The sequence below is a fragment of the Opisthocomus hoazin genome, chromosome 23, assembly GCF_030867145.1.
Source record: "Opisthocomus hoazin isolate bOpiHoa1 chromosome 23, bOpiHoa1.hap1, whole genome shotgun sequence".
Classification (NCBI taxonomy): Eukaryota; Metazoa; Chordata; class Aves; order Opisthocomiformes; family Opisthocomidae; genus Opisthocomus; species Opisthocomus hoazin.
The window spans coordinates 4,324,110-4,594,518 of NC_134436.1; the positions used below are offsets into that span (position 1 = coordinate 4,324,110).

General features: G+C 53.4%; 11 protein-coding genes and 1 long non-coding RNA gene across 27 annotated transcripts; 11 read left to right on the top strand and 1 right to left on the bottom strand.

The window, feature by feature from the left end:
- Positions 1-9,840: 9,840 nt before the first annotated feature.
- LOC104338663 (protocadherin beta-15) lies at positions 9,841-16,172 on the top strand. Its single transcript, XM_075441968.1, has 2 exons — positions 9,841-13,437; positions 14,818-16,172. The coding sequence occupies exons 1-2, from the start codon at positions 10,999-11,001 to the stop codon at positions 14,935-14,937; spliced, it is 2,559 nt and encodes an 852-aa protein (XP_075298083.1). The 5' UTR covers positions 9,841-10,998; the 3' UTR covers positions 14,938-16,172.
- A 241-nt stretch (positions 16,173-16,413) lies between these two features.
- On the top strand, positions 16,414-49,811 carry LOC142364000 (protocadherin beta-16-like). The gene is made up of 2 exons (XM_075441972.1): positions 16,414-16,910; positions 47,364-49,811. Exons 1-2 carry the CDS (start codon positions 16,551-16,553, stop codon positions 47,469-47,471), a joined length of 468 nt encoding a protein of 155 aa, XP_075298087.1. The 5' UTR covers positions 16,414-16,550; the 3' UTR covers positions 47,472-49,811.
- On the top strand, positions 16,934-19,272 carry LOC142363999 (protocadherin beta-7-like). Its single transcript, XM_075441971.1, has one exon. The coding sequence runs from the start codon at positions 16,962-16,964 to the stop codon at positions 18,945-18,947; it is 1,986 nt and encodes a 661-aa protein (XP_075298086.1). The 5' UTR covers positions 16,934-16,961; the 3' UTR covers positions 18,948-19,272.
- LOC142364013 (protocadherin beta-15-like) lies at positions 19,570-31,577 on the top strand. The gene is made up of 2 exons (XM_075442110.1): positions 19,570-22,199; positions 31,123-31,577. The coding sequence occupies exon 1, from the start codon at positions 19,695-19,697 to the stop codon at positions 22,134-22,136; it is 2,442 nt and encodes an 813-aa protein (XP_075298225.1). The 5' UTR covers positions 19,570-19,694; the 3' UTR covers positions 22,137-22,199; positions 31,123-31,577.
- Positions 32,541-38,564, top strand: LOC142364018 (protocadherin beta-15-like). Its single transcript, XM_075442147.1, has one exon. The coding sequence runs from the start codon at positions 32,778-32,780 to the stop codon at positions 35,217-35,219; it is 2,442 nt and encodes an 813-aa protein (XP_075298262.1). The 5' UTR covers positions 32,541-32,777; the 3' UTR covers positions 35,220-38,564.
- On the top strand, positions 44,160-47,370 carry LOC142363998 (protocadherin beta-15-like). Its single transcript, XM_075441970.1, has one exon. The coding sequence runs from the start codon at positions 44,394-44,396 to the stop codon at positions 46,833-46,835; it is 2,442 nt and encodes an 813-aa protein (XP_075298085.1). The 5' UTR covers positions 44,160-44,393; the 3' UTR covers positions 46,836-47,370.
- Positions 49,812-55,919: 6,108 nt separating the features above from the next.
- On the top strand, positions 55,920-224,778 carry LOC104338342 (protocadherin gamma-C5-like). Of its 16 annotated transcripts, none has more exons than XM_075441921.1 (4): positions 55,920-58,503; positions 201,972-202,030; positions 217,443-217,531; positions 222,346-224,778. In XM_075441921.1, exons 1-4 carry the CDS (start codon positions 56,011-56,013, stop codon positions 222,570-222,572), a joined length of 2,868 nt encoding a protein of 955 aa, XP_075298036.1. In that variant the 5' UTR covers positions 55,920-56,010; the 3' UTR covers positions 222,573-224,778. The 16 variants fall into 16 exon arrangements, with proteins under 16 accessions (XP_075298036.1, XP_075298044.1, XP_075298041.1 ...); XM_075441929.1 differs by lacking the exon at positions 55,920-58,503 and adding an exon at positions 78,108-80,706; XM_075441926.1 differs by lacking the exon at positions 55,920-58,503 and adding an exon at positions 108,097-110,556.
- LOC142363985 (protocadherin gamma-B1-like) lies at positions 61,494-64,326 on the top strand. The gene is made up of 2 exons (XM_075441909.1): positions 61,494-64,071; positions 64,216-64,326. The coding sequence occupies exons 1-2, from the start codon at positions 61,624-61,626 to the stop codon at positions 64,324-64,326; spliced, it is 2,559 nt and encodes an 852-aa protein (XP_075298024.1). The 5' UTR covers positions 61,494-61,623.
- Positions 87,095-89,921, top strand: LOC142364006 (protocadherin gamma-A12-like). Its single transcript, XM_075442021.1, has one exon. It carries the CDS (start codon positions 87,458-87,460, stop codon positions 89,915-89,917), a length of 2,460 nt encoding a protein of 819 aa, XP_075298136.1. The 5' UTR covers positions 87,095-87,457; the 3' UTR covers positions 89,918-89,921.
- Positions 102,182-104,795, top strand: LOC142363986 (protocadherin gamma-B5-like). Its single transcript, XM_075441910.1, has one exon. It carries the CDS (start codon positions 102,312-102,314, stop codon positions 104,793-104,795), a length of 2,484 nt encoding a protein of 827 aa, XP_075298025.1. The 5' UTR covers positions 102,182-102,311.
- On the top strand, positions 153,833-156,742 carry LOC142363987 (protocadherin gamma-A10-like). The gene is made up of 3 exons (XM_075441911.1): positions 153,833-156,295; positions 156,388-156,516; positions 156,626-156,742. The coding sequence occupies exons 1-3, from the start codon at positions 153,845-153,847 to the stop codon at positions 156,740-156,742; spliced, it is 2,697 nt and encodes an 898-aa protein (XP_075298026.1). The 5' UTR covers positions 153,833-153,844.
- A 7,125-nt stretch (positions 224,779-231,903) lies between the features above and the next one.
- On the bottom strand, positions 231,904-252,427 carry LOC142363995 (uncharacterized). The gene is made up of 3 exons (XR_012766076.1): positions 251,031-252,427; positions 244,917-245,047; positions 231,904-233,825 (listed from the first exon to the last, which is right to left on the bottom strand). It is a non-coding gene; the product is annotated as an uncharacterized LOC142363995 (long non-coding RNA).
- Positions 252,428-270,409: the final 17,982 nt, after the last annotated feature.

Below are 270,409 nucleotides of genomic sequence, written 5' to 3' on the forward strand. Positions count from 1 at the left end.
ATGTGCATTTAGTGGGAAGTGTCAATAAACAAAGAGACTGGATAGCTAGGATTCTTTTGGTTTAGCATTTTTGTGCAAAAGTAACTCAGACTCCATCTACTGAACAACGATGTTAATGAACATTTATCTGTTCCTGTCACTGTATCCAACACCCCAGTTTTACCCTCAGAATGGCTGATGATTGTGTATTGGGCATAGAGATTTTTTTTTCCTGTATGTTTGAAATGACAGACATTTAAACTTCAGTTTGAGATTTAAAAGTTCAACTTAAGGGACACACTTCTTTTTCACACAGGCAGCCCGCATTAATTCTTAACCTCTCTCAGAGTCACCCATGACTTTTTACTAGGTTTGGGCTTTCTAAGAGTATTTCTTTCTTTAACTACCTTGATTAATGTATAGAATCACAGAATCATAGAAAGGTAAGGGTTGGGAGGGACCTTGAAGATCATCTGGTTCCAACCCCACTGCCATGAGCAGGGACATCTTCCACTAGACCAGGCTGCTCAGAGCTCCATCCAGCCTGGCCTTGAACATTTCTAGGGAGGTGGCATCCACAACTTCTCTGGGCAACCTGTTCCAGTGTTTCACCACCCTCATTGTGAAGAATTTCTTCCTAATATCTAATCTAAATCTGCCCTCTTTTAGTTTAAAGTGGTTCCCGCTTGTCCTATCACTACACACCCTTGTGTGTATATCGAGAAAGAGAATGATGCAGATGAAAGAAATAAAATGAGGACGCAAATACATACTGATTTAGTTGTTAACTACCACCTGCTAGTGAACAACAATGCATGTTTTCAGAGGAAGGCTAAGAATCACTCCAGTCTCACGCCAAAGTTCCTATCATCTAATACCCAGAGGTGAGTCTGAACACTTTTAGACAGAGTTTAACTTTGAAACATTAAACATAGAATGGTATTAGATAAAAAGGAGATCATACAATATTCTTCTCCATTTAAAGTTTTAAAAGAAAGCACTGGACTTTGCATAGCAGCACTGCATTTTGCACAAAATCTGTCCTTGAAATGCCAAGTGAACAAAATCACTTCTGGAAGACAGACATGGGATCACAAACTTCTGGACCCCACTTAAAAAAGGAAAAAAACAAGTTGCTTGGTAATGTTGGGACACATCCACATATGTAGAAGCAGATTTCTGTAGGTTTACAGAACTCTACCATGAAAGAACTAATGCTCTTCAGCAGTGTATCTCCAAGTTCAGAAGACAAGGAGCAGGGCTTTCAGGATTACTGTAAGAAATCTGTCTTTAATTTCTAGTTAAGACATATTTTAAGTAGTCTCTCATCATCTGGGCCTTTAGGGCTAGTCATAACTACACACATGGTGATCAATGAAGTTGAGTAAAACATACATTTTTCCATACACACAATTTTCTTCAAGAGCGGAGATACTATGTACCTGCCTAACTTGACATATAAAAATTCATTTTCCTCTAGCACAATGCAGAACACACGGCCTATTTGCATTTCAAATATCTTTACCTAACTATACTTGCATTTGCATTTGCAAGTCTAGAGGACTAAACTGTACAGCCCAAGGACTAGAGGACTAAAACTGTACAGCCCAAGTAAACAATAAACTGATCTTCAGCAGAAATAAAGTAGTACTGTGAAGTGCAGGTACAAAAATGTTTTCAACAAAACATTTTTAAAAGAAGAAAAAAAAATGATATAAAACCTATATTACCTGTACCTTAAGGATCGAAACAGGAGGTTTACAGTAGTGCATCTTGTTTGCTTCTTGAAAATTAGATCTGCTTACTGTGCCTTGGCTGAATCTTCTTGAATTTGAATACCTATATATCACTAATATTATTTAAAAATCTTGGCTTAAACTTTTTAGGGTGTATTTTCTTTAATGTATTTTAAAATAACAAATCAGTCATGGACAAACCTGTGAATTTAAATTCAGGTAAGTGATTAAAAATATTATATATATAATATGAATTCCTGAAAACCATCTCTCTCTCTAAATAGCTCTCTGTATCCTCTTTCTTTGTCTTCTGTAAAAATTAAAACAGAAGACAGGCATGTAGTAGTGAATGCAGACACAATTCTTTAAGCATGTTTAAAATGGTATGAATATTTTCTGCATTAGAGGCACTCTGGCATGACAGAGAAGGAAGTTAAGAGATTATTCAGGCGAGTGTCTCCTACAACAATCCCTGATTCCCAGGATTTAAACTGGCTGGTGTCCTCACTTGCCCTGTAGTCCCAGTGCTGGGGGGGAATCAGCACACTGCTCAATACTACTGCAATTTCATTTCTGATCTGTGGCTAGGGCAGAAAGCCAGCGTTAGGGACCCCAAGGGATAAAACGATCCCCATAGCTGTTCCATGAGCTATATCCCATCCCAAACCCAGCACAGACCCAGCCGGATCCCCCCCCCACAATCTCACCACCTCACTGATGACCTGGTAACTCCCTTTTCTCTCCAGCCTCCTGTTTTAAGCTAAAAAGTCTCTCGATCTGAGCTTATTTCCCTGGATCTGAGTGTGTGCTCCTTTCCCCGGTGCACCAAGCACCGAGCAGCACAATGGGAGCCAGTTTCTGTGGAAAAGATGTTAGCAGGTAGGTAGGTAATTAGATAGATAGACGGATGAATGTACAGACATAGATGGATAGATGGATGAGCGGATGGATGGGTAGATATATAGAGAGAGATAATAGAGACCTGCCTCTTTCCGGGGCACGCAATCCCTTGCCCTAGCCGAACACGGGGAGCTGCCGAGCCTGGTTCTTTCCAAGCCGTTTTCTGCCGCTCCTTTCCATGACTTGCAAATTCGCTGCTCGGTGTTTTCCCTGGTGGCGGCTGCCCTCTGCCGGCGTGAAGTGGGGATTGCAGCAGAATGTCCCCGGCCTGCCGAGCCAGGGACGGGGTAGCCGGATCCGATCCCGCTGCTTCTGCTCCTCCCTGGCCAGAGCTCCGGGCAGGAGCCGACTTGTTGGTAGACAAAAAACTGCGTTGAAGTGATTCCACCGTGTGCCCAAGTCTGATCAACCTTTTGGTTCAGCTTGAATAAATAGCATATCTTCTAGGTGGCAGTGCTCATGGACAAGTTGTTTCCCATCAGCCTTCCCCGTAATTGATGGAATCCAGTATCTTTAACACAAAGACAGATTACTTTTATTTTTCTTTCAGATTTATGAATCCTATAGCACAAGAATCTTGACATCAGAGGTGTGCTGCACCTGCCCAAGTATAAACTTGTTGGAAAGTATATTAGGTGTCATGCATCTTCAGCAGTACCTGCTAAATGTGTTGCTTTCATATATGTTTCCTTTATTCACTAGGAACTGTGCGTGCATTGATCTTTAAGTTGCTGTTCAGTTTTTTATTGCCAAGGTGTCCACTCCTTAAGTAAACGTGATATTGATGTGCATATATGCCTGCTGCCGAAACAGTGAATAAGCCCTTTCTGGATTTCTCACCACAGGATAGATGTTGTCTGTTCTGTAATTCTCCTTTCTTTCAGAGTTATTTACATGTCATTGGTCAGCAGTACCGAGCATGTCAAAACTTCATCTGACAGAAAGATGGCTTTTCCACAGCTCGGCTTTGATGAGCTGCAACAGGTATAAAATATGTAAACAGTGAATATACAGGGGTATGTTAGGACATGCAGAGCCGAAACTTCACTACACTGTATAAAAGGTGTCCCAGAAAGTTCACTGGTCATGCTGTATTTCTGGAAATGGTTTAGTTGTGTCAGAGACAGAGAGTCATCCTAGAGGGTCTCTGGTCTGCAGTTGCTGCTGGACCCATAATGTGAGAGGAAGGGACTTGCAGCTGAGGGCAGAGGATGTTAAACAGAGGGCATAAACCCCCTTTGTTTTCCCAGGAATCCTCCCAAAACAGGAAGTCTCTGCAGCTTCTGTAAAGCATAGGCCAGATTTCTCTTATGCTGGGGTTATACAGCCCTTATCATTTAGCTGGATTTGGTTTACAAACAGTGTTGGCCACTTAGTTAACCACTGGACTGGTCACTGTATTTTCAGAAGCACTAGACATTAAGTGGGGGGTGGTCCCATCTCTCTGTTTGCCTGTGACATGAGTAAACATGACAACTGCCTTGATCTCTCTGTCTCCTTTGAAAGCCCAAGATCAGAAGCTCTGATTTCCTTACAAGCAGTGACCACAGTGTCCGTGAAATTGTGCTTGAATCATTTCTCTGTTTACCTCCCTTTTAGGTGGTACTGGGCCAGGTATTTCCACCTTCTCTATAAGTTCATGCCATCCAAGCGTTACAGGACTGGGAACTTGGCTTGAAGATGGGCCAAGCCTGGCATCAGGACACAAAACTGGGCACTGATATCCTACTTTGTCTGGGCACCACATTCTCTTAAACTGGCTGAGATACTAGGGTTCCCTTTGGTTTGCTCTTATGTTATGATAATTGTCTTGGTCTCTGAGGGAGAAAGCTGGAAAACAGGTCCTAAGCCAGATACTGAGAATGGGGGAAGGACAGGCACAAGCCTAAAAGACTGTATCTCCACTTTTCTGCCTCCTACCTAACTGTTTTGCATCTTCCTTCTTTATGTCCATTTTGGCTCCTTTCTGATCCATGCTTTGACTTCAGACTGCATCTACCGCCCTTCCTGCTTTTCTCCATAATTCCACATCCGCTTTTCCCTCTGGCTGGTTGAACCCCATTCCTTCTACTCATGTCTGTTCTTATTCTTTTCTTACAGGTGCTACACCAATGAACTCCTCATAAGTTGCTGTCAGAATGGATCCTACATGTATGTCTCTCTTCTTAGCCTCCTTGATCAGACTTGTTGACCAAAATGGTTCATGCTTGGCCCCTCTTGCATCTTTCCCTCCTCTAGCCATTACCATGCCCTCTCCTGCTCTCCCTTTCTCTTCTTCACTTCCAAACCTGCTTCTCAGATGAATCCCTGTTTCTTTCTTCAGATAACCAGTTTGAATTTCAAAATTAGTCACTCCAAGGCCAACCTCTCCCCATGTCCTTTCCTTCCTGGGCTGTCCATTAAAGAGAAAATGAGCTATTTCTGTGCCCAGAACAGCATATGATCTGGCTATTTCTCACTTTCTTATTTTATCACTCAGCTGTTTTTCTTAAAGCACTTCTAGTCACTATCTTTAGGTAGCCAATTGTAGAAACATTTCTTCGTAAGGTGGAAGTTTCTTGCCCTTGTTCATGAAATGCCTATGTGAGACTTCTGTCCCTGAAGTGTCTTTTTTAAGGATATCCAAATGTCACTGAGAAAATAATCTTATTCCCTGTTATTTCATGAAAAGTGCAAAGAAAACCAAGATTATTCACACAGTGGACTTGAATACCCTGACAGCCCTGTGCTGGTTGACTGTTCATCGTGTGACTTTCCTTTTGCATCTTTCTCCTCCTGCTCAACTGAAACAGCCACTGCAGCAAACAGTGGACAGACTCCAGAATACAGTAATTGGACACAAGAACATGAAAAAAAATCTCAGTAGATGACATGTGCCCCCACAAAATACACCAACATAGAGCTAGAAATAAAAATATTATTTGAGGGCCATTTGTGACCTCAAGATGCAAGAAAACACGTGGCTCTAGGGATTTATGAAGAAAAATGCTGCATATTTAACCTAGGAATGAGGCTGAGGATGGAAAAAAGCACTAAGCACAAAATTTATGAAGCTGAGAATAATTACTTGGCTTCAAAAGGCATTCATAGAAGCATTCCCTGTTATTTCATGAAAAGTGCAAAGAAAACCAAGATTATTCACACAGTGGACTTGAATACCCTGACAGCCCTGTGCTGGTTGACTGTTCATCGTGTGACTTTCCTTTTGCATCTTTCTCCTCCTGCTCAACTGAAACAGCCACTGCAGCAAACAGTGGACAGACTCCAGAATACAGTAATTGGACACAAGAACATGAAAAAAAATCTCAGTAGATGACATGTGCCCCCACAAAATACACCAACATAGAGCTAGAAATAAAAATATTATTTGAGGGCCATTTGTGACCTCAAGATGCAAGAAAACACGTGGTTCTAGGGATTTATGAAGAAAAATGCTGCATATTTAACCTAGGAATGAGGCTGAGGATGGAAAAAAGCACTAAGCACAAAATTTATGAAGCTGAGAATAATTACTTGGCTTCAAAAGGCATTCATAGAAGCAAAGTATTGAAGCTGAGAGGTTTTATTTTCCAATAAGAAGCACTGAGATTGTTGTGAATAGAGAGAAGAGAGCAATAATTTGTTGCCTTCATAAGAAATAGGATGGAAAAGGTCTGGGTAAACATCTGGCAGTTATCTTCTGTGCAGCATTATCTTTGGAGACTGGATAGTGCAGAATATCTTGGAATTTTGAAGCAGGGGATTTTCTTTTATTCTTCAAAGTTGGAAGGTATCCAGGGGAGATTTTAGAGCAGATAGCCTCACAAACTGATTTTAGTAGAAAGGGAGTACTGCTGCCTAGGAAGAAATGTGACCCCCATTGTGTCTGAGGAGAATTAGCAGCATTTCTGCCTCAATTAAAACACCAGAGTCCTGACAGTAGAGAAGATGCTGGATCAAAAGGAGATCTGACATCTGTCTACAGACTGATACTTGCATTCACTTCTTTAAGATATTCTTTGAAAATCTGTAGCAGCTGATCCAAGGGGCAGTGGAGGTTCTCAACTTCAGATTACTTTAGGAGAGGATGTACAACAGTTTGAGATCTCCTTGTGAAACTGAAAATATTCAAAACTCTGAGCCTCCCACAACCAACCTATGCTTGAAAATTCTTCGATTGTCTCTCTGACTTCCAGAAGATGTAGTGCACAACACATGAGCAATGTTTGCTACGTCTGCCCATAGCTCGCATCTTTGTTAAGCCCATTTAACAGAATGTTTGTACAGGATGCCTTCTAGAAGTCCTGCACCAGCCTGGATTATTAGTACCAAACCAAATGTCTCAGTGAGTACTAAGAAAATGAATCACAGAACTGTAGAACACCAGGTTGGAAGGGACATCAAGGATCATCTGGTACAACCTGTCTTGGCAAAAGCATGCTCTAGACAAAATGGCCCGACAGCTTGTCCAGCCGAATCCTACAAGTGTTCAGTGTTGGGGACTTTGCATTTATTTGCCAGATTTTTCAGGTGGGAAATGTATTTGATCATATGCCCTGGCAATAGCCAGAACCTAGCAGAGGCGGTGAATACTGAGGCTCGGGGGTGGACGCCCATGTGCATTTCCTGCGTTGGACGCCCAGTGCCGCTGTTGGTCAGCGCTGTGCGGGTGTTGCTGCTGCTGGGCGGGGAGCTGCAAAGCAAGGAGAGACCAGTGAGCACCAGTCAGATGCTGCATGGCTGACATTAGCTGAGAGCCCAGCCGAAATGTCCCGATTGAAATGGAATAAGCCCTAGTTCAGTTCATTTCCAGGGGATATGCTGGGAATTATCGCATCGAGAATCGTCTGGAAACGCCAAGAGCACAAGGCAGAACCCAGGGATGTGCAGACGGAAGATGATCTCCCAGGTCCGTCCGTGGGGGATCTGGGAGGACTTGGCTGCAGGGTGACTCAGACAGAGCCCGTTGCTCGGTAAGCACTGACTTCATACCGCGAGAAAGAAACGTCTACTTTTAACTGAGGGGTGGGGAAAGCATTAACTGGACTGAATGCAAACAGGGAGAGGAGGCCGGTTTATCTCTCAGAAAATGAACAAACAGGACATGTACCAGGGGTTTTTTTACAGCATAGTGGAGACCCAGAAGATTGGGAATGATTCTCCCGGCTTTCCTCACGTTTGCATCCAGCAGAGAGTTCAGAGAAGCAGTTCCGTGGGAGAGATGGGAATTCAGGTGCTGAGTGCCAGAGGCGAGAGAAGAAATCCTTCCTGGGAGCTGGCTGGGAATGACAGGTCAGGAACGCTGGTCCCTCTTTGCACTCGAGCATGGAAACCACAGTCACTCGGGGAAGCATCTGTGCATTTGCGTTGTGCAGGCAACAGCTCCTCCCAAGCCACGCTGTCCGCAGGGTGTGCTGGAGGTAGGTGGACAGTGGCTCCAGACATGGAGAAGAAGCTTCCTTCCAGGGAGGAAACAAAACCCGGCCTGGAACCTCTGAGATTTCACTCGGTGGATCTGAATATCCAACTGGAAGACCAAGAAGGGGATTTTGGAAAATGAAATTGCTTAAGCTGCAAAACTGCGGAGAGAATCCTTTTTTTATGATCACTGTGTTCTGAAATACGGAGACATGCCGGGAACCGAGAAGACGTTGTTGTAGCTCTTCTGTAGTGTTGATGTAAATCTCAGAGTAAAGAGGAAACAGGTTTTCGGTCGTTTTAAGCTACCTTCTTAGGATACAGACATCATCACTAAACTGAAAAACGAAGAAGTCTGCAACATCGCTATGTCCTGAAGGAGATGAGTGAATTATCTGACACATTTATGCAAATTACATTCTTATTATGGCCATGGTTCCTTAGAGTGTCCTAAAACACAGCGTGCTGCCTTCTTTTTTCCACTCATGCACATTCATTTCTTCATCGTAACCCAACAGAAAACACAAGCATTACCTATCCAGTGGTACACGGTAAGTGACCCTCTTTATTTCACTTTTCTCTGAAACCTGAAAGAATATGAGCTTCACTCTGAGAGCAGCATCTTCTGAGGTGCAAAGATACTTTTATAGCTAAGAGCTCCGTTAAGGATCACTGTTCCTCCTACACCCTGCTACACCTGAAACTGAAGCACATTTGCCTGCTGAAATGAGGGGAGTAATAATCACCGTGTTATTGCAGTCAGGGTGGGAAGCGTCTGTGGAAGCTGTTCTCAGCTTGTGTCTGTTCCCTGCTGCGTAGTAGTACCAAGGATTAAGTTACAGAAAAGCAAATACCCTTTCCCTCTCAAAAGCGCCAAGAGCTGAGCAGGAGCACTGCCAAGGACACAAAGCAGGTGGATTCCAGGCATCACTGTTCTTTTTACACGGCACGAATGAGGAGAGAAGCCACTTTTGCAATGCATCTACTGCTGTACTTGACCTATACTTGGTTTTACATGAAGTTTCATTGTTGGTGATATTGATAGAGATTCAAGAGGTGGACATCTGCTGGAAGGGAAGAAAGGAAGAAAGAATTGACCTGGCTTTTGGTGTAAGTTAGCTTGCTAGATCGTACCACACTTCCAAGTCAAAGGGCAATAAAAGGAAAACACAAAAAATGGCTGCATCCTTGCAAAGTCCTCTAGTAGCTAAAATTCTGGGGAAAGTCAAACCTGGTTGTTACTTTCTTCTACTGATACAGTCACGAATTTTTTATTTTAAAACAAATTAAAGCATCAAAGAATTTCTAGAACTTCACCTGGTGAGCATGCATTGACAGGGTCAGCCCTGTTAGCAAACAAAAATAAGGAGAAAAGAGCTAGAAAATTAAAGGAAAGGTGTCAAAACCACAGAGGTTAGGATACAGAAAGTTATAAAAAAATAGCGTTGTTCCTCTTATAGTAAAACCTGAATTTCGATTGCTTGAACCAAAAATAAGTAGTATAAGCTGTATTTTGGTTTCTCCTCCATTTTTTATTTCTGTAAGAGGAAGACTGGTCTTGAAGGTAGCTGTGCGCCTTGCTCAGGATCCCTCGCTCTCCCCTCCCACCTCCGTTTCTCCGCGGTTGTTCCTCCCAGGACCGCGCGTGACCTCTCCCTTTTACCGAATGTGATTCTGCCTCTAATCACCCTTTAATTAGCTTTGCACATTCCTAGAACCCCCCTCAAACATAGCATAATCAATTTGCTTTTTCCTATGAGACCCTTTCTGATAATCCATGATAATATCCCCCCCCCCCCCCCCCCCCCCCGCTTATCGTTTACAAAGTTTCTGGTTGAACCTCTCGGAGTTTACAGTTCAATGGTTCCTTTGATGGCCCATCGACCGATGTTGTTAGATCCCTGGTCTTTGCTATTGTCGCCTTTAACTCCTGGTCGTTAGCGTTTGTGTATCTGGCGGTTTAATTTATGGCCTCTTCTTGCCTTTGATATTCAATAGCTGTTGGCCGTACACAGGTACAGGAGTTCAAGTCTGATCTCTAAGTACAGGAACCTTTAAAGTATTTCTAAGCCTGTGGGGTAACATCAGAGGAGAAGGGACTGTATACCTCCAAAACATGAAAACAGGTTGCAGTATTTCGGTGTTTGCGTACTGCTGGGGACATTTTTCATGAACGTGTTACACAATGACACATCTTACCACGGGTGCACAGTCAGCAGGTGGCAGGGGAAGATGCTTCTGTCAACTAAGGAGAATAACTTGTCTGTGTGAAAAGCGTGAATGTTGTGCTCCCTTTAGGCGAGGTGTGATTTACAATGTGAAGAAAAAAGGATCAGGATGATGTGTTCTAGAATCGCATTTTCACTCCAGTGTGATGGTGAGCTAGGGTGCTGGTGAAGCATTTCCTTGCGGAACCTTTCCCTGTAAGCTCTCTGGTACCAGCTTTCATATTCAACAGTGGTGCTTCTTTGACCCACCCCACTTGCTGACTGTCCTGTGCCGATTAACAAGTGCAGAAGAGAAGGAAAATCCCGCACTGTATCCTATGGAAGTGGTAGATCTTGCAATGCCTACACAACACAGAGGAAAACCAAAAGCTGTGTATGAAGAGTTCGCCGTTGAGAGCTGGGAAGTGTGCGGGGAGGGAGCTTGTTTCCAAGCGAGGAGGGCATTTACACTGCGCCTTTTGGCTTCGGTATGGCACGGAAAGTGCAGATTGAAGCAGCAAACTCCAAATCAGCAGCTCTGCCCCGAATGAGAAGGCAGAGGAAATATTCCCCCTTGCGACGCTGGGTGGGGGTGTTGGCCACGGACCGGGAAGTTCCTCTGCCCGCACCGGGTTTGCAGGCGCAGGGAGAGAAAAAAAAAGCCGTGTGAGCCGCTCCGCAAGGGCGGTGGGGCACGGAGTCAGGGTGCTCGGGGGCTTTCAGACCCCCTTACCTGGGGATTACTGACAAAAACCGCTCTGCTTCGGACGCTACTGAAAATGCTTGGAACAAAGGAGGACGCTGGATGGCTTTTCTGGAGAATAATGGCGTGTGGGAGATGGAGCGGAGGCAGCAAGAGGCAAGTGATCTTGGTTATTCTGTGCGTCTGCGTGTGTCAGAGCGGGGCCGAAACCCTCCGCTATTCTCTGGCGGAGGAAATGGAGAGGGACTCCTTTGTCGCCAATATTGCAAAGGACCTGGGGGTCTCTCCGAGCCAGCTCGCAGTTCGCAAGGCCCGCGTTGTGTCCGAGGGGAACGAGCAGCTTTTCCACCTCGATCAAAACACCGGAGTCCTGACGGTAAAGGAGTCGCTGGACCGAGAGGAGATCTGTCCGCAGAGCGATACCTGCACACTGACCTTTAAAATATTCTTTGAAAATCCATTGCAGCTGATCCGAGGGGAGGTGGATGTTCGTGACGTGAACGACAACTCCCCCGTGTTCCCAGAGAAGGAGATGGTTTTAGAGATTCTGGAAAGTGCATCTCCTGGGTCACGTTTCCCACTGGAAAGCGCCCAGGACAAGGACGCAGGCAGCAACGGCTTGCAGAACTACAGCCTCTGGTCCGATTCACATTTCTCCCTCGCTCTCGGAACAAGGAAAGGTGGAGCAAAATATGCGGAGCTCGTGCTAGAGCGTCAGCTGGACCGTGAAGAGCAGCGAGAGCTGAATTTACTCCTCACCGCCACCGACGGGGGCTCGCCACCCAGGTCGGGCACGGCTCAGGTCCGGATCGTGGTGCTGGATGCCAATGACAACATCCCGGTCTTCGGTCGGGAGGTCTACGAGGCACGCCTGGCCGAGAACAGCCCCCCGGAGCAGCTGGTGGTCAGAGTCGCGGCGGCGGATCCCGACGAAGGGTCCAACGGGAAAGTGCGGTACGCCTTCACCCAGACAGCGGAGCGGTCCCGGCAGCTCTTCGAGCTGAACGCTGACACTGGGGAGATACGGGTCGCGGGCAACCTGGACTTTGAGGAAGCGAAAAACCACGAGATGGTTGTGAGAGCCACCGACGGCGGGGGGCTGTCTGCTCATTGCAAAGTGCAGGTGGAGGTCCTGGACGTGAATGACAACGCCCCAGAGATAGCGCTCACCTCCCTCACCGCCTCCATTCCCGAGGACGCCCCGCCCCGGACCGTGGTGGCCCTGTTCAGCGTGCGGGACCTGGACTCCGGGGACAACGGCAGGACGGAGTGTTCGATCGACGGGGATTCGCCCTTCAGTCTCACGCCCACTTTTGATAATTACTACGAACTGAGAACAAACGCGGCGCTGGACAGGGAGAGGACGGCGGAGTATAACATCACCATCACAGCCACGGACTGGGGTACGACGCGGCTAAGCTCTCGGGAGAGCATCTTCGTGCAGGTATCGGATGTGAACGACAACCCCCCAGAGTTCACCCAGCAGATTTACACCATTTCGGTCACGGAGAACAACAGCCCCATGGTCCGGATCGGCAGCCTGAACGCCACGGACGCCGACACGGGAAAAAATGCCCACGTGAGATACGCGCTGGTGCAGCAGGAGGACAAGGAGCAGCCCGACGTGTCGGTCAACTCTGAAAATGGGGATGTTTATATCCTCCGCCAGCTGGACTACGAGGAGGTGCGCGCCTTCGAGGTGGCGGTGCGCGCTGCCGACGGCGGCTCGCCGCAGCTCAGCGCCCAGGCGGTGCTGCGCGTGGTGGTGCGGGACGAGAATGACAACGCGCCCGTCGTGCTGCACCCGGCCCCCGACAGCAGCGCAGCGGCGGGGGAGCTGGTGCCACGCTGGGCGCGGGCTGGCTACCTGGTGGCCAAGGTGGTGGCGGTGGACGCGGACACGGGGCAGAACGCTTGGCTGTCGTACGAGCTGGCCAAGGCGACGGAGCCGGGGCTGTTCCGTGTGGGGCTGCACAGCGGCGAGGTGCGCACGGCGCGGGCCGTGTCGGAGAGAGACGCGCCCCGGCAGAGGCTCGTCGTGCTGGTGCGAGACCGCGGGCAGCCGCCGCGCTCCGCCACCGCCACCGTCGGGATCGTCCTGGCGGACGGATTCTCCGACGCCCATTTGGGGGTGAGCGAGGAGGCGCCGGCCGCCGATCCCGACGGGCCGCTGACCCTGTACCTCATCGCCTCCCTGGCCTGTGTGTCGGCGCTGTTCCTGGCCACCGCCGTGGCCGCCGTGGTGGTGAAGGTACGGCGGGCCAGGCGGAGCGAGGCGGAGACCTTGCCCACGTTCCCGAAGGCTGCCACGGAGAGTAACGCGGGCTCCCTGGCCCGCAGCTACGTGTACGACGTCTGCTTCGCCGCCGGGACCGTCAACAGCGAGTTTCGGTTCCTCAAGCCCCTCTTTCCCTGCTTCCCCGCCGGACTGCCCCCCGGCCCGGGCGAGCAGCGGAGCTCGGTGTGCTCGCAAGGCGCGGCCAGCCTCGGGGAAGAAGGCGACTGGGATGCACAGGTGAGGGACCTGGCCGGGCTGAGGCGAAGGGAGGAGCAGGGAGGGAGCAGCGCGGCGCGGGGTGGGTACACCTCTGACGGTAGGGACTATAGATGTTGCGGCGCTGGTGGTGGAGGAGCCACGGGGGGGGGGGGGGGGGGGGGGGGGGGGAGATTCGGGAGGGTCTCAGCGCCTCTGGCAGGGGACTCCCAGGAGGATCCGACAAGGCTCAGCGAGTCCCCAAGTGCTGACCAGCTGCACTTCTCTGCATCCAGTATTCACGTTAGATCAAGTCTTTGGTGTCACCACAAAGCGGGGCAGCTGGACCATTAGAAGATGAGTAGCAGGGGTATGGATGCCACACAATGTGTACTGTCGAGAGCCCGTAGGGACTCAGGACAGGAACACGTCCTGCTGGCGCCGGCAGCACCAGGAATGTAGTGGTCCTGTCCAGCGTCAGCCGGGACAACGGTGCAAAGGGGTGTCACTTCACCGACGGTGTCCCTTACACTGCTGTTAAGGGCTGGTGCTCGGCGCTGCCAAGTTCACCAGGGTGATGGCAGTGCTGAACTCACGCTGCCTTACAAGCTACCGGAGGTCACGGAGGTGGACACTTCTGCCATTAAATTCCCTTATATTTTTGTGGCTTGGGTGAACAATACTGGCCAGAGAAATGTGGTTGTCGGAGATTTACAATGCACCTTCCCAGTCCCTTCCTGACCCAGAAGGGTTCTCCCGGACGGCATCCGCACTTCTCTTCCCAGTGGTGCTGTGAACTTAAAGTGAGTCATTTCCGAGACGCCCCTTAAGCTCTGGCTGTTCAAAAAGCGTGGGGGAGACAAGAGGTGGTTATTGTAAAGGTCCTTCTTTCCTTACGGGATTATTAGTTGCTGGGGACCTGTCTAACTCTTCACAACAGTCTGGAAGATGAACACATATGAGGCTAAAAACCCACAAACACCATCTTACGGTCACCACACAACATTTTCATATCTCATAACCACTGATGACTTGGACTGACTTTAATGTAGGTTCTTAGAACCACAGTCACAGCAGTCTCAGGGGAGAAAAGGACCCTTCTTCCTACATCAGCATTAAACCACATTTACACTTCGTGAGAAAGTGGTTTTATTTTGGGCTCTTACCATCTTAAATTACTCCCTCAGACTCAGAAAAGGCTTGTAGTAGTGGCTTTGTGATGTTCACAGTGGAGGATAGTTTCTAGCTTTAGATTTTCCCGGTTCAGACTGGGGACTCACTGCCTTGTCCAACCCGCCCTTTGGCTCTGGGTAAAGAGTGGTGTCACCCATGCAGTGGTGTAAGACATGCCTTCTACCTGCTCGCTGATGCCTGCTTACCTTCAACACCCCAACGACAAACTCCACTCTCTGTTCTTTGCAGGACAGAGCTGCCCTCTCTGAAGACAAGGGTCCCAGACCTGCGGCAGCACCTTGCACTGCAAACAGGGGGGTGGAGCTAAGTGTCAATGCTGATCAAAACCCTTGGCTCACCGATCAGTAAGTGAAGAGAAAGACAAGCATGCCTGTCCTCACCGGCTAACTTCCTCCGGGGAAAAGGGAACGAAGAGACCAAACACCCACCGAAAAAGTACCAGGAAGGTACAAGGCTTCTCTGTGAGAGAGCAAAAACACTCTCCTCTTGAGCAGTACTTTTATCATGTAGATATTTTGTAGTTGTGATATGGGTGGGGGAGGAGGACTGTGTTACATGTTGGTTACCGAGACTTGATGTAGGATTTTGAGAGTGCTACTGCTTCTAAATGCTAAGGGAAATCCTGAAAACTGGAAGCAGATCTTCAGGATAACTTTTTCCTGCATCATGTTTTCTGTGGTTTTATTCTTATGGAGTAGGCTCTGTAATAATGTGCTAATTTTCTGCAGTCTGTTCAATAACAGGCCAAACAGATACTAAGTAAAATTAAGTGGTAATTGCAAAGGAGTTCCTTAATAACAAGCAGAAGCTGGTTACACTAGAAGCTGCTGACATTAGCACACTTCACGTATTTGACCAGCAGTTTGCAGGTTCTTCATACTGTAAAGAGTGGGCTGTGAGCAATGTATTTTCTTTTCACATCGTAAAGTTGAAATCAACATTTCATTTTTTTTCAGTATAAGGCAGTAGAGAATTAGAAGTACTGTTTGTGGTTTTACAGTAAAATAGGCTAAAACGTTTACAATAAACTTAAGGCACTGTAGAATATAGGGCTTCAAGAGGCTTTCTGTTTTCCTTTCATTAATCGATATTAATCTATAAAGTAATGAGGTATTTCCTGTCTCACACGTTTTTAAGAGTCAAATGCCTCATGACAGAAAACAATAAAACCTACCTGGAACTCCCTCAGGTGAATGTGCTGTCTCTAAGGTCACTTGTCGCAGTCATCGCCGAGGAAATAGCCACCCCAAAAGCAGGATTTCGGGAATAAATCTGTGCATTTGGAGTGAACTTATTGCAGGGGAAATCAGAGCGACTTGGCAAGTAAGCCGTTCTCAGAAGCCGGAGCAAGGTGGAGGGGCTTTTCTCAGCCAGGACGAGGTCCGAAAGATGCTGGCCCCAGCCCTTTCGCGAGGGCTCCGAGCTTGAGAGATCCTGAATTGGGGGAACAAGCTAGGTCTGCTCCAGCAAGTTCATGGACCAGCTCACTCTGGATGCTGGACACCTGTAACAATACACGGCTTTTTTAGCTGAACAGCCTAAAATTATTTTCTTCACTGTGCATAAACAGTTCAAGCCGTAGTAGGGAGGGAAATTAGAAAAAGCAGCTATAAATAAATCTCGTTTCCAAATAAAAAGCAAACAGAAGCACTGCTCATTCAAATACTGGCTATACATTGAACAGGTCGTGTGGACAGTTAAATCTGTATGCCTTAGCCTTGGAAGACAGAAATCGAGCGGTTTCGCTCTGTTCTGCAGGCTTGACGCTGGGAAACCTCCGCGTCCTTCTGCAGGTCGGCCGCCTGGTGCCGCTGCTGACCGCAAAGGCGTGGAGACTCCGCGCAGCTCCCGGAACCACCGCCCCCGGGACTGCGGGGCTGCACCCTCCCAGGCTGTGCTGCTCGGGGGTCGGCAGGCTCCATCCAGCTCACAGAGGGGGGAGATCGGTCCGCTGGGAGGGAATGGAGCTGAGGAAGAGCGAGGAACCGCTCCCAGAGAGAGCGATGGTTCTGATCTTGCTGCTCTGTGTGACCGGGAAGAGAGCAGAAACTGTCCGGTACTCTGTGCCCGAAGAGGCGGAGAGAGGCTCCTTTGTGGCGAATATTGCTAAGGATTTGGGACTGGCCGGTGAGGAATTATCGGCTCGACAGGCTCGGATCGTTCCTGAAGGAGAAAAGCAGTATTTGCAGCTGAACAAACACACCGGGGATTTGGTGGTGAGAGAGCAAATGGACCGGGAGGAGCTGTGCGGGCAGAGCGAGCCCTGCCTGGTGCGTTTCGCGGTGCTGCTGGAGAGCCCACTGCAGTCCTTCCGAGCTGAGGTAAGCCTCATTGACATTAATGATCATGCTCCTGTATTCTTAAACAAAGAGATGGTTTTAAAGATCCCGGAAACTGCAATGCCAGAAGCTCGGTTTTTGTTGGAAAGCGCTCAGGATCCAGATGTAGGGAACAACAGTCTTCAGTATTACAGTATCAGCTCGAACGAGTATTTCCGTATCTACACCTGGAGGCGGAGTGACGGCAGGAGGTATGCCGAGCTGGTGTTGGACCGAGCCCTGGACCGGGAGCAGCAAGCAGAAGTGGTTTTCAGTGTCACGGCTGTGGATGGTGGGTCTCCACCGCGCTCTGGCACGGCCTTAATCCGCGTGGTGGTTCTGGATATAAATGACAACATCCCGGTATTTACCCATAGTCTGTATAAAGTCCGAGTATTAGAAAATAGCGCTCAGGATACTCCAGTGGTGGTGGTGTCTGCTAGCGATCTAGACTCAGGAACGAACGGGGAAATAACCTATTCCATAGCTCACAATTCAGAGGAAAATCTCCAGACGTTTAAAATAAATCCAGAGACAGGGCAGGTTCGACTCAAAAAGCCGGTGGATTACGAAGAAACGAAGACCTACGAGATATATGTCCAGGCCACAGACGGAGGGGGCCTGTCCACGCATTGCAAAGTTGAGGTGCAGGTGGAAGACGTGAACGACAACGCCCCTGAGGTGATCATCACCTCCCTCAGCAGCACCCTCTCGGAAGCTGCGCCTCCGAACACGGTGGTGGCCCTCTTCAGCGTGCGGGACCGGGACTCGGGGGACAACGGCAGGACGAGTTGCGAGCTGGCAGGAGAGCAACCTTTCAGCATCGCACGACTGGCGCGGGACGCGTACTCACTGGTGACATTGGAGGTGCTGGACCGCGAGGAGGTGGCGGAGTACAACGTGACCGTGGTGGCACGCGACGAGGGCTCCCCCACGCTCTCGGCGTCGAAGATGCTGCTCGTGCGGCTCTTGGATGTGAACGACAACGCGCCCACCTTCAACCAGGCCGTTTACACCATGGTGCTGAGAGAAAACGAGCCAGCGGGGACGAGCCTGGGTCGCCTGAGCGCCACGGACGCCGACTCAGGAAAAAACGCGCACGTGAGGTACGCACTGGGGCCGTCCACTCCAGACGCCCCTGCCGCGGCATCCTTTTTGTCAGTGGACGCCGAGAGCGGAACGGTGCGGGCGCTGCGGCCGCTGGACTACGAGGAGGTGCGCGCCTTCGAGGTGGCGGTGCGCGCTGCCGACGGCGGCTCGCCGCAGCTCAGCGCCCAGGCGGTGCTGCGCGTGGTGGTGCGGGACGAGAACGACAACGCGCCCGTCGTGCTGCACCCGGCCTCCGACAGCAGCGCAGCGGCGGGGGAGCTGGTGCCACGCTGGGCGCGGGCGGGCTACCTGGTGGCCAAGGTGGTGGCGGTGGACGCGGACGCGGGGCAGAACGCTTGGCTGTCGTACGAGCTGGCCAAGGCGACGGAGCCGGGGCTGTTCCGTGTGGGGCTGCACAGCGGCGAGGTGCGCACGGCGCGGGCCGTGTCGGAGAGGGACGCGCCCCGGCAGAGGCTCGTCGTGCTGGTGCGAGACCGCGGGCAGCCGCCGCGCTCTGCCACCGCCACCGTCGGGATCGTCCTGGCGGATGGATTCTCCGACGCCTTCCTCCAGTTCTCCGACGCTCCTGCGGGGAGGCGGCAGCAGCACCGGCCGCAGGCTCCCGAGGAGGACCTGCTAACGACCTACCTTATCGCCTCCCTGGCCTGTGTGTCTACGCTTTTCCTCCTGTCCGTCCTCGCCTTTTCGGCGGCCAAGCTTTGCGAAGCTCGGCTTCGGGCACGCCTTTCGCCTCCCTCTGCTCACTTTTACGCTGACGGTGATGTAGTCACCGACGCCGTGGACGTGGCCGGCAAGGGCACTCTGTCGCGGACTCACCGCCACGAAGTGTGCGTGACCACCGGCTCGGGGAAGAGCGAACTCCAGCTCCTGAGGCCCGTTCCGCCCAACCCGCAAAACGCCTCTGGGGGGGCGGCGGGGGGCAAGATCTAAGAACCGCTGTGCAGCTCGCAGCCCGCTGGCGAGAGGGAGGCCGGCCCGGGGAGCACAGCCTCTCCTGCGCTTCAGACGCTGGACTGAACGGGCGGCAGCCGCGTCCACGCCTGAGACTCTTGCTGGCACCAGCCTTCCTTCCCCGCCCTCAGCTCGGGATTCCCGAGTAGATGGAGTGCGGGGCTGTGCCCGCGGGCTCTGGGTACCGGGGAGCGGGCCAAGACGCGTCGCAGCTGCCGGCTCTGCCCGTGCGCTCGGAGCCCGGCGGCGGCCCCGCAGGACTCTCGGCGCTGCTTCCCTGCGCTTCTGTCCCCGGCGCGGTGTGCGTGCGCCCTGTGGCGGGACCCCAGGCGGGCGAGTGGCCGGCAGCCGCGCGTGTGCGCACGGGTCCGTGTGGCGGTGCGAGCCGGCGGCGCGGGCAGCGGGCGGCAGCGGGCGCAGTCCCGCCGCGGGCCGCAGGGTGGTGCTGCCGGCCAAGGCGGCGCAGAGCGGCTGCGAGCGGGGAGGCGGCCGAGCCCAGCACGGCACAGCTCAGCCCAGCCGAGCCGGGCAACGGCGGCGGCGAGCGGAGCCCCGTGCCACCAGCTGCCGGACCACGGCGGTCGCGCTCCGGGCCAGCAGCTGGACTCGGCGAGACGGAGGCCGCCCGCCCGCTTGCCCCCCGCCCGCCGCGCTGCTGCCCGGCGCCGCTTTCCGCGGAGGACTGCGCGGGCGATCCGCGAGACGGAGGCTGTCCGCCGCCCCGACATGGCGACCGCAAGGCAAGTGCTCTGTCTCTCTGCTTTCCTCTGCCTGCCGCACGCTCGCTCCGAGCCCATGCGCTACTCCGTGGCCGAGGAGGCGGCGAGCGGCTCCGTGGTAGCCAACGTGGCGGAGGACGCGGGACTGTCCCCGGCGCAGCTCTCGGCTCGCCGCGCCCGCCTGGCCTCGGAGGACGGCCGGCAGCACTTTCGCTTAGACCGCGGCACCGGCCGCCTGGTCGTGGCGGAGAGGCTGGACCGGGAGGAGCTGTGCGGGCAGTCCGATACCTGCACGCTCTCCTTCGAGCTGCTGCTGGCAAACCCGCTGCAGTTCTTTCGGGTCGAGGTGGCCGTGGAGGACATCAATGACCATTCGCCCGTTTTCCCGGAGGAGCGAGTCACCTTTAAGATCCCGGAAACGAGCAACCCGGGCTCGCGTTTCCCACTGGAGGGGGCTCGGGACCTGGATGTTGGCAGCAACAGCGTGCAGGCTTACAGCATTGCTCCCGAGAATGAGTACTTTCGTGTGTTCTTTGGGAATCAGACTGGGGGCAAGAAGTACGTTGAACTGGTCTTGGAAAAGCCTCTAGACAGAGAGGAGCAGGCGGAGTTGGGTTTCAGTGTCATTGCTGTGGACGGGGGCTCTCCACCCAGGACTGGCAGCACTCAGATCCGAATCCTAATTCTGGATGCAAATGACAACTCTCCGGTCTTCACGCAAGATGTGTATATTGGGCAGGTTTTGGAAAATGCCGCTGAGGGCTCTGTGGTTCTCAGTGTTGTGGCAACTGATCAGGATGCAGGAATTAATGGAGACATCTCCTACCAGTTCAGCCAAGGGGCAGGCCACAGTCATGCAGCATTCGCAATTGACCCCACGACTGGTGAAATTAAACTGACAAAGCCTCTGGACTTTGAGGCAGCAGAGAAATACGAGCTCAGTGTGCGGGCCACAGATGGTGGGGGCCTGTCAGCAATCTGCAGGGTGTTGGTGGAGGTGGTGGATGTGAACGACAATGCACCGGAGGTGGTGGTCAGTTCCTTCAGCAGCCCGCTCCCCGAGAACGCATTACCTGGGACAGTGGTGGCCCTCTTTGCTGTCAGGGACCGGGACACTGGTGCCAACGGGAAGATCTCCTGTGCCCTTGCAGACCAGCTGTTGTTCTCCTTGCGTCCAGCCTATAAGAATTACTATGAGGTGGTGACTGTGAGCACGCTGGACCGGGAGGAAACAGCATGGCACATCCTCACTGTCACAGCAGCAGACGCTGGTTCACCTCCTCTCACGACGACCCAGACCTTCACGGTGGACATCTTGGATGTCAATGACAACGCACCAGTCTTCAACCAGACGTCATACACCATGTACGTATGTGAGAACAATGTCCCCACGGTGCTGGTTGGATCTGTCAGTGCTGCTGATGCTGACGTGGGTCCCAATGCCAAGGTGACGTATTCGCTGGCAGCAGCCCACTCCACAGAGCAGCCCCCCTGCTCCTGCATCTCCGTGAACTCTGAGAATGGGTATGTGTTTGTGCTGCGACCCCTGGACTACGAGCAGGTGAGGCAGATCGAGGTCTTGGTGAGTGCCTCCGATGCAGGGTCTCCTCCCCTTACTGCCAATGTCACCGTCCGCCTTGTTGTGGTGGACGAGAACGACAATGCTCCACTGGTGCTGCACCCGTCCCAGGACAGCAGCCCACCTTCAAGCGAGCTGCTGCCCATGTCAGCGGAGGCAGGGTACCTCATCACCAAAGTGGTTGCTGTCGACGCCGACTCGGGTCAGAACTCGTGGCTCTCGTACCAGCTGCTGAGGGCCACTGACCCTGGGCTGTTTGCAGTGGATGCCCAAAGTGGGGAGGTGCAGCTGAGGAGGCCAGTGACAGAGAAAGATGCCACGAAGCAGAAGCTCGTCGTCCTGGTGCGAGACAACGGGCGGCCACCACTGTCAGCCACTACTGCACTGAGCGTACTCCTGCTCAAGGACTTCTCAGACATGCGCCTACCACAGAGCAGCCTGGCCATGGAGGATGAGGGTGGCTCCCTGACAACCTATTTAATCATTTCATTGGTCTTTGTCTCGCTCCTCTTCCTTGCTTTCACAGCAGCCTTCGTCACTCACAAGGTGTGCAAGAGAAAGGATCTGAAGGGTGGACGTGAGCTTTATGGCACTGGCAACTTGCAGAGCGGCGTGGCTGATGCGGCCACTGCGGGGACCCTGCCCCACGCCTATTGCTATGAGGTCAGCCTCACAACGGGCTCGGGCAGCAGCGAGTTCAAGTTCCTGAAGCCCATCCTCCCCAGCTTGCCACCACAGCACTGTGCCATGGGCAGGAGCACTGACGATGAACAGGATTTCTCCTGTGGTCCTGTTGCTGCAGAGGATGTGCCACGACGCAATCCTGGGACGCTCTCTGCAGAACAGTTCAACAGTCTTTCCTTTAACTAGCACGGAGTCGCTATGGCCAGAGTCATCATGGCTCGTGATAGAAAGGGACCTTTGTTATAGCAGGTGGGCATGGTTCCTTCAGACGAAATCTGCATTTTTGATTGTCATGAATGATTTCCCCCAGTTTGTGAGTCAGAGAAATAGTTGTCTTTCCCTTCAAGAAACAATGAAACAAAAGAACCTAAAGGCTCCTTAATCAGACACTATCAGGTTTCAATTCTGTGATGTCTGTTTTTGAAATGCTTTGAGAGTGGGGTTAGTTGCAGCGTGCTCAGAGTTCTTGTCTTGCTTGCTCTTAGGCAAGACCATGAAACTCTTATTCTGTACTGTAACGCAATGTCAGACACATGACATCTTTGCTGAATTGCAAGTAGCCCTCCTTCTTGGTCAGAAACGCAAGGAATTTGTGAGTACTGTATTTACAATGTGCTTCAAGCACGGGTCTCTTTATTGTCTGGGTTCTGGATGTCTCTGAGATGTGTGGCTCTTTGTGTTATTGCCTTCTGTTCTCTAAATCTGTATGGGGGTTGTGTGTCTGCATATGCTTCCCAGTGAAGCGAGGAGTTGCTCCCATCCTGCCATTGCGATGCTCTCCATTCCATCTCAGCAGGCAAGAAGGCTATTTTGACCCTTTTTATGTTTAGTGATCTCATCTTCTCTATGGGACAGCAGTAAAATGGACGAGATCTTCCTTTGGCCCAAAAGATGGTGTTTGTATGGGCTGTGTCCTTAGAATTCACTTGGAAAACCAACAGCTCTAATGGTGTTCAGAAAGAAAGGAATGGAATGGAATGGAATGGAATGGAATAGAATAGAATAGAATAGAATAGAATAGAATAGAATAGAATAGAATAGAATAGAATAGAATAGAATAGAATAGAATACTTCAATTGGAAGGGACCCATATGAACCATCTTGTCCAAATGCCTGGCCACTTCAGGGCTTACGAAATGTTCAGGGCATTGTCCAAATGCCTCTTCAACATTGACAGGCATGGGGCATTGACCACCTCTGTAGGAAGCCAGCTCCAGTGTTTCACCATGCTCCCTGGAAAGAAATGCATGCACATGTCACATTCGAACCTCCTCACTGCAGCTTTGAACTGTTCTCACGCATCCTACCACTGGATACGTGGGAGAAGAGATCACAAGCTCCCTCTCCACTTCCCCTCCTCAGGAAGCTGTGAAGAGGAATGAGGTTGCCCCTCAGCCGTTTTTTCAGCCACTGAATACAGTGGGACAATCCCCTCTCTCGAGTGGCTGGCCATGCTGTGTTTGGCGCACTGCAAGCTGCAGTTTGCTCTCTTGGTTGCCAGGACACACTACTGGCATGTTTTGGGCCTGCTGCCAAGCAGAACCCCTAGATCCCTTTCTGCAGGACTGCTCTCCAGCCACTCCTCTTGCAACTTATACCTGTGCCCAGTGTTAATCCATCCCAGGTGCAGAATCTGATATTTGAACATGTTAATTTTCATGCCCTTGGTGACTGCCCAATGCTCCAATCTATCTAGATCCTTCTACCAGGCCTCTTGTCTCTCAAGAGTCAACAGAACCTTGCACTTTGGTATCATCAGCAAAGTTGCTAATGGTGCATTCATCTCCTGCATCCAGATTATTAATATATGTAGGGAACAGAACTGGCCCTAGAACTGAACCCTGAGGAACACCAGTGGTGACTTGTCACCAGCCAGATGTAGCCCCATTCACTACAACCCTTTGAGCCCAAGTCTTCAGTCACTTCTTCACCCAGCACACCATGAACGCACTCATCTCACAGTTGGGCAATGCCTCCAGAAAGATTCTGAGAGGGATGGTATCAAAAGCTTTACTAAAATCCAGAAAAAACTCAATCCACCACCTTCCCTTCATTTCCAAGGCACGTGACCTTATCATAGAAGGATATCATTTTAGCTAAACAGGACTCTCCCTTGTTGAACCCATGCTGACTGTGCCTGATGACTGTGTTTTTCTTCAGATGTCTTTCAGCAGTACCCAGTTTGATGTTCAGCATAGTTTTCCGAGGAGCTGAGGGAAGACTCACAGAACTGTAGCTTCCTGGGTGTTCCTTCACACCCTTCTTGTAAATTGGAAGCACACAGTCCAGCTTTCAGTCAGCAGGGCCCTCTCCAGAGTTCCAAGACCCTTGGTAGGTGATTGAGAGGGGTCATAACATCTGCTAGTTCCTTCAGTAGTCTGGGATGAATCCCATTGGGCCCAGTAGGACTTCTGAACATTCAGCTGATAGATCTCTGCAATCTTCCTGCAAAGCGTGACCTTGCTTCCAGAGACGATGCAATTGCATTTTTCTCTTGAGCTGAATGAGGAGTTCCCTGTTTGGCCAAACTGGTCTTCTGCCCCGCTTGCTTGACTTCAGACACAGTAGAATTGCTTGCTAATAGACAATAACAATACAGAGTTGTGCATCCGGGGGATTGCCTAGGACAAGTCAGTCATCCCCTTGTATTATGACTGCCCCGGCTAAGAAGAAAAGGCTTCAGGGCACGGGGGTGGCTGGTTGAAGTATCAGGGGCACAGGTGGTGTTTTCTTCAATCCCGTCAGTGGCAGGGAAGAGCACTGAAAGGGGCAGGAAAACTCACCTGATTAACAGGTGGCTCAGAAACTGGTGCCATCGGTGGAATTTTGGTTTCTTTGATCATGGGGGAGTTTACATGGCACCAGGACAGCTGGCAATAGATGGAGTTCAATTGTCTCCAAGAGGAAAAAGAATTCTTGCCCACGAGCTGGCAGGCCTCACTGAGAGGGCTTGAAACTAGGTTTGAAGGGGGAAGGTGACATCGCCCAACTCACTAGAGATGAGCCCAGGCATGGCATGCCAGTGTCAGGGGTGAAATCGACAGCCCAGCTCAAGTGCATCTACACCAAAGCACGCAGCATGGGCACTACAGAATTGGAGCTGGAAGCCATTGTACAGCAGGACAGCTATGACTTGGTTGCCATCACAGAAACGCGGTGGGACAGCTTGCCTGACTGGAGTGGTGTCATAGATAGCTACACACTCTTTAGGAAAGACCGGCAATCAAGGCGAGGTGGTGGAGTTGCTCTGTCTGTGAGGGAGCAACTGGAATGTATTGAGCTCTGCCTGGGGGGTGGATGAAGAACGAGTTAAGAGCTTATGGATTAGAACTAAGGGGCAGCCTCATACGGGTGACAATTTTGTGGGTGTGTACTACAGGCCACCTGACCAGGAGGAGGAAGTTGATGAGGCCTTCTACAAGCAGATGAAACCAGCCTCAGAGTCATAGACCCTGATTCTCGTGGGGGACTTCAACCACACTGACATCATCTGGGAAGACCATACAGGCAGGCACCTGCAGTCCTGGAGGTTCCTACAGAGCATCAATGATAAATTTCTGATGCAAGCGGTGGAGGAACCAACAAGGAGAGGCGCTCTGCTGGACCTTGTCCTAATGAACAAAGAGGGACTGGTTGAGGATGTGAAGGTTGGAGGTAGCCTCGACACCATGAGATTGTGAAGTTCAGGATCCTGCGTGGAGGAAGCAGGGCGATAAGTAGGATCAAAAGCCTGGACTTCAGGAGAGCTAACTTTCGCCTCTTTAAGGAGATACTTGGAGGCATCCCATGTGTCAGGGATCTAGAAGGCAGGAGCGGCCACGAGAGCTGGTCGCTGTTTAAACATCACTTCCTCCATGCTCAGGATTGGTGCATCCCCGTATGCAAGAAATGTAGAAAAGGAGGCAGGAGACCCGCATGGATGAGCAAGGATCTTCTAGGGGAGTTCAGATGGAAGAGAAAGGTCTAAGGAATGTGGACAGAAGGACAGGCCACTTGGGAAGAGTACAGGAATGTTGTCAAAGCATGCAGGGATACAACGAGGAAGGGTAAGATCCACCTGAAACTGAATCTGTCAAGGGATGTCAAGGACATCAAGAAAAGCTTCTGCAAGTACATCAGCAGCAAACGGAAGACTAGGGATGATGTGAGGCCACCGCTGAGGGAGGTGGGTGTGCTGGTGATGGAGGATGCAGAGAAGGCAGAGTTACTGAATGCCTTCTTTGCTTCAGTTGTCAGTGCTAAGGCTGGCCCTCAGGCATCCCAGGCCCTGGAGGTAAGAGAGGAAGCCTGCAGAAAGGATGACCTTCCCTTGGTCGAGGAGGACTGTGTGAGAGATCACTTATGCAATCTGGACGCTCCACAGATCCATGGGCCCCGAAGGAAAGCACCTACGAGTACTGAGGAAGCTGACAGATGTCATTGCAGAGTCACACTTCTTCATCTTTGGAAGGTCCTGGAGGACAGGAGAGGTGCCCAAGAACTAGAGCAAAGCCAAAGTCACTCCAATCTTGAAAAAGGGCAAGAAGGAGGATCGAGGGAACTACAGACCAGCCAGCCTTACCTCCATCCTGGGAAAGATGATGGAGCAAGTCATTGTAGAGGTCATCACCAAGCAAGTGGAGGAAAAGAAGGTTATCAGGAGTAGTCAGCATGGATTCATCAAGGGGAAATCATGCTTGACCAATCTGATAGCTTTCTACGATGGCAAGAGTGGCTGGGTAGATGAGGGGAGAGCAGTGGATGTTGTCTACCTCGACTGCAGCAAGGCTTTTGACACTGTCTCCCAGAATATCCTCCTAAGCAAGTTCAGGAAGTGTGCACTGGGGGAGTGTTCAGTGAGGTGGATTGAGAACTGGCTAAATGGCAGAGCTCAGAGGGTTGTCATCATCGGCACTGAGTCTTGTTGGAGGCCTGTAAGTAGTGGTGTTCCCCATGACTCAGTACTTGGCCCAGTTTTGTTCAACTTCTTCATCATTGATCTGGATGAAGAATTAGCGTGTACCCTCAGCAAGTTTGCTGATGACACAAACCTGGGAGGAGTGGCGCATACACCAGAAGGCTGTGCTGCCATGCAGCGAGACCTGGACAGTCTGGAGAGTTAGGTGCAGAGGAACCTGCTGAATTTCAACAAGGTCCAGTGCAGGGTCCTTCAGCTGGGGAGGAAGAACTCCATGCACCAGTACAGGCTGGGGCTGGACCTGCTGGAGAGCAGCTCTGCGGAGAGGGAGCTGGGTGTGCTGGTGGATGACAGGTTAACCATGAACCGGCAGTGTGCCCTTGTTTCCATAAAGGCCGATGATCTCCTGGGGTGCATTAAGAAGAGTGTGGCCAGTAGGTCGAGAGAGGTTCTCCTCCCCGTCTACTCTGCCCTAGGGAGGCCCCATCTGGAGTCCTGTGTCCAGTTCTGGGCTCCCCAGTTCAAGAAATATGAGGAGATATGAGTCCAGCGGAGAGACACGAGGATGATTCGTCAACGGGAGCATCTCTCCTATGAGGAAAGGCTGAGGGAGCTGGGCTTGTTCAGCCTGAAGAAGAGAAGGCTGAGAGGGGACCTTATAAATAGAATCATAGAATCATAGAAAGTTTTGGGTTGGGAGGGACCCCTAGAGTTCATCTAGTCCAACTCCCCCACAGTGAGCAGGGACACCACTAACTAGATCAGGTTACTCAGAGCCCTGTCCAACCTGGTCTTGAATGTTTCCAGGGATGGGGCCTCCACTACCTCTCTGGGCAACCCGTTCCAGTGTTTCACAACCCTCATTGTAAAGAATTTCTTCCTTATATCCAGCCTAAACCTACCCTGTTTTAGTTTAAAACCATTACCCCTCGTCCTGTCACTGCTGTCTCTACTAAAAAGATTGTCCCCATCTTTCCTCTAGGCTCCCCTTAAGTACTGAAATGCTGCAATCGGGTCTCCCCGCAGCCTTCTCTTCTCCAGGCTGAACAAGCCCAACTCTCTCAGCCTGTCCTCATAGGAGAGGTGCTCCAGCCCTCGGATCATTTTTGTAGCCCTCCTTTGGACCCGCTCCAACAGTTCCATGTCCTTCTTGTGCTGAGGGCTCCAGAGCTGAACGCAGTACTCCAGGTGAGGTCTCACCAGAGCAGAGTAGAGGGGCAGAATCACCTCTCTCGACCTGCTGGCCACGCTTCTCCTGATGCAGCCCAGGACATGGTTGGCCCTGTGGGCTGCCAGCGCACATTGCCGGCTCATGTCCAGCCTTTCATCTATCAGTACCCCCAAGTCCCTCTCAGCAGAGCTGCTCTCGATCCTTTCATCCCCCAGCCTGTACTGATAGCGAGGATTACCCCGACCCAGGTGTAGGACCTTGCACTTAGGCGTGTTGAACCTCATGAGGTTCACACAGGCCCACCTCTCCAGCTTGTCCAGGTCCCTCTGGATGGCATCCCGTCCTTCTGGTGTCTCGACCGTAGCACTCAGCTTGGTGTCATCTGCAAACTTGCCGAGGGTACACTCGATGTCGCTGTGCATGTCATTGATAAATATATTGAACAGCACCGGTCCCAGTACGGACCCCTGAGGGACTCCACTCGTCACTGGTCTCCATCTGGACATTGAGCCGTTGACCACTACCTTTGGCTGCGACCATCCAACCAATTCCTTATCCACCGAACGGTCCACCCATCAAATCCATGGCTCTCCAATTTAGAGAGAAGGATGTTTTGGGGGACCGTGTCAAAGGCTTTACAAAAATCCAGATAGATGACATCCATAGGTTTTCCCTTGTCCACCCTTGTTGTTACACCATCATAGAAAGCCACTAGGTTGGTGAGGCAGGACTTGCCCTTGGTGAAGCCATGCTGGCTGTCTCGAATCACCTCCCTGGCCTCCATGTGCCTTAGCATATCTTCTAGGAGGATCTGTTCCATGATCTTTCCAGGCGCAGAGGTGAGGCTGACAGGTCGGTAGTTCCCAGGATCTTCTTTTCTACCCTTTTTGAAAAGGGGCACAATCTTTCCCTTTTTCCAGTCACTGGGAACTTCCCCTGACTGCCATGACTTTTCAAATATCATGGAGAGTGGCTTGGCAACTACATTAGCCAGTTCCCTCAGGACTCTGGGATGCATCTCATCAGGTCCCATGGACTTCTGCACATTTAGGTTCTGCAGGAGGTCCCGAACCTGGTCTTCACTTACAGCTGGAGGGATTTTACCCTCCTGGTCTCCTTCATGCCATTCATCGACTCGAGAGGGGTGAGGAGAGAGGTTGCCAGTGAAGACTGAGGCAAAAAAATTGTTGAGTACCTCAGCTTTCTCCTCATCTGCTGTTGCCAGTTTGCCGGTCTCGCTCATGAGCAGGGGTACGCTTTCTTTGACCATCTTTTTCCGGCTGACATACCCGTAGAAGCCCTTCTTGTTATTTTTCACATCCCTTGCCAAGTTCAGCTCCTGCTGTGCCTTGGCCTTCCTGACCCCATCCCTACACAACCGGGCAGCTTCCCTATAACTCTTCCCAGGAAGCCAGTCCCTGCTTCCACTGCCTGTGCAGTTCCCTCTTCTTCCTTAGTTTGACCAGCATCTCTTGCCTCAGCCATGCCGGTCTCTTCCCTTCTCTGCCCGACTTCTTACACTTGGGGATCGAGAGCTCTTGCGCTCTGTGGAATACATCCTTAAAGACCTGCCAGCTCTGTTCTGTTCCCCTGTCCCTGAGGATCGTTTCCCAGGGAGTTCTTCTGACTGTCTCCTTGAAGAGCTGGAAGTTTGCCATCCTAAAATTTAGGGTCCTGACTACACTCTTCGTTATTCCCATTTCCCTCTGTAGGGTTAGTTCCACCAGCGCGTGGTCACTGCAGCCCAGGCTAACTCCGATCTTGACATCCCCAACGAGCTCATGCCTACAAGTGTCTTAAAGTTCGGTGTCAGGATGGGGCCAGACTCTTTTCAGTGGTGCCCAGCAACAGGACAAGGGGCAACAGGCAGAAACTGAAGCATAGGAAATTCCAGCTGAACACAAGGAAGACCTTCTTCACTAGGAGGGTGACAGAGCACTGTAACAGGTTACCCAGAGAGGCTGTGGAGTGTCCTTCTCGAGAGGTATTCAAGACCCACCTGGACAAGGTCCTGTGCAGCCTGCTGTAGGTGACCCTGCTTCGGCAGGAGGGTAGGACTAGATAATCCACAGAGGTCCCTTCCAACCCCTACCTTTCTGTGATTCTGTGATTCTGTGAACGTTTGATATTAACTTTCTTGTATTCTCCCTTCTCTGAGGTAAAGATTGACAAAGTACATTACTTGAGTCTGGAGGTGCAGCTGGTAGAGCATTCAGGAAAGATGAGAGCAGGGAATTGCTGGCAGGCCTCTGCAGGTCTTCTGAGCACTGACCTTCTGACTGCCACAGAGACCAGTTCGATCCAGGTCAGGGAAACTGGTCGCTCTGCCAAGGGGGTCCCTGAGTGGGCAAAGGCCTCTGCAAAGCAGTGAGGTGGCGGGCAGTAAGCTTTCCAATTCTCCCCACAGCTCCATCTGCAGATGGGAATGGTGAGCTGGTGAAGAACATGTTTTGTTTCTAAATGTTTTGGGGGATGGATGGCAGAAAGATAGTATGCATGTTTGGGGGAAGACAGGGAGGTGGACATTTGGTGAGCGAAACCTGCTGGCACTGAGAGGCTTTGATCTTTGGAAATGCAGAGAACTAGAGGTGCCCCTTGCACAAGGCCTTGATGAAAAGGTAAGTTCCTGAGGACCCGCTAGTGTAGCGATGCTGACCAGAAGACCGTTGTACATCAATGAGTGAATAACCCAGAATCCAGTTAACCTGGGCAGAACCATTGTATCGTTTAGGTTGAAAAAGATCCTTGAGACAACTGAGTCCAGCTGTTACCCCAACACTACCAAGTCCAGCACTAGACCATGTTCCTAAGCACCACATGCAGGGATGACGACTCAAACTCTTCCCTGGGCAGCCTGTTCCAACACTTGACAATCCTTTGGGTGAAGAAGTTTTTCCTAATATGCAATCTAAAACTCCTCTGGCAGAACTTTTAGACCATTTCCTCGACTTACATGGCTGGAGTCCTGTGGGAAGCTACTCCTCTCAGTGTTCTCCGCATCTTAACTATGGTGGGACTATTTATTCCAGTCACTTCCACTACTGTGAGCTCTAGTAAACAGCATTGTAAAGACATGTTGATGATCAGTGTGTATCTCTTACTAGGATGACAAGGAACCAGCCCCTCCCGGTGTAAAACTGCTGCTCTCAGGTCATTCCAGCTCAAAGGGTTTGTGTGTCTGATGCAGTGCTTATGCCAATGGTTTATCACATTTTTTACCCTATGAGAGGTGAGATGTTGTTGGGTGTATTGGAGGGTCTGAACACACTGCTGAGCTTTCCCGAGGGGCTCTTTGGAGGTGCCATTTCAAAACCAATGAGGAGGGCAGGACTCATTGGAGAGACTATCCTGGAGGCACATGTACGAACTGGAGGTGCAGGCACATGAAGGCGGTGACCTTTTCGGTGTGGCAAATGTGACACTCAAAGTGACAGACGTCAATGATAACAAGCTGAAACGGACAGTCACTTCTCAGCTGAGCTCGATGTCGGAGGACGCCCCGACGGGGACAGTGGTGGCCCTGCTGCAAAGTGACGGGGCGGGCAGCGGACGGCGGGTCGCCGGCGCTGTGGAGCAGCGCGGTGCTGGCGCTGCGGGAGCTGGACGCGAACGACAACGCACCGGTGTTCGCGGAGGCGAGCTACAGCGCCCGGCTGCCCGAGAACAACGCGGCGGGCGCGCTGGTGCTGACGGTGCGGGTGGCGTACGCGGACTGGGGGCAGAACGCGCGCGTGCGGTACCGGCTGTGGGAGGGGCGGGTGCGGGGCGCGCCGCTCTCGTCGTACGTGTCGGTGCAGGCGGAGACGGGCGCGCTGTACGCGCTGCGCTCGTTCGACTATGAGGAGGTGCGCGAGGTGGGGCTGTGGGTGCGGGCGGAGGACGGCGGCGCGCCGGCGCTGAGCAGCAACGTGTCGGTGCGGCTCGTGATCGTGGACAAGAACGACAACGCGCCGCAGGTGCTGTACCCGTCGCAGGCGCAGGGCTGGGGCTGGGGCTGGGGCTGGACGTGCGTGGAGCTGGCGGCGCGCTCGGCGGAGGCCGGGGCGCTGGTGGCCAAGGTGGTGGCGGTGGACGCGGACGCGGGGCAGAACGCGTGGCTGTCGTACGAGATGGCCAAGGCGACGGAGTCGGGGCTGTTCCGCGAGGGGCTGCACGCGCCATTCCCGAGTAGACGGAGTGCGGGGCTGTGCACTCGGGCTCTGGGCAGCGGGGAGCGGGCCAAGACGCGTCGCCGCTGCCGGCTCTGCCCGTGCGCTCGGAGCCCGGCGGCAGCCCCGCAGGACTCTGATTCCCTGCGCTTCTGTCCCCGGCGCGGTGTGCTCGGAGCCCTGCGGCGGGACCCCACACGGGCGAGCGGCCGGCAGCCGCGCGTGTGCGCACGGGTCCGTGTGGCGGTGCGAGCCGGCGGCGCGGGCAGCGGGCGGCAGCGGGCGCAGTCCCGCCGCGGGCCGCAGGGTGGTGCTGCCGGCCAAGGCGGCGCCGAGCGGCTGCGGGCGGGGAGGTGGCTCCTAGCCCAGCCCGTCCCAGCCCAGCCCAGCCCAGCTCAGCCCAGCCGAGCCGGGCAACTGCGGCGGCGAGAGGAGCCCAGTGCCACCCGCTTCCGGACCACGGCGGTCGCGCTCCGGGCCGCCAGCCGGACTCGGCGAGACGGAGGCCGCCCGCCCGCTTGCCACCCGCCCGCCGCGCTGCTGCCCGGCGCCGCTTTCCGCGGAGGACTGCGCGGGCGATCCGCGAGACGGAGGCTGTCCGCCGCCCCGACATGGCGACCGCAAGGCAAGTGCTCTGTCTCTCTGCTTTCCTCTGCCTGCCGCACGCTCTCTCCGAGCCCATGCGCTACTCCGTGACCGAGGAGGCGGCGAGCGGCTCCGTGGTAGCCAACGTGGCGGAGGACGCGGGACTGTCCCCGGCGCAGCTCTCGGCTCGCCGCGCCCGCCTGGCCTCGGAGGACGGCCGGCAGCACTTTCGCTTAGACCGCGGCACCGGCCGCCTGGTCGTGGTGGAGAGGCTGGACCGGGAGGAGCTGTGCGGGCAGTCCGATACCTGCACGCTCTCCTTCGAGCTGCTGCTGGCAAACCCGCTGCAGTTCTTTCGGGTCGAGGTGGCCGTGGAGGACATCAATGACCATTCGCCCGTTTTCCCGGAGGAGCGAGTCACCTTTAAGATCCTGGAAACGAGCAACCCGGGCTCGCTTTTCCCGCTGGAGGGGGCTCGGGACCTGGATGTTGGCAGCAACAGCGTGCAAGCTTACAGCATTGCTCCCGAGAATGAGTACTTTCGTGTCTCCTTTGGGAGTGAGAATGAGGATGAGAAATATATTGAACTGATCTTGGAAAAGCCACTGGACAGAGAGGAGCAGGCTGAGTTGGGTTTCAGTGTCATTGCTGTGGACGGGGGCTCTCCACCCAGGAGTGGGACCACCCAAATCCACATTATTGTTCTGGATGTCAATGACAACGTTCCCATCTTCACCCAGAAGGTGTATAGTGGGCAGGTTTTGGAAAATGCGGCTGAGGGCTCTGTGGTTCTCAGTGTTGTGGCAATTGATCAGGATGCGGGACTTAATGGAGACATCTCCTACCAGTTCAGCCAAGGGGCAGGCCACAGTCACGCAGCATTTGCAATTGACCCCTCGAGTGGTGAAATTAAACTGACAAAGCCTCTGGACTTTGAGGCAGCAGAGAAATACGAGCTCAGTGTGCGGGCCACAGATGGTGGGGGCCTGTCGGCAATCTGCAGGGTGTTGGTGGAGGTGGTGGATGTGAACGACAATGCACCGGAGGTGGTGGTCAGTTCCTTCAGCAGCCCCCTCCCTGAGAACGCATTACCTGGGACAGTGGTGGCCCTCTTTGCTGTCAGGGACCGGGACACTGGTGCCAACGGGAAGATCTCCTGTGCCCTTGCAGACCAGCTGTTGTTCTCCTTGCGTCCAGCGTATAAGAATTACTATGAGGTGGTGACTGTGAGCACGCTGGACCGGGAGGAGACAGCACGGCACATCCTTACTGTCACAGCAGCAGACGCTGGTTCACCTCCTCTCACGACGACCCAGACCTTCACGGTGGACATCTTGGATGTCAATGACAACGCACCAGTCTTCAACCAGACATCATACACCATGTACATACGTGAGAACAATGTCCCCAAGGCGCTGGTTGGATCTGTCAGTGCTGCTGATGCTGACGTGGGTCCCAATGCCAAGGTGACGTATTCACTGGCAGCAGCCCACTCCACAGAGCATCCCCCCTGCTCCTGCATCTCCGTGAACTCTGAGAATGGGTATGTGTTTGTGCTGCGACCCCTGGACTACGAGCAGGTGAGGCAGATCGAGGTCTTGGTGAGTGCCTCTGATGCAGGGTCTCCTCCCCTTACTGCCAATGTCACCGTCCACCTTGTTGTGGTGGACGAGAACGACAATGCCCCACTGGTGCTGCACCCGTCCCAGGACAGCAGCCCACCTTCAAGCGAGCTGCTGCCCATGTCAGCGGAGGCAGGGTACCTCATCACCAAAGTGGTTGCTGTTGATGCCGACTCGGGTCAGAACTCGTGGCTCTCGTACCAGCTGCTGAGGGCCACCGACCCTGGGCTGTTTGCAGTGGGTGCCCAAAGTGGGGAGGTGCAGCTGAGGAGGCCAGTGACAGAGAAAGATGCTGTGAAGCAGAAGCTCATCGTCCTGGTGCGAGACAACGGGCGGCCACCACTGTCAGCTACTGCTGCACTGAGCGTACTCCTGCTCAAGGACTTCTCAGACATGCGCCTACCACAGAGCAGCCTGGCCATGGAGGATGAGGGTGGCTCCCTGACAACCTATTTAATCATTTCATTGGCCTTTGTCTCGCTCCTCTTCCTCACATTCACATCAGCCTTCGTCGCTCACAAGGTGTGCAAGAGAAAGAAGCTGAAGGGTGGACATGTGCTTTATGGCACTGGCAACTTGCAGAGCGGCGTGGGTGATGCGGCCACTGTGGGGACCCTGCCCCACGCCTATTGCTATGAGATCAGCCTCACAACAGGCTCGGGCAGCAGCGAGTTCAAGTTCCTGAAGCCCATCCTCCCCAGCTTGCCACCACAGCACTGTGCCACGGGCAGGGGCACCGACGATGAAGAGGATTTCTCCTGTGGCCCTATTGCTGCAGAGGATGTGCCACGACGCAATCCTGGGATGCTCTCTGCGGAACAGTTCAACAGTCTTTCCTTTAACTAGCATGGAGTCGCTATGGCCAGAGTCGTCATGGCTCGTGATAGCAAGGGACCTCTGTTATAGCAGATGGGCATGGTTCCTCCAGAAGAAATCTGCATTTGCAATTGGTGTGACCAATTTTCCTGTAATGCTATGTCAGAAGAAAATTTGTCTCCCTCTTCAAATAACAAAGAAAAAAAGAAATCTTAAGGTGTTCTCACTCTGACACTGGCAGGTTTCAGTTCTATTACGTCTGTTTCTGAAATGCTTTAAAAGTGGGGTTAGCTGCAGCGTGCTCATAGAAGTTCTTGTCTTGTTTGCTGTTTACACAATACCACGGACCTCTTATTCTGTGCTGTAACACAATGGCAGATAGAAGACACCTTTGCTGAATTGCATGTAACCCTCCTTCTTGGTCAGAAATGCAAGGAAGTTGTGAGTATTGTATTACAATATGGTGCAAGCATGGGTCTCTTTATTGTCTGGGTTCTGGATGTCTCTGAGATGTGTGGACTCTGTGTGTTATTGCCTTCTGGTCTCTACATCTGCATGGGGGTTGTGTGTCTGCATATGTTGTACTGGGGCTTCCCAGTGAAGCGAGGAGTTGCTCCCATTCTGCCATTGCGATGCTCTGAATTCCATCTCAGCAGGCAAGAAGGCTATTTTGACCCTTTTTATGTTCAGCGATCTCATCTTCTCTAGGGGATAGCACTAAAATGGATGAGATCTTCCTTTGGCCCATGAGATGGGGGTGGGCGGGCTGTGTCCTTAGAATTCACTTGGAAAACCAACAGCTCTAATGGTGTTCAGAAAGAAAGGAATGGAATGGAATGGAATGGAATGGAATGGAATGGAATGGAATGGAATGAAGTGGAATGGAATGGAATGGAATGGAATAGAATAGAATAGAATAGAATAGAATAGAATAGAATAGAATAGAATAGAATAGAATAGAATAGAATAGAATACTTCAATTGGAAGGGACCCATATGAACCATCTAGTCCAAATTCCTGGCCTCTTCAGGGCTTATCAAATGTTCAGGGCATTGTCCAACTGCGTCTTCAACATTGACAGGCATGGGGCATTGACCACCTCTGTAGGAAGCCAGCTCCAGTGTTTCACCATGCTCCCTGGAAAGAAATGCATGCACATGTCACATCCGAACCTCCTCGCTGCAGCTTTGAACTGTTCTCATGCATCCTATCACTGGATACGTGGGAGAAGAGATCACAAGCTCCCTCTCCACTTCCCCTCCTCAGGAAGCTGTGGAGAGGATTGAGGTGTCCCCTCAGTCTCCTTTTCACCAGAGTACATAATCCGAAATCGTTAGGCAACCTTATAGGACATTCCTTCCAGCCCTGTCCCCGTCTTTGTTGTCCTTCTCTGGATGCATTCAAGAACGTTTACATCCTTCAAATATCATGCAGTCCAGAACCGCGTACAGTTCTCAAGGTGAAGCTGCTGAATACAATACACACTGATGGCATGTTTTGGGCCTGCTGCCAAGCCACACCCCTAGATCCCTTTCTGCAGGGCTGCTCTCCATCCACTCCCATCCCCATTAATACCTGTGCCCAGTATTACTTCATCCCAGGTGCAGAATCTGGCATTAGAACTCATTAATTTTCATGCCCTTGATGATTGCCTAATGCTCCAGTCTATCTGGAGCCCTCTGCCAGGTCTCTTGTCTCTCAAGAGTCAACAGCACCTTGCACTTTGGTATCATCAGCAAAGTTGCTAATGGGGCATTCATCTCCTGCATCCAGATTATTAATAAATGTAGGGAACAGAACTGGCCCTAGACCTGAACCCTGAGGAACACCAGTGGCGACTTGTCACCAGCCAGATGTAGCCCCATTCACTACAACCCTCTGAGCCCAAGTCTTCACTCACTTCTTCACCCAGCACACCATGAACCCATTCATCTCACAGTTGGACAAGGCCTCCAGAAAGATTCTGAGAGGGACGGTATCAAAAGCCTTACTAAAATCCAGAAAAACTCAATCCACCACCTTCCCTTCATCCCCAAGTTACGTGACCTGATCATAGAAGGATATCATTTTAGTTAAACAGGACTCTTCCTTGGAAAGCCCATCCTGACTGTGCCTGATGAATGCGTTTTTCTTCAGATGTCTTTCGGCAGCACCCAGTGTGGCGTTCTCCATAATTTTCTGAGGAGCTGAGGGAAGACTCACGGGACTGTAGCTTCCTTGGTCTTCCCTCACATCCTTCTTGCAGATTGGAAGCACATTGGCTAGCTTCCAGTCAGCAGGGCCCTCTCCAGAGTCCGAAGACCTTTGGTAGGTGATTGAGAGGGGTCCTAACATAACATCTGCTAGCTCCTTCAGTAGTCTGAGGTGAATATCATCAGGCCCAATGGGACTTGTGAGCTCTCAGCTGATATAGCTGGTCCCTTACCATTTCAGTGTCCACCAATGGATAGTCACTGTTCCCTCACTCGTGGTCTTCTGACTCAGTGCACGGGGCAGCCCAAGATGTATCAATACTCTTAAAGACTGGGCAAGAAAAGTACTGAATGCCTCTGCTGCTTCTTCATCCCTGTTAGTCAGGTAACCATCTTGCACAAATACCAGTCAGTTTTCTTTAGACCTCCTCTTGCTATTAACATACTTAAGAAAGCATTTCTGGATGTCTGACAGAGCACTGGCCACCTCCAACTCTGACTGAGCTATTGCCTACCGATTCTGCTCCCTGCATATACGAATAACACCTCTGCAATCCTCGTGCAAAGCCTGACCTTGCTTCCAGACATGGTGCAGTTGCATTTTTCTCTTGAGCTCAATGAGGAGTTCCCTGTTTGGCCAAACTGGTCTTCTGCCCACTTGCTTGCTTTCTGACACAGCGGAATTGTCTGCTAATAAACTGTAAATGTACAGAGTTGTGAAAACAGGTTCATTGCCTTTGGGCACATTGTCAGGAAACTTCACAAGTTGCTTGAAAAGGCTTTGTCTGAGGGTAGGAGCCAGATGAACTCGGAGAAGGGCCATTGAGTTTGGTCTTGTCATAGCTGCTGTGGAATTCAGAGGCTTCTTGGTGGGAGTGGAAAGCTGTCCCGATGAGATTTTCTTGGTTAGTGGTAGAGCATTTGCATTCTCCTTTTTGCCCTTTCTCCTTCTCACCCTTTCTCCTTCCCCTCTGTGAAGTGTGTGTGAGCATTGTCTTGCCTGTTCCTCTTAAGCAGGGCTGTCGCCCCGTGTATAATCACAAGGTGTTTGAATGAAGGCAGTGTGGCATGGAATATTGGGAAATCTTCACATTGTTTTATGCAGCAGTTGTAAACTGTACCGCTGTGAACTGGGATACCCTTGTGTGCAAAAGTGAAATAAAGAGAACACCCGAATGCCTTGTGCGGATACAGTAGTCAATGCAGAGTTGTTCTTTCTCACAAAGCGCTGTCAAAGTTTGCAGCGTCAACGTGGCAAAAGCGCTGGGAGAGAGGAGACCCCAGCCCCTCCTCCAGAGCAGGAAAGAGGGAGCTGCTAAGAAGCGGCAGCTCTGACTCAGCATGGGCGGGGTGGAGTGTGACAGCAGCCACAGCCCCTGACATACACGAGCAGCCCCTGGGGAGCATGAGCAACCAGCAGCGCAGGTGAACAAGGCCGGCAAAGAGGGTGCGGCGCAGCAGTTTTCGTGGGCAGGGTGTGCAGGGAAGGTGTGCAGGCAGGGCGCAGTTCCCCTCCTGGCAGTCCAACTAGTGGACATGGCCCTCCCAGGTGACATCTTCGGAATGATTTCCACCCATGGGAAAGCTGTTGGCAGAAAGAGCGTGAGGACCCAGATGGAGGTTCCACACAAACACACAGCTGTCCAGGTCTCTTGGTGCAGGGAGTGCCTGAGCCTGGCGCTTTTGCTGGAGGAGAGCAGAGACAGCAGCTGTGTTTGGTGTGGCCAGGTAAGTGGTCTGCTGAGCCTGGTGGCAGAACTGAAAGAGGAAGTGGAGAGGTTAAGGAACATCAGGGAATGTGAGAGGGAGATTGACTGGTGGAGCCGCACCCTGCCATCCCTGAGGCCAAGGCAGCAGGAGGCGGCTCCACAAGAAGCAGAGGACCCCCTATCCTCTTGCCACCAAGCAGACAGAGGGGACCTAAGAGACAGGGGGGAATGGAAACAGGTCCCTGCTCAGGACGGCAAGCGAATCCCCTCCCGGCCTCCCTCACCTCCCCAACTGCCCTTCAGCAACAGATACAGGGCCCTGGAATGTGAGTGCCTGGCAAATGAGGATGTGGGTGAAGGTGCATCCAGGGGGTTGCCTAGGATGAGCGAGTCAGTCATCCCCTTGTATTATGACTGCCCCAGCTAAGAAGAAAAGGCTTCAGGGCACTGGGGTGGCTGGTTGAAGGATCAGGGACACAGGTGGTGTTTTCTTCAATCCCGTCAGTGGCAGGGAAGAGCACTGAAAGGGGCAGGAAAACTCACCTGATTAACAGGTGGCTCAGAGACTGGTGCCATTGGTGGAATTTTGGTTTCTTTGATCATGGGGAGGTTTACATGGCACCGGGCCTGCTGGCAACAGATGGAGTCCAACTGTCTCCAAGAGGAAAAAGAATTCTTGCCCACGAGCTGGCAGGGTTCATTGAGATGGCTTTAAACTAGGTTCGAAGGGGGAAAGGGACATCACCCAACTCACTAGAGATGAGCCCAGGCATGGCATGGCAGTGTCAGGGGTGAGATCAAGAGCCCAGCTCAAGTGTGTCTACACAAAAGCACACAGCATGGGCAATACACAGCTGGAGCTGGAAGCCATTGTACAGCAGGACAGCTATGACTTGGTTGCCATCACAGAAACGCGGTGGGGACGCAGGATGTAGAGAAGGCAGAGTTACTGAATGCATTCTTTGCTTCAGTTGTCAGTGCTAAGGCCAGCCCTCAGGAATCCAGGCCCTGGAGGTAAGGGAGGAAGCCTGCAGAAAGGATGACCTTCCCTTGGTTGAGGAGGACTGTGTGAGAGATCACTTATGCAATCTGGACGCTCCATGAATCCATGGGCCCCGATGGAAAGCACCTACGAGTACTGAGGGAGCTGACAGATGTCATTGCAGAGTCGCTCTCTGTCATGTTTGGAAGGTTCTGGAGGACAGGAGAGGTGCCCGAGGACTGGAGCAAAGCCAATGTCACTCTAGTCTTCAAAAACGGCAAGAAGGAGGATCGAGGGAACTACAGACCGGTCAGCCTTACCTCCATCCTGGGAAAGATGATGGAGCAACTCATTGTGATCATCACCAAGTAAGTGGAGGAAAAGAAGATTATCAGGAGTAGTCAGCATGGATTGAACCAGGGGAAATCATGCTTGACCAATCTGATAGCTTTCTACGATGGCAAGAGTGGCTGGGTAGATGAGGGGAGAGCAGTGGATGTTGTCTACCTCGACTGCAGCAAGGCTTTTGACACTGTCTCCCAGAATATCCTCCTAAGCAAGTTCAGGAAGTGTGGGCTGGAGGAGTGTTCAGTGAGGTGGATTGAAAACTGGCTGAATGGCAGAGCTCAGAGGGTTGTCATCATCGGCGCTGAGTCTAGTTGGAGGCCTGTAAGTAGTGGTATCACACAGGGCTCAGTGCTTGGCCCAGTTTTGTTCAACTTCTTCATCAATGATCTGTATGAAGAGTTAGCGTGTACTCTCAGCAAGTTTGCTGATGACACAAAAATGCAAGGAGTTGTGGACACACCAGAAGGCTGTACTGCCATGCAGCGAGACCTGGACAGGCTGGAGAGTTAGGCGCAGAGGAACCTGATGAAGTTCAACAAGGTCCAGTGCAGGGTCCTTCAGCTGGAGAGGAGCAACCCCATGCACCAGTACAGGCTGGGGCCGGACCTGCTGGAGAGCAGCTCTGCGGAGAGGGAGCTGGTTTTGCTGGTGGATGACAGGTTAACCCTGAGCCACCAGTGCGCTCTTGTTGCCAAGAAGGCCAATAGTATCCTGGGGTGCATGAAGAAGAGTGTGACCAGCAGGTCGAGGGAGGTTCTCCTCCCCATCTACTCTGCCCTAGAGAGGCCCCATCTGGAGTCCTGTGTCCAGTTGTGGGCTCTCTGGTTCAAGAAAGATGAGGAGATATGAGTCCAGCGGAGAGACATGAGGATGATTCGGGGACTGGAGCATCTCTCCTAAGAGGAAAGACTGAGGGAGCTGGGCTTGTTCACCCTGAAGAGCAGAAGGCTGACAGTGGACCTTATAAATGCCTACAAGTGTTTTAAAGTTGGGTGTCAGTATGGGGTCAGACTCTTTTCAGTGGTGCCCAGCAACAGGACAAGGGGCAACAGGCACAAATTGAAGCATAGGAAATTCCAGCTGAACACGAGGAAGACCTTCTACACTAGGAGGGTGACAGAGCACTGGAACAGGTTGCCCAGAGAGGCTGTGGAGTCTCCTTCTCGGGACATATTCAAGACCCACCTGGACAAGGTCCTGTGCAGCCTGCTTTAGGTGACCCTGCTTCAGCAGGAGGGTAGGACTAGATGACCCAGAGAGATCCATTCCAACCTCTACCTTTCTGTGATTCTGTGCTTCTGTGATTCTGCGATCCTGTGAACTTTTGATATTAACTTTCTTATATTCTCCCTTCTCTGAGATAAAGATTGACAAAGTACATCACTTCAGTCTGGAGGCACAGCTGGTAGAGCATTCAGGAAAGATGGGAGCAGGGAATTGCTGGCAGGCCTCTGCAGGTCTTCTGAGCACTGAGCTTCTGGCTGCCGCAGAGCCCAGTTTGATCCAGGTCAGGGGAAACTGGTTGCTCTGCCAAGGGGGTCCTGAGTGGGGAAAGGCCTGTGCAAAGCAGTGAGGTGGGTGACGGTAGGCTTTCCAGTTCTCCCCACAGTTCCATCTGCAGATGGGAATGGTGAGGTGGTGTAGGGTAACAGGTTTTTTTTCTAAATGTTTTGGGCGATGGATGGCAGAAAGATGGTGTGCATGTTTGGGGGAAGACAGGGAGGTGGACATTTGGTGAGCAAAACCGGCTGGCACTGAGATGCTTTGATCTTGGAAATGCAGAGGACTAGAGGTGCCCCTTGCACAAGGCCCTGATGAAAAGGTAAGTTCCTGAGGACCCGCTAGTGTAGCGATGCTGACCAGAAGACCGTTGTACATCAATGAGTGAATAACCCAGAATCCAGTTAACCTGGGCAGAACCATTGTATCGTTTAGGTTGAAAAAGATCCTTGAGACAACTGAGTCCAGCTGTTACCGTAACACTACCAAGTCCAGCACTAAACCGTGTTCCTAAGCACCACATGCAGGGATGATGACTCAAACTCTTCCCTGGGCAGTCTGTTCCAACACTTGACAATCCTTTGGGTGAAGAAGTTTTTCCTAATATGCAATCTAAAACTCCTCTGGCAGAACTTTTAGACTATTTCCTCGACTTACGTGGCTGGAGTCCTGTGGGAAGCTACTCCTGTCAGTGTTCTCCGCATCTGAAGTGTGGTGGGATTATTTATGCCAGTCACTTCCACTACTGTGAGCTCTAGTAAACAGCATTGTAAAGACATGTTGATGAATCAGCGTGTGTCTCTTACTAGGATGACAAGGAACCAGCCCCTCCCGGTGTAAAACCGCTGCTCTCGGGTCATTCCAGCTCAAAGGGTTTGTGTGTCTGATGCAGTGCTTATGCCGATGGTTTATCACATTTTTTACCCTGTGAGAGGTGAGATGTTGTTGGGTGTATTGGAGGGTCTGAACACACTGCTGAGCTTTCCCGAGGGGCTCTTTGGAGGTGCCATTTCAAAACCAATGAGGAGGGCAGGACTCATTGGAGAGACTATCCTGGAGGCACATGTACGAACTGGAGGTGCAGGCACATGAAGGCGGTGACCTTTTCGGTGTGGCAAATGTGACACTCAAAGTGACAGACGTCAATGACAACAAGCTGAAACGGACAGTCACTTCTCAGCTGAACTCGACGTCGGAGGACGCCCCGTCGGGGACGGTGGTGGCCCTGCTGCAAAGTGACGGTGCGGGCAGCGGACGGCGGGTCGCCGGCGCTGTGGAGCAGCGTGGTGCTGGCGCTGCGGGTGCTGGACGTGAACGACAACGCGCCGGTGTTCGCGGAGGCGAGCTACAGCGCCCGGCTGCCCGAGAACAACGCGGCGGGCGCGCTGGTGCTGACGGTGCGGGCGGCGGACGCGGACTGGGGGCAGAACGCGCGCGTGCGGTACCGGCTGTGGGAGGGGCGGGTGCGGGGCACGCCGCTCTCGTCGTACGTGTCGGTGCAGGCGGAGACGGGCGCGCTGTACGCGCTGCGCTCGTTCGACTACGAGAGAGTGCGCGAGGTGGGGCTGTGGGTGCGGGCGGAGGACGGCGGCGCGCCGGCGCTGAGCAGCAACGTGTCGGTGCGGCTCGTAATCGTGGAGAACGACAACGCGCCGCAGGTGCTGTACCCGCCGCCGCCGCCGGCGCAGGGCTGGGGCTGGGGCTGGGGCTGGGCGGGCGTGGAGCTGGCGGCGCACTCGGCGGAGCCCGGGGCGCTGGTGACCAAGGTGGTGGCGGTGGACGCGGACGCGGGGCAAAACGCGTGGCTGTCGTACGAGCTGGCCAAGGCAACGGAGCCGGGGCTGTTCCGCGTGGGGCTGCACGCGCCATTCCCGAGTAGACGGAGTGCGGGGCTGTGCCCGCAGGCTCTGGGCAGCGGGGAGCGGGCCAAGACGCGTCGCAGCTGCCGGCGCTGCCCGTGCGCTCGGAGCCCGGCGGCAGCCCCGCAGGACTCTCGGCGCTGTTTCCCTGCGCTTCTGTACCCGGCGCGATGTGCGCGCGCCCTGCGGCGGGACCCCACGCGGGCGAGCGGCCGGCAGCCGCGCGTGTGCGCACGGGTCCGTGTGGCGGTGCGAGCCGGCGGCGCGGGCAGCGGGCGGCAGCGGGCGCAGTCCCGCCGCGGGCCGCAGGGTGGTGCTGCCGGCCAAGGCGGCGCCGAGCGGCTGCGGGCGGGGAGGTGGCTCCTAGCCCAGCCCGTCCCAGCCCAGCCCAGCCCAGCTCAGCCCAGCCGAGCCGGGCAACTGCGGCGGCGAGAGGAGCCCAGTGCCACCCGCTTCCGGACCACGGCGGTCGCGCTCCGGGCCGCCAGCCGGACTCGGCGAGACGGAGGCCGCCCGCCCGCTTGCCACCCGCCCGCCGCGCTGCTGCCCGGCGCCGCTTTCCGCGGAGGACTGCGCGGGCGATCCGCGAGACGGAGGCTGTCCGCCGCCCCGACATGGCGACCGCAAGGCAAGTGCTCTGTCTCTCTGCTTTCCTCTGCCTGCCGCACGCTCTCTCCGAGCCCATGCGCTACTCCGTGACCGAGGAGGCGGCGAGCGGCTCCGTGGTAGCCAACGTGGCGGAGGACGCGGGACTGTCCCCGGCGCAGCTCTCGGCTCGCCGCGCCCGCCTGGCCTCGGAGGACGGCCGGCAGCACTTTCGCTTAGACCGCGGCACCGGCCGCCTGGTCGTGGCGGAGAGGCTGGACCGGGAGGAGCTGTGCGGGCAGTCCGACACCTGCACGCTCTCCTTCGAGCTGCTGCTGGCAAACCCGCTGCAGTTCTTTCGGGTCGAGGTGGCCGTGGAGGACATCAATGACCATTCGCCCGTTTTCCCGGAGGAGCGAGTCACCTTTAAGATCCTGGAAAGGAGCGACCCGGGCTCGCGTTTCCCGCTGGAGGGGGCTCGGGACCTGGATGTTGGCAGCAACAGCGTGCAGGCTTACAGCATTGCTCCCAAGAATGAGTACTTTAATATATCGTTTGGGAGTCGGATTAAGGGCAAGAAGTACATTGAATTGGTGTTGGAAAAGCCTCTAGACAGAGAGGAGCAGGCGGAGTTGGGTTTCAGTGTCATTGCTGTGGACGGGGGCTCTCCACCCAGGACTGGCAGCACTCAGATCCACATTGTTGTTCTGGATGTCAATGATAACTCTCCGGTCTTCACGCAAGAGCTATATGTCGTGCAGGTTTTGGAAAATGCCGCTGAGGGCTCTGTGGTTCTCAGTGTTGTGGCAACTGATCAGGATGCGGGAATTAATGGAGACATCTCCTACCAGTTCAGCCAAGGGGCAGGCCACAGTCACGCAGCATTCGCAATTGACCCCTCGAGTGGTGAAATTAAACTGACAAAGCCTCTGGACTTTGAGGCAGCAGAGAATTATGAGCTCAGTGTGCGGGCCACAGATGGTGGGGGCCTGTCGGCAATCTGCAGGGTGTTGGTGGAGGTGGTGGATGTGAACGACAATGCACCGGAGGTGGTGGTCAGTTCCTTCAGCAGCCCCCTCCCTGAGAACGCATTACCTGGGACAGTGGTGGCCCTCTTTGCTGTCAGGGACCGCGATACTGGTGCCAACGGGAAGATCTCCTGTGCCCTTGCAGACCAGCTGTTGTTCTCCTTGCGTCCAGCCTATAAGAATTACTATGAGGTGGTGACTGTGAGCACGCTGGACCGGGAGGAGACAGCACGGCACATCCTTACTGTCACAGCAGCAGACGCTGGTTCACCTCCTCTCACGACGACCCAGACCTTCACGGTGGACATCTTGGATGTCAACGACAACGCACCAGTCTTCAACCAGACATCATACACCATGTATATACATGAGAACAATGTCCCCACGGTGCTGGTTGGAGCCGTCAGTGCTGCTGATGCTGACGTGGGTCCCAATGCCAAGGTGACGTATTCGCTGGCAGCAGCCCACTCCACAGAGCAGCCCCCCTGCTCCTGCATCTCTGTGAACTCTGAGAATGGGTATGTGTTTGTGCTGCGACCCCTGGACTACGAGCAGGTGAGGCAGATCGAGGTCTTGGTGAGTGCCTCCGATGCAGGGTCTCCTCCCCTTACTGCCAATGTCACCGTCCGCCTTGTTGTTGTGGACGAGAACGACAATGCCCCACTGGTGCTGCACCCGTCCCAGGACAGCAGCCCACCTTCAAGCGAGCTGCTGCCCATGTCAGCGGAGGCAGGGTACCTCATCACCAAAGTGGTTGCTGTCGATGCCGACTCGGGTCAGAACTCGTGGCTCTCGTACCAGCTGCTGAGGGCCACCGACCCTGGGCTGTTTGCAGTGGGTGCCCAAAGTGGGGAGGTGCAGCTGAGGAGGCCAGTGACAGAGAAAGATGCCACGAAGCAGAAGCTCGTCGTCCTGGTGCGAGACAACGGGCGGCCACCACTGTCGACCACTGCTACACTGAGCGTACTCCTGCTCAAGGACTTCTCAGACATGCGCCTACCACAGAGCAGCCTGGCCATGGAGGATGAGGGTGGCTCCCTGACAACCTATTTAATCATTTCATTGGTCTTTGTCTCACTCCTCTTCCTTGCTTCTACAGCAGCCTTCATCGCTCACAAGGTGTGCAAGAGTAAGGATCCAAAGGGTGGACATGTGCTTTATGGCACCGGCAACTTGCAGAGCAGCCTGGGTGATGCAGCCACTGCGGGGACCCTGCCCCACGCCTATTGCTATGAGATCAGCCTCACAACGGGCTCGGGCAGCAGCGAGTTCAAGTTCCTGAAGCCCATCCTCCCCAGCTTGCCACCACAGCACTGTGCCACAGGCAGGGGCACCAACGATGAACAAGATTTCTCCTGTGGCCCTATTGCTGCAGAGGATGTGCCACGACGCAATCCTGGGATGCTCTCTGCAGAACAGTTCAACAGTCTTTCCTTTAACTAGCATGGACTCTCTACCACCAGGAGCTTCATGGCTTGTGATATAAATGGACCTGTGATGTAACAGTTGGGAAAGATTCCTCCAGAGGAAATCTGCATTTTTAATAATCATGAACGAATTCCCTCAGGTTCTAAGTCAGAAGAAATGTTGTCTTTCCCTTCAAGAAACAAAGAAACAAAAGAAACTAAACGCTAATTCACTGTGACACAGGTTTCAGTTCTGTGATGTCTGTTTCTGAAATGCTTTGAGAGTGGGGTTAGCTGCACCGTTCTCAGATACGGTTTTGTCTTGTTTGCTGTCTAGGCAAGACCATGATCCTCTTATTCTGTACTGTAATGCAATGGCAGATAAATGACATCCTTCCTGAAATGCATGTAGCCCTCCTTCTTGGTCAGAAATCCAAGGAAGTTGTGAATACTGTATTACAGTGTGGTGCAAGCACGGGGCTCTTTATTGTCTGTTTTCTGGATGTTGCTGTCTGAGATGTGTGGGAACTGTGTGATTGGTCTTCTGGTCTCTATGTTCTCATAGGTGTTGTGTGTCTGCATACGAGGGCTTCCCAGTGAAGCGAGGAGTTGCTGCCATCCTGCCATTGCGATGCACTCCACTCCAGCTCAGCAAGCAAGAAGGCTATTTTGACCCTTTGTTTTTAGCGGCCTCGTCTTCTCTAGGGGATAGCAGTAAAATGGACGAAATCTTCTTTTGGCCCATTAGATGGGGTTTTGTGGGCTGTGTCCTTAGGACTGACTTGGAAAACCAGCAATACTAGTGGTGTTGAGATGGAATGAAATGAAATGAAATGGAATAGATTACTTCACTTGAAAGAAACCTAAAATGATCTTCTAGTCCAAATGCCTGACCACTTCAGGGCTTACCAAATGTTAAGGGCATTGTCCAAATGCCTTTACAACATTGACAGGCATAGAGCATCAATGACTTGTCTAGGAAGCCAGCTCCAGTGATTCACCACGCTCCCTGAAAATAAATGCATGCTCATGGCACATCCGAACCTCCTCGCCGCAGCTTTGAACTGTCCTCACTCATCCGATCACTGGATACGTGGGAGAAGAGATCACAAGCTCCCTCTCCACTTCCCCTCCTCAGGAAGCTGTGGAGAGAAATGAGGTTGCCCCTCAGGCTCCTTTTCTGCAGAGTACATAATCCCAAATCCTTAAGCAGCCTTATAGGACATTCCTTCCAGCCTGTCCCCAGCTTTGTTGTCCTCCTCTGAATGCATTCAGGAACCTTCACATCCTTCAAACATCATGCAGTCCAGAACTGCATGCAGTTCTCAAGGTGAAGCAACTGAACACAGTGGGACAATCCCTTCTATTGTGTGACTGGCCATGCTGCGTTTGGTGCACCGCAAGATGCAGTTTGCCCTCTTGGTTGCCAGGACACACTGCTGGCATGTTTTGGGCCTGCTGCCAACCAGCACACCCGGATCCCTTTCTGCAGGGCTGCTCTCCAGCCACTCCCCTCGCAATTTATACCTGTGCCCAGTGTTACTCCATCCCAGGTGTAGACTCTGGCATTTGAACTCGTTAAACTTCATGTCGTTGATGATTGCTCAGAGCTGTAATCTCTCTAGGTCCCTCTGCCAGTCCTCTTGTCCCTCAAGAGTCAACAGCACCTTCCACTTTGGTATCATCAGCAAAGTTACTAAAGGTGCATTCATCTCCTGCATCCAGATTATTAATATATGTAGGGAAGAGAACTGGCTCTAGAACTGAAACCTGAGGAACACCACTGGTGACTGGTCATCAGCCAGATGATGATCAACCCATTCACTACTAGACTTTGAGCCCTAGTCTTCACCCACTTCTTCACATAGCACACCATGAACCCACTCATCTCACAGTTGGACAAGGCCTCCAGAAGGATTCTGAGAGGGACGGTATCAAAAGCCTTACTAAAATCCAGAAAAGCTCAATCCACCACCTTCCCTTCATTTCCAAGGCACATGACCTTGTCATAGAAGGATATCATTTTAGTTAAACAGGGCTCTTCCTTGGTGAACCCATCCTGACTGTGCCTGATGACGGTGTTTTTCTTCAGATGTCTTTCAGCAGTACCCAGTTTGATGTTCAACATAGTTTTCCGAGGAGCTGAGGGAAGACTCACAGGACTGTAGCTTCCTGGGTGTTCCTTCACGCCTTTCATGTAAACTGGAAGCACACTGTCCAGCTTTCAGTCAGCAGGGCCCTCTCCAGAGTCCCAAAACCTTTGGTGGGTGATTGAGAAGAGTCCTAGCATAACAACCGCTAGTTCCTTAAGTACTCTGTAATGAATCCCATCGGGCCCAGTAGGACTTCTGAACATTCAGCTGATAGAGCTCTGCAATCTTCCTGCAAAGCCTGACCTTGCTTCCAGAGACGATGCAATTGCATTTTTCTCTTGAGCTGAATGAGGAGTTCCCTGTTTGGCCCAGCTGGTCTTCTGCCCCGCTTGATTAACTTCGGACACAGCAGAATTGCTTGCTAATAGACAATAACAATACAGAGTTGTGAAAACAGGTTCATTGCCTTTGGGCACATTGTCAGGAAACTTCACAAGCTGCTTGAAAAGGCTTTGTCTGAGGGTAGGAGCAAGATGAACTCGGAGAAGGGCCATTGAGTTTGGTCTTGTCATAGCTGCTGTGGAATTCAGAGGCTTCTTGGTGGGAGTGGAAAGCTGTCCCCATAAGATTTTCTTGGTTAGTGGTAGAGCACTTGCATTCTCCTTTTTGCCCTTTCTCCTTCTCACCCTTCCTCCTTCCCCTCTGTGAAGTGTGTGTGAGCATTTTCTTGCCTGTTCCTCTTAAGCAGGGCTGTCGCCCCGTGTATAATCACAAGGTGTTTGAATGAAGGCAGTGTGGCATGGAATATTGGGAAAGTTTTGTATGGTGTTTTTCAGCAGTTGTAAACTGTACCGCTGGGAACTGCGATTCCCTTGTGTGTAAAAGTGAAATAAAGAGAACACCCGAATGCCTTGTGTGGATACAGTAGTCAATGCAGAGTTGTTCTTTCTCACAAAGCTCTGTCAAATTTTGCAGCGGCAAGGTGGCAAAAGCGCCGGGAGAGAGGAGACCCCAGCCCCTCCCTCAGAGCAGGAAAGAGGGAGCTGCTAAGAAGCGACAGCTCTGACTCAGCATGGGCGGGGTGGAGTGTGACAGCAGCCAAAGCCCCTGACATACAAGAGCAGCCCCTGGGGAGCATGAGCAACCAGCAGCGCAGGTGAACAAGGCCGGCAAAGAGGGTGCGGCGCAGCAGTTTTCGTGAGCAGGGTGTGCAGGGAAGGTGTGCAGGCAGGGCGCAGTTCCCCTCCTGGCAGCCCAACTAGTGGACATCACCCTCCCAGGTGACATCTTCGGGATGATTTCCACCCATGGGAAAGCTGTTGGCAGAAAGAGCGTGAGGACCCAGATGGGGGTCCCGCACAAACACACAGCTGTCCAGGTCGCTTGGTGCAGGGAGTGCCTGAGCCTGGCGCTTTTGCTGGAGGGGAGCAGAGATAGCAGCTGTGTTTGGGGTGGCCAGGTAAATGATCTGCTGAGCCTGGTGGCAGAACTGAAAGAGGAAGTGGAGAGGTTAAGGAACATCAGGGAATGTGAGAGGGAGATTGACTGGTGGAGCAGCACCCTGCCATCCCTGAGGCCAAGGCAGCAGGAGGCGGCTCCACAAGAAGCAGAGGACCCCCTATCCTCTTGCCACCAAGCAGACAGAGGGGACCTAAGAGACAGGGGGGAATGGAAAAAGGTCCCTGCTCAGGACGGCAAGCGAGTCCCCTCCCGGCCTCCCTCACCTTCCCAGCTGCCCTTCAGCAACAGATACAGGGCCCTGGAATGTGAGTGCCTGGCAAATGAGGATGTGGGTGAAGGTGCATCCAGGGGGTTGCCTAGGACGAGTCAGTTATCCCCTTGTTCTATGACCGCCCTAGCTAAGAAGAAAAGGAGGGTAATTGTCTAGGCGATTCCCTAGTGAAGTAGACAGAGGGCATGATGTGCCGACCAGACCTATTCCACAGGGAATACTACTGCCTCCCTGGGGCCCAGGTTAGGGATGTTGCTAGGAAAGTGCCTGGTCTGCTGTGGCCCTCTGATTATTACCTGCTGTTGGTAATGCAGGTTGGTGGTGATGAAATCACGGAGAGAAGTCGCAAGACCATCAAAAGGGACTTCAGGGCAGTGGGGTGGCTGGTTGAAGGATCAGGGGCACAGGTGGTGTTTTCTTCAGTCCCATCAGTGGCAGGGAAGAGCACTGAAAGGGGCAGGAAAACTCACCTGATTAACAGGTGGCTCAGAGACTGGTGTCATCGGTGGAATTTTGGATTCTTTCATCATGGCGAGGTTTACATGGCACCGGGCCTGCTGACATCAGATAGAGTCCAGTTGTCTCCAAGAGGAAAAAGGATTCTTGCCCACGAGCTGGCAGGGTTCATTGAGAGGGCTTTAAACTAGGTTCGAAGGGGGAAGGGGACATCGCCCAGCTCACTAGAGATGAGCCCAGGCATGGCATGCCAGTGTCAGGGGTGAGATCAACAGCCCAGCTCAAGTGCATCTACACCAAAGCACGTAAGCATGGGCAATGTACAGGTGGAGCTGGAAGCCATTGTACAGCAGGACAGCTATGACCTGTTCACCATCACAGAAACGTTGTGGGACAGTTTGCCTGACTGGAGTGGTGTCATAGATGGCTACACACTCTTTAGGAAAGACAGGCCAACAAGGTGAGGTGGTGGAGTTTCTCTGTCTGTGAGGGAGCAAAAGGAATGTATTGAGCTCTGCCTGAGGGGTGGATGAAGAACGAGTTGAGAGCTTATGGGTTAGAATTAAGGGACAGCCTCATATGGGTAACATTATTGTGGGTGTGTACTAGACGCCACCTGACCAGGAGGAGGAAGTTGATGAGGCCTTCTACAAGCAGATGAAAGCAGCCTCACAGTCACAGGCCCTTATTCTTGTGGGGAACTTCAACCACACTGATATAATCTGGGAAGACCATACAGCCAGGCACCTGCAGTCCTGGAAGTTCCTACAGAGTATCAATGAGAACTTTCTGATGCAAGTGGTGGAGGAACCAACAAGGAGAGGCGCTCTGCTGGACCTTGTACTAATGAACAAAGAGGGACTGGTTGAGCATGTGAAGATTGGAGGTAACCTTGGCTGCAGTGACCATGAAATGGTGAACTTCAGGATCCTGCGTGGAGGAAGCAGGGCAATAAGTAGGATCAAAAACCTGGAATTCAGGAGAGCCGGTTTTGGCCTCTTCAAGGAGCTACTTGGAGGCATCCCATGTGTCAGGGGTCTAGAAGGCAGGGGGGACCAGGAGAGCTGGTCGCTGTTTAAAGATCACTTCCTCCATGCTCAGGATTGGTGGATCCCCCTAAGCAGGAAATGTAGAAAAGGAGGCAGGAGACCCGTGTGGGTGAGCAAAGATATTCTAGGGGAGTTCAGATGGAAGAGAAAGGTCTAAGGAATGTAGATAGAGGGACAGGCCACTTGGGAAGAGTACAGGAATGTTGTCAAAGCATGCAGGGATGCAACGAGGAAGGCTAAGGTCCACTTGGAATTGAATCTGTCAAGGCATGTCAAGGACATCAAGAAAAGCTTCTGCAAGTACATCAGCAGGAAACGGAAAATTAGGAATAATGTGAGGCCACTGCTGAACGAGGTGGGTGTGCTGGTGATGGAGGATGCAGAGAAGGCAGAGTTACTGAATGCCTTCTTTGCTTCAGTTGTCAGTGCTAAGGCCGGCCCTCAGGCATCCCAGGCCCTGGAGGTAAGAGAGGAAGCCTGCAGAAAGGATGACCTTCCCTTGGTCGAGGAGGACTGTGTGAGAGATCACTTATGCAATCTGGACACCCACAAATCCATGGGCCCCAAAGGAAAGCACCCACGAGTACTGAGGGAGCTGACAGATTTCATTGCTGAGCCACTCTCCGTCATCTGTGGAAGGTCCTGGAGGACAGGAGAGGTGCCCAAGGACTGGAGCAAAGCCAATGTCACTCCAGTCTTCAAAAAGGGCAAGAAGGAGGATCGAGGGAACTACAGACCGGCCAGCCTTACCTCCATCCTGGGAAAGATGATGGAGCAACTCATTGTAGAGATCATCACCAAGTAAGTGGAGGAAAAGAACGTTATCAGGAGTAGTTCAGCATGGATTCATACAGGGGAAATCATGCTTGACCAATCTGATAGCTTTCTATGATGGCAAGTGGCTGGGTAGAGCGGAACATGAGGAATATCTTCGTCACTTTGAGGGTGACGTAGCACTGGAACAGGTTGCCCAGAAAGGCTGTGAAATCTCCTTCTCGGGAGATATTCAAGACCAGCCTGGACAAGTTCCTGTGCAGCCTGCTTTAGGTGACCCTGCTTTGGCAGGGGTGTTGGAGTAGATGACCCACAGAGGTCCTTTCCAAGCCCTAAGATTCTGTGATTCTGTGATTCTGTGATACTGTGAACGTTTGATATTAACTTTCTAGTATTCTCCCTTCTCTGAGGTAAAGATTGACAAAGTACATTACTTCAGTCTGGAGGCGCAGCTGGTAGAGCATTCAGGAAATTTGTGGGAAGCAGGGAATTGCTGGCAGGCCTCTGCAGGTCTTGTGGGCACTGAGCTTCTGGCTGCCACAGAGCCCAGTTCAATCCAGGTCGGGGGAAACTGGTCCCTCTGCCAAGAGGGTCCCTGAGTGGGCAAAGGCCTGTGCAAAGCAGTGAGGTGGGGGACAGTAAGCTTTCCAATTCTCCCCACAGCTCCATCTGCAGACGGGAATGGTGAGGTGGTGAAGAACAACATGTTTTGATTCTAAATGTTTTGGGGGATGGATGCCACAAAGACGGCATGCGTGTTTGGGGGAAGACAGGGAGGTGGACATTTGGTGAGCAAAACCTGCTGGCACTGAGAGACTTTGATCTTTGGAAATGCAGAGGACTACAGCCACCCCTTGCACAATGCCCTCATGAAAAGGTAAGTTCCTGACGACAGGCTGGTGTAGTGATGCTGACCAGAAGACCGTTGTACATTGAGAAGTGAATGATCCACAATCCAGTTAACCTGGGCAGAACCATTGTATCATTTAGGTTGAAAAAGGTCCTCGAGACAACTGAGTGTGACTGTTACCCTAGCACTACGAAGTCCACCGCTTAATTGTGTCACTCAGCACTATGTCCAGGGATGAACTGTGAGGTGGTGGAGCACAACGTGTTTTAATTCAAAATGTTTTGGGCGATGGATGGCACAAAGACAGCATCTATGTTTCTTTGTGGAAGTCTTTTGGGAAGCAACAAGAGGTGAGTATTTAGTGGGTGAAAACTGCTACGAGGGAGAGGACTCACTCTCGAGAAATGCACAGAACAACAGCTGCCCCTGTTTCCTAGGCCTTGATAAAAAAGCAAGTTCCTGAGGACAGACTGGTGTAATGATGCTGACCAGAAGACCACCGCACATTGAGAATTTAGTGACCCACAGTCCAGTTAATCCAGTTAACAGGTCTGTGCTGTGCTGTCCTTTGCTGTGCTACATAAATGCCTGGTCAGCAGGATGAACTTGGCCAGCTCATTGCAGAGCAGCCTACAGGCAGCTCCCACTTGCTACTGGCAAGAAAGGCACCTGAGAGTAAGAAGTCCACATGCGTACTTCTTTTCCTGTGACACTAGAAATAACAAACAGATTTACTTGCTTGCAGGAAAGTGTTATAATGGCTGAACCACTTGGATGGGGGCACTCTTTCTTTTCTGTGACCAGGGTTTGCATGGCACACTGTATGTGGCTGGAATCCTGTGTGAAGCTACTCTGCTCAGGGTTCTCTGCAGCTAAAGGGATGTGTGATTACCTGTGATAATCTCTTCCAGTAGCATGAGCGGTAATAAAGATGGTTGTTAATAACATTTTCGAGAATCAGCGTGTGTCTCTTACTGAGCTGACAAGGAATCAGCCTCTCCCAGTGTAAAACTGCTGCTGCTGGGGTTGTTGCAACTCATGGTTCATGTGTCTGATGCAGTTCATATGTCGAGGGTTTACTATGATTTTACCCTATGAGAAGGGAAGGCTGTTTCTTGTATTGAAGGGTCTGAACCCACTGCTGAGCTTTCCCAAGGGGCTCATCAGAGATGCTGTTTCAGAAGGTTAACTGCTTTAGCTCAGGTAATCAACAGCCCAATGAAAGGAGACACAGTTCTGGAGTTCACTAGTTGTTCACTAACTCAAGTGAGCTTTTCAGAGACATCAAGATTGGAGGCAGCCAGTGCTGCAGTGATCATGCACTGATGGAGTTCACAGTTCAAGGGAGGTGATTCTGCCCCTCTACTCTGCTTTAGTGTGACTTCACCTGGAGTCCTGCATCCAGTTCTGGAGCCCTCAGTACAAGAAAAAGTCCTGTAGAGTGGGTCCAGAAGGGAGCCACAAAAATGATCAGAGGATTGGAACACCTCTCCTTTGGGGACAAGCGAAGAAAGTTGTGGTTGTTTAGCCTGAAGAAGAGCAGGCTTCAGGTAGACTTATTGTGGCCTTTCAATACTTAAAGGGGGCTTATAAGATGGGGACAGGCTTTTTAACAGGGTATGTAGCGATAGGACAAGGGGTAATGGCTTTAAACTAAAAGAGGGTATATTACAACTAGATACGAGCAATTATTTTATGATGTGGGTGGTGAAACACTGGAACAGGCATCCCAGAGAAGTGGTAGATGACTCAAACCTGGAAACTTTCAAAGTCAGGCTGGAAGGGGCTCGAAGTCACCTGATGTGGTTAAGATATCCATGCTTGTTGTGGAGGGGGGTTGAACTAGATGACCTTTAAAGGTTCTTTCCAACCCAAACCATTCTATGGTTCTACGAAACAACGCAGTGGGAAAGACTTGTCTGAGATCCATGCACGACCCCTGATTCTGTAAGCACTGTTATCGGGGATGATCGCAAGAGCGGGGCTGCGGCAAGCGTTGTTCGCCGAGCACGAGTGGAAGCCGCTTCCAAGCGCCCGCACGCTGCAGTTCCTGTCAGTGGCTGCGAGTGTCGCTGTTGGCTCGCGATGGGCCGAACGGGGCGGCGGCCGCCGGAGCATCGGCGAGGAGGCGAGCGAGCCGCGGGGCTGCACGGTCCGAGCCCACAGCAGCGCGGTGGGAGCGAGCCGAGCAGGGGCTGCTCGCGGAAAGCCTCGGCGGGAGGAGCGCAGCGACAGTGGCTACCCGCAGGCCGGATGTGATGGGCGGAGGGGCGAGCGGGCAGCTGCTGCCGGGCTTTGCGATGGCGGAGAGAGGACAAGGCAGCGGCCGGCGGGAGCGAGCCCTGCTGTGGTGCGTCCTGGTGGCGGCGTGGGAGGCGGCGTGGGGGCAGCTACGCTACTCGATTCCCGAGGAGATGCCGAAGGGCTCGTTCGTGGGCGACGTGGCCAAGGACCTAGGGCTGCAGCTGCCGGCGCTCCGCCATCGAGACCTCAGCATCTTGGACAAAGGTAGGACGCAATATTTCGCTCTGCACGGGAAGACGGGACATTTAGTGACGGCGGAGAGGATAGACAGAGAGCAGCTGTGCCGGCTGCTGGAGAAATGCGTTCTGCGCTGTGAGGTGATAGTGGAGGGGGAAATAAAGATTTACGGAATCGAAGTGGAGATCATGGACATTAACGACAACGCCCCAAGCTTCCGAGAGGCAGAAATGCAACTGAGAATGAGCGAGATGACAGCGCCGGGGTCGCGGTTTCCCCTGGCCGAGGCTCACGACCCGGACGTGGGACCGAATTCGCTGCAGAACTACGAGCTGAGAGGCGACGAGCACTTCTCGCTGGCCCTGCAGGCGGGCCCCGGCGGCGATCGGCGTCCCGAGCTGGTGCTGGCGAAGGCGCTGGACCGGGAGGAGGCGGCGTTTCACGAGCTGGTGCTGAGGGCGAGTGACGGTGGCGAGCCGTCGCGGACGGGCACGGCGCGGATCCGCGTGGCGGTGCTGGACGCGAACGACAACGCGCCCGTGTTCAGCCAGGCGGAGTACACGGTGCGTGTGCCGGAGGACGTGCCCGTGGGCTCCGTCCTCGTCACCCTCACTGCCACCGACGCCGACGAGGAACTATACGGGCACGTGAAATATTCCTTGAAAAAAATCACAGAGAAAGCCTCACAGATATTTAATCTGAACGGTGAGTCGGGAGTGATCACGCTGGTGCGGAGCCTGGATTTCGAGGAAAGCGACTCCTACGAACTGGAGGTGCAAGCAGAAGACGGAGGCGGGCTTTACAACACAGCCAAAGTCGCGATCGCCGTGACCGATGTGAATGACAACGAGCCTGAATTGACAGTGTCGTCGGCGCTGAAGGAGATCTCGGAGGATGCCCCGTCGGGGACGGTGGTGGCCCTGCTGCACGTGCAGGACCGGGACTCGGGGACGAACGGCGAGGTGCGGTGCAGCATCGCCGAGAGCCTCCCGTTCCGTCTGGAGAAAGCCTTTGAGGACTACTACCGCGTGGTGACGGCGAGGGAGCTGGACCGGGAGGAGGTGTCGGAGTACAACGTGACGGTGCGGGCGGCGGACGGCGGGTCGCCGGCGCTGTGGAGCAGCGCGGTGCTGGCGCTGCGGGTGCTGGACGTGAACGACAACGCGCCGGTGTTCGCGGAGGCGAGCTACAGCGCCCGGCTGCCCGAGAACAACGCGGCGGGCGCGCTGGTGCTGACGGTGCGGGCGGCGGACGCGGACTGGGGGCAGAACGCGCGCGTGCGGTACCGGCTGTGGGAGGGGCGGGTGCGGGGCGCGCCGCTCTCGTCGTACGTGTCGGTGCAGGCGGAGACGGGCGCGCTGTACGCGCTGCGCTCGTTCGACTACGAGGAGGTGCGCGAGGTGGGGCTGTGGGTGCGGGCGGAGGACGGCGGCGCGCCGGCGCTGAGCAGCAACGTGTCGGTGCGGCTCGTGATCGTGGACGAGAACGACAACGCGCCGCAGGTGCTGTACCCGCCGCCGCCGCCGGCGCAGGGCTCGGGCTCGGGCTGGGGCTGGGGCTGGGCGGGCGTGGAGCTGGCGGCGCGCTCGGCGGAGCCCGGGGCGCTGGTGGCCAAGGTGGTGGCGGTGGACGCGGACGCGGGGCAGAACGCGTGGCTGTCGTACGAGCTGGCCAAGGCGACGGAGCCGGGGCTGTTCCGCGTGGGGCTGCACAGCGGCGAGGTACGCACGGCGCGCGTGCCGCTGGCCCGCGACGCGGCGCGGCAGAGCCTGGTGGTGGTGGTGAAGGACCACGGGCGGCCGGCGCTGTCGGCCACGGCCACGCTGACGGTGGTGCTGGCCGAGAGCGTGGCCGAGCTGCTGTCGGAGCTGGGCAGCGCGGCGGCGGCGCCGGGCGAGCCGGCCGGCGGCCTGACGCGGTGGCTCGTGCTGGCCGTGGCGGCCGTGTCCTGCCTCTTCCTCGCCTTCCTGCTGCTGCTGCTGGCGCTGTGCCTGCGGCGCTGGCGCTGCTCGCAGCTGCCGGCGGCGGGCAGCGGAGCCTTGCGCGGCGTCCCGGCCTCGCACTTCGTGGGCATCGACGGCGTCCGCGCCTTCCTGCACTCCTACTCGCACGAGGTGTCGCTCACCGCCGACTCGCGCAAGAGCCAGCTCCGCTTGTCGGGCGGCAGCTGCTGCGACACCCTCCCGGCCCGGCCGCCCGCTCAGGCTTCGGGTGATCTCGTCCCTACGGGAGATCACAGTGCCGACAATAGTGACCAAGCCTCCTTCCAGGTACGTTAGTTTTTTTCAACCTGCTTTCGTGTGTGTGGTGCTCAGCATTCCTAAGAGTAGCCAAAGGCGTTTAAAAGCGCACGGTTTACAGTCTTGGAAGTCACGTTTTATGATGATGGCCAGCTCGTGTATGTCACCTCCTGAACGCATTCTGGGTCTGCTGTGTGTGTCTTATGTGCCGTGTTCTGTGCCCGCTGGGCAGAGGTCATCATACTCAGCTTTCTGTAAGTTTGGAACGTTCCATTGCATGTGTAACCGCACAAGGAACTTTCAGCCTCTAGTTCTTCCTCTGGCACTTCCTTCCAATTGTTGAAGTACTTCTTGCTCGGCTTGCTCGGGCATCACTAGTACCCAGTTCTTAGAATTTCTTACAGTTTCGTTGCCACCCCCTGCATCTGCTCTGAAACACTAGTAGAATTGGGCAAATCCAAGTTCTATGAAGAGATTCGTATTACATGATGAAAAATTCCCCAGATATCCCATTGAGTTTTTTTCCACTGCTTGGCTTCGTGACTTAACCTTTGGAGTCTACAGACCTGTAATTGTCAGTTAGTGCACGGGCCTAGACATCAAAATGGAGTATATTTCCTAGAAGACAGATGAAAAACATTTCAAAAGAAAGTCAGATTGTCTTGGTAGTGGCCTGCCTTTTTTCCTCCATTACTGGTCATTGGTCATTGACTGAGCCATCTTTTGGGATTTCAGGAATAGAATTAATGAATAATATTACACTGCTTTATTGTTTGTTAATCTGCTATTTAAGCTGTTGATATGCTGTGTCTTTGCAGGGAAGGCGAGGCTTAGCCTCATGTGCAGAGACTCCCTGTGCTCATACCTCTTGTTCTGATGGTGTTTTGTTATGTGCCAGGTCGTTACTTGTTTTATCCCGACATGTGTAATACCGGTCTTCCTTGTCACTATTAGCTTTTCTGAACAGACGTATTGCTTTATTATCAAATGGAAGTTTACATGATTATCAGGGTCTGTTGTCTTCCCGACAGCAGATTTGTTTGAGCAGGATCAGAAACAGAATATTAATGGCATTCATCATTCATCATTGACTAAACAGGTTGTTAGCACTTCTGGAATATAATTAATGAATAATATTATGTTACTTTATTGTTTGTTATTCTGCTATTTAGGCTGGTGATACACTTTATCGCTTCATTTAGGGAAAATAAACTAGTGTCACATAATAATGACTGCTTTCAAGTTGAGAGAAAATCGTACCTTAAAGTTCCCGGTGAATGTTCGCATAGATTTTTTGTGCTGATCCTAGAGCTTGCTAAAATATTGTGAGTTTGTACTTGTGATTTTGTGTGTGGTGGGAACGTAATATGAGACATCACCTTATGCTTCACATGAACTAACCTCGTGGTCCTTACCACTTTCTGCTGTCGTCCATGAGACACAAACTCACATGCGATAGGCATATGGGAGTTTCCCTCTGTGATGCAGACTGGTTGTTAGCTGCGTCCCCCTGGGACTTAACTGTGCTGTGGCCAGCAGGCTCGTGTACAATGGGGAAGAGAAATTCCTGGAACTAGGACATATTGATCTCCTCTTCAGAACCGTGATTTGGAGGGTTCTTCGGTATGTGGAGATGCACGAATATGTGTGTGGGTTGCCATACGCAGTTCGCACTATATAGAAGACAGCAAACTGACGCTGACATGTTTCAGCAGAGTCCCTCTTTCCCTATATAGGTATCCACATCCTTCCCTCGACCTTATATAGAGATGCCCACATGCTTCCTAGCTCTTGACTCCTGAAACACTACAAGTTCAAACCAACTTCTGGTTCTGATAGGTTATTAATTTGTTACCGTGGGTGGTGTATAGGGGCAACTATAAGAAAAGAAACTGCCGTCCACTGGGTGAATGGCCAGCGTTAGCAGGAAGACATGTTTTCTAAAGACGCTTTACTGAGAAGGGGAGGAGGTCTTCACACTGGCATCTACAGAAATTCAGGGTTGGTGTGTATGCGAGAGCTACTCCACCGGGTAAGTAGTGTGGAGGGTTTTCTAACTATTTCTAGTCTTCCGCGTAAGGGGCTGTGATGATTCAGCATTCCTTCAGGTCTCTTATTTTCTTCACCGTCAGAGAGATGAGGTTTCCATGTACAGGTGAGATACAATGGCTTTTCACGAGGGTGGGATCTGTCTCTTTTCTATTGCCTTGTTCAAGCAAGAGTAATCACTGTCAACATTTGCCAGAAAATATTCTTAAAGTTTGAGACCCACTGCAATAACGGCCAGCTTAGGACATTAGGATGTGGTTTGACACAGACAAAAGAAATTCGGGGTTGGGTTGTATGGCATTGATATGAAGATGCTGGTTTTCGAATGCCGAGAGAGGTGGGATCCGGTAGGTCGGGTGTGACCGCTATGGTTTCGTCAGCAGCTGGGATTCCCGGCTTTCCTCCTCCATCAGCGATCATTGTTCAAAGTGGGAAAGATGGGTACTAGCTTGGGATCTTCCAACTATCGAAAACAAACCCACTATCTATGAGCAGTGCTTTAGCGTTCGTCTCGTCCTGCCATTTCTCTCACGGTGATGAGAGGTGGTAGCGGGGACACGCCCGCGCCCTCACCCTGGAGACCAGTAAGATCACCGTGAGGCAGAGACAGAGATCCTGCCCCACGTCCTCCGAGCAACGAGGAAGGATTTGTCCTGCACAAGACTTGCAAGTGTAAGGAATTCAGACAACGGGAAATCCTAGCTGCACCGCTTTAGCACAGAAACAAGTTTTCCGTTTCGCGCTCCTGACAAGATCTGTATTTTCCACCCCGCGCGTGAGTGCTATTTAAGGACGTGCGTAGCAGGACCTTCGGGCGGTTCCCTTCCTCTCGGACGCTGCGGTTCTCAGACACGGACTCAGGGTGTCACTGTCGGCCAAGGCGGAGAAGTGGCTCCGCCGTCGGCTCCTCCCCGGCCCTGACGCCCGCGCAGTGCCGCTCCGCAAGGACTAGAGCAGAGAGGAGAGCAGGGTTTGTCGACTCAGCCAGTCCTCCGACCGGCAACAGGGATTTCATATATTTGTTTCTCTCAGGTGCAGATACAGCTGCGCGAAAAGCCTATTTTTAAATCGTCTGCAGAATACGCTTGAGCACAGAAGAGGATGGATGTCGTACCGGCAGCGCGGGGTCGGGTAGTCGCCAGGCGGCTTGCGCTGCTGGTCGTGCTGCTGCCGGTGTGCTGCCGGGCGGCGCCGGAGCGGATCCGCTACGCCATCGCCGAGGAGCTGGGCCGAGGCTCGCTGGTGGGGCCGCTGGCGCGAGACCTGGGGCTGAGCCCGGCGGAGCTGCCGGCACGCAAGCTGCGAATAGTCTCTGGGGACGAAAAGCAATATTTCAGTCTCGGGGAAGATAATGCAGATCTGCGGGTAAACGAGAGGATAGACCGAGAGGGCATCTGCGGGGCTGTGTCGCCCTGTGTCCTCAGTTTGGAGGCAGTCGTGGAAAACCCATTCAATATATTTCATGTGAGCGTTACTATCCAGGATATCAATGACAATGCGCCGCAGTTTGACAGAGAACTTGTTGCCATGGAAATGATCGAGTCTACGCCTCCCGGGGCCAGGTTCCCACTGGGCAGCGGCAGAGACCCCGACGTGGGGGCGAACTCGTTACAAAATTACCAACTTACCCCCAACCCGCTCTTCTCCCTTGCAGTAAGGGAGAGTCCTGACGGGACAAAACAGGCAGAACTAGTACTGGAGAAAAGCTTAGATCGAGAAAAACAGAGAAATCACCATTTGATACTGACAGCGGTGGATAGCGGGGATCCAGTCCGGTCCGGGACCGTCCAGATCAAGATTAAAGTGACTGACGCAAATGACAATCCGCCGGTATTCACCAAAGAGCTCTACAAGGTTCGACTGCTGGAAAATCTGCCGGAGGGCTCCTTAGCTTTTCAGGTGAAAGCTACTGACGGCGACGAAGGTGCAAATGCAGAAATCACCTACACTTTCAGTCACATCTCAAACAGTGCTCGCCAGCTCTTCACTCTGGACTCCAGGACAGGGGAAATGAAGGTTATAGGCCCCTTAGATTACGAAGAAGGGAAATACTACGAAGCTACTGTTGAAGGCAAGGACGGGGGCGGGCTCAGCGCGCACGCCAAAGTGCACATAGATGTTATAGACGTGAACGACAACGCGCCAACCCTTTCCCTGCTGCCAATCTTGAACCCGATACCAGAGGATTCGGTCCCGAGCACAGTTGTAGCTGTGATCAATGTCCGTGACAGAGACTCGGGAGATAACGGACAAGTGAGCTGCAACATCCACGGCGATTTGCCTTTCAGACTAGAACCGTCATCAGAGAACACCTATAAACTAATAATAGCCAGTTCCCTGGACAGAGAAAATGTCTCCGCTTACAATATCACCATCGCTGCCAGGGACCGGGGCAGCCCGGCCCTGTCGAGCCGCACGGCGCTGGTGCTGGAGGTGTCGGACGTGAACGACAACGCGCCGGTGTTCGAGGAGGCCGCCTACAGCGCCTACATGGCGGAGAACAACGCGGCGGGCGCGCCGGTGGTGCGCGTGCGCGCGCGGGACGCGGACGCGGGCGCCAACGGGCGCGTGAGCTACTGGCTGGCGGGCGGCAGCGCGGGCGCGGCGCCGTACGTGTCGGTGGAGGCGCGGAGCGGCGCGGTGTACGCGCAGCGCTCGTTCGACTACGAGCAGTGCCGCGAGTTCGCGGTGGCGGTGCGGGCGCAGGACGGCGGGTCGCCGGCGCGGAGCTCGACGGCGACGGTGCGCGTCTTCGTGCTGGACCGCAACGACAACACGCCGCGGGTGCTGTGGCCGGCGGCGGGGGCGGCGGGGGCGGAGTCGGTGCCGGCGGCGTTCGAGGTGGTGCCGCGGTCGGCCGAGGCCGGGTACCTGGTGGCCAAGGTGGTGGCGGTGGACGCGGACGCGGGGCGCAACGCGTGGCTGTCGTACGAGCTGGTGCAGGCGGCGGAGCCGGCGCTGTTCCGCGTGGGGCTGCACAGCGGCGAGGTGCGCACGGCGCGGGCCGTGTCGGAGAGGGACGCGGCGAAGCAGCGGCTGGTGGCCGTGGTGAAGGACCACGGGCAGCCGGCGCTGTCGGCCACGGCCACGCTGCACGTGGTGCTGGCCGAGAGCTTGCAGGAGGCGCTGCCGGAGCTGAGCGAGCGGGCGGCGGGCGCCGACTCGCCGGCGGAGCTGCAGTTCTACCTGGTGCTGGCGCTGGCGCTCCTCTCCGCCCTGTTCCTGCTGAGCGTGGCGCTGGCCGTGCTGGCGCGGGTGCGCCGGGCCGGGCCGCCCGCCGTCCTGCGCTGCCTGGGCGCGCAGCGCTTCTCGGTGGCCGGCGCCGCCTTCCCGGCCGACTTCTGCGAGGGCACCTTGCCCTACTCCTACAACCTGTGCGTGGCGCCGGGCCGCGCCGTGGCCGACGGCGCTTGGCTGCCGCCGCCGCTGCCCAGCCTGCCCGCGGAGGAGCTGCTCGGCGGGGAGCCCTGCGCGAAGCCGAGCCCAAGCAGCAGCGCCGGCGCGGGAGAGCCGCCCGCCCACCCCGACGCACCGCAGGTTGGTAAGCCCGCGCGGTCCTTCTCTCGGCGCCTTTCCTAACCTCGGGCTGGCGGTGCTGGGCTGTTGCGCCTCCTGTGTCTGCTTTGGCGGCTAGTGCCGACCTGTGTTCCCAGGGACGGATGAATTAATCCGTTAACGGTACTTTTTCGGCAGCAGGCAGTGCTAAACGGCACGTGCTGCCTGATCCGCTGTCAGCCGTGTCGGCTCGGCGGAGAGGCTCTTGCCGTTCAGCTTGTGCTGGATGAAACGACCCAAGCGTTATGAACCTCTTCGGTGTAAACAGCTCTGCTGATGCTGGATGTCCACCAGGCAAAATAAGTTGTTTACAAAACCTGTCCTGTCCAAAATGGTCTCGTTAGTAAGGGTGACCGCGTGTCTTCGCTGTGCAGAATGGGATCCTTGGACCTTTCTGGAACTCCGTCCTCTTACTCCTGAGTTTCCCCAGTGAGTGGAGTGGGTGGGAAGTGCTGGTCCGTCTGTCCGTGAAGGAACGATAGAAGCAACGTGGTAAACCCCTTCCACTCAGAGCAGGCAGTAGGCACTTTTTGGTTCATCGGTGGTCACAGGTTCAGCTTCTGGTTGAGCTGGGAAGTTTTGACTCGAAACTTGTCTGCAATGTTAGTAGCAGTGCAGGCGGATCCTTCCTGTGTACAAAGAGATCCGCTAATTCTACAGGACTCGGTCGCTGAAACATGGTTGATGTTTGTTGTTCTTTCGTTCCTGATTTCTTTTTCCCAAAGCTGTCTTTGTTTCGCAGCTGAACAAAGCCCCGTTGCTTAATGCTGTTTGGTGTTGAACTTCCAAAGGAAACGTGCATGAGGCTCCATGAACGGAGAAGTTAGAGATTGTTCCCCTGCCGTGTGCCCTCCTATCTTTTGGAGAAGGCTGCTGCTAAATGGCAGCATGAGTAGAACGAATTAATTTTGTCCAGGCATGGTTGCTCCGAGTTCTCTGCGCAGCTATTTCTCATTTTATGTTCCATCCTGGGTGGTATTTTTTTTACTGTTCCAGATTTGTCTTTTCTACAGTGGTTATGGCGTGAGATGGGAATTCCGAAAAAGAAAATACAAAACAATAACACCAACAAAATTCCCCCAAACAAACCGCGCTTTATATTTCAGAGCCTGTCTTCTTTTCGTAATCCTTTTTTTGCATGTTTTGTGGAATAAATGTTTGTCCTGGTGGATAGCGTTTAACTTGAAGGATTTGCTCTGGTGGACGTTTTGCGTTTCATTTCACATCTGCACAGAGATAGGTGCGAGGTGGTGACTTCACAAAGCTAGCACACTTTGTCTAACAGGCGGTAAACATTTACACGTTTCAAGCAACAGTTACCAGTACTCTTACATTTACGCTAAAACACCCACTTTCCCATTGGTGTATTATCATGAAGAGTATTATAAGAGTTGTTGACTATTTGACAACTTCTGTGAAGGAAACGGGACCTGTGTTTTCCTGATTCCACGTCTCTTTAGGCTGACTTACTTAAAAGGGAGCTGGATGTGCCTTGCCTTGAAAATACATGCTATGACAAGAGCCATAGGAGGGCAGGACAGGAGAAGTGGGAGGTGCAGGGGGAGATGTAAGGAGGGGGAATAGTCCTCCTCTGCACATGTTCCCTGAAGCAATTTCTCCTGGAGGAGTTCTCCCCTTTTAATTTTGTGCCTTTAATGTTTCTTCCCACAAGACTAGTGAGCAGAGATAAGTGTCTTCCTTCTTGATATGGAGTTATAAAGAAATGTATGTGAAGTCCGTGGTGTGGTGGTGGTGCATGTCGAAGAGAAATGATCTGAGATTCTTGCCTGTGATGATATGTGCTTGTAAATTACGAGGGTTGAAGAACACGATACAAGTTGATTATGAGGGTCAAAGAAAATCATGCAGGCTGTGAAGGGTTGGAGAGGAGAGTCCTGAGAGCTGTTCATGAGGGACTCTTGAAGGACGGAAGACGTATGGTATCACCTTTCTCTGTTCCACACCCATCGTAGTATCATGCAATGTGAGTTTCATCTTCCCAAACAAGTAGGGCTAGAACACTTGTTACTCCAGCTGTATTGGGAGACTTGGGAGGTTCTTCCTGTGTGTTTGCAGGTTGTTATCAATGTTAACTAACAACTCAATCATGTAGTTATGCCAAGCACCACAAGGGGAGCTTTGGGACGAGCCAACTGTTTATGCATTTCCTACTAAATACCTGAAATATGTACCTACCCTATGTGCCAAATAATTTCATAGATTGTTTCCTTCAAATGTTACTGGAAAAAAGCTCTTCCTTGTCCCACACGTGTGGTCAGAAGTCAAATATTTTCCATGGTAAGGAAAAGTTGTCCGTTGGAAATTTTTGCACATCTTTTCTCCTTATCACTGTTAGCTCTTCTGTAGGGATGTATTGGATTATTATTAAATGGAAGGTGGCGTGATTCACAGGTCAGGCGTCTTCCCAGCAGCAGTTTTGTTTCAGCTGGATCATAAAAGGAACGTTAATGTCCCTGTGTATAACGTAGCTGCTGGTTGTTTCTACTTTTCTCAGCCTTTCTGATTCTCCATGATAACATGGTGAGCACCAAAATGCCTTTGTATGTATCTGTGCTTTAATGTTTGTGCAGTGGTTGGAGGAATGGGCTGGCAAGATCTGGTCCTGTGTCGATGTCTGTGTGCCAGTTATGAAGATGGATAAAACCTGGATAAGTTGTTGAGTATTTGGCAAAGTCTGTGTGTGGCTGCACGTGGAGGGCTAGTGAAGAAAACGGGAGATGTGTTCTCCTGATTCCCTGTCTCTTAAGGCTGACTTATTGAAAACAGAGATGGATGTGCCTTGACTCTAAAATACATGCTATGGTGAGAACCATAGGAAGGCGGGAGGGAAGAAAATGAAGGTGCAATGTGAGATGTAAGGAGAGGGAGACTGACCTTTTGCAGATAGTCCCTGACCCAGTCTCTCCTGGAGGACAGATCCTCTTTTACCTTTAGAACCTTGGTGTTTCTTCTCTGAAGTGCACTGAGCAGAGAAATGCATCTTCCTTCTTCCCACGGAGATGTAAGGACAATCTATGTGAAGTCCAGAGTGTGATGGTGGTGCTTGTTGAAGAGAAAAGGTCTGGGCAGCTGGCCCTGTGATGACATGTACTTGTCAACTGGGACGGTCGAAGAACAGTATGTAAGTTGTGTAGAGTTAAAGAGAAGGGTCGAGGGAGCTGTTTGCAGAGTTGTTGAAGGGCACAAGAGACATGTGTTCTCCTTTCCCTGTTCAGAGCCCATCTATATTGTCATGCCATGTGAGCTTCCTCTTCCCAAGTAATTGGTGACAAGTGGTGTCCCCCAGGTGTCTGTACTGGGACCAGTGCAGTTTAATATTTTCATCAATGACATAGACAGCAAGATCCAGTGCACCCTTAGCGAGTTTCCTGATGATACCGAGGTGAGTGCTGCAGCTGACACACCGGAAGGATGGGATGTCATCCTAAGAGCTCAGGATGAGCTGGACAGGTGGGCCTGTGTGAACCTCATGAGGCCAAGTGCAAGGTCCTGCACCTGGGTCAGGACAATCTCCAGTTTCAATACAGACTGTGAGATGACTGGATTGAGAGCGGCCTTGCTGCAAAGCACTTGGGGGTACTGGTGGATGAAAAGCTGGACGTGAGCCAACGATGTGCGCTTGCAGCCCAGATTGCCAGCCGTATCCTGGGCTGCATCAAATAAGCGAGGCCAGCAGGTTGAGGGAGGGGATTCTGCCCCTCTACTCTGCCACGTGAGACCTCACCTGCAGTACTGCGTCCAGCTGTGGAGCCCTCAGCACAAGAAGGACATGCAACTGTTGGAGCAGGTCCGGAGGAGGGTCACAAAAATTATTTTAAATCTGGAGCACCTCTCCTATGAGGACAGGCTGAGGGAATTGGTGTTGTTCAGCCTAGAGAAGAGAAGACTGCAGGCAGGTCTTAGTGTGGACTTTCAGTACATAAAGACAGCCTACAGGAAAGCTGGGGACAATCTATTTAGCAAGGCATGTTCCAGCAGCACTTTGTGATTTTATCACGCCTCTACTGTGTCACACGCTGTTTGCTGACCCAGTCTCTTCTGGAGGACAGTTGCTGTTCTGTTTTTAGAACCTCGATATTTCTTCTCTGAAGTGTAGTGTATGCATAGATGTGTCTTGGTGCTTCATACAGAGAAGTGAAGACATCTGTAGGAAGTCCGTGAACTGACAGTGCAAAAGTTGTGATTGTTTGAGTAAGTCCGTGAAGGGTTACTGGAAGACACAAAAGGTGTGTTTTCCTGACTCCTCCTCTTTTAATGTTCACATCTGAAGAAGCTGGTTCCATGACAATGTCTGTTATGGAGATGAAAGAGTATCATAAAAGTTGTTTCCTGCTTGACGAAGTCTGTGGGTGGCTGCATGTGAAGTAGTACTGGAGGGAACGGGGGATGTGTTTTCCTGATTGCCCATCTTTTTTAGGCTGACTTGTTCAAAACGGAGCTGAACGTGCATTGATTCTAAAATACATGCTACGGCATGAGCCATACGAGGGTGGGAGGGAAGAAATTCAAGGTGCAAGGTTAGAAGTAAGGAGGGGCAGATTGACCCTGTGCAGATGTTCCCTGACCCAGTCTCTCCCACATGACAGCCCTTTTAGTTTTAGAACCTTGGTGTTTCTTCTCTGAAGTGTAGTGAGCAGGGAAATGTGTCTGCCTTCTTGTCATGGGGAATGTATAGATAATCTAAGATATGAAGTCCGTGATGTGATGGTGGTGCTTGTTGAAGAGAAATGGTCTGGGCAGCTGGCCCTGAGATGATAAGTGCTTGTAAATTACAAGGGTTGAAGAATACGATACAGGTTGTATAGGGTTAGAGTGCTGAGTCCTGGGCACTAATCATGAGGGGCTGTTGAAGGACAGAAGAGACACTTTTTCTCCTTTCCCCATTCACGCTAGTTTGTAGTATCACGCAAAATCAAGAGTTTCATCTTCAAGCAAGTTTCAGTAGAACACATTAATCGAGCTGTGTTGGAAGACCTGGGAGGTTCTTCCTGTGTGTTTGCATGTTGTCGTTAATTCTTAACTAACAGCTTAATTATGTACTTCTGACAAATGATATAAATGAGCTTTGGGAAGAGCCAGCTGTTTATTCATTCCCTACTAAACACCTGAATTATGTACCTTCCCTACAAGCCATAATCTAGAATACTACTTTGTGATCCCTTCCTCTCTGCATGTGTTAAATTCTTGCCTTGAATGTTGTGGTGAGCTAAAGCTGGGCTTTTGTGTCTAGTAATGTGTTGAAGATCACATCTGTTATAGGCCTCTGGCTGCAGGGCGTGCCTGAGCCTGGCACTTGTACTGGAGGACAGCAGAGACAGTATCTGTGTTCGGTGAGATCAGGTAAATGATCTGCTCAGCCTGGTGGCAGAGCTGAAAGAGGAAGTGCAGAGGTTAAAGAACATCAGGGAATGTGAGAGGGAGATTGACTGGTGGAGCTGCACCCTGCCATCCCTGAGGTCAAGGCAGCAAGAGGCGGCTCCACAAGAAGCAGAGGACTCCCTACCCTCTTGCCACCAAGCAGATAGAGGAGACCTAAGAGACAGGGGGGAATGGAAATGCGTCCCTGCTCGGGGAAGCCAGCGAGTCTTCTCCCCACCTCCGTCACCTCCCTAGTTGCCCTTAAACAACAGATATAGGGCTCTGGAATGTGAGGGCCAGCTAAATGAGGATGTGGCAAAGGTCCATCCAGGGGTTTGCCTAGGATGAGTCAGTCAGCCCCACGTATTATGACTGCCCCAGCTTAAGAAAAAAAGGAGGGTAATTTCATAGGTGCCTCCCTTCTGAAGGGAACAGAGGGCTCAATATTGCAACCAGACCCATCCCACTGGGAAGTGTACTGCCTCCCTGGGGCCCAGGTTAGGGATACTGCTAGGAAGTTCCCTCGTCTGGTGTGGCTCTCTGATTATTACCTGCTGTTGGTAATGCAGGTTGGTGGTGATGAGACCACGGATAGAAGTCCCAAGGCCAACAAAAGGGACTTCAGGACACTGGGGTGGCTGGTTGAAGGATCAGGGGCACAGGTGGTGTTTTCTTCAATCCCATCAGTGGCAGGGAAGAGCACTGAAAGGGGCAGGAAACCTCACCTGATTAACAGGTGGCTCAGAGACTGGTGCCATCGGTGGAATTTTGGTTTCTTTGATCATGGGGAGGTTTACATGGCACCGGGCCTGCTGGCATCAGATAGAGTCCAACTGTCTCCAAGAGGAGAAAGGATTCTTGCCCATGAGCTGGCAGGGCTCATTGAGAGGGCTTTAAACTAGGTTCGAAGGCGGAACAGAACATCACCCAGCTCACTATAGATGAGCCCAGGCGTGGCATGCCAGTGTCAGGGGTGAGACCGACAGCCCAGCTCAAGTGCATCTACACCAAAGCACATAGCATGGGCAACAAACAGGAGGAGCTGGAAGCCATTGTACAGCAGGACAGCTATGATTTGATGACCATCACAGAAATATGGTAGGATGACTCTCATGACTGGAGTGCTGCGATGGATGGCTATAAGCTCTTCAGAAGCGACAGGCAAGGAAGGAGAGGGAGTGGTGCAGCGCTGTATGTTAAGGACTGCTTCGATTGTATAGAGGTCGATGATTGTGATCACAAGGTTGAATGCTTGTGGGTAAAGATGAGAGGGAAAGCCAGCAAGACAGACATCCTGCTAGGTGTCTGCTATAGACCATCTGTTTTGGTTTCGGCTGCCGCCGGCAACAAAAGCACCACGCGGCCACCCCTCCCCCCGCCAGCGTGCGGAGGAGAATGAAAAGAAAAAGGCAGAAACTGGTGGGTCGGGATAAGGGCAGTTTAACAGAACAGCAAACAGAAGGAAACAGGAACAACAACGACACAAATTAGGAGAAAACACAACAACGAACCGTACGACCCAGACAGCCGCTTTCCCGAACAGCACTGGCGCCGCGCCCCCCCAAGCCGCGAGTGAGTTCCCGCCGTGCCGCCCCCCCCACACTGGAACCCAGCATGACGACACATGACACATGGTATGGAATACCAGGCTCTGTTTGGCCAGGTGGGGTCCGCCCCCACCCCCCGGCTGTGCCCCTTCCTGGAGTCCGGTGAAAATTAACCCTGTCCTGGCCAAACCCAGGACACCATCCAACCAGGATGAAGAGGTAGATGAAGCTGTCTACAAGAGGCTGGCAGAAGTCTCATAATTGCGAGCCTTTGTTCTCGTGGAGGACTTTAACACAGCAGAAAGGGAACTGTCTAGGAGGTTCCTGGAGTGTGTGGAAGATAACTTCCTGACACAGCTGGTAAGTGAGCCTACCAGGGGAGATGCCTCGCTAGACCTGCAGTTTACTAACAGAGAAGGACTGGTGGGAAATGTGGTGGGTGGAGGCTGTCTTGGGCTTAGTGAAGATGAAATGATAGGGTTCTTGGTTTGAGGTGAAGTTAAGAGGGGGGCCAGCAAAACCACCACAATGGACTTTTGCAGGGCAGACTTTGGCCTGTTCAGGATGCTGGTTGAGAGGGTCCCTTGGGAGAGAGTGCTGAAGGGCAAAGGGGTCCAGGCAGGCTGGACATTCTTCAAGGAGGGAGTCTTAAAGGCACAGGAGTGCACGGTCCCCATGTGCCGCACGATGAACCAGTGGGGAAGGCGACTGGCCTGGCTGAACAGGCAGCTCTTGCTGGGTATCAGAAAAAAGAGGAGGGTCTACCATCTATGGAAGAAAGGGCAGGTGACTCAAGAGGAGTCCAGGGGTCTCGTTAGGTCATGCAGAGAGGAAATTAGAAAGGCAAAAGCCCACCTAGAACTCAGGCTGGCCAGTGTTGTAAAGGACAACAAAAAGTGCTTTTCCAAATACATCAACAACAAAAAGAGGGCCAAGGAGAGTCTCCAACACTTACTGGATGTGAGGGGGAATATTGCCAGCAAGGATGAGGAAATGGCTGAGGTCCTTAATGTCTTCTTTGCCTCAGTCTTTACGTCAGCCCCCAGTGCTGGAAGATAGGGAAGAAGAGCAGAATAAACCTCCCATAATCGAGGAGGAAGCAGTTAATGACATGCTATGCCACCTGGACACTTACTTATAAGTCTGTGGGGCCGGATGGGATTCACCCAAGAGTGCTGAGGCAACTGACAGAGATTCTGGCCAAGCCAATCCCCATCTTCTATCAGCAGTCCTGGCTAACAGGGGAGGTCCTAGATGACTGAAGGATCACCAGTGTAATACCCGTCTACAAGAACGGCCAGAAGGACTATCCTGGGAAGTACAGGCCTGTCAGCCTGACCTTGGTGCCAGGGAAGACTATGGAGCATTTCATCCTGAGTGCACTCACCGGGCATGTGAAGGAAAACCAGGGGATCAGGCCCAGCCAGCATGGGTTCATGAAAGGCAGGTCCTGCTTCACCAACCTGATCTCCTTCTATGACCGGGTGACCCACCTAGTGGATGAGGGAAAGTCTGCAGACGTCATCTACCTGGACTTTAGTAAGGCCTTGGACACTGTTCCCCACAGTATCCTCCTGGAGAAACTAGCTGCTCATGGTTTGCATGGGTGTACTCTTTGCTGGATAAAGAACTGGCTGAAAGGCTGAGCGCAGAGAGTGGTAGTGAATGGAGTTCAATCCAGCTGGCAGCTGGTGATGAGTGGTATTCTCCAGGGCCCAGTTTTGGGTGTGGTCTTGTTTAATATCTTTATCAATGATCTGGATGAGGAGATTGAGTGTTCCCTCAGTAAGTTTGCAGATGACACCAAGTTGGGCGGAAGTGTCGATCTGCTCAGTGGTAGGAAGGCTCTGCAGAGGGATCTGGACAGGCTGTATGGATGGGCCGAGGCCAACGGTATGAGCTTCAACAAGGCCACATGGTGGATCCTGCACTTGGGTCATAACAACCCCATGCAACACTACAGGCTTGGGGAGGAGTAGCTGGAAAGCTGCCCAGTAAAAAAAGGACCTGGGAGTGCTGGTCAACAGCCGACTGAACATGAGCCAGTAGTGTGCCCAGGTGGCCAAGAAGGGCAACGACATCTTGGCTTGTATCAGGAACAGTGCAGCCAGCAGAAGTACCGAGGTGATCGTGCCACTGTACTTGGCACTGCTGAGGCCACACCTCGAGTACTCTGTCCAGTTTTGGGTCCCTCACTACAAGAAAGACATTGAGGTGCTGGAGCATGTCCAGAGAAGGGCAACGAGGCTGGTGAGGGGTCTGGAGAAGAAGTCTTAAGAGGAGCGGCTGAGGGAACTGGGGCTGTTTAGTCTGGAGAAGAGGAGGCTGAGGGGGGACCGGATTGCTCTTTACAACTACCTGAAACGAGGTGGTAGTGAGGCAGGTGTTGGTCTCTTCTCCCATAGAACTAGCAATAGGACGAGAGGCAATGGCCTCAAGTCGAGTAAGGGGAGGTTTAGATGAGATATTAGGAAAAATTTCTTTACTGAAAGAGTGGTCAGATATTGGAATAGGCTGCCCAGGGAGGAGGTTCAGTCACCATCCCTCGAGGTGTTTATAAAACATGTACATGTGGCATTTCGGGATATGGTTTATTTGGCATGGTGTTGTTGGGCGGATGGTTGGACTTGATGATCTTAGAGGTCTTTCCCAACCCATGATTCTATGATTTTATGATTTGTCTGAATGTCACATACATGTCGTTCATATTTACAGCTGTAAAGAGAAAGACTTTCACAGACATGTTTCCTTACTGTGTTACTGGAAGAAAGCTCTTGCTTGTCATACAGAGACGGTGAACGTCAAGTATTGTCCATAATAAGGAGAAGTTAACTGTGCAGCTTTTCTTTTAAAGGAGTATATTTGGCATTTGGAAGGTCAATGACAATTCCCAGGCTTCTGTGGTGGTCTACATAAACTGAGAATGATGGAGTCTCAGTTTTGGACATCACAGTGCTCAGATTCCAACTGGCCAAGTGTTGGGTTCATCACTTTGCTTTCCTATTGCATGATGTTTTCCATGAAAGGTAGTTCACGAGCACAGATGTACACTTTACATGCACATTTGCGAGTCACCCATCTTCCAAGTTGCCCAGTGTGCTGAAGTAGGGTGGTGGTGTCTCTGAGGTGATACTATGACGCCAGAGTCTTTACTAGATCTGCATTTCACTTATGCACTTGAGAACATCTTCCATTTCCTCAATTCAGTAGTATGGACAGAAAAATCTCATTGCATGCTTCCCTGTTGTGACCCTTATTCTCTGTAAGGAGAAGTGGTGTGCACAACATTTCTGATAGACATTTGATGTCTTTCTACAAAGTTAGTTTCCCTGTTGGGTGATGGTTATGGTCATCTGTGTGACCCTTTTAGTAGGCATGGTGGTGTTGGGTTCGTGATTGGATATTATGATTTTAGAGGTCTTTTCCAACATATGATTTTTACTTGACAAACTGTGGCTGTGGTCTTTGTTGTGAGCATCTCTGTGAGCCTCATGTGCACTTTTTACTACCTACATACCCTCCTTGTGTACGTACTACTGTTAACGTAATCTGAAATGTTAAGCTGTGACTCCTTCACTTCTGCAGGTTTCCCATTCTTGCTGCTAAAGGCAAGCTCTAAAGCTGGGCCTCTTTGTGGCTGGTAACATATAATAGTTAAAAGATCTCCTGTAATTGTTGATCTGAGGAAGCAGTTTCCATCTGTCCCTTGAAGGTGTTCAGCCGCCAAGACAATGACTTTGATAGACTCTGTTTGCCTAAGATGTCACTGAATGAAATGCTCTTTTGCCTGTTGCTGACATATGTCTGAAATATTGGCTGTTGTCCATGGTGCACTGGAAGACTGTGAACTCAGAGCAAGAAACGTGAGAGGCTGGCTTGGAACTGGAACAATACGTGGCTCAGTGTGGATTTGGCTGAGGAATGGAAACAAATTTTTAGCAGGGCCTGGTATGATATGACAAGGGGTAATGGTTTTAAACAAACACAGGTTAAATGTAAGTTAGCTATAAGGAAGAAATTTTTTACTACACAGGTGCTGAAAAACTGGAAAAGGTTGCTCAGAGAGGTGGTAGATGCCCATGCCCAGAAACAATCAAGGTCAGGTTAGACAGGGCTCTGAGCAATTTGATCTAGTTAAAGAAGTCCCAGATCATTGCAGGAGTGTTGGACTAGATGACCTTTAAATGTCCTTTCCTACTCAAAGTATGCCATGACTCTATGATTCTTTGATTCTGTGATAGTGGTTTGATTTCATGCCTGGTGCCACGACCTGTGCCATTCATGCTCTGATCCTGGATTCCCTGTCCTGAAAGGCAATGACAGTCCTCCAATCATAAAGTATTTGCTTAATAACTGTGCATATAGAATGATGATGCATGGGTGGAAGAGGTCATAGTTCCTACGTGAAACCTCCTTTATCTATCCATATTTCCCTGGAACATTGTGAAGCAGAGGTTCTTCATAGAGGTAATTACACTTTCTTTCAGGCTTTTGTCTCCTGGAAGGTCATGGTTCATCTTCCCCATTTCTGGGTACTGATTTTGCATTTCATGCCGTGCTTGTTTTTTTGCGCAAATAATTACTTCAGCCACACAAGACAGAATTTTAAGTGCAACCAAAATGAAGGAGAAACTAATAGAGAATCTGCTGTAATTTCTCTGAAGGCTTAGCTTTAGAAAGAGGCCCGTGATAAGGCGTTTAACATTACGGCTTCAGAGTTGAGGGAGATTAGCAGGCCACGTATTGGAAAAATTACTGAGAGCTGTTGACCATTTTTTAAATGAAACCCTCTATAATATAGTCCAGAGGAAGAAACTTTCTCTTCTAATGCTTCCTTGCCTTGCTTGTCTGATTTCTGTTTTTCTTGTCCTGGCTTCCTGTGTATGTAGGTTTACTTGTAATTAACAGCAAAGCTTTGCTTAGGGATGCGTCGTGTGTTTGTACCTTTTGCTCATGCTGCAGTGGGAGTGAAAGGCAGGAGATGTGAGGGTATCTTTATGTTCTGTTGTTGCCAGGGGTATAGATATAAAGGATACCTTAGTAGAAGCCGCATCTCTGTGGAACAGCAAGTGTGATAAAAGAGGGGAGGAGATTCACCCTAAGTTATTAGTTTGATGACCCATGCCCTGTTGGATCACCGCCCCTCCTTTAGTTCGGGCGTGCTATCATTCGTGTGCTTTAGTATGTCCTAATGCCGATATGCTTTTCATTTCCTGCTCAGCAGTGTTACTCATAGGATTGGTCTATTAGACATACACAGGTATTTTCACTGTCAATGGCTTATTAGTTGAAAGTTTTTTGTAAAACTCTATCATTCATTGCTTTACTCGTTCCTCTAGTCTTACAACATAGAGTTTTCATTTAACATTCAATATCTGAAATGCGTGTAAGCAGTACCTTAGGAGTGCAATCACAATCGGTGAGGAAGGGTCAGATTCTATGTAAATACCTGCTCAGTATGGGCAGGAGGCCCTCTTGTAGGTGTCTCTCCATGTGAAGTGCAGTGTGGCTACTTCTTTGTGAGAATAGTCTTGTTGGCAAGGAAGAGCCCGTTCTCATAGCAACTTTGTGGCCAAGTACTCATTTGCTAATAACTGCTAGCGTGGAAGAAGCTTGTGAAGGAGAAACTCAGTGCTGTAGTCCATGCCTTTGTATCTTTTGAGAGAGCAGCGAGAGTGGCATCACCGGGAACTGAGTTATCACCAGGACCCTGTGAGTGAGCACAGCAGTCATCCACGGATGCATCTCTTGTTTGGAGAAATAGGAGTTTTAGGAAATTCTGCAGTACCTGTAATTTCCAAATCTGTGATCTGTGTAGCACTTGGAATGATTCATCTGGTCAGCATGTGCCCTGCTCTCTCCATGGTGATGGATTAAGTTTTGATGGTTTGCAGAGAATCTTGCATTCCCTGCGTTCCTTTGACTGTTGTTGAGAGGTGGTGTTATGGTGCAGACAGGCACCACGGAGGATCAAGTACCTTTTCATAGGTGCTGCACTCAGAGGGTTTTATCCTGTCCATTTTCAGATCACTCCAGGCCTGGACTGGTCTGTGTATCATTGGAGCAAAATACACATTGCTATGTTGTGTCATCAGCAAACTGCCTTCTCTGGCACTGCCCTTCTGACTTTTCACCTCCTGACTTTTTTGCCATCTTTTTTCTACAAGTCTCTGACTATCCTGGGAAAGGTAGCTGACATGTCGCATACACCTCGGGCACCACCACGTGGGACTATAGCACTCCTCTTTACAGTTTTCTAATAGCACACTGGTAATGGAAGGATCCTGGGAGCATGGGTACCTTTCTGCCGACCGTCCATGTTCTTACATCTACTTACTTATCCCATTCCCTGAAAAAAGCAATCTTGCAAAAAAGACTTGAATAGGTCTCTGTTCCTAGTTCTAGAGCAAGAAGTTGTGGTCATCTCCGGGATTTGTAAACTAGGAGCATGTACTGATACTGCTGCTGTAGAGAATAAGGCTCGTCACGTTCTCCCACTCTCAGTCATTCTGGGAAGTACACAAAATGAAAGGGCTATAAAGAGAATATTCTCAAAGATAACGGCAGGTTTGGCGATTCCTTTCTACAATAGCTTCTCCTCTGAAGTACCTTGTAGCTGCTGCTTCTCAGAGCTCGCAGAAATGAAATAAAAGAGCTAGGAAAAGGCAGCCCGCAGCAACAGCAGAAGCTGTTGGAACGTCAGACATTTGCTGTACCGTGTACCTGCTTGTACTTACCCGTGGCGACCTGCGCTCTACTGTACGAAGTGTGGGGCTCCTCCACCGCTCGGTAACACGTTCCCCAGCCAGACTCTCCATTTCCACTTTTGAACGCAGCTGCTTGGTGCGCCTTTCCGCGGATATGAGAGAACTCGCCAAACCAGAAGCCGACTCGCGCTTTTCCGTAGCCGATGGCGCCGACTCCCGGCAGCTGCTGACCGTGCGGCTCGGGGCGCAGAGACCGAAGCGCCGCACGGCATCACCGGCTGCGGTGGCGTCGCGGCGCCTCCGGGTGCCGCTGTTGGCCGACGCGGAGCGGCGCTGGAGCCGCAGCCGCAGCCGCAGCCGCAGCCGGAGCCGCGTCCTGCCCCGCAGGCTGCTCGCTCGCCCGGCGCCAGCCAGAGCGGCAGCGGCGCGGGCAGCAGAGGCGAGCAGTGGCGCGGCGCGTGGAGCAGCGGCGTCCGAGGCGGAGGCCGCTGCGCTCGTTGCGGAGAGCGGCTGGAAGGGAGGGAGGGCAGCGGCGGGAGCGAGGAGCGCGGCGAGCGCTGGCGACAATGGCGGGCAGGCAGAGGCAGAGCCGGCGGCGAGCAGGCGGGCGAGCGCTGCTGGCCGCCTTGGTGCTGGGCTTGTGCTGCCGGGCGGCGCCGGAGCGGATCCGCTACGCCATCGCCGAGGAGCTGGGCCGAGGCTCGCTGGTGGGGCCGCTGGCGCGGGACCTGGGGCTGAGCCCGGCGGAGCTGCCGGCACGCAAGCTGCGGCTCAGCGCCGAGAAGCAATACTTCACGGTGAGCGAGGAGAGCGGGAACCTGTACGTGAGCGAGAGGCTGGACCGGGAGGAGATGTGCGGCGAGTCGGCGTCCTGCTCCGTCAGCTTCGAGGCGCTGCTGCAGAACCCGCTCAACGTTTTCCACGTCGAGGTGGCCATCCAGGACGTCAACGACAATTCACCGACCTTCAGCAAGGCTGCTCTCGACCTCGAGATCGGTGAATGGACTACGCCCGGTGCTCGTTTTCCTCTGGAGATGGCTCGAGACGCAGACGTGGGGGGCAACTCGCTGCTGACTTACCAGCTCAGCAGCAACCCGTCCTTCACTCTGGCTGTGAAGGAAAGCCCGGGTGGAAAGAAGCAGCCGGAATTAGTGCTGGAGCGAGCTCTGGACCGGGAGAAGCAGAGCTCCTTCCAGCTGGTGCTGACGGCAGTGGATGGCGGGGAGCCGATGAGGTCCGGGACTGTGCAGGTGCGCGTCAACGTGACGGACGCCAATGACAACGCGCCCGTGTTCAGTAAAAGCGTCTACGAGGCGCTAGTGCGGGAGAATCTGCCGGCGGGGTCGCTGGTGCTGCGGGTGCGAGCCACGGACGCGGACGCGGGCACCAACGGGCAGGTCTCGTACTCGTTCGGCAACGTCCCGGACGGCGTCCGCGCGTTGTTCAGCGTCGGCTGCGACAGCGGCGAGGTGAGGACGGTGGGGCCCCTCGATTTCGAGGAGAAGAGCAAATACAGCTTCGGCCTGGAGGCGAGGGACGGCGGCGGGCTCACGGCTCACTGCGAAGTGCAGATAGACATCACCGACGAGAACGACAACGCGCCCGAAATCACGATGTTGTCGGTGTCGAGCCCGGTGGCCGAGGACGCGCCGGCCGGAACCGTGGTGGCCCTGGTGAAAGTCCGGGACCGGGACTCCGGGGAGAACGGGCAGGTGTCGTGCGAGCTGTTGGGTGAGGCGCCGCTGTCGATCGTGTCGTCGCCGGGCGGCTCGTACAAGGTGGTGACGGCGAGCGCGCTGGACCGAGAGCAGGCGGCCGAGCACCGGGTGACGGTGGTGGCCAGGGACCGGGGCAGCCCGGCGCTGTCGAGCCGCACGGCGCTGGTGCTGGAGGTGTCGGACGTGAACGACAACGCGCCGGTGTTCGAGGAGGCCGCCTACAGCGCCTACATGGCGGAGAACAACGCGGCGGGCGCGCCGGTGGTGCGCGTGCGCGCGCGGGACGCGGACGCGGGCGCCAACGGGCGCGTGAGCTACTGGCTGGCGGGCGGCAGCGCGGGCGCGGCGCCGTACGTGTCGGTGGAGGCGCGGAGCGGCGCGGTGTACGCGCAGCGCTCGTTCGACTACGAGCAGTGCCGCGAGTTCGCGGTGGCGGTGCGGGCGCAGGACGGCGGGTCGCCGGCGCGGAGCTCGACGGCGACGGTGCGCGTCTTCGTGCTGGACCGCAACGACAACGCGCCGCGGGTGCTGTGGCCGGCGGCGGGGGCGGCGGGGGCGGAGTCGGTGCCGGCGGCGTTCGAGGTGGTGCCGCGGTCGGCCGAGGCCGGGTACCTGGTGGCCAAGGTGGTGGCGGTGGACGCGGACGCGGGGCGCAACGCGTGGCTGTCGTACGAGCTGGTGCAGGCGGCGGAGCCGGCGCTGTTCCGCGTGGGGCTGCACAGCGGCGAGGTGCGCACGGCGCGGGCCGTGTCGGAGAGGGACGCGGCGAAGCAGCGGCTGGTGGCCGTGGTGAAGGACCACGGGCAGCCGGCGCTGTCGGCCACGGCCACGCTGCACGTGGTGCTGGCCGAGAGCTTGCAGGAGGCGCTGCCGGAGCTGAGCGAGCGGGCGGCGGGCGCCGACTCGCCGGCGGAGCTGCAGTTCTACCTGGTGCTGGCGCTGGCGCTCCTCTCCGCCCTGTTCCTGCTGAGCGTGGCGCTGGCCGTGCTGGCGCGGATGCGCCGGGCCGGGCCGCCCGCCGTCCTGCGCTGCCTGGGCGCGCAGCGCTTCTCGGTGGCCGGCGCCACCTTCCCGGCCGACTTCTGCGAGGGCACCTTGCCCTACTCCTACAACCTGTGCGTGGCGCCGGGCCGCGCCGTGGCCGACGGCGCTTGGCTGCCGCCGCCGCTGCCCAGCCTGCCCGCGGAGGAGCTGCTCGGCGGGGAGCCCTGCGCGAAGCCGAGCCCAAGCAGCAGCGCCGGCGCGGGAGAGCCGCCCGCCCACCCCGACGCACCGCAGGTTGGTAAGCCCGCGCGGTCCTTCTCTCGGCGCCTTTCCTAACCTCGGGCTGGCGGTGCTGGGCTGTTGCGCCTCCTGTGTCTGCTTTGGCGGCTAGTGCCGACCTGTGTTCCCAGGGACGGATGAATTAATTCGTTAACGTTTCTTTTTCGGCAGCAGGCAGTGCGAAACGGCACGTGCTGCCTGATCCGCTGTCACTCGTGTAGGCTCGGCGGAGAGGTTCTTGCCGTTCAGCTTGTGCTGAAGGAAATGTTCCAAGTGTCAAGTGAACCTCTTCGGTGTAAACAGCTCTGCTGATGCTGGACATCCACCAGGCAAAATAAGTTGTTTGCAAAACCTGTCCTATCCAAAATGGTCTGCGTTAGTAAGGGTGACCGCGTGTCTTCGCTGTGCAGTATGCGATCTTTGGAGCTTTCTGGAACTCTCCTCTTACTCCTGAGTTTCCCCAGTTAGTGGAGTCGGTGGGAAGTGCTGGTCCGTGTGTTCGTGAAGGAATGATAGAAGGAACGTGGTAAACCCCTTCCACTCAGAGCCAGCACTAGGCACTTTTTGGTTCATCGGTGGTCACAGGTTCAGCTTCCGGTTGAGCTGAGAACTTTTGACTCTGAAACTTGTCTGAAATGCTAGTAGCAGTGCAGGCGAATCCTTCCTGTGTACAAAGAGATCCGCTAATTCTGCAGGACTCGGTCGCTGAAACATGGTTGATGTTTGTTGTTCTTTCGTTCCTGATTTCTTTTTCCCAAAGCGATGGTCTTTGTTTGGCAGCTGAACAAAGCCCCGTTGCTTAATGCTGTTTGGTGTTGAACTTCCAAAGGAAACGTGCATGAGGCTCCATGAACGGAGAAGTTAGAGATTGTTCCCCTGCCGTGTGCCCTCCTATCTTTTGGAGAAGGCTGCTGCTAAATGGCAGCATGAGTAGAACGAATTAATTTTGTCCAGGCGTGGTTGCTCCGAGTTCTCTGCGCAGCTATTTCTCATTTTATGTTCCATCCTGGGTGGTATTTTTTTTACTGTTCCAGATTTGTCTTTTCTACAGTGGTTATGGCGTGAGATGGGAATTCCGAAAAAGAAAATACAAAACAATAACACCAACAAAATTCCCCCAAACAAACCGCGCTTTGTATTTCAGAGTCTGTCTTCTTTTCCTATTCTTTTTTTTTGCATATTTTGTGAAATAAATGTTTGTCCTGGTGGATAGCGTTTAACTTGAAGGATTTGCTCTGATGGACGTTTTGCGTTTCATTTCACATCTGCACAGAGATAGGTGCGAGGTGGTGACTTCACAAAGCTAGCACACTTTGTCTAACAGGCGGTAAACATTTACATGTTTCAAGCAACAGTTACCAGTACTTTTCCATTTACGCTAAATCACCCTCTTTCCCATTGGTTCTTGCATGTCTCGTTTCTACTTAAAGTCCCACTATGCTTCCTATTTGCTGCACATGTTCCATGGAGAAGGGGTTTTTTTTTGGTAGCGGGGTTTCACTGCCCGAGGGCGGTTTTTTTACTATGCTAATTAGGATAGTTTACTCACAGCTCATGTAGTCTTTTTTCGATCAGCAGTTTTGTTTCGTTCAGCACCCATTTTAGTAGCTTTGAATTACAAATGTGGCTCTCTAAGTCTACCGTGCTAGTCCTTATCAGTTCCTTTTGTTCTCTTGCTGTCCTCCTTTTACTGCTTTGATGCGAGTGTGGTGAACCTCTTTGGTGTAATGAGCTCTGCTGATGCTGGACATCCACCAGGCAAAATAAGTTGTTTGCAAAACCTGTCCTATCCAAAATGGTCTGTTTAGTAAGGGTGACCGCGTGTCTTCGCTATGCAGTATGGGATCCTTGGAGCTTTCTGGAACTCCGTCCTCTTTCTCCTGAGTTTCCCCAGTGAGTGGAGTGGGTGGGAAGTGCTGGTCCGTCTGTCCGTGAAGGAATGATAGAAGGAACGGGGTAAACGCCTTCCACTCAGGGCAGGGAGTAGGCACTTTTTGGTTCATCGGTGGTCACAGGTTCAGCTTCCGGTTGAGCTGAGAACTTTTGACTCTGAAACTTGTCTGAAATGCTAGTAGCAGTGCAGGCGAATCCTTCCTGTGTACAAAGAGATCCGCTAATTCTGCAGGACTCGGTCGCTGAAACATGGTTGATGTTTGTTGTTCTTTCGTTCCTGATTGTTTTTTCCCAAAGCGATGGTCTTTGTTTGGCAGCTGAACAAAGCCCCGTTGCTTAATGCTGTTTGGTGTTGAACTTCCAAAGGAAACGTGCATGAGGCTCCATGAACGGAGAAGTTAGAGATTTCTCCTCCGCCGCGTGCCTTCCCCCCTTTTTCGGGAAGGCTGCTGCAAAATGGCGGCTATTTCTCATTTCTTCTTCCATTCTGGGTGGTATTTTTTACTGTTACAGGGTTGTCTTTTCTACAGAAGTTAAGGCGTAGGTTGGGATTGCAAAAAGAAAACCGAACCCCAAAATCAAATCGCGTTTTGTATTTCAGAGCCCGGCTTCCTTTCCTGTTCCTATAGCGTTTAATTCTAAGGGTAATTAATTCTTCATGGGTGAGTTTCTTTTCTGTAATGGACCCCCCAACATAGAGTGCGTGTGCATGGCTGCTTGGTGCTGAGTTACTCCAGAATGTAGTCACAGTATCCTTCCATTTTGCTGCGCTTGTTTCATGAAGAAGAGATGGGGCATTGAGGAGTGGACTTTCACTGTTCAGGGCGCTTGTTTAACCGTGTTAATTAGGATAGTTCACTCACAGCTCAAGTAGTCTTCCTTTGATCAGCGGTTTTGTTTCGTTTTGCACCTATCTTAGTATCTTTTAATTGCAAATGTGTCTCTTTAAGGCTACCGTGCTAGTCCTTATCAGTTCCTTCTGTTCTCTTGCTGTCCTCCTTTTACTGGTTTGATATCACCGGCACCTTCTCTCCCCTTTCCCATCTGCAACAGCGATGGGGGTCGGGCGAGGGGAGGAGGCCAAGCGGGGGTTAAATCCTTTCCCTCTGGCTTTCAGGGATCCATTGAGACTCTCTTACTGAGGCATCAGTTCCTCCCTAACGAACGTTAGTCCCCTGCCCCGTGCCCTGCCATCTCTTGGTGGAAGGCTGCTGCAGAAATGGCAGCAATAGTGGGATGGGTTAGTATTTTCGGAGCTGTATTTCTTTGTTTCCTTTGTGCAGTTATTTCTGATTTTGTGTTCCATGCTGGGTGGTAGTTCCCTCTTTTTTACCATTCCAGATCATCCTTTCATACACAGGTCATGTGTAAAAGAAACCCCTCTGTCACGTGTTGTACTTCTGAGCCTGCTTTCATGTCCTATCCTCTTTTCCCAAAGAGAGGTGCTTGGACATGCTTTATAGAGAATTACTTCTCCCAGCAACAATTCCAACAGCTGTTACATCTGTCTGTTTACAGAGATAGACCTTTAAGATCTGAAAACGTACATGAAATTACAAGAAATTCGCAATTGGTCAGTTTCGGCTCTTGATTTAATTCCGTTTGCACATTTTTCAATGTGCAGTTTCCCCACACCTGAGGGTGTGCAGCTGTACTTGTCTTCTCCTGCTGTCCTCCAGTATTTTGTTGAAAAGCTGTCTTATGTTACTCGCCTTCCCCTCACAGCTGGCAGCTAGCGGCGGCAATTCTTGGTTCCTCGGAGGTCACAGGCTCAGGTTCAGCTGTACAACTCTCGTCTGAGTTAGTAGTGCACGCCGTAGATTAATGATTGTGCGTGACAAAGATGGGAAAATGCGGTGGAGGCTTAGTCTTGGAGATTTTCCCTTCTTAATCGTTTTTTCCCCAAACCGATATACTCGGAGGTGGTTGATAGCTGGATACAAAACAGTCGATTAATGCTGTTTCCCACGGAAAGGTACGAGTGGCTCGATGAACGGAGAAGTTACAGATTGTTCCTCCCCAGTGAATATTCCCCTGTACCGCTGGTGCTCCCTCATGTTTTGGAGCAAGGCTGCTGCAGAAACGGCATCATATCATGGGACGGATAAATCGCACACAGGCATGACTTATCCGATGTCTTTGTGCAGTTCTTTCTCGTTTCTTTTTCCTGGGTGTTCCTTCCCTTATTTTACCATTCCTGATCTGCCTTCCCTAAACAGGTGAAGGTGTAGAATGGGATCCTTCTCTGTTTCAGAGCCTGTCTTCTTTTCCTCTCCCCCTTTCCCAAAGAGGGGTGCGAGGTGATTGGAGCTGGTTGATAACTTTGACAGGGGAATACTAAACCAAGGACCAACAAGGGAATACTCAAAATGACAGCGGTTAAGCACTCGAATAAAGTCCACTTTCGCGTCTCGGGCCATCTCCAGAATAAAGTCCATTTACGCTTTCACAAATGGTCTGCAAAGTTTAGGGTGTGCAGCTGTACTTGTTTTCTCCTGCTGCCCTACAGTAGTTTGTTGAAAAGGTGTCCTACCAACATGAAGATTCAAGAAATAGATGAATACTTTACTAAGTATCAGCCTTTTGCACTGTAATTTCTGAGAATCTGAAAGCTCAAATCAAATCCAAATTGGACCAAATCCGTTCTGTCGCATGGCTGCACTCACACCCAATATTGCTAGGATGGGCTACAGAATAGGCAAGGGAGATAAGGCAGACGTCCCTGTTATTCTTCTTACTGTAGTCGCAAAGCCACTTTCTCTGTAGCTTGCGAGGAGTCGAGCAGATGATTCTGGCCAGGTCCACTGCAGGCGCTGGCTGGCTCCTGGGCTGCTGTAGTACAATCAGTGCGAAGCGATCAAGTCGCCTCCAGGCTGTCACAGGCGGTGGGTGGGAAGGAATGATTTTGGAGCAGTAGGGTAGCCTCCTCCTCTGCTGCGTTCCCAGGAAGGTCTCCTGGGTAGAAATCCCCGAGTCCACGGCAGGTGCCTGAGCAGCCTCACCTCCCCAGGAACTGAACGGGCTTAGAGGATTCGTGTCCCAGTTTCAGTGGGTTGACCCCACCTTCTTCTGCCTTTAAATGTGTCGTCTCAGTCAGTCGTGGTGGAGTCCTTCATTTACACGTTGTTCCGTACGAAGAGAAGTATTAACGGCAAAGTGCCTGGCAATTGGATTAAGCACCGTGATAGCCCTGGTTGTCCTGGGGGTTGGGGGTGGTGTGTATGTGGTGTGTCTGATTGTCACGATGTGTGTCTCAGTACAACCTGTTTTCTTTTGCTATCTTTATACAAGTCATTCAGGATCAAAGGCTACAGAGATGTGTGTTGATAAACGCGTAATGCTTTTCGACTAATGGGCTAAGCCTAATAGTAGTCTTCCCAAGGCCGGGGAATATCAAATTTTGAAAAGGACAAAGTCAGTAACAACTGGATCGAACATTACAGGGGCATTCCTCACAGAAAAATCATCACGGCCCTACAACTACGGGCGAATGCCTACCCCACAAGAGAATTCTTGGCTAGGGGTAGGAAAGACCAACAATCAACATCGTGTCGGCACTGCGGAGCGGACAATGAGACCTGTGCCCTTATCATCGGCTACTGCCCTGCAGTCCAAGATGCCAGGATTAAAAGACATAATTACCTGGGCGAAATACTAATCGGTGAAGCCAAAAAGAAAGAGTGGGTTGTTTTCCAAGAGCCGTTGCTCAGGGATAACAACAACGAGTTGTATAAACCAGACTTGGTCTTTGTCAAAGGGGACCAAGCGTTGGTGGTCGACATCACGGTGCGATATGAAAGTAAACCAACATCATTGGCGGATGCGGCAGCAGAAAAAGTAAAGAAGTATCAACATTTATTGAATCAAGTACAAGAACTAACAAATGCAACCCGCATCAAATTCATGGGCTTCCCACTCGGAGCACGCGGAAAATGGCATCAAGGCAATTACGAGTTATTGGCGGATCTGGGCCTCTCTTCGTCCCGACGAGAGAAGGTTGCTCGTCGACTATCAAATCGAGCACTATTCACCTCTGTGGACATAATACATATATTCGTGAGTAAATCGCGGACTGTTATACCTTAATCTTGTAACCTCTAACATCTTATTCTGTTATTTCAATATTGTATTCTAACTTCTACTAATAAAAGAAAAAACGAAATGATGATACAGTGGGAAACACCCCCACCGCACTACATCTCCGGTCTCTGTAGTATGTAGGGACCAAACTGGGACTCGCGATCATGACGCGTTATATACCAAACTATGACAAAATTCACCAATTTTGACTACAGGTGGACGGGCCACCTTTACTTAACTCGGAAAAGGAACATGTATAATTTATATATGTTCGATAAATAGTCTACACGCTAAAAGTAGAAAACATACACTTACTTCTTACTTACACTTACTTCTGCTGGAGAAAAGGCAGCGCAGGACATGAGCGCCGGGCGGGAGCCGAGGTCTCCGTGGCGAGTGTGGCGTGGGCGCGAGCTGTGCGTGGGCAAGGCAGGGCGGGCTGCGCTCGGCAGCGCTCGGTGCCTGCAATGCCGGGAGGAGGCTGCGGGCGCCGCTGTTGACCGAGGAGGAGCGAGAGGAAGGCCGGAGCGCTGCAGGCAGCCCCGCCCGCTGCGGCCCGGCTCGCTCGCTCGCTGGCTGGCTGGCTCGGCGGCCGGGCGCTGTGCGAGCGTCCCCGCGGTGCGGAGCCGGGCTGCAGCGAGGCGGAGGGGCCGGCAGCGGCGAGCCGGGGCCGGGACCGGAGCGACAGCGGGAGCCGGAGCCGGAGCCGGAGCCGAAACCGGAGCCGTCTCGCCGGGCGCTGGCGGGGAGCTGCTGCCGGCGGTGTTGCGGTGCCGGCGGGGCCGCGGCGCCGATGTGCGCGGCGGTGAGGCGGTGGGGCCGGCGGGAGCGAGCCCTGCTGTGGTGCGTCCTGGTGGCGGCGTGGGAGGCGGCGTGGGGGCAGCTGCGCTACTCGGTTCCCGAGGAGATGCCGAAGGGCTCGTTCGTGGGCGACGTGGCCAAGGACCTGGGGCTGCAGCTGCCGGCGCTCCGCGATCGCGGCGTCCGCGTTGTCTCCGAAGGTAGGACGCAGTATTTCGCTCTGCACGGGAAGACGGGACATTTAGTGACGGCGGAGAGGATAGACAGAGAGCAGCTGTGCCGGCTGCTGGAGAAATGCGTGCTGCGCTGTGAGGTGATAGTGGAGGGGGATATGCAGGTTTATGGAATCGAAGTGGAAATCATGGACATTAACGACAACGTCCCAAGCTTCCGAGAGGCAGAAATGGAGCTGAGAATGAGCGAGATGACAGCGCCGGGGTCGCGGTTTCGCCTGGCCGAGGCTCACGACCCGGACGTGGGACCGAATTCGCTGCAGAGCTACGAGCTGAGCGGCGACGAGCACTTCTCACTAGCCGTGCAGGCGGGCCCCGGCGGCGATCGGCGTCCCGAGCTGGTGCTGGCGAAGGCGCTGGACCGGGAGGAGGCGGCGTTTCACGAGCTGGTGCTGAGGGCGAGCGACGGCGGCGAGCCGTCTCGGACGGGCACAGCGCGGATCCGCGTGGCGGTGCTGGACGCGAACGACAACGCGCCCGTGTTCAGCCAGGCGGAGTACACGGTGCGTGTGCCGGAGGACGTGCCCGTGGGCTCCATCCTCGTCACCCTCAAGGCCACCGACGCTGACGAGGGACTATACGGTAACGTGAAATCCTCAATAAAGAAAGTGACTGAGAGCGCCTTTCAGATATTCCATCTGGACTCTGAGACGGGAGTGATAACGTTGGTGCGGAGCCTTGACTTCGAGGAAGGCGACTCCTACGAACTAGAAGTGCAGGCAGAAGACGGCGGCGGCCTCTCCGACACGGCCAAAGTCACGATCACCGTCACAGACATCAACGACAACGCGCCCGAGATTTCGGTGCGGTCGGCGCTGAAGGAGATCTCGGAGGACGCCCCGTCGGGGACTGTGGTGGCCCTGCTGCACGTGCAGGACCGGGACTCGGGGGCGAACGGCGAGGTGCGGTGCTCGCTGGACGGGGGCGTCCCGTTCCGCCTGCGGAGCTCGCAGGGCAGCTACTACAGCGTGGTGACGGCGAGGGAGCTGGACCGGGAGGAGGTGTCGGAGTACAACGTGACGGTGCGGGCGGCGGACGGCGGGTCGCCGGCGCTGTGGAGCAGCGCGGTGCTGGCGCTGCGGGTGCTGGACGTGAACGACAACGCGCCGGTGTTCGCGGAGGCGAGCTACAGCGCCCGGCTGCCCGAGAACAACGCGGCGGGCGCGCTGGTGCTGACGGTGCGGGCGGCGGACGCGGACTGGGGGCAGAACGCGCGCGTGCGGTACCGGCTGTGGGAGGGGCGGGTGCGGGGCGCGCCGCTCTCGTCGTACGTGTCGGTGCAGGCGGAGACGGGCGCGCTGTACGCGCTGCGCTCGTTCGACTACGAGGAGGTGCGCGAGGTGGGGCTGTGGGTGCGGGCGGAGGACGGCGGCGCGCCGGCGCTGAGCAGCAACGTGTCGGTGCGGCTCGTGATCGTGGACGAGAACGACAACGCGCCGCAGGTGCTGTACCCGCAGCCGGCGCCGGCCCAGGGCTCGGGCTCGGGCTGGGGCTGGGGCTGGGCGGGCGTGGAGCTGGCGGCGCGCTCGGCGGAGGCCGGGGCGCTGGTGGCCAAGGTGGTGGCGGTGGACGCGGACGCGGGGCAGAACGCGTGGCTGTCGTACGAGCTGGCCAAGGCGACGGAGCCGGGGCTGTTCCGCGTGGGGCTGCACAGCGGCGAGGTGCGCACGGCGCGCGTGCCGCTGGCCCGCGACGCGGCGCGGCAGAGCCTGGTGGTGGTGGTGAAGGACCACGGGCGGCCGGCGCTGTCGGCCACGGCCACGCTGACGGTGGTGCTGGCCGAGAGCGTGGCCGAGCTGCTGTCGGAGCTGGGCAGCGCGGCGGCGGCGCCGGGCGAGCCGGCCGGCGGCCTGACGCGGTGGCTGGTGCTGGCCGTGGCGGCCGTGTCCTGCCTCTTCCTCGCCTTCCTGCTGCTGCTGCTGGCGCTGCGCCTGCGGCGCTGGCGCTGCTCGCAGCTGCCGGCGGCGGGCAGCGGAGCCTTGCGCGGCGTCCCGGCCTCGCACTTCGTGGGCATCGACGGCGTCCGCGCCTTCCTGCACTCCTACTCGCACGAGGTGTCGCTCACCGCCGACTCGTGCAAGAGCCAGCTCCGCTTGTCGGGCGGCAGCTGCTGCGACACCCTCCCGGCCCGGCCGCCCGCTCAGGCTTCGGGTGATCTCGTCCCTACGGGAGATCACAGTGCCGACAATAGTGACCAAGCTTCCTTCCAGGTACGTTAGTTTTTTTCAACCTGCTTTCGTGTATGCGGTGCTTAGCATTCTTAAGAGTAGCCACAGGCGTTTAAAAGCGCACGGTTTACACTCTTGGAAGTCACATTTTATGATGATGGCCAGCTCGTGTATGTCACCTCCTGAACGCGTTCTGGGTCTGCTGTGTGTGTTTTATGTGCCGTGTTCTATACCCGCTGTGCAGAGCTCATCATACTTAGCTTTCTCTAAGTTTGGAACGTTCCGTTGCATGTGTAACCGCACAAGGAACTTTCAGCCTCTAGTTTTTCCTCTGGCACTTCCTTGCAATTGTTGAAGTACTTCTTGCTCGGCTTGCTCGGGCATCACTAGTACCCAGTTCTTAGAATTTCTTACAATTTCGTTATCACCCCGTGCATCTCCTCTCAAACGCTAGTAGAATTGGGCAAATTTGTAGCCCAAAAGGCAATATCTCTGAAGTCCCAGGTTACTTGGAAATGGCCTTCAACAAAGGAACTATTCGTTCCCACTTAATGACACTCCAATTTCTATGAATGGATTCGTATTACATGATGAAAATTTCCCCTGATATCCCATTGAGTTTTTTTCCACTGCTTGGCTTCGTGACTTAACCTTTGGATTTGATAGACCTGTAGTTGTCAATTAGTGCACAGGCCTAGACTTCAAACTGGAGTATATTTACTGAAAGACAGATGAAAAACATTTTAAAAAAAAGTAAGACTGTCTTGGAAGTGGCCTGCCTTTTTTCCTCCATTACTGGTCATTCATCATTGACTGAACCATCTTTTGGGACTTCAGGAATAGAATTAATGAATAATATTACACTGCTTTATTGTTGTTAATTATTTGTTAATCTTCTATTTAAGCTGTTGATACGCTGTGTCTTTGCAGGGAAGGTGAAGCTTAGCTTCATGTGCAGAGACTCCCTGTGCTCATACTTCTTGTTCTGATGGTGGTTTTTTATGTGCCAGGTCGTTTCTTGTTTTACCCCGACATGCGTAATACCGGTCTTCCTTGTCACTATTAGCTTTTCTGAGCAGATGTATTGCTTTATTATCAAATGGAAGTTTACGTGATTAGCAGGGTCTGTTGTCTTCCCGACAGCAGATTTGTTTGAGTAGGATCAGAAACGGAATATTAATGGCCCCGTGTGCAACTTAAATACCAGTCTTTTCTACTTCTCACTGCCTTTCTGTTTCTCCATGATAACGTGTTGCGCAACAAAATATCTTCGTATCCGTCCGTGGTTTGATTTTTGTGCAGCGGGTGTAGGAATGGGCTGGACATGAGATTGTCGCATGATGGTGTCTGCCTGCCTGTTATGAAGTGTGTTATGAAGAGTATTATAAAAGCTGTTGACTATTTGACAACGTCTGTGAAGGAAACGGGACCTGTGTTTTCCTGATTCCACGTCTCTTTAGGCTGACTTACTTAAAAGGGAGCTGGATGTGCCTTGCCTTGAAAATACATGCTATGACAAGAGCCATAGGAGGGCAGGACAGGAGAAGTGGGAGGTGCGGGGAGAGATGAAGGAGGGGAATAGTCCCCCTCTGCACACGTTCCCTGAGCCAATTTCTCCTGGAGGAGTTCTCCCCTTTTAATTTTGTTCCTTTAATATTTCTTCCCACAAGACTAGTGAGCAGAGATAAGTGTCTTCCTTCTTGATATGGAGTTATAAAGAAATGTATGTGAAGTCCGTGGTGCGGTGGTGGTGCATGTTGAAGAGAAATGATCTCAGCTATTGGCACTGTGGTGATGCGTGATTGTAAATTACGAGGGTTGAAGAACACGATACAAGTTGATTATGAGGGTCAAAGAAAATCATGCAGGCTGTGAAGGGTTGGAGAGGAGAGTCCTGAGAGCTGTTCATGAGGGACTCTTGAAGGACGGAAGATGTAAGGTATCACCTTTCCCTGTTCCACACCCATCCGTAGTATCATGCAATGTGAGTTTCATCTTCCCAAACAAGTAGGGCTAGAACACTTGTTACTCCAGCTGTATTGGGAGACTTGGGATGTTCTTCCTGTGTGTTTGCAGGTTGTTATCAATGTTAACTAAGAACTTAATCATGCAGTTATGCCAAGCACCACAAGGGGAGCTTTGGGACGAGCCAACTGTTTATGCATTTCCTACTAAATACCTGAAATATGTACCTACCCTATGTGCCAAATAATTTCATAGATTGTTTCCTTCAAATGTGACTGGAAAAAAGGCTCTTCCTTGTCCCACACATGTGGTCAGAAGTCAAATATTTTCCATGGTAAGGAAAAGTTGTCTGTTGGAAATTTTTGCACATCTTTTCTCCTTATCACTGTTAGCTCTTCTGTAGGGATGTATTGGATTATTATTAAATGGAAGCTTGCGTGATTCGCAGGGTCAGGTGTCTTCGGAACAGCACTTTTGTTTCAGCTTGATCATAAAAGGAACGTTAATGTCCCTGTGTATAACGTAGCTGCTGGTGGTTTCTACTTTTCTCAGCCTTTCTGATTCTCCATGACAACATGGTGAGCACCGAAATGCCTTTGTATGCATCTGTGCTTTGATGTTTGTGCAGTGGTGGGAGGAACGGGCTGGCAAGAGCTGGTCCTGTGTCGATGTCTGTGTGCCAATTATGAAGATGGATAAAACCTGGATAAGTTGTTGAGTATTTGGCAAAGTCTGTGTGTGGCTGCATGTGGAGGGCTAGTGAAGGAAATGGGAGATGTGTTCTCCTGATTCCCTGTCTCTTAAGGCTGACTTATGGAAAACAGAGATGGATGCGCCTTGACTCTAAAATACATGCTATGCTGAGAAGCATAGGAAGGTAGGAGGGAAGAAAATTAAGGTGCAATGTGAGCTGTAAGGAGAGGGAGACTGACCCTTTGCAGATACTCCCTGACCCAGTCTCTCCTGGAGGACAGATCCTCTTTTACCTTTAGAACCTTAGTGTTTCTTCTCTGAAGTGCACTGCGCAGAGAAATGCATCTTCCTTCTTCCCACGGAGATGTAAGACAATCTATGTGAAGTCCATGGTGTGATGGTTGTGCTTATTGAAGAGAAAAGGTCTGGGCAGCCGGCCCTGTGATGACATGTGCTTGCCAACTGGGACAGTCAAAGAACACCATGTAAGTTGTGCAGAGTTAGAGAGAAGGGTCGTGGGAGCTGTTTGCAGAGTTGTTGAAGGGCACAAGAGATGTGTTCTCCTTTCCCTGTTCAGAGCCCATCTATATTGTCATGCCATGTGAGCTTCCTCTTCCCAAGGAATTGGTGACAAGTGGTATCCCGCAGGTGTCTGTACTGGGACCAGTGCAGTTTAATATTTTCATCAATGACATAGCAATATCCAGTGCACCCTTAGCGAGTTTCCTGATGATACCGAGGTGAGTGCTGCAGCTGACACACCGGAAGGATGGGATGTCATCCTAAGAGCTCAGGATGAGCTGGAGAGGTGGGCCTGTGTGAACCTCATGAGGCCAAGTGCAAGGTCCTGCACCTGGGTCAGGACAATCTCCAGTTTCAATACAGACTGTGAGATGACTGGATTGAGAGCAGCCTTGCTGCAAAGCACTTGGGGGTACTGGTGGATGAAAAGCTGGACATGAGCCAACGATGTGCGCTTGCAGCCCAGATTGCCAGCCGTATCCTGGGCTGCATCAAATAAGCGAGGCCAGCAGGTTGAGGGAGGGGATTCTGCCGCTCTGCTCTCCTGTGCTTTGCCGCGTGAGACCTCACATGGAGTACTGCGTCCAGCTCTGAACCCCTCCGCAGAAGAAGGACACGCAACTGTTGGAGCAGGTCCGGAGGAGGGCCACAAAAATTATTTTAAATCTGGAGCACCTCTCCTATGAGGACAGGCTGGGAGAATTGGTGTTGTTCAGCCTGGAGAAGAGAAGACTGCAGGCAGGCCTTAGTGTGGACTTCCAGTACATAAAGACAGCCTACAGGAAAGTTGGGGACAACCTTTTTAGCAAGGCATGTTCCAGCAGCACTTTGTGATTTTATCATGCCTCTAGTGTGTCACACGCTGTTTGCTGACCCAGTCCCTTCTGGAGGACAGTTGCTGTTCTGTTTTTAGAACCTCGATATTTCTTCTCTGAAGTGTAGTGTGTGCATAGATGTGTCTTGCTGCTTCATACAGAGAAGTGAAGACATCTGTAGAAAGTCCGTGAACTGACAGTGCAAAAGTTGTGACTGTTTGAGTAAGTCCATGAACAGTTACTGGAAGACACGAAAGGTGTGTTTTCCTGACTCCTCCTCTTTTAATGTTCACATCTGAAGAAGCTGGTTCCATGACAATGTCTGTTATGAAGATGAAAGAGTATCATAAAAGTTGTTTCCTACTTGACGAAGTCTGTGGGTGGCTGCATGTGAAGTAGTACTGGAGGGAACGGGGGATGTGTTTTCCTGATTGCCCAACTTTTTAGGCTGACTTGTTCAAAACGGAGCTGAATGTGCACGGATTCTAAAATACATGCTATGGCATGAGCCATACGAGGGTGGGAGGGAAGAAATTCAAGGTGCAAGGATAGAAGTAAGGAGGGGCAGACTGACCTTGTGCAGATGTTCCCTGACCCGGTCTCTCCCATATGACAGCCCCTCTTATTTTTAAAACCTTGGTGTTTCTTCTCTGAAGTGTAGTGAGCAGGGAAATGTGTCTGCCTTCTTCTCATGGGGAATGTACAGATAACCTAAGATATGAAGTCCGTGATGTGAAGGTGGTGCTTGTTGAAGAGAAATGGTCTGGGCAGCTGGCCCTGAGATGATAAGTGCTTGTAAATTACAAGGGTTGAAGAATACCATGTAGGTTGTGTAGTCTTAGAGTGTCAAGTCCTGGGCGCTATTCATGAGGGGCTGTTGAAGGACAGAAGAGACACTTTTTCCCCTTTCCCCATTCATGCTAGTTTGTAGAATCACGCAAAATCGTGAGTTTCATCTTCAAGCAAGTTTCACTAGAACATGTTAGTCGAGCTGTGTTGGAAGACCTGGGAGGTTCTTCCTGTGTGTTTGCCTGTTGTCGTTAATTCTTAACTAACAGCTTAATTATGTACTTCTGACAAATGAGATAAATGAGCTTTGGGAAGAGACAGCTGTGTATTCATTCCCTACTAAACACCTGAAATATGTACCTTCCCTGCAAGCCATAATCTAGAATACTACTTTGTGATCCCTTCCTCTCTGCATGTGTTAAATTCTTGCCTTGAATGTTGTGGTGAGCTAAAGCTGGGCTTTTGTGTCTGGTAATGTGTTGAAGATCACATCTGTTACAGGCCTCTGGCTGCAGGGAGTGCCTGAGCCTGGTGCTTGTACTGGAGGACAGCAGAGACAACAGGTGTGTTCGGTGAGATCAGGTAAATGATCTGCTCAGCCTGGTGGCAGAGATGAAAGAGGAAGAGCAGAGGTTAAAGAACATTAGGGAATGTGAGAGGGAGATTGACTGGTGGAGCTGCACCCTGCCATCCCTGAGGTCAAGGCAGCAAGAGGCGGCTCCACAAGAAGCAGAGGACTCCCTACCCTCTTGCCACCAAGTAGAAAGAGGGGACCTAAGAGACAGGGGGGAATGGAAATGGGTCTCTGCTCGGGGAAGCCAGCGAGTCTTCTCCCGGCATCCCTCACCTCCCTAGTTGCCCTTCAGCAACAGATATGGGGCTCTGGAATGTGAGGACCAGCTAAATGAGGATGTGGCAAAGGTCCATCCAGGGGGTTGCCTAGGATGAGTCAGTCAGCCCCACATATTATGACTGCCCCAGCTAAGAAAAAAAAGGAGGGTAATTTCATAGGTGCCTCCCTTCTGAAGGGAACAGAGGGCTCAATATGCCAACCAGACCCATCCCACTGGGAAGTCTACTGCCTCCCTGTGGCCCAGGTTAGGGATACTGCTAGGAAGTTCCCTGGTCTGGGGTGGCTCACTGATTATTACCCGCTGTTGGTAATGCAGGTTGGCGGTGAAGAGATTGCGGAGAGAAGTCCCAAGGCCATCAAAAGGGACTTCAGGTCACTGGGGTTGCTGGTTGAAGGATCAGGGGCACAGGTGGTGTTTTCTTCAATCCCATCAGTGGCAGGGAAGAGCACTGAAAGGGGCAGGAAAACTCACCTGATTAACAGGTGGCTCAGAGACTGGTGCCATCGGTGGAATTTTGGTTTCTTTGATTATGGGGAGGTTTACATGGCACTGGGCCTGCTGGCAACAGATGGATTCCAGCTGTCTCCAAGAGAAGAAAGGATTCTTGCCCATGAGCTGGCAGGGCTCATTGAGAGGGCTTTAAACTAGGTTCGAAGGCGGAACGGGACATCACCCAGCTCACTAGAGATGAGCGCAGGCATGGCATGCCAGTGTCAGGGGTGAGACCGACAGCCCAGCTCAAGTGCATCTACACCTAAGCATGTAGCATGGGCAATAAAGAGGAGGATCTGGAAGCCATTGTAGAGCACACAGCTATGATTTGATGACCATCACAGAAATATGGTAGGATGACTCTCATGACTGGAGTGCTGCGATGGATGGCTATAAGCTCTTCAGAAGCGACAGGCAAGGAAGGAGAGGCAGTGGTGCAGCACTGTATGTTAGGGACTGCTTCGACTGTATAGAGCTCGACGATTGTGATGACAAGGTTGAAAGCTTATGGGTAAAGATGAGGGGGAAAGCCAACAAGGCAGACATCTTGCTAGGTGTCTGCTATAGACCATCCAACCAGGATGAAGAGGTAGATGAAGTTGTCTACAAGAGGCTGGCAGAAGTCTCATAATTGCTAGCCTTTGTTCTCGTGGAGGACTTTAACACAGCAGAAAGGGAACAGTCTAGGAGGTTCCTGAAGTGTGCGGAATATAAATTCCTGACACAGCTGGTAAGTGAGCCTACCAGGGGAGATGCCTCGCTAGACCTGCTGTTTACTAACAGAGAAGGACTGGTGGGAAATGTGTTGGGCGGAGGCTGTCTTGGGCTTAGTGAAGATGAAATGATAGGGTTCTCGGTTTGAGGTGAACTTAAGAGGGGGGCCAGCAAAACCACCACCATGGACTTTTGGAGGGCAGACTTTGGCCTGTTCAGGACGCTGGTTGAGAGAGTCCCTTGGGACAGAGTGCTGAAGGGCAAAGGGGTCCAGGCAGGCTGGACATTCTTCAAGGAGGGAGTCTTAAAGGCACAGGAGCACACGGTCTCCATGTGCCGCAAGACGAACCAGTGGGGAAGACGACTGGCCTGGCTGAAAAGGCAGCTCTTGCTGGGTCTCAGAAAAAAGAGGAGGGTCTACCACCTATGGAAGAAAGGGCAGGTGACTCAAGAGGAGTCCAGGGGTCTCGTTAGGTCATGCAGAGAGGAAATTAGAAAGGCAAAAACCCAGGTAAAACTCAGGCTGGCCACTGTTGTAAAGGACAACAAAAAGTGTTTTTCCAAATACATCAACAAAAAGAGGGCCAAGGAGAGTCTCCAACACTTACTGGATGTGAGGGGGAATATTGCCAGCAAGGATGAGGAAAAGGCTGAGGTCCTTAATGCCTTCTTTGCCTCAGTCTTTAAGTCAGCCCCCAGTGCTGGAAGATAGGGAAGAAGAGCAGAATAAACCTCCCATAATCCAGGAGGAAGCAGTTAATGACCTGCTGTGCCAGCTGGACACTGAGAAGTGTATGGGGCTAGATGGGATTCACCCAAGAGTGCTGAAGCAACTGACAGAGGATCTGGCCAAGCCAATCCCCATCTTCTATCAGCATTCCTGGCTAACAGGGGAGGTCCTAGATGACTGGAGAATCACCAGTGTAATACCCATCTACAAGAACGGCCAGAAGGACTATCCTGGGAAGTACAGGCCTGTCAGCCTGACCTCGGTGCCAGGGAAGACTATGGAGCGATTCATCCTGAGTGCACTCACCGGGCATGTGAAGGACAACCAGGGGATCAGACCCAGCGAGCATGGGTTCATGAAAGGCAGGTCCTTCTTCACCAACCTGATCTCCTTCTATGACCGAGTGACTCACTTAGTGGACGAGGGAAAGTCTGCAGGTGTCATCTACCTGGACTTTAGTAAGGCCTTGGACACTGTTCCCCACAGTATCTTCCTGGAGAAACTAGCTGCTCATGTTTTGCATGGGTGTACTGTTTGCTGGATAAAGAACTGGCTGAACGGCTGAGCGCAGAGAGTGGTAGTGAATGGAGTTCAATCCAGCTGGCAGCTGGTGATGAGTGGTGTCCCCCAGGGCTCAGTTTTGGTTCTGGTCTTGTTTAACATCTTCAGCAACAATCTGGATGGGGAGATTGAGTGTTCCCTCAGTAAGTTTGCAGATGACACCAAGTTGGGCGGGAGTGTCAATCTGCTTGATGATAGGAAGGCTCTGCAGAGGGATCTGGACAGGCTGTATCGATGGGCCGAGGCCAACGGTATGAGTTTCAACAAGGCCAAATGGTGGGTCCTGCACTTGGGTCACAACAACCCCATGCAACACTACAGGCTTGGGGAGGAGTAGCTGGAAAGCTGCCCAGTAAAAAAAGGAACTTGGGGTGCTGGTCAACAACCGACTGAATATGAGCCAGCAGTGTGCCCAAGTGGCCAAGAAGGGCAACGGCATCCTGGCTTGTATCAGGAACAGTGCAGCCAGCAGAAGTAGGGAGGTGATCGTGCCACTGTACTCGGCAGTGCTGAGGCCACACCTCGAGTACTCCGTCCAGTTTTGGGCCCCTCACTACAAGAAAGACATTGAGGTGCTGGAGCGTGACCAGAGAAGGGCAACGAGGCTGGTGAGGGGTCTGGAGAAGAAGTCTTAGGAGGAGCGGCTGAGGGAACTGGGGCTGTTTAGTCTGGAGAAGAGGAGGCTGAGGGGGGACCAGATTGCTCTTTACGACTACCTGAAATGAGGTGGTAGTGAGATAGGTGTTTGTCTCTTCTGCCAGGTAACTAGCGATAGGACAAGAGGCAATGGCCTCAAGTTGCGTCAGGGGAGGTTTAGATGAGATATTAGGAAAAATTTCTTTACTGAAAGAGTGGTCAGACATTGGAATACGCTGCCCAGGGAGGAGGTTCAGTCACCATCCCTCGAGGTGTTTATAAAACATGTAGATGTGGCATTTCGGGATATGGTTTAGTTGGCATGGTGTTGTTGGGCGAATGGTTGGACTTGATGATCTTTCCAATCTATGATTCTATAATTTTATTATTTGTCTGAATGTCACATACATGTCGTTCATATTTGCAGCTGTAAAGAGAAAGACATTCACAGACATGTTTCCTTACTGTGTTACTGGAAGAAAGCTCTTGCTTGTCACATACAGATGGTGGAAGTCAAGTATTTTCTATGATAAGAAGAAATTATCTGTGCAACATTTCTTTTAATGGAGTATATTTGCACATTTGGAAGGTCAATGACAACGATGCTCTCTGTGAAGATTTTGAGGATAGTCTTTGGGGTGCCGTGTGTGAGGAGGCACAGAGGGAGACAAGGCATGTGTTCTGGTAATTCCCAGGCTTCTGTGGTGGTCTACATAAACTGAGGGTGATGGAGTCTCAGTTTTGGACATCACAGTGCTCAGATTCCAACTGGCCAAGTGGTGGGTTCATCACTTTGCTTTCCTGTGGTATGATATTTCCCATGAAAGGTAGTTCGTGAGCATAGGCATACACTTTACATTCAGATTTAATCTGTCAACAGATGAATTGTCTTCCAGGTTGCCCAGTGTGCTGAAGTAGAACGATGGTCCCTCTGAGGTGATACTCTGACGCCTGATTCTTTATTGGATCTGTATTTTGCTTATGCACTCGAGAACATTTTCTGTTTCTTTATTTCAGTAGTATGGACAGAGAAATCTCTTTGCATGCTTCCCTGTTGTGACTCTTGTTCTCTGTAAGGAGAAGAGTGGTGTGCACTACATTTCTGATAGACATTTTATGTCTTTCTGCACAGTGAGTTTGCCTGTTGGGTGATGTTCGGGTCCGGTGAGGAATCCTGTCTGTACAATGCAGAGGCAGGAATTTGCTGTGTTATAGTTGGAAATTTCTGAAAGATACATGCACAAGTTCATTTTATTGTCGTTGTTATATGAGGCCCATAGTTGTGGTTCCATGTGTTTTCAGATTTTTGCTTTCCAAAGAATTTACCTTGAGGAGCTGTGGCTATGGTCTTTGTTGCGAGCATCTCTTTGAGCCTCCTGTGAATTTACTACCACCTAGATACCCTTCTTGCATACATCCCACTGTTGACATAATCTGAAATGTTAAGCTATGATTCCTTCACTTCTGCAGGTTTCTCATTCTTACATCTATGAGTTTTTCTTGGTCCAGGGCCTCATTGTGGCTGGTAAAGTTTAAAACAGTAAAAGATTTCTCATAGTTGTTGGGCTGGGGGAGCAGTTTCCATCCATCCCTTGAAGGTGTTCAGCTGTCAAGACAAAGACTTTGCCAACTGCCTATTCGCTCCCTACTAAATAACTGGGTTATTTATCTTCTCTAAGTGCTGGTATCTAGATGAGTATGTTGTGATCCCTGTCTTTCTGCATGTGTTAACTTCTTGCCTTCCTCATTGCTATGATCTGAAAGTGAGTCTTTGTATCTGCTGGCAGAAATGCCCTTACTTGTCACATACATATGCTGAGAAGTCAAAAATTATCTACTGTAAGGAGAAGTTGTCTGTGCAACTATTCTTTGGGTGGAGTCTGTCTGCTAATTTGGAAGATTAACAAGAACCATGCAACCTGCAAAGACTTTCAGAGCCTTGGGGGTGCTGTGTATGAGGAGGTGCTGGTAGAGAGAAGACACGTGCTGTGAGTTCATCAGTTTGCTTTCCTATTGCCTGCTGTTCCATGTGAATGGTAGTTAAATTCTTGTCTTGCTTGTTGGAGAAAGGTAAAAGTGGGCCTGTGTGTGTCTGCCAGCACGTCTAAAATTCAGCTGGAAGCAATGTTCTTGCTTGTCAGATAACCCGTGGTGAGAAGTCAGTGAAAGATCAGTGAGAGACTGGCCTTGAAGGAAGAATAGAGAGGCTTGTGTGCTCCATCTGGCTGGGTGGTAATTTAATATCAGACCTAGTGCCAAGGCCTCTCCCACCGTCGATAATGTCAGGAACAGACTAGGGGTCAGTGGGAGAACACGTGCAGGGTGTCTCCCACGCAGTCACCCAAAACGTGCTAGGCACTCTTTGGAGAGATATGGACTCTAAGATGGATAAGGAACTGGCTGGATGGCCACATCCAGGGAGTTCTAGTCAATGCCTCAATGTCGAAGTGGAAACCAGTAATGTGTGGTGTCCCCCAAGGGTCCGTACTTGGACCAGTTGTATTTAATATATCTCAACAATATCTTCATCAATGACAAAGACAGTGGGAATGAGTACGGAGACACAAAAGAAGGAACTGTTTTGAATCAGCAACAAACTAAAAAAGGTTATTCTGTGATCTTAGCATTGATTGTACTTCTCCCTACAAGAAGCATCATCTGTGAGACAAAGGTCAGTGACTTCTATGAGCAAAAGAAAGAAATACTGGGAAGATGGAAAGCCTTTATATGCCTGACATGAAAGGATTGCAATGACTTTCCCTTCATTCTGTTTCTGATTACTAAATGATTACTTCAACATGAATCTTTCCTTCTTGGTATTACTCCCAGGTAAGAAGAGCAGAGTCGACAATAACCAACAGGGTGCTAACAAGCTCTGAAAGTCTTCTGTAGGTATAATATGGTGTCTTGCTCTCATAATTCCACCTTGATTTTATGAGGAGCAGCTGAGTCCTTTTATTTATTGCTCTGCCAGGAATATTGACTCCAGATACACCTTATCACTCAAGGAGATGACCTAAAATTGCCTGACAGAATAGCGCAGCTTTAAATGCCTTTGGAGACGCATCAAGACACTTGCTTGTATAGTTCCAAGGTTCTTGCTCTTAGAATTGCGTCCCCATTTTATTAAGAGCAGCTGAGTTCCCTTACTTATGGCTCTGTCATGAAGATATCCTTCTGACTACTTGCAATATTCACTGGTACTTTAAACATCTACTGCAGGTAAAATCCTTTCAGTACGAGACTGCTGATGGCCTTAAAATGAGGAACGTTGCTGCTAAGAGCTAAGGTCGTGTCTCTGAAATGGTTCATTCTAATAAAAGAGAGATCCCGAAGCCGAGTGCCGGCACCGAACCCCGGTGAAAAGGCCGGGCCCCCGCGAGCGCGACCATCACCGGCTGCGGTGGCGTCGCGGCGCCTCCGGGTGCCGCTGTTGGCCGACGCGGAGCGGCGCTGGAGCCCAAGCCGCAGCCGCAGCCGCGTCCTGCCCCGCAGGCTGCTCGCTCGCCCGGCGCCGGCCAGAGCGGCAGCGGCGCGGGCAGCAGAGGCGAGCGGCGGCGCGGCGCGGGGAGCAGCAGCGTCCGAGGCGGCGGCCGCTGCGCTCGTTGCGGAGAGCGGCTGGAAGGGAGGGAGGGCAGCGGCGGGAGCGAGGAGCGCGGCGAGCGCTGGCGACAATGGCGGGCAGGCAGAGGCAGAGCCGGCGGCGAGCAGGCGGGCGAGCGCTGCTGGCCGCGTTGGTGCTGGGCTTGTGCTGCCGGGCGGCGCCGGAGCGGATCCGCTACGCCATCGCCGAGGAGCTGGGCCGAGGCTCGCTGGTGGGGCCGCTGGCGCGGGACCTGGGGCTGAGCCCGGCGGAGCTGCCGACACGCAAGCTGCGGGTGGCGTCTGCCGCTAAAAGGCAGCTGAAATACTTCACGGTGAGCGAGGAGAGCGGGAACCTGTACGTGAGCGAGAGGCTGGACCGGGAGGAGATGTGCGGCGAGTCGGTGTCCTGCTCCGTCAGCTTCGAGGCGCTGCTGCAGAACCCGCTCAACGTTTTCCACGTCGAGGTGGCCATCCAGGACGTCAACGACAATTCACCGACCTTCAGCAAGGCTGCTCTCGACCTCGAGATCACAGAGTTGACTACGCCCGGTGCTCATTTTCCTCTGGAGATGGCTCGAGACGCAGACGTGGGCAGCAACTCGCTGCTGACTTACCAGCTCAGCAGCAACCCGTCCTTCACTCTGGCTGTGAAGGAAAGCCCCGATGGAAGCAAGCAGCCGGAATTAGTGCTGGAGCGAGCTCTGGACCGGGAGAAGCAGAGCTCCTTCCAGCTGGTGCTGACGGCGATGGATGGCGGGGAGCCGGTGAGGTCCGGGACTGTGCAGGTTCGCGTCAACGTGACGGACGCCAACGACAACGCGCCCGTGTTCAGTAAAAGCGTCTACGTGGCGCGAGTGCGGGAGAATCTGCCGGCGGGGTCGCTGGTGTTGCGGGTGCGAGCCACGGACGCGGACGCGGGCACCAACGGGCAGGTCTCGTACTCGTTCGGCAACGTCCCGGACGGCGTCCGCGCGTTGTTCAGCGTCGGCAGCGACAGCGGCGAGGTGAGGACGGTGCGGCCCCTCGATTTCGAGGAGAAGAACAAATACAGCTTCGGCCTGGAGGCGAGGGACGGCGGCAGGCTGACGGCTCACTGCAAGGTGCAGATAGACATCACCGACGAGAACGACAACGCGCCCGAAATCACGATGTTGTCGGTGTCGAGCCCGGTGGCCGAGGACGCGCCAGCCGGCACCGTGGTGGCCCTCCTGCACGTGAACGACCCGGACTCCGGGGAGAACGGGCAGGTGTCGTGCGAGCTGTTGGGCGAGGCGCCGCTGTCGATCGTGTCGTCGCCGGGCGGCTCGTACAAGGTGGTGACGGCGAGCGCGCTGGACCGGGAGCAGGCGGCCGAGCACCGGGTGACGGTGGTGGCCAGGGACCGGGGCAGCCCGGCGCTGTCGAGCCGCACGGCGCTGGTGCTGGAGGTGTCGGACGTGAACGACAACGCGCCGGTGTTCGAGGAAGCCGCCTACAGGGCCTACGTGGCGGAGAACAACGCGGCGGGCGCGCCGGTGGTGCGCGTGCGCGCGCGGGACGCGGACGCGGGCGCCAACGGGCGCGTGAGCTACTGGCTGGCGGGCGGCAGCGCGGGCGCGGCGCCGTACGTGTCGGTGGAGGCGCGGAGCGGCGCGGTGTACGCGCAGCGCTCGTTCGACTACGAGCAGTGCCGCGAGTTCGCGGTGGCGGTGCGGGCGCAGGACGGCGGGTCGCCGGCGCGGAGCTCGACGGCGACGGTGCGCGTCTTCGTGCTGGACCGCAACGACAACGCGCCGCGGGTGCTGTGGCCGGCGGCGGGGGCGGCGGGGGCGGAGTCGGTGCCGGCGGCGTTCGAGGTGGTGCCGCGGTCGGCCGAGGCCGGGTACCTGGTGGCCAAGGTGGTGGCGGTGGACGCGGACGCGGGGCGCAACGCGTGGCTGTCGTACGAGCTGGTGCAGGCGGCGGAGCCGGCGCTGTTCCGCGTGGGGCTGCACAGCGGCGAGGTGCGCACGGCGCGGGCCGTGTCGGAGAGGGACGCGGCGAAGCAGCGGCTGGTGGCCGTGGTGAAGGACCACGGGCAGCCGGCGCTGTCGGCCACGGCCACGCTGCACGTGGTGCTGGCCGAGAGCTTGCAGGAGGCGCTGCCGGAGCTGAGCGAGCGGGCGGCGGGCGCCGACTCGCCGGCGGAGCTGCAGTTCTACCTGGTGCTGGCGCTGGCGCTCCTCTCCGCCCTGTTCCTGCTGAGCGTGGCGCTGGCCGTGCTGGCGCGGATGCGCCGGGCCGGGCCGCCCGCCGTCCTGCGCTGCCTGGGCGCGCAGCGCTTCTCGGTGGCCGGCGCCGCCTTCCCGGCCGACTTCTGCGAGGGCACCTTGCCCTACTCCTACAACCTGTGCGTGGCGCCGGGCCGCGCCGTGGCCGACGGCGCTTGGCTGCCGCCGCCGCTGCCCAGCCTGCCCGCGGAGGAGCTGCTCGGCGGGGAGCCCTGCGCGAAGCCGAGCCCGAGCAGCAGCCCCGGCCCGGGAGAGCCGCCCACCCACCCCGACGCACCGCAGGTCGGTAAGCCCGCGCGGTCCTTCTCTCGGCGCCTTTCCTAACCTCGGGCTGGCGGTGCTGGGCTGTTGCGCCTCCTGTGTCTGCTTTGGCGGCTAGTGCCGACCTGTGTTCCCAGGGACGGATGAATTAATCCGTAACGTTTCTTTTTCGGCAGCAGGCAGTGCGAAACGGCACGTGCTGCCTGATCCGCTGTCAGCCGTGTCGGCTCGGCGGAGAGGCTCTTGCCGTTCATCTTGTGCTGGATGAAATGGCCCAAGCGTGGTGAACCTCTTCGGTGTAACGAGCTCTGCTGATGCTGGACGTCGACAAGGGAAGGAAATTGTCTGGAAACCCTGTCCTTTCCACGGCAGGTGCCTGAGCAGCCCCACCTCCTCAGGAGCTGAACGGGCTTAGAGGATTCGTGTCCAGTGGATTAACCCCACCTTCTATTGCCTTTCAATGTCTCGTCTCAGTCAGTGGTGGTGGAGTACTTCATTTAGACCTTGTTTCGTATGAAGTGAAGTATTAAAGGCAAAGTGCCTGACAATTGATTTAAGCACCGTGATAGCTGTGGCTGTGCAGGGGTGGGTGTGTGTGTGAGAGTGTGTGTGTGTGTTGTGTGTGTGGGGTGTGTGTCTGATTGTTACGTTTTGTGTCTCAGTACAGCCTCTTTTCTTTTGCTATCTTTATACAAGTCATTCAAGAACAACGGCTACAGCAATGCGTGTTGATAAACGCATTATGCTTTTCGACTAATGGGCTAAGACTAACAGTATTCTACATGCTAAAATAAGAAAAAATATATTTACGTTACATACATCGCTATCAGCACAAGGCATCAGTCGACAAGGCAAGAAAATTGCCTGCAAACTCTGTCCTGTCCAAAATGATGTGCGTTAGTAAAGGTGACCGCATGTCTTCACTGTGTAGAATGGGATCCTTGGAGCTTTCTAGAACTCCGTCCTCTGTCTCCTGAGTTTCCCCAGTGAGTGGTGTGGGTGGGAAGTGCTGGTCCGTGTGTCCGTGAACGAATGATAGAAGGAAGGGGGTAAGCCCCTTCCACTCAGAGCAGGCAGTAGGCGCTTCTTGGTTCATCGGCGGTCACAGGTTCGGGTTGAGCTGGGAAGTTTTGACTCCGAAATTTGTATGAAATGTTAGTAACGGTGCAGGCGGATCCTTCCTGACTAAGATGAGATCCGGTAATTCTACAGGACTGGGTCGGTGAACGCTTGTTGTTCTCTGTGCAACTATTTCTCATTTTTTGTTCAGTCCTAGGTGGTTGTTTTCTAATATTCCAGATCTGTGTTTTCTACAGAGCTGAAGGCGTAGAATGGGAATTCGGAGAAAAAAATCCAAGAAAAACAACAACAACAAATCCAAAAAAAACTAAACCGTGCTTTATATTTCAGAGCCTGTCTTCTTTTCCTATTCCTTGTTTTGCATGATTTGAGTAAACAAAGTTTGTCCTGATGGATAGCGTTTAACTTCAAGGGTTTGCTCTGATGAACGTTTGGAGTTTCATTTCACTCTGCGCAAAGATATGTGCGAGGTTGTAACTTCACAAAGCTAGCACACTTTGGCTAACAGGCGGTAAATATTCACACGTTTCAAGCAATAGTTACCAATACTTTTCCAGTTATGCTAAATCACCCTCTTTCCCTTTGGTCCTTATATCTCTTGTTTCTACTTAAAGTCCCAGTATCCTTCCTATTTGCTGCACATGTTCTATGGAGAAAGGGCTTTTTTTGGCAGCGGACTTTCACTACTCGAGGGCGGTTTTTTTAGTATGCTAATTAGGATAGTTCACTCACAGTTCAAGTAGTTTTCCTTTGATCAGTGGTTTTGTTTTGTTTTACACCCATTTAAGTACCTTTTAATTACATGTGTGTCTCTTTAAGGCTACCGTGCTAGTCCTTATCAGTTCCTTTTGTTCTCTTGCTGTCCTCTTTTTAACTTGTTTGATATCACCGGCACCTTCTCCCTCCTTTCTCAGCTGCAACAGCAATGGGGGTCGGGGAAGGGAAGGAGGCCAAGCGGGGCTTAAGTCCTTTTCCTCTGGCTTTCAGGGATCCATTGAGACTCGCTTACTCAGGCATCAGTTCCTCCCTTACGAACATTAGTGCCCTGCCCCGTGCCCTGCCATCATTTGGTGGAAGGCTGCTGCAGAAATGGCAGCATTAGTGGGATGGGTTAGTTTTTGGGGAGCTGTATTTCTTTGTTTGCTTTGTGCAGTGATGTCTGATAATGTGTTCCATCCTGGGTGCTGATTCCCTCTTTTTTACCGTTCCTCATCTGTCTTTTCTAAACAGGCATAGCACGGAACCTAAAAACCAAAATCACTTTTTCTCAACTTCTCTCTTCTTTCTATTTCCCCCACACACCCCCCACCGCACCCCACCCCCGTATTTGAGCTTTGTTCTAGTAGGCAGCGCTTAATGCTAAGGGTGCACTATATGCTAGTTGGGTTATTTTTGTAAAGTTTCCCTAAACAGAGAGTGCATGTGCATCACTGCCCATTGCTGCGTTACGCTAGAATGGAGCGCGAAGCCCTACCTGTAAGCAGGGCCTGTAGCGTGTAAGGGTGAAGAAGAAACTCCGAAGTGATTGCTGGAGAAATGGAGGCTGATTCGGGGCAGCCTCCGATGTGCAGACGAATAGTAACAAAGTGAAGAGTGAAGGGCAGCCCCTGTACTGCTGGAGTCGGGAACTCAGCGTTTCGACTGCTGCTGAGAGGTTCCCTTGCTGCATAACTCTGTGTTGATTTTGAGAAAAGGCGAGGGAAAAGTCATTGAAGCACGACAGCTAAAACCTGCTGTGCAATTCGTAATAAGCTGCAGGACACTGATGGGTATCAACACCTTTAACTTTACATATATCGCCGGGATAAAAGAAGAGCTTTAAATTGAAACGCAGGTCACATTTAACTTTAAATATATCGCAGGAAGACCTCGGCTGGAGTAAACGAACGCCAGGCCGGTACCGAGGTCTCCGTGGCGAGTGTGGCGTGGGCGCGAGCTGTGCGTGGGCAAGGCAGGGCGGGCAGCTCTCGGCAGCGCTCGGTGCCTGCAGTGCCGGGAGGAGGCTGCGGGCGCCGCTGTTGACCGAGGAGGAGCGAGAGGAAGGCCGGAGCGCTGCAGGCAGCCCCGCCCGCTGCGGCCCGGCTCGCTCGCTGGCTGGCTGGCTCGGCGGTCGGGCGGTGTGCGAGCGTCCCCGCGGTGCGGAGCCGGGCTGCAGCGAGGCGGAGGGGCCGGCAGCGGCGAGCCGGGGCCGGGGCCGGAGCGACAGCGGGAGCCGGAGCCGCACCCGGAGCCGTCTCGCCGGGCGCTGGCGGGGAGCTGCTGCCGGTGGTGTTGCGGGGCCGGCGGGGCCGCGGCGGCGATGTGCGCGGCGGAGAGGCGGCGGGGCCGGCGGGAGCGAGCCCTGCTGTGGTGCGTCCTGGTGGCGGCGTGGGAGGCGGCGTGGGGGCAGCTGCGCTACTCGGTTCCCGAGGAGATGCCGAAGGGCTCGTTCGTGGGCGACGTGGCCAAGGACCTGGGGCTGCAGCTGCCGGCGCTCCGCGATCGCGGCGTCCGCGTTGTGTCCGAAGGTAGGACGCAGTATTTCGCTCTGCACGGGAAGACGGGACATTTAGTGACGGCGGAGAGGATAGACAGAGAGCAGCTGTGCCGGCTGCTGGAGAAATGCGTTCTGCGCTGTGAGGTGATAGTGGAGGGGGAAATGAAGTTTCACGAAATAGAAGTGGAAATCAAGGACATTAACGACAACGCACCCACCTTCAAGGAAGTTGAGCTGAAGGAGAGAATGGGCGAGACGACAGCGACGGGGTCCCGGTTTCCTCTGGCCGAGGCTCACGACCCGGACGTGGGACCGAATTCGCTGCAGAGCTACGAGCTGAGCGGCGACGAGCACTTCTCGCTGGCCGTGCAGGCGGGCCCCGGCGGCGATCGGCGTCCCGAGCTGGTGCTGGCGAAGGCGCTGGACCGGGAGGAGGCGGCGTTTCACGAGCTGGTGCTGAGAGCGCGTGACGGCGGCGAGCCGTCACGGACGGGCACGGCGCGGATCCGCGTGGCGGTGCTGGACGCGAACGACAACGCGCCCGTGTTCAGCCAGGCGGAGTACACGGTGCGTGTGCCGGAGGACGTGCCCGTGGGCTCCGTCCTCGTCACCCTCACGGCCACCGACGCCGACGAGGGACTATACGGGCACGTGAAATACTCCTTGAAGAAAGCGACGGAAATCGCATTGGAGATATTCCATCTGGACTCTGAAATGGGATTGATCACCCTGGTGCGGAGCCTTGACTTCGAGGAAGCTGACTCCTACGAACTGGAGGTGCAGGCAAGGGACGGAGGAGAGCTTTTCAACACTGCTAAAGTCACGATCACCGTCACAGACATCAACGACAACGCGCCCGAGATTTCGGTGCGGTCTGCGCTGAAGGAGATCTCGGAGGACGCCCCGTCGGGGACGGTGGTGGCCCTGCTGCACGTGCAGGACCGGGACTCGGGGGCGAACGGCGAGGTGCGGTGCTCGTTGGACGGGGGCGTCCCGTTCCGCCTGCGGAGCTCGCAGGGCAGCTACTACAGCGTGGTGACGGCGAGGGAGCTGGACCGGGAGGAGGTGTCGGAGTACAACGTGACGGTGCGGGCGGCGGACGGCGGGTCGCCGGCGCTGTGGAGCAGCGCGGTGCTGGCGCTGCGGGTGCTGGACGTGAACGACAACGCGCCGGTGTTCGCGGAGGCGAGCTACAGCGCCCGGCTGCCCGAGAACAACGCGGCGGGCGCGCTGGTGCTGACGGTGCGGGCGGCGGACGCGGACTGGGGGCAGAACGCGCGCGTGCGGTACCGGCTGTGGGAGGGGCGGGTGCGGGGCGCGCCGCTCTCGTCGTACGTGTCGGTGCAGGCGGAGACGGGCGCGCTGTACGCGCTGCGCTCGTTCGACTACGAGGAGGTGCGCGAGGTGGGGCTGTGGGTGCGGGCGGAGGACGGCGGCGCGCCGGCGCTGAGCAGCAACGTGTCGGTGCGGCTCGTGATCGTGGACGAGAACGACAACGCGCCGCAGGTGCTGTACCCGCCGCCGGCGCAGGGCTCGGGCTCGGGCTGGGGCTGGGGCTGGGCGGGCGTGGAGCTGGCGGCGCGCTCGGCGGAGCCCGGGGCGCTGGTGGCCAAGGTGGTGGCGGTGGACGCGGACGCGGGGCAGAACGCGTGGCTGTCGTACGAGCTGGCCAAGGCGACGGAGCCGGGGCTGTTCCGCGTGGGGCTGCACAGCGGCGAGGTGCGCACGGCGCGCGTGCCGCTGGCCCACGACGCGGCGCGGCAGAGCCTGGTGGTGGTGGTGAAGGACCACGGGCGGCCGGCGCTGTCGGCCACTGCCACGCTGACGGTGGTGCTGGCCGAGAGCGTGGCCGAGCTGCTGTCGGAGCTGGGCAGCGCGGCGGCAGCGCCGGGCGAGCCGGCCGGCGGCCTGACGCGGTGGCTGGTGCTGGCCGTGGCGGCCGTGTCCTGCCTCTTCCTCGCCTTCCTGCTGCTGCTGCTGGCGCTGCGCCTGCGGCGCTGGCGCCGCTCGCAGCTGCCGGCGGCCGGCAGCGGAGCCTTGCGCGGCGTCCCGGCCTCGCAGTTCGTGGGCATCGACGGCGTCCGCGCCTTCCTGCACTCCTACTCGCACGAGGTGTCGCTCACCGCCGACTCGCGCAAGAGCCAGCTCCGCTTGTCGGGCGGCAGCTGCTGCGACACCCTCCCGGCCCGGCCGCCCGCTCAGGCTTCGGGTGATCTCGTCCCTACGGGAGATCACAGTGCCGACAATTGTGACCAAGCTTCCTTCCAGGTACGTTAGTTTTTTTCAACCTGCTTTCGTGTATGCGGTGCTTAGCATTCTTAAGAGTAGCCACAGGCGTTTAAAAGAGCACGGTTTACAGTCTTGAAGTTTGTGTTTTATGATGATGGCCAGCTCGTGTATGTCACCTCCTGAACGCGTTCTGGGTCTGCTGTGTGTGTTTTATGTGCCGTGTTCTATACCCGCTGTGCAGAGCTCATCATACTCAGCTTTCTCTAAGTTTGGAACGTTCCGTTGCATGTGTAACCGCACAAGGAACTTTCAGCCTCTAGTTTTTCCTCTGGCACTTCCTTGCAATTGTTGAAGTACTTCTTGCTCGGCTTGCTCGGGCATCACTAGTACCCAGTTCTTAGAATTTCTTACAATTTCGTTATCACCCCGTGCATCTCCTCTCAAACGCTAGTAGAATTGGGCAAACTCGTAGGCCAAAAAGCAGTATCTCTGAAGTCCCAGGTTACTTGGAAATGGCCTTCAACAAAGGAACTATTCGTTCCCACTTAATGACACTCCAAGTTCTATGAATGGATTCGTATTACATGATGAAAATTTCCCCTGATATCCCATTGAGTTTTTTTCCACTGCTTGGCTTCGTGACTTAACCTTTGGATTTGATAGACCTGTAATTGTCAATTAGTGCACAGGCCTAGACTTCAAACTGGAGTATATTTACTAAAAGACAGATGAAAAACATTTTAAAAGAAAGTAAGACTGTCTTGGAAGTGGCCTGCCTTTTTTCCTCCATTACTGGTCATTCATCATTGACTGAACCATCTTTTGGGACTTCAGGAATAGAATTAATGAATAATATTACACTGCTTTATTGTTGTTAATTATTTGTTAATCTGCTAGTTAAGCTGTTGATACGATGTGTCTTTGCAGGGAAGGCAAGGCTTAGCTTCATGTGCAGAGACTCCCTGTGCTCATACCTCTTGTTCTGATGGTGGTTTTTTATGTGCCAGGTCGTTACTTGTTTTACCCCGACATGCGTAATACCGGTCTTCCTTGTCACTATTAGCTTTTCTGAGCAGATGTATTGCTTTATTATCAAATGGAAGTTTACGTGATTAGCAGGGTCTGTTGTCTTCCCGACAGCAGATTTGTTTGAGTAGGATCAGAAACGGAATATTAATGGCCCCGTGTGCAACTTAGATGCCAGTCGTTTCTACTTCTCACTGCCTTTCTGTTTCTCCATGATAACGTGTTGCGCAACAAAATATCTTCGTATCCGTCCGTGGTTTGATTTTTGTGCAGCGGGTGTAGGAATGGGCTGGACATGAGGTGGTCGCATGATGGTGTCTGCCTGCCTGTTATGAAGTGTGTTATGAAGAGTATTATAAAAGCTGTTGACTATTTGACAACGTCTGTGAAGGAAACGGGACCTGTGTTTTCCTGATTCCACGTCTCTTTAGGCTGACTTACTTAAAAGGGAGCTGGATGTGCCTTGCCTTGAAAATACATGCTATGACAAGAGCCATAGGAGGGCAGGACAGGAGAAGTGGGAGGTGCGGGGAGAGATGAAGAAGGGGGAATAGTCCCCCTCTGCACACGTTCCCTGAGCCAATTTCTCCTGGAGGAGTTCTCCCCTTTTAATTTTGTTCCTTCAATATTTCTTCCCACAAGACTAGTGAGCAGAGATAAGTGTCTTCCTTCTTGATATGGAGTTATAAAGAAATGTATGTGAAGTCCGTGGTGTGGTGGTGGTGCATGTTGAAGAGAAATGATCTCAGCTATTGGCCCTGTGGTGATGCGTGCTTGTAAATTATGAGGGTTGAAGAACACGATACAAGTTGATTATGAGGGTCAAAGAAAATCATGCAGGCTGAAGGGTTGGAGAGGAGAGTCCTGAGAGCTGTTCATGAGGGACTCTTGAAGGACGGAAGATGTATGGTATCACCTTTCCCTGTTCCACACCCATCTGTAGTATCATGCAATGTGAGTTTCATCTTCCCAAACAAGTAGGGCTAGAACACTTGTTACTCCAGCTGTATTGGGAGACTTGGGATGTTCTTCCTGTGTGTTTGCAGGTTGTTATCAATGTTAACTAACAACTTAATCATGTAGTTATGCCAAGCACCATAAGGGGAGCTTTGGGACGAGCCAACTGTTTATGCATTTCCTACTAAATACCTGAAATATGTACCTACCCTATGTGCCAAATAATTTCATAGATTGTTTCCTTCAAATGTGACTGGAAAAAAGGCTCTTCCTTGTCCCACACATGTGGTCAGAAGTCAAATATTTTCCATGGTAAGGAAAAGTTGTCTGTTGGAAATTTTTGCACATCTTTTCTCCTTATCACTGTTAGCTCTTCTGTAGGGATGTATTGGATTATTATTAAATGGAAGCTTGCGTGATTTGCAGGGTCAGGTGTCTTCGGAACAGCACTTTTGTTTCAGCTTGATCATAAAAGGAACGTTAATGTCCCTGTGTATAACGTAGCTGCTGGTGGTTTCTACTTTTCTCAGCCTTTCTGATTCTCCATGATAACATGGTGAGCACCGAACTGCCTTTGTATGCATCTGTGCTTTGATGTTTGTGCAGTGGTGGGAGGAACGGGCTGGCAAGAGCTGGTCCTGTGTCGATGTCTGTGTGCCAATTATGAAGATGGATAAAACCTGGATAAGTTGTTGAGTATTTGGCAAAGTCTGTGTGTGGCTGCACGTGGAGGGCTAGTGAAGGAAATGGGAGATGTGTTCTCCTGATTCCCTGTCTCTTAAGGCTGACTTATTCAAAACAGAGATGGATGTGCCTTGACTCTAAAATACATGCTATGCTGAGAAGCATAGGAAGGTAGGAGGGAAGAAAATGAAGGTGCAATGTGAGATGTAAGGAGAGGGAGACTGACCCTTTGCAGATACTCCCTGACCCAGTCTCTCCTGGAGGACAGATCCTCTTTTACCTTTAGAACCTTGGTGTTTCTTCTCTGAAGTGCACTGCGCAGAGAAATGCATCTTCCTTCTTCCCACGGAGATGTAAGACAATCTATGTGAAGTCCATGGTGTGATGGTGGTGCTTGTTGAAGAGAAAAGGTCTGGGCAGCTGACCGTGCGATGACATATGCTTGCCAACTGGGACAGTCAAAGAACACCATGTAATTTGTGCAGAGTTAGAGAGAAGGGTCGTGGGAGCTGTTTGCAGAGTTGTTGAAGGGCACAAGAGACATGTGTTCTCCTTTCCCTGTTCTCAGCCCATCTATATTGTCATGCCATGTGAGCTTCCTCTTCCCAAGTAATTGGTGGCAAGTGGTGTCCCTCAGGTGTCTGTACTGGGACCAGTGCAGTTTAATATTTTCATCAATGACATAGCAATATCCAGTGCACCCTTAGCGAGTTTCCTGATGATACCGAGGTGAGTGCTGCAGCTGACACACCGGAAGGATGGGATGTCATCCTAAGAGCTCAGGATGAGCTGGAGAGGTGGGCCTGTGTGAACCTCATGAGGCCAAGTGCAAGGTCCTGCACCTGGGTCAGGACAATCTCCAGTTTCAATACAGACTGTGAGATGACTGGATTGAGAGCAGCCTTGCTGCAAAGCACTTGAGGGTACTGGTGGATGAAAAGCTGGACATAAGCCAACGATGTGCGCTTGCAGCCCAGATTGCCAGCCGTATCCTGGGCTGCATCAAATAAGCGAGGCCAGCAGGTTGAGGGAGGGGATTCTGCCGCTCTGCTCTCCTGTGCTTTGCCGCGTGAGACCTCACATGGAGTACTGCGTCCAGCTCTGAACCCCTCCGCAGAAGAAGGACACGCAACTGTTGGAGCAGGTCCGGAGGAGGGCCACAAAAATTATTTTAAATCTGGAGCACCTCTCCTATGAGGACAGGCTGAGAGAATTGGTGTTGCTCAGCCTGGAGAAGTCTGCAGGCAGGTCTTAGTGTGGACTTCCAGTACATAAAGACAACCTATAGGAAAGTTGGGGACAACCTTTTTAGCAAGGCATGTTCCAGCAGCACTTTGTGATTTTATCATGCCTCTAGTGTGTCACACGCTGTTTGCTGACCCACTCTCTTCTGGAGGACAGTTGCTGATCTGTTTTTAGAACCTCGATATTTCTTCTCTGAAGTGTAGTGTGTGCATAGATGTGTCTTGCTGCTTCATACAGAGAAGTGAAGACATCTATAGGAAGTCCTTGAACTGACAGTGCAAAAGTTGTGACTGTTTGAGTAAGTCCATGAACAGTTACTGGAAGACACGAAAGGTGTGTTTTCCTGACTCCTCCTCTTTTAATGTTCACATCTGAAGAAGCTGGTTCCATGACAATGTCTGTTATGAAGATGAAACAGTATCATAAAAGTTGTTTCCTACTTGACGAAGTCTGTGGGTGGCTGCATGTGAAGTACTACTGGAGGGAACGGGGGATGTGTTTTCCTGATTGCCCATCTTTCTAGGCTGACTTATTCAAAACGGAGCTGAATGTGCACGGATTCTAAAGTACATGCTACTGCAATAGCCATACGAGGGTGGGAGGGGAGAAATTCAAGGTGCAAGGTTAGAAGTAAGGAGGGGCAGATTGACCCTGTGCAGATGTTCCCTGACCCGGTCTCTCCCATATGACAGCCCCTCTTATTTTTAAAACCTTGGTGTTTCTTCTCTGAAGTGTAGTGAGCAGGGAAATGTGTCTGCCTTCTTGTCATGGGGAATGTACAGATAACCTAAGATATGAAGTCCGTGATGTGATGGTGGTGCTTGTTGAAGAGAAATGGTCTGGGCAGCTGGCCCTGAGATGATAAGTGCTTGTAAATTACAAGGGTTGAAGAATACCATGTAGGTTGTGTAGTCTTAGAGTGTCGAGTCCTGGGCGCTATTCATGAGGGGCTGTTGAAGGACAGAAGAGACACTTTTTCCCCTTTCCCCATTCATGCTAGTTTGTAGAATCACGCAAAATCGTGAGTTTCATCTTCAAGCAAGTTTCACTAGAACATGTTAGTCAAGCTGTGTTGGAAGACCTGGGAGGTTCTTCCTGTGTGTTTGCCTGTTGTCGTTAATTCTTAACTAACAGCTTAATTATGTACTTCTGACAAATGAGATAAATGAGCTTTGGGAAGAGACAGCTGTGTATTCATTCCCTACTAAACACCTGAAATATGTACCTTCCCTGCAAGCCATAATCTAGAATACTACTTTGTGATCCCTTTCTCTCTGCATGTGTTAAATTGTTGCCTTGAATGTTGTGGTGAGCTAAAGGTGGGCTTTTGTGTCTGGTAATGTGTTGAAGATCACATCTGTTACAGGCCTCTGGCTGCAGGGAGTGCCTGAGCCTGGCGCTTGTACTGGAGGATAGCAGACACAACAGCTGTGTTCGGTGAGATCAGGAAAATGATCTGCTCAGCCTGGTGGCAGAGCTGAAAGAGGAAGTGCAGAGGTTAAAGAACATTAGGGAATGTGAGAGGGAGATTGACTGGTGGAGCTGCACCCTGCCATCCCTGAGGTCAAGGCAGCAAGAGGCAGCTCCACAAGAAGCAGAGGACTCCCTACCCTCTTGCCACCAAGTAGAAAGAGGGGACCTAAGAGACAGTGGGGAATGGAAATGGGTCCCTGCTCGGGGAAGCCAGCGAGTCTTCTCCCGGCATCCCTCACCTCCCTAGTTGCCCTTCAGCAACAGATATGGGGCTCTGGAATGTGAGGACCAGCTAAATGAGGATGTGGCAAAGGTCCATCCAGGGGGTTGCCTAGGATGAGTCAGTCAGCCCCACATATTATGACTGCCCCGGCTAAGAAAAAAAGGAGGGTAATTTCATAGGTGCCTCCCTTCTGAAGGGAACAGAGGGCTCAATATGCCAACCAGACCCATCCCACAGGGAAGTCTACTGCCTCCCTGGGGCCCAGGTTAGGGATACTGCTAGGAAGTTCCCTGGTCTGGGGTGGCTCACTGATTATTACCCGCTGTTGGTAATGCAGGTTGGCGGTGAAGAGATTGCGGAGAGAAGTCCCAAGGCCATCAAAAGGGACTTCAGGTCACTGGGGTTGCTGGTTGAAGGATCAGGGGCACAGGTGGTGTTTTCTTCAATCCCATCAGCGGTAGGGAAGAACACTGAAAGGGGAAGGAAAACTCACCTGATTAACAGGTGGCTCAGAGACTGGTGCCATCGGTGGAATTTTGGTTTCTTTGATCATGGGGAGGTTTACATGGCACTGGGCCTGCTGGCAACAGATGGATTCCAGCTGTCTCCAAGAGAAGAAAGGATTCTTGCCCATGAGCTGGCAGGGCTCATTGAGAGGGCTTTAAACTAGGTTCGAAGGCGGAATGGGACATCACCCAGCTCACTAGAGATGAGCGCAGGCGTGGCATGCCAGTGTCAGGGGTGAGACCGACAGCCCAGCTCAAGTGCATCTACACCTAAGCATGTAGCATGGGCAATAAAGAGGAGGATCTGGAAGCCATTGTAGAGCACACAGCTATGATTTGATGACCATCACAGAAATATGGTGGGATGACTCTCATGACTGGAGTGCTGCGATGGATGGCTATAAGCTCTTCAGAAGCGACAGGCAAGGAAGGAGAGGCAGTGGTGCAGCACTGTATGTTAGGGACTGCTTCGATTGTATAGAGCTCGACGATTGTGATGACAAGGTTGAAAGCTTATGGGTAAAGATGAGGGGGAAAGCCAACAAGGCAGACATCTTGCTAGGTGTCTGCTATAGACCATCCAACCAGGATGAAGAGGTAGATGAAGTTGTCTACAAGAGGCTGGCAGAAGTCTCATAATTGCTAGCCTTTGTTCTCGTGGAGGACTTTAACACAGCAGAAAGGGAACAGTCTAGGAGGTTCCTGGAGTGTGCGGAAGATAACTTCCTGACACAGCTGGTAAGTGAGCCTACAAGGGGAGATGCCTCGCTAGACCTGCTGTTTACTAACAGAGAAGGACTGGTGGGAAATGTGTTGGGCGGAGGCTGTCTTGGGCTTAGTGAAGATGAAATGATAGGGTTCTCGGTTTGAGGTGAACTTAAGAGGGGGGCCAGCAAAACCACCACCATGGACTTTTGGAGGGCAGACTTTGGCCTGTTCAGGACGCTGGTTGAGAGAGTCCCTTGGGACAGAGTGCTGAAGGGCAAAGGCGTTGAGGCAGGCTGGACATTCTTCAAGGAGGGAGTCTCAAAGGCACAGGAGCACACGGTCTCCATGTGCCGCAAGACGAACCAGTGGGGAAGGCGACTGGCCTGGCTGAAAAGGCAGCTCTTGCTGGGTCTCAGAAAAAAGAGGAGGGTCTACCACCTATGGAAGAAAGGGCAGGTGACTCAAGAGGAGTCCAGGGGTCTCGTTAGGTCATGCAGAGAGGAAATTAGAAAGGCAAAAACCCAGGTAAAACTCAGGCTGGCCACTGTTGTAAAGGACAACAAAAAGTGTTTTTCCAAATACATCAACAACAAAAAGAGGGCCAAGGAGAGTCTCCAACACTTACTGGATGTGAGGGGGAATATTGCCAGCAAGGATGAGGAAAAGGCTGAGGTCCTTAATGCCTTCTTTGCCTCAGTCGTTAAGTCAGCCCCCAGTGCTGGAAGATAGGGAAGAAGAGCAGAATAAACCTCCCATAATCCAGGAGGAAGCAGTTAATGACCTGCTGTGCCAGCTGGACACTGAGAAGTGTATGGGGCTAGATGGGATTCACCCAAGAGTGCTGAAGCAACTGACAGAGGATCTGGCCAAGCCAATCCCCATCTTCTATCAGCATTCCTGGCTAACAGGGGAGGTCCTAGATGACTGGAGAATCACCAGTGTAATACCCATCTACAAGAACGGCCAGAAGGACTATCCTGGGAAGTACAGGCCTGTCAGCCTGACCTCGGTGCCAGGGAAGACTATGGAGCGATTCATCCTGAGTGCACTCACCGGGCATGTGAAGGACAACCAGGGGATCAGACCCAGCCAGCATGGGTTCATGAAAGGCAGGTCCTTCTTCACCAACGTGATCTCCTTCTATGACCGGGTGACTCACCTAGTGGACGAGGAAAAGTCTGCAGGTGTCATCTACCTGGACTTTAGTAAGGCCTTGGACACTGTTCCCCACAGTGTCTTCCTGGAGAAACTAGCTGCTCATGTTTTGCATGGGTGTACTGTTTGCTGGATAAAGAACTGGCTGAACGGCTGAGCGCAGAGAGTGGTAGTGAATGGAGTTCAATCCAGCTGGCAGCTGGTGATGAGTGGTGTCCCCCAGGGCTCAGTTTTGGTTCTGGTCTTGTTTAACATCTTCAGCAACAATCTGGATGAGGAGACTGAGTGTTCCCTCAGTAAGTTTGCAGATGACACCAAGTTGGGCAGGAGTGTTGATCTGCTCAAGGGTAGGAAGGCTCTGCAGAGGGATCTGGACAGGCTGTATCGATGGGCCGAGGCCAACGGTATGAGTTTCAACAAGGCCAAATGGTGGGTCCTGCACTTGGGTCACAACAACCCCATGCAACACTACAGGCTTGGGGAGGAGTAGCTGGAAAGCTGCCCAGTAAAAAAAGGACCTTGGCGTGCTGGTCAATAACCAACTGAATATGAGCCAGCAGTGTGCCCAAGTGGCCAAGAAAGGCAACGGCATCCTGGCTTGTATCAGGAACAGTGCAGCCAGCAGAAGTAGGGAGGTGATCGTGCCACTGTACTCGGCAGTGCTGAGGCCACACCTCGAGTACTCTGTCCAGTTTTGGGCCCCTCACTACAAGAAAGACATTGAGGTGCTGGAGCATGTCCAGAGAAGGGCAACGAGGCTGGTGAGGGGTCTGGAGAAGAAGTCTTAGGAGGAGCGGCTGAGGGAACTGGGGCTGTTTAGTCTGGAGAAGAGGAGGCTGAGGGGGGACCAGATTGCTCTTTACGACTACCTGAAAGCAGGTGATAGTGAGACAGGTGTTGGTCTCTTCTACCAGGTAACTAGCGATATGATGAGAGGCAATGGCCTCAAGTTGCGTCAGGGGAGGTTTAGATGAGATATTAGGAAAAATTTCTTTACTGAAAGAGTGGTCAGACATTGGAATAGGCTGCCCAGGGAGGAGGTTCAGTTGCCATCCGTCGAGGTGTTTATAAAACATGTAGATGTGGCATTTCGGGATATGGTTTAGTTGGCATGGTGTTGTTGGGCAAATGGTTGGACTTGATGATCTTTCCAATCTATGATTCTGTGATTTTATGATTTGTCTGAATGTCACATACATGTCGTTCATATTTGCAGCTGTAAAGAGAAAGACTTTCACAGACATGTTTCCTTACTGTGTTACTGGAAGAAAGCTCTTGCTTGTCACATACAGATGGTGGAAGTCAAGTATTTTCTATGATAAGAAGAAATTATCTGTGCAACATTTCTTTTAATGGAGTATATTTGCACATTTGGAAGGTCAATGACAACGATGCTCTCTGTGAAGATTTTGAGGATAGTCTTTGGGGTGCTGTGTGTGAGGAGGCACAGAGGGAGACAAGGCATGTGTTCTGGTAATTCCCAGGCTTCTGTGGTGGTCTACATAAACTGAGGGTGATGGAGTCTCAGTTTTGGACATCACAGTGCTCAGATTCCAACTGGCCAAGTGGTGGGTTCATCACTTTGCTTTCCTGTGGTATGATATTTCCCATGAAAGGTAGTTCGTGAGCATAGGCATACACTTTACATTCAGATTTAATCTGTCAACAGATGAATTGTCTTCCAGGTTGCCCAGTGTGCTGAAGTAGAACGATGGTCCCTCTGAGGTGATACTCTGACGCCTGATTCTTTATTGGATCTGTATTTTGCTTATGCACTCGAGAACATTTTCTGTTTCTTTATTTCAGTAGTATGGACAGAGAAATCTCTTTGCATGCTTCCCTGTTGTGACTCTTGTTCTCTGTAAGGAGAAGAGTGGTGTGCACTACATTTCTGATAGACATTTTATGTCTTTCTGCACAGTGAGTTTGCCTGTTGGGTGATGTTCGGGTCCGGTGAGGAATCCTGTCTGTACAATGCAGAGGCAGGAATTTGCTGTGTTATAGTTGGAAATTTCTGAAAGATACATGCACAAGTTCATTTTATTGTCGTTGTTATATGAGGCCCATAGTTGTGGTTCCATGTGTTTTCAGATTTTTGCTTTCCAAAGAATTTACCTTGAGGAGCTGTGGCTATGGTCTTTGTTGCGAGCATCTCTTTGAGCCTCCTGTGAATTTACTACCACCTAGATACCCTTCTTGCATACATCCTACTGTTGACATAATCTGAAATGTTAAGCTATGATTCCTTCACTTCTGCAGGTTTCTCATTCTTACATCTATGAGTTTTTCTTGGTCCAGGGCCTCATTGTGGCTGGTAAAGTTTAAAACAGTAAAAGATTTCTCATAGTTGTTGGGCTGGGGGAGCAGTTTCCATCCATCCCTTGAAGGTGTTCAGCTGTCAAGACAAAGACTTTGCCAACTGCCTATTCGCTCCCTACTAAATAACTGGGTTATTTATCTTCTCTGAGTGCCGGTATCTAGATGAGTATGTTGTGATTCCTGTCTTTCTGCATGTGTTAACTTCTTGCCTTCCTCATTGCTATGATCTGAAAGTGAGTCTTTGTATCTGCTGGCAGAAATGCCCTTACTTGTCACATACATATGCTGAGAAGTCAAAAATTATCTACTGTAAGGAGAAGTTGTCTGTGCAGCTATTCTTTGGGTGGAGTCTGTCTGCTAATTTGGAAGATTAACAAGAACCATGCAACCTGCAAAGACTTTCAGAGCCTTGGGGGTGCTGTGTATGAGGAGGTGCTGGTAGAGAGAAGACACGTGCTGTGAGTTCATCAGTTTGCTTTCCTATTGCCTGCTGTTCCATGTGAATGGTAGTTAAATTCTTGTCTTGCTTGTTGGAGAAAGGTAAAAGTGGGCCTGTGTGTGTCTGCCAGCACGTCTAAAATTCAGCTGGAAGCAATGTTCTTGCTTGTCAGATAACCCGTGGTGAGAAGTCAGTGAAAGATCAGTGAGAGACTGGCCTTGAAGGAAGAATAGAGAGGCTTGTGTGCTCCATCTGGCTGGGTGGTAATTTAATATCAGACCTAGTGCCAAGGCCTCTCCCACCGTCGATAATGTCAGGAACAGACTAGGGGTCAGTGGGAGAACACGTGCAGGGTGTCTCCCACGCAGTCACCCAAAACGTGCTAGGCACTCTTTGGAGAGATATGGACTCTAAGATGGATAAGGAACTGGCTGGATGGCCACATCCAGGGAGTTCTAGTCAATGCCTCAATGTCGAAGTGGAAACCAGTAATGTGTGGTGTCCCCCAAGGGTCTATACTTGGACCAGTTGTATTTAATATATCTCAACAATATCTTCATCAATGACAAAGACAGTGGGAATGAGTACGGAGACACAAAAGAAGGAACTGTTTTGAATCAGGAACAAACTAAAAAAGGTTATTCTGTGATCTTAGCATTGATTGTACTTCTCCCTACAAGAAGCATCATCTGTGGGACAAAGGTCAGTGACTTCTATAAGCAAAAGAAAGAAATACTGGGAAGATGGAAAGCCTTTATATGCCTGACATGAAAGGATTGCAATGACTTTCCCTTCATTCTGTTTCTGATTACTAAATGATTACTTCAACATGAATCTTTCCTTCTTGGTATTACTCCCAGGTAAGAAGAGCAGAGTCGACAATAACCAACAGGGTGCTAACAAGCTCTGAAAGTCTTCTGTAGGTATAATATGGTGTCTTGCTCTCATAATTCCACCTTGATTTTATGAGGAGCAGCTGAGTCCTTTTATTTATTGCTCTGCCAGGAATATTGACTCCAGATACACCTTATCACTCAAGGAGATGACCTAAAATTGCCTGACAGAATAGCGCAGCTTTAAATGCCTTTGGAGACGCATCAAGACACTTGCTTGTATAGTTCCAAGGTTCTTGCTCTTAGAATTGCGTCCCCATTTTATTAAGAGCAGCTGACTTCCCTTACTTATGGCTCTGTCATGAAGATATCCTTCTGACTACTTGCAATATTCACTGGTACTTTAAACATCTACTGCAGGTAAAATCCTTTCAGTATGAGACTGCTGATGGCCTTAAAATGAGGAACGTTGCTGCTAAGAGCTAAGGTCGTGTCTCTGAAATGGTTCATTCTAATAAAAGAGAGATCCCGAAGCCGAGTGCCGGCACCGAACCCCGGTGAAAAGGCCGGGTCCCCGTGAGCGCGACCATCACCGGCTGCGGTGGCGTCGCGGCGCCTCCGGGTGCCGCTGTTGGCCGACGCGGAGCGGCGCTGGAGCCGCAGCCGCAGCCGCAGCCGCGTCCTGCCCCGCAGGCTGCTCGCTCGCCCGGCGCCGGCCAGAGCGGCAGCGGCGCGGGCAGCAGAGGCGAGCGGCGGCGCGGCGCGGGGAGCAGCGGCGTCCGAGGCGGCGGCCGCTGCGCTCGTTGCGGAGAGCGGCTGGAAGGGAGGGAGGGCAGCGGCGGGAGCAAGGAGCGCGGCGAGCGCTGGCGACAATGGCGGGCAGGCAGAAGCAGAGCCGGCGGCGAGCAGGCGGGCGAGCGCTGCTGGCCGCGTTGGTGCTGGGCTTGTGCTGCCGGGCGGCGCCGGAGCGGATCCGCTACGCCATCGCCGAGGAGCTGGGCCGAGGCTCGCTGGTGGGGCCGCTGGCGCGGGACCTGGGGCTGAGCCCGGCGGAGCTGCCGACACGCAAGCTGCGGGTGGCGTCTGCCGCTAAAAGGCAGCTGAAATACTTCTCTGTGAGCGAGGAGAGCGGGAACCTGTACGTGAGCGAGAGGCTGGACCGGGAGGAGATGTGCGGCGAGTCGGTGTCCTGCTCCGTCAGCTTCGAGGCGCTGCTGCAGAACCCGCTCAACGTTTTCCACGTCGAGGTGGCCATCCAGGACGTCAACGACAATTCACCGACCTTCAGCAAGGCTGCTCTCGACCTCGAGATCGGTGAATGGACTACGCCCGGTGCTCGTTTTCCTCTGGAGATGGCTCGAGACGCAGACGTGGGCAGCAACTCGGTGCTGACTTACCAGCTCAGCAGCAACCCGTCCTTCACTCTGGCTGTGAAGGAAAGCCCCGATGGAAGCAAGCAGCCGGAATTAGTGCTGGAGCGAGCTCTGGACCGGGAGAAGCAGAGCTCCTTCCAGCTGGTGCTGACGGCGATGGATGGCGGGGAACCGGTGAGGTCCGGGACTGTGCAGGTTCGCGTCAACGTGACGGACGCCAACGACAACGCGCCCGTGTTCAGTAAAAGCGTCTACGAGGCGCGAGTGCGGGAGAATCTGCCGGCGGGGTCGCTGGTGCTGCGGGTGCGAGCCACGGACGCGGACGCGGGCACCAACGGGCAGGTCTCGTACTCGTTCGGCAACGTCCCGGACGGCGTCCGCGCGTTGTTCAGCGTCGGCAGCGACAGCGGCGAGGTGAGGACGGTGGGGCCCCTCGATTTCGAGGAGAAGAGCAAATACAGCTTCGGCCTGGAGGCGAGGGACGGCGGCAGGCTGACGGCTCACTGCAAGGTGCAGATAGACATCACCGACGAGAACGACAACGCGCCCGAAATCACGATGTTGTCGGTGTCGAGCCCGGTGGCCGAGGACGCGCCAGCCGGCACCGTGGTGGCCCTCCTGCACGTGAACGACCCGGACTCCGGGGAGAACGGGCAGGTGTCGTGCGAGCTGTTGGGCGAGGCGCCGCTGTCGATCGTGTCGTCGCCGGGCGGCTCGTACAAGGTGGTGACGGCGAGCGCGCTGGACCGGGAGCAGGCGGCCGAGCACCGGGTGACGGTGGTGGCCAGGGACCGGGGCAGCCCGGCGCTGTCGAGCCGCACGGCGCTGGTGCTGGAGGTGTCGGACGTGAACGACAACGCGCCAGTGTTCGAGGAGGCCGCCTACAGCGCCTACGTGGCGGAGAACAACGCGGCGGGCGCGCCGGTGGTGCGCGTGCGCGCGCGGGACGCGGACGCGGGCGCCAACGGGCGCGTGAGCTACTGGCTGGCGGGCGGCAGCGCGGGCGCGGCGCCGTACGTGTCGGTGGAGGCGCGGAGCGGCGCGGTGTACGCGCAGCGCTCGTTCGACTACGAGCAGTGCCGCGAGTTCGCGGTGGCGGTGCGGGCGCAGGACGACGGGTCGCCGGCGAGGAGCTCGACGGCGACGGTGCGCGTCTTCGTGCTGGACCGCAACGACAACGCGCCGCGGGTGCTGTGGCCGGCGGCGGAGCCGGGAGCGGCGGCGTCGGGGTCGATGTCGGCGGCGTTCGAGGTGGTGCCGCGGTCGGCCGAGGCCGGGTACCTGGTGGCCAAGGTGGTGGCGGTGGACGCGGACGCGGGGCGCAACGCGTGGCTGTCGTACGAGCTGGTGCAGGCGGGGGAGCCGGCGCTGTTCCGCGTGGGGCTGCACAGCGGCGAGGTGCGCACGGCGCGGGCCGTGTCGGAGAGGGACGCGGCGAAGCAGCGGCTGGTGGCCGTGGTGAAGGACCATGGGCAGCCGGCGCTGTCGGCCACGGCTACGCTGCACGTGGTGCTGGCCGAGAGCTTGCAGGAGGCGCTGCCGGAGCTGAGCGAGCGGGCGGCGGGCGCCGACTCGCCGGTGGAGCTGCAGTTCTATCTGGTGCTGGCGCTGGCGCTCCTCTCCGCCCTGTTCCTGCTGAGCGTGGCGCTGGCCGTGCTGGCGCGGATGCGCCGGGCCGGGCCGCCCGCCGTCCTGCGCTGCCTGGGCGCGCAGCGCTTCTCGGTGGCCGGCGCCGCCTTCCCGGCCGACTTCTGCGAGGGCACCTTGCCCTACTCCTACAACCTGTGCGTGGCGCCGGGCCGCGCCGTGGCCGACGGCGCTTGGCTGCCGCCGCCGCTGCCCAGCCTGCCCGCGGAGGAGCTGCTCGGCGGGGAGCCCTGCGCGAAGCCGAGCCCGAGCAGCAGCCCCGGCCCGGGAGAGCCGCCCACCCACCCCGACGCACCGCAGGTCGGTAAGCCCGCGCGGTCCTTCTCTCGGCGCCTTTCCTAACCTCGGGCTGGCGGTGCTGGGCTGTTGCGCCTCCTGTGTCTGCTTTGGCGGCTAGTGCCGACCTGTGTTCCCAGGGACGGATGAATTAATCCGTAACGTTTCTTTTTCGGCAGCAGGCAGTGCGAAACGGCACGTGCTGCCTGATCCGCTGTCAGCCGTGTCGGCTCGGCGGAGAGGCTCTTGCCGTTCATCTTGTGCTGGATGAAATGGCCCAAGCGTGGTGAACCTCTTCGGTGTAACGAGCTCTGCTGATGCTGGACGTCGACAAGGGAAGGAAATTGTCTGGAAACCCTGTCCTTTCCACGGCAGGTGCCTGAGCAGCCCCACCTCCTCAGGAGCTGAACGGGCTTAGAGGATTCGTGTCCAGTGGATTAACCCCACCTTCTATTGCCTTTCAATGTCTCGTCTCAGTCAGTGGTGGTGGAGTACTTCATTTAGACCTTGTTTCGTATGAAGTGAAGTATTAAAGGCAAAGTGCCTGACAATTGATTTAAGCACCGTGATAGCTGTGGCTGTGCAGGGGTGGGTGTGTGTGTGAGAGTGTGTGTGTGTGTTGTGTGTGTGGGGTGTGTGTCTGATTGTTACGTTTTGTGTCTCAGTACAGCCTCTTTTCTTTTGCTATCTTTATACAAGTCATTCAAGAACAACGGCTACAGCAATGCGTGTTGATAAACGCATTATGCTTTTCGACTAATGGGCTAAGACTAACAGTATTCTACATGCTAAAATAAGAAAAAATATATTTACGTTACATACATCGCTATCAGCACAAGGCATCAGTCGACAAGGCAAGAAAATTGCCTGCAAACTCTGTCCTGTCCAAAATGATGTGCGTTAGTAAAGGTGACCGCATGTCTTCACTGTGTAGAATGGGATCCTTGAAGCTTTCTAGAACTCCGTCCTCTGTCTCCTGAGTTTCCCCAGTGAGTGGTGTGGGTGGGAAGTGCTGGTCCGTGTGTCCGTGAACGAATGATAGAAGGAACGGGGTAAGCCCCTTCCACTCAGAGCAGGCAGTAGGCGCTTCTTGGTTCATCGGCGGTCACAGGTTCGGGTTGAGCTGGGAAGTTTTGACTCCGAAATTTGTATGAAATGTTAGTAACGGTGCAGTCGGATCCTTCCTGTGTACAAAGAGATCTGCTAATTCTACAGGACGCGGTCGGTGAAACATGGTTGACGCTTGTTGTTGTTGCTTCGTTCCTGATTGCTTTTTCCCAAAGCGATGGTTTTTGTTTGGCAGCTGAACAAAGCCCCGTTGCTTAATGCTGTTTGGTGTTGAACTTCCAAAGGAAACGTGCATGAGGCTCCATGAACGGAGAAGTTAGAGATTTCTCCTCCGCCGCGTGCCCTCCCACCTTTTTCGGGAAGGCTGCTGCAAAATGGCGGCTATTTCTCATTTCTTCTTCCATTCTGGGTGGTATTTTTTACTGTTACAGGGTTGTCTTTTCTAGAGAAGTTAAGGCGTAGAATGGGATTGCAAAAAGAAAACCGAACCCCAAAATCAAATCGCGTTTTGTATTTCAGAGCCCGGCTTCCTTTCCTGTTCCTATAGCTTTTAATTCTAAGGGTAATTAATTCTTCATGGGTGAGTTTCTTTTCTGTAATGGACCCCCCAACAGAGAGTGCGTGTGCATGCCCCAACAGAGAGTGCCTGTGCATGACTGCCTGGTGCTGAGTTACTCCAGAATGTAGTCGCAGTATCCTTCCATTTTGCTGCGCATGTTCCATGAAGCAGAGGGGGGGGGGGTTGAGGAGTGGACTTTCACTGCTCGAGGGCGCGTGTTTAACCGTGCTAATTAGGATAGTTCACTCACAGTTCAAGTAGTCTTCCTTTGACCAGCAGTTTTCTTTCGTTTTGCACCCATTTTGGTACCTTTTAATTGCAAATGTGGGTCTTTAAGGCTACCATGCCAGTCCTTATCAGTTCCTTCTGGCTGCACAGTGGGACCTGTTAATTTCGTCCAGGCATGATTTCTCCGAGTTCCCTGTGCAGCTATTTCTCAGTTTCGGTTCCATTTTGGGTGGTATGTTTTTACTGTTCCAGATCTGTCTTTTCTACAGAGATTTAGGCATATAATGGGGATTCCGAGAAAAAACAAACAAACAAACAAAACAACAAATACAACAACAGAAAACCTAAAACAATCCGCGCTTTATATTTCAGACCCTGTCTTCTTTTCCTATTCCTTTTTTGCATGTTTTGAGGAAATAAATTTTGTCCTGGTGGATAGCGTTTAACCTCAAGGGTTTGCTCTGATGGACGTTTTGCGTTTTATTTCAGGTCTGCGCAGAGATAGGTGCGAGGTTGTAACTCCACAAAGCAGACATACTTTGGCTAACACGCGGTAAACATTTATGCGTTTCAGGCAACAGTTACCAGTACTTTTCCATTTACGCTATATCACCCGCTTTCCCATTGGTCCTTACATGTCTCGTTTCCACTTGAAGTCCAAGTATGCTTCCTATTTGCTGCATATGTTCCATGGAGAATGGGCTTTTTTTGGCAGCGGGCTTTCACTGCTCGAGGGCGCTTTTTTTACTATGCTAATTAGGATAGTTCACTCACAGCTCAAGTAGTCTTCCTTTGATCAGCAGTTTTGTTTCGTTTTGCACCTATCTTAGTACCTTTTAATTGCAACTGTGGCTCTTTGAGGCTACCGTGCTAGTCCTTATCAGTTCCTTCTGTTCTCTTGCTGTCCTCCTTTTACTGGTTTGATATCACCGGCACCTTCTCCCCCCTTTCCCATCTGCAACAGCGATGGGGGTCGGGCGAGGGGAGGAGGCCAAGCGGGGGTTAAATCCTTTCCCTCTGGCTTTCAGGGATCCATTGAGACTCGCTTACTCAGGCATCAGTTCCTCCCTAACGAACGTTAGTCCCCTGCCCCGTGCCCTGCCATCTCTTGGTGGAAGGCTGCTGCAGAAATGGCAGCAATAGTGGGATGGGTTAGTATTTTCGGAGCTGTATTTCTTTGTTTTCTTTGTGCAGTTATTTCTGATTTTGTGTTCCATGCTGGGTGGTAGTTCCCTCTTTTTTACCATTCCAGATCATCCTTTCATACACAGGTCATGTGTAAAAGAAACCCCTCTATCACGTGTTGTACTTCTGAGCCTGCTTTCGTGTCCTATCCCCTTTTCCCAAAGAGAGGTGCTTGGACATGCTTTATAGAGAATTACTTCTCCCAGCAACAATTCCAACAGCTGTTACATCTGTCTGTTTACAGAGACAGACCTTTAAGATCTGAAAACGTACATGAAATTACAAGAAATTCGCAATTGGTCAGTTTCGGCTCTTGATTTAATTCCGTTTGCACATTTTTCAGTGTGCAGTTTCCCCACACCTGAGGGTGTGCAGCTGTACTTGTCTTCTCCTGCTGTCCTCCAGTATTTTGTTGAAAAGCTGTCTTATGGTACTCGCCTTCCCCTCACAGCTGGCACCTAGCGGCGGCAATTCTTGGTTCCTCGGAGGTCACAGGCTCAGGTTCAGCTGTACAACTCTCGTCTGAGTTAGTAGTGCACGCCGTAGATTAATGATTGTGCGTGACAAAGATGGGAAAATGCGGTGGAGGCTTACTCTTGGAGATTTTCCCTTCTTAATCGTTTTTTCCCCAAACCGATATACTCGGAGGTGGTTGATAGCTGGATACAAAACAGTCGATTAATGCTGTTTCCCACGGAAAGGTACGAGTGGCTCGATGAACGGAGAAGTTACAGATTGTTCCTCCCCAGTGAATATTCCCCTGTACCGCTGGTGCTCCCTCATGTTTTGGAGCAAGGCTGCTGCAGAAACGGCATCATATCATGGGACGGATAAATCGCACACAGGCATGACTTATCCGATGTCTTTGTGCAGTTCTTTCTCGTTTCTTTTTCCTGGGTGTTCCTTCCCTTATTTTACCATTCCTGATCTGTCTTCCCTAAACAGGTGAAGGTGTAGAATGGGATCCTTCTCTGTTTCAGAGCCTGTCTTCTTTTCCTCTCCCCCTTTCCCAAAGAGGGGTGCGAGGTGATTGGAGCTGGTTGATAACTTTGACAGGGGAATACTAAACCAAGGACTTCGATCTCCTAGCCACTTTTTGCACTAGTTGTTGAGTCTGCCGGCTTTACCACGAGAGGCTGTAATCATCCTGAGAACATAGCTAAACCAACAAGGGAATACTCAAAATGACAGCGGTTAAGCACTCGAATAAAGTCCACTTTTGCGTCTCGGGCCATTTCCAGAATAAAGTCCATTTACGCTTTCACAAATGGTCTGCAAAGTTTAGGGTGTGCAGCTGTACTTGTTTTCTCCTGCTGCCCTACAGTAGTTTGTTGAAAAGGTGTCCTACCAACATGAAGATTCAAGAAATAGATGAATACTTTACTAAGTATCAGCCTTTTGCACTGTAATTTCTGAGAATCTGAAAGCTCAAATCAAATCCAAATTGGACCAAATCCGTTCTGTCGCATGGCTGCACTCACACCCAATATTGCTAGGATGGGCTACAGAATAGGCAAGGGAGATAAGGCAGACGTCCCTGTTATTCTTCTTACTGTAGTCGCAAAGCCACTTTCTCTGTAGCTTGCGAGGAGTCGAGCAGATGATTCTGGCCAGGTTCACTGCAGGTTCTTCCTGGCTCCTGGGCTGCTGCAGTACAATCAGTGCGAAGGGAGCAAGTGGCCTCCACCCTGTCACCGAGGTGGGTGGGAAGGAATGATTTTGGAGCAGTAGGGTAGCCTCCTCCTCTGCTGTGTTCCCAGGAAGGTCTCCTGGGTAGAAATCCCCGAGTCCACGGCAGGTGCCTGAGCAGCCTCACCTCCTCAGGAACTGAACGGGCTTAGAGGATTCGTGTCCCAGTTTCAGTGGGTTGACCCCACCTTCTTCTGCCTTTAAATGTGTCGCCTCAGTCAGTCGTGGTGGAGTCCTTCATTTACACGTTGTTCCGTACGAAGAGAAGTATTAACGGCAAAGTGCCTGGCAATTGGATTAAGCACCGTGACAGCCCTGGTTGTCCTGGGGGTTGGGGGGTGGTGTGTGTGGGGTGTATCTGATTGTCACGATGTGTGTCTCAGTACAACCTGTTTTCTTTTCCTATCTTTATACAAGTCATTCAAGATCAAAGGCTACAGAGATGTGTGTTGATAAACACATAATGCTTTTCGACTAATGGGCTAAGCCTAATAGTAGTCTACACGCTAAAAGTGGAAAACATATACTTACTTCACATACATCGCCATCACCACAGTGCATCTGTAGTACAGCACCATTTAATTTAACTTTTCCCATGCGGTAGAAACACCACGGCCACGGGAAGCCTCTTCCCTCTTCCTCCTGGTCGTGATCAGCTCAGGGATCAAAGAAGAGCTCGGCTGGAGAAAAGGCAGCGCAGGACATGAGCGCCGGGCAGGAACCGAGGTCTCCGTGGCGAGTGTGGCGTGGGCGCGAGCTGTGCGTGGGCAAGGCAGGGCGGGCAGCGCTCGGCAGCGCTTGGTGCCTGCAATGCCGGGAGGAGGCTGCGGGCGCCGCTGTTGACCGAGGAGGAGCGAGAGGAAGGCCGGAGCGCTGCAGGCAGCCCCGCCCGCTGCGGCCCGGCTCGCTCGCTCGCTGGCTGGCTGGCTCGGCGACCGGGCGCTGTGGGAGCCTCCCCGCGGTGCGGAGCCGGGCTGCAGCGAGGCGGAGGGGCCGGCAGCGGCGAGCCGGGGCCGGGGCCGGAGCGACAGCGGGAGCCGGAGGCGAACCCGGAGCCGTCTCGCCGGGCGCTGGCGGGGAGCTGCTGCCGGCGGTGTTGCGGTGCCGGCGGGGCCGCGGCGGCGATGTGCGCGGCGGGGAGGCGGCGGGGCCGGCGGGAGCGAGCCCTGCTGTGGTGCGTCCTGGTGGCGGCGTGGGAGGCGGCGTGGGGGCAGCTGCGCTACTCGGTTCCCGAGGAGATGCCGAAGGGCTCGTTCGTGGGCGACGTGGCCAAGGACCTGGGGCTGCAGCTGCCGGCGCTCCGCGATCGCGGCGTCCGCATCATAGACAGAGGTAGGACGCAGTATTTCGCTCTGCACGGGAAGACGGGACATTTGGTGACGGCGGAGAGGATAGACAGAGAGCAGTTATGCCGGCTGCTGGAGAAATGCGTGCTGCGCTGTGAGGTGATAGTGGAGGCAGAAATGAAGGTAAACGAAATCGAAGTGGAAATTATGGACATTAACGACAACGCACCAAGCTTCCGAGAGACAGAAATGCAACTGAAAATGAGTGAGACGACAGTGCCGGGGTCGCGGTTTCCCCTGGCCAGGGCTCACGACCCGGACGTGGGACCGAATTCGCTGCAGAGCTACGAGCTGAGCGGCGACGAGCACTTCTCGCTGGCCGTGCAGGCGGGCCCCGGCGGCGATCAGCGTCCCGAGCTGGTGCTGGCGAAGGCGCTGGACCGGGAGGAGACGGCGTTTCACGAGCTGCTGCTGAGGGCGAGCGACGGCGGCGAGGCGTCACGGACGGGCACGGCGCGGATCCTCGTGGCGGTGCTGGACGCGAACGACAACGCGCCCGTGTTCAGCCAGGCGGAGTACACGGTGCGTGTGCCGGAGGACGTGCCCGTGGGCTCCGTCCTCGTCACCCTCACGGCCACCGACGCCGACGAGGGCATCAACGGGCACGTGAAATACTCGATGAAGAAAGTGACAGACATGGAACTGGAAAACTTCCGTCTGGACTCTGAGACGGGAGTGATCACGCTGGTGCAAAGCTTTGACTTCGAGGAAGCTGGCTGCTATGAAGTGGAGGTGCAGGCACATGATGGTGCGGGCCTTTTCGACACGGCGAAAGTCACTGTCACTGTCACAGACGTCAACGACAATGCGCCTGAACTAACAGTCACTTCTCAGCTGAATGCAATCTCGGAGGATGCCCCGTCGGGGACGGTGGTGGCCCTGCTGCACGTGCAGGACCGGGACTCGGGAGCGAACGGCGAGGTGCGGTGCTCGCTGGACGGGGGCGTCCCGTTCCGCCTGCGGAGCTCGCAGGGCAGCTACTACAGCGTGGTGACGGCGAGGGAGCTGGACCGGGAGGAGGTGTCGGAGTACAACGTGACGGTGCGGGCAGCGGACGGCGGGTCGCCGGCGCTGTGGAGCAGCGCGGTGCTGGCGCTGCGGGTGCTGGACGTGAACGACAACGCGCCGGTGTTCGCGGAGGCGAGCTACAGCGCCCGGCTGCCCGAGAACAACGCGGCGGGCGCGCTGGTGCTGACGGTGCGGGCGGCGGACGCGGACTGGGGGCAGAACGCGCGCGTGCGGTACCGGCTGTGGGAGGGGCGGGTGCGGGGCGCGCCGCTCTCGTCGTACGTGTCGGTGCAGGCGGAGACGGGCGCGCTGTACGCGCTGCGCTCGTTCGACTACGAGGAGGTGCGCGAGGTGGGGCTGTGGGTGCGGGCGGAGGACGGCGGCGCGCCGGCGCTGAGCAGCAACGTGTCGGTGCGGCTCGTGATCGTGGACGAGAACGACAACGCGCCGCAGGTGCTGTACCCGCCGCCGCCGCCGGCGCAGGGCTCGGGCTCGGGCTGGGGCTGGGGCTGGGCGGGCGTGGAGCTGGCGGCGCGCTCGGCGGAGCCCGGGGCGCTGGTGGCCAAGGTGGTGGCGGTGGACGCGGACGCGGGGCAGAACGCGTGGCTGTCGTACGAGCTGGCCAAGGCGACGGAGCCGGGGCTGTTCCGCGTGGGGCTGCACAGCGGCGAGGTGCGCACGGCGCGCGTGCCGCTGGCCCGCGACGCGGCGCGGCAGAGCCTGGTGGTGGTGGTGAAGGACCACGGGCGGCCGGCGCTGTCGGCCACGGCCACGCTGACGGTGGTGCTGGCCGAGAGCGTGGCCGAGCTGCTGTCGGAGCTGGGCAGCGCGGCGGCGGCGCCGGGCGAGCCGGCCGGCGGCCTGACGCGGTGGCTGGTGCTGGCCGTGGCGGCCGTGTCCTGCCTCTTCCTCGCCTTCCTGCTGCTGCTGCTGGCGCTGTGCCTGCGGCGCTGGCGCCGCTCGCAGCTGCCGGCGGCGGGCAGCGGAGCCTTGCGCGGCGTCCCGGCCTCGCAGTTCGTGGGCATCGACGGCGTCCGCGCCTTCCTGCACTCCTACTCGCACGAGGTGTCGCTCACCGCCGACTCGCGCAAGAGCCAGCTCTGTTTGTCGGGCGGCAGCTGCTGCGACACCCTCCCGGCCCGGCCGCCCGCTGAGGCTTCGAGTGATCTCGTCCCTACGGGAGATCACAGTGCCGACAATAGTGACCAAGCTTCCTTCCAGGTACGTTAGCTTTTTTCAACCTGCTTTCGTGTATGCGGTGCTCAGCATTCCTAAGAGTAGCCACAGGCGTTTAAAAGAGCACGGTTTACAGTCTTGGAAGTCACGTTTTATGATGATGGCCAGCTCGTGTATGTCACCTCCTGAACGCATTCTGGGTCTGCCCTGTGTGTTTTAGGTGCCGTGTTCTGTACCCGCTGAGCAAAGCTCATCATACTTAGCTTTCTCTAAGTTTGGAACATTCCATTGCATGTGTAACCGCACAAGGTTACTTTCAGCCTGTAGTTCTTCCTCTGGCACTTCCTTCCAATCGTTGAAGTACTTCTTGCTCGGATTGCTCGGGCATCACTAGTACCCAGTTCTTAGAATTTCGTTGCCACCCCCTGCATCTGCTCTCAAACGCTAGTAGATCTGGGCAAGCTTGTAGCCCAAAAGGCAATATCTCTGAAGTCCCAGGTTACTTGGAAATGGCCTTCAACAAAGGAACTATTCGTTCCCACTTAATGACACTCCAAGTTCTATGAATAGATTCGTATTACATGATGAAAAATTCCCCTGATATCGCTTCGAGTTTTTTTCCATTGCTTGGCTTCGTGACTTAACCTTTGGATTCTACAGACCTGTAATTGTCAATTAGTGCACAGGCATAAACATCAAAATGGAGTATATTTACTAGAAGACAGATGAAAAACATTTTAAAAGAAAGTAAGACTGTCTTGGAAGTGGCCTGCCTTTTTTCCTCCATTACTGGTCATTCGTCATTGACTGAACCATCTTTTTGGACTTCAGGAATAGAATTAATGAATAATATTACGCTGCTTTTTTGTATGTTAATCTTCTATTTAAGCTGTTGATACGCTGTGTCTTTGCAGGGAAGGTGAAGCTTAGCTTCATGTACAGAGACTCCCTGTGCTCATACTTCTTGTTCTGACGGTGTTTTGTTATGCACCGGGTCGTTTCTTGTTTTACCCCGACATGCGTAATACCGGTCTTCTTGTCACTATTAGCTTTTATGAACGGACATATTGCTTTACTATAAAAAGGAAGTTTACGTGATTAGCAGGGCCTGTTGTCTTCCCGACAGCAGATTTGTTTGAGTAGGATCAGAAACGGAATATTAATGGCCCCATGTGCAACTTAGATGGCAGTCGTTTCTACTTCTCACTGCCTTTCTGTTTCTCCATGATAACGTGTTGCGCAACAAAATATCTTCGTATCCTTCCGTGGTTTGATTTTTGTGCAGCGGGTGTAGGAATGGGCTGGACATGAGGTGGTCCATGATGGTGTCTGTCTGCCTGTTATGAAGTGTGCTATGAAGAGTATTATAAAAGTTGTTGACTATTTGACAACGTCTGTGAAGGAAACGGGACCTGTGTTTTCCTGATTCCACATCTCTTTAGGCTGACTTACTTAAAAGGGAGCTGGATGTGCCTTGCCTTGAAAATACATGCTATGACAAGAGCCATAGGAGGGCAGGACAGGAGAAGTGGGAGGTGCAGGAGGGAGATGTAAGAAGGGGGAATAGTCCCCCTCTGCACACGTTCCCTGAGCCAATTTCTCCTGGAGGAGTTCTCCCCTTTTAATTTTGTTCCTTTAATATTTCTTCCCACAAGACTAGTGAGCAGAGATAAGTGTCTTACTTCTTGATATGGAGTTATAAAGAAATGTATGTGAAGTCCGTGGTGTGGTGGTGGTGCATGTTGAAGAGAAATGATCTCAGCTATTGGCCCTGTAGTGATACGTGCTTGTAAATTACAAGGGTTGAAGAACATGATACAAGTTGATTATGAGGGTCAAAAAAAATCATGCAGGCTGTGAAGGGTTGGAGAGGAGAGTCCTGAGAGCTGTTCATGAGGGACTCTTGAAGGACGGAAGATGTAAGGTATCACCTTTCCCTGTTCCACACCCATCTGTAGTATCATGCAATGTGAGTTTCATCTTCCCAAACAAGTAGGGCTAGAACACTTGTTACTCCAGCTGTATTGGGAGACTTGGGATGTTCTTCCTGTGTGTTTGCAGGTTGTTATCAATGTTAACTAAGAACTTAATCATGCAGTTATGCCAAGCACCATAAGGGGAGCTTTGGGACGAGCCAACTGTTTATGCATTTCCTACTAAATACCTGAAATATGTACCTACCCTATGTGCCAAATAATTTCATAGATTGTTTCCTTCAAATGTGACTGGAAAAAAGGCTCTTCCTTGTCCCACACATGTGGTCAGAAGTCAAATATTTTCCATGGTAAGGAAAAGTTGTCTGTTGGAAATTTTTGCACATCTTTTCTCCTTATCACTGTTAGCTCTTCTGTAGGGATGTATTGGATTATTATTAAATGGAAGCTTGTGTGATTCACAGGGTCAGGTGTCTTCGGAACAGCACTTTTGTTTCAGCTTGATCATAAAAGGAACGTTAATGTCCCTGTGTATAACGTAGCTGCTGGTGGTTTCTACTTTTCTCAGCCTTTCTGATTCTCCATGATAACATGGTGAGCACCGAAATGCCTTTGTATGCATCTGTGCTTTGATGTTTGTGCAGTGGTGGGAGGAACGGGCTGGCAAGAGCTGGTCCTGTGTCGATGTCTGTGTGCCAATTATGAAGATGGATAAAACCTGGATAAGTTGTTGAGTATTTGGCAAAGTCTGTGTGTGGCTGCATGTGGAGGGCTAGTGAAGGAAATGGGAGATGTGTTCTCCTGATTCCCTGTCTCTTAAGGCTGACTTATTGAAAACAGATGTCTAAATGACATGCTATGGCAAGAGCCATACAAGGGCGGGAGTGAAGAAAATGAAGGTGCAATGTGAGATGTAAGGAGAGGGAGACCGACACTTTGCAACTAATCCCTGAGTCAGTCTCTCCTAGAGGACAGATCCTCTTTTACCTTTAGAACCTTGGTATTTCTTCTCTGAAGTGCACTGAGCAGAGAAATGCATCTTCCTTCTTCCCACGGAGATGTAAGGACAATCTATGTGAAGTCCATAGTGTGATGGTGGTGCTTGTTGAAGAGAAAAGGTCTGGGCAGCTGGCCCTGTGATGACATGTGCTTGCCAAATGGGACAGTCAAAGAACACCATGTAAGTTGTGCAGAGTTAGAGAGAAGGGTCGAGGGAGCTGTTTGCAGAGTTGTTGAAGGGCACAAGAGACATGTGTTCTCCTTTCCCTGTTCAGAGCCCATCTATATTGTCATGCCATGTGAGCTTCCTCTTCCCAAGTAATTGGTGGCAAGTGGTGTCCCTCAGGTGTCTGTACTGGGACCAGTGCAGTTTAATATTTTCATCAATGACATAGACAGCAAGATCCAGTGCACCCTTAGCGAGTTTCCTGATGATACTGAGGTGAGTGCTGCAGCTGACACACCAGAAGAATGGGATGTCATCCTAAGAGCTCAGGATGAGCTGGAGAGGTGGGCCTGTGTGAATCTCATGAGGCCAAGTGCAAGGTCCTGCACCTGGGTCAGGACAATCTCCAGTTTCAATACAGACTGTGAGATGACTGGATTGAGAGCAGCCTTGCTGCAAAGCACTTGGGGGTACTGGTGGATGAAAAGCTGGACATGAGCCAACGATGTGCGCTTGCAGCCCAGATTGCCACCCGTATCCTTGGTTGCATCAAATAAGCGAGGCCAGCAGGTTGAGGGAGGTGATTCTGCCGCTCTGCTCTCCTGTGCTTTGCCGCGTGAGACCTCACCTGGAGTACTGCGTCCAGCTCTGGAGCCCTCCGCAGAAGAAGGAACGCAACTGTTGGAGCAGGTCCGGAGGAGGGCCACAAAAATTATTTTAAATCTGGAGCACCTCTCCTATGAGGACAGGCTGGGAGAATTGGTGTTGTTCAGCCTGGAGAAGAGAAGACTGCAGGCAGGCTTTAGTGTGGACTTCCAGTACATAAAGACAGCCTACAGGAAAGTTGGGGACAATCTATTTAGCAAGGCATGTTCCAGCAGCACTTTGTGATTTTATCACGCCTCTACTGTGTCACACGCTGTTTGCTGACCCAGTCTCTTCTGGAGGACAGTTGCTGTTCTGTTTTTAGAACCTTGATATTTCTTCTCTGAAGTGCATTGTGTGCATAGATGTGTCTTGCTGCTTCATACAGAGAAGTGAAGACATCTGTAGGAACTCCGTGAACTGACAGTGCAAAAGTTGTGACTGTTTGAGTAAGTCCGTGAAGGGTTACTGGAAGACACGAAAGGTGTGTTTTCCTGACTCCTCCTCTTTTAATGTTCACATCTGAAGAAGCTGGTTCCATGACAATGTCTGTTATGAAGATGAAAGAGTGTCATAAAAGTTGTTTCCTGCTTGACGAAGTCTGTGGGTGGCTGCATGTGAAGTAGTACTGGAGGGAACGGGGGATGTGTTTTCCTGATTGCCCGTCTTTTTAGGCTGACTTATTCAAAACGGAGCTGAACGTGCACGGATTCTAAAATACATGCTACGGCATGAGCCATACGAGGGTGGGAGGGAAGAAATTCAAGGTGCAAGGTTAGAAGTAAGGAGGGGCAGACTGACCCTGTGCAGATGTTCCCTGACCCGGTCTCTCCCATATGACAGCCTCTCTTTTATTTTTAGAACCTTGGTGTTTCTTCTCTGAAGTGTAGTGAGCAGGGAAATGTGTCTGCCTTCTTCTCATGGGGAATGTACAGATAACCTAAGATATGAAGTCCGTGATGTGATGGTGGTGCTTGTTGAAGAGAAATTGTCTGGGCAGCTGGCCCTGAGATGATAAGTGCTTGTAAATTACAAGGGTTGAAGAATACGATACAGGTTGTATAGGGTTAGAGTGCTGAGTCCTGGGTGCTATTCATGAGGGGCTGTTGAAAGACAGAAGAGACACTTTTTCCCCTTTCCCTGTTCTACGCTAATCTGTAGTATCACACAAAATCGTGAGTTTCATCTTCAAGCAAGCTTCACTAGAACATGTTAGTCGAGCTGTGTTGGAAGACCTGGGAGGTTCTTCCTGTGTGTTTGCCTGTTGTCGTTAATTCTTAACTAACAGCTTAATTATGTACTTCTGACAAATGAGATAAATGAGCTTTGGGAAGAGACAGCTGTGTATTCATTCCCTACTAAACACCTGAAATATGTACCATCTCTGTAAGCCATAATCTAGAATACTACTTTGTGATCCCTTCCTCTCTGCATGTGTTAAATTCTTGCCTTGAATGTTGTGGTGAGCTAAAGGTGGGCTTTTGTGTCTGGTAATGTGTTGAAGATCACATCTGTTACAGGCCTCTGGCTGCAGGTAGTGCCTGAGCCTGGTGCTTGTACTGGAGGACAGCAGAGACAACAGGTGTGTTCAGTGTGACCAGGTAAATGATCTGCTCAGCCTGGTGGCAGTAATGAAAGAGGAAGTAGAGAGGTTAAGGAACATCAGGGAATGTGAGAGGGAGATTGACTGGTGGAGCTGCACCCTGCCATCCCTGAGGCCAAGGCAGCAGGGTTGCCTAGGATGAGTCAGTCAGCCCCTGGTATTATGACTGCCCCAGCTAAGAAAAAAAGAAGGGTAATTTTATAGGTTATACCCTAGTGAAGGGAACAGAGGGCTCAATATGCCGACCAGACCCATCCCACAGGGAAGTCTACCGCCTCCCTGGGGCCCGGGTTAGGGATATTGCTAGGAAGGTCCCTGGTCTGGTGCGGCCCTCTGGTTATTACCTGCTGTTGGTAATGCAGGTTGGCAGTGGATGAGGTCGCGGAGAGAAGTCCCAAGGCCATCAAAATGGACTTCAGGACACTGGGGTGGTTGGTTGAAGGATCAGGGGCACAGGTGGTGTTTTCTTCAGTCCCATCAGTGGCAGGGAAGAGCACTGAAAGGGGCAGGAAAACTCACCTGATTAACAGGTGGCTCACAGACTGCTGCCATTGGTGGAATTTTGGTTTCTTTGATCATGGCGAGATTTACACGGCACTGGGCCTTCTGGCAACAGACAGAGTCTATCTGTCTCCAAGAGGAAAAAGGATCCTTGCCCACGAGCTGGCAGGGCTCATCAAAAAGGCTTTAATCTAGGTTTCAAGGGGGAAGGGGATACAATCAGGCTCACTGGAGATGAGCCCAGAGTTGCATGCCAGGATTCGGGGTGAGATTGATAGCCTAGCTCAAGTGCATCTACACCTAAGCATGTAGCATGGGCAATAAACAGGAGGAGCTGGAAGCCATTGTAGAGCAGGACAGCTATCATTTGATGACCATCACAGAAATATGGTAGGATGACTCTCATGACTGGAGTGCTGCGATGGATGGCTATAAGCTCTTCAGAAGCAACAGGCAAGGAAGAGAGGCAGTAGGGTGGTGCTGTATGTTAGGGACTGCTTGGATTCTGTAGAGCTTGATGATTGTGATGATAAGATTGAATGTTATGGGTAAAGATGAGAGGGAAAGCCAACAATGCAGACATCCTGCTAGGTATCTGCTATAGACCATCCAACCAGGATGAAGAGGTAGATGAAGTTGTCTACAAGAGGCTGGCAGAAGTCTCACAATCGCTAGCCCTTGTTCTCTTGGGGGACTTCACCTTACCGGACATCTGGTAAAAATACAACACAGCAGCGAGGAAACAGTCTAGGAGGTTCCTGGAGTGTGCGGAAGACAACTTCCTGACACAGCTGGTAAGTGAGCCTACCAGGGGAGATGCTAGACCTGCTGTTTACTAACAGAGAAGGACTGGTGGGGAATGTGTTGGGCGGAGGCTGTCTTGGGCTTAGTGAAGATGAAATGATATGGTTCTCATATTGAGGTGAAGTTAAGAGGGGGGCCAGCAATACCACCACACGGAATTTTGGAGGGCAGACTTTGGCCTGTTCAGGACACTGGTTGAGAAGGTCACTTGGGAGAGGGTGCTGAAGGGCAAAGGCGTTGAGGCAGGCTGGACATACTTCAAGGAGGAAGTCTTAAAGGCACAGGAGGACGCGGTCCCTATGTGCTGCAAGACGAACCAGCAGGGAAAAAGACTGGCCTGGCTGAACAGGCAGCACTTGCTAGGTCTCAGGAAAAAAAGGAGAGTCTGCCACCTATGGAGCAGGTAACTCAAGAGGAGTCCAGGGGTCTCGTTAGGTCTTGCAGAGAAGAAAGGCAAAAGCCCAGCTACAACTCAGGCTGGCCACTGATTAAAGGAGAACAAAAAATAGTTTTACAAGTACATCAACAAAAAAAGGAGGGCCAAGGAGAGTCTCCAACACTTATTGGATGCGAGGGGGAATATTGCCAGCAAGGATGAGGAAAAGGCTGAGGTCCTTAATGCTTGCTTTGCTTCAGTCTTTACGTCAGACCCCAGTGCTGGAAGATAGGGAAGAAGAGCAGAATAAACCTCCAATAATCAAAGAGGAAGCAGTTAACTACATGCTATGCCACCTGGACATTTACAAGTCTATGGGGCCGGATGGGATCCACCCAAGAGTGCTGAGGCAATTGGCGGACGATTTGGCCAAGGCAATCTCCATCTTCTATGAGCAGTCCTGGCTAACAGGGGAGGTCCCAGATGACTGGAGGATCACCAGTGTAACGCGCATCTACAAGAATGGCCGGAAGGAGGATCCTGGGAAATACAGGCCTGTCAGCCTGACTCCGGTGACAGGCAAGATTATGGAGCGATTCATCCTGAGTGCACTCACCAGGCATGTAAAGGACAACCAGGGGATCAGGCCCAGCCAGCATGGGTTCATGAAAGGCAGGTCCTGCTTCACCAACCTGATCTCCTTCTATGACCGGTTGACCCACCTAGTGGATGAGGGAAAGCCTGCAGGTGTCATCTACCTGGACTTTAGTAAGGCCTTGGACACTGTTCCCCACAGTATCCTCCTGGAGAAACTAGCTGCTCATGTTTTGCATGGGTGTACTCTTTGCTGCATAATGAACTGGCTGAATGGCCGAGCGCAGAGAGTGGTAGTGAATGGAGTTCAATCCAGCTGGCAGCTGGTGATGAGTGGTGTTCTCCAGGGCCCAGTTTTGGGTGTGGTCTTCTTTAACATCTTCATCAATGATCTGGATGAGGAGACTGAGTGTTCCCTCAGTAAGTTTGCAGATGACACCAAGTTGGGCAGGAGTGTTGGTCTGCTCAAGGGTAGGAAGGCTCTGCAGAGGGATCTGGACAGGCTGTATCGATGGGCCGAGGCCAACGGTATGAGTTTCAACAAGGCCAAATGGTGGGTCCTGCACTTGGGTCACAACAACCCCATGCAACACTACGGGCTTGGGGAGGAGTAGCTGGAAAGCTGCCCAGCAGAGAAGGACCTTGGGGTGCTGGTCCACAGCCGGCTGAACATGAGCCAGCAGTGCGCCCAAGTGGCCAAGAAGGGCAACGGCATCCTGGCTTGTATCAGGAACAGTGCAGCCAGCAGAAGTAGGGAGGTGATCGTGCCACTGTACTCGGCAGTGCTGAGGCCACACCTCGAGTACTCTGTCCAGTTTTGGGCCCCTCACTACAAGAAAGACATTGAGGTGCTGGAGCATGTCCAGAGAAGGGCAACGAGGCTGGTGAGGGGTCTGGAGAAGAAGTCTTAGGAGGAGCGGCTGAGGGAACTGGGGCTGTTTAGTCTGGAGAAGAGGAGGCTGAGGGGAGACCTCACTGCTCTCTACAACTACCTGAAATGAGGTGGTAGTGAGGCAGGTGTTGGTCTCTTCTACCAGGTAACTAGCGATATGACGAGAGGCAATGGCCTCAAGTCGCGTCAGGGGAGGTTTAGATGAGATATTAGGAAAAATTTCTTTACTGAAGGAGTGGTCAGACATTGGAATAGGCTGCCCAGGGAGAAGGTTCAGTCACCATCCCTCGAGGTGTTTATAAAACATGTAGATGTGGCATTTCGGGATATGGTTTAGTTGGCATGGTTAGTTGGGCGGATGGTTGGACTTGATGATCTTAGAGGTCTTTTCCAACCCAAGATTCTATGATTTTATGATTTGTCTGAATGTCACATACATGTCGTTCATATTTACAGCTGTAAAGAGAAAGACTTTCACAGACATGTTTCCTTACTGTGTTACTGGAAGAAAGCTCTTGCTTGTCACATAGAGACGGTGGACATCAAGTATTGTCCATAATAAGGAGAAGTTATCTGTGCAGCTTTTCTTTTAAAGGAGTACATTAGGCATTTGGAAGGTCAATGACTATTCCCAGGCTTCTGTGGTGGACTACATAAACCGAGGATGATGGAGTCTCAGTTTTGGACATCACAGTGCTCAGATTCCAACTGGCCAAGTGGTGGGTTCATCACTTTGCTTTCCTGTTGCATGATGTTTTCCATGAAAGGTAGTTCATGAGCACAGCTGTACACTTTACATGCACATTTGCGAGTCACCCATCTTCCAAGTTGCCCAGTGTGCTGAAGTAGGGTGGTGGTGTCTCTGAGGTGATACTTTGATGCCAGAGTCTTTACTAGATCTGCATTTCACTTATGCACTTGAGAACATTTTGTGTTTCCTCATTTCAGTAGTATGGACAGAAAAATCTCATTGCATGCTTCCCTGTTGTGACCCTTGTTCTCTGTAAGGAGAAGTGGTGTGCACAACATTTCTGATAGACATTTGATGTCTTTCTACAAAGTTAGTTTCCCTGTTGGGTGATGGTTATGGTCATCTGTGTGACCCCTTTAGTAGGCATGGTGGTGTTGGGTTCGTGATTGGATATTATGATCTTAGAGGTCTTTTCCAACATATGATTTTTACTTGACAAACTGTGGCTGTGGTCTTTGTTGTGAGCATCTCTGTGAGCCTCATGTGCACTTTTTACCACCTACATACCCTCCTTGTGTACGTACTACTGTTAACATAATCTGAAATGTTAAGCTGTGACTCCTTCACTTCTGCGGGTTTCCCATTCTTGCTGCTAAAGGCAAGCTCTAAAGCTGGGCCTCTTTGTGGCTGGTAACTTACAATAGTTAAAAGATCTCCTATAGTTCTTCGGCTGAGGAAGCAGTTTCCATCTGTCCCTTGAAGGTGTTCAGCCGCCGAGACAATGACTTTGTTGATAGACTTCTGTTTGCCTAAGATGTCACTGAATGAAATGCTCTTTTGCCCGTGGCTGACATATGGCTGAAATATTGGCTGTTGTCCATGGTTCACATGACTGTGAACTCAGAGCAAGGAAGGTGAGAGGCTGGCTTGGAACTGGAACAATACGTGGCTCAGTGTGGATTTGGCTGAGGAATGGAAACAAATTTTTAGCAGGGCCTGGTGTGATAGAACAAGGGGTAATGGTTTTAAACAAACACAGGTTAAATGTAAGTTAGCTATAAGGAAGAAATTTTTTACTACACAGGTGCTGAAAAACTGGAAAAGGTTGCTCAGAGAGGTGGTAGATGCCCATGCCCAGAAACATTCAAAATCAGGTTAGACAGGGCTCTGAGCAATTTGATCTAGTTAAAGAAGTCCCAGACCCTTGCAGGAGTGTTGGACTAGATGACCTTTAAATGTCCTTTCCTACTCAAAGTATGCCATGACTCTATGATTCTTTGATTCTATGATAGTGGTTTGATTTCATGGCTGGTGCCAAGACCTGTGCCATTCAGGCTCTGATCCTGGATTCCCTGTCCTGAAAGACAATGGCAGTCCTCCAGTCATAAAGTATTTGCACAATATCCCCATGTAGAATGATGATGCATGGGTGGAAGAGCTCATAATTCCTGTGTGAAACCTCCTTTATCTATCCATGTTTCCCTGTAACATTGTGATGCAGAGGTTCTTCATAGCGGTAATTACACTTTCTTTCAGACTTTTGTCTCCTGGAAGGTCATGGTTCATCTTCCCCATTTCTGGGTACTGCTTTTGCATTCGATGCTGTGCTTGTTTTTTTGCGCAAATAATTACTTCAGCCACACAAGACAGAATTTTAAGTGAGACGAAAATGAAGGAGAAGCTAATAGACAATCTGCTGTAACTTCCCTGAAGGCTTAGCTTTAGAAAGAGGCCCGTGATAAGGCGTTTAACATTACGGCTTCAGAGTTGAGGGAGATTAGCAGGCCACGTATTGGAAAAATTACTGAGAGCTGTTGACCATTTTTTAAATGAAACCCTCTGCAATGTAGTCCAGAGGAAGAAACTTTCTCTTCTAATGCTTCCTTGCCTTGCTTGTCTGATTTCTGTTTTTCTTGTCCTGGCTTCCTGTGTATGTAGGTTTACTTGTAATTAACAGCAAAGCTTTGCTTAGGGATGCGTCGTGTGTTTGTACCTTTTGCTCATGCTGCAGTGGGAGTGAAAGGCAGGAGATGTGAGGGTATCTTTATGTTCTGTTGTTGCCAGGGGTACAGATGTAAAGGATACCTTAGTAGAAGCCGCATCTCTGTGGAACAGCAAGTGTGATAAAAGAGAGAAGGAGATTCACCCTAAGTTATTAGTTTGATGACCCATGCCCTGTTGGATCACCGCCCCTCCTTTAGTTCAGGCATGCTATCATTCGTGTGCTTTAGTATGTCCTAATGCCAATATGCTTTTCATTTCTTGCTCAGCAATGTTACTCATAGAATTGGTCTATTAGACACACACAGGTATTTTCACTGTGAATGGCTTATTAGTTGAAAGTTTTTCTAAAACTCTATCATTCGCTGCTTTACTCATCCCTCTAGTCTTACAACACAGAGTTTTCATTTAACATTCAATATCTGAAATGCGTGTAAGCAGTACCTTAGTAGTGCAATCACAAACACTGTGGAAGAGTGAGATTCAATGTAAATACCTGCTCAGTATGGGCAGGAGGCCCTCTTGTAGGTGTCTCTCCATGTGAAGTGCAGTGTGGTTACTTCTTTGTGAGAATAGTCTTGTTGGCATGAAGAGCCCGTTCTCATAGCAACTTTGTGGCCAAGTACTCATTTTCTAATAACTGCTAGCGTGGAAGAAGCTTGTGAAGGAGAAACTGAGTCCTGTAGTCCGTGCCTTTGTAACTTTTGAGGGAGTAGCGAGAGTGGCATCACCGGGAAGTGAGTTATCACCAGGACCCTGTGAGTGAGCACAGCAGTCATCCACGGATGCATCTCTTGTTTGGAGAAATAGGAGTTCTAGGAAATTCTGCGGTACCTGTAATTTCCAAACTTGTGATCTGTGTAGCACTTGGAATCATTCATCTGGTCATCATGTGCCCTGCTCTCTCCATGGTGATGGATTAAGTTTTGATAGTTTGCAGAGAGTCTTGCACTCCATGCGTTCCTTTGACTGTTGTTGAGAGGAGGTGTTATGGTGCAGACAGGCACCACGGAGTATCAAGCATTTTTCATAGGCGCTGCACTCAGAGGGTTTTATGCTGTCCATTTTCAGACCACTCCAGGCCTGGACTGGTCTGTGTATCATTGGAGAAAAATACACATTGCTATGTTTGTGTCATCGGCAAACTGCCTTCTCTGGCACTGCCCTTCTGACTTTTCACCTCATGAATTTTTTCCCTTCTTTTTTCTACAAGTCTCTGACTATCCTGGGAAAGGTAGCTGACATGTCGCATACACCTCGGACATCACCACGGGGGACTACAGCTATCCTCTTTACAGTTTTCTAATAGCACACTGGTAATGGAAGGATCCTGGGAGCATGGGTACCTTTCTGCCACCCGTCCATGTTCTTACATCTACTTACTTATCCCGTTCCCTGAAAAAAACCAATCTTGAGAAAAAGCCTTGAACAGGTCTCTGTTCCTAGTTCTAGAGCAAGAAGTTGTGGTCATCTCCGGGATTTGTAAACTGGGAGCATGTACTGATACTGCTGCTGTAGAGAGTAAGGCTCGCCACGTTCTCCCGGTCTCACTCATTCTGGGAAGCACATAAAATGAAAGGGCTATAAAGAGAATATTCTCAAAGATAACGGCAGGTTTGGCGATTCCTTTCTACAATAGCTTCTCCTCTGAAGTACCTTGTAGCTGCTGCTTCTCAGAGCTCGCAGAAACGAAATAAAAGACCTAGGAAAAGACAACCCGCAGCAACAGCAGAAGCTGTTGGAATATGTCAGACATTTGCTGTACCGTGGACCTGCTTGTACTTACCCGTGCCCACCTGCGCTCTGCTGTACGAAGTCTGGGGCTCCTCCACCGCTCGGTAACACGTTCCCCAGCCAGACTCTCCATTTCCAGTGCTGAGCGCAGCTGCTTGGTTCGCCTTTCCGCGGGTACGAGAGAACTCGCCAAACCGGAAGCCGACTCGCGCTTTTCCGTAGCCGATGGCGCCGACTCCCGGCAGCTGCTGACCGTGCGGCTCGGGGCGCAGAGACCGAAGCGCCGCACGGCATCACCGGCTGCGGTGGCGTCGCGGCGCCTCCGGGTGCCGCTGTTGGCCGACGCGGAGCGGCGCTGGAGCCGCAGCTGCAGCCGGAGCCGGAGCCGCGTCCTGCCCCGCAGGCTGCTCGCTCGTCCGGCGCCGGCCAGAGCGGCAGCGGCGCGGGCAGCAGAGGCGAGCGGCGGCGCGGCGCGGGGAGCAGCGGCGTCCGAGGCGGCGGCCGCTGCGCTCATTGCGGAGAGCGGCTGGAAGGGAGGGAGGGCAGCGGCGGGAGCGAGGAGCGCGGCGAGCGCTGGCGACAATGGCGGGCAGGCAGAGGCAGAGCCGGCGGCGAGCAGGCGGGCGAGCGCTGCTGGCCGCGTTGGTGCTGGGCTTGTGCTGCCGGGCGGCGCCGGAGCGGATCCGCTACGCCATCGCCGAGGAGCTGGGCCGAGGCTCGCTGGTGGGGCCGCTGGCGCGGGACCTGGGGCTGAGCCCGGCGGAGCTGCCGGCACGCAAGCTGCGAGTGGCGTCTGCCGCTAAAAGGCAGCTGAAATACTTCTCGGTGAGCGAGGAGAGCGGGAACCTGTACGTGAGCGAGAGGCTGGACCGGGAGGAGATGTGCGGCGAGTCGGCGTCCTGCTCCGTCAGCTTCGAGGCGCTGCTGCAGAACCCGCTCAACGTTTTCCACGTCGAGGTGGCCATCCAGGACGTCAACGACAATTCACCGACCTTCAGCAAGGCTGCTCTCGACCTCGAGATCGGTGAATGGACTACGCCCGGTGCTCGTTTTCCTCTGGAGATGGCTCGAGACGCAGACGTGGGGGGCAACTCGCTGCTGACTTACCAGCTCAGCAGCAACCCGTCCTTCACTCTGGCTGTGAAGGAAAGCCCGGGTGGAAAGAAGCAGCCGGAATTAGTGCTGGAGCGAGCTCTGGACCGGGAGAAGCAGAGCTCCTTCCAGCTGGTGCTGACGGCAGTGGATGGCGGGGAGCCGATGAGGTCCGGGACTGTGCAGGTTCGCGTCAACGTGACGGACGCCAACGACAACGCGCCCGTGTTCAGTAAAAGCGTCTACGAGGCGCGAGTGCGGGAGAATCTGCCGGCGGGGTCGCTGGTGCTGCGTGTGCGAGCCACGGACGCGGACGCGGGCACCAACGGGCAGGTCTCGTACTCGTTCGGCAACGTCCCGGACGGCGTCCGCGCGTTGTTCAGCGTCGGCAGCGACAGCGGCGAGGTGAGGACGGTGGGGCCCCTCGATTTCGAGGAGAAGAGCAAATACAGCTTCGGCCTGGAGGCGAGGGACGGCGGCGGGCTCACGGCTCACTGCGAAGTGCAGATAGACATCACCGACGAGAACGACAACGCGCCCGAAATCACGATGTTGTCGGTGTCGAGCCCGGTGCCCGAGGACGCGCCGGCCGGCACCGTGGTGGCCCTCCTGCACGTGAACGACCCGGACTCTGGGGAGAACGGGCAGGTGTCGTGCGAGCTGTTGGGTGAGGCGCCGCTGTCGATCGTGTCGTCGCCGGGCGGCTCGTACAAGGTGGTGACGGCGAGCGCGCTGGACCGGGAGCAGGCGGCCGAGCACCGGGTGACGGTGGTGGCCAGGGACCGGGGCAGCCCGGCGCTGTCGAGCCGCACGGCGCTGGTGCTGGAGGTGTCGGACGTGAACGACAACGCGCCGGTGTTCGAGGAAGCCGCCTACAGCGCCTACATGGCGGAGAACAACGCGGCGGGCGCGCCGGTGGTGCGCGTGCGCGCGCGGGACGCGGACGCGGGCGCCAACGGGCGCGTGAGCTACTGGCTGGCGGGCGGCAGCGCGGGCGCGGCGCCGTACGTGTCGGTGGAGGCGCGGAGCGGCGCGGTGTACGCGCAGCGCTCGTTCGACTACGAGCAGTGCCGCGAGTTCGCGGTGGCGGTGCGGGCGCAGGACGGCGGGTCGCCGGCGCGGAGCTCGACGGCGACGGTGCGCGTCTTCGTGCTGGACCGCAACGACAACGCGCCGCGGGTGCTGTGGCCGGCGGCGGGGGCGGCGGAGCCGGGAGCGACGGGGTCGGGGTCGGTGTCGGCGGCGTTCGAGGTGGTGCCGCGGTCGGCCGAGGCCGGGTACCTGGTGGCCAAGGTGGTGGCGGTGGACGCGGACGCGGGGCGCAACGCGTGGCTGTCGTACGAGCTGGTGCAGGCGGCGGAGCCGGCGCTGTTCCGCGTGGGGCTGCACAGCGGCGAGGTGCGCACGGCGCGGGCCGTGTCGGAGAGGGACGCGGCGAAGCAGCGACTGGTGGCCGTGGTGAAGGACCACGGGCAGCCGGCGCTGTCGGCCACGGCCACGCTGCACGTGGTGCTGGCCGAGAGCTTGCAGGAGGCGCTGCCGAAGCTGAGCGAGCGGGCGGCGGGCGCCGACTCGCCGGCGGAGCTGCAGTTCTACCTGGTGCTGGCGCTGGCGCTCCTCTCCGCCCTGTTCCTGCTGAGCGTGGCGCTGGCCGTGCTGGCGCGGGTGCGCCGGGCCGGGCCGCCCGCCGTCCTGCGCTGCCTGGGCGCGCAGCGCTTCTCGGTGGCCGGCGCCGCCTTCCCGGCCGACTTCTGCGAGGGCACCTTGCCCTACTCCTACAACCTGTGCGTGGCGCCGGGCCGCGCCGTGGCCGACGGCGCTTGGCTGCCGCCGCCGCTGCCCAGCCTGCCCGCGGAGGAGCTGCTCGGCGGGGAGACCTGCGCGAAGCCGAGCCCGAGCAGCAGCGCCGGCGCGGGACAGCCGCCCGCCCACCCCGACGCACCGCAGGTCGGTAAGCCCGCGCGGTCCTTCTCTCGGCGCCTTCCCTAACCTCGGGCTGGCGGTACTGGGCTGTTGCGCCTTCTGTGTCTGCTTTGGCGGCTAGTGCCGACCTGTGTTCCCAGGGACGGATGAATTAATCCGTTAACGTTTCTTTTTCGGCAGCAGGCAGTGCGAAACGGCACGTGCTGCCTGATCCGCTGTCAGCCGTGTCGGCTCGGCGGAGAGGCTCTTGCCGTTCATCTTGTGCTGGATGAAATGGCCCAAGCGTGATGAACCTCTTCGGTGTAACGAGCTGTGCTGATGCTGGTCATCCACCAGGCAAAAAAGTTGTTTGCAAAACCTGTCCTGTCCAAAATGGTCTGTTTAGTAAGGGTGACCACGTGTCTTCGCTGTGCAGAATGGCATCCTTGGACCTTTCTGGAACTCCGTCCTCTTTCTCCTCAGTTTCCCCAGTGGGTGGTGTGGGTGGGAAGTGCTGATCCACGTGCCCGTGAAGGAATGAAAGAAGGAACGGGGTAAGCCCCTTCCACTCAGAGCAGGCAGTGGGCGCTTCTTGGTTCATCGGCGGTCACAGGTTCGGTTGAGTTGGGAAGTTCTGACTCTGAGACTTGTCTGAAGTGTTAGTAACAGTGCAGGCGGATCCTTCATGTGTACAAAGAGATCTGCTAATTCTACAGGACGCGGTCGGTGAAACATGGTTGACGCCTGTTGTTGTTGTTTCATTCCTGAGTGTTTTTTCCCAAAGCGATGGTCTTTGTTTGGCAGCTGAACACATCCCCGTTGCTTAATGCTGTTTGGTGTCGGACTTCCAAAGGAAACGGGCATGAGGCTCCATGAACCGAAAAGTTAGAGATTTCTCCTCTGCCGTGTGCCCTCTCATCTTTTTGGGGAAGGCTGCTGCAAAATGGCAACTATTTCTCATTTCTTCTTCCATTCTGGGTGGTATTTTTTACTGTTCCAGAGTTGTTTTTTCTACAGAAGTTAAGGCGTAGAATGGGATTGCAAAAAGAAAACCAAACCCCAGAAGCAATTCGTGTTTTGTATTTTAGAGCCCGGCTTCTTTTTCTATTCCTATAGCGTTTAACTGTAAGGGTTTGCTTTATGCGTGAGTCTCTGTTCTGTAATGGACCCGCCAACAGAGAGTGCGTGTGCATGACTGCCTGGTGCTGAGTTACTCCAGAATGTAGTCGCAGTATCCTTCCATTTTGCTGCGCATGTTCCATGAAGAAGGGGGGCGGAGTTTGAGGAGCGGACTTTCACTGCTCGAGGGCGGCTTTTTTACTATGCTAATTAGGATAGTTCACTCACAGCTCAAGTAGTCTTCCTTTGATCAGCAGTTTTCTTTCGTTTTGCACCCATTTTTGTACCTTTTAATTGCAAATGTGGCTCTTTAAGGCTACCGTACTAGTCCTTATCAGTTCCTTCTGGCTGCACGAGGCGTATAATGGGGATTCCGAGAAAAACAACCCAAAACAAAAACAACAACAGCAATAACAAACCCCAAACAATCCGCGCCTTATTTTTCAGAGCCTGTTTTCTTCTCCTATTCCTTTTTTGCATGTTTTGTTTCTCTGTTATACGTTTTGCCTTTTATTTCACGTCTGCGCAGAGATAGGTGGGAGGTGATGACTCCATAAAGCTAGCACACTTTGGCTAATTCGCGGTAAATATTTACACATTTCGAGCAACAGTTACCAGTACTTTTCCATTTTCGCTAAAACACCCTCTTTCCCATTGGTCCTTACATGTCTCGTTTCCCTGTGAAGTCGGAGTATTACTCTTTTCTGCTGCGCATGTTCCATGGAGAAGGGGTTTTTCTTGGTAGCGGGCTTTCACTACTCGAGGGCTCTTTTTGTTATGGTGCTAATTAGGATAGTTCACTCAGAGCTCAAGTAGTCTTCCTTTGATCAGCAGTTTTCTTTCGTTTTGCACCTGTCTTAGTACCTTAATTACAACTGTGGCTCTTTAAGGCTACCGTGCTATTCCTTATCAGTTGCTTTTGTTCTTTTGCTGTCCTCCTTTTACTTGTTTGATATCACCGGCACCTTCCCCCCCCTTTCTCAGCTGCAACAGCGATAAGGGTCGGCGGAGGGGAGGAGGCCAAGGGGAGGTTAAATTCTTTCCTTCTAGCTTTCAGGGATCCGTTGAGACCCGCTTACTCAGGCATCAGTTTCTCCCTTGCCTCGTGCCCTCCCACCTCATAGTGGAAGGCTGCTGCAGAAATGGCAGCATTGGTTGGATGGGTCAGGTTTTTTCGGAGCTTTATTTCCTTGTTTTCTGATTTTGTGTTCCATGCTGGGTGGTAATTTCCTCTTGTTTACCGTTCCTCATCTGTCTTTTCTACAGAGGCATAGAACGAAACCTAAAAAGCAAAATCACGTTTTGTTTTTCTGAAGTAGTCCTGTTTTTCTGTCCCTTCCCCCCTCGAAGTTGTGCCTTGTGCTAGTCGGGAGAGTTTAACGCTAAGGGTGTGCTACATGCTAGTTGGGTTATTTTTGTAATGGACCCCTGAACGGAGAGTACGTGTGCATGGCTGCATAGGTACTCTAAAATGGAGCACGAAATTCTAGGTGTAAGCACGGCCTGTTGTGTGTAAGGCTAAAAAAAACTGTTCCGAAGTGATTGCTGGATAAATGGAGGCTGATTCAGGGCAGCCTCCGATGTGCAGAGGAACAGGAACAAAGTGAAGAGTGAAGGGCAGCCCCTGTACTGCTGGAGTCGGGGACTGACCGTTTCGACTGTTGGTGAGCAGTGCCCTACACCATAACTCTGTATTGATCTGGAGAAAAGGCGAGGGAAAAGCCATTCAAGCACGAATGCTAAAACCAGCTGTGCAATTCGTGATGAAGATCGTGCTTTTTGACTAATGGAATAAGGTTCATAATAAGCTGCAGGACCTCTTTTAGTCTACATGTATCGCCGTCACCCCTATATACCTACAGTACAGCACCATTGCCACTTCATTTTACTGTGCGGTAGAAACACCACGCGCATAGGAGGCCCCTGCCTGCTTCCTCCTGGTCGTGATCGGGTTCTTCCTGGCGCCTGGGCTGCTGTAGTACCATCAGTGCGAAGGGACCAAGTGGCCTCCAGCCTGTCACAGGGGGTGGGTGGGAGAGAATGATTTTGGAGCAGTAGCGGAGCCTCCTCCTCTGCTGTGTTCCCAGGAAGGTCTCCTGGGGAGAAATCCCCGAGTCCAAGGCAGGTGCCTGAGCAGCCCCACCTCTTCAGCAGCTGAACGGGCTTAGAGGATTCGTGTCCCAGTTTCAGTGGACTGACACCACCTTCTTCTGCCTTTCAATGTCTCATCTCAGTCATTGGTGGTGGAGTACTTCATTTAGATTTTCTTCCGTATGAAATGAAGTATTTAAAGAAAAGTTCCTGCCGCTTGGGTTAATCAGCGTGATCCTCAGGTTGTCCGTGGGGCGAAGGTGTGTGTCTGATTGTCACCTTTAGTATCTCATAGCCTGTTTTCTTTTGCTATCCTGATATAAGTCATTCCAGAACAACGGCTACAGAAATGCGTGTTGTTCATTATTCCTTTCGACTAATGGGATATGACTAATAATATTCTACACAATAAAATAAGATAGAATTAACGTACAGAGAAATAGTACTTTACATACAAAAAAACTTACTTTATATACATCGCCATCAAAACTGTATGTCTGTAGTAAGGCACCATTTAATATAACTTTTCCCATGCGGTAGAAACACCACGGCCACGGGAAGCCTCTGCCCTCTTCCTCCTGGTCGTGACCAGCTCAGGCATCAAAGAAGAGCTCGGCTGGAGAAAAGGCAGCGCAGGACATGAGCGCCGGGCAGGAACCGAGGTCTGCGTGGCGAGTGTGGCGTGGGCGCGAGCTGTGCGTGGGCAAGGCAGGGCGGGCAGCGCTCGGCAGCGCTCGGTGCCTGCAATGCCGGGAGGAGGCTGCGGGCGCCGCTGTTGACCGAGGAGGAGCGAGAGGAAGGCCGGAGCGCTGCAGGCAGCCCCGCCCGCTGCGGCCCGGCTCGCTCGCTCGCTGGCTGGCTGGCTCGGCGACCGGGCGCTGTGCGAGCGTCCCCGCGGTGCGGAGCCGGGCTGCAGCGAGGCGGAGGGGCCGGCAGCGGCGAGCCGGGGCCGGAGCCGGATCGACAGCGGGAGCCGGAGCCGCACCCGGAGCCGTCTCGCCGGGCGCTGGCGGGGAGCTGCTGCCGGCGGTGTTGCGGTGCCGGCGGGGCCGCGGCGGCGATGTGCGCGGCGGGGAGGCGGCGGGGCCGGCGGGAGCGAGCCCTGCTGTGGTGCGTCCTGGTGGCGGCGTGGGAGGCGGCGTGGGGGCAGCTGCGCTACTCGGTTCCCGAGGAGATGCCGAAGGGCTCGTTCGTGGGCGACGTGGCCAAGGACCTGGGGCTGCAGCTGCCGGCGCTCCGCGATCGAGGCGTCCGCATCATAGACAGAGGTAGGACGCAGTATTTCGCTCTGCACGGGAAGACGGGACATCTAGTGACGGCGGAGAGGATAGACAGAGAGCAGCTGTGCCGGCTGGTGGAGAAATGCGTGCTGCGCTGTGAGGTGATAGTGGAGGGGGAAATGAAGTTTCACGAAATAGAAGTGGAGATCATGGACATTAACGATAACGCGCCCACCTTCAAGGAAGTTGAGCTGGAGGAGAGAATAAGCGAGACGACAACGCCGGGGTCGCGGTTTCCCCTGGCCGAGGCTCACGACCCGGACGTGGGACCGAATTCGCTGCAGAGCTACGAGCTGAGCGGCGACGAGCACTTCTCGCTGGCCGTGCAGCCGGGTCCCGGCGGCGATCGGCGTCCCGAGCTGGTGCTGGCGAAGGCGCTGGACCGGGAGGAGGCGGCGTTTCACGAGCTGGTGCTGAGGGCGAGCGACGGTGGCGAGCCGTCGCGGACGGGCACGGCGCGGATCCTCGTGGCGGTGCTGGACGCGAACGACAACGCGCCCGTGTTCAGCCAGGCGGAGTACACGGTGCGTGTGCCGGAGGACGTGCCCGTGGGCTCCGTCCTCGTCACCCTCTCGGCCACCGACGCCGACGAGGGCATCAACGGGCACGTGAAATACTCCTTGAAGAAAGCGACGGACATGCCATTGGGGATTTTCCATCTGGACTCTGAGACGGGAGCGATCACTCTGGTGCGGAGCCTTGACTTCGAGGAAGGCAACTCCTACGAACTGGAGGTGCAGGCAAGGGACGGCGGCGGTCTTTTCGACACGGCCAAAGTCACGATCACCGTCACAGACGTCAACGACAACGCGCCCGAATTGACAGTGTCGTCTGCGCTGAAGGAGATCTCGGAGGACGCCCCGTCGGGGACGGTGGTGGCCCTGCTGCACGTGCAGGACCGGGACTCGGGGGCGAACGGCGAGGTGCGGTGCTCGCTGGACGGGGGCGTCCCGTTCCGCCTGCGGAGCTCGCAGGGCAGCTACTACAGCGTGGTGACGGCGAGGGAGCTGGACCGGGAGGAGGTGTCGGAGTACAACGTGACGGTGCGGGCGGCGGACGGCGGGTCGCCGGCGCTGTGGAGCAGCGCGGTGCTGGCGCTGCGGGTGCTGGACGTGAACGACAACGCGCCGGTGTTCGCGGAGGCGAGCTACAGCGCCCGGCTGCCCGAGAACAACGCGGCGGGCGCGCTGGTGCTGACGGTGCGGGCGGCGGACGCGGACTGGGGGCAGAACGCGCGCGTGCGGTACCGGCTGTGGGAGGGGCGGGTGCGGGGCGCGCCGCTCTCGTCGTACGTGTCGGTGCAGGCGGAGACGGGCGCGCTGTACGCGCTGCGCTCGTTCGACTACGAGGAGGTGCGCGAGGTGGGGCTGTGGGTGCGGGCGGAGGACGGCGGCGCGCCGGCGCTGAGCAGCAACGTGTCGGTGCGGCTCGTGATCGTGGACGAGAACGACAACGCGCCGCAGGTGCTGTACCCGCCGCCGCCGCCGGCGCAGGGCTCGGGCTCGGGCTGGGGCTGGGGCTGGGCGGGCGTGGAGCTGGCGGCGCGCTCGGCGGAGGCCGGGGCGCTGGTGGCCAAGGTGGTGGCGGTGGACGCGGACGCGGGGCAGAACGCGTGGCTGTCGTACGAGCTGGCCAAGGCGACGGAGCCGGGGCTGTTCCGCGTGGGGCTGCACAGCGGCGAGGTGCGCACGGCGCGCGTGCCGCTGGCCCGCGACGCGGCGCGGCAGAGCCTGGTGGTGGTGGTGAAGGACCACGGGCGGCCGGCGCTGTCGGCCACGGCCACGCTGACGGTGGTGCTGGCCGAGAGCGTGGCCGAGCTGCTGTCGGAGCTGGGCAGCGCGGCGGCGGCGCCGGGCGAGCCGGCCGGCGGCCTGACGCGGTGGCTGGTGCTGGCCGTGGCGGCCGTGTCCTGCCTCTTCCTCGCCTTCCTGCTGCTGCTGCTGGCGCTGTGCCTGCGGCGCTGGCACCGCTCGCAGCTGCCGGCGGCGGGCAGCGGAGCCTTGCGCGGCGTCCCGGCCTCGCAGTTCGTGGGCATCGACGGCGTCCGCGCCTTCCTGCACTCCTACTCGCACGAGGTGTCGCTCACCGCCGACTCGCGCAAGAGCCAGCTCCGCTTGTCGGGCGGCAGCTGCTGCGACACCCTCCCGGCCCGGCCGCTGCCCGACGAGCCCGCGCCGCTGCTCGGGGAGGACCCTGCCGGCGCCCGCCGCGCGGACCCCGCCGCTGCCCCGGTGAGTTCCTCGGAATACGCTTTCTCCGCGGCGCTCCCCTCTGCCGCTTCCCTGCCCTTTCTCCCCCGCTCCGTGTTCCGTCTCCTGCGTAGGGAGCTTTAGTTCCAGGGAAGGTAAAGCCTGTCTTGGCAACATCCCGAGTGCCTGTTGCTCCTGCTCTGCGCAGGTGGACGTGGGATTGTGGCTCGGCGTTACAGCTGGTGTTGGGAGGCAGGAGAAGTGTGAGGCTACTTTTCTCTGGAGTTCTGTTCCAGCAGCACATTTTGTGGTTTTATCACGCCTCTACTGTGTTACACGCTGTTTGCTGACCCACTCTCTTCTGGAGGACAGTTGCTCTTCTGTTTTTACAACCTTGATGTTTCTTCTCTGAAGCGTAGTGTGTGCATACATCTGTCTTACTGCTTCATACAGAGAAGTGAAGACATCTCTAGGAAGTCCGTGAAGTGACAGTGTGAAAGTTGTGACTGTTTCAGAAAGTTCATGAAGGGTTACTGGAAGACACGAAAGGTGTGTTTTCCTGACTCCTCCTCTTTTAATGTTCACATCTGCAGGAGCTGGTAGCATGATGATGTCTCTTATCAAGATGAAAGGGTATCGTAAAGGTTCTTCTGTGGCTGCAAAGTCTGTGGGTGGCTGCGTGTGAAGTACTACTGGAGGAAACGGGAGATGTGTTTTCCTGATTGCCCGTCGTTTAAAATTGACTTCTTGAAAAAGGAGCTGGATGTGCCTTGAGTCTAAAATACATGCTATGGCAAGAGCCATATGAGGATGGGAGAGAAGAAATTCAAGGTGCAAAGTTAGAAGTAATGAGGGGCAGACTGACTCTGTGCAGATGTTCCCTGACCCAGTCTCTCCCACATGACAGCCCCTCTTTTATTTTTAGAACCTTGGTGTTTCTTCTCTGAAGTGTAGTGAGCAGGGAAATGTGTCTGCCTTCTTCTCATAGGGAATGTATAGATAATCTAACATATGAAGTCCATGGTGTGATGGTGGTGCTTGTTGAAGAGAAATGGTCTGGGCAGCTGGCCCTGAGACGATAAGTGCTTGTAAATTACAAGGGTTGAAGAATACGATATAGGTTGTATAGTCTTAGAGTGTCGAGTCCTGGGCGCTATTCATGAGGGGCTGTTGAAGCACACAAGAGACACTTTTTACCCTTTCCCTGTTCCGTGTTAGTGTGCAGTATCATGCAAATTTGTGAGTTTCATCTTCAAGGAAGTTTCACTAGAAGATATTAATTGAGCAGTCGTGGGGGTCCTGGGAGGTTCTTCCTGTGTGTTTGCACGTTGTCGGTAATTCTTAACTAACAGCTTAATTATGTACTTCTGACAACTGATATAAATGAGCTTTGGGAGGTGCCAACTGTGTATTCATTCCCTATTAAACACCTGAATTATGTACCCGCCCTAGAAACCATAATCTAGAACTCTACATTGTGATCCCTTCCTTTCTTCTTGTGTTGAATTGTTGCCTTGAATGTTGTGGTGACTAAAGCTGGACTTTTGTGTCTGGTAATGTGTGGAAGATCACATCTGTTACAGGCCTCTGGCTGCAGGGAGTGCCTGAGCCTGGCGCTTGTACTGGAGGACAGTAGGTACAACATCTGTGTTCGGTGCAACCAGGTAAATGATCTGCTCAGCCTGGTGGCAGAGATGAAAGAGGAAGAGCAGAGGTTAAGGAACATCAGGGACTGTGAGAGGGAGACTGACTGGTGGAGCCGCACCCTGCTGTCTCTGAGGCCAAGGCAGCAGAAAGTGGCACCACAAGAAGCAGAGAACCCCCTACCCTCTTGCCACCAAGCAGAAAGAGGGGACCTAGGAGACACAGGGGAATGGAAATGGGTCCCTGCTCGGGGCAGGAGGCGAATCCCCTCCTGGCCTCCCTCACCTCCCCACCTGCCCTTCAGCAACAGATACGGGGCTCTGGAATGTGAGGACCAGCTAAATGAGAATGTGGCAAAGGTCCATCCAGGGGGTTGCCTAGGATGAGTCAGTCAGCCCTTTGTATTATGAGTGCCCCAGCTAAGAAGAAAAGGAGGGTAATTGTCATAAGTTATACACTAGTGAAGGGAACAGAGGGCCTGATATGCCGACCAGACCCATCCCACAGGGAAGTCTACCGCCTCCCTGGGGCCCGGGTTAGGGATATTGCTAGAAAGGTCCCTGGTCTGGTGTGGCCCTCTCGTTATTACCTGCTATTGGTAATGGAGGTTGGCGGTGGATGAGATCGTGGAGAGAAGTCCCAAGGCCATCAAAAGGGACTTCAGGACACTGGTAGAAGGATCAGGGGCACAGGTAGTGTTTTCTTCAATCCCATCAGTGGCAGGGAAGAGCAGTGAAAGGGGCAGGAAAACTCACCTGATTAACAGGTGGCTCAGAGACTGGTGCCATCGGTGGAATTTTGGTTTCTTTGACCATGGGGAGGTTTACAAGGCACCGGGCCTGCTGGCAACAGATGGAGTCCATCTGTCTCAAAGGGGAAAAAGGATCCTTGCCCAGGAGCTGGCAGGGCTCATTGAAAGGGTTTAAACTAGGTTCGAAGGGGAAAGGGGATATCATCAGGCTCACTAGGGATGAGCCTAGGCATGGCAAGCCAGGGCTGGGGGTGAGATCGATAGCCCAGCTCAAGTGCATCTACACCAATGCATGTAGCATGGGCAATAAACAGGAGGAGCTGGAAGCCATTGTAAAGCAGGACAGCTATGAGATGGTCGCCATCACAGAAACATGGTGGGATGACTCTCATGACTGGAATGCTGCGATGGATGGCTATAAGCTCTTCAGAAGTGACAGCCAAGACAGGTGAGGCAGTGGTGTGGCACTGTATGTTAGGGACTGCTTGGATTCTATAGAGCTCGACAATTGTGATGACAATGTTGAATGCTTAATGGGTAAAGATGAGTGGGAAAGCCAACAAGGCAGACATCCTGCTAGGTGTCTGCTATAGACCATTGAACCAGGATGAAGAGGTAGATGAAGTTTTCTACAAGAGGCTGGCAGAAGTCTCACAATCGCTAGCCCTTGTTCTCGTGGGGGACTTCACCTTACCGGACATCTGGTAAAAATACAACAAAGCAGCGAGGAAACAGTCTAGGAGGTTCCTGGAGTGTGCGGAAGACAACTTCCTGACACAGCTGGTGAGTGAGCCTACCAGGGGAGGCACCTCGCTAGACCTGCTTTTTACTAACAGAGAAGGACTGGTGGGAAAAGTGGTGGGCGGAGGCTGTCTTGGGCTTAGTGAAGATGAAATGATAGGGTTCTCAGTTGTCGGTTAAGAAGTTAAGAGGGGGGCCAGCAAAAACACCTCCATGGACTTTTGGAGGGCAGACTTTGGCCTGTTCAGGACACTGGTTGAGAAGGTCCCTTGGGAAAGAGTGCTGAAGGGCAAAGTGGTCCAGGCAGGCTGGACATTATTGAAGGAGGAAGTCTTAAAGGTACAGGAGCACGCAGTCCCCATGTGCTGGAAGACGAACCAGCAGGGAAAATGACTGGCCTGGCTGAAAAGGCAACTCTTGCTTGGTCTCAGGAAAAAAAGGAGAGTCTGCCACCTATGGAGCAGGTAACTCAAGAGGAGTGCAGTGGTCTCGTTAGGTCTTGCAGAGAAGAAAGGCAAAAGCCCAGCTGCAACTCAGGCTGGCCACTGATTAAAGGACAAAATATATTTTTACAAATACCTCAACAAAAAAAAGAGGGCCAAGGAGAGTCTACAACAGTTATTGGATGCGAGGGGGAATATTGCCAGCAAGGATGAGGAAAAGGCTGAGGTCCTCAATGCCTTCTTCACCTCAGTCTTTAATAGTCAGATTGGTTATTCCCAGGGTAGTCAGCCCCCAGTGCTTGAAGATAGGGAAGAAGAGCTGAATAAACCTCCCATAATCCAGGAGGAAGCAGTTAACTACCTGCTATGCCACCTGGACAGTTATAAGTCTATGGGGCTGGATGGGATTCAACCAAGAGTGCTCAGTCCACTGGCGGAGGAGTTGGCCAAGCCAATCTCCATCTTCTATCAGCAGTCCTGACTAACAGGGAAGGTCCCAGATGACTGGAGGATCACCAGTGCAACGCCCATCTACAAGAATGACCGAAAGGAGAATCCTGGGAACTACGGGCCTGTCAAGCTGACCTCGGTGGCAGGGAAGATTATGGAGCGATTCATCCTGAGTGTGCTCACCGGGCATGTGTAGGACAACCAGGGGATCAGGCCCAGCCAGCATGGTTCATGAAAGGCAGGTCCTGCTTCACCAACCTGATCTCCTTCTATGACCAGGTCACCTACCTAGTGGATGAGGGAAAGTCTGCAGATATCATCTACCTGGACTTTAGTAAGGCCTTGGACACTGTTCCCTACAGTATCCTCCTGGAGAAACAAGCTGCTCATGGTTTGCACGGGTGTGCTTTTTGCTGGATAAAGAACTGGCTGAATGGCCGAGCGCAGATAGTGGTAGTGAATGGAGTCAAATCCAGCTGGCAGCCAGTCACGAGTGGTGTTCCCCAGGGCTCAGTTTTCGGTCTGGTCTTGTTTAACATCTTTATCAATGATCTGGATGAGGAGATTGAGTGTTTCCTCAGTAAGTTTGAAGATGACACCAAGTTGGGCGGGAGTGTCAATCTGCTCAAGGGTAGGAAGGCTCTGCAGAGGGATCTGGACAGGCTGTATTGATGGGCCAAGGCCAACGGTATGAGTTTCAGCAAGGCCAAATTCTGGGTCCTGCACTTGGGTCACAACAACCTCATGCAACACTACAGGCTTGGGGAAGAGTGGCTGGGAAACTGCCCGGCGGAAAAGTTAGGGTGCTGGTGCACAGCCGGCTGAACGTGAGCCAGCAGTGTGCCCAGGTGGCCAAGAAGGGCAACGGCATCCTGGCTTGTATCAGGAATAGTGTGGCCAGCAGGAGCAGGGAGGTGATCACGCCCCTGTACTCAGTACTGGTGAGGCTGCACCTCAATTACTGTGTTCAGTTTTGCGTCCCTCACTACAAGAAAGACATTGAAGTGCTGGAGTGTGTCCAGAAAAGGGCAAGGAGACTGGTGAAGGGTCTGGAGAACAAGACTTAGAAGGAGCGGCTGAGGGAACTGGGGCTGTTTAGTCTGGAGAAGAGGAGGCTGAGGGTGGACCTCACTGCTCTCTACAACTACCTGAAACGAGGTGGTAGTGAGGCAGGTGTTGGTCTCTTCTACCAGGTAACTAGCGATAGGACGAGAGGTAATGGCCTCAAGTTGCATCAGGGGAGGTTTAGACGAGATATTAGGAAAAATTTCTTTACTGAAAGAGTGGTCAGACATTTTAATAGGCTGCCCAGAGAGGTGATTCTGTCACCATCCCTGGAGGTGTTCATAAACGTGTAGATGTGGCATTTCAGGATATGGTTTCGTAGGCATGGTGTTGTTGGGTGGATGATTGGACTTAGTGATCTTAGAGGTCTTTTCCAACCTATGATTCCATGATTCTATGACTTGTCTGACTGTCACATACGTGTCGTTCATATTTACAGCTGTAAAGAGAAAGACTTTCACAGACGTGTTTCCTTACAATGTTACTGGCAGGAAGCTCTTGCTTGTCACATACAGATGGTGGACATCAAATATTTTCCACAATACGTAGAAGTTATCTGCGCAGCTTTTCTTTTGATGGAGTATATTTGCACATTTGGAAAGTCAATAACAACGATGCTCTCTGTGAAGATTTTGAGGATAGTCTTTGGGGTGCTGTGTGTGAGGAGGCACAGAGGGAGACAAGGCATGTGTTCTGGTAATTCCCAGGCTTCTGTGGTGGTCTACATAAACTGAGGGTGATGGAGTCTCAGTTTTGGACATCACAGTGCTCAGATTCTAGCTGGACAAGTGGTGGGCTCATCACTTTGCTTTCCTGCTGCATGATGTTTCCCATGAAAGGTAGTTATTTAGCACAGGTGTACACTTTACATTCAGATTTGAGAGTCAACTGCCTTCCAAGTTGCCCAGTGTGCTGAAGTAGAACAATGATGTCTCTGAAGTAATACTTTGACAGCTGAGTCTTTATTGGTTTTGCATATCACTTGTGCACTTGAGAACATTTTCTGTTTCTTCAATTCAGAAGTATGGACAGAGAAATCTCTTTGCATGCTTCCCTGTTGTGATCGTAGTTCTCTGTAAGGAGAAGTGGTGTGCACATCATTTCTGATAGACATTTGATATCTTTCTGTAAAGTTAGTTTGCCTGTTGGGTGATGTTTGGTTACGGTGAGGAATTCTGTCTGTAGAAAGCAGAGGCAGGTGTTAGAATTTGCTGTGTTATAGTTGGAAATATCTGAAAGATACATGTAAAAGTTCATTTTGTTCTCATTGTTCTATGAGGCCCACAGTTGTGGTTCCCCATGTGTTCATAATTTATTATTGTCTGAATAAGTTACGTTGAGGAATTGTGGCTATGGTCTTTTGTGTGACCCCTTTAGTAGGCATGGTGGTGTTTAGTAGGCATGGTGGTGTTCGGTTGACGATTGGACTTGATGATCTCAGAGGTCTTTTCGAACCTATGATTCTACAATTCCATGAGCTGATGATTCTATGATTCTTTGATTTAGAAGCCTCCTGTGGACTTTTTACCAACTAGATACCTTTCTTGTATAGCTACTCCAGGTGTTCTCAGTAAGGAGAAGTTGTATGTGCACCTTCTCTTTAATAAGGTGTCTGTTTGCAAAGGTAACTTTCCTGTTGCATGATGTTTGGGTAGGGTGAAAAATTCTGTCTGTCCCGAGACAGGGCAGGTGAATAAATCTGCCGTAGTGTCATCTGAAATGACTGAAAGTTCAGTTTGTTCTAGTTGTACATGAGGCCCACAGTTGTAGTTCTATGCTTTTTCCTCTTTTTTAGTGTTTTATGTATTGACAAACTGTGGCTGTGGTCTTTGTTGTGAGCATCTCTGTGAGCCTCCTGTGCACTTTTTACCACCTGAATACCCTCCTTCTGTACGTACTACTGTTGACATAATCTGAAATGTTAAGCTGTGACTCCTTCACGTCTGCAGGTTTCCCATTCTTGCTGCTAAAGACAAGCTCTAAAGCTGGGCCTCTTTGTGGCTGGTAACATATAATAGTTAAAAGATCTCCTGTAATTGTTGGGCTGAGGAAGCAGTTTCCATCTGTCCCTTGAAGGTGTTCGGCTGCCAAGACAATGACTTTGATAGACTTCTGTTTGCGTAAGATGTCACTGAATGAAATGCTCTTTTGCCTGTGGCTGACATATGGCTGAAACATTGGCTATTGTCCATGGTGTGACGAAAGGCTGTGAATGCAGAGCAAGCAGGGTGAGAGGCTGGCTTGGAATGGGAATAATACGTGGCTCAGTGCGGATTTGGCTGAGGAATGGGAACAAATTTTTAGCAGGGCCTGGTGTGATAGGACAAGGGGTAATGGTTTTAATCAAAGACAATTTAAATTTATGTTAGCTATAAGGAAGTCATTTTGTACAATGTAGTTGGTGATACACTGGAAAAAGTTGCTCAGAGAGGTGGGAAATGCTCATCCCCAGAAACATTCAAGGTCAGATTGTATGGGACTCTGAGAAACCTGATGTAGTTGCAGATGCCCCTTACCATTGCACGGGGGTTGGACTAGATGACCTTTAAAGGTCATTTCCTACTCAAAGTATTCCATGACTATATGATTCTATGATATTGGTTTGATTTCATCCCTGGTGCCAAGACCTTTGCCATTCATGCTCTGATCCTGGAGTCACTGTCCTGAAAGACAATGACAGTCCTCCAATCATAAAGTAGTTGCACAATACCTGTGCATGTAGAATGATGATGCATGTGCGGAAGAACTCATAATTTCTGTGTGAAACGTGCTTTAGCTGTCCAGATTTCCCTGTAACATTGTGAGGCAGAGATTCTTCATAGCTGTAATTACACTTTCTTTCAGGCTTTTGTTTCCTGGAAGGGCATGGGTCATCTTCCCTGTTTCTGGGTACTGCTTTTACATTTGATGCTGTGCTTGGTTTTTTGCAGCAAATACTTAATTCAGCCACATAAGACAGAAGTTTGTGTGAGAAAAATGAAGCAGAAACTAAAATAGAATCTGCTGTAATCACTCTGAAGACTTAGTTTGAGAAATAGGCCCATGATAAGGTGTTTACACTTACAGCTTCACAGCTGAGGGAGGTTAGCAGGCCATTAGAAAAATTGCTGAGAGCTGTTGACCATTTCTTAAATGAAACCCCCTACAATGTAATCGAGAGGATGAATTTAGGGCCACATACTTGCAGCTTGAGTAATAAATGACTTCCAGCTGCTCTCAGAGGTGAACTTCAACAGCCACAGGGAAGACCAGGAACACTTCCTGGTAAGTTTTTCCTACTACACTTTCTCTTATAATGCTTCCTTGCCTTGCTTCTCTGATTTCTGTTTTTCTTGTCTTGGTCTGCTATGTAAGTTGATTTGTTTGTAATTATCACCATAGCTTTGCTTAGGGATGCGTCGTCTGTTCATACCTTTTGCTCATGCTGCAGTGGGAGTAAAAGGCAAAAGATTTGAGGATATCTTTATGTTCTGCTGTTGCCAGGGGTATATGTGTAAAGGACACCTTAGTAGAAGCCGCATGTCTGTGGAACAGTGAGTCTGATAAAAGAGGGGAGAAGATTCACCATAAACTATTGGTTTGATGACCCATGCTCTGTTGATGACCACTCCTTCTTTAGTTTGGGTGTTCTATCATTTGTGTGCTTTAGAATCCTACTTCTTCTGAGAATGGTGGTGAGGAGACAATGGTACCTCCCTTCTTGGTGTGATCATAGTGCATGATCATTTCCTGATGTGTTTTTGCCAATTATGAGAAAACTTTGTGGCCAAGTGCTAGATTGCTAATAAGAGCTAGAGTGGAAGCAGCCTGTGAAGGAGAAACTCAGTGCTGTAGTCCATGCCTTTGTATCTTTTGAGGAAGCAGTGAGAGTGGCATCACTGGGAACTGAGTTATCACCAGGACTCTGTGAAAGGGCACAGCACTCATCCATGGATTCATCGCTTCTTTGGGGAAACAGGTGTTTTAGGAAATTCTGCGGTACCTGTAATGTCCAAATTTGTGGTCTGTGTAGCACTTGGAATGATTCAGCAGGTCGTCATGTGCCCTGCTCTCTCCATGGTGATGGATTAAGTTTTGATGGTTTTCAGAGAGTCTTGCATTCCGTGGTTTCACCTGGCGGTTGCTGAGACATGGTGTCATGATGCAAGCAGGCGCCACGGAGGATCAAGTACCTCTTCATAGAAGCAGCACTGAAGAGGCTTTTATCCTGTCCATTTTCAGACCACTCCAGGCCTGGACTGGTCTGTGTATCATTGGAGAAAAATACACATTGCTATGTTTGTGTCATCGGCAAACTGCCTTCTCTAGCACTGCCCTTCTGACTTTTCACCTTCTGACTTTTTTGCCATCTTTTTTCTACAAGTCTCTGACTATCCTGGGAAAGGTAGCTGATGTCGCATACACCTCGGACATCACCACGGGGGACTATAGCTATCCTCTTTACAGTTTTCTAATAGCACACTGATAATGGAAGGATCCTGGGAGCATGGGTACCTTTCTGCCGACCGTCCATGTTCTTACATCTACTTACTTACCCCGTTCCCTGAAAAAAGCAATCTTGAGAAAAAGACTTGAATAGGTCTCTGTTCCTTGTTCTAGAGCAAGAAGTTGTGGTCATCTCCGGGATTTGTAAACTGGGAGCATGTACTGATACTGCTGCTGTAGAGAATAAGGCTCGCCACGTTCTCCCAGTCTCACTCATTCTGGGAAGCACATACAATGACAGGGCTATAAAGAAGAATACCCTCAAAGAAAACGGCAGGTTTGACGATTCCTTTCTACAATAGCTTCTCCTCTGAAGTACCTTGTAGCTGCTGCTTCTCAGAGCTCGCAGAAACGAAATAAAAGAGCTAGGAAAAGGCAGCCCGCAGCAACAGCAGAAGCGGTTGGAACATGTCAGACATTTGCTGTACCGTGTACCTGCTTGTACTTACCCGTGCCCACCTGCGCTCTGCTGTACGAAGTCTGGGGCTCCTCCACCGCTCGGTAACACGTTCCCCAGCCAGACTCTCCATTTCCAGTGCTGAGCGCAGCTGCTTGGTTCGCCTTTCCGCGGGTACGAGAGAACTCGCCAAACCGGAAGCCGACTCACTCTTTTCCGTAGCCGATGGCGCCGACTCCCGGCAGCTGCTGACCGTGCGGCTCGGGGCGCAGAGACCGAAGCGCCGCACGGCATCACCGGCTGCGGTGGCGTCGCGGCGCCTCCGGGTGCCGCTGTTGGCTGACGCGGAGCGGCGCTGGAGCCACAGCCGCAGCCGGAGCCGGAGCCGCGTCCTGCCCCGCAGGCTGCTCGCTCGCCCGGCGCCGGCCAGAGCGGCAGCGGCGCGGGCAGCAGAGGCGAGCGGCGGCGCAGCGCGGGGAGCAGCGGCGTCCGAGGCGGCGGCCGCCGCGCTCGTTGCGGAGAGCGGCTGGAAGGGAGGGAGGGCAGCGGCGGGAGCGAGGAGCGCGGCGAGCGCTGGCGACAATGGCGGGCAGGCAGAGGCAGAGCCGGCGGCGAGCAGGCGGGCGAGCGCTGCTGGCCGCGTTGGTGCTGGGCTTGTGCTGCCGGGCGGCGCCGGAGCGGATCCGCTACGCCATCGCCGAGGAGCTGGGCCGAGGCTCGCTGGTGGGGCCGCTGGCGCGGGACCTGGGGCTGAGCCCGGCGGAGCTGCCGGCACGCAAGCTGCGGCTCAGCACCGAGAAGCAATACTTCTCTGTGAGCGAGGAGAGCGGGAACCTGTACGTGAGCGAGAGGCTGGACCGGGAGGAGATGTGCGGCGAGTCGGCGTCCTGCTCCGTCAGCTTCGAGGCGCTGCTGCAGAACCCGCTCAACGTTTTCCACGTCGAGGTGGCCATCCAGGACGTCAACGACAACGCGCCGCGCTTCCTGCGAGACAGTTTCCAGCTGGAGATCAACGAGTTGACTTCTCCCGGCGCCCGGTTTTACCTGGGAGTGGCCGAAGACGCGGACGTGGGCAGCAATTCGCTGCAGGGCTATGAGCTGGAGGCCAACGCGTACTTCGCGGTGGAGGTGAAGGAGAGCCAGGACGGCAGCAAGTTCGCGGAGCTGGTGCTGCGCCGCGCGCTGGACCGGGAGAGCGAGCAGAGTCTGCGGCTGGTGCTGACGGCGCTGGACGGCGGCGAGCCGCCGCGGAGCGGCACCGCCCTGCTCTGCATCAACGTCACCGACGCCAACGACAACCCGCCCGTGTTCGCGCAGGACCGGTACCGAGCGATCGTGCGAGAGGACGAGGTGCCGGGCTCGACGGTGCTGAACGTGTCCGCCTCGGACGCCGACGCCGGCACCAACGCCCGCATCACCTACGGCTTCGGGAAAATGCCCGCCAAGGTGCTTCAGAAGTTCGCGGTGGACGGGGCGAGCGGGAAGATCACACTTCAGGAGACGTTGGACTTCGAGGACACGCGAGCTTTCAGCCTGGCCGTGGAGGCGAGGGACGGGGGCGGTTTGGTGGCGCACTGCAAGGTGGAGGTGGAAGTACTGGACGTGAACGACAACGCTCCCGAGGTGACTGTGACGTCGGTGTCGAGCCCGGTGCCCGAGGACGCGCCGGCCGGCACCGTGGTGGCCCTGGTGAAAGTCCGGGACCGGGACTCCGGGGAGAACGGGCAGGTGTCGTGCGAGCTGTTGGGTGAGGCGCCGCTGTCGATCGTGTCGTCGCCGGGCGGCTCGTACAAGGTGGTGACGGCGAGCGCGCTGGACCGGGAGCAGGCGGCCGAGCACCGGGTGACGGTGGTGGCCAGGGACCGGGGCAGCCCGGCGCTGTCGAGCCGCACGGCGCTGGTGCTGGAGGTGTCGGACGTGAACGACAACGCGCCGGTGTTCGAGGAGGCCGCCTACAGCGCCTACGTGGCGGAGAACAACGCGGCGGGCGCGCCGGTGGTGCGCGTGCGCGCGCGGGACGCGGACGCGGGCGCCAACGGGCGCGTGAGCTACTGGCTGGCGGGCGGCAGCGCGGGCGCGGCGCCGTACGTGTCGGTGGAGGCGCGGAGCGGCGCGGTGTACGCGCAGCGCTCGTTCGACTACGAGCAGTGCCGCGAGTTCGCGGTGGCGGTGCGGGCGCAGGACGGCGGGTCGCCGGCGCGGAGCTCGACGGCGACGGTGCGCGTCTTCGTGCTGGACCGCAACGACAACGCGCCGCGGGTGCTGTGGCCGGCGGCGGGGGCGGCGGGGCCGGGGTCGGCGGCGTTCGAGGTGATGCCGCGGTCGGCCGAGGCCGGGTACCTGGTGGCCAAGGTGGTGGCGGTGGACGCGGACGCGGGGCGCAACGCGTGGCTGTCGTACGAGCTGGTGCAGGCGGCGGAGCCGGCGCTGTTCCGCGTGGGGCTGCACAGCGGCGAGGTGCGCACGGCGCGGGCCGTGTCGGAGAGGGACGCGGCGAAGCAGCGGCTGGTGGCCGTGGTGAAGGACCACGGGCAGCCGGCGCTGTCGGCCACGGCCACGCTGCACGTGGTGCTGGCCGAGAGCTTGCAGGAGGCGCTGCCGAAGCTGAGCGAGCGGGCGGCGGGCGCCGACTCGCCGGCGGAGCTGCAGTTCTACCTGGTGCTGGCGCTGGCGCTCCTCTCCGCCCTGTTCCTGCTGAGCGTGGCGCTGGCCGTGCTGGCGCGGATGCGCCGGGCCGGACCGCCCGCCGTCCTGCGCTGCCTGGGCGCGCAGCGCTTCTCGGTGGCCGGCGCCGCCTTCCCGGCCGACTTCTGCGAGGGCACCTTGCCCTACTCCTACAACCTGTGCGTGGCGCCGGGCCGCGCCGTGGCCGACGGCGCTTGGCTGCCGCCGCCGCTGCCCAGCCTGCCCGCGGAGGAGCTGCTCGGCGGGGAGCCCTGCGCGAAGCCGAGCCCGAGCAGCAGCGGCGGCGCGGAAGAGCCGCCCGCCCACCCCGACGCACCGCAGGTTGGTAAGCCCGCGCGGTCCTTCTCTCGGCGCCTTTCCTAACCTCGGGCTGGCGGTGCTGGGCTGTTGCGCCTCCTGTGTCTGCTTTGGCGGCTAGTGCCGACCTGTGTTCCCAGGGACGGATGAATTAATCCGTTAACGTTTCTTTTTCGGCAGCAGGCAGTGCGAAACGGCACGTGCTGCCTGATCCGCTGTCACTCGTGTAGGCTCGGCGGGGAGGTTCTTGCCGTTCAGCTTGTGCTGAAGGAAATGTTCCAAGTGTCAAGTGAACCTCTTCGGTGTAATGAGCTCTGCTGATGCTGGACATCGACAAGGGAAGGAAATTGTCTGCAAATCCTGTCCTTTCCACGGCAGGTGCCTGAGCAGCCCCACCTCCTCAGGAGCTGAAAGGGCTTAGAGGATTCGTGTCCCAGTTTCAGTGGATTGACCCCACCTTCTTCTGCCTTTCAATGTCTCGTCTCAGTCAGTGGTGGTGGAGTACTTCATTTAGACCTTGTTTCGTATGAAGTGAAGTATTAAAGGCAAAGTGCCTGACAATTGAGTTAAGCACCCTGATAGCCGTGGCTGTCCAGGGGGTGTGTGTGTGGGGGTTGTGTGTGGGGTGTGTGTGTGTGGGGGGTGTCTGATTGTTACGTTTTGTGTCTCAATACAGCCTGTTTTCTTTTGCTATCTTTATACAAGTCATTCAAGAACAACGGCTACAGCAATGCGTGTTGATAAACGCATTATGCTTTTCGACTAATGGGCTAAGACTAATAGTATTCTACATGCTAAAATAAGAAAAAATATATTTACTTTACATACATCGCTATCAGCACAAGGCATCAGTCGACAAGGCAAGAAAATTGCCTGCAAACTCTGTCGTTCTTCACTGTGCAGAATGGGATCCCTGGACCTTTCTGGAACCCCGTCCTCTTTCTCCTCAGTTTCCCATGGGTGGTGTGGGTGGGAAGTGCTGTCCGTGAAGGAATGAAAGAAGGAACGGGGTAAGCCCCTTCCACTCAGAGCAGGCAGTGGGCGCTTCTTGGTTCATCGGCGGTCACAGGTACGGTTGAGTTGGGAAGTTCTAATCCGAAACTTGTCTGAAATGTTAGTAACGGTGCAGGCGGATCCTTCCTGTGTACGAAGAGATCTGCTAATTCTACAGGACGCGGTCAGTGAAACATGGTTGACGCTTGGTGTTGTTGTTTCGTTCCTGAGTGTTTTTTCCCAAAGCGATGGTCTTTGTTTGGCAGCTGAACAACCCCCGTTGCTTAATGCTGTTTGGTGTTGAACTTCCAAAGGAAACGTGCATGAGGCTCCATGAAGGGAGAAGTTAGAGATTTCTCCTCCGTGTGCCCTCTCAACTTTTTGGGGGAGGCTGCTGCAAAATGGCGGCTATTTCTAATTTCTTTTTCCATCCTGTGTGATATTTTTTACTGTTCCAGGGTTGTCTTTTTCTAGAGAAGTTAAGGCGTAGAATGGGATTGCAAAAAGAAAACCAAACCCCAAAAGCAATTCGTGTTTTGTATTTCAGAGCCCGGCTTCTTTTTCTATTCCTATAGCGTTTAACTGTGAGGGTTTGCTTTATGCGTGAGTCTCAGTTCTGTAATGGACCCGCCAACAGAGAATGCGTGTGCGTCGCTGCCTGGTGCTGAGTTACCCCAGAATGTAGTCGCAGTATCCTTCCATTTTGCTGCGCATGTTCCATGAAGAAGGGGGGCGGAGTTTGAGGAGCGGACTTTCACTGCTCGAGGGCGGCTTTTTTACTATGCTAATTAGGATAGTTCACTCACAGCTCAAGTAGTCTTCCTTTGATCAGCAGTTTTCTTTCGTTTTGCACCCATTTTGGTACCTTTTAATTGCAAATGTGGCTCTTTAAGGCTACCGTGCTAGTCCTTATCAGTTCCTTCTGGCTGCACGAGTGGGACCGGTTAATTTCGTCCAGGCATGATTCCTCCGAGTTCCCTGTGCAGCTGTTTCTCAGTTTCGGTTCCATTCTGGGTGATAATTTTTTACTGTTCCAGATCTGTCTTTTCTACAGAGATTTAGGCGTATAATGGGGATTTCGAGAAAAACAACCCAAAACAACAACAACAACAAACTCCAAACAATCCGCGCCTTATATTTCAGAGCCTGTTTTCTTCTCCTATTCCTTTTTTGCATGTTTTGTTTGCTGTGATGGACGTTTTGCGTTTTATTTCACGTCTGCGCAGAGATAGGTGGGAGGTGATGACTCCATAAAGCTAGCACACTGGCTAACTCGCGGTAAATATTTACACGTTTCGAGCAACAGTTACCAGTACTTTTCCAGTTATGCTAAATCATCCTCTTTCCCATTGGTCCTTACATGTCTCGTTTCCCTGTAAAGTCGGAGTATTACTCTTTTCTGCTGCGCATGTTCCATGGAGAAGGGGTTTTTCTTGGTAGCGGGCTTTCACTACCCGAGGGCTCTTTTTTTTATGGTGCTAATTAGGATAGTTCACTCAGAGCTCAAGTAGTCTTCCTTTGATCAGCAGTTTTGTTTCGTTTTGCACCTATCTTAGTACCTTAATTACAACTGTGGCTCTTTAAGGTTACCATGCTAGTCCTTATCAGTTGTCACAGGGGGTGGGTGGGAGAGAATGATTTTGGAGCAGTAGCGGAGCCTCCTCCTCTGCTGTGTTCCCAGGAAGGTCTCCTGGGGAGAAATCCCCGAGTCCAAGGCAGGTGCCTGAGCAGCCCCACCTCTTCAGCAGCTGAACGGGCTTAGAGGATTCGTGTCCCAGTTTCAGTGGACTGACACCGCTTTCTTCTGCCTTTCAGTATCTCGTCTCACTCAGTGGTGGTGGAGTACTTCATTTAGATTTTCTTCCATATGAAATGAAGTATTTAAAGAAAAGTTCCTGCCGCTTGGGTTAACCAGTGTGATCCTCAGGTTGTCCGTGGGGCGAAGGTGTGTGTCTGATTGTCACCTTTAGTATCTCATAGCCTGTTTTCTTTTGCTATCCTGATATAAGTCATTCCAGAACAACGGCTACAGAAATGCGTGTTGTTCATTATTCCTTTCGACTAATGGGATATGACTAATAATATTCTACACAATAAAATAAGATAGAATTAACGTACAGAGAAATAGTACTTTACATACAGAAAAACTTACTTTATATACTTCGCCATCAGCATTGTATATCTGTATTAAGGCACCATTTAATATAACTTTTCCCATGCGTTAGAAATACCACGGGCACGGGACGACTCTGCCTTTTTCCTCCTGTTCGTGATCAGCTCAGGGATCAAAGAAGAGCTCGGCTGGAGAAAAGGCAGCGCAGGACATGAGCGCCTGGCAGGAACCGAGGTCTGCGTGGCGAGTGTGGCGTGGGCGCGAGCTGTGGGTGGGCAAGGCAGGGCGGGCAGCGCTCGGCAGCGCTCGGTACCTGCAGTGCCGGGAGGAGGCTGCGGGCGCCGCTGTTGACCGAGGAGGAGCGAGAGGAAGGCCGGAGCGCTGCAGGCAGCCCCGCCCGCTGCGGCCCGGCTCGCTCGCTCGCTCGCTGGCTGGCTCGGCGGCCGGGCGCTGTGGGAGCGTCCCCGCGGTGCGGAGCCGGGCTTCAGCGAGGCGGAGGGGCCGGCAGCGGCGAGTCGGGGCCGGAGACGGAGCGACAGCGGGAGCCGGAGCCGCACCCGGAGCCGTCTCGCCGGGCGCTGGCGGGGAGCTGCTGCCGGCGGTGTTGCGGTGCCGGCGGGGCCGCGGAGGCGATGTGCGCGGCGGAGAGGCGGCGGGGCCGGCGGGAGCGAGCCCTGCTGTGGTGCGTCCTGGTGGCGGCGTGGGAGGCGGCGTGGGGGCAGCTGCGCTACTCGGTTCCCGAGGAGATGCCGAAGGGCTCGTTCGTGGGCGAAGTGGCCAAGGACCTGGGGCTGCAGCTGCCGGCGCTCCGCGATCGAGGCGTCCGCATCATAGACAGAGGTAGGACGCAGTATTTCGCTCTGCACGGGAAGACGGGACATTTGGTGACGGCGGAGAGGATAGACAGAGAGCAGCTCTGTGAGACCCTACAGCAATGCGTGCTGCGCTGTGAGGTGATAGTGGAGGCAGAAATGAAGTTAAAGGGAATCGAAGTGGAAATCACAGATATTAACGACAACGTGCCCAGCTTCCGAGAGGCAGAAATGCAATTGAGAATAAGCGAGGCGACAACGCCGGGGTCGCGGTTTCCCCTGGCCAGGGCTCACGACCCGGACGTGGGACCGAATTCGCTGCAGAGCTACGAGCTGAGCGGCGACAAGCACTTCTCGCTGGCCGTGCAGCCGGGCCCCGGCGGCGATCAGCGTCCCGAGCTGGTGCTGGTGAAGGCGCTGGACCGGGAGGAGGCGGCGTTTCACGAGTTGGTGCTGAGGGCGCGTGACGGTGGCGAGCCGTCTCGGACGGGCACGGCGCGGATCCGCGTGGCGGTGCTGGACGCGAACGACAACGCGCCCGTGTTCAGCCAGGCGGAGTACACGGTGCGTGTGCCGGAGGACGTGCCCGTGGGCTCCGTCCTCGTCACCCTCACTGCCACCGACGCCGACGAGGGCATCAACGGGCTCATAAAATACTCGATGAAGGAAGTTAAAGAGAAAGATGCGAAGATATTCCATCTGGACTCTGAGACGGGAGCGATGACGCTGTTGCAGAGCCTTGACTTCGAGGAAGGTGACTCCTATGAATTGGAGGTGCAGGCAGAAGAAGGTGGCGGTCTTTTCGACACGGCCAAAGTCACGATCACCGTCACAGACGTCAACGACAACGCGCCCGAATTGACAGTGTCGTCTGCGCTGAAGGAGATCTCGGAGGACGCCCCGTCGGGGACGGTGGTGGCCCTGCTGCACGTGCAGGACCGGGACTCGGGGGCGAACGGCGAGGTGCGGTGCTCGCTGGACGGGGGCGTCCCGTTCCGCCTGCGGAGCTCGCAGGGCAGCTACTACAGCGTGGTGACGGCGAGGGAGCTGGACCGGGAGGAGGTGTCGGAGTACAACATGACGGTGCGGGCAGCGGACGGCGGGTCGCCGGCGCTGTGGAGCAGCGCGGTGCTGGCGCTGCGGGTGCTGGACGTGAACGACAACGCGCCGGTGTTCGCGGAGGCGAGCTACAGCGCCCGGCTGCCCGAGAACAACGCGGCGGGCGCGCTGGTGCTGACGGTGCGGGCGGCGGACGCGGACTGGGGGCAGAACGCGCGCGTTCGGTACCGGCTGTGGGAGGGGCGGGTGCGGGGCGCGCCGCTCTCGTCGTACGTGTCGGTGCAGGCGGAGACGGGCGCGCTGTACGCGCTGCGCTCGTTCGACTACGAGGAGGTGCGCGAGGTGGGGCTGTGGGTGCGGGCGGAGGACGGCGGCGCGCCGGCGCTGAGCAGCAACGTGTCGGTGCGGCTCGTGATCGTGGACGAGAACGACAACGCGCCGCAGGTGCTGTACCCGCCGCCGGCGCAGGGCTCGGGCTCGGGCTGGGGCTGGGGCTGGGGCTGGGCGGGCGTGGAGCTGGCGGCGCGTTCGGCGGAGCCCGGGGCGCTGGTGGCCAAGGTGGTGGCGGTGGACGCGGACGCGGGGCAGAACGCGTGGCTGTCGTACGAGCTGGCCAAGGCGACGGAGCCGGGGCTGTTCCGCGTGGGGCTGCACAGCGGCGAGGTGCGCACGGCGCGTGTGCCGCTGGCCCGCGACGCGGCGCGGCAGAGCCTGGTGGTGGTGGTGAAGGACCACGGGCGGCCGGCGCTGTCGGCCACGGCCACGCTGACGGTGGTGCTGGCCGAGAGCGTGGCCGAGCTGCTGTCGGAGCTGGGCAGCGCGGCGGCGGCGCCGGGCGAGCCGGCCGGCGGCCTGACGCGGTGGCTGGTGCTGGCCGTGGCGGCCGTGTCCTGCCTCTTCCTCGCCTTCCTGCTGCTGCTGCTGGCGCTGTGCCTGCGGCGCTGGCGCCGCTCGCAGCTGCCGGCGGCGGGCAGCGGAGCCTTGCGCGGCGTCCCGGCCTCGCAGTTCATGGGCATCGACGGCGTCCGCGCTTTCCTGCACTCCTACTCGCACGAGGTGTCGCTCACCGCCGACTCGCGCAAGAGCCAGCTCCGCTTGTCGGGCGGCAGCTGCTGCGACACCCTCCCGGCCCGGCCGCTGCCCGACGAGCCCGCGCCGCTGCTCGGGGAGGACCCTGCCGGCGCCCGCCGCGCGGACCCCGCCGCTGCCCCGGTGAGTTCCTCGGAACACGCTTTCTCCGCGGCGCTCCCCTCTGCCGCTTCCCTGCCCTTTCCTCCCGCTCCGTGTTCCGTATTAGCGGCATCAGGTGTCTTCCCGACAGCAGATTTGTTCGAGTAGGATGAGAAACTGAACGTTAACGGTGCCGTGTATAACGGAGCTGCTCGTCGATTTGAATTTTCTCAGTCTTTCTCCATGATAACGTGGTGAGCAACGAGATGTCTTTGTATCCGTCTGTGCTTTGATCTTTATGCACCAGGTGAAGGAAGGTGCTGGGCAACAACTGTCCCGTGACGATGTCGATCTTAAAAGTTTGAGAAAGTCTGTAGGTGACTGTATGTAAGTGGCTACTGTAGGGAACGGGAGAGGTGTTTTCCTGATGCTGTGTCTTTTAAGGTTGACTTACTTAAAACGGAGCTGGATGTTCCTTGACTCGAAAATACACGCTACGGCAAGAACCATACGGGGGCAGAGGGAAGAAATTCAAGGTGCAGGGGCATATGTAAGGAGGGGGAGATTGACTGATGTTCCCTGACTCAGTCCCTCCTGGAGGACAGCTCCTCTTTTACTTTTAGAACGTTGGTGTTTCTCCTCTGAAGTGTAGTGAGCAGAGAAATGCATCTTCCTTCTTTGCACGGAGATTTAAAGATAACCTATGTGAAGTCCGTGGTGCGATGGTGCTGCATGTTGATGTGAAATGGTCTGGGCAACTGGCCCTGTGAAGACTTGTGCCTTTTACATTTGTACTTGTAATGCAGCCCAACTGCTTGTTTCATATTATTACGCGCTCAGACATGTAGCAGCACTTGAGCTTATGTTGTTTATTATTTATTATTGTTGAAAGCAGTGTGTGAGAAACAGAGTGATACCTATTTTTAATAGTGGTATTCATTAGAAAATAGATTTTCTTTTTCTCTGCTCCTTACCAGCCAGGGAGCAGTTTTACTTATAGAACGAGACTTGTACAAATCCAAAATTAATTTTATCTTAAACGGCATGTTAGTTCAGATGTTTTTCTCAAGTCTGTCTTTGGTTCACTTAATTAACACTATTTCCTTGTGACAGAACTTTTATATTTAACAGTCGTTATTTAGGATGAATATAAGCCATTATTGGAAACGAATGTAGCGCTACCTGTACCTGCTTTGGCAGGTGAATGTTCCTCATACAGCGTGTTCCTCAGCCAGTTGTTACAGCAGTGACAATTTTGTGTAGCAGAAAACAGTGTGTGTTTTCCACCTGGAGGCACTTCTTTCTTAACCAGGAGACTATTCCCAGGCGTTCCTGCAAACTTCCTTGCTGCTTGCAGGAATTTCCTTGGTTGTGTGAAAAGTGAGCTCCAGGCTCTGGACTGAAGAAGAAGGTGGAAGAAGAGTGAAATTACTTGTTCATAAGTGTTGAATTCTAAAACACATATGTGTACACGAGCACTGTTTGGTCACCTCGGTGGTGATCCACTGCTGTGCTCTTCCCAAGACAGAGTGGAGTTGAAGATCTGGATGTTCCCAGACTGAATGCTGAGCTTATAGACTCTATAAGCCTCTTCTTCGGCCTTCAAACTATGGGCAAAATGCTAGAAAGTAGAGAAAATTTTCGCAGTTTCTGCTGGGGTGTGTTACAGATGGCATGGCACTTGAAGATAATTCAAGATATGCTTGTTGTGAAGGGTTATGCACTTGTGCTTTTTATGTTGCCTTACAGTTTGTTTTGTATTGTTATCCCTCTCGTAGCAGAGCTTGAGCTTTCAAAGCTAAGACTTTAACATCCACGTAAATGGTGCGTAAGGAACAAGGTAGCATGCGTTCTTAATAGCATTACTGGTTAGAAAGGTTGTTTTGTCCTTCTGTGCTCCTTAGCAGCTGGTGAACACATCCAGAGTCTTACTGCACCTGGAATGATTTTGTGAGAAGGACCTTGCTCACCACAAGAAGCCTGTTCACACAGCAACTCTGTGGCCTCTTCTCTCAAAGGAGGGTTCATCTCCGATGGATCATTACTGTCCCATGGGCACTTCACATCTGCTTTACTGTTTGTCATTGTGTCTTGTACAGAGAGGTGTATGTAGAGGTAGCGGTGTAGCGAATGTATGTCCTAATGCCGATATGCTTTTCATTTCTTGCTCAGCAATGTTACTCATAGGATTGGTCTATTAGACATACACAGGTATTTTCACTGTGAATGGCTTATTAGATGAAAGTTTTTCTAAAACTCTATCATTCGCTGCTTTACTCATCCCTCTAGTCTTACAACACAGAGTTTTCATTTAACATTCAATATCTGAAATGCGTGTATGAAGTACCTTAGTAGTGCAATCACAATCAGTGGGGAAGGGTGAGATTCTGTGTAAATACCTGCTCAGTGTGGGCAGGCGGCCCTCTTGTAGGTGTCTCTCCATGTGAAGTACAGTGTGGCTACTTCTTTGCGAGAATAGTCTTCTTGGCAAGGAAGAGTCCATTCTCACAGCAACGTGTTGGCCAAGTGATCATTTGCTAGTAACTGCTAGAGTGGAAGCAGCTTGTGAAGGAGAAACTGAGTCCTGTAGTGTGTATCTTTTGAGGGAGCAGCGGGAGTGGTATCACCGGGAACTGAGGACTCCACCAGGACTCTGTGAAAGGGCACAGCACTCATCCACGGATTCATTTCTTTGGAGGAATAGGAGTTTTAGGAAACTCTGCTGTAGCTGTAGTTTCCAAATTTGTGGTCTGTGTAGCACTTGGAATGATTCAGCTGCCCATCATGTGCCGTGATCTTTCTATGGTGATAAACCAAAATTTGATGGTTTTCAGAGAGTCTTGCATTCCGTGGTTTCACCTGGCGGTTGCTGAGACATGGTGTCATGATGCAAGCAGGCGTCACGGACGATCAAGTACCTTGTCATAGGCGCTGCACTCAGAAGGTTTTATCCTGTACATTTTCAGACCACTCCAGGCCTGGAGTATTCCGTGTATCGTCAGAGGAAAATCCACATTGCTATGTCTGTGTCATCGGCAAACTGCCTTCTCTGGCACTGCCCTTCTGACTTTTCACCTCCTGACTTTTTTGCCATCTTTTTTCTACAAGTCTCTGACTATCCTGGGAAAGGTAGCTGATGTCGCATACACCTCGGACATCACCACGGGGGACTATAGCTATCCTCTTTACAGTTTTCTAATAGCACACTGATAATGGAAGGATCCTGGGAGCATGGGTACCTTTTTGCTGCCCGTCCATGTTCTTACATCTACTTACTTACCCCGTTCCCTGAAAAATGCAGTCTTGAGAAAAAGACTTGAATAGGTCTCTGTTCCTAGTTCTAGAGCAAGAAGTTGTGGTCATCTCCGGGATTTGTAAACTGGGAGCATGTACTGATACTGCTGCTGTAGAGAATAAGGCTCGTCACGTTCTCCCAGTCTCACTCATTCTGGGAAGCACACAAAATGAAAGGGCTATAAAGAAGAATACCCTCAAAGAAAACGGCAGGTTTGGCGATTCCTTTCTACAATAGCTTCTCCTCTGAAGTACCTTGTAGCTGCTGCTTCTCAGAGCTCGCAGAAACGAAATAAAAGAGCTAGGAAAAGACAACCCGCAGCAACAGCAGAAGCTGCTGGAACATGTCAGACATTTGCTGTACCGTGTACCTGCTTGTACTTACCCGTGCCCACCTGCGCTCTGCTGTACGAAGTCTGGGGCTCCTCCACCGCTCGGTAACACGTTCCCCAGCCAGACTCTCCATTTCCAGTGCTGAGCGCAGCTGCTTGGTTCGCCTTTCCGCGGGTACGAGAGAACTCGCCAAACCGGAAGCCGACTCGCTCTTTTCCGTAGCCGATGGCGCCGACTCCCGGCAGCTGCTGACCGTGCGGCTCGGGGCGCAGAGACCGAAGCGCCGCACGGCATCACCGGCTGCGGTGGCGTCGCGGCGCCTCCGGGTGCCGCTGTTGGCCGACGCGGAGCGGCGCTGGAGCCGCAGCCGCAGCCGCGTCCTGCCCCGCAGGCTGCTCGCTCGTCCGGCGCCGGCCAGAGCGGCAGCGGCGCGGGCAGCAGAGGCGAGCGGCGGCGCGGCGCGGGGAGCAGCGGCGTCCGAGGCGGCGGCCGCTGCGCTCGTTGCGGAGAGCGGCTGGAAGGGAGGGAGGGCAGCGGCGGGAGCGAGGAGCGCGGCGAGCGCTGCCGACAATGGCGGGCGGGCAGAGGCAGAGCCGGCGGCGAGCAGGCGGGCGAGCGCTGCTGGCCACGTTGGTGCTGGGCTTGTGCTGCCGGGCGGCGCCGGAGCGGATCCGCTACGCCATCGCCGAGGAGTTGGGCCGAGGCTCGCTGGTGGGGCCGCTGGCGCGGGACCTGGGGCTGAGCCCGGCGGAGCTGCCGGCACGCAAGCTGCGAGTGGCGTCTGCCGCTAAAAGGCAGCTGAAATACTTCTCGGTGAGCGAGGAGAGCGGGAACCTGTACGTGAGCGAGAGGCTGGACCGGGAGGAGATGTGCGGCGAGTCGGCATCCTGCTCCGTCAGCTTCGAGGCGCTGCTGCAGAACCCGCTCAACGTTTTCCACGTCGAGGTGGCCATCCAGGACGTCAACGACAACGCGCCGCGCTTCCTGCGAGACAGCTTCCAGCTGGAGATCAACGAGTTGACTTCTCCCGGCGCTCGGTTTCCGGTGGGAATGGCCGAAGACGCGGACGTGGGCAGCAATTCGCTGCAGGGATACGAGCTGGAGGCCAACGCTTACTTCGCGGTGGAGGTGAAGGAGAGCCAGGACGGCAGCAAGTTCGCGGAGCTGGTGCTGCGCCGCGCGCTGGACCGGGAGAGCGAGCAGAGTCTGCGGCTGGTGCTGACGGCGCTGGACGGCGGCGAGCCGCCGCGGAGCGGCACCGCCCTGCTCTGCATCAACGTCACCGACGCCAACGACAACCCGCCCGTGTTCGCGCAGGACCGGTACCGAGCGATCCTGCGCGAGGACGCGGCGCCGGGCTCGACGGTGCTGAACGTGTCCGCCTCGGACGCCGACGCCGGCACCAACGCCCGCATCACCTACGGCTTCGGGAAAATGCCCGCCAAGGTGCTTCAGAAGTTCGCGGTGGACGCGGCGAGCGGGACGATCACGCTTCAGGAGGCGCTGGACTTCGAGGACACGCGAGCCTACACGGTGCTGGTGGAGGCGAGGGACGGGGGCGGTCTGGTGGCGCACTGCAAGGTGGAGGTGGAGGTGCTGGACGTGAATGACAACGCGCCCGAAATCACGATGTTGTCGGTGTCGAGCCCGGTGCCCGAGGACGCGCCGGCCGGCACCGTGGTGGCCCTCCTGCACGTGAACGACCCCGACTCCGGGGAGAACGGGCAGGTGTCGTGCGAGCTGCTGAGCGAGGCGCCGCTGTCGATCGTGTCGTCGCCGGGCGGCTCGTACAAGGTGGTGACGGCGAGCGCGCTGGACCGGGAGCAGGCGGCCGAGCACCGGGTGACGGTGGTGGCCAGGGACCGGGGCAGCCCGGCGCTGTCGAGCCGCACGGCGCTGGTGCTGGAGGTGTCGGACGTGAACGACAACGCGCCGGTGTTCGAGGAGGCCGCCTACAGCGCCTACGTGGCGGAGAACAACGCGGCGGGCGCGCCGGTGGTGCGCGTGCGCGCGCGGGACGCGGACGCGGGCGCCAACGGGCGCGTGAGCTACTGGCTGGCGGGCGGCAGCGCGGGCGCGGCGCCGTACGTGTCGGTGGAGGCGCGGAGCGGCGCGGTGTACGCGCAGCGCTCGTTCGACTACGAGCAGTGCCGCGAGTTCGCGGTGGCGGTGCGGGCGCAGGACGGCGGGTCGCCGGCGCGGAGCTCGACGGCGACGGTGCGCGTCTTCGTGCTGGACCGCAACGACAACGCGCCGCGGGTGCTGTGGCCGGCGGCGGGGGCGGCGGGGTCGGAGTCGATGTCGGCGGCGTTCGAGGTGGTGCCGCGGTCGGCCGAGGCCGGGTACCTGGTGGCCAAGGTGGTGGCGGTGGACGCGGACGCGGGGCGCAACGCGTGGCTGTCGTACGAGCTGGTGCAGGCGGCGGAGCCGGCGCTGTTCCGCGTGGGGCTGCACAGCGGCGAGGTGCGCACGGCGCGGGCCGTGTCGGAGAGGGACGCGGCGAAGCAGCGGCTGGTGGCCGTGGTGAAGGACCACGGGCAGCCGGCGCTGTCAGCCACGGCCACGCTGCACGTGGTGCTGGCCGAGAGCTTGCAGGAGGCGCTACCAGAGCTGAGTGACAGAGACGCTGTGTCCGAGCTGACGTCTGATCTAAACCTCATTCTTTTAGTGGCGCTCGCTGTCGTGTCCCTGTTATTCGTTTTGATAGTCTCTTTGCTATTGTTCTTTAAATGCCGACGGTCGAGAAGCCCTCCTGTTTTTATAACTTCTAATAAGGAACTATATTCCACCTTGCGCTCAAAAACACCGTACAACTGCTGCGGCAGCACGCTGCCGTTGCCGTATTCCTACGAGGTGTGGTTAGCCTCCGAGTCGGGCCAGAAAGACTTCACATTTCTGAGACCAGAGGCGGCAGCGCTGTCTGACCGTCTCCTGGCCGGGGAACCCCGCTCCGGCACTCAGTCCGGGAAGGACCCTCCCAGCCCAGAGAGCTCGGCACAGGTGAGATTCTGTCTTGGGTTCCCTTTCCACGGACTCGTGTGAATCTTCTTCCCCAGTTGTGCCGTCAGAGATCGATTGACAACCGGCAGAACTAAACGTCGCCTCCAGGCGCACTGCTCGATAAGTCGGCGGTGGTGACGGGGGCGTGTGTGTGGGCGTGGAATTGTGTGTGGACTTTTCCTTTTTATCTGCCCAGTCTCATCCGTGAATTGTCGGTTGTGCCCCGGGGAGCGATGCTGTGTTCTCAGTACTGCTGTCTGTCTGTCCCACTCCGGGGACGAGTTTCACCAAACCGGGCTGGTGGGATGAACACAGTTGGGAGCAGGGGCAAAAGTATCGTGGGATCCGAATCTGAGACAACACACTTGTCTTCGTCTAGTGATTGCTTCGTTTACTGTCTCTGGTAGATTTAAGTGCTTGCCTGTGATAACGATGTGTGATCTATCCCAGCCCTTTCACTCAGTGAGGGCAGTAACTCTGTAGTCTTATGTTTTCCCTTCCAGCTCGGTTCTTTTCACAGTCTGAACCCCTCAAAAGGAAGATGATGTATACACCAGCGACTTACATTTCCCCTCTGTCTGCGGAGCCTGGACTGGTGCCTCACTGTAGCTCCAAGCCTGGAGCCGAGCAGAGAGTGCATTGGGCCTGCGGCTGCCACAGGATCCTCTTGAGCCCCTGCAGAGCCGGGAATAGCGCTGGAGTGAGCAGCTCCGGCTGGGGTGTGGCCTGAACTCGTCCCCGAAGTAATTCTGGGTGAAGGGGCAAGGCGCCTTTCCCCTTAGCAGCTGCACATTTCTACTCATCTCCCTGCAAATGGTGCTTTCAGGAGCTCCTAGGTGTGGCATTCAGTATTCGGGCTTCCCATCAAAGCGAAGGAGACGTAATGTCTCCAGATCAGTGGAAACACCGGGGATGGAAATGTTCAGTCTTCCATGCCTTCCCGAGATTTTCCTCACTGTATTCCATTCTCCGCTGCTTGCCCGTCCTACTAACTCTAGGATTAAGCCGACAAGGTACTCTAAATACGGGTTGTGTGTGCACTCATGAAAAGAAACTCCTTAAGAATTGAGATATGCTCATTTGAGAAATTACTCAGTAAACAGACTTTAGGAAAGACACAAAATGGGCAGTGGCTGTAAAAAAGATTCACAGCTTATTTCAGAGAAAAGAACTGGATGAAGGCTGCTTCAAGATTTGTCTTGAAGAGAGCTGTGGATTTTTTTCCTTTTAGATTATATTTAAGAGAGAAAGATAATTGGGATTTGGTTGCATAAGGGCTTATGAAAAAAGAAATTTGCTGTCGGCACTGTGAACCTGCAGACACGGTCTGTTGCAGAAGTGCTCCAAAATGGATAGAGGCATAACCACTCGTACTTGGGTGCAGGATGCAGCTGCAGTGGCTAAAGCATATCGTTTTCCTTCTCAGTCTTTACAGTGTTCCAGAATTAAATTCCATTAAAATACGAATACGATGGATCTTATCCATGTGAAGCCTATACTTTTATCACATTCTATGGTCTGGTGATTAGAATGGTAAGTAGTGCAGATATGGTTTATCTTTCGGCAACGATTATTTGGTAGGAAAAGAAATAGCTGAGCATATAGAGAGGAAACACTGTGCCGACCCGTTTGACATCGTTGACTCTTCACATATTGTCCTTCTGGGTGGATCCTGCGTGCTCAGGGCAGTTAGCAGGACTGTGCCAGAGCCGAGGTCCCTGTCGCTCTGGCGGGTGTCATGTGTCCCCCACGATGGTGTGGGTGATTTGCAGCCCTTCCACAACGCGCTCAGCCACGACAAGCAGCGGGGTAACAGATAACCAGCCGCAATATTTCCGACCCAGTTCTGCAGGGCATGGAGACCCTTGTAATTTTTCTCGACAAGTGAATGAACGTGTGGGCGCTTATTTCCAGTCCGGTTTCTTTCCCAGACATCGTTGTCCCTTCTTTATCACTCTCGGCTGTAGGAAGGCATCTGGATGCTGTGTTTCTCGGCTACAGCCGGGTTTTGACAGAGCTCCTGGTGCTGCCCTCTCAAGCTTCCTTCGCCCCTTCCCACTGCGCCGTGAGAGCTGAGCAGTTGCGCTGGTGACGGACAACGAACGCCTAAACTGCAGTAGTTTTATCCGTACAGACGCTCGAAATGTCGGAAAACCCAACGTATCACGACTTGTTGTAGACAGCAGCAACCCCAAACGCAGGCAGGCAGCCCGGGAATTGGCTGTTCCTCGCTCAGGCGCTGCCGGTACCGTGGTCCGCGCCGTGCCGTGACCTGCCGGGCTGTTGCTGCCCGGGAATGAGAACCGCTCCCGCCCCCGGTGAACCAGCACGTCGCAGACCGTGATTTCCCTGCGTAAGGCTGGTGGAAACAGGTACCGGGGAGCAAGCTGGGAGGTGGCGAGAGCAAGAGGACATATTAAACCGAGATTTCTACGATTTGTCGGGGAAGATGCCTGCCGGGACAGCCGTGGCAGTGGGGAGCAGGAAGGGCGATGCTCCTGGGAACCCTGCGGCAGGAGCTGCCCCGCGGGGTGACTGTGTGCTGCGGAGGGAGGAGCTGCTCGTAACTCGGCAGCAGGCAATCCGTGTCATTTTGCCGGCGACGCTGCTTGGGTGGCACACAGAGGCGCGACGTCGCGACGCCGTGGGACGTCAGAAAGGAGCTGACCCAGCGCTTGGGTGGGAGTACCGGCGTTCCGAAAGTCCCGAGGGACACTCGGAGACAGCGCGTCGTGTCGGGGCTGGCTCTCCCCGGCGTCCTGCATCCCCCAGCCCACCCTCCCCACCCCTCCTCCCGCCCGCCCCACTTCCCCTGCTTGCTCCCGCTGCCTCTTTCCAACGAGGGGACACTCTCACCGTTCCCATATCGCCCCTTTCAGCGTCATCGTCTCTGCCAACCCTCGCACCTTCCTGCCCGCACGCGCAGTCCCCGCGTCCGATCCACGCTGCCTCTGCCAGCGCTCTCCCAGCCCGGCTGTCCTTGTTAGCCGAGTTTCTCGCAGGGCTGTGCTCTCCCCTCAGGGTCAGCCGGCTTTAGCCCCGCTGCCTCCGGGCCGGGGCCGCCGCGCTCGCTCCCTGCGGCGCTGGGCGGGCGGCTGCCCCGCGGCGGGACTCCCGCAGCCCTGCGCTCCGTGCAGTTATTGGCCGGGACTCTGTGTGCCGCTGTCGGCCAATGATGGAGCGGGGGGGACCTGGCGGGGCCGGGATGAGGAGCAGACGGTCTCAGAGAGAGCCGGGGAGTGAGTCAGGCGGAGCCGGCAAAGCAATGCCCGTCTCCCCGCCGGACGCCGCTTCCCGGGGCGCGCTGGGCAGCGGCATGACGGGGCGAGCTGCGGATTGTTAGTCGGGGCGGGGGCACGAAGCGGGGAGCGCGGGCGTCCTGTGCGATGAACGGCGTTGCTGTAAGGAGCCGCGGGGTGACGACGGGGCAGGTACTGAGCCTCTTGCTTTTGTTCGGCGTTTCCGACTGGGTTTCCGCCGCGATTCGCTATGCGATTCCCGAGGAGGCGCGGAGAGGCTCCACGGTGGGGAACGTGGTAGCCGACCTGGCGCTGGACCTCGGGAGGCTGCCGGGGCGCCGGCTGCGGGTGGTGTCCGGCGGCAACAAGAAGTACTTCGGGGTGGATCTGACGAGCGGCGCGCTGCTGGTGAGCGAGCGGATAGACCGGGAGGAGCTCTGCGGCGCGCTCTCTCCCTGCTCCCTCAGCTTTGAGATCGTGGTGGAAAACCCGCTGGAGCTGTACAGCGGCGCCGTGGAGATCCAGGACATCAATGACAACGACCCGGTTTTTCCCAGCAGCCAGGCGAGGCTGGAAATCAGCGAGTCGGTGGCGGCCGGAGCGCGCTTCCCGCTAGAGAGCGCGCAAGACCCCGATGTGGGGATTAACTCTTTGCAGACTTACCAGCTCAGCGCCAACCCGCACTTTGCGCTCGACGTGCAGACGAGGGTGGATGGCAGCAAGTACGCGGAGCTGGTGCTAGAGAAGGAGGTGGACAGGGAGGAGCAACGGGAGCTGCATTTAGTCTTGACTGCACTGGATGGAGGCAGCCCGCCACGCTCGGCCCACGTGCAGATCCACATTGACGTTGTGGATGCCAATGATAACACCCCAGTCTTCAACCAGTCCACCTACAAGGCAAGTGTGAGGGAGAACACGCCCAATGGTACTCTGGTTGCCAGGATCAGTGCATATGATTTGGATGATGGACCCAACGGAGACATCATCTATTCCTTCAGCAGCCACACACCTGTCAAGGTACGAGAACTTTTTGCTCTGGACTCAGCCACGGGTGAGTTGAGGGTCAAGGGACAGCTAGACTACGAGGAAACAAAGCTGTATGAGATTTACTTACAGGCTAAAGACAAGGGTGCCGTTCCTGGCGTGGCTCATTGCAAAGTGCTGGTTGAAGTTGTGGATGTGAATGACAACACTCCAGAGGTGACAGTGACTTCTGTGTACAGCCCCGTGCCTGAAGATGCAGCCCCAGGCACAGTAGTAGCTCTGCTGAGTGTAACAGACTCGGACTCCCATGACAACGGTCTGGTGAACTGCTTCATTTCTCCTGGGATCCCGTTCATGCTCAGCTCCTCCCTCAAAAATTACTACACATTGAAAACAAAAGCAGCTCTGGACCGAGAAAAGGCATCAGAGTATAATATCACTATCACAGCCAGGGACTCAGGCTCACCACCCTTGTCTGCAGTAAAACAGATCCTGGTGCAGGTGTCAGATGTCAACGACAATGCGCCCAAGTCTTCCCAGGACTCCTATGATGTGTATGTGCTGGAGAACAACGTGCCTGGCATGCCCATCCTTAATGTGAGCGCCACAGACCCGGACCTTGGACGCAACGCCCATCTCTCCTATACTCTCTTGCAGGGTGATCCCACTGTAGGCCACATCTTCTCCATCAACCGGGAGAATGGCACCCTCTACCTACTCACCTCCCTGGACCACGAGGACCAGGTGGAGTTCAGCATGATGGTGCAGGTCCAGGATGGCGGCTCTCCGCCTCTGGCTACTAATGTCTCAGTCAGTGTGTTTGTCACCGACCTCAATGACAATGCCCCAACCGTGCTGTACCCTCACCCCAACACCACTGCCACCTATACCGATGTGGTGGCACCAGGCACTCCTGCCGGGCACATAGTCACCAAGGTGGTGGCAGTGGATGCAGATGCTGGGTACAACGCCTGGATCTCCTATACCTTGTTGCAGGCCACTGACCCCAGCCTCTTCTCAGTTGGACCACACAGCGGGGACATCTTCACAGCCCGCCAGCTCAAGGAGGATGATGCTTCCCAGCACACACTAGTCATCCTGCTGAAAGACCATGGGGAGCCTGTGCTGTCTGCCAGTGCCACTGTCTCCATCTCTGTGGCCGAGATGGTCAAGGAGGTGCTCACTGACCTCACTGATGTGGCACCTGCCAATGATCCCAGGAGGCATGTGACTTTCTATCTCATCCTGGCTGTGATTTTGGTATCAGCGGCTTTCTTCATCACCATGTTGTCAGTGGGCATCTTCAAGTGCTACAAGTGGAGGCAGTCAAAGGAGTTGTTCAACAGCTCCAGGAGCACCCTGTACAGGACACCAGGGCCCTTCCACCACATTGATGCTGTGAGGGGTGGCTTCATGCCACCCAGCTTATACCACCAGGTCTATCTCACCACAGACTCTCGCCAGAGTGATCTCATGTGTAAAAAGCCCTTCACTTCCAGCCCTCTGGGGAGCCGCCAGAGCACCATGAGGAATGGTGAACCAGGGCTGTACCACCAGATTGTGGGCACTGCAAGCCGGCTCCCCACACCTGCCGAGGTAATGTAGCTGCTTCCTTGGCATGTCCCAGTGCTGGGCAGAGCCATGGTTCCTTTGTGCCATACGCGTATGATAGCAGATTGGGGTTGGGGGGAATATCCAGTTGCGCCATGCCTCTAAAGAGTGATTAGCTATAGCTGAACAGGTCTTCTTCAGAGTCAAATGAACCATCCTGAGTGTCGATGACATTTGCACCATGGTGAGCAGGATCAAGTGAGTTGGTTTGCTCAAGTTAGTGAACATCCGTCTTTCCAATGCAGTTTCGGGTATGCCTTGCTTCAGTAACCAGTGGAGACTGAGGTCAGCTTGAAGCCACTTGAAAATCCTCAGCAGAAAGTTTGCTACCAATGCTGTTTCCTTCCCTTTGCTGATGGGAACCCTTGCGGGGTCAGGTACTGGGAGGGGAACGTAGCCTCTCTGAGTCGTGCTCCGGTGTGGACTGAGGAGGTGGTGGTGCAAATGGGGCTGGGAGCCACCAGCTCCCAATAGGAGACTGGGGTGTCGCTTCCCACAGCGTAACATGCGAAGGTGAAGGATGGTGCTGGTTCCTCCCTTTGACAGATTGTGGCCACAGAGCATTCCCTCCTGTCCGTGTATCCCTTCATGTTTGGCTCCTGATGGTTCCAATTTTATTTCCATGGAAGTTTTGTGGTGATGTTCACTTCAGGGTGTGTGGGAGGGTGGGACTGCAGACCACCCCAGCTGTTTGCAGGGTTCGCTGAGCTGCACTGTGGCTCTGAGCAGGATGGTGAGTCCTCCAGCCAGGTGCTCTTTCAACAACCATATTACAAGTCCTGCACGATCTGTAATATGCTATCTTCGGGCGATGTCTGATATCCTAACTGAACAAACTGCAGCCAGGAAAGCATTTGCGCATGGCAGGCAGCTTCTGTGCTTCTTCCCCAGTGGGAATTATGCAGCTTAATTTGAGAGCTTTCAATTACAGGAATGCTTTGATCCTCAGAGGGGTGTCCGGGTAGTGGATCCAGAGGAAGAAGGAGGATCTGATGCGTTTCCAAGGTGGTTGGTGCTGGTAATATGTCCCTTCCAGGGAGGCCATGAGTAGGAGCGACTGTAGGAGTGACTGGTTCCTTGGAGCAGAAGGAAGTGAGGTGCAGCGGAAGCTGTGCATGGGTGTGGGGCTGTGAGTGCCGCCTGCTCGCTGTGGTCGAATCACAGGCAGAGGCAGAAACCTCCCAGAATTTTTTTATGCTTTTTTTTTTTTTTCCTCTTGCGTCGCTGCTCAGACTCAGCACTTCTGATCTGTGACAGGTGGGAACGGCTGCAGCAGCTGCAGCAGCAAGTGTTCCCCTGCATTGTGTGGGTCGTGCTACAGCTGGGGACAAGGGGGTGTCCCCCCCCCCCAAAGGGTCCTGGCAAGATGGCTCCATGGGTGGGGACAGTATGTGGTTTGAGAGTGGGGATGGAAGAAAATGATCATGAGCAGGTGGTAAGCCTAGCCCTAGCCATGACTCTCTGCTACTCCCTGGTACTACACTGGTAAGGCACTGGCAGTGAGAAAGCAGCTGGGCTGGCACTGGTCCCTGGATTTTCAGTCTCTGTGGTCAAAGAAGATCCAGCCCAATGCCACAGACCGTGTCAAGCCTGCAGAGGCTTTACACCTCTCTGCTCTGCAGGGCAACAGCCAGACCCCAGAAGCAATGCAGTGGGAATGCTGCTGGCCCCATCTGTGGCAGGTGGCATGACCTGCTGTGAGGGATCCTACCCTGCAATATCTCCAGTGATCCCTCAGCTCCCTGGGTTGTCGGGGTTGGAGCCTTTCCACAGGGTGAGCTCTGGCCCTCAAACAGGGACATCTTCTCCATCCTAGGTACCCCATACCCTTCCTGCCTTGTCACTGTCCCCATCCGGGGCTTTGGCAGACCCAAGCAACAGCAGGATCCCCCACGTGAAGCCCATCCCTTGCTCCAGCTCCTTGGTGACCAAACCACCTCGGGACACTGAGCTGATTCTCCCAGGCCATGTGGGCTTCACAGGGGGCTTCTGCTGAGGCACCGCAGCAGCGGCAAACCCATTCCCAGGGGCACAGCACCTGTTGTTGTCAGTGGCAATGTCTGTCACCCAGCTGTGCTGTTCGGGGCCCTGCTTGGGATGGGAACAGGGTACATCCCAGAGTCAAGGTTACTGTGACAGCTTCCTGCTGGTGGCACCGTCAGAAGCCCCCGGGGAATGAGTACGTCCAAGCAGGTATCAGTCTCTGGATGCTAGGGAATCAACTTGTCCCGCGTTTTGCTGTGTTGGCCCTTTAAGAATGCATTCTCCCCTCCACCGGAGAATGGAGGAGGTGGGATCCGGGTGGTGTTCTGCACCAATCGCGAGGTTCCTTGCTCCGTCTCTCCCTGACTGGCATCAGGGTGGTTCCACCCCGTGGCTCTTGCAATGGGCAGCGAGGGGCTGTAGAGGGGAGGGAGACCCCTCAACAGCAGCACCTCCACCGTCTCTGTCCTTGTCCTTCTGGTGTCCCTCTCACTGTCCACCGTGCCGGCCATAGGTGCCCCCAGACTCTCTTACCTATTACCCCAGGTCCCCCTGGTGTCCGGGTGGTGGGGGTGGGCAGGGTCCCAGGCAGGAGCTGGCTCCCCTGCCTGCTGCACCACTGCAGACCCCAACACCCAGGGTCTGCGTGCACCCAAGGGAGGTCAGGGTGGCTTTGAGTGTGCTGAGGACAAGATTCCAGGGCATGACTGCACAAGGCTTCTGCAGGGGTGTGAACTGAGCTAACACCCTGCAGCTTGCCACCATCCTCTGGGAGAGGCAGAGGGGGAAATTACTGCTCCACTTCCCCTGGGGAGGCTGAGACCCCCGTTTTTGCTCTCCAGGAGACTGCTTGGCTGCAAAGCTGTGTCTGCTGCAGAATTTCAGTTTGTGTTTCTCCCAGGTGGGAGGCTCGGGCCTCCTCCCCAGTCTGACATTCTGACCTGATGTTGTGATCCAGTGGTGGTCTAGTGGGCTTGTTGGCCGTCTCTGTGCATTTGCAGTGACTCAGGTACTGTGAAGGTTGACCCCTTCCTTGCCCCAAGGTAAGGAAGGGGGATCCAGCCAGGTGTATGCGGGGAGCAACTGCGTTCCGGCTTTGAATGGCTCACCCATCTCTCCCTTCCCACCTTCTGTCTCCGACATCCATGGGGGCCTGGCAGGGGTGGGCATCCCTGTCTCGGTGCGAGGTGTCCTGGATGATGGTGGTACTGGTGGCAGTGATGCCTCACTTACCAAGGCAATCATGGGGTTCAGGCAGCGGCCAAAGCATTAGCTGGGAGAGATAAAAGGCGTGGGAGAAGAGCCCTGGCACCTCAGGGCTCTAACAAGCACCTTTTCATCAGGCATGAAAAGTCCTTTGGCCTGCGTTCATGACAGCTGCCCTTTGTTTGTGGGCATGATGTGAAGCTACCATTGTGGAAGGGGGAGCACACAGGGAGGGCTTGTACCTAGCTTCCAGGCTGCCAGGACGTGCAGTTTCCCTGCGAACGGGAAGCGAGCTGTCGGAGCAAGTGACTCAGGCTGGTGGAGGGGAGGCCGGGGGTGGCAGCCCCACTGATGCGGGCTCGGGCCCCTGCTTCCGCACCTCCGGGGAGCCACGGCTGGCGTAGAGGGGACGGAGCTCTCGGCCAATTGGGCGCTGATCTGAAGTGGGGGGGGAAATCTGCTTCTCCCCCCCACTTCCACCTCCGCGCTGGGGCTGTGATTCAGTTCCCCTCCCCCAGCCCACCCCCTCTGCTCAGAGGCTGACAGCCGGAGCTGCAGCCTGCCGGAGCCCCGGAGCTGTTTTCCAAGCCGTGGAAGAGAGACCCAGGGATTTTTTCGCTGTTCCCCAGTGCCTGCTGCGTCCTGGGCTGGACGCGCACAGACATGGAGAGCATCAGCCTCCAGCGACCCGCCTGGAAATGGCAAGTACTGAGTTTGTTTTCGCTCTGCGGCTGGGGCTGGGTCTCTGGGCAGATCCACTACTCGGTGGTTGAGGAGTCAGATGTGGGAACCGTGGTCGGGAATGTGGCCCGGGACCTGGGCTTGAAGGTGGAGGAGCTGCCGGGTCGCAGGCTGCGCCTGGGCTCAGAGGAGAGCCTGCGCCACTTTGCCGTGCGCCTGGACAGTGGCATGCTAGTGGTGAGCCAGCAGCTGGACCGGGAGCGTCTGTGTGGAGCAGCTGCCAGCTGCGTGCTGTCAGTGCAGGTGGTGACAGAGAACCCCCTGCAGCTCTTCCGTCTGGAAGTCGAGATCCTGGACCTGAATGACAACTCTCCAAGCTTCCCCACTGCTCACCGCACCCTGCGCATTGCCGAGTCTGCCACAGTGGCTGCGCGCTTCCCCCTGGAGAGTGCGCAGGACCCCGATGTGGGCACCAATGCTGTGGGCTCCTACCGGCTGAGCTCCAGTTCCCATTTCTCCCTGGATGTCAAGCAGCAGCAGGATGGCAAACTCTTCCCAGAGCTGGTGCTGGAGCGTGCTCTGGACCGGGAAGAGCAGCCAGAACTGGAGCTGGTGCTGACAGCCATGGATGGGGGAAGCCCAGCCCGCTCAGGCACGGCGCAGATAACGGTCTTGGTCTTGGATATCAATGACAACGCGCCCACCTTTGACCGTGCCACGTACAAGGTGCAAGTCCCAGAAAACACACCTGTGGGGGCCCTGCTCCTCCGGCTTAATGCGTCTGACCCTGATGAGGGCCCCAATGGGGAGACGCAGTACTCGTTCGGGGTTCATACCTCCGACTCAGTCCGGAGGCTCTTTGCCCTGGATCCCCACAGTGGTGAGGTCAGGGTGAGTGGGGCCCTGGACTTTGAGGAATCACCTTTCTATGAGATCTATGTGCGAGCCCATGATGGTGGGGTCCCAGAGATGGAGGGCCACTGCATGTTACAGGTGGAAGTGGAGGATGCCAACGACAACCCTCCAGAGGTGCTGCTCACCTCCCTGCTGAACCCGGTGCCAGAAGACACCCCACTGGAGACTGTCGTGGGGCTCTTCAACATACGGGACCGAGACTCAGGGGCCAATGGGGATGTGAGCTTGGAGATCTCCCCCAATGTGCCTTTCACTGTCAGGTCCCTTCAGAACCACTTCTCCCTGGTCACCCGGGAGAGTCTGGACCGTGAGTCCACCTCACAGTACGTAGTGGAGCTGATTGCCCAGGATGGTGGGTCTCCCACACTCACCACGACGCTCACACTGCTCCTTAACATATCTGATGTGAATGACAACCCCCCACGCTTCTTGCAGCCCTCCTACGATGCCTTCCTCCCGGAGAATAACCCACCTGGCTCCCTGCTGTGCACTGTCTCTGCCTCGGACCCCGATGATGGGGAGAATTCCCACCTTGTTTACTCCATAGAGACTGGCCAAGTGCAGGGTACCCCCACCTCTTCCTTTGTCCACATCAACCCTGACAACGGCAACCTCTACGCTCAGCGCACCTTCGACTTTGAGCTACTGCAGGTTCTGCCGGTCTCTGTGGCTGTGCGGGACTCAGGGTCCCCCCCACTCCGTGCCAACATTACTGTCTACATCTTCGTGCTGGACCAGAATGACCACTCCCCCACCATCCTGCACCCTGCCAGCGACAGTGACATCCCAGCACCCCAGAGGGTCCCCCTGTCTGCGCCACCTGGCTACCTGGTTACCAAAGTGACAGCAGTGGACGCAGATGCTGGGCACAATGCCTGGCTCTCATACCGACTGCTGCCGCAGTCCACTGACCCCTCCTTGTTCCATGTGTCGCTGTACACTGGGGAGGTGCGGACAGCACGTGCCATCCAGGACACCGACACGGTAGCGCAGCAGCTCATTGTCCAGGTGATGGACAACGGTGACCCACCGCTCTCCACCACTGTCACCATCACCGTGGCCCTGGAGGAGGTGGCCCTGGAGGAGAGCTACAAGGCTCGGGACTTCCTGGCTGGTGCCAAGGAGAAGCCGGACCTGACCCTCTACCTGATCATCGCGCTGGCAGCCGTTAGCACTGTGGCACTTGCCACTGTCACCCTCCTGGCCGCCCGGTGCCTCCGTCGTAGAGGCCGTGCTGCTGCCTCGCCCTGCTGCTGCTGGCTCAGCGAGTCGCCTTCCCGGGACTTCTTCAAGAACTCCAGCCCCAAGCTCCAGCTCAGCTCCGACGGCACCCTGAAGTACATGGAGGTCACCCTGCGACCCGCCGACTCCCAGTCCCAGTGCTACAGCACCTGCTTCTCCCCCGGCTCTGACCGCAGCGACTTCACCTTCCTGCGGCCCTGCCCGCCCCCCGCGACCCTACCGAGGGAAACCGGGGCGTTCCTCCCCGCCACCGCCACGCTGCGGGACCGCGGCCAGGTGAGAGCCCGGGGCGGGGGACGGCGGGGCCGGCGCGGGGCCGCCGGCGCTCGCGGAAGCGCCGCGCAGGTTCGCGCCGCGCGGCAGCCGCCGGCGGGTTGCGATTGGCGCCGGTGTTGCTGTCCTGGGAAAGGAGCGCGGCGATTGGAGGAGCGGCGCGGCTCTCGGAGCCAATGGCGAGGCGGCTGTGCGGAGCCCCGGCTTCCCCCGCCCCCGTGGAAGCGCGTCCGCCCCAAACAATGAATGGGAGCGGCGAGCGCTGAGCGCGGCCCCGCAGCGCGGAGGGCATCACTCCCCGGCCGCCCCCCTGGCAAGGATGCTGAGGGCAGGGAAGGCGGGCCGGTCCCTGGGACTGCCGCCTGTCTTCTCCTTCTGTTTGTTCTTGCACAGCTCCTCTGCCCAGATCCGGTACAGCATCCCGGAGGAGCTCACCCGGGGCGCCTTCGTGGGCAATATCGCGAAGGACCTGGGCACCGATGTGGCGAAACTGGCGGCAGCTAATCTGCAGGTACTGTCCGATTCGGATTCCCAGTACTTTTCGGTCAATGTGAACACCGGCGTTATAATGGTCAGCGAGCGGATAGACCGGGAGCAGCTCTGCGGGCAGAACCCCCGTTGCTTCCTCCACCTCAAACTTGCCATTGAGAACCCGGTGGAGTTTTACCGCATTGAGGTGGAGATCCTGGATATCAATGACAACCCCCCAGAGTTCCCCAGTGACGAGGTTTCCTTGCGCATCTACGAGCTGGCGTCCCTGGGCGCCCGCTTCCCCATCCAGCCTGCTCAGGACCCTGACGTGGGCACTAACACCTTGCAGACCTATCACCTGAGTGCAAATGAGAACTTCAATCTCAATGTGAAGGCACGCACAGATGGTGGGAAGTTCCCTGAGCTGGTGCTGGAGAAGGCCCTGGATCGAGAACTCAGAGCTTTCCACCACCTGGTCCTGACCGCCGAAGACGGGGGCTCTCCCCCAAAGTCCAGCAAGACACGCATCACTATTCAGGTCCTGGATGCCAATGACAACCACCCAGTCTTTGACAGACCATCGTACGGAGCCCGCTTGGTGGAGAACTCACCACTGGGCACTCTCGTGGTGAAGTTAAATGCCACCGATGTGGATGAAGGGCCCAACGGAGACATCCGCTACTCCCTCAGCAGCCACAACTCAGCTGCCTTACGCCAGATCTTTGCCATTGATGAGCAAACTGGAGAGATCCGTGTCCAGGGCAACCTGGACTTCGAGGAGGCAACAGTGTATGAGATCGAAGTGGAGGCGAAGGACATGGGGTCACCCACAATGGAGGAGCACTGCAGCGTGGTAGTGGAAATCACTGATGTGAACGACAATGCCCCCGAGGTCATTCTTACCTCCTTCTCCAGCTCCCTGAGCGAGGATGCACCCCCAGGCACAGTGGTGGCTGTGATACACGTCAGAGACAGGGACTCTGGTGAGCAAGGCAAGGTCCAGTGTCACGTGTCTCCAGATCTTCCCTTCCAGCTGCGTAAGGACTATGAGCACCAGTACTCGCTTCTAACCAGCACCCGTCTAGACCGGGAGCATATTGCCTACTACAATGTCACCATCTCTGCCTCGGACCTGGGCAGTCCCCCACTCTCCCGCCACACCATCTTGCCAATTGCCCTGGCAGATGTCAATGACAACGCGCCCCAGTTTGAGCAAGCGTCCTACGAAGTGCTGGTGGCAGAAAACAACCCGGTGGGCAGCGTGCTGGTTACTGTCTTTGCTACCGACCCTGACTCGGAGCAGAACTCCCGCCTCTCCTACTCCATCCTGCGAGCTGGTGGGACAGATCCAGGCCTGGATGCGACTCGCTACCTCTCCATACATCCCACAAGCGGGCAGGTCTCTGCCAAACTCCCCTTTGATTATGAGCAAACCACCTATCTCCAGTTCCATGTGGAGGTGTCTGATGGTGGCTCCCCAGCCCTGAGGAACAGGACACCGGTTCACGTTTTTATAGTGGACCAGAATGACAATGCCCCACAGGTGCATTTCCCCAGGGCTGGGGAGGACTCTGCTACCCAGTTCCGCATCTCCCCCTTCACCACCCCTCCTGCTCTCATTACCAAGGTGGTGGCAATAGATGCAGACTCGGGACGCAATGCTTGGCTCTCCTACCACCTCGTGGAAGCCACAGACCCAGGGCTTTTCAGTGTGGCCCTGCGCTCCGGGGAGATACGGATCACACGGGCTCTGCAGGAGACGGATGCCTCTGCACATGAACTGCTGGTGGTGGTCCGGGATGCTGGGGACCCCCCGCTCTCCACAGCTGTCACTCTGGTGGTGCTGGTGGAGGAGAAGGGCCCAGAGGCCTTGCAGGGCTCCGAGGCTCGGGCCACCGATGGTGGGGGCTTACCCACGATTACACTTTATCTGATCGTGTCCCTAGTGCTCATCTCCACCGTCTCACTGGTGGGACTGGCAGTGCTGGGCGTGCGGTGCCTGCGGCGGGGCTCTGTGCCTGCCAACCAGGGCTGCTGCGTGGAGAGCGTGAACACGCTCCAGCTCCCTCCCAGCCATATTTTTGGGCACTTGCACTATGAGCCTAAGCAAGGGGACACGGTGATGGGCGTCCAGGTGACAGCCACGGCACCCCCTGCCCCGCGTTACCGCTCCTGCTTTTCGCCGGTCTCGGACATCAGCGAGTTCATGTTTGTGAAACCCTCGGCGGGTCCAGCCGGTGCCAGCGCGCCGGATCCCACGCTGTGCAGCGAGGTGAGCTCGGGAGCGTGTCCCCCAGCCTGACCGCAGCCCCGGCGTCTGCGGGGCTCGGCATCGGAGCGGCTCGGGATGCCGCACCCCCAGCCGGCTTTGGGGAGGGGGTACCCGCCGGTGCCGCTCCCAGCAGCCGGGCGGGGCGGAGCGGGGTTTTCCCGCTGCCGGGAGTCCCCGGCGCCCTCCCGGCGCTGCGGGGGCGGAGTAGCGGGGGGACGGGGACGGGGGGGGGAGCTACGCCGTGCGTATTTTGGGGAAGGCGGTGGAGGAGGCAGAGTAGGAGAAGGAGGAGGGAGAGAAATAGGAGGAGGAGGAGGAGGAGGAAGGGGAGAGGGGGAGGAGGAGAAGGAGGAGGAGGAGGAGGGGGCTATGGAGAGACGTAAAACTGTCACTCGGTCCATCCCCTCCGCTCGCCGACTTTGTGTGCCTTTGCGTGCCGAGGAGCGGCTCAGCCGGCCGGTTTGTGATCGCCCTCCCCCCGCCCCCTCCATCCCTCCCTGCGGCTCCGGCGGCGGCTTCCTCCCTGCGCAACCCGCTCGGACCCCCCCCGGGCGCGCGGGTTCCGGCGCGGCGGCGGCTCCCGGGGCCGGCAGCGGGTGCGTGGAGGCGGGGGAGGCTGCACGGAGCCGCCGCCGCTCCGCTCCGCGCTGCTCCGCTCGCACACCCGGCACGGGATGCTCGGGGGACGGAGTTTGCCATGGCAGCTCCCGCTGCTGCTTGCAGCTCTGTCCTGCCTGCCGGCTCCCAGCAGCGCCCAGCTCCGCTACTCCGTGCCCGAGGACCGAGAGCCGGGTTCCTCGGTGGGCGACCTGGCCAAGGACCTCGGGGTGGAGGTGCGCAGCCTGGTCGCCCGCAACCTGCGCCTGGTGAGCGAGGGTGAGCAGCGGCACTTTCAGGTGGACCTGGTGGCAGGCGTCCTGCTCCTCGACAGCAGGCTGGACCGGGAGGCACTCTGTGGGCAGAGCCCCACGTGCTGCCTGCACCTCCAACTCGTCATGGAGAATCCCCTCCAGCTCCACCGTGTTGAGGTGGATGTCCTTGATGTGAATGACAACGCGCCCCAGTTCCCCAAGCCGGAGGTGGTCTTGGAGATCACTGAGGTAGCCAACCCTGGGACTCGGCTGCCTTTGGAGGTAGCAGAAGACCCGGATATGGGCTCCAACTCCATCTCCACCTACGAGCTCAGCCCCAGTGAGCATTTTGCCCTGAGTATCAACATGAGAGGAGATGGTGTTAAAATGCCTGAGATCGTACTTGAAAAAGCACTGGACAGAGAGAAAGTGGCTGTTCATCACCTAACACTGACAGCCCTGGACGGAGGGAATCTGGTGAAATCTGGCACTGCCAAGGTTACCATCCATGTCCTGGATGCAAATGACAACCCTCCTGTCTGCTACCCACCCATATCCAAGGTACATCTGGAGGAGAATGTGCCGGTGGGCACTCTGGTCACCAAATTGAATGTCACTGACCTGGATGAAGGTCCCAACGGGGATGTGGAATATTCTTTCAAAATTAGCAATAACGCACCTGGTAAATTCACCAAGCTGTTCTCCTTAGATCCCCGGACAGGGGAGATCAGAACCAAAGCCCCGCTGGATTATGAGGAATCCAGCGCTTATGAGATTGCGGTTCGAGCCAGGGACAAGGGATCCCCAGCCATGGAAGGACACTGTCATCTGCGAGTGGAATTAATTGATATCAACGATAACAGCCCAGAGATCATGCTGACCTCTCTCTCTAGCCCAGTGCAGGAAGATGCAACCCCGGGAACTGTGATTGCCCTCATTGGTGTGAAGGACAGCGATTCTGGTGACAACGGGCAGGTCCGCCTGCAGATAGCCAAAGAGCTCCCATTTAAACTGGTGTCATCTTTTAAAGAGCATTTCTCTCTGGTCACGAATGGTCCCCTTGATAGGGAGAAGGCCAGTGGATACAACATCACTGTGAGGGCTGTGGATTCAGGGTCCCCACAGAGGACCACGCAGAAAACCTTTTACCTCCGAATTGCTGACGTGAATGATAATGCACCAAATTTCTCCAGCCCTTTCGATACAGCTCACGTTCAGGAAAACTCCCTTCCAGGAACTTCTGTCTTTTCAGTGTCAGCATCTGATCCTGATGAGGGTAGCAACGCCAAGCTGTCTTACTCCATCCTGGACAACAGGATACAGGATATACCTGTGTCAACCTACTTCCGAATAGACCAGGACAATGGCACCATCTACACCGTCAGAGCTCTGGACTATGAGCAGGATAAGGTGTTCCAGGTGCCCGTGGAGGTGAAGGATGCTGGGTCTCCTGCCCTGAGTAGTACTGCTGTGGTCCATGTGTTTGTCATGGATGAGAACGACAATGCCCCCACCATTGTCTACCCGTCCATCCCCAAGGGCTCTGCCTTCCACCAAACCATCCCAGCCTTGGCAGAACCTGGCTATCTGGTCACCAAAATTGTAGCTGTTGATGCTGATAGTGGCCATAATGCCTGGCTGTCCTACCAGCTGCAGGACACTGCTGAGGCTTTGCCTTTTCAAGTGGAACGCCGCTCTGGAGAGATAAGGGTTGCACAGGCTCTCAGAGAGTCAGAAGATCCCCACAGGCTGGTGGTCGAAGTGAGGGACAATGGGACACCATCCCTCTCAGCCTCCGTAGTAATAGTCATTTCTCCAGAGGAAAACAGCGTGCAGGACTTTGCCAAGTCCTTGGACCTCCCCAAATCTTCTCCCAAGGATACCAGCCTAACGCTTTACCTCATCATCTCCTTGGTGTCTATTTCCCTCGTGTCCTGCGTGATGTTTGCTGTGGTGGCTGCCCGGTGTCTCAAAGCTGGCGCTGCCAGCTGGACATTTGCAGGTTGCTGCCGAGGGACTGGCCGCAAGCCCACCTCCCATTTCCATGGGCAGATGAAGCCAGATGGCTTCATCAAGTACCTGGATGTGGGAGGAGCAGGCTTGACCTCCCAGGCACAGAATTACACCTCTTGTTTCTCGCCCATGTCTGACCAGAGTGATTTCCTCTTTGTAAAACCTTTCAGCCATTCTAGCACTGCGGAGACCATGGCTGCCTATGAGCAGGTGACCAGCACCTTAGCGAGTCCCTGCGATGGGGTAAGAGATGGGTGTTTCTTACTGTCCTGTCTGCTAAGTGCAAAGGTCTGTAATATCCAGGCTAGGTGGCTGTTCTCTGTCTGCCCTTCCACCTGAGAAGGTGGCTTCAGGCAATGTGTGTCACCATCACCTCCTGGGAGGTGGCAGGTGAAACCTTTGGCTCGTCTTGATGGAGGTGGGGGAAGGGTCTGAGTGTCACTGTAAAATTAAAGACTGTGTGTTTGTAGAAGTGGGGAATTTTCCCTTGGCCCCGTTTGTACTCTTTTCTTTTTAAAGTGGTGCTTAGCACGGTTGGGAACATGTTTTTTGGGTATTTAACTTCTCGATTTTGTTTAACCCCTTTATTCTGTGTGCCATATGAACGACAATGCGGGAGGAGGTTATCCGAAAGCAAAGTTTGTTGGTGTTTCTTTTGCTCTGTTTTAGAGGTGCATGGTAGAAATTTCGCATTTCTGAACTCTCCAAGTGTTATTAATTACTGATTGTGCCCTGGCAAGGGATCATCTTCCAATTTGGTTGTTTCCAGCGAGGGGCTGAATTCACTGTTCAGCGTTGAACGTAGTGACATTTTTCGCAAAGATCCTGGTGACCTTAAGTGCCCTTGGGCTTGCAGAGACCTAGGCAGTGGCGTGCTTTGAAAACTTTATCCATTTGTCTTCAGATGTCTAAATATGGATGTAGGTGACTGTATTTAGCTGTAGCTTTTATAACTTCGGGATATAAAAAGTAAAGTAATTTTGTGTCATAAATGCTTGCCCTAAATTTGAAAGTGGCAATTACAACAGGAATTCAGAAAATAGATTGGGAAGGACTTATCTAGTGTGGAATTGTGTGTCAGTGTGTGCAGAAGCGTATATCTGAAATCTGGAGGACAAGTATTTAAACAGCTTAATTTGCATGCAGCATGGGTAGCAGCAGGGACTCTATTTTAGGGGAGTAATTTATTCTAACATATTCTTTCATGAGAATCATCAAAGCTGTGGAGAAATTAGTGAAATCACATCTACTAAATAAAAATCTAGGTCAGCTATACCCGTCTTCACTCTTCCTTAGTAATTGCATGTACAAGCAGAATAATCCTATAAAATTGATATTCCACTGTATGGACTATGAACCGCTCATTCCTAAGGTAACTGAGAGAAGTGTTGTCCTTTCCAGGTAACATGTTATCATTCTGGAGTTCATTAAGAAGGTTACGATTTTCGGAAGTATGCGTCTTCCAGACAGAAAACAGTTCTGCTATTTAGTGCGCTTCACAAAGGCGTGATTCAAACGGAATATGCAAGCCTTCTTCGTGTCCTTCCTTATTTACAGAATGTCCATTGTCTGGTGGTAGAATAACACAGGCAGAAAGCGATATGGGGGCTTACTAATGAAGTTACAAATTGTGCTGCTGTGTCTGAAGTTTATTGTGTCTCCTAAACAAATAATGCCTTTTGCTTTTGCTGCCGGAAGTTTATTATTTTCTCTGTGGACAGAAAAATATTGTAATGCTCTGAGGCCACAGCATCTAGGAAAAGTCATTGAAATACAGTGTGTGAAATCAAGATCTCAGGCAGGTCTTTTTCAGGACAGAAGAAGGACAGATTAGGAAAGTCTGTTATCATTTTACCATCTGGCATTAAAAGCATCTTCCTCAGTATCAATTAACTCTGCCACCCCCACCCCCTCACTCCTTCAAGCTCATTACTTTGGTACCATTGCTCCTGCTGAATTGATGCCCTTATCAGTTTATTTCATGCTTCATTTCTTTCACAGCCTGGTTTCCTGAGCGGCTTTGGAAGATTATTCACTGAATAGTTTTCGTCATGCTTTTTAGTATTCATGCTGGTTCAGAAATACTCAGAAAGTGTGTGGGGGGAAGCTTTCCTTTTGTTCTAATTGATTTTCTTTGCTTAGAAGGAACATGCTGATACTCCAGACTGAAATAATCCAGGATCAGTTCGCTTTCATTTTTGAAGGCAAGAATGGAGGTATTAAAACTTTTCTATTTTCTCTGCAGCAAGCTCAGCCCAACACAGACTGGCGCTTCTCTCAGACCCAGAGACCCGGAACGAGTGGGTAAGTGCCTCTTTCTCCATGTATGTATCCGGTGAAGGTTTCTTTCCTTTGTGTGCCACTTTCAGTGCTGGGAAGTCCTCAGCTGGCAGCTCTGAGGACAGGTGTTCCCTGTCATTGCTAAAACTTGTTCAGCCAAAGAGGCAGACATAGGGCTGTTTCTGTGTCAGCTCTGTTTGATGATGGTGTGACAGCTGTTGTTTGCAATCGTGTGCCTGGTGTTGGTGTCTACAGCTCAAGGAGTACAGTCAGGAACTGGGGAGAGCTCCAGGTGAACTTGTGAGATTGTTAAAGGACTGGAAAACATTCTTCCCAGAGAAAGGCTTCTTCTCTAAATCAGATTTTGAACATTTAGACTAGATGCTGAGTTCAAAACCTTGATTCCTCCCCCTGCATGGAGGCCACTGGACATCAGTGTGTGGGTCACTTTACCAGCCATGAACCCTCGAGGTCTGTGCTGCTGAAGTGCATTGCCTGCTCTGGCTTGAGAACCTAGTGTCAAACCCCTGTGTAAGCCCCTGTGACAGCCAGAAGTTGGGTGGAACCTCAGGTCCCCAAAGGACCCCTCTAGAGAAACGTGTCCCAGCCACACCTAACTCAGCAAGAGCAGGTCCCTCATAAAATGCCGCTGTATGTGCTAATCTGGCTGAATCAGGGTTGGGAGCCCTGGATCCAACTCCATTTGTTGGGGAGTTTCGGGCCTATCTTGCTTTTCTTGGGAAGTGCCATCTCCAACACTGGGTGGTTCATTCAGGTGAGGAACTCTCTGCACGCTTCCCACTGGAGCTGGACAATGGGACAGAGGGAGTCTAAGAAAGAAGAAATTAAACCTGATGAATCAGGAGACTCACAGAAAGGAGATCTACTAAGGTCTGGTCTTGCGCTCAAAACCATGGCTGAGTTTTTGCCAATTTACAAGTGATGCCAAAAAGATAAGAAGCCCTGGCAGGACGGCAGAGACCTGCCTCCCAAATGAGTACCCCTCTCTGGACTGTGCACCCTCTTGCCTCTGGCCCAGCAAAGTTTGCTTTTTGTGGTACACAGTGAAAAAGCATTGACAAGAAAATATCGAGCAGACGCCCTTCACCTCTTCCATCTTCCTTCCTGGTTCACAAACAGGGACAGGAATCCTCTTCAGAGGGTGAACTTCCTCACATACCATCAGGGTAAGAAAGACTTAGGCTGGGAGTCCACCTTCGTGTGTAGATACCCCAGCCAGAGGTTATTGTGTATCAGGAGACTGGCTCCAGGATATTTCATACATGAAAAGATTATCCCTTTTGGGGATTATACCCTTGGAGCAATCAGGAGTAAATTCGGATGCTGTGCTTCCTTGGCTGGCTGGGTCAGGCACTGCATTCCTGTGGGAAAGAGAGGAGCTCACAACCGTCATTGTGCTTTGTCACTCCTGGTGGCCACTCGGGCAGCTCCCGTGGAGGTTTAAATGATTCCACAGGGAGTGCAGGGTCCTGGATTTTGTGGCGGAGCTTGCAGTTAAACATCTGCATCAGCTGGTTGTGTCTGGATCTTTCCCTGGATTTGGCTCAATAATTTAGATTACAGAAAATTAAGAGACTGCTATAGCTAACTTGTTGCAGTAATTAAACTTTGTACTAGGCTCTTGTAGCTGACAAAGGGAAAATGGAGTGAGGGTTTGATGTAAAGTGTATAAAGCATTCCCACTAGAAACTAGCCATGGACTTTTAACAACAAGGCTATCACTGGAACAGTTTTCTCAGAGCTCTGTTGAATTCCACATCATTGACAACATTTTAATCAAGAAAAATCCAACTGTTTATGCTCTAGTTCAAATGACAATTAGCAAAGCCCTGTTAATAGAGAAATGCATCAGAGCTGCTGTAATAGTTTTGTTACAAGAAGCGAGTAAATGAACCCCATCAGAGCAAGCTCTGTTGCTCCCTGTTCTAGCATCATGCTGTAGCTCTTCAAGGCACAGAGCTGATGCAGTCCACACCTGCTCAACTCAGTGACAGGGACCTTTTTTCAGGTCGTAGGACAGTGAACCTCACTCCAGCCCCCAGGCTCTGTCTGAAGCTCTTTACAAGCTCCAGCCCCTTCCCAATGCTTAAGCAGGAGCCGCAGCATGAGGGGTGGGAAGAGAGACAGCAGGAGGAAAGGCACCCTCAGACTCATTTGGGGGGAGCAGATGTGGCACCATGTGCTGGTTCTGGTGCATGAGCTGTGATGTTACCCTGGATAGTCTGTGACTTGTGTCTCCACGGTAGTCCCTGAAACAGCCACCAGCGACTCAAATCAGTGGCTGTTGTGGCAAAGGTTCCCACAGCACAGGCTGCCCGGGCTGGCCTCTGGGTTTGGAGACGGGCTGTGTCTGAGCACAGGCTGGTACTGAAAGAACTCAATGGATTTTCATTCCTGCTGGTTTTCCCCATCTGCCTGTGTGCAGATTCCACATTTGCAATGAAAGAGTTCTTGATGATTTTTTTTTTCTGTTTCTTTTATCCTGTTTTAAATTAAATCAAGGGAGAGTTTTTTATTCTAAACCTATGTTACCATACTAAAGGATGGAAATAGAAAGTGCTAGCCTATGTTCCGTGCCCAGCCCTGACATCTCTCTGCTGATCAGGCAAATCCTGGAGATCAGTGTGTTCCTTGTTGTGCTCTTCCCGTGCTTTTCGCAGCGTTTCAGTGTCTGGTGTGGGATTTCCCCAGGCACCAGTTGGTAGTACAGATATTAAGGAGGGTGCAAGGGCGGCTGCCTGAGCCCTGCCCACTGTTACTCTCTCCAATGTTAGCTCACATACAATTGTATCTCCTGCTGACAGGCGAACCTCTCTAGCACCGTGAGCTCTGCAAACTGCAGGGCTCTGCTTGGCTATTGAGGAACACAGGCCACCTCTTAGCTGAGAAGAAAAAGAAGGGATATGCTCAATAACTGCATTTGCCTGACCCAAATTAAATAGCAATAAAGACAAGGCAGCTTAGGCTAGCAGTTTGAGTGGATCCTGGAGGGAGTCTGGCACTGACCCTAAGCCAGAAAGGAGGCTTAAACCCATGCTGTGATTTCTCCTTTGCGGTCTTCATGGGAGTTGGAGAAGGGAACAATCTTGTTTTTCTCAGCATAGCTCTGCCCACCGAAACAAATCCCACATGTTTCCAAGCACCTGGAACCAGGCAAACTCAGGGTAAGCTCAAGAAGGCAGGAACCATCTCTTGATCTCATATATTGCTGCATTCAGAGTGTTGTTAAAGGACAACAAAGAGAATTTTTTCTTTGTTCTGAAACACAGGAGAGCTCTGATGCACATGCTCAGGAAATAAGAGCTCAGACAATATCCTTTGAAAACGTGGTAGGGAGTCAGAGCTGAGTAGAGCAATTCTATTAATCTTGTTTGGGAGAAACGGGAGGATAGGTTAATTCATTTAATGTTGTTTGTATTTTGTGTTCTTAAAAAAAAAAAAAAGGGTACTGTCTCTGGGCAAATGTAAATGAATACAGAATGATACCATGCAGCAGATGCCATTCCCAGACAAATCAGATCAGTGGCTGTAGTGGAGATTACAGCGATAAATTGTCCAAAGAGGAGTAGATGTATAGTCTGGCAGTGTTGCAGGACATCCCTGTGAGTTCATCAGCACGGGGTTTCCCTGGGGGGGGGTGGGGGTGGCATATGGGGGTAGAATGCAGGGGCTGGGGCTCGTACAAGGGACCCATCTTGTTGCTTTTTCACTAGTCACCCAGGAACAGAGACTGGGCTTGTGACCTGCATGTTCATGGTACTTGCTTGACCCTTGTAGCTCTTTGTTTTGATCTCTGTGTGATGGTTTATTCAGGAGAACAACAGGTTCAAATCAGGATTTCCTTCCTGGAGGGGTGGGGAGGGTTCTGTGTTGCTCACAGGTGGGCACGGGCAGGTGAGACATGCTGGGATGGGAAGAACCGGGATGTCCTGGGCAGGTTGTGGGAGGAGTGGGGACAATCTCGTGTGTGTGAGTAGGCTAGAAGGAGCTCGCGGGCAGGAGGGACCCTGGAAACCTTGGCGGGGGCCTGACAAGGAGGTGGGGAGCAGTGTGGGAATCCCTGGTCAGGAGTGGAGGGAGGAGCAAAGCACACAAAGAAGATCTAGAGTGCAATTTCGTGCCTCCCCCTCCATTTGTTTTCTCCAATCCTAAATCTCTCTGTGTTAATGCTTTCCAGTGCTGTTGCCAGCCAGGCTCTCTCTCCCAGGGTGAGCACAGCCAATGGTGATGTTCGCTTCACTTGCCTGTTAAGCAGCATCACGGCCGCCCTGTCTGACCCCAGCCATCATCACCCAAGCTGTGCAGAGAGAGGAAGGAGAGTGCAGCAAAAGGGGTTTGCAGCTGACAGTGGAGGTGCTCGTAGCGGAGCTGCAAAGGAAAGCAGGGTTTTTTCCTTCTTTGTTTCATTTGTGTGCCTGAGATCCAAGAGTTGGGCATGCAGGACTAATGACAGCCTGCCTGTGCATGGGGGGACAGGGAGGAGCAAAAAGCTGTTCCAAGAATTGTCCTTAAAGCTCTCAGGAACATGCTTGGCATTCAGAGTGTGCAGGTACTGCCAAATTGTGGCTGCAGCTCGGGGTGCTTCTGGTGTGTGTTTGGGGTGGTCAGGAGGTCCCACATGACAGCAGCACCCCTGGTTATCAGGACACACTCCCACCAAGAGGACCCCATATCGTTGTGTCTGGGTGGGACATCCCAGAGCACGCAGCAGCTGGGGACAGAGTCAGAGGGAGACATAGATGTTCATGGGCTTACGCAGCACGAGGGTGGATGCACAGCGGAAAGACAACTGGCTACAGATTCAGGTTTTAGCATGTCCTTCCTAAGAAAATACTTGCTAAACCAGCAGGCACAGGGGTGTCTACGGGTGTTGTAACCCACTAGGAACTGATGTTGCAAGTTTGTGTAATGTTATAGTGGATACAGTAGCAAGTGCTATAAAGCACAGGCACATGTGCATCGGTGGGGATGTATGGGTAAATGCTGAAGGATTTACCTTCTGTTCACTCTTATTGAAAACGCGTGAAAACAGGCAAATGTTGGGCAGAGGTGCTGGCCAAGCTGCAGCCTGCAGCAGTCCTCTCGTCCCCCTCCAGTGCTATCACTGGGTTGCAGAGCTGTGTCCCTGTGGCTATGACCCTTCCGTCCCTCTCATGGCTCTTCTGGCATCTTTTCATAGAATCAGATTCATAGAACAGTTTGATTTGGAAGGGACCTTCAAAGGTCGTCCAGTCCAAACCCCCTGCCATGGGCAGGTTCATCCTTCACTAGACCAGGTTGTCCTGTCCAATTTGACCTCAAACACTTCCAGTGATGGAGCATCAACAACTTCCCTGAGCAACCTGTTCTAGTGTCTCATCACTCTCATAGTGAAGAATCTCTTCCTAATAGCTAATCTAAATCTACCTTCTTTCAGTTTAAAACCATTGGCCCTTGTCCTGTTACAACACCTCCTGGTAAAAACTATTTCTCCATCTCTCTTATAAGCCCCCTTTAAGTATTGAAATGCCACAATAAGGTCTTCCTGGAGCCTTCTGTTCTCCGGGCTGAACAACCCCACCTCTCTCAGCCTCTCTCCATAGCACAGCTGTTCCAGTCCTCGGACCATTTCCATGGCTTCCTCTGGACCTGCTCTCAGAGGTCCATGTCTGTTTTGTGCTAGGGACCCCAGAGCTGCACGCAGTGCTCCAGGGAGGGTCTCATGAGAGTGGAGCAGAGGGGGAGATCCCCTCTCTTGACCTGCTGGCCACGGTGAATGGGGCACAGCCAGCACACGATTGGCTGTGTGGGCTGTGAGCACACATTGCTGGCTCATTTCCCATTTTTCACCCACCGGTATCCCCAAGTCCTTCTCTGCAGGGCTGGTCTCAGTCCATTCATCTCCCGGCCTGTATTGAAATTGGGGATTGCCCTAACACAAGTGTAGGAGCTTGCACTTGGCCTTGTTGAACTCCATGAGGTTCATGTGGTCCCACTCCTCCAGCCTGTCAAAGTCCCTGGAGTTTCTCACCACAGTATCTGCTCTTGCTGACCTCCTGTGCACCAGGCTCCTCTTCTCCATTCCCCACCACATCTCCAACCTCCTGCTTTCTCTGAGCCCCTCCCCAGCACCACCATCATCCCACACAGCATCCCAGGCTGAGCCCAGCTCTAAAGGAGCATCAGAACAAACAGCTTTTGCAGTTTCCAGCCACCCATGTGAGGATGGGCATTGACAGGCAAACTAGCGGACCAAGCATGGCTGGTAACTGAGACTTTCCCTAGCAGGAGACACCAATGAGGGTCTTTCTCTGTTGATTTTCATGCAAGTACTAGAGCAGTAGCATGTCAGAAACTTCCACCTGGCTGTCGGATCTGGTTGAAACCACACTTCCAGAAACCTGGGGTAAGTGAAGGAGTGGATGGGCAGTGTGGGGGAAACAGGCTGAAAAAGAGGAAAGGAGACAGTCATCAGGACAGTGTCACCTGGAGAGTGTGCAGCTAGTGGGACATGCAGTGCAGCTAGTGTCACCATGGCTTGGGGAAGGCCAGGAGCCCTGGGAGCAAATGCTGTCTGCAGTTCTGGGCTATGTAGGCTTCCCACTCTCAGCTCTTCATTGACAGTGGCAAGAGGAGCAGTAGAAATAACTACCACTCTGGGAAGTTTAGGAAATAACTGTAATATTCAGGTTTCCATCTCAAATGCACTCAAGGGTTGAAGCCAACAGTGGTATTCACTTTGCCAGGTGAGGTTCCACATGTTTTGCAGGTGAATCAAAATAAGGTCAACAGTCTTTGGGTCAAAATTCCTGCTGCTTGTGGCTGGTTTGCATTCATCTGGCTGTGCAGAAGCTTGAGCATTGAGTGATTCCTCCAGGGTTCCTGCAGCATGCAGGGCTGCTCACAGCACCATCTGGAAATCCTTTAGGGCTCATCACTTTGCAGGAACAGCTGTAATCTAAGTGACACAGTGCTCACCTAAGATTGAGAGGTGCTGCGTTTTAATGTGGGCTGTGGCACCCTGAGTGAAGAAGGAGTTGTGCTAGTAAAGGGGCTTTGCTCTGAAGGGAGGGTTTTCCACCTGCCAAAGTCTCTGGGGCTGCAGAGCTCAAATCACCAGCTTGAGCCTGGAGAGCCCAGGAGAGAAATTGTCTTTTTAGGGAATATTTGAGGTGGTTGTTCATGCACAATAATGCAGCCCATACCAGCCCACAGCCTGGCTGTATGTCTTTTGCTCAGCAAACACCTCAGAGGTGGAAGCCCAGCAAGGGCCGGTCAGCTGTAGCTACCAGGTTTGGTGTTGCCTTGGTGGGTCTTGAAACAGGAAAGGCTGAAGACCACTCAGAGGTTCATGGCTTTGAAGTGCTGGAGCGTGTCCGAAGAAGAGCAGCAAAGCTGGTGAAGGGTCTAGAGTACAAGTCCTATGAGGGGCGGCTGAGGGAACTGGGGTTGTTTAGCCTGTGGAAAGGGAGGCTCAGGGAAAGCTTATCGCTCACTACAACTGCCTGAAAGGAGGTAGTGGCAAGGTGGATGTCAGTCTCTTTTCCCAAGTAACAACTAATAGCATGAGAGGAAACAGTCTCAAGTTGTGCCAGGGGAGGTTTAGATTGGCTGTTACGAAAAGTTTCTTCATTGAAAGGGTTGTCAAGCATTGGAAAAGGCTGCCCAGGGAAGTGGTTGACTCACCATCCCTGGAGGTATTTAAATAGATGTGTAGATGTGGCATCTATGGACATGGTTTAGTGGTGGACTTGGCAGTGTGAGGTTTATGGTTGGACTCGATGGACTCAAGGGTCTTTTCCAACCTAAATGATTCTGTGATTCTATGACTCTGGTTTCCTATCAAACACTGAAGAGAAGATGCTGCTTTAAAGCATTATGAGGCTGCTCAGAGCGTGACTTTGCTCTCAGCATGGGCTGCAGCCCCATAGTGCAATTTTGGAGTGGATTTGAGGTGCAGGGACAGGCAGGATCTGCTCTGATGCTGGGAGTAGGAGTTGTCACTGGATAACTGCTCTCCTTTCTCCTTCTCCTACGCAGCTGAGCAGATATTGGGACTGGAAGCTGAAGTTTTTGTAGCGATTCGCCTTGGTCGCACCCCACCTCTCCTTCCACAGTCAGGAGACCACAGAACTGGTCCCCCGTGCTGTGCATGATGCCTGTGAGCACTCTTACTTGCAGGGTTCACCATTTTGTCTATCAACAGCCCAAATCATGGCAGATTCAGTATATGGGCTTCTTTCTACATCATGTGGACTGCTTCAGCTGAATGTTTCCTTCCCTTATTGTCCAACCTGGGCCAATAATCCCTTTATCTGCGTTTGTCACGGCCCTTGAAGTCTGAACCATCTAGGTCATGCCAGGCAGGACAAAAGCTGAAGAGTCTCATGGAGAAACAGAAATATCATAATGATGCAATGCATGTCTCATTCTGGAAAACCCTCATAATATCAGGAGTTTCGTCATCACAGCGTTATGTATAGAAATTCTATTTTAGGTAATTTAGCAGGTGCTATGCGTATTAGTTTAATTTTTCTCTCTCCATCTGCTTCCTGCGCAGCTGAGCACATGCCATGACCGGCTGCAGAGGCACAGGGATCTGACAAATAGGCACAATAACCTTTCCAAAGGATTTCTCAAAATATCCTTCCCGGCATGTTTGGGGCATGAATGGCAGCAGGATGGGCTGGGTGAAATAATACTGGTTTCAGCTCCAGCTAATCCAGGAGGGCTGGAAGAGTCCCCAGGAGGGGGGACTACCCCTGGTCCCCATTTTAGAAGCGTTGTGGCCTTTTATTCTGCCTCTGCCTGGAAGAGTAGCATCCCAACAGTTCAGCTGGCTGGAAGAAATGACTCGCTGGTGCCATGGGAAGCTGCAAACCTCCCCCCTGCTTGTCTGCTAACATTTTTCAATCCCATCTTTGCGAAGTCATGATCTTAAAGCTGGTCCTCATCCAGCTCCTCTCCAGACCTTGTAATTGCATTACAGAAGTGACAGGGAATGTGGCGGGGGAAGGGAGGGGGGGAGGGGAGCATGGAGGAAAGGCCGGCAGCATCCTCTGTTAAAGAAGGAAGAAGGCAGGAAATTGTGGCAGTTTTGGAGCTGGTTCCATTTTTTTGGAGGTTGGGGGGAGGGTGGTGGGCTGTAGGCGGTGGTGGGAGGCTGGCGTGGGTGGTGGGACAGAGGGAGGCTGGTGCTGGGGCTGCATGCCCAGCCTTGGGGCTGCGTCCTCAGCACGCCTTGAGCTCAGCACCGGCAGGGACGGATCCGTTCCCTCTCGCTTGTCACTTTGCTAGCCAAGAAACATGCAGGCTGAGATTTTACTTCTGCTGCTGCCTCCAGCTGGAGCTGTGTGTGGGAGGCAGCAGGGAGGGTCAGGAGAGCTTAGAGGAAGCCAGGAGAGAGGAAAGAGCAGTGTTGGGGGGGTGAGGTGGAGGGGGAGCCTGGGGAGAGCAGGGGCTTCGGGAGAATGGAGTTTGAAGAATGGGCTTGAATATACCCCCTGGCCCTGCGAGATGGATGGGGAGGGGAGGGCAGGGTGCTGCCAGGGGAGGTGATGGGAGGGTGATGGGAGGGTGATAGGAGGGTGGGAGCAGCAGCCAGAGCTGGGGACCAAATGGAAGTGAAACGGGAAGAGGCTGGGAGGAGACATAATCCCCAGCCACGTTCTCCCAAGAGCAGGGAAGATACATGTGGCACTTCAGGACATGGTTTAGCAAGCATAGTGCTGTTGGGTTGACAGTTGCACTTGATAATCTTAGAGGTCTTTTCCAACTTTAATGATTCCATGATTCTGTGAAGCCTGGGAGCAGTCGGGGCTGTGGGGTGGGAGCAGTGCTATCTGGGGTGCTGCTGCCATAGGAGCCAGAAAGCCCCAAATGAGAGAGGAGGGAGGATGCTGAGGGCGTCCCGGGAAAATCCCCAGGCCAAGTGCTGCCCACAGCCTTGCCAGGCACCCCAGGGTGCCGGGGTCTCGTCCATGGGACGCTGGGCTGTGTTTTTCAGCCCCTGGGACTCTGACAGCACCGCTCTGGCATGAATAAACTCCTTCAGCTTGTTGTGGTGCCGCTACGGCTCGTGTTTCCAGCTGCAGAGCAAGGAAAATAATTTTTCAGGAATCCACTGGGCAGTTGTGCAAATAAATGTTTGCGAGGCCTTTGGCTGCCATAGTGACGAGCTCCATAGCAACCCTGCAAGGAAATGAATAATTCTGTGCTTGAAGCGGGAGTTGAAAAGGGATGTGGTGGCCGAGCGTGCTGCAGAATAGCCGGTCAGCAAAGCACCCAGATCCACCCTGCACTGCTCGGGCGGATGCTTGTGGAAGCCCTTGGTAATGTGGCAGCCTCACGATGCAGCACACGGTGGGCTTGCGTCAAGGCTGCAGGGCAAGCCTTTTGTTTCAGCATTCCCTGATTTCCATGTAGCCAAGTTTAATGAAGGCGTTTGCAGGTCGTGCATTGGCTGTATCTGCCTCTGCTGGCACAGCCCCCACCTCGTGCTGTGTGTCCACCATGCCCTGAGCCCCCTAAGATGCTGCATCCCTGAGTTTGTCTCAAACGCGGATTTGCTTCCTTCCCTCCAGTCCTAGCTGTGCTGGAAACATTCCCAAAAATGAAAGCCAGCTCTTGTCTGAGCTTTGAAGTGTGGAGTAGAATTGAACAGAGGAAAAAAAAAAAATCCTATCCTATGGGGGATGGGTTTTTAGAAAAAAACCTATTGAGTCAATGGCATTTGTATTAAAAACAGCAAGTCTTTGGAGTCATTTCCATAGGAACCAGCCCTCCCATTCTGGGCAGCCTCCCCGAAGCATTTACCCAAGGCTGCGGCTGAGCGGGGAGCAGTGCTGCAAGGGGGGACTCTGAACTCTGCCGGTCCCAGGCAGGGGGAGCAGGGCAGGGCAGGCTGCTTGCCGCTGAATCAGTGATTCACAGCTCTGATTCACAACTCCATCCTATAGCTCTGGAAGACAGCCAGATCTGGTCATCAGCTGTGTTCCTTTTTCCAATGTGAGAAGTTATTTTGGGGAGGTTTTAGATTACAGCACTTGTTTTTTTTTTCTGTGAGTCTGAATTCTGGATGATTGCACTGCAAGTAGTTGAGGCACTTTAATTTCCTGCTTAGAGAAATGAGCTCAATACCATTTTTTTGCAACTCTAAAGCATTTCTAAAATAGCTTTTCTGCGTGGCATCATCGGGAGCAGGCACACAGCTTTGGGCCTTTTTGTGCAAAATTTGGAAACACTGGGTGTAGTAGGTTTACAGAAAAGGACCTGGGGGCCGTTAGGTTGAGCGTGAGTCACCGGTGCACTCTTGATGTGAAGGACACCCACTGTATACCAGCTTTTACTGCTAAGCGGGTCAAGGGAAGAGATGGTTGCCCTCAATTTGACACTTACAGGATGACACCTGGAGCACTGTGCCTGGTTTTTGGGCTCCTCACTGCAATAAAGACATAGCCATATGGAAGCCACCAAAATGGTCAGAGGTCTGGAGCCCGTGGCAGGGGAGGAGAGGCTGAGAGAGCTCCCTCAGTTTGGAGGTGTGGGAGGTAGGAGAAGGGTCTTATTGCTGTCTTCAGAGGTGCACAGTGAAAAGACAAGGGGCAATGGGCACATGTTGCAACAAGACAAATTTGATGTAGATGTTAGGAAAAGTTTGTTCGCCTAAGGGTGGTCAAACACTGGAACAGGAGGCCAGGAAGATGGAGAAATCTTGTACTCAAATTGTGGCTGCTCAGAGCCCTGAGCATCTAATATGAAGTTGGATCAAGCTGAAAGCTTGGCACTGTTTTGAGTGGGGTGTTGGACCAGACACCCTCCCACCTTCATTAGTCTGGGTGCTTCATGTCCCTCTCCATCTAAATCAGTCTGTGGTTTTCTGATCCTACAGGGCATTAAGGGGATGTAGGGCTTTGGCTGTCCCTCTGATGCTGGGGTATAGCGGTAACACAGGGGCCGCTGAAGTCCACCACGTGAGTCCATGTGTGTTCATGCCCTAAGACCGGAGCGAAGGAAAACGGTCTAAATCACTGTCTGTCTCCCCATCCTCCAGGGATGAAACTCTCTCTGCTCACTGGTGATGCAGGGTCATCTTTCCCTGGGGGCTCACACCTCTAAAACACGAGGTCAAAACAACCTGTACACGATCCACACGTTTCTTGGTACAGTCACTCCTCTTGTGTTGTGCACCAGAGGGGTTGGTCTGTGTCTCTCAACCACCTCGCAGGCTGTAGAGAATAACCCTGGCACTTCTTCCACCCCTTTCCAGCCCAGCACTGGGCAAGTCTGATGCTCAGTGGTGGCCAGCTCTCCTGTCTGTGCCTGTAGGCAGCCATGGGGCCAAGGGTCATTGAGGTGGACAGCAAGAACCATGTGGTTTGGGAGATCAGTGAGGTTGAGGATCTTGGTGTTACCTCCCAGGTGAATGCCCTGACTGCAGGGTGAGCCTTTCCTTCCATGCATTCCCGCTGTCCTAGGGCACGGAGGCACAGTTTTGGCAGGAGTTGGGAAGACTGTGTGTCCAGTGCAGCTTGTTGCCCAAAGGAGAGGTAGGAGGGAAGGAAAGAGTCTTTCAGGAGGTGGAAAATGTGATGCCGGCACCGCTGCATCAAAGAGGGAGTTGAATCTGGGCCTCCGATTTCAAAACAGAGTTCAAACCACCGGAATATTACAATTAAAAAAAAAAAAAAAAAAAAAAAAAAAAGAAAGGATTTGGCACTTTCTTGTGCTTTCCCTTTCCCCATCCCCATGTCCCACCAGCGTGCTGGGGCAGCCCCCAGAGCCAGGAGCAGTGGCTGGGTGGCATGGGGGTGTTTCTGGGCAGTTTTCCTGCAGCCCTGAAAAACCTGGGAACCTCATCTGCCAGCTGGGGGGGGAGCAGCTGGTGGTGCAGGAGCTGCTGAGGTTAACTAGTGGGTGAATGTGTTGTGGTCTGCAATTGGGTGTAGGTTCCTAAGTCCTTTATTGGATGTAGCCCAGGGCTCTATTCCCAGCCCTGCCTGTGACATTAACAGGTCACTGCAGCCTCAGGGCTGTCCCCTCCTTGTCATTACTGCCTGCACGCTGCTCGCTGGCACAACACCAAGTGCAGGGCAGCAGCACCCACATCTGAGGAGTCTCGTCACAACCATCATGCAAGCACTGAAATCAATTTGCAAGTTGAGCAAGGCTCGCTTCTGGCCTGCTTGGAACTGTGCCACCGCACACGTTGTGGAGGAGTGATATAAATAGCTTTTGGGATACCTGGGGTTGCAGCAGACGGCAGGTATTTCAGAAGCGGTGCTGTTGGCAGTGTCATGCCAGGGCAGTCTCTGCTACATTAGGGATTGTCTGCATCCACCACAGATAAACTGGTGTGAGAGCAGTGCCCTGCAGCTGGCTGGGGGTGGATCAGACAGGTGGTACAGAAGGGGAAGGGATGGATGATCTTGTGGTCCTGGCATGGGTTCTGCATGTCTTTGGGCAAGTTGCCTAAGATCAGATTTTCAGCAGAGTACTTGGGAGTGTCCATGCATGCATCCTTACACTCAGATCTTGTGTTTCAAAGGGAGTTGGTCCATACCAAGCTGTGTGACTGAGCAGGGTCACGTGAGGCCTGGTCAAAGCTCATGGGCACTCTTATCCATCCTGTGCATCTGCAGTTTTTCTTCCTCTGTTCAGGACATTTGCACAGGCAGGATGGTGAAAGATCTTGTGCATTCAGAACTTCCATCCCTGAAGAATTTTGATGCACCTGGAGCAGTAGCTGCCTGCACTACAAGGTGGCCATGGAAGATACAACTTTCAATGATGTGCCTGTGGGTCCATTCCATTTCTGAAAGGGCCATACTGAGCCTGTTCTGTGTGTGAGGGCTGCAGCGGGCACAGCCAGTGGGGGCACTTGGGCAGCGGGATGCTCGGCTTGGTGGTGAAGAGCCCATCTGCTCCCCAACAAGCGGCACTGAGTTGGTACCAGCAGTGCCTGTGCTGGCATTTGCAACGTGTGGGATGCAAAGCCTTCAAGCACGGAGATGCTGGCAGGAGACCCCAGAGCTGGGGGAGATCCTGGCTGCTTGAGCATGTCTGAGCAGAGCTTCGGGGTCTGAGCAGGGCTTTGGGGTTTGAGCAGCGCTCTGAGGTCTGGCAGCTCCTAGGTGTAAGGGCTGGAACCACAGTGGTGGAGGAGGAGGCCACCTCTGTGCCTTGCAGCCTGGTGGTTTGAACACTTGCCTGGGAAACGGGCTCAGCTCTTTCTGAGGGGAAGAGTTTTCAAACCCCAACCCCTGTCTCACTTCTGGAGAGCTCCCAGATGCAAGAGCAGGGCTGCCCTTGTCCCAGGGGAGCCAGTGCACAGCCAAAGGGCAGATCCTGGCATCCCAGCGGGCGGAAAGAGCTGCAGGTGGGGTGCTCAGAGCACTCAGCTGGGAGCGAGGTGACTGGTGGTCTGAGTGATGTGATCACTTAGGGTCAGAGCAGAGGCGGACCCAGGAAGCTGGTGAGATGTTTAGGTCTCTCCCCTGGAAGCAGAGAGGCTCCGGAGGGGATTTGGGAACACAGCCCTGACCTCTCCGAAGGGGAAGTACCGCTACCAGTGAACGATGGCTGAGCACAGCTGGCACCTGGCAAACGTGAAAGTGGGGCTTGTTAGGCTGCGCACAGACTGCTGATTGTAACCTCGGTCACAAAACCTCCTTAGCTGAAGTCTGATAGCATCCCCAGAGATTTCCCAGGCGGATCTGTCGTGCTCAGCCCCGCCATCAACCAGTCCCAGGGAACCAGAGCGGGTGCCCACCTCCCTTCTCTCCTCTCCCTGTTGCTCCAGCCTCGCCAGGACTGTTTGCTGCTGGCTCTGCAGAGCTGGCGGCTGCTCTTGGACTCCCTTCAGAGAAAGTTTTGCAGTGCCAGGCAGTTGGCTCCATGCTGATCCCAAAGCCCACCACACCATGGGATTTTCTCACCCTCTCTCTTATGAATGAAGCTGCAGAATGGAGTTGTGGCCTGAAATAACTTGAAAGATGCATCCACTCACATGGCCTGCAAAAGGAACAGAGGACTTGGTCAAACAAGGGTGCATGCACCTCTGGGACCTTAGGGCCAGCATTTTTTGTGGTATTACACTGTGTTGGTGGGAAGGCATTACATTATATTGGTGGGATTTTGAGGTGATAAGGTGCTGGCTGTCTCTGAAGTCAGCAGGAGTTCGGTAGGTGTTGCTGGAAGCACCACTGAGCCCTCCGGTGCTTTTTGTATTGGTGGTTGTTCTTCAAAAGCCTGGTTAAGGATGGAGACCTCTGAAAGGATCTTGCCTCTTGACTGTTATTTAATAGAAGGATTTAAAGCCTGCAAACTCCTTTGTGCCAGCAGATGAGACCACTGCCTTGGCTTCTCATGCTCTCTGACAAGCCCACTCCTCCTTACCGAGCTGCAATAACTTGCTGTTTCTTTTCCTTTCCCATAGCTCCCAGAATGGAGAGGAAGGTGGAGCCTGGCCAAACAACCAGTTTGACACGGAGATGCTTCAAGCCATGATCCTGGCTTCAGCAAATGGTTGGTCCTGATTGTGTGCGGGAAAACCGTTGCACTTGCACGGATGCCTCAGATGCCTGCTGTTAGATAAGATGCCGGTGGGATTGATGTGTCTGGGTTAACGGAGGTGGCTTCAGAAGCCCTTCTTCAACAGATGATGGTGGAAAAGCACTGCTGTCTGTGTTACCCTGCCAAGGAGAGGGGTCAGAAAGGATTCAGACAGAGGAGATACCAGAGAGCTGTCAGCATCAGGCATGCTGTAGACAGGGGTACCTCTTCCATCCAAACTATATTATCTATGTACCAGACAGAACATTATCTGGCTTGTGATGCGGTTGTGTTACGTGAAAGAGCCGTTCTTTAGATGATGTTTTATAAACTACTTGGGACTTGCTGTAAGGCGAGGAGGTAGTAAACCTGGAAGATTCGTTTGTGGCTAAAGGCTGGGCCAGGAATATAGTAAATGCCTGACTCAGTGTCCCCAACAAAGCTCGTGTCCAGAGATGCCGGTGCATGCTCCCTGCTCACACTGGGTCCCTCCACTGAGCTGCGGGCTCACCAAGGTTTGCCCCACCGGCTGCTGTTGGCTCTTTGCAGTTGTAGTCATGGGGGTTTGATTTGGGATTGTTTGGGTTGGTTTGTTCTGGTTTACGGCTGTGCCGTGTGGAAGCGGTGGGAAGGGAGGGGTGTTCCCATGTGCTTGCGGTCTCCGTGGCTTTGTATAAAAGAAGGGCAATTGTCACTCTGTGCAGCACTATGTATAAAGAGGCTGGGTTTTGTACAGCCTTTATTTATAAATACCTCCAAGTCTTTTCCCCCTTGATTTAAAAACAGAAGCAACAGCACAGCCGTAAAACCCTATGCAAAATGCTTAGGATATTTCATGTGAGCTGTCGGGAGGGAAGGAATCTGCGGGAGGAGGGATGGCTTTGGTGTTGCTTTCTTGGAAAGCTGCTGCAGCTGAACTTTGCTGCTCTGCGGACACCAGACAGCCTGGAGATACAGCTGCCATGCCCGGGAAAGGGGACAAAGGGCTTGGGCAAGAGAGTTGTTTACACTCAAGTGAAAGAAACTGCAAAAGTGTGTGTCTGCTCTGAAAAACGACCATGGAAAAATAGCCTCTGGGGGTGCATGTGGTTATCATCACCCGGTGCCTCCAGATCCGGTTTCCTTGCTCGCAAATAAAGATGTTTCTCTGACTGCCACTCCAGCAGTCCAGGGGATCTGAGAGCTGAGCGGGTCCATTCCAGGTTAAGCACCGACTTCCATGTAGCACTAGGCCCTATTGCAGCAAACCTCCCCCAGTCCACAAGTCTCAAACAGTCCCAACCTCTCCCACAGCTTCAGTGCGCGCAGGGGGTTAATTTGCATCAGATCCATCCACTAGATACGGGCTTTCCCTGCTGCAGCCCCAGGGAGAGGACGGCTCTGTGCACTCCATCCTTTTCTTGCCTGTGCTGGTTCGTTGCTGGGATGGAGGGATGGGGACACAGCACAAGCTTTTTCTACCAGCACTCTGTTTTCATGTCTCCCCTTTTCTGCTCTTTCTTATTAAGCTAATAGCATTGATTGGAGCAGGCTCTGATTAGGGGCAGTGCTAATTGCCCATTAAGCTTTGTGCTGGCCATCCTTGGGTGATGCTTCCTGGCTATTTAAATGATCCTTATCTCTTACTGTCACCTGCTGAGCTCTGTTTGAACTCCGGGGTGGCAGGAGGGACACAGTGACACAGGTGATGACACCGTGCCTTTTGCTCACCTGCTCCTCCGAGTGTGAGCTGCTCCTGCACAGAGCAGTCGATGCTGACTTGCACTGCACAGCATCAAGACCATGCTTGGGTTTGCACGGAGCAGAGACTGCCCAGAGACAGAAGCTGCTTTGATGCTGCTCTGCTCCTCAAGCATCTGGAAGGTGCTGGTGATGCCCTGCCTGCATCCCTACCTCATGCTGGGGGTTATCCTTCGTTGCAGCAAGAGGCAGAGCTGGTCCTACCATGCCAAGCCTCTCTGCCAATCCAGTGGCTCTGAGGGTTAAATCTCTTTCCCTCACAAGCCAGAGTACCGGGGGAGCTGCTTTGCTGCCCAGGACTGTGACCCTGCTGTAGGGCTTCTGCCTCCCTTCCCCAGCCCCCTCCCTCTGCGTCTTCCTCCCTTGGAGCTGGGAACAACATGAAGAGCCAGTATTTTGAGCCATCTGAAGGGGCAGAAGCAGCTGCTAAGACAGACCAAGGAGCACAGATGCTCCAGGACACCAGACAGTAAAGGGCAGGCATCCTGTCCTTAAAATACTTTGGCTTCCAGCGAGAATTTATAGGGGTGCCACGAGATGATGGGAGAGCAGACAGAAAGGCAGCCCGAGGAGGTCCTTCTTCCCCAGCTTTGCTGCCCACAGGCAGGGGCAGAAGTGCTATATTGGGTTCTCCTGAAAGCCCCAGCAGCAGCTGCAGCAGCACGTGCTCTGGGGCTGCCTCCGGCCGGCCTCTCCTGCCCTCTACTTATGAGGGCGATGGAGCCTCTAGCTGGTTATTTTTGCCGAAGCCCAAATTCTTGTTTTCCTCCTCAGGACCATTTGGGATAATGGCTGGCTGCTGGTAAAGGCTGAGCATAACCTTTTCAGCAACAAGGGCTGTAGTGCCCTGCTTGGCAAGAGCAGCTTGGTGCCTGTTTATAAACCTCTATTGTCCTTGTTCTCTCTTTTCAGCCTTAATGTCAGTGTTACCTAGAAACAGTCCTTTGCTCTTACCCTGGACCAACTGGCAGGCTGGGAACTTCCCAGGCAGCTTTTTCTCTCCCGTGAAAGCTGTGCTGTGACTGCAAACTAGTTCATGGCCACCAGTTGTCGTGGATGCCACTGGGAGCCCCCACCCTCCTCACTGCCCTGGTGAAGCTGGGATGGTCCAGAGGGGAAGCAGGGCAGCAGCACCCAGCAGGGATGGCACAGGACAAGGTGCCCAAGCCCACTAAGCCCCCATCCAGGCTGTATCCAGCTGGGGGAGCCCAGGAAAAAAAATCTCCCCCACTGCCAGAGGCCATAGTCCGCCTGCGAGCCGGTCCCTGGCTGCAGCCTGGCCTGGTAACACATCTCAAGCCACCCCGTCCCCGTTCGTAGCACCCCAATGGGTCTGGGGTTGAGCTGGTTGCTAGTGAAACAGACTGCTGCTGAGGCGAGTGAGGATTAGCAACAAATAGCACTAACTGTATATACACATCTCCTGCAGCCCTCATCCAGACCAGAGTCCTCAATGCCTCGCCAGGTCTGGGACCAATTTAACGGGGACTGTAGAAACATTCTCCTGCTGGTGAATGCTTCTACAGTGGAAAGAAAAACGGCATTTTCCCACAGTGGTTCGCTGTTTTTGTACACTTTCCTGCACGTCCCCTGGTCTCGGTGTACAATATCGTGCCTGTTTTGGGGCTCGCTGTGTTTTCCTCTGCCTGCTCCAGCAGAGCAGCTGTGACTTTTCAAACTGCGCTTGCTTCATACTTCCGACCTCTGCGAGGGGATGTGTACACAGCAGTATTTCAGGGGGCTGGTGGGATGTGGCCCAGCTTTTTGTCTAGCTTTCTGGCTGGCTTAGCCATCTCCATCTGCTCGGGGGAGAGCTTAAGGCAGCATAGAGTTGTGCATAGATCTGGTCTGGAGCAAGGAAGAACACGAGGGGACCAGTCCACGTTCTCTGCTCGTTGTGTTTCTTTATTCCCTCAGACTCTCTGCCTGCAAAAGGAGGGAGCAGCAGCCCCAGACTCTACATTGGGGCCCTTCAGGTGCTCTTGCTGGGTCTCTCCACCCTCCCACAAGAGCATGCCCACAGCCACACGCCCCAAGCAGTTAAAAGGCTGAGGTCAGATCCACGGCATCCAATGCAGAGGCAGGGTTTTAGTAAACCATTTCTGAGCAGGGCTGTGCAAAGATCCCGCCCTGAGCCGTGCACGGGCAGTCAGGCTGGAGCAGGTCATGCAGGGGCTCATGGCAACAGCGTCGTTCGTGCCCTGCCATCCCCCTGTGCTCATTTCTCCCCTGCCTCCGTGCATCCCCCCGACTCCATCTGGTCTTTACCTTCCAGCAGTGCCCCAGCATGGCGGGGGGGCCTGCGCTCTTCCCCGCCTCTGCGCTTGCTCTCTCTGTGCTGGGGCTTTGCAGCACGACAGGAATGAATTTGCCTTCCCCTCCCCCTGCTCCCAGATCTGGACTGTCGGATGCGCTTCGGCGTTGATTTGCTTCATACTCGGCTTCCTAGAGCCATTTTGCGGTACTGCAAGGGAGGGATTTTCTTTCTCCTCTCTTGTGCTCTGCTCCCTCAGTAAACCTGGGTGGAGAAATATTGGGGGCAGGGTTTTAAATACAGTGGACAAAAAAATATATTGGATTTCCCTTAATGCATTACTAATGGTTGTGACTGTACAATATGTTTGTAATGGGCTGCTGGGGTGGGGGGGGAAGTGTTTTACTGTGGAGGCAGCAGCCAGGGAAGGGGCAGAGCAGACAGTGTCAGACAGGCAGGGAGGGACAGGCAGCCCCATTGCTGCCGAGGGCAGAGGAGAGGTTGTCCTACCCTGGCCAGCCTCCAGCCCCAAATCCCAAACCTTTAACCACATCAGATGGAAACCAGATTTTGATGCCGGCTGTGCTGTGCTCCCCAGCACACAGGTTGCAGCCATCCCGTGGAATGTTCTCAATGAAAGGGAATGAGGGGTGGGGGCGAAGGATGACGGCACCGAAGTCTGGATTTGACACCCAGCAAAAGCCTTTCGGGGCTGCTGGGGTTTGGGGTGAGCTCTGGTTGGCACTAACCACCTGCCTTTCTCTTTTGCCCCCTCCTCTGGTGTCCTCCACAGAAGCTGGTGATGGCAACTCGACCCTGGGTGGCGGGACTGGCACCATGGGGCTGAGCGCCCGCTATGGCCCCCAGTTCACCCTGCAGCACGTCCCCGATTACAGGCAGAACGTCTACATCCCGGGCAGCACTGCCACCCTCACCAACGCTGCTGGCAAGCGCGATGCCAAGAGCGCCGGCTCCTCGGGAGGCAACAAGAAGAAATCCGGGAAGAAGGAGAAGAAGTAGAGAAGAAGAAGGAGACCTTAGAGCTACAGGGCAGCCTGCTCCAGCACTCCCCCAAACCCAGGCCAGAGGACGAATGTCAATTTTTTGTGAAGCAAAAAGTGTGAAATGCTGCGAATGTATCTCATCATCATCAGAGCTAGGAGCAGGGTCTTGCTGCTGTTAGATCTCATGATGAAAACCAATCCGGAAGCTAAACTGAATGCAAATAAGTGCCCTGTGAATACTTGCTAATGTTTTATACGATCCCTTCGGTATTAGAATATGCAAGGGCAGAAGGTCTTCTGCTATGTCTTTGGATCCGATTTTCTCCCAGATAGTCAGAGAAAGGCACAAGGCTAGCGCTCGGCTTTGCCCAGTGTAAATAATTTTGATGCGGATCTTTTAATTTATAGACCTTCAATCATTTTTTTGGAAAGGAAAAGGCAGTTCCTAGCTTACAGCCCGTGCTCTAGATCTTTGCTTTTAAACTTTCCATTAGTAAAATTCACACTTAGTTAATGATAGCGATGGATTCGTTGCTGAGAAGTTGGAAGGGAGTGCTTCAGTTCCTCCTTACCTATTACCCAGAAAAAAAAAGTGTTTATATTGCATGAGTCAAAGGGAATACAGCAAAGCTGCATCCTAACATTTTTTTTTTTTTTAAAAGTGCAACCACCGATGGCCTGAAATATGAGACAAAAAATGAAACCTTCCTGATGTTTGAGAGGTAGGGAATTCAATGAGGAGCGTGCCGAGGTGCACGGCAGCTGCCCCAGCAGTTCTAGGGGTCTCTGAAGAGCAGACACATCTCATCCCTTCTTTGCAGTAAATATTTATATGTACAGTCAACGTTCTTCTGAAATTAAAGCTAAGAAAGTCTTGCTCCCCTGCGGCCAGGCTCCTTCAGGCAGCCATATGGCCTAGTCCCTGTCGAGGGGACCGGGGGATGATGCTTCACGTTTCTGCACACCGCGTCTGCATGCACATCCTTCACCTCGCACCCGCACTAGCGCAGTTAGCTCCACGGGCCCAGCACCCGCGCAGCGTGGTGTGAACGCACCGGCAGCTGCCCGAGCCTCCCTGCTGGGGCTGCCTTGGGGGAGATCGGTCAAGTGGGATGGGGAGACTCATTGCTTATTGTCTGGGGTGTGGACCCCAAGTGAGGGGTTTTTTTTGGGGGGGGTCTCACTGAAAGGGGTGAGATCCACGGAGCTGCTGGCACATGGCTTTGGTGCAGAGTTGGTGACCGAGTAAGTGACAGTTGGTTTGGTGGTGCCTGGGGACCAGACCCAGAGGAGGGACCTGAGAGCTGGGGGTGAGCGCGGGGTGATGCTGCAAAGCCAGTGAGCCAGGGTGACAAGGGAGAGGGACACATGGGACCATGCCACGCCAGCCTGAAGCGGGTGATGCTCTCACTGCCTTTGGGCTTTCCACCCCGTGGAGGGAGTCACAGGATGAGGAACAGAGTTTCTCCACATGCCCATCACCCTTGCACTGGGACGCCTTCCCTTATCAAAGCAGCTCTGAGCCCCCCAGGGAGGCAGAGGGGGGGTTTGTGTAGCCCGGGGGAGGAGAGGGACTGTGGAGCAGCCAGGAAGGGGCCGCGTCGGGTTTCCCGAGGAGTGTTTGTGTTGTTTTTTTCCCTTTATAATCACTAACTCGTAACTCACCCGAGCAGATCCAGCCCTCTCAGCCAGGCTCTGGCATGGCAGCAGTCACCCCACCTCCATCCCCTCCCCAGACCCAGGGCAGCAGGAGCATCCGCCGTGTTTCATCCAGGTCCGGCCAGCTCTGGCACTGGCTGTGCTGGGAGCGGTTCCCACCCTGTCCCCTGCAGCTGCCACCTGCCCCCCTGTAGAAATGCTGTAGCTGAATCGTAGTCTTTATATTTCTTTTTAATCTGCAATCTGAGGTAGTGTAGTGAGTGTCGTGTATTTAGTGGCGTGTTATTTTTAATCTCAGTAACTAACTTGTGGACACCAGTATTTTCAATTTTCTCTGTATCTTCTTTCCATGTGGTCTGTGCTCCGAGTGTACGTGAAATGAAACACGTTTGCCCTTTCAATGTGTCTAATATTGAATTATACTTATATATTATATATATGCTTATATTGTTCTTATACCCATATAGACCAATGTCGATGTGTTACACGCAAGTTTTATACTCTAATATTTATATTGCTTTTTTTCTTTGGAAAAAAAAAATAATAAAATGGTTTCTTCTGAATGAATGGTATTTACTGCGATGGGAAGAGGGAGGCACAGCCAGGGCCTGTCCATCCCGATGCTGCCGCTCTGCCAAGGCTGCTGGCGGGGCGGTAGCTCAGCCCCAGCCGGGCTCCGGCAGCGGGGATGCTCTTGGGGAACCCCCATCTCGGGTCCCCCAGGCCTCTGGGCGGAGGGTGACATGGCCGTGGGTGGCACCGGTGTGCTCCCGGCTGGCATTTTTGGGGAAGGGTGTGTCAGGCCTGGCACACTCCACGGAGGAGACCACAACGTCCACAGCTACAGCCCCTTCCCCAGCCCGCAGGGGATCCAGTTGCCCTACCCCATCCCTGGCAGGGATCCGGTCACCCTTCCCCAAGCCCGGGGGGATCTGGTGGCTCTTCCACAGACCCAGTGGGGATCGATCACCCTCCCTCATCACCAGCAGGGATCCAGTCTCCCTCGTCCAGCCCCGGGGCGATACGCTTTCCGTGGAGCTCGGGCACCCCAGTCTGTGCGTGGGGTGGGAGGATGGGGTGGGGGTGGTCGAGCGCTGTGCCCGGGGACCCCCCGCGGCCAGAACGAGCCCCCCGCCCTCTCCCCGGGGGAGAAGCATCCCGTGCCTTGGGGTGTTGCAACCGCGGAGGAAAAAATCTGCTGCTGCCGCCCAGATGGGAGGGGGAGGGGAGGAGGGGGCGGGGCAAAGCAGCCCCGGGAATCAGACAGACAGACAGACAGACGGCCCGGGGCGGGGAGGAGGGCTGGGTCTGGTCCTCTCCGTTAGCAGAAGGCAGGAGGCTGCAGGAGCGCAGGACACAGCCCCCCCGCCCCCCCTGTACTCCCCCCTCCCCGTACTCCCCCCCCCAGTGTCTCCGGCCGGGCTGCAGCTCTGTGGCCTCCACCGCCCCCCAGCACTCCCCGAGACCCCCCTCACACACAGAGACCACCACCGGAACCCCCTTGCAGACCGACAGGCACTCCCCAAATCCCCCTGCACCCCCAGGGACTCCCCCCCCCACGCCATGAGGGGGTTCCAACCAGGACACCCTCCTTTGGGGCAGGCGGGGAGGGCACGGGGGTCAGGGCAGTGCCAGGGCAGGGACCTGGTGCTGTGGGGCCTCTGTCACGCCATGACCTCTGCCCCCAGCCCTGGGCCACCATCCCTCCCACACTGGAGCACCTGGAGTGCATTAGGGGCAGCACCAGGAGGATGATGATGGGGATCCATCACATCGACCCACTGCTAACGGGGAGTAGGGCTGAGCATGTCCATGTGCCTGTGGGCTGTCCCCAGCACCTGCCCCAGCCAGGGTGGCATTGTCCCAGGGCACTGGGCATCACCGCCGCCTTAGCCAGTGATGCCACCGGGCTCCTGGAGCCTGGTGGGGGTGGAGGAAGAGAGGATGGTCAGGCCAGTGGGTCCCCAGCCAGGTGATGGCCACCTCCAAGGAGGTGCAAAGAGGCTTTGCAAAGCTGCGGGCATGGGTCTGGCTTCAGGAGCCCACAGCCTCCCTGGTGCCCTGAGCCCCGCCGTGTCCCCAGCTGCTGGTGTCAGTGTAAGGATGTGGGCAGTGTGAGGACGCGTGTTTCATTTCATTTTATTTCTCTTCTCTGTTACGCTACAATCACCCAAGGGCACTGCAAAAACTGGGGAGGCAAATGCAGAGACACAAACCTGGCTGATTAGCACTGATGAAGGGAACCTGGTCAGCTGCACTAATTAACAAGGACACACGGGAGTGGGAACATGTTCATTGCAGCGTGGTCAGCTGATGGAGGACTTCCTAAGCTGGGGTGATGAGAACAGGGAGGCCAACAGAAACAGAGCCTGAGTCACAGTCCTGATGAAAGGGACACAAAAAGGGTGACAAGACCAAGGCCCCAGCAGCCGCTCGTGCGGAGCCACCATTGGGAAATTAGAGGCATCGCTCCCGGGTAGGGTGACTTGACCTTAGAAAGCAGGGGATGCTGCTGGATGCAGGATGGGAGTGGGTGGAGGGGGGGGGGCTTCCACCCCCAGCCGTGGGGGGCACTGAGGGTCTCTGTGGCTGGAGCAGGACCATGGGTTACTGTCCGTGTGCCTGGTGGTGGCTGCTGGAGGGGGTGACTGGGTGTATTCTTCCCCCCCCCCAAACCAGGCACACATGTGTATTCACCAGCAAACTTCAAGGCGGCCCAGCCGGCAAGGAGAGGGTGACCCTGGGTCTGGGCCAGGGTATCAGGTGGGCAAGAATTGTGCTGGGATGCTCTCAACATCCCTCAACAGCCAGAAGGGGCTCGTATCCTCTTTCACCCTGGTACTCTCCTGCTGCTGCTTTGCTCAGGTTCTCCTCCTCCTCCACCTCCTTATTTCTCCCCCGCCCCACTGGGAGCAGCTCAGGACTCTTCCCCCACTCCCTGGTACATCCATGCCATGGGATCACGGGAGTCCCAGTCTGCTCCACAGGCAGCTGAGCTGGAAGGCCTTTCTGGTACAGGAACAGGTCACACGGTGCTGGATACTCTGTTGTCTTTCCCCCAGGGATTGTCCCCAACGCAGCACCTGTCCCTGACAGGGCTGGAGCCTGCAGATGCTGTGGGCAGTGATGGCCCCATGTCACCATCTTGCAGGGCCCTTGTTTGCAGCAGTCATTTTTTTTGGCCAGTTGGCCTTGAAAATCAAACCAAAACAACAACAGCAAAGAGAAAAATGAAATTGAGCAAACCCTGTTTTCCACTGGATGTGTGAGCTGAGATGACCTGTGGTCGCTCAGCCTCGGGGAGGACTGGGTGGAGAGCTGGCATCCTGCCCGCTGATGTGCTCCTTGGCGTCAGGCTGCGGTCACGGGCTGAGTCCCATCACGCAGCTCCTCCAGCCGTGACCTCATCCAGCAAAAAAGGGGGTTGGGGAATCACCAAAACAGCTGATTTTTCACACTGTTCCCTCTTGCCCACTCCTTCATGCTCCCCAGAGGCAGTCATGAGGTTGTCCCCGGTCTGACACAGACAGTGGGAGCTGTAGGGTTAAGGGGGATTTGTGCTTTCCTGTGCCAAGAGCATGTAGCTGGATTTTTGAACCTGCCCAGAGGAGAAGAAACCTAAAGTAGCCGGTGCCAGCGGGCGGCTTCTCCTCCTATAAACACATCAGTAGGGAGGGCAGCCAATGCTGTCAAAAAGCACTCGGAAATCTTGGTGCTTGGGATAGAAAAAGTCTAGAAGGGACTCGCTGGGGCAGCGGGTGCAAACGGCCAGGCTAGGAGAGCAGGGCTCTGCAGCAGGGTGGTGTGGTGGGGAAGCCCTTTCTGCAGCCTGCGGCACCCGGCTCCCTGCCAGCCCCTAGCCATAATATCCCCTGGGATTTTCCCTGAAGGCAGCCGACTCCTCTCACAGCCTCACACTCCCGGGTGGGAGCAAGAGGTGCTTCACCATCCTCCGCATCCCTTCCTGCTCCGTAAATCCACTTCCCGATGCTCTGATTTGTTTTTCCTTTTTTTTTTTTAGCAGCTTAAGCTGAGCACGCGGAGGTGGAATAAAATTTGCCTTTTGCTGGCTGAAACCTTCTCACTGCAGTGAAGGAGAGGGTGGAGGGAGGGCACAGCCTGCCCTTTACCGGCCCTGCCGGGGCTCAGTGACTGCCAAGAACTCATCCATCATACGGAGGCACAGGACCAGCCCTCAGCCACTCTCCGGGCTGCAGGAGACCAGGAAAAACAGGATGTGGCGGGATCTTGCCCATGACCTCGTGGTGGCCTCTGCCATGCAGCGGCATGAACTGCTTGGAGCCTGCTCCGTCTGTCTGTCCTTCCCTGCAGGGCACAGCCCTTGCCCCAGCCATGCTGGTGGCCTGGTGCCAGAGGAGCTCGTCCTGGGGGAGCCAATGGCAGCTGCGGCCAAGACCTGAAGTCATGGAGTTGGGGAAAGGGGAGGGCAGGGACGGGCAGGAAGGGGAAGGAGATGGTGCCAGGTGGGACAAAGGCAAACCAGGCAGAGAGGGGAGATGCTGTGGACACTGCTGTCGGGCCACAGTGCGGCTGGAGGGGTTCAGCTCCATGGGGACACCGCTGTGTTGTGTCCCATCCTACACCCCCCCCCCCCCCCCACCTCCCCGATCCCCCCTGATCCACCCTGGAGCACTCCTGCTTTGCTGGAACTTGCTGGGGCCCCTGAGATGCTGTGGGTGGGACCTGCCAAGGTCACTGAGCTACTGGTGGGGGAGTCAGCTTGGTCCCCGGGGTCAGGAACACCCCTTACTCCCCTGGAGCCCAGTGCTGGCCCCCCCCAAGCCATGCCTGGGGAGTCCCTGCGGGCACACAGCCAGGCAGGGCTAATTCCCTGGTGGATGCACCCAGCTGACATCGGTCCCCAGGGAGTTTGGGCAGAGGCAGTGCTTTCATGGGCCGGGGACATGGACGTCACGGTGCCAGGCACATCCCATGGACCGAGGTTTGGAAGCTGCTGCCAGTCTCAGGCTGAGGAGCAGAGCCATGTCCTGGGGACATCTCTTCTTCTCCCACGGGGATCTGGGGGGAGGCTCCCGGATGAACCCCGAGTGACACAGCCCTGCTGGCATGGGGAAGGGAAAGCAGCCGGTGAGGCTGTGCCATGCTGGAGGTAAAGGTCCCTTCCATGCTGCCTCAGCTCCGGAGGACTTTGGGGAGCAGCACGTGCTGCTCAGCCCCGTGGCAGCTGCACGGTGGGTTCCCAGGATGTGGACAGGTGCCAGGGCTGCCAGGATGGGGACCTTGCCATTGTCCCCATCACCTCTGGACTGGAGCACATCCAGGGGAGCCCCCACGAGCTGCAAAGGGGCAACAGGGGGACTTGGACTCCCTCCACAGAGATAAGTAGAGAAGGAGGGTCCTTGTGCTGCAGAGGGAGATGGGATGGGTGCCAGGGAGGGAGAGCAGCCAGACGGGAGGAAAGGAAGAGGAAGAGGCAGACAAAGCTGCTTTGTGCATGGCAGCATCCGGGGGGGAGGGGCAAGGGGCCCATGGGTGCCAGATGGAGTGGGGGGGCTGGGCTAGCTCCCTCAGACCGTGTGGTCCCCAAATTGGGGTGCACAAGATACCTGGCGGACTGTGGGAAGAACGTATTTTGTTTGTATTATTAATAAATTAAAAAAATACTTCAAAAATAGTGCTTTTCTCATTTATATCCCATCCTTTTTTAATTTCTGTTTTATTTTATGCTTTACAATGTACGTATTAGCCCAGTAATACGTGTTGATAGTTTATAAATCAATAAATATGCTGGGGGGGGATGCAATTCAAAAAAATTGGAGCCTGCTGCTCTACGTGATGCTGGTGGGAGCCTCATGGTGTTAAAAACCAGAAGTCCTCCCCTACCGCTGAAGCACCCTGGGGCAATGCGGAACTTCTTCCTGCTGAAGCTCAGGAGGTCTCTGCTGGCCCCTGCAGAGCTTTGGGGTGTCCCCACCCCTAACCGAGCATCAGCCCCATGGCCCCTCTGAGGCTGCCCCAGTCCCGCTTTCCTCCATCCCCCTGGTCCCTCCGGTCAGATCCAGCACCAGTTTAGACAATTATTTTATCATGGCTTTTTTTTCCTGTTTTTGCGGCACAGCGTGGGTGCATTGAGCCATAGGGCACCCTGGGAGACCCCACTCCCTGCCATGCTACCCCAGTTTGGGGCCTTCTGCTCCCCAGTTAGCAACTTGTCATTGATGAGCTCACCAGAAGGCTGCTAAAAAAAAAGAAGACTGAGATTTGACACAAAGTAGGGCAATAATCAGGTCTCTGCCCTCATTTTTAAATTATCCTGGCAGTCCCCTGTGTGTCCATGCCTGCGGGGACCAGCTCCCGAAAGCCCCATGGAGCCAGCGCTGGCTGGCTGGCCTCGTCCCATGCCCTCTGCAGCAATGGGGACACCTCAAAGAGGAAAGGGGGCTGGGGAATAGAGGCAGGAACATTCTGGGGCACAGGCCTGGCTGATGGCCAAGTCCCACCCCCCCCCCACCCCCCCCGAGTATGTGGTTGCGGGGGGACAGGGAAGGCATGCAGAAGGACTAGGGAGAAGGAAAAGATGCTGGTGGCAGCTCACTGTAGCAGGAGGGGCTGGAGCAGCTCCAGAAGACACCTAGGACCCCCTTGGTGATGTCACACTGCTCCGCTTCTAAACCCACAGGGAGGGGAGCAGGGGCTGCTCCCTGCCACGGGCAGGGAGTAAAGACAGCGCTGCCCTGGGCAGGAGGGGACTGCAGGAGGGATTTGGCTGCCCTGTGGGGTACGTACCATGAGACCAGCAGGACTTCAGCAGCAAAACAGCTGCTGCAACATGCTCTTGGCCCCAGGACGAGGAACACAGCCTGGGCTCTGCTGCCCATGTGTGAAGGACACAGCCTTTTGTCCTTGGCTCCAGCTCCATGCACAGAACCAGTTGCAAGGACAAACTCCTCCTGTGCCACCAAGTCAGGGCCACCAGCACGTGGCAAAGCATTTGTCCCTCCAAAGTGGCCATCTGGGAGAAAGCATCCTTCACCCCAGCAGAGCAGCGGGGAGCTGCGGCCTGGCCGATTTCTGGCTGGGTTGACCTCTAAACTCAGCTGTTGACCAGGCTGGTGCTGGTCGCGCGAGAGCAAGGGCAGGAGGACCCCTCCGCAGGGTCAACAGGAGGGACACCGCTGCCACAGAGCTGCCACACTGGTACATACACCTTTGAGGACAAGAAAGGCTTGAGCAGTGTGACCAGGTTCCTGCTTACTGTTTTATCCCTGGGGAATACCCATCACCACAGCTATTTGGACAGTGAGGGTGGCTCCTGTCCTCACCAGCTTCCCACTCGCCTGGCTTTCAGCCCTGGTGACATTTGGGCACGGGAGACGCCTCCATCACCCACAGCCCTCTCCACACCTGGGCTCTCCAGGTCTGGACCAGGTTTGCCAAAGTAGATTTTCTGTGCAGGGAACAGGACTTGCAGTCTCCTCCCAGGACGCGGTGGCAGCAGCCAACCCACCGCAGGCAGCCGTGATGCTGCTCCAGCTCCCCAGCAGCCCACCCCAGCCCGGACAAGGTCCCTGCTCAGTGCCGCAAGGCTCCAGCTTCATCTCCGCACCACTAGAGTTACAACAGGGAGACAAACAAAGTCAAAATCACATTTTTGTACCAAAAATGATATTTATTTGTCCATCTTTTGTATATACAAACTGTCACGATAACAAGGTGCTACCAGAGCATCACTTGCTCACAGCTGCAAAGCCGTGAAAAAAGGCTTTATATTAAGGGAACCATTATATGAAAAAAAAAAAAAAGCTCTTAGGCAACGCTCCAGATTGGCCTAGGTGCAGCTCACGTATCTCAAATTCTCCTTCATTTCGCAGCTTTCTGGGGCTGCTAAATGCAGCCATGGACATTTGCTGTGCAAAGGCAGCTCCTCCCTGTGCACGCAGCCATCAGCCTGGCATGACCCACCACCCCCCTGCTGCGAAAGTAACACAGCTCAGCCCTGCAAGGAGCCCTGTGATGCCCCGGCCATCGAGAAGGCAGAGGGACTGACGCCCAAATTGTCCTACCTGCCCTTTTTGACTCCCTCATCCCTTCCCAGAGACCAGCGGCTGGTGGATGTCAGGGGAAGAGGTCAAGCCTTGTTTCTAGTGGGCTCCTGGTTCACCCAGGTTTGAGTGTGGGGAGTCCCTGGACCACAGCCAGCACCATCCTGCCCGACCAGCTGCCGGAGGCTGAACCAGAGCAACTCCTCTCCCCTCCTACAATCAGCGTTTTTCTCTTTCAAGCACAAACCCCTTGCACACAAGCACACCCCTACCTCTTCCCAAGGGCCCGTCTGCAGCCGCTCGCTTGCTGTTATTCTCTCCGGTTCATGCACCGCTGGGTTTGCATGCTGGAGCCGAGCACCCGGGATGGGAGCGCGATAATAGACATGAAGTGCATTTGAAGCGGGGAGCAGGCACCGTGCCCCACACACAGAGCCCCGCTGAGCGTAAACGCTGCCGCGAGGGGACCAGTGGCCGTGCCACGTGCCATGCGGGGCTGCTGGGCTGACCCGGCACAGGGGCACAAGCTCTCATCGACAATCCCAGCTTTTTATTAGCGCTTCCAACCCATGATGTGATAACATGCCCCAGGAACACTTGAAATGCTATGAAAAGTAGAATTGTACTATTTTTGAACATAAAAGTACATTAAAATTAAAAGCTGCAAAGGCTTAATGTGACCCTAGGAGGGACCAGTGCTCCCAGTAGCGCTCGGGTAGGCACAGGCTCCTGCAGGACAGAGCCTGCCCTGTGCTGGGTGACCCCAGCCATGCTGCAGGGCCCCCAGACCCTGCTGCACCACCTGTGCTGGCTAACCCTCCCTGGGTGGCTCTCCCAGATCAGAGGATGCCAACCTGCCTTCTCGCTGAGAGCATTCCCAGCCTCCCTATTTCCACCTCCACCCTCCTGGTACCCCAGCTCCTCCCTGGGCTGGGATCAGCCTGCCTCCTCCTGCAGGGATGCGACAGCAGCCAAGCTGTGCACCAGTCCCAGATGGTGCTGGACAGGTATGGATCACTCCATTACTTCAATATTAAAAATATGTTCAATTAGAACAAGAAAAGAACTCAATGCCTGAAAGCTGCAAGCTGGGGCGGACTTGTTCTCACTATAAATTATTGCACCAAGAGCCAGCACCCTGCAAGACAAGACCTGGGGTCCCTGCTTTGGCACCCCAGCACTGAGCTATGCGTAGGGAGGGCTGTGGCTTTACCCTCTGTCCCTGCCTTTCTGCCCAGTCTGCTCCAGCACAAGAACTGCCGACAATGTTCCTCCCCCTGGCTGAAGCCTTTGACCCTTCAGTTGTCTACAGGGGTAGACCAAAGATTGGACAGGAGAGCTAAAACGATACAAAACCTGGCATGAATGCCCCCAGGAACAAGCAGAAAAATAATTCACCCTTCATAGCCAATGCACAGATCTCCGAGTGAAACTTTATTCTACTTACTGAAAGCCCTGGCAGGTCCAGCGGTTTTCTGCCTTTGCCCAGGGGCAACGTCTAGCTGGAGCAGCTGATGATCTCCATCGTCTCCTCAAGGATGCCTCAATCTCTCATCATATGCTGGCGTTGTTGGTCTTGCTTGGTTCTGAAAACAAGGCATTGTTAAAAACAGGGGGGAGAAGCACCTCCAGGCCAGCTCTGGTACAGACCACCTTTCTCAGGGGCAGTGGCCAGCTGGTCTGGAAGAGGTGTCTGACCTCAGCACACTTGGGAATCAAGAAGTTCCCACTATGGGGTGTGGGGCTGCAAAACACATCACTTTAAGGGTTCAGGCCCCGCCTGTCTTCACCCCAACACCAGAGAGCAGGCACAGCTCCCCAGTGGGCAACATCATGACCCAAATGGGACTCCCCACCTCAGGACACCACCTCCTTAGGAGGCCCCGTGCAGCCCACGGGAGAGGACAGTGGTGGTTTAACAGCGGATACCGCCTGCCAGGCTCGTGGGGTTGTGCCAGCAGAGGATGACAGCCCCCCGAATCCCCCCATGCTCCGCGCTTTGACCTTATCCATTTAAGCCCGGCGTTGCCTTCCAGACGCAGCCGAGCGCTGCTGTCCCAGTAACGAGGCCCAGACAGCCCCTACCCGTGAGGAGTCTTCACAGCTTAAAGCCTGAGCTCATCCAGCTCATGACGCCACACTCCAGCCGGCAGCCCCGAATCAGAGCAGCCGCTGAGCACCGACAGGCACCGGGGCAGTCGGTGGATCGTGGCCGGCCAGGCACCACCACCAGCACAGCCTCGGTGCCGGCACAGCCGCTCAGCGCTGCCTGCACAAGCTCCTGCCTTCGCTGCCTCGGAAGATGTATTTTTATGATTGGGAGGGGATGGCAGAAGGGAGGGGACCCGCTCGGGAACTTAAAGCAGCAGCTGAATTGCTGCCCAGACGCTGCAGGCACGAGAAATTAACTCTTTCAGGACTGAAAACCTTCCATGCTGTCACCCTAGCTTCTGGAACACGAAGGGCAGGCACATGAAACTGTGCAGAGGAGACAAGCCGTAGGCTCCTGGGCAGGATTTAAAAGCCTTTTGGAGACTCTGCTAAATATGAAAAACCCAACACCCCTTTCTCACCCTCTCCATGCCCTGGAGCATCCCTGAAACTATCCCTCACCTCTCCCGGCCCCACTCCCCAGTTGCAGCCCCATGCGGTCAGTGCCCCTTTCACCACTGGCACAGTGGGCAGAAGACATCGTTTAGGGGGTCTGTCCTTCACCCCCCCAAACCAGAAACACAAGAGAAACATGGGCTATGCATGGAAGACAGCCAGGGCAGCACTTCTGCCTTATGAACAGCAGGTCTGACAAGCACAGATCACACGCAAAGCCTGGCCGAGAAGGTACCGACAGCCTCCAAACTCAGACATCGACCATCTCCTTTCCCCTTCCAGGTCTGCTGACAAGATGTCCCCAGCGCAGGGCGGGCATTTCCTGGTGCTGGACCCTGGTGCGTGGACCCTGTGTGGGTGCTGATGTGGCAGCCCCTCCAGGTGGTCTCAGGTTGCTGCTGCTGGGTTGCGTGAGAGCTGCCCGAGAGCTGCCCTCCCGTCTCGGTCAGGCAGTGAGCAGGGAGGAAGCACTGGGGCTGTGCAGACAACACAGGGAGCATTCAGGGCTGCCAGGCTTTGTGCACTGATCCCCTCAGGGCTACCACAGAAAGGAGGGGGGGTGAGAGATGTCTCCCCAGCTGCCAGCTGGAGCAAAGCATAGCTAAAGAGAACTGAAAGCAGGAGCCTGTACTCAATGCACCTCTTGTCTTCCTCCCTCTACAAACTGTCCTCTGACCCAGCAGCGCATTCTCCCCCCAGGCCCCTGCCCAGGCTCTCCCGTGTCCCCCGAACCCCTCTCCTGAACCCCAACCCACAGCAGCAGCTTCTTGCTCCTCGGGGCAGAGCTGTCCTGCTCCTGCAGCCCTGCTTTTCCCCAGGCCAGACCCCCTCCCCACACACAGCGCGAACCCAGCAGACTGCTCCCTCCCTCCCCCCACCTCCGCTCCTTGCAGGTCCCAATACTCCATCACGCCCCCACTGACACTCTCTCATCTTTCTCAGCCAGTGAATTTTCTCACATCCTCCCACCTTTTTCTTCCATAAATATATTTGGTTGCTTTTTTTAACCCGTATAAACCATAAGCATCCGCAACATCCTGTGAAGAGGAGGGCTGTGAAACTACAGCTTGGCATTTAAGGCTGACCCTCCTGGCTTCATTCATGCTCTTGCAGCAGAGAATCAAATGTCTCCAGTTTATAATTTTATAGGCCTTCTCCAAGCCCCTTTCCTGGATTAAGCAGCCCCAGGTCTACCCAGTCATCCTTGCTGCCTCCCTCTGCACCTTATCTAGCTTATGATGTCCCTCCTCAGGGGAACCAGAACTGCAGGCAGCACACCACCTTTAAAACAAAAAAAAGCTTCTGCTGTGGTTGCTTTTCCTTCCTCTCCTTCCTTTCCCAGGGATTTCCAGACCTCAGAGGGGGCTTTTAGTTTTTAACTACCGCAGAGCACTGGGCTGGCATTGCCATGGGCACGCCATTAACCCCATGTTTCGCTCCAAGTGGCAATGGTCAGCTCAGAGCATCCCCTTCTCATAGAGTTAAAAAGGAATGGCGCACCTGGCAAGACAGCCCCTTTGAGATGTTATAAGCCACAAAGCATCCAGGTAAGGTCCTTCTGCAGCCCTTCACAGTTGGTCTTTTTTCCCTACTGGAATATTGTCAGAAATATTCCTACTATTCACAGTCTTCCTGGTGTATTTTGTTTCCTGCCTTTTTGCCTGTTAAATAACAGGTTAGCAGTCATGTAGGAATGTGCCCTCTCATCCCACAGGAGCTTAGCCTCTTTAGGAGACTGCAAGAGACCCCTCTGGAAATCCAGGTGGGCTTTATCAACTGGCTTCTCATGCCATCATTATCATCAGCAAGACAACAGGAAAACACTGGAGCTACTGAACATTAACAGTATTTTGGGCAATGAGTATTAACAGCTTGATCAAGGGATCGCTGGTCTGAAAACCCATGCCCAAAGATGCTATTTTTGGTCATCCCCAACAAGTCTGATCTGAGATTGCAGTGGCTCTGCAGAGGACTGTCAAAACATTTCAGAAAGACTTGGAAATCGCTTCCTCCTCCCACAGGATACGCAGACTTTTGCCACAGCATGATTGCATCCACTGGCAAAGGCTGCAGCCTGCCCTTCTCTCCAGCTCGGTTTGTGGTTAGTGTCACCTGGGTTAAAGATGACCACCTTCCTCCCTCCCACAAACCAGGCAATGGCTCGAGCACTGGGGCAAGGGATAATGTGTCTGCACTGCACACGACTGCTTCATCCTGTCTGAGGAAGAAAGAGCCCCCTTGCATCCAGCCCAGCTCAACCCTTGCTCTCTTTCCTTTGGATACCCAGGCCAGCAGCGAGCTCGGGGCAGGAGAGATGGATTTGAGATTGATTTTCTGCCTTCAGTTCGCTGTGTGATGGGGAACAGATGGCATACACGTGATGTTGAGGCGACAGAAAAGGACACTGGTTGAGTCACTTCAACCACAAACCAATTCTGAATCATCCGGCTGAAGCTCCGAGGGTAGGACAAGCGCCGAGCCAGTCCGGAGGAGGACACTGAGCTATTGTGTGTGTGCCCTGCCATGGTCTGCATGCCTGTCCCCATGAGCTGGCTGCAGCACTCCCCTTTCACTGTCCTTGCTCCCCCACAATGTGTCCTTTAAGTTATTAAGCCCGGTGGCTTTTCCCATTCCTTTACAGTCTAGGGATGGAGCTGCTCATGGCTGAATAGACACAGCTGCCTGGGCAGGATGGGAGTCGGAGATCAGAGCTGACAAGGCTCACACGCTGAGCTCCTCTCTTCCTCGGCAGCTGTGACGAGGGATGGAGAAATGACCTGACAACTGGTGATAGAGAAGGACAATGTGTCCGACTGCCAGAGCTCCTGGGGACTGCAAAGCAGCGGACAGGAGGCTCATGGGGAGGATGACTCAGAGGAGCACCGGCTCCAGCAGGATCCTCCGCAAACATGCTCTTGGGGCACCACGTGGCAATGCCAAAACCAGTACAGGCTTGGGACCTGGTGTGGGTTAATCCCAGTAGGCAGCTCAGCCCCACGCAGCCGCTCACTCACTCCCCTCCAGTAGGATGGGGGGCAGAATTGGAAGGGTTGAGATTAATGCAATTTAGTAGGTAAAGCAACAGCTGAGCACGCAAGCAAAGCAAAATAAGGAATTCATCCACCACTTCCCATCGGCAGGCAGGTGTTCAGCCATTTAGTGGCTGGTGGTGTTTAGCCACCCACTGGGGTTAAACCACAACAGGCACTGTATTGAAATCACCTTCTGAAAAGAGTAAAAGAGGGGAAAACCCAGAGAGCGGGGGAAGGAAATCTCTTGGTGAGAGGCAGAGTTCAGGCTCATGTGCATCAGACCCCATCCCCCCCTGCTCCAACCCCTGTAAATGGAGCCCTCCTGGCCCTTGTACCCTACAGGCAGTGAGTCAGGGCCCCTTGTTTTTTGCAGATGTGAGAAGGGAAATCCTCCCCCTCCAAGGGAAGCTGGGTCTGAAACGGCTGCAAAAGGCAGCGAGCGTCCCCTCGGGGTTTCGATTCCAGCAGGAGAGCTTCCTGCGATCAGTGCAGACAGTGCTGCTGAGGGGAAGGGCCAGAGGGGAGAAACCAAGTCAGGGAGATGTCAACGGGACACAGGGCACGCCACCACCAACAGCTGAGACGGCGTACGGAAGCACCTGTAGGTTCTACAGGTTTTGGGCTGCTGCTGCTCACAGCCAGGGTCCCATCCCTGGTGGAAGGCCACCGGTACCCTGCACGTCCAACAGCACCAAGGCACAGCTGCCACACAGACACCAAGCTGATCAGGGCCTGATGGGGCAGCCAGGCTACGCTAATGACACCTGAACCCTGCTGAGGCCAAAGGGCAGAACCGCCCCTTACTTTAAATCCTTGCCCTTTTCTGCATGTAAAAGATGAGCAAAAACCCCACTGCTACTGTAGGCTGCTGAAACTGAGTTGGAGATACCTCTCCATGCTTCTCCTGACCCTCTTCCTCCTATATTTGAGACAGAAAAGTTGTAGCTTTGTCTGTTCTACACCTCTAGTCTGGTTTTCTTTTTCCAATTGCTTGGCTGAGAGATCTTCCTTCCCCACTCTCCTGGTGTGGTCACCAGAGCGGGGCCACTTCTGTGGCACACATCTAGCACCACGTGTCCTCACTCCCACTTTGGGTCCTGTTCATCTCTGCTTTCTTTTCTACCCTGAGCACATCACATACCCTCTTAACCAGAATCCCCCACACAGGGACCACTTTCAGCAGCACTTAAGCTGCTTTAACGTCTCTTCACACTATTCTCCTCAAACCCTACCATTTCTGAACCTGGTTCCAAGCTGTCTCCTTTCCCAAACCCTCGTGATCTGTCTTCCTTCCATCCCTAACATGCCACAAGCGTCTTCTCTCTATCTTCTCCTGTAGCTGCTGGCACCTGGGGGTATCTCCATATATCCCACTACCACCTCGACTCTTTCCATCTCTTTGCAAGTCCTTCTGGCAGAAGTAGCACAGTCCTGCCTCAGCCACACTCATGCACATAAAAGGTATGATTCTGCTTCCTCAGCCTGGAAGAAGACTTTAGCAGGGGCTGTTGTGATAGGACAAGGAGCAATGGTTTTAAACTAAAAGAGGGTAGATTCAGACTAGATAGAAGGAAGAAATTTTTTATGATGAGGGTGGTGAAACACTGGACCAGGTAGCCCAGAGAGGTTGTAGATACCTCATCCCTGGAAACATTCAAGGTCAGGTTGAAAGCGGCTCTAGAGCAACCTGATCTAGATGAAGATGTCCCTGCTCACTGCAGGGGGCTTGGACTAGATAACCTTTAAAGGTCCCTTCCAACCCAAACCATTCCATGATTCTAAGAAAAAGTCTGGTGTCCTGGTCCACATCACTGGGCGGGAGAACAGACAGTGACAGGCAGGAGTGCACAGTGAAAGGTGCTGTATAAGCCAGCGTGAATGCAGGGGTGGAAAAGATATTTTGGATATGGATTAAAAGGATGTAACACGTCAGCAACTGCAGCAATACACCAGCTGGGTATGTGAACCACGCCATGGTTTCCTTGACAGCTGAGAGGAAGGAACAAACACCAAGTAGTAATAGTAGACACCAGTTTTTTCCTTTCTTTACCAGCCCTGGAGCTCACTGCAGGAAGAAGCGCAAGAGGCAGCACAGCCTGGTGAGCAGCACCTACCCTGCCATGCTTCCCTGCTCTGGCGGGACAGGCCACCAGACTGCAAGGCTTCCTGTAAAACATCCATCACTCTGGTCCATCGCCACCAGCAAAGAAACCTCAGGACCCTGTGACACCCACATGGCAGGAGCAGGGAACAGAGCCCAGCACTCGGACTCCTTCACAGAGGCTTTGTGAGCAACAGCCTCACACCCTGCTCTGCTACAGATATTAGCATCTTTTGCCTCTTGTATGATGGAAAGGGATGATAAATATTCCATGTCCTGTTCCTCCTTGTCTCTCAGGAATGGGGTAAAATCCAGTGGGTCGACACTCTGTATGTTTTGAGGGAATGTTTTCATATCCCATGGGTATGACGGGGGGTGGGAAGGCATCCGCCTCCCCCTCTCTGGATGAGAGGGGATGGATTAGGACCCAGACTGCCTGGCAACACCTTCCTCCCAGGGAGGAGGGGCTGGGGACGGCTCCGCCAGGATTTTGTTGCATGTTGTCTAAAGCCCTTCACTTCCTCACAGATCCCAGCTGCTTGGTTATTTGCTGCCGACTGAGGCTTCTCAGGCTCCTCCGCTGATCTCCCCCAGGGTATTCTCCATCTCTGCCTGGCTCATTTGTCTCCTTGCTTCTCTCCAATGAGCGTCCCGGGTCACTAATGCCACCCTGCCCTCTAATCTTCCTTTCACTCTCGTGATGGTGCTCAGGCCACTAAGGAGATTAGCGTGGCCTCAGCTGCTCGCCCTCCCCAGCAACAGGGATGTCACCCCTCAGGGAGCCATGTGCAGGGGTGACACATGTGCTGCCACCACCCCAACGGCAGTGCAGCTCCGGTGCCCTCTCCTGTCCAGTCACAGACCCAGGGGAGGTGTCTGAAATGCAGGGCAGGAAGAGATGTGCTGGGACCAGGCATCTACAGGACCTTTTCCCCCCTAGGCTAGGAACCTACGACACCTGCACCCATCCTCACTTGCTGTCCCCTCTTATTTGCGTGGGAAGCTTGAAAAGGAGAGGGCCAGGACACATGGGCAAAGAATGGAGCCCCCCTGCACCCCCCTGGGGCACAGCCCTGCGCTCCAACAGCACAGGAACAGACATCAAGAGGCCACTAAAATCCCAGTCCTAAACAAAGCAGCCCATTCCTGCTGCCTCTGCAAAGCCAGGCGGAGGTTGCAAGCTCCAGGCACAAATCACTCAGGACAGCCATTAAGAGAAGCTTCCTAGGGCCGCTCGCTACCCTGCACATCCTCCCTCGGCCATCAGCACGGCGCCGAAGCGGTTAACGCCGAATGCACGGGCTCTCTGCAGATCTCCGTTTCCGTGACAACAGCTCCCGATGAAACCCAGAGCTATAAAATCCCATTAAGCATCTGCGAGAGGCTGCCTGCGCTGCCTGCCACCTGCCGGCAACCCCTCTGCCAGGCTGACCCACATCGCCCACCCCGGGACACAGCCGGCAGCACCCAGCACCCCAGAAACACGGCTGAGGGGAGCAGGGGCAGCACCAGCACGCTGGGGGGAAGCCTAGGGCTACCAGACCCAGCTTTTGGGCTAGTGAAGGGAGCCTGCGAGGACTGAGGGGGCGGGAATACACCCCAGAAGTCACTGGAGTCTTGGGGGGCTCCTAGGAGGGACACAACGCCCTTTACTGTGCCTTTGGCTGGCAGAGATGCTCCTCTTGGAGCAAACCAGTCCAAATTCACCCGTGGGGACTCTCAAAGTTTTGAGGACAGGTTTGAGTGACAGCAGTAAGCCACTGTCATCTGTTAGGGCTTTCTAGTTGCTTACACTTACCCATCAGCTTGTGCCAAGCCCAAGCGGAGGGTCTGGGTGCTGCGAAGGGTCTCTGAGGATCAGACAGGGCAGTGGCCCAATGGGGCCTTTCGACTGAAGTCAGCCCAAGCCAGACAACAGGACTGGAAGGCTGAGGAAGGATGCCAGGATGCTAGTAGATGGGATCCCCGCCTCACCTCTGTGCTTCATTTACTCCCCTTCACCTTTAGCATACTCAAGGACCCTTTATACTTTACCTAATTTGAGCAGTTTGGGCTTCTCCTCCTCTGTGCTTCCACCACTCCTGCAACAGGAAAAGGCCAGCAGGAGGGTAGGGAGATGCTACACATTCAAGGTGATGCTCCTGAGGGCAAAGCTCAACTGATGCGTTCCCGCTGTGAAAAGCAGTGCTGACCTTAGTCTGGTATCACACAAAGGGCTCTCTGGGTACGGGGCAAACAGGGCTCTGGCACTGAGGAGATTCTAAAGTGTTAATGCTCCTCATGGTGGAAGCGGTCCATGAGAGAAGGGGCACCGTCCCTCGAGGGGAAGCTCAAACAACAGCCACAGGGTCAACCCATTCCCATGCGCCTGTTGCTGGGGCTCAGTGACCTTTGATGAGAGAACTAGACCCACAGTGCCCAGGCTTATTAAAATACAACTTATTATACAATACTCAATAGTATACAAATCATATGCGTACATATATATATAACAACATGTAAGCCTTACTAGACAATAAGGCTCCTGCATCTGAAGCTGACTGCAGGACTGCTCAGCCACAGATATTTGTCTGTTGGATCTTCCCCCGAGCTGTACCCTAAGTTGCTCCCCTGCACTTCTGATTCATAGGCACAGAAGCTGCACCTTTTCCTGCCATTTGCAAGTGCTGCTGTGTCATCTGGATCCTAGGAAAAAGCCTGTCCACTGCTTGGGGAAGGATGGGGTAAGAAGCAAGCAGGGAGCAAACAGTGCCTTCTTCATCCCCCTCCCATCATCTAACTCCATTGCTGAGTACGGGAGGGAAAACAGTCACAGGGACTCGCAGCAGCAGGAGCCCTGGAGACTCTGGCATCTGCAAGAGCCAGGGGAATCCAAAGGGGCCATGGATGAAAGCTGACACAGAAAGAAAATACTGTTTTTGAGCTACAATTGCTGGCACAGCTGCTGGCCAGACCCCCTTCCGAAAACTGAAACATGCCAGCAAGGGGATGGAAATCATTTACTTGTTCGTTTGCAAGATTTAACTGTTTCCATCTCCTCTGACCCTTGAACAAGCTCAGATTTCTTAAGATATCCAGCATCCCGATGCTGCAATGCCTGGGGCTCCCCCAGAGCAGCAGACAGAGACTGAGAGAACCACAAATGCAGAAGACAGAGCTCCCTCTCCCCTCCTCCTCAAATGCTTTTAAAGGCAGAAGCCACGGGCACACGGCTTTTCTGCAGCAGCAGATGCCCAGGAAATAAGCCAAAGAGTACCCAGGAGACACCCAGAGCAGTTTGATGCTCCTTTCAAAGTGCAGAGGCTCAGAAAGCCAACGGCCTCAGAAGGGAATGGGAAAAAAAAAAAAATCCTAAGTCTTGCAAATAAAGCAGTTGGCTGAAAACTGCAGGGTGATCTAGGAATGATGCTGAGGCAGGGTGGGGACCTCTGTCAAAAGGAGCTGGGACACAGCCCTGTCAGTCACTGAACATGCATTTAGTGGGCTGGCTAGTTTTTCTGTGGGAAGCCAAGCCCTTGGGGTTCCTGGGCTCAGCTAGAGCAATACTGTGGGTCTGAAGCCTTATCTGTGTGTGCTCTGGATCAGGACCACCTCGTCAGAGGCAGCAAAGCAGCAGGAGGCAGGGAGGGAGGAATGTGAGAGCTTACAAAGCATCTCACTGCGGGAGTTGAAGCTGCCAGGAGGAGGGGATGCATTTCAGGAAACCCAAGGAGGCAGGAAATCAAGAGAGAGGGACAGTAATTGAATCCATATGTTGGAAGCGAAGAATGCATCTGGTAGCAGCGAAAAGACTAAGGGAGAAAGCCCATGCTGTGGGGACAGCACAGGGCACTCATAGTCACGTTAACCTCCTGGACCAAGCAGAAGGTTGAATTCAGACTAACCACAACTGCTGAGATGGGTCACTGGTCACTTGTATGAGCTTTGAGGTCTGTGCCCGTAGTAGCTACAGGTCAGGAGGCTTCCAACCTTAAACTTATTATCATCCTAATGTAACAAGTAATGTTGCAATAAGGTGAAAGAAATGGCTGATTTATTACAAAGTGACAGGGTTAGATCCACACTGCTGGATCCTAGGAAGGGATCAAACAGTAACACCAGAACATAATTTTGCCATTCCTCTGGCAAAGGGAGGGATGTCAGGTCTCCTGCTCGCAGAAAGCGGTACAGCTTTGGTGCAGGAGTGCCTGCTCGTGTAGCATTCATTCACCCAGAGGTAAAGGCACAGAGGGGGTGATGAATGAGGAACCTGAGTCTGCACATTCGTTGCAAGGCTATCCTACAGAGGTTATCCCACTGGTTTAGGTACTCCCAGTTTCAGGCTGGCTATGTTTGTAATACCGTTTATGGCCTCTCCCCCCTCTCCCCCCTCCCCCTTTTAAAGCACATTTGCAAAGAAATCTGAAACATATGTGGTTGGAATAGAGGAGCCTAATGCAAGACTCCTGCACTAATAGAGCACAGCATAATGATTTCGGAAGGGGGGAGAAGAACTCTGATGTTAATATCCACCAGGCCTCCCAGGAAAACAAGGGAGGAGATGGAGTACAGGACTACAGCACTGACTGGCTGAGCAGGCTTTTGGTGTGTCATGCAAATTGCTGCATTCTATACAGGCAGAAAGCCTCTCAAGAAGGCCCTCAGGTGCAGCAGGGTTCTCTGTACCTTAGCAGGCTTTGCACATCGCTGAAGATGGGTTTTCTGTGACTTGCTCCACATCTGTGTTTAAGGCTCTGCAGGCAAACCTGCAAATTGCTGCTCTCAGGACTTCTCTCAGTAAAGATGATAGCAAGATTACTCATGCTATCCTCAGTCCCTGGGAATCAAGCTCCACAGCATTTCTCTCTTCACCTGTAGCCCTCTGCACACATTATTAGTAGGGCTTTGCATCCAGTCCAAAACTTCTGCTGTCCCAAACACCCAGCTGCATCTCATACCTGCATGAGCATCCACCAGCTGCCCTCTCTGCTGCTGTCACTCCTGGCGTTCCTTCTCTGCCCCTTACTTCGCCAGCTTTGCACGGCGTATCATCTCTTTCACGCTGCTTCTGAGTCTCCATGACAGCGTGCTGCAGAACAGAAGAAACAGCTGCTTAGGGACTGCAGGATGGTTGGGCGGGGAAAAAAAACACATAAAAGCAGTTAACACCCCTCTTCAGAAGATAGGGAGTAAGAAACATGGTAGATCTGCGCAATGAAGGAAACGAGGAGAGAAGAGCATCTTGCTCACCAGAAACCTATTTCTAAAGTTATTCAGTTCTATGAAGATGCTATTAACAGCCATTTTCTGGAGGTCAAACAGAAAGTACTGGCCCAGTACCGTAGAGGTCCTCTCCGAGTACCTCATCTGCAACTTCTCATACTGCGTCTTGGCATCCTTAACAAAACTGTGAAACCCAGAAGCCAAGGAGCATAAGCCAAACATCAGGTGGAACACATCAGAGTGAGCAACAGACCACAGGGTATTGCAACATTCAACCTCATCTGTGGTTCTTCTCCATGCAAAGGTTTCAGCAGCAGCAGATGCCACCCTCATCAGACCACGATGCTGAGAGGAACCCAGGCTAATCTGCTCAGTGTTTGGGTGACACTTACACCTCCTGTCTGAAAGGCAAAATGAAGGAATATGCAACTGGCAAACAAGTAGCATCTTGCTTATGCTCCACCTCACAGGCAGGATGGCAGCCCCATGGCACACACCTGCAAGCACGTCCTGCAAAAGCAAGATTCCATAGCACAGCCGCAACTGCTCAAAGTTCATCACAGCATGGCAACACCGAGAAACTTGGGGTGTCCCTCGGCAAGCACATAGTGCTCCCAGCAAACCAGCAACCTCGAATCAGTCCAGAAATGCAGCCAGGTAACTCACAGACAACAAGTGAACAGAGCAGCAATCCCTTTGCCCAAAGCTATCAAGGAGGCTCAGAATGACAGAGATGCCCTGCTGACGGCAAACAGCATCCCTGCGGCGTGGCAAGATCCCTCCACAGCTGCAGAGGAACACTCTGTGGTCCACACCACGACAGAAATGCCTTTTCCCACACGATGGAACCTCCTCCTCTCTCTTTCTCCAAACTTTGCCGAGACCCGTGAATCCCTTCTGCCATAGCTCACATCCACTTTGATACCTTATTCTTCCTAAAAGCAATAGGATATTGTCATTTTTTTCAACAGATTTGTCACTCTTCTCTGTGTCAGCTGGAAAGCTCAGCATATTACACTGTACATTCAAAATCTGTCCTTTTATCATGTTTAAGCTTTTCTTCAAGTTCTCAGCAGACACTGAAAAAAAACCCCAGACACAAAAAACAGAGAAGGACATTCCTAAAATGTTTGTTTTCAGCAGGAGCATAGTTTCTACGCTGCAACTGTTATCAGGACTCCAGACCTACTCCCTGAAAATCCCTTTGGCCTCACTGCCAGAAGTGCAGCTCCCCCCCTGTTTAGACCCAGGCAAATGACCCTCACACTCTGATAACCGCTTCAGACAACTCCTCAGTGCTCCCTCAGCAGCAGATCTTGAAGGAAATACAGTCCTTTCTGCTCCTGGACTGTGTGTTCTCAGATGAAGGGCAAAGCTCGCTCATATGTATGGTCATGTGCACTTCACAGGCAGATGAGAGAGCTCTGCAGCGTAAATACAAAGCAAGCCAGCACCAAGGCTCTCCCTCCTCTTTTTTTGCAGTATTTTCGTATGGGTGACACACACACAACAGGAAAGGTCTGCACGCTTTAACAACTTCCAGCCTCATTTTAGAGATAAAAAGGCGCTTTCTTCGGACCTATTGTTCAAAGCTGTTTAAAGACAGACAGCCCCAGAGAAAGGTGCAAATGAAGCGACCTACCCAACCCTGCTGCAGCACAGCGGGGTTGGCCCAGCAGCCTGGGACAAGGGATGGGACGGAGTCATACTGGAGATGTTACTGTGTGTTAGAAGCAGGCTTATTAGCTGAAGGTAAATATCAGATCAGGTAAGACAAAGAGGAGAGCACCAGGAGTGTGTGTGTGGGGAGCAGTCACGAGTTCAGCAGAGAGCTTTCATCCTCTGTCTGAGGGACGGATACATCTGCAGTCCGCATCCTGCTGCTGCCTCTTGCTTTCCTTCCTCCCTGGATACTGACTCAGCACCACCAGCCTTTTATCACAGGACAAAACAAAAGGTATCCTTCCTTCCAGGCATCGCATCTGCCCGTTTCATCGATATTTCTTTCCTTCGCCACGCTGTGCAGTACAGCACAGCCACAGCTCTAATAGGAAAAAGGCTTCCACTACAGCAACACAAATAAGGGATGTTTGGGATGCAGTCTCAGGCTTTGCAGCCACAGACAGAGCAATGAGCCAAACCTGTCTTTGCTCAGAGCAGCCGAGATCCAAACCCCTGTCCCCATGCCACAGCCAACATCTCGCCTTCACTGGGATCACTTCTGCTCTCAGGACTTTGTGTCTTGGAGCTGGTCATGAGAAAACTGGTCAGGAAAACTGGACTGTACAGCAGGCGTTCAAAGCCTAGCCAGCAGGTATTTCCAGGTGCTGGAAATCCTCTGGCTGTGTCTCCTAGCGAGGGTGGCTGGGAAATAAACCCAGAGGGTACCAACCAGTTTCCTGAGCTGCCCACAGAAAAGCACTCACCTTGCAGAGAGCCAATTTCTCTAGTTCTGTACAGACCCACTCCAGAGTCCCCAAGCCATCCCAGAGCTATCACCCCTCAGAGACCCACACGTTAGGTCCTGCTTTCAGCTGAAGAAATCGAGCCTGCACATGGTATCATGCTTAGGCCTGCTCTACCAAGAAAAAAAACAACCCTAAATTAAGTCTTAGTGCCAGAGGCAGCAGGTAAATGAGTAGGTGCAGGATGTGTGCACGCACTGGGACTGGCAGGCAGCAATCTTCCTTGCCATTGCCAGCTCCCACTTGTGAGATCAAATGCAGAAGGCTTTAAAATGATGCCTGCAGTCCCGCAGACTTCAGACCTATTGAGAACTTGTTTCCTGCTGTCCTGAGCCAGAGCCCAACACAGCGACAAGCACAGAAATCAGCAGGACAATAAGGCAGAAAGATGTGTTTAAAACAGATATAAAGAGATGCTTCCTGAGACGAGCACTGACTAACGAGTCTCAAGGGACTGTCACCAAGCACGTCCGTGCCACAGGGTCCTGCAGCAACGCAGGCACGTCTCTGAAGCAGCTTGCTAGCAGGACATTCTGCTTTTTGGACTCTCATGTGACTGAATACAGGCAGTTGCTGAAAAACAACTGCTTGTTACTGGTGGTGCTTCCCAACCTGTTACAGCAACCAGAACTATTTTATGAACAGGTGGTTTCTGTCTCCAGAGCAGATCCATTCAGATCCCATCCTGGGCAAGCTATCGGGAAGGATAACCACAGAACCATAGAATGGGTTGGGTTGGAAACGACCTTAAAGACCATCTCGTTCCAACCACACTGCCATGGGCAGGGACACCTTCCACCAGACCAGGTTGCTCAAAGCCCCGTCCAACCTGGCCTTGAACACTTCCAGGGAGGGGGCAGCCACAGCTTCTCTGGGCAAGCTGCTCCAGTGCCTCACCACCCTTATAGTAAAGAATTTCTTACTAACATTTAATCTAAATCAATCCTCTTTAGAAGACCCCAGATGAAGTGTATGTTATTACGGCCAGGAATGGGCTTGTAAGGTTATCCAGGAGTTGAGGAGGAGGAAAGAGACGAAGTTCAGGCTGCAGACACTAGACAGGTTACACACAGCTGGGCATAGTAGGAGATGCTTCCAGAAAGAACATCAGCAAGAGGGGAGCGATGGCAAAATCATCATCCTTCCTGGAAAGTGTCCTTCTAAGCCCTGAGTACATCTTAACTGTAAAAACTATACTCAGATCAATAAAAGTAAAAAAAAAAATACAGGAACAGGCATTTCTGAACTATTTCATCCTTCGCGTACTTCTCAAACTTTATAAAGGTTCCAGCATTAAGAACAAGAACAGATTTATATTTCCATTCCTGTGTTTCTGACAAGCATCAGCACTCTCATTGGAGGTCACGGTCTTAACTCCTAGAAAACGCATCCTCCTCAGAGCAGGATTCATCCGACATGGGGTCCTGCTCTTCCCATTCCCCACCTCGCTCTCTTCTTGCCCGTTGTCCCACAGCAACACTAAACAGGACTGTGAAAGCAACGGTTCTGCTAAAGGAGACTTTTTAGATCTGAATTTGAAGACTTCTTGCACTGAAGAAAGGGAAAAAAAAATTCTTGATGGGAGTTTCCTACTGGTATTGCACGGCCAAATTTTAATTTTTTTGGAATTAAACGTGGCAGGAGAAAATGACTTGTTCTGTTGGAGTTTTACCAGATGCTTTTGTATTTCAAACATCAGATTTCTCCTATGTGGACAACTCAGAGTTTTTTGTCTCAAAAACAGGAGAACTGAGACCTTCTCAGAGTATTTGGGGAAGACAAATAGGGACCTCTTAACTTTTCATTTTTTTCTTGCCCTTAAAAAAAAGCAGGGATGGGGAGGTGTGTGTGTGAACCCAAGTAACTACACACTTTATAACAGCCTGTAAAGAGGGAACAGGGACAGGGAGCATGTATTTTTCTAGGACACAGGTGTAAGGACAGATAATCCATCAAGTCCAAAATTTACTCCTCTAGACCCCAAATTCAGAGTGAGATGATAAAGCTGACATTTCTACAGGAGCAGAGTTAGCCTATTTGGAAACTTCAGTACTAAAGCTGGCACTAAGCATCCCAAAGAGAATTACTGTTGTCCAAGCAGGTTAAAGACATTCACAGCCTTTTTCTGACAAATTACACACATAATTTAAATTCATCACTGTTTGGTCATAAGGATGCTAAAAAACATTATCAGGAAGCAGGATGAGGAAGAAAAGGAGACTACAGATATAAAGTCCATACTGTAAAACAGGGTGCGTAGCAGACAGACTGGACAAAGAGACTTTCCAGAGTTATTTACCTTGAGTGCGTGTAAGGGCTTACAAAACCAGACCCAGACCTGAGACTAACCCTGAGCCCACACAGTGCCATAACCTCGGTAACTCTGAAGCCTCTCCCCTTACCTCCCCTAAGTTGCCTTTTCACTTACAGCCCCGCAGCCCAGGTCTGTTTTGCTGTCTGTTGCAGTGGGAAGCAATTAGAATAGAATAGGTAATTACCACGGATGGGAGAGCTGATCCTCCTTTTCCTGCCCTCGCTTTGTGCTGTGAGCTGTAACCTCGTACCAGGGCCCTCAGCAGACAACAATGGGAGACAAGGGTCATTAAAGCAACGCTAAACAGCACCCAGCGATGGGCAGCACTAAGCTAATGGGCAATTAGCGCTGCAACATCTGCACCTAATCAAAGCCTGCTCCAATCAACACTTTCAGCCTAGGGAGTGACAATGGGGAGACTGAGCAAGGCCTGCAGAGTCCGAAGGGTTACCGTAGGAAATGTATTTGGGGGACAGGAGAAAGTGCTTATTCAGGAAGACTCCTGCTGTTTCTCATCCCAGGTGGCCACCGGGGAGAGTTTTCACTTTCCATTTTCTCTCTTCTTCCTTTTATTACCCCTGTCGCCCCTGAAAAAGAAACTTTCACTGCTGTAGTTGATGTTTACTACTAGCACCAGACGCTGAGAATAAATCTGTGTGCACATCAGCCTGTCTCATCATCTTTTGGGCAGCACTAGACAGAGAAAACAGAGACACTGCAAGGAGCACGAAGCATGAGGTGCAGTAGGACATCACATAATGAAAAAAAAAGTGAAAAATGCAATTTTTCTGTTAGGGAAGGATGCTGATGTGATCTTTATGTGTCTGACTAGGGGAAAAGTCACTTAGCAGAACCCCAACCTGCTCATACTCTGCCAGACCTGCGTTTTTCTGAGCTTCACCAGCTGTGGTAGCAGCCTGAGGAAGTTCTGCAGAAGAAGTGCACAAACCAGTGGGACAAAGCTGCCTGGACCCGCACCAGGGCGAAGTCCAATGGATGCAGAGTACAAATAGCTCCCTGACTATATGCCTTTCCCATCCTTACATGAAAGGGCAGGTGCAGAAACTCACCTGCACCATGTTAGTGCTCAGCACAGTCTTGTCCAGCTCCAGGACCACAATCTTGATCTTTTCATAAGGCAAGCAGAGAAATCCCAGGAAAACATCTGCCAGGGGCTAGGAAGAAGCACAGGCCAAGCTTTAGGAACAACGCCCTGATGAGCAAAGAGAAGCAGTATCTGACTTGGTCCTGCTTGGTCCTCTCTTTTTCTTTGGAGATTCCTTATTCTCTTGCCCTCCTGATCTTTCTTTTCTGAGTACAGCAAACCTGGGCAAGCCATGAACTGCTGAAGGAGTTATCCCTTGGGTAACCATGCAGCTTTTCTTCACACAATGGCTGACCAGAACTGCCCTCCTAATAAGTACCAAAGCTCCGGCTGCTCCATGCAACGAATGTCTTTACAAAGGGGTAGGGAAAGATCAGAGCGCTGCTCTCCCTGGTGTTCACAGACACAGACACAGGTGACTCTCCCACAAAGAGCAAGGTAACCTCGCTAGAGACATCTACTGCCTTAAATTAATGCAGAGACTTCAGGCCTGACAATATCCACCTGCACATCAAAGCGCCATGTGAGACACTGAATGCCAAAGGATTTGTGGAGCAGCATGAGGGGAAGCATTTCAGGAGATGTGTTTGCAGGTTTGGTGCTAGAAGAGTGACTGAAAGATGCCAAGCATCATCACAGGCCCGAGACTTTCTTGCTGCCTGCTGATGACCCCCGCTTCTGTGCTGCACCGGAGTCAGGCTGCCCCAGACACCCCCTTCTCCGGTAGCATCAACAGTCCCATCAGCACCCTGGGACTCACGCAGAGGAGCGTGGGAAGTGTTTGCACCCTGTCCTGCGACTCCACCTGCCTCCGTCAGCTCCACACCGTGAGAGATGACTGAGACAGCCCACCCTTAGATGCCTAAAAGCTCACTGCTTCAGCATGGGCTGGAACAAGCAGGGGGTGCTGTGCCCATCCCAGGGTGACCATGAAAGGCAAGACACCCTTTCCTGCTGTACCCCAGCCACAGGGAGGGGGAGAAGCAGCACAGAACCCCAATCCCAACCAGCTCTGTCATGCACTCACCCTTCGACACCTTGGGCGAGGGGACTGCAGGAGCCTACAGCACCCCCAGCGCTGTCCCCCACCCCTCTTGCCAGTCCCCGAAGCAGCACGCTGCCCAGCAACAAGGCAGGGGAGGACGAGCATCCCTGCCTCGGAGCTGACCTATGGCTGTGCCGCTCCTCCGTGCCTCCTCCCGCAGACGCGCTGACGCCCTGGGCCAGCGAGCAGACAGCACGGCTGCTGCCGGCACAGAATCGCTGACCTATTTTTGTATATGCGGGCATGCACAAGATCACAAACAAAGGGCGCTTTAGCTTAGGATATTTAAAGGAAAAGATACTCATCTAATTATCCCCAGAAACCACAGTGGCTCTTATGACGTTTATGATCTTCCTGAAAGCATCCTTGTGCATGGCTGTGGGAAGAAATAAAAAAAGCACACAACAGTTGGGTAAAAGCAAACCAAAAAGCTTCATTAAGATGCAGAATCACACTCCTAGAAAAGCAACAAAAGGGGATGTAAGAACTTGAGAATAAACTGGGCCTAAAACTTGATAAGCACAAGAGCAACCAGGACTCACCTACATGGAAAGAACAAATGTCTACAAAAAGGAATGACTGAGCAGTCCTGCAGGGATGTCCCCCACCTCCCTGTCACTGATGGATGAGCTGCTTGTGCAGACTCATCTAAACAGACTTTAAACAAGTCAGCTTTCCCAGGGACTTTTGTTCAAGATTGCTGATGGATTTGGACCAAATTGTGAAGTATTTAATCCGCACCTCAGGCAGGTTTTGTAGCTGGCAGCTTCAGCTGGTTTGAAGTTAGTTGCATGCATTTAGGCCAGCTACTACCTCTGTGCACATACCTGTAAGTGTGAGCACCTAACAATTTGTCAGGTACTGGAACAACAAATGCTGCAAACAAAAACCCTTAAACTGCACTCCTTAATCTGCAAAAAAACTCCCAACCAACCCAGGAATCCTACAGAGGTTCACAAAACTGCTTCCTGCCAATGGCCTCTCATGGAAAGGAGAGATGTGCTGTGCTTGTCAGAGAGCAAGAGCCTGCAGAGCAGCAGTGACCAGGAGCAGACCACAGATCTGCGAGTCCACCTCCGAGCCCGCAGCATCCTTGTTTGGTTGATTCAGTGAAGTTCACTGTTAGAGAAGCCTCCAGCAGTTTGGTTTGCTGGCTTGCTTCATATCCTGGATTGGGAAATGCCTGCTCTCCCCTAAGCGCTCCACTGCACGACATGCAGGATGCAGTGACGAATAACACAAAAATGGTTACTACAAATAGAGACGCTGACAATAGTTACTCAATAACAGATGCTGGCAGCTCTCCTGGGGCTCTCCACACAGCTGGGAAAGGTGCCGCTGCCAGGATTTGTCGGCAACAAACCTGGGGCAACAACCCACCCCCCAAACATGCACAGGCAGGAAGGAAAAAAAGAGCATGAATAGATCTCAGTGTCTCGAACAATGAAAACAGGAAAGTCCCTCTTGTCTGGGGAGCCCGGACGAGAGCAGCTCTGCAGTGAAACCTTAGCTTCATCCTGCTTCCAGGCAGTCTGTGGGGTCTGCTCAGCTTCCTATAGAGATGTGGATTCAAAAAAGCAATACTGCAGCTAGAGCATCCTGTGACAGCGAGGGATGGACGGATGGATGGATGGATGGATGAATGGGGGGAGGGCACCATCCAGCCTCGGGGGCTGGCAGGGGCAGGAGGGGGGTGCTCCAAGCAGTATTTAATCTGAAACATCACCTTTCTCTGAAGACCCCTCCTCTTCACAGCTCCGGCATTCCTGAGAGCCCCTTGCTCTGCATCCCCTGGGTACAAGTTGGGCCTCACTGTCTCCCACCACCCCAGCCCCGGTGCTGAGAAAGCGGCCGCCAAGCTTTGCCTCAGCACATCCCGCTCCCCCCCCATCCTCCCCCTCCTTGCTGACCTTTTTATTTTCTGCGTCAGAAACATAAAATGGAGACTGCAGTGAAGGAAAACATTTTGCCTAAGATGGCTGAGGGAAAAGGAGGATTTGCACAGCAGTGCACGAGCACCCTCTGCTGCTGGAAGCCACTTGGGGGGGGAGAAGCTCTCCAGCCCTGCTCTGGCCCCACAGACTCCAGGCAGAAAAAGAGACCCAAACCAGCACTTACTGGGTCATTTAAATCGTTGCTATAGCCAAAATATTTGCTTAAAAAACTTAATCGGCCTTGTCACCTCCTGAGCTCTCCAGGTTGCCTCGTCCCACCACCCCATTTATATTCTTCTTTTCCTCACAGTATTACATTCACAATCCTTAGTACAAGTACAGTATTCTGTATTAAAATGAGCACCTATCACACATACAACTCCCAATAACTAATGCCACTGCCCTCCATACTTATATTATTTTCCACGTTTGAGAAAAACCACCAAACTTCATCTGTTTTAAGGTCCACATCAGAATGAACACCCAAAGTCTGGCATTGCCTCTCTGGGAACATGCCCAGGCCCAAGGATGGGAGAAAGCATTGGAGACAGACATGGGGCAAGAACCAGCACCCACGTGAATCAGGGTGACCAGATGCTGTTCCTAGGAAAGGTTCAGGGACCAAAGGGTACATGGAAAACTGGCACAAGGATACCTTGCAAGCTGGTCCCTGAGCATCCAACTTTCAAGCCAGGAGTACGTCAGCATAGGGCCAAATCCACCTGAATCTGAGGTTTAAATTCCCACGTGAATCTCACAAGAAGTTTTCCCAGGATCGGTTAAAAAAGGACCAAAAAGCATCACTTGGCTATGAGACGAAACACACAAATAGATCCAGGATTCCAAGTCCTTTGCAGTAACTTAAAGTAACTTAAACACCGAGGACGATGAAAAGTAAGGAGTTTTAAAAGAATGAAATGAAAAGACGGACAGAGAGAAAGCACATACACAGGTGAGAGCAGGTAATATCCAAACGCTGAAGGATTTCAGCAAGAAGCAGGGTGCTCAGCACACATTTTGGCACCATAGCTGCACCCCTCCAGCCTGCAAGGACAGAGCCTGGCACGCGCCCGTTCTGGGGTACCAGCACTTACACACCACAAAGCCGCAGATGAAAAGTCCCACTGGCTGTTTAACTAACTACAAAAATACCTTCAAGGGCCTTTTCTGACAGAGAACAGCCCCTTTTTGTGGGATCAGGGTGAGACTGACCCCGAGCCGGAGCTCTGCAGTGATGTCCCCACCGCAGCAGCATGCCTGGGTGCAGACAGAGTGCAGGACACCTGGGATGGGACACCCAGGGAGGCCTGATTTTATTGCTGTGATTTCTTCAGCTGCAAAACTACAGGCATGTCCCACTGCATGGCAAGAGACAAGTGATGCTGGCACTGGGACAGCTGGGAGCTCGGCAGGTCGGAACTGGCTAACAGGGCAGGGGGATCAGCATTGTGGTGAGGAGCGGGCGTTTTTGCAGAGCTGCTGCACAAGAAGGGGCATCAAAAGATGAGGTGCCAGGACACCTCATCCTGTGAGCAACGAGGGACTGAAAAAATTGGAAAGCATAGCTGTGGGGCTACTACACATGGGTGTATTCCCAGCACACCCTGTGACTCAGTCTGGGAGTGCTGGGAAAGCACAAGTGAGACATCAGGGTGGACCCCAGCCTGGTAAGACAGTGCCACGGGGCAGGAGCAACGGAGATGGGCTCTATGGGAGCCCAGGACCCTGGGGTACACTGGCACTGCTGGGCAGCCACCTGAGCCTGCAATGTTAGCAGGGAAGGGGGTTTCGGGGGGGCAGGAATGGCTTAGAGCAATGGCTTAGAGCACAGGGCAGCAATGGGGTGCACTGGAGAGATGTGGGGAGACCCGTAACAGTTGGATGCAGACAGGGGCTTGCACAATGCTCCAGAGATCCCCGTTTCATTTAATGGAACAAAATTCTGCTAATCCCCATTCCTGCTCCCAGACTGCCTAATAACTAAGCACCCAAAAGGCTGGTGATGCCAGCTGGGTGACAATTGCTGCCTTTGTGTGCCAGGGCAGGTGATTTCTCCCTGCACCAACCCCCCGCCCCCCCCCCCCCCCCATTTTCCCCAGCAGCAGATGGAGACCCCCTCCCAATTATGGTCTCGTCACAGGCAGAAAAAAGAAAGACAAATCACCCAAAAGCAGGCTGTCTGACAGGACAAAGGCTCCTTGAAATAGGAGCTGAGCTGTTCTTTCCAGGTTCAGAGCTGGGACGGAGGGAGGGGGGGACAGCAGAAGGCGGGGGCCGGGGCTGCCAGCGGCGCAGAGCAGGATGCGTGCGCAGCCGCCACTTCCCCTCTTTGTCTGGAAAGGAGGTCACGGGGGGGTGCGGGGGGATGCAGGGGAGGATGCTGGGCTGCGTCAGCCCCCACGTCAGGAAAGCAGCTGATCCCTTCTCCCAATCCCAATCCTCTGACCTCATCAGCAGGAACGGAGCCAACACGGCTCAACTGCGCACATCTGGCGGATGAAAGCAGCACTGCAAGAGACCTGGAAATTTTCACACGCAGCAAGGGGATCCCACAGAAACCCCCCAGTTTCCAAAGCCCGAAAAGCCCCAACACTCGCATGAGGCCAAAAAACCGTTAGGCACCCTTGGCCCTAACCCGGGGCTCACTCAGGGGCCTCTCCAAGCTCAAATTGCACACAAAATCACTGCCCAGTGCTGATGCCCCACTGTGGATGTGATGGATGAACATAGTGGGCACTACAGGCACAGTCCAGCCACCAGTGTCTCCCAGTACACAGCCCACCAGTACCTTCCCAAGTGCTTCTCGTGGCAGCAGCAGCCTGGGACAGGCCAGAGCTGCACCCCAGAGTGGGGCTCATCCACCACCCGCAGCACCCCCAAAAGCGAGCGCCGGCAGCTGAATGTCGCACCAGCAGCTCCAGCACCTACAGGGACAGCAGCAGCTCCTCACTCCTAAGAAGCAAGCTCTGGGACACAGCTTGACCTCGCTCCCATTTACTTTTCTAAGTGTCCTCTGTTAGAAATACCACCTCCACCTGGTAAAACATCCACTCCAGGACATCTGCTGCAGCTGAACCAGCACCTGGGCACCAGCCGGGAGGCTTCAATGGCAGAAAAAGTGCTGCTTAGCATAAAATGCAAGCAAAGCTCAGCCCAAGCCACACAGACAACACTATCGCTTGTTGTGAGATGAAAACAACTGCTAAAATAGAGGGCTGTGCTACAGAAAGTTTCTGAGCTGGTTGTGATTCTTCTCTCCAGACTGATACACGCAGGTGGGAAATGGAAGGAATGTACAAACACCTCCCAGACCAGCCAGCACTGTACCTGTACTCGCAGATTGCATACATGCAATGAAGAGTAACTGCAGTTTCTCGAAACTCCAGGGAACAGGCTCAAAATCCTTTCCTAAGGCGTAATACAGGGAGCGGGTACCCCACATATTCTGCAGAGATAAAACACAAGATCTAGGAAGAAAGCTCTCCAAACAGGTTCTGCCTCCTTTGAAAAATCAAATGAAGGTTCAGTTTCCCACCAGCACTGCTCCCAGATCCCCCCAAAGTAAACTGAAGCTGTTAGTGTGTGTTCCCCAACACCACGCCAGGAGAAACCAGGAAGCAAGGGCAAGGAGAAGGTTAAGAGATAACAGCCACCAGCTCCAACAAGGGAAAATCCTGACTTGATATAAGAAGAATTATTTTCACAAGAGTGATTAAACACCAGAGAAGGCAGCCCAGTTATGCCTAGAGAACTGGGGGAATTTCTGTCTTTGAAGAGAAATTTGACTGCAAAGGCCTTGAGCAATCTCCAACTTTCAGGTTAGCTCTGCTTGGAGGAGGACGGATGGACCTGAAACCTCCAGATGATCCTTTGAATCTGAATCGTTCTGCGATGCTGGAAGGACATCTGGTGAGTTCCCCCATTTGTTCTCCTCAGCAGGCACTTTTCAACCAGGATTTACCAGCTCCCAAGTTTGTGGACAGACTTTCCTTTTTTTTCCAGGAATATTCCTGAACAAGAGAGGAAGAAGTTTCTGTCTCTCTTCACTGCTGCTTCTAGCCAACATTGGCAAAACACACGCGGGTGTTCAAAGAACAGAGAAGCTACAGCTGCAGAATCCTGCAGGCCTCTGCCTCACTGGAAAGAGGTGATGGAGCCAGGGACACTGGGCTGGAAAAGGGAGGGAGGTATTGGGCAAAGGAGACACTTGTACCAGGGATCCCTGCAGCAAGACATCTGTGAGCAAGAGGAAGCAAAGCTTCCCAGCAGCCTGGAAATCTAAGGACACACGAACAGCATTCAGGGAAGCTTTAAATGCATTTGTGAGCTCCTGGAGGGCCCAGTTAACAAGCAACAGCCATTTTGTAAGCTAGTCCACAGTGCTGTGCAGCATTTTCAGAAAAAACCCCACAGTTTCATTCTCAAGAGAAACTCTGTTTTGAGTGCACATAAGGTGTTCAGGGCCCTGACCCGAAGCCAGGTGTACAAAGTCCCGCTATCTGCAATGGTATCTTACGTCTCCATGCCCTAGGAGCTAAATACCTTCCTGGATCTGGCTTTCTGGGTCTAAGGCATCACCGATTTTCAGCAAAGCTCTGGAATGTATTAGAAGAAAGAAAAAAAATTGGCTGGATGGCTGCATCCAAAGAGTTACAGTCAACAGCTCAATATCCTAATGGAAACCAGCAATGAGTCGTGTCCCTCAAGGGTCCGTAGCGAGACCTATACTATTTAATATCTATATTAACGACATAAAGCGTGGGACAGAGTGCACCCTCAGCCAGTTTGCAGACCATACCAGCTGAGTGGTGCAGTTAATTCACTCAAGGGAAGGGATGCCCTCCAGAGGGACCTGACAGGCTGCAGGAGTGAGCCGTGTGAATCTCATGAAGTGCAACAAGGCCAAGTGCAAGCTCCTGCACAGGGGTCAGGGCAATCTCCAGTTTCAATACAGGCTGGGGGATGAATGGATTGAGAACAGGACAAGGACTTGGAGATACTGGACTTGGAGATACTGGTGGGTGACAGATGAGACATGACCCAGTAATGTGTGCTTGCAGCCCAGAAAGCCAAGCATACCCTACACTGCATCACCGGCAGCATGGAGGGTAGGGCAAGGGAGGAGATTCTCCCCCTCTGCTCCATGCTTGAGACACTATCCCCGGAGCACTGCGTGCAGCTCTGGCATCCCCAGCACAAGACACACGTAGACCTGTGACAGCGGGTCCAGAGGAAGCCATGGAAATGGTCCGACAGCTCAAACAGCCCTGCTATGAAGAGAGGCTGAGAAAGTAGGGGTTGTTCAGCCTGGAGAAGAGAAGATTCTGGGGAGATGTAACTGTGGCCTTTCAATACATAAACGAGGCTTATAAGAGAGATGGAGACTTTTCACCACGGCCTCTCCTGACAGAACAAGGGGCAAGGGTTTTAAAGTGAAAATGGGTAAACGCAGTTTGGACAGAAGAGAAAAAATTCTTTAATGTGAGGGTGAAGAGACACTGGAACACGTTGCCCAGAGAAGCTGCGGATGCGCTCACCCTGGAATCGATCAAGATCACGTTGGACAAAGCCTTGAGCAACCTCACCTCATAGAAAATATCCCTGCCCATCGGCAGGGGAGTTAGAGGGGGTGATGTTTGAAGATCCCTCCAAATCAAACCCTTCTATGCTCTCTCCATATTGTCACCTCCTGCCTCTCTACACCTACCAGAAAATAACACAGAAGAATACAGAGGGAACTTTACCCACAGGCTGTTTAACACGGAAAACAACCCAATACAGAAAATGATTGCGTGCTCTGGAGTGAAACATCTGAAGCAGCACACCCGAGCACAAAGCACCCGGGCTGCACGGTGTTACCAACACAGCCATGCCAAGCTCTGCCCCAGGCCACAGCTCAGCTCAGCGGGGCTGGACCATGCAAAGCGTCACATAAAACAGGAATGGAAATCAACTGCTTGTGAAGAATCACAAAACTCAGCGAAAGAACACAAATTGCCCCCAAGGAGGCAATCTCTGGGTGACAGGGCTGTTCTGCCGCTGGACTCAGTGCAGAGAACGGGCAGTGCCAGCCTGGCCACAGCTCTGGCCACCGAGCTGCCCACACTCGTGGGGCCAGAGGAGTTGCTGGGCCAGGGTGGAAGCTCACGCAGGGAAGGCACAGAGCAAAGGCAAACGCTGCTCCTCCGCAGCCTGGTGACAGGCACGGCAGAAACCGGCCTCTGACGGGCTCTGCAGGTGCCCGCACCCCCAGACCTCTCCGACAGCACAGCCAGGACTCTGCTCCCCAAAACCCCACACCCAGGACTGCAGCTCCCTCCGCCAGGCCCCGCAGCAGGGCTGTACACACAGGCTGCAGCGGGGACACGCAGCCTCCGCGCAAAGCCAAGAGATCCAAGTGCCACCTGGTGCCCAACAGCAGCTCTGCACCGCGGCCTGAACTGCAGAGAGACCAGGACTGGAACCTGCCTGAAATGTCCCTAATGTCACCCACGGGACAAGCAGCACCCGACCCTGCTGCAGAAACATCGGCCGCCACCCGACCTGTCCGAAACACAAGCAGCTTGGAGTACAGCAGCACAGACCTTCAGAGAACACCTGAATGGTCTCCTGCACACCTGGTTAACGCTGTCCCTGGAGGAAACCCTTTGTCAGGCTCCCAAGTCCTACGGACACCTCAAACTACGAAACTTTGTTAAGTAAATATAATTAGGGCATGCACAAAAACAGCCTGCACCTTCACAATCAAAAGGAGAGGGGAAACACGAAGCAGATGCTTCCAGTGCCAGCAGCAGAGCAAGGAGCTGCTCATAAAAAAAAGCAGAGTAAAACGGCCTTAAGGAGAAGTCTTGCTGTCCCCGCAGCTGGTGCCACCACCCAGGCAGGTCCCGGCCGTGCACTTCAGCAGCCAGAAGAGTCAGGGCTGGTCCTGGGGCAAAGCACCAACCAACACCTTTTGTGTTTCTGTAACTACAGGTGCTGCAGAGCTGATCCAGAGCACACAAGTGTCTGCGCATCTCCAGAAACTGCAGCCTCTGGCAGGCCAGCCTGCCTTCTTGGGGACAGTCTGACTGCAGGGGACAACCACGATGTGCCACCACTCCATCCCACCCTCAGTCTGTTCCCAGAATACCCATAGGGCCTGCACAGCCCTTACTGCTCCTACAGCCGCTCTGAACCCCAGAAATTCTTCAGGGAGACCTTCTGCTCCCATCACATCCCTCTTGCATTGCCCAGACCTCAAGGAGGAAACTGAACCTGCTCCATGGTGCCTGCCTGCTAAAGGCAAAACCCCAGAAGCTTAAAGGAAGGAGGGAAACACGGTTTTAAAGCAGAATAACCTGGAGAAATTAAGCCAGCGGGAGAAAGCACCCAACCAGGTCAAACCCAAGCTCCTTCTCCAGAGAGCCCTGCCCGCAGCAGAAGTGGGGCAGAGACCAGGGCGGCTCTGGAGAACAAACAGCTCACCCAGACCCACCACCGAAGCAGGTGATGAGAACTTGTCCCGAGGGTCGTCACCCGCCACGTTGTCCCTTCGCTCAGCACAAAGTGAGGGAGACAAATTTAACACCCTTTCCCACTCCCCAAACCCTCACTCCCTACAAGATCAGGCAAGGGGAGAAGACGGCACCACGATGGCCACGCTGCACCTTAGCCCGGGAGTGGGACACCCAGTCCGGGCTGTGCGAGTGCCTGAAGAGGCAGCGGGCAATCCTCCCGGTCCCCTTGTCCTCCCAGGGGTGGAGAAGGTCGGGAACATGGTGTAGGAAGGTGAAAGCCAGGCGGGGCCAGGCAGCACACCCCAAAATCTGCTCCTGCCAGTGTCTGCAGGTGCTGGCTGCAGCTCCCTCTGCTCAGACCAACAGGCTGGGTGTCCTCTGCGCGGGAAACCAGGCTGAGGAGAGCACCCAATGCATGTAAATCAATCCTCATAACTGGGCTTGAAAATCAGCAGCAACAGCATTTCCAGCTCTCTTCCTGAAGGTCTGACAGCGCATTTAGGCCAGGCTGCCCTTAACAGCCCCTGAAATGTCAGGTATGAGCATCTGGTCACAGCAGGGCACAAGGTAAAAGCAGCCACTGGCCTGCCCAGGCGCCAGCGCCTGGTCCCAGGAGCAGGGTTTGGTACAGAAATGCTTCCCCCACTTCAGAAACCCTGTCCTCACCTCCCCTCACTCCAGCTGTGGGCCCTGGCACAGGGTCTCCCCCCTCACTGCTCTCTCACGCCGAATACATTCAGCAGCGCTGCACCCCGGGTTTGCTCTGGGGAACCAAGAGGAGGGAAACTGAGCCAGGATGGAGCTGCAAAGGCCCCGGCCCAACGCAGCTGAAGGCAGGGCAAGAATCCACATAGACAGTCCCATTAATTACAGAACCAAATCACAGGGCAGAGCCCCTGAGCAACAGGGATTTTCCCTTCCTGATTTCCCACCCACGCATGTGGATGCACACACCTTCCCCCAGCTTACCCTGCACCGCCTGCGGAAAAGCCCGAGGGCCGGGAAACGCTGCAGTGGGTTAACTAACTCTGGGTTGCTGTGTTTTGGGGCTGGGAAGGGGCCCAAGGCCTGGCACAGCTCCCAGCGTGGGGGGCACAAGCCCACCCCAGCACCTTCCCACGCCGCCCTCGGCTCCAGTTCGCTCTGGCTCAGCAGCACTGGGCAGAGCAGCAGCAGTGCCTCGCCTGCAGCTGATGCTGAGCCCGATCAAGTAAAGCTGTGCTTGGAAATGAAGGGAGGTTTTAACAGGCACAGACAGCAACGGGAGCTTGTGATGGCTGCTAAGGCAGGGCGCTTATAAGAAAGATGGAGAGGGACTTTTCACCATGGCCTCTCCTGACAGAACAAGGGGCAAGGGTTCTAAAGTGAAAATAGGGAGGTGTAGGTTGGACAGAAGGAAGAAAAGTTTTACTATGAGGGTGGTGCAACACTGGAACATGTTGCCCAGAGAAGCTGTGGGAGCTCCAGCCCTGGAATCGATCAAGATCACGTTGGACAAAGCCTTGAGCAACCTCACCTCATAGAAAATATCCCTGCCCATCGGCAGGGGAGTTAGAGGGGGTGATGTTTGAAGATCCCTCCAAATCAAACCCCTCTATGCTCTCTCCATATTGCCACCTCCTGCCTCTCTAGATTACACCTACCAGAAAATAACACAGATGAATACAGAACGAACTTTACCCACAGGCTGTTTAACATGGAAAACAACCCAATACAGAAAATGACTGCATGCTCTGGAGTGAAACATCTGAAGCAGCACACCCGAGCACAAAGCACCCGGGCTGCACGGTGTTACCAACACAGCAATGCCAAGCTCTGCCCCAGGCCACAGCTCAGCTCAGCGGGGCTGGACCATGCAAAGGGTCACATAAAACAGGAATGGAAATCAACTGCTTGTGAAGAATCACAAAACTCAGCGAAAGAACACAAATTGCTCCCAAGGAGGCAATCTCTGGGTGACAGGGCTGTTCTGCCGTTGGACTCAGTGCAGAGAACGGGCAGTGCCAGCCTGGCCACAGCTCTGGCCACCGAGCTGCCCACACTTGTGGGGCCAGAGGAGTTGCTGGGCCAGCGTGGAAGCTCACGCAGGGAAGGCACAGAGCAAAGGCAAACGCTGCTCCTCCGCAGCCTGGTGACAGGCACGGCAGAAACCGGCCTCTGACGGGCTCTGCAGGTGCCCGCACCCCAGACCTCTCCGACAGCACAGCCAGGACTCTGCTCCCCAAAACCCCACACGCAGGACTGCAGCTCCCTCCGCCAGGCCCCGCAGCAGGGCTGTACACACAGGCTGCAGCGGGGACACGCAGCCTCCGCGCAAAGCCAAGAGATCCAAGTGCCACCTGGTGCCCAACAGCAGCTCTGCACCCATAAAGCACCAAACAGCCACCATACGCTTTAGGGAAGAACAGATTTCTCTGATTAACAGGCATTTCTCTTTCCCTGTTCAAGAAGAAAAGCTTAAAGGCATGGGACTTCTCCCCTTCCACCTTTTAAAGGAACATAAAGTTGGGGATGTCTGTGTATGTCACCTTTCAAGCCCTCCTATTCATCCTTCTCTCTTGCACAGCCTTGTGGCTTGCCCCAAGTGCTGGGACATAACACAGTCTCAAACCCCGTCTTCAGGGCAGGGGCAAGTCCCCTCCAAAGGGCAGGGCCTGAGCTGTAGGCAGAGGGAAAGGCAGGAGATCCCTCCTTCCCCTCATAGCTAAAGAGGACTTTGTCATCTGGAGGGGCCTCCAGGTCTTGACGAGACCTTTACTAAGGACTGCCAGCTTAAGCCAGCTTACACAGGAGAGACACCTCAGGTCAATGTTGAAGACCTTCCAGTCCACCAGAGCCTTCACAGGTGGCAGAGGAAAGCACTTGCCAGCATGCTGCAAGCCAGGCCTCCCGCATGGTTCCTAGAAGACCAAGCAGTTCAGGTCCCTGCGTGCTCTGCCCTGCCCTCTCTGCATGCAAAGGCAAAGATGAAATCACCTCCTTCTACAGAAAATTGTCTTTTCTATAGACTACAGAAAGCAGGGCCATGAAACCCCTCAGCCAGGGTGATGTGAGGAGATGAGACACACGGGAAGAGAGGAACTTGCTGGGGTGAAAGAACAAGGTGTAAGCTGGCCTTTAAAATGTAGGTCCTACCTTAGTCGATGTGGTCTTTGCTGTTGTATGGCTGACTGAGAATCTTTGGAGACGATCCCCATGGAAGCAGTGGAGATGCACAGGCTCCCCCGAGCCAAGGGCAGGAGGGGGGATACCTATTCCTGGTGGAGGCAGTGGGATGCCAGAACAACCTAGGCACAGAGGAGCCAATGGGATGTCTCTAGAAACAGTCCCTGGTAGCGGATGGGTGGTGGTGGCTGGATGTTCCCTGCAGTGCCTGGAGGTGAAGCTGCAGCCAGGGAAGAGCCTGAAGCTATTTCTCTCATCTTCCAGCCTCTCCATCTGAAGCAGAAACAAGAACATGGCAGTGGTTAGTTCATGCTCAGTTACCCAGAGCAAACAGGGTACCACCCTGAAGCATCTCCCAAACGATCGATCAGGCCTATCTCAAATCCCCATCCTTCCTCTCACAAGATGCTACCAACTGCCCTTGTCAATGAAAAATGAGCAGAAGGCAGCAAAGTAACAGGTGAACTGTTTGATCATTTGGTGACTTAAAGTCCTCCTCCCATGAGGGGAAAAGATGCATTCCTGCAGCAGGGTGACCTCAGAAGAGCTGTGGTGAACAAACTACAGCAGGAAGCACAGTAGTGAAGTAGAGTCTGCTCCCAACCCCGAGCGTCAGTGGCTGAATATCAAAGTGCTAGAGACACACAGCGTAGCACAGAAAGAAAACTCCAATTCTCTGTTTGGACTATTTGCTGGTCCTAGTGCCAGTGAGAGTAAAAAGGGGTGAACGTCTGGATCTGCAGGACAGCCCGAGCCTGTGCTCTGCTGGTGGTGCATCCACACCATGGTCAGCCCGTAGCCCTCGCTGTCTGGCACCTCAGAGACCCTGCCAAAACTTTGCTTGTGCTGCATGACCCCTTTTCTTCAGGCGCCCTCCTCTCCTCTCTCAGCTTTTGACCTGACACTGGCATCAGACAGGACAAGCCTGGTGAGATGAAACCTATTGCTCACAGTATCCAGTATCTCAGAAAGGAGAGGCGTCCCCTGGTCAGCTTACTCCTCCCTCGTGATGGGGAAGAGGTGCAGAGCTGGAGCTGCCGTAACCAACTGTCCAGTCCCAAACAGCACAAGAACTGCAGCAAAATTAGTTGAATGTTTAGAATCATAGAATCATTTAGGTTGGAAAAGACCTTTAAGATCATTAAGTCCAGTCATAAACCTAACACTGCCAATTCTACCACTAAACCGTGTCCCTAAGTGCCACATCTACATGTCTTTTAAACACCTCCAGGGATGGGGCCTAAACCACTTCCCTGGGCAGCCTGCTACAGTGCTTGACAACCCTTTTGGTGAAGGAATCTTTCCTAATAGGTCATCTAAACCTCCCCAGCACAACTTGAGGCCATTTCATCTCATTCTATCAGTTACTACTTGGGAAAAGAGACCAACACTCACCTCGCTACAACCTCCTTTCAGGTAGTTGTAGAGAGGGATAAGGTCTCCCCTCAGTCTCCTCTTCTCTAGACTGAACAACCCCAGTTGCCTCAGCCATAAGTCATAAGACTTATTTTCTAGACCCTTCACCAGCTTCATTGCCTTTCTCTGGACAAGCTCCAGCACCTCAATGTCCTTCTTGTAGTGAGGGGCCCAAAACTGAACACAGTATTTGAGGTGCGGCTTCACCAGTGCAGAGTACAGGGGGACGATCACTTCCCTACTCCTGTTGGCTACACTCCCTCTGATCTGTGCTTTCCATCTTGTCAAAGGTAATCAGCCAGAGAGCAGGCTCAATAACGGAGATGTTTTTCTTCCTCTCCTCCATCAGAGGAGCTGCTTACAGAAGTATGCTCTCACCCAAAATATGGATTTCTACAGAATTTTGATTTCAAGCCTGTTTGCTTTGTATAAACAACTGCAAGATGCTTTATCTGTCTTCTATTATTTTTCTCAGTGTTAAATTTCTCAATATGTTTAAAAAAATTACCAGTGTACATTTTCTGTTCTATCAGACAAGGGATTTAGGAGCAGAAATGCGCACATTCCAATCCAAAAGTTTCCTTAACTGTTCAGTGTTGCTCTCCAGAGAGCAAAACCAAGTATGCACAGACTGCGTGGGCTCCAGGCACTTGGTGCAGCAATAGGAGACTGCTCAAACTGAGGACATCCACTAACACTGGGCTTCCTGAACAACGCAGATCACAACACATCCACTTTTTCCTGCCCTACACTTTTGTTGATAGAAAAAAGCAACTCTAAGAATATGCTTTAGCAACTTCCAGGAGGAGTCCCTGTGTCCAGGGAAAAGCCAAGACACTCCAGGTTCAGTCCCACATAACCCAGGTCACTCCAGTGGAGAGTTGCATGACAGGCTCTTCTTATTCCTCCTGTCTCCATCTGTTTAAGCAAAGGTGGCTCAGAGCCTCCTGAAGGCACTCGCCAAATCTCTGACCAGTGGAAGCCCATCATCATTGCTTCTCCTCCTTCCAGTGTTGCCCCTCCAGAGAGAAGGATACAGCATTTTGAGGAAGACAGGGTGTCTGACCAGCTGTACCCCATCCCCAACTCATCAGCCCACATCTCAGCCTGAGATGGACCTCCTCACTCGGATGGGAAACTTTGCTTGCCAGCTCCTGCTTCTCTGTAGTCTTTTGCTGCTTCTCCACCTCCAGCATCTCCTCACCACATGCATCAGGCAGTTTCTCCTCAAAGTCCTTTTTCATCTTCATTTCCACTTGCAGCTCTTCCATGCAGTCAGTTCCAAATCCAGCTGCAGAGGCAACAAACATAGGGGCTGAGCAGGGACATACAAGGAGCATCTCCATATAGAGGGATGGGTGGGCTTCCTTGCTTTCCCTAAAAACCTCTCAAAACCTCGACCACCCAGCCCTCATGCAGTACTATAGTCACGCAGCCAGAGACAAAGGTTCATGCCTCTGCTTAATCCAAGGGGCAAAAATCCTTCGAACAGTCCATCTCCAGCCCAGCTGTGATGGCCTCAAGTTTCCCAGTGCACATATTCACACCAAAATATGGGCAGTGACCGCTTTCCTGCTGGGAAGGATTCAGTGCAGATTAGGCACAATCTGGAGGCAGCTGCTTGCCCTGCAGTGACAGGAATGACACTTTTCAATTCCACCCCATCACAGCTTCAATTATTTCCTACCATACAGAAACTGCAAGGGATTACCTGCTTGCGAGTTCAAGAGGTAATGGAGCCCGATGCCCACAGCTCAAGCATTGTTTTCCCTCACTGCGACAGCTGCAACTTGGGTATTTTTTTAGATTACAATGTAAGCATATGCTCTTCCTCTGTCAGAAAGATCAAGCACAACCTGTACACTGATAATCAATTAGGCAAGAAATGAGCGGCAGCACTTGTAGTCCAGCACCAGGTAGAACAGGCTTTGGTTTGATGTGTGCTAACCTATCAGTTACCCAACCACATCAGCCAAAAACCTTTTTTCCAGTTCTGTCACTCTGGCTTCAGTTTTCTCCATTCTGGTTTTATCAACCAAGTTACCTAAAAAGAAAAGGAAATACAAATAACAAAAGCACTGCTATAAACACACTCCCCTTTGCCTTCTCCAATACATCCCACAAGCCTCATGATGCCCCACATCACTCACTGCAGGGCTGTGCTCTGCCCTGGCTGGAGAAACCCTGTCTGCTCACTACTGCAGAGCCTCTGCCTGAAGACTGATGTGCCCTTCTGTTTTCCCTAAACCCCATCCTAAGCAAACTGCTCCTCCAAAGCTGTTTCTGGGGTGCCAAAGAAAGTAACAAGCAGTTCATCTGTCTTTAAAAAAAAAAAAAATAGAGCTATGAACAGAAAATATTTACAAAACACTGTAAAGGCAAATCAACCAAATATCAAACATTAATGGGGAAACCTAGAGGCAGAATTAGAAACACCATACCAGCAAAATTGTCCTCAGCAGTTCAGCCTCCACCAAGGACCAAACAAACACCAAGGTTGATGATGGCTGGTAAATGAGTTTCCCTGCCCCAGACACCTCTCAGTAGCCTGGGCTGAGATCAGGAAAGCAAAAAGCAACTTGCCTCTGCAGTCAAAGACATACAGCTCCAGTCAAAAGCAATTTTTTATTTCTTTCGATAAGCTGCCTAGTCAGTTATAACACCTGCTTACACAGGACACTGACTTCATCCACCTACATTCAGAAAAAGTCTGGACATGCTGGGTAAATCTGGAGTCTTGTGGACTTAGACTAACTGGGGGATCGGTTTGGCGACCTGTGTACCACTACCCATGGCTCTGGAGCTGCCCAAAAGCACCCGTGCTCTCACTGCTGCAGCTCTGTGTAGGCACTAAGGAAGACATTTCTCTTTATTTGTTCTTTTAAACTGGTAATACACAGCAGAGCATACCCTTTATGACCTACTGGGAGTTCTTCCCCAGGCAGAGCAGGAACAAGGGCAGAGCTTGTATATTTAAGAGGTATTTGAGTTACATTACCATTAAACATAGCTAAACATTTTACTGGGCTGAAGGCTGACAATACTGTAGAAGCACAGTCTTTGCTGCGCATCTAACTCCTGGGGAGAAATGAAGGAGTTTTTGTTTATTTTCATCTATAAAATGCTACCCAATTTAATGACAGAAATCCAAAGACCTACAATAAGCTTTGTAAACAGAGCACAGCAAATAAAAAGCAATTAGACCAACACAAGACACCCCAGGTGAACCCCTGAGGCACTTAAGAGGAGAAAGGTCTCCCTTCAGTCCAAGCTCAGTAAATGTGACAAGATGGACAACAACGACAAAGGGCAACGCCGGGGCCATGAAGAGCTGCTGGGGCTCAGTGATGACAGGGGACCAAAGCTCTCCTGGCATCACTGCACCCCTTGAGGCTTCCACAGACCCCGAGCACCCCAGCCTCTCTCACCTCCGCTTGTGCTGCTGGAAGGGAAAAGCATCACCCAGCACAGATGTCACTCAAAGGGTCTGCAAGAGGAGAAGGTGTATTTTTAACACCTATTTGGCCAAACACGATTAAAACGTGCTTTCCCTCACCACTGATCTCACCTAACAGGGCTGCGTTTCGGCTGGAAGAGGTTGAAGTTTGTTTTCCATGCCCTGAAAAACGAAATTAGGAAAGAAAAAGGAAACCTGCCTTCCAGCCTGTGTTAGGCTGCAGAGAGGAGAAACAGAAAAATCCTCCCTGAGGTAGGAGTAGTGGCTCACATCAAAGGCTTCCGAGTGAGAGGATCACCTCTGCACGCTGTGAGGAACATTTACGCTATAATTGTTAGCTTTCATCCAATCCAAAAGGATCAGGAACTGGTTGAGAGATTTAACGATCTCAGTCACACACCCTGGAATTAATAAAGGCCACGGCACTCCCAAAACCCTGCACATGCCGTCCGAGTTCAGGAGCTGGGACCAAAAAGAGGAAAACAACAACAGCAGCAGTAAAGAAAAAACTCCTGCAAGAGATACAGATTTTCTCACTAATTAACAGGCCCAACTGGAGAATAAAGGAGGAGGTAAGATATTAACATTTCTTCCCCTCCTTAGAGGGGACACAGATTTAACAGTCAGCGCTGTCTGGAAAATCCGCCGCTTCAAAACAGGCTCGTTAACTCCGAAAGCCCAGCGCCTACGGGACGGTGAGAAGCCCAAAGAAACCACAGACCTGTAAGGAGGACCCTGCTTTGTCCCCGCCGGGCCAGGCTTTGCCTCTGCTTTCCACGACCGAGGAGCTCCCGAAAGGCTTTGGATCCCACACTCGGGTGTCCATCC

Excerpts from the sequence above, each read along its gene's own strand:
- LOC142364013 (XM_075442110.1), top strand. The coding sequence starts at position 19,695 with ATGGCGACCGCAAGGCAAGTGCTCTGTCTCTCTGCTTTCCTCTGCCTG.
- LOC142364000 (XM_075441972.1), top strand. The coding sequence starts at position 16,551 with ATGGAGCTGAGGAAGAGCGAGGAACCGCTCCCAGAGAGAGCGATGGTT. Across the intron at positions 16,911-47,363 it reads TGCAGTCCTTCCGAGCTGAG|GTGTTGTGTGTCTGCATACG; the intron begins GTAAGCCTCATT and ends ATGTTCTCATAG.
- LOC142363987 (XM_075441911.1), top strand. The coding sequence starts at position 153,845 with ATGTGCGCGGCGGGGAGGCGGCGGGGCCGGCGGGAGCGAGCCCTGCTG. Across the intron at positions 156,296-156,387 it reads CGGACCCCGCCGCTGCCCCG|GGAGCTTTAGTTCCAGGGAA; the intron begins GTGAGTTCCTCG and ends TCTCCTGCGTAG. Across the intron at positions 156,517-156,625 it reads TGTTGGGAGGCAGGAGAAGT|TTGCTCTTCTGTTTTTACAA; the intron begins GTGAGGCTACTT and ends TCTGGAGGACAG.
- LOC104338663 (XM_075441968.1), top strand. The coding sequence starts at position 10,999 with ATGCTTGGAACAAAGGAGGACGCTGGATGGCTTTTCTGGAGAATAATG. Across the intron at positions 13,438-14,817 it reads AAGGCGACTGGGATGCACAG|GACAGAGCTGCCCTCTCTGA; the intron begins GTGAGGGACCTG and ends TGTTCTTTGCAG.
- LOC142363999 (XM_075441971.1), top strand. The coding sequence starts at position 16,962 with ATGGTTTTAAAGATCCCGGAAACTGCAATGCCAGAAGCTCGGTTTTTG.
- LOC104338342 (XM_075441921.1), top strand. The coding sequence starts at position 56,011 with ATGGGCGGAGGGGCGAGCGGGCAGCTGCTGCCGGGCTTTGCGATGGCG. Across the intron at positions 58,504-201,971 it reads GTGACCAAGCCTCCTTCCAG|CAAGCTCAGCCCAACACAGA; the intron begins GTACGTTAGTTT and ends TTTTCTCTGCAG. Across the intron at positions 217,532-222,345 it reads GATCCTGGCTTCAGCAAATG|AAGCTGGTGATGGCAACTCG; the intron begins GTTGGTCCTGAT and ends TGTCCTCCACAG.
- LOC142364018 (XM_075442147.1), top strand. The coding sequence starts at position 32,778 with ATGGCGACCGCAAGGCAAGTGCTCTGTCTCTCTGCTTTCCTCTGCCTG.
- LOC142364006 (XM_075442021.1), top strand. The coding sequence starts at position 87,458 with ATGTGCGCGGCGGTGAGGCGGTGGGGCCGGCGGGAGCGAGCCCTGCTG.
- LOC142363998 (XM_075441970.1), top strand. The coding sequence starts at position 44,394 with ATGGCGACCGCAAGGCAAGTGCTCTGTCTCTCTGCTTTCCTCTGCCTG.
- LOC142363985 (XM_075441909.1), top strand. The coding sequence starts at position 61,624 with ATGGATGTCGTACCGGCAGCGCGGGGTCGGGTAGTCGCCAGGCGGCTT. Across the intron at positions 64,072-64,215 it reads CACCGCAGGTTGGTAAGCCC|CAGGCAGTGCTAAACGGCAC; the intron begins GCGCGGTCCTTC and ends CTTTTTCGGCAG.
- LOC142363986 (XM_075441910.1), top strand. The coding sequence starts at position 102,312 with ATGGCGGGCAGGCAGAGGCAGAGCCGGCGGCGAGCAGGCGGGCGAGCG.